This window comes from Ascidia mentula, chromosome 5 (assembly GCF_947561715.1).
Source record: "Ascidia mentula chromosome 5, kaAscMent1.1, whole genome shotgun sequence".
Classification (NCBI taxonomy): Eukaryota; Metazoa; Chordata; class Ascidiacea; order Phlebobranchia; family Ascidiidae; genus Ascidia; species Ascidia mentula.
This window is the reverse complement of record NC_138570.1, coordinates 12629408-12871742: the sequence shown is the minus strand read 5'-3', so window position 1 is coordinate 12871742 and position 242335 is coordinate 12629408. Positions and strand designations below refer to the sequence as shown.

The window sequence follows — 242335 nt, the reverse complement described above, 5'->3', positions numbered from 1 at the left end:
AAATCCTCACGATTTTATCGATGCCCATTCCATGTTATGTTTAATGTTTAGTTTTCATGTGCGTAGTTATTGCGTGATTATGATTTACTTTAGTGATAATTTGAGATTTTGAGACAATTGATTCTTCAGTTTTGCGACTTTCGGATTAAACGATTTTTGTTGTATTTTGCGCTTGGTTGGGTTTTTGTCACGCAGCACTGCGCGCAAATAAATTTAGGTTTGTTTGATGAAAACATCAACAAAACCTTGTAGATTCGTGTTATTTTGTTGTTTATTGTGTTTACATAATTGACATTGTGTTATATTCATGGTTCCGACTTGCGTCACCAATGGTTCTGGCGTCACTATGCTGCAGGTAAAGAGTGGCTGTAAATGCATTGGTGTAGTTTAGATAGGAGTTCTTCAATAAAATGCTTGTAGCGCAGCGATAAAACTTTTTGTAGGAAAAATTTTACGTTTAGGCAAAGCAGAAATTGTCGAAGAATCTGAGCAACAACCACCAAAAAGTCCACTTGTCTAACCAATGCCTTTTCGGCCAATTTTTACCTGTAGTATTGTGTCGTCGGACCCATTGATGACGCGAAGTCGGAACCATGAATATATCACAAGAACCTATGATCTAGACCATACGTACACAAATGGTGACCCAATTTTGGGTTTCATTGGTTCTATTTGAAAATGTGGGTCACATTAAAGAGTTTTGTGGGGCCCTGATCTAAACAACATCGGTATTTAAATATACCTTTAAAACTTTGCTTAATCCAGATAATTTGTTGGATCAATCATTCGTAGATTTATAGTTTCAGCTACTGTCAGTATAGTTAATCTAGTTTAGTACATATTCCAAAAACGAAGTCCAGGCTTCTTTATTTTTCCACAAACTCATAAAAAGGGAAAATTATAAGATCCCATTTTAAAGAAAACAGAAGCACTATGATAGACTAACCGGTCATTTTATGTCCACTGAAAAAAATGTGCAAATTACAAATGTTTCTATGTGGTATAAAGGCAGTGTCACCATTGGCCTAGACAAAGAAACATAGTACAGTTAGATAAAAATAGCTAATTTGAGAAGTTATCAATAGGGGCATTATTTGTTGTTTGTTTAAATATGTCAAAATTTCACTGTAAAAATAGTAAAATTTGTCAATAATAGTTGCAAAGGGGTAATTTTTCCTGATTGACAATCACTTGATCAGTTACACTGTTGTGTTGAGCTACCACGCATTGACACAGAACTAAAAACATATGATGTATTTTTAACTGGTACGAATATCGTAACTAATAATAAGCTTATTATTTTAGTATGTTTAAAAAACAGACCCAGATATTGGTCCATTATCAATGGAATTAGATCTAAAATGTTTGCTTCACATTTTGGCTGGGTTGGGAAACTTCAATTAAGAATATGCTTTTTTTGCCTTTCTAGTCTAAGAATTTATCATATTTGGTTATGTACACTCGCTTCAAGAAGCAACACTAATCCTTCGCCTTTAATCGTCAGTAGATTTCCAATCGTTTAAATTTCGAAACATTCAAGAAAGGGCAATTGATCGTGCCTCCTGGCTGTTTGGGTATGCCTCCAGGCACACAAATTTAAAATAAGCAGGTTTTTGAGAAATAAACGTAAATCTCAGAAATAAGCATGCTATAGCACCCTGTGCACAAGGGTTGACCATTGTCAGGCATACCTCCAAGTCTCCTTCTATCTTAAAGTTTCTATGTTTAAAATGAACCTGTTTTACTGTAAAAATTTTTAAATTTATTCAGTGTTTGCATCGAAACACAGGTGCCAATGTTTTTATTTTTACGACACAGAACTTAAACTCATTTATTCAACATAAAACTGACTTCTTGGTTTGGTTTGTGGTGGTTGGGTGTTACAGTTACATTCAGTGTTAATAAGAAAAAACATATTTACAAAGAAATTAAATTGCTCTATGAAACATCATAATCACTGCCTGTATTTTATCCACACCATTTAAAACTATTGTCCCAGATGTTTAAAATTTCAGGTATGTAGCCAAGCCTAGATTTTTAGGAGACTTTGCCTAAAATATAGGAAACACTGAAAACAGTGCTTATGCTTATAAATTTTTATGACATTGTAATACCAACAACTGTTTGGTTCCAAGATTTAAGTTCACAATCGTGTAAAGATTATACCTGATTTTTTTTTTCTCTTTGTAAAAAAATATTGTTGTGATTTCAGTGTAAAGTACAATAGTTTAGAAGCTGCTGATTACACGTCAAATATCATGGACAACAATGACAATGGTAAGTGGCACTTGAATGTAGAAATGCTCCTGGTATAACCTTAAAGTTGCTGTGCATCTTGTTATGATAAATATGGTTTTTTTTTAGCATTTTTTGTTTTACATAATGTAAGCTTATTTGTTTAATCTTCATTTTTGCATTGGATAAGTCTTATCAGGTACTACATTAAATTTATGTAGAAGCTGACTCCGAAGTTCTGGTTAATGAGGACGGAAATGAAACAGAAAAACAAAAGGTATATATAAACCATTTAGTTAAAAATATGAGGTATCCTGCAATATGTGTGGGTGAACATAAATATTTTCTCTTACTGTTTAAAACAATGTAGTTCGCTATATAGTGTTTAAAAGTGCATTTATTTTTTCACAAGGAGCAAGCCTTCCTATTAATCAAGGAAATTAAAGACAGAAATAGAAAAAAATGTTCCATAAGACTTAAAAACCAACAAGCATTGTCAAATCGACCTGATGAAAGTTTTTTTCGCAAATTAGACTCCAGTTTGAAGAAAAACACTGCATTTGTCAAGAAACTGGTAAAAAAATACTTCATGTGTGGGATGTGGTTTGTTTTTTGCAATGTTTGAAACTTCTATTACTATGTAGGGAAAACTTACAGAACAACAGCGGTCAGCACTTAGCAATGAGTTTCAAACCCTCAACTTAACACGTTATATGCAAGAAGTGGTATGAATTTTGCTTAAATGAATCAAGAATATTATCACCATTTTCTGTCCTTTTCAGGTCTCTACTTTAATTGATGCCAAACTGAAAATGAGTGATGTTTCTTGTGCTGTCCATATTTGTTCTTTAATGCATCACCGTTACCAGGATTTTACACCACAGTTGTTTCAAGCATTTAAGCGAGTTTGTCAAGCTCGTGTAGAAGACAAATCTGTAAGTTTAGAACTTCTTCATAAGAAACAAAATTTTAGCAACTTATAATTTATTTACGTTGTCTTTTATTCTGCAGATATTTCTCAATAATGTCAGCAAAGTTAGAACAGACCTTAGATTTATTGCAGAGGTATGTGTATGTTTGTATAATTTTGACATGTTTGTAAATTTTTGTCACCTTTTTTTAATTAATGAAACTTTTGTGAAAATAAATAATATGCCAGAAATTAGATTTAGAATCTAGGTTTGCAATTCTGAAATAGTCATTAAAATATGGAGAATATTTTAAGATTACATAACAAAAGTTACACAATATATGCTTTTTGCCGAAATGCTGTAGCAGGGCATTGATTTAGTCTGCACTTGTGTATATTTTGCCTGATTGTTCCATTACACTTCCATTGTTACGTATATAAGGCATTTTTGCAGTTTTCCAGGAATTAAATATTTCTGCATATATTTAGGGTAATTTAAATGGCAGCCTCTGTTGAAAAAATACAATGTTTCGCCAAAACCTTTAGTTTCTATAAGGCTTTAAAGTTGATAATCACATTTTTCTTGTTTACCATGGGTTAACAAACTTAACATTCACAAGTTCAAAACTATTTTGGTGACCTGTTTTTGTATTTTGTAATTTATCAAGTAAATATTTATTATTTTCAAAATTTAGTTTTTAAGCTACATAAACAACACATGCAAAGTATAGATGTGTTGATGTATTACATGCCAGTATAAACACAGTCACCACATATTTCATCCATAGATGAAATATTTTACTCTTTGTGCTGCTATGTGATGTAGAGAACCTATCTGTAATGTTGTGGGCATTTACCACATATTTTAATTATTTATATCCTGACTTTGTTGAAACCAGAAGGCACAGTATAAATTTGTCCCCCTGGACCTATTTCTTGCCTCTGTTATGTGAAGAATGGAACACCTTGTTTGTGCAAAATCACACAAATTCACGTCTCTGGTCTGTGATGACTCACATGTCTTACACTATATACAGGAAGTTCTTCGTCCACTTCTGCTGAAGGGTTCACTTTATTTTTGCTTGATTCTTCAACAATTAGGGTATTTGTATTTGTTGAATCTTCCTGGCTAGATTGGCTAGATTGGCTTGTTGAAAATGCCCTTTCAATTAATGCTTCATGGGGAATTATTTGCATTGAAACTTTTTTAAGTGGAAAGTCGTCACTTCTCCATTTCATCCACTGAGTGGCAGGATTCATAAACTCGCTAAGGAAATTTGTTTCAGATTGTTGTTTAGCTTGTCTTGGGTCTTCTGGGTATGGTCCGTTAAGATTTGCATCTCCGCAACCGTTGGGAAACCACCACCCTAGCAAACACAAAATTTAGGAAAGCGTTATTTTCAGGTCAAGTGATTTGTAACATGTGCCACACAAACAAACATTTTTAAAAATGTCAGTACCTGCTTGTTTAGTTGTTGTGCAATCTGAATTGCGTGTGATGGTAACGTCTCTGCTTTGTCTTCTTGCTTGGAAAGAAACATCATTACTGTCCATCAGTGCATCTCCAGCATCTCCATTGTACCCACTCACCTAAGTTAAAAAAATTTGCAAAACACAAATACAGCTAAGAAACAGCCACATAACTGTGCTTTAGAAAATGCTTACCATCAACACGAAGTTATTTCCGTAGACCAGAAACTGGTCGTAAGTGGCATAACGTTGATTTTCTCCCCAATCTTCCAAGATAATTCGTAGGGAGTAGATTCTTCCGTGTGTGAGCCAGCGAATATTTTCCAAGCCAAACCAGTATTCGCCAAATACACTTCCAAAACCTTTTTTGTATTCCTGAAAATCTGTATCAAAGGTTGTTGTAATGTCATGTTGTCGTAGAGGTATTTTTTTAAACGTGCTAACTTGCGTTGAAGTCTTGAGTTCCGTCCATACGTCTCTGTATTGTGGTCCATCCACCTTTATCAGACATGTTGCAAAAAACTGGCATCATTTCCATGTTTTTTACCAGCGTATAAACTCCGCTAGTCATGTGACCGCTCATCCACAGGTCGTGGCAGTCTAAATATGGCAATAACTAATGTAAATCACACTTGTCTCTGACCTGGTTGTGACATTTCACCTCTGTGTTGTTGAAGTGGTTGTCGAAGTTGTTCAGCGAAACTGGTAATGATGTTCATTAATTTCATCACTGTCATGTGTTGATATTCGAGATGACTTGCTAACAAACTCTCTCGATGCGAGAACTGTAGGAAACGTGCCTTTTTAATTCACCATAAATATGAAAAATGCCTTCATTCCAATCTAAAATCGTTTTATTATTGATAAAAACGTTTTTTACCCTGTGCAATAAAACGGCAACTGTTTCGTTTTGTTTTCGAATGGTTTTCGCCTGTTCGTTGATAATTGAGAAGTAGTTTGATGTTGTCAAAGATAGCGATCTAACATCCTCAATAACACTTTTCATTGTGTCTGTTACGTTTGTTAGTTTGTCACTGTGGTGCTTCAGTGATCGGGACATTCTGTCTAGCCTGTCCTCAAATCCTGTCTCTTCGATGGCATCCTGCGCGACAACAAAAATTAAGCATTGAAGCAAAGAAATACAGCTGTAATAACATGTATATAAATGGACACATCACATATACACTGTTGTATAACAAGGTTGGTATTTTAGCTCGAGGGTGAATAGAATAATTCAGGTAGAACATCTAATAGAGACCTTATTATTATGTTATGAACTTGAACACGGACCGACGTTTACTCTTCGCTTGTTTTTATACAATCAGAGAATTTGAGCTATTTACCATCACATCCCTTGTTGTTGTCGACACATAATTCAGTTCGTTCAAAACTAGTGGTTTTCTTTCAATAGTTTTTATTTCCGCATTCATCGTGTTGTTCGCCTGTTCACCATATTATTATATTATAGTGAACTCCAGTATAACCGTACAATACGCAACGGATTATTAGGTTGCAATATTGGTAAGAATTTTACAACTTTTGCTTCTTAAAAAAAATCACTTTTAACAAATAAATCCAATGCTGTACTTTTTTGCATTGTCAAAAACTGACTGTGTGTGATTAAGAAACAAAAGATTATTTGTCAAACATGTTGTCTTCGTACACCTAATATTAGCAGTGCAGAATATTGGTTTTAAAAAATACTTTAGTGCAGTTAAACCCAACCTAATTACCATGTTTTGGTTCCCCAAGTTTGTGTCATTTTCTCTTTCTGGAACAATGTTGTTTATTTTCGTCGTGTTATCGACAAATTGTGCCGTTTCCACTTCATTTAAATGATTCACAATTCTCTGCAGGACCTGAAGATAGATTTTAACAAGTTCAATATATATGTGCCATTGACAGCGGTGACATAACCTGGCCACAGTTTCCCACGCAAGCCCTTAACGCTTGTGTGAGTTTGCGAGAGGCCACTTCAGGGCTTGTGTTACAGCGTTGTGCGCCACATAGCGTGAAATATCCTGAACCCAAACGAAGTGGTCAAATGGGTCTTACCTCTTCGAGGTTGGCCACTTTAGCTTCAAGGTAACTTTCTTTGAAGTTTGTTTGTTGCACGGAACGGTTTAAACGCATCACTGAGCTCCGTAATCTTGCAATGGTGGACAGTCTTGATCTTTCCTAGTAAAAAACTTTAGTTGGTCGTTTTGTTTTGTCAAACGTGTTCCAAAATTAAAGAATGTGCAAAATATGTCAAAAAGTTGCATCTATTTTCATCCGGGCACATGTATATAATCTTAATTTTATTGTTCAGATATAGTGAAATACACTTATATCGTTGTTAACTATAAGTAAAAAAGAAAGTGTTAAAGTTTACGTGCAAGTCATTGAGATCGTTTCAAACGTTTTAATTACACACCACCCACGTGCGTTTCCTTGACGCTCCCTGAACATTTTGCGACAGATTAAAAGACGAATGTGTCATGCCATTGTTTGCGTAACTCGGTTGGACTGAATCGATACGATTTTGTTTGCCGATAATATTTTCTTGGTACAAATCAATACTAGGACGTTTCTTGTATGTGCGTTTTCATCCTAAATCACGGCTATAAAGCAATGTGAGGAGTACGGGCGTGCTTGTGCTAAACCAAATACTTACTGTACATCTACATCAGTTATTATGGAGCCACACCTGTTTGCAAGCTGTCAGTTGCTCGTGTACTTGGTATAAAATGCCGACGTCTGGTTTGAAAGTACGATAGCGAGTGGGTAAGGCTTATCATAACTAAGACTGAGCCACCCCTGGTTTCCTTGTCGTGCGGTTTTGCATGCAAGCGGTTGGCCTAAACGCTTGTTTGCCATTTGCAAGGGTTGACAATAATACAATTGCTGTCCTTTTTCGATGTTTTTTCACTGGTTATCACAAGCAGCATGGGAACGTTTATTTCCGCAGCTTTCTTACTTAAAACAAATATATTTCGCTTAAATAAGCATCGCCAGTGTCTTGTTTAAGTATTTCCTTATTGGGACTTTTTCACAAGTTACCACATTATGAAATCCATTTTTAACATGTAAAGTATTCGTGTGATTAGTTACGATATGCATTTAATATATAAATACCTGCTTAAGAAGTCTGTAAATGTTGAGATCGGAGTCCTGAACATTCTGTTTTAATGATCTAATTTTTATGTTGAGATCGCCAATTTCACGTTCTTGATTTTGCATTGTTTCATTGATTGAGCTCAACTTGTTTCGGCGGGTAGTAATTGTCTCATCATGTGTAAGTAATATCTCGTTGTGCCTGTTACGTAAGTGATTTTGTAGCAATTTGGAAATATTTTCTCATTGTTTCGCATTTCAAGTACTTTGTCATTAGAGTTGTTTACCAACGAACTATTGATATTTAAAGCAGAATTATCGTTGTATCTTTTATTTGTATTGTTTATTGTTTTTTTTTAAAAAAAAAGCTTGACCAGATGCCTTTGCTATATGTACTGACCTGGTAATTGTCTTCTCGATCTGGCTTAGAGCACTACGGTGTTGATTAAGTTCTTCGTTAAAAATAGTATGAAGTCGACGTTGTATGCGACTCAAACTTTGCGTCACTTCATCTCGTTCAAGGTGAATGCTTCGAAGTTGTTGATAAATTTCTTCCTTAAAACAAACCGGTTACCAACCCGATTTCAAGTTATTTGTATAATAATAATTTACTGTCAATTTTACTCTAAAGTTTATAGTTTCAGTTGCTTTGTTAAAACGATCGAGTTAAAGAATGGATTTTGATTTATTGCTGATAAAATTATGGGTTATCGCTCCGATCCACGATTTTATCACGCTGTTCGAGATTAATTGTCGAGATTGAGGTCTGTTGTATAAATGTGAAAAAGTTACCTTTAGTTGTATCAATTCGCGTGAATTGTTCGTCCCCTTTTCAGCTACGGCAAAGTATCGAACATCCTGAATGTTCTCATGTTCCTCAATTTGCTTCAACTTTAGATGAACGTTTGATAAATTGCTGAAAGCGGCAGGTTGAAGAGTTTATGCAAACGCTAACAGATTGTGAGGTGTTGCGAACAAAGAACTCACTTGTCGTGATTTTGGGTCACACGTTGCAGGTTGTTGTTTAGCGTTGTGAGGTTTCGCTCCACACCAGTGCATTGTAATTGCAATCCGGCAACTCCCCTCTTCGTTTCATGCAATCCACTCCAAAGCCTTGCGAATTCCGCATGACTAATAAACACAGATTAGGACGTTGTTAAGCATTATTTGATGTTACTCTTACTTCTTCTGTCGGAAGTTGCTGAATGATCTGCGAAGGTACGATACTGACTTCTGCTGAACTGGAAGATTGGTCAAAATCCTTTCCACCCGCCTGATGAGCTCGGTTTTGTTTCTAGTTTTCTCGTATCTACAGATAAAAACTTTTTAAGGATTATGTTTCACCAATTACCCACAAATTAACGTTTATCGCGACGATACTTAAGTGTGCATGAGAGCTATTTACCCATCCGTGCCTCGAGGTTTTCCAGCCGAAAAAGGAGTGTATTGCAGATTATATCGATTAAATCTTATCTCTGTCGCGTCGTTTCCTGTGTCTGCTTACACGGTGGGTGTTGTCTTGTTAATTTTTGTTAACGAAACAAATTGATGTGTCAGTGAAATAATGCGTACTGATTATCCGTATCAAAGACCTAAATGGTTGTTTAAGGCCAGAACCATTTATAATTCGAGAATGGACCAAAACCCAGAACATGACAAAAACTGGACTTTAACGTGACAGGTCATGGAAAACTTGTGGTGAATGATAAAGAATGTTTTAAAAGTCAAGTTACGTCTCCAAATTGCCGAACTGTTGTGTGTAAATTGTCTAAAATTGAAGTGTTTACCCAGTGAAACGTTTGGTAAATAGTCGAAATGGACAATGGCACATATGATTTTATGGTCTGTTTGATGTCTCCTCGCCATACTTGACTGGACTCTTGAGCAGAACGCGTGGTGTGGTGACTTTTATGCTTACACAGCCTGCGGAGTTTCTAGCTGCATGTAAACCCGTACTTTGCCAAGCACACCTGTTGTCTGGCGCTGATTTAATTTTGGACATGACCTAATTGCTCAACTCAAACCCAAGTTACCTCCGCAGAGTTGTGACCAAAGACGACTTTAGAGAACGGGGTCTGTTCCTGGAACGATAAGGTGTTGGCACAACTGGCGCTGGTGCCAATTGGCGACTTGGCGATGTTCGTGTTCCACCGTAGGATGTGTGTTGCGCCGGTTTTTGGACCGTACCATGGGCCTTGGCTGCAGATCCCCTGTGAATAATGTTACTGCGCTGCAAGACGTGATAATAACTTCTATGGTTTCCTCCACTGCTGTAAGGAGAACGATATTGTGCAGGGCGAATTCGACTGTACCGCATTGTGTAAGCATTTTCATCGGCGGCAACAGCCATCATAAATATGGCAGCATGCACGATGCAGGAAATATCCAAGTTTTTCATTCTTTACTGTAGTTCCTGAGCCCCCTGGTTTTGTTTGATGGATTGGCAGCTTTCTTTGTTCCTCTCATGCTCGCACACCACTGATGTGATGTTGGCAAGCCTCGAGTATTCCAGGAAATTGTTCTTTCTTCATACTACCGATCTGCTCATATATGCCCAGCTTAAAGCGTCGTATTGGGTGGCAACGACTGGATGGAATAAAACATCATTCTATGTTCAAGGTTTTTAGTTTTACAGATGTGCAAACTTTACACGCCGACAACTATCAGTACATCCAAATCGCAAAAAGACAACCATATAGTGTCATTTCTAAAAATAAACACCTCGGACGGCACAAGCCCATTTAAACTAGTCGCTGCTTGCTGACGTAGCCGTTAATTTCACTTGTGTAAAGGTTAAGCTTCGTCTTATAAGACTGGCTAGGCTATGACGTCACAGGGTGCCGTGAATGGACGTTTCGGGCGATTATGTGATGGTGTTCCGCCACTGAACGGAGCTGGCAAACAGAGCATCTTATTGTTTAAGGACAACTATGTGTTGGGAGGGTGTTGACTCTGCTGAGGTACTTCTACCTGTTCAAATTTGTTCGACCTACGAACATGACTAATCGTCGCAACAATCATCATAAATTTTTTGCACGATATAAATTTACCCTGTTCCATAGTATTATCTCACATCTCTGAGTATTATACAATTTTATAATTGAACAGTCGTCACTCTCGGCTCACCTGTCCACACGAGTCGGTTTGACCTAACCGTTAACTCGAATGAAATCTACAAAGTCTACCACCAATTATCTCTTCTCAACTCTAACAACACATGTGTGTGGGATTGTTCGTAATAAAACGCCTTCTTATTTGTAAGCCCAGCACTTCTTGCCTTCTTCTTTCCAGACGCAGGCGCTGTTCTTAGGCGAATGGCTTAAATGCGAGGTACATGGTGTGGCGTAAATAAGGCTCCTGTGGTTTTGTGAAAAATGCTTCTTGACTTTTACAATCGAAAATTGAGCTGCTGGTAATGATGTTGCTTGTAACCGCGATTTTTGCGGTTTTTGCTTGAAGTGCTTCCAAGAAACTCGAACCGCTCTTGCGCTTTATTTCCAGTGTGGAATTGTATGTGTAATTCTTGAAAATTTAGCGTTTTTTTTTCATACAATTATGATGAGACTTACAACGTAAAATGATATCGTAAATTTTATGGCTTTCCTACTTGCGTTACCTGCATATGTCAAGTGGAAAGTAGGTCGCGGGTTAATATGAATGACAATCGATTGCGTTCGACGAGTCAAGTGGAAGCACTCATCATGCGTTCCAATACATTTTCCGGTGAAACAAAAAACCACATGTCACCCAGAAGCAACTGGCTACTTCAGTGATGTCTTTGTTTAGTTTTTCGTAGTTTGATCTGCGTTGTCCTTCACATATAGTTTTTATTTGTTTTTATCGATGAAGTTTGTGGCTTTTACCATTCAAACATAATATATTTATTCGCAATAAATCAGACATGTATGCATTCACTGTAAATTAGCTGAAGTTAACTTAAACGTTTCTATATTTATGTTTGTAACTCCATGTGATTCGTGCCATAAAGCTAATATTGATAAATGCATTTTTAGCTTACTGTGACCGGAATCCTAACGGACAAAGAGGGACTTACCCTGATTCATAACCAGCTTTGTGCTGTTCTTACTTGCGACCGCGAACGACTCGAAATTTTCTCCCTTATTATTAGTTTTTGCAAGCACAACGGAGAGGACATTGCAGGATTGATCCCGAGAAAAAACAGGCAAGTAGTAACTGGAAAATATTTTGCGTGTAAACTGGTGTAAAATGCCAAACGAAACAAAAAAAATTGGCCTTTATGATTATTTCTTTGTATGAAAACAAACTGGCTGTAAGTCAGTTACATCAGCAAAATTCTCCAACAATGTGTTCAAAATCCAACATTTTGAAAGGTTTATAATATGCCTGCCTGTATTGTGCTCAGATGCATTTTTCGCTCACAACATATATTTTATAATGAAGGTTGCTCACTGAAAAGTTTGTAATGGAAATTCCGAAAAGTGAGGTAATAATAGTATAACATTTTTTTTAAAGCTGTCAAAATAAATTCAAATGCACTAAATTGATTTGGAATACTTAACGATAGCATGAAGGTATGATAAAAGCAATAACGTGTTTATGCTTTAGATAATTTCACCTGAAAAACAAAAGATATTTCACAACCTTCTAATTGATTATTGGAACTCGGTGAAAGATCATCTTGTTTCCACACACAAAGAACTGCGAAATACCGAGTTTCGAAACAGGTTACTTTAAAAGTATGCACACGTGATTACAAATTCTAGCAAGCTTATTTTTTGGCAGACAAATTCTGCAAACGAAAGGTGAATTACATGAAGATCGAAGTCGAATATACTCAGAAAAACTAGCTACATGCGAAAAACTGCAGCTGAATTGTAACATTCTTGCGGTAAACCACCTCTATGTTTGTTACTTAGTGATATCGGGCGTTGTAGTTTAAGCGCCAAAGATTAGTGGCTTTTTTAAGTGCGATTTAATGCTTGTACCAATTGTAGTTAATACAAAGGCACCATGCAGCAAATGCTGTGCAGGAGAAACTCTCCCAGCTATCTTTTCATCGGCATTAAATTCTGACTTCAAATAAAGGTTTCAATTGTTGTCATTTTGTTTTGTTCAGGATCTTCTAGACACAGATTTGCCTGATGTGCCAGAATCTGGTAAGCAAGTTATAACGGTTTGTTTCTGCATGTTCTGCAAAAAAGATAAAAGCTAATGTCTGCAATATTTTGGTTTCCTAATAACTTTATAGCAACTCAAGAAAATATAGAACATTTATAACTAGTACACAAACAAGCAAAATATTTGCGGTTTAACTTGTGACGTAGAACTGACCTGCACCGATCCTGAATCAGCAATTAACATTTGTGATCCTACAACTCATAACCCAGAAATATTTAGCGAACAATCTGTATGGGAAGACGAGGATCAAAAGTCTTTTTATACCAACTTGCTCGATCTGAAAGCCATTGTACCGGCTGTAAGCTTTTATCGTCCCGCACTGTAGTAAACACGCGCAAATTATGTTTTCTCTTTAGATTTTGTATAAAGACAGTGGCACGAAGCCAAAAAGCGAACGTAGAACCGAAAAACGAACCAAACACGAAAGTTCGGATATGAAACCATTGGGGCCAAAATTGAAAGGAAAAGGGTTTGTATAAGCTTGTTACACCAACCACATTTTTTTGCTATTGTGTTATTGCGCACAACGTATGTATTTGCATTCCTGTGAAATTTATGCATTGACCGTGTAACCATGTATCAGTGATCTCGCTGCTGAGGAGATGGACAGAGATTTAACTGATCTGGAAATTGCTGATCTTGACCAGGAGGAGTTAGTTGCAGTACAAGAGGCAGCGGAAGCAAGATCGGCTGCAACTCCTCTTGACCAGCAGAAGGAGGATGCTACTGAATCAGACGAAGAAGGCGATAAGGGTGTTTTGAGTGTTGAAGATGGTATTTGCTTGTAAAAACTTCGCTAATGTTCAAATTAAATTAATAATAAGACCCTGTTTGTAGACACAGAGGAAGAAGACATAAATATTGGTGCAAGCACAAAAATTTTGATGGACAACTTCATAACTTCATTGAAAAACTGCGTGAATCGCGAGTTGGTGGACAGAGTAAGTATCTGTAATCTGACACTTTCTCGTACAAATGCTTTTGCCAAATTTGATAAGTCGATTTAACTTTTATCCTTACGACATTTTGTATGTTGCTCCAGGCTGCCCAAGACTTTTGCATGAATATGAACAGCAAGGCAAACCGAAAAAAGCTTGCTCGTGCTTTGTTCAATGTCCACAGATCACGACTTGACTTGCTTCCTTTTTACGCCCGGCTTGCTGCTACCCTCTACGTTTGTGTCCCGGATGTGGCTGACCACTTATCACTCATGTTGTTGAGAGATTTTCGTTTTCACGTGAGTATACCTCGTTGCTACTCCCAATTTTGTGCATGTAACCTCCCAAATAAATTTAATGTCACAAATAGGTCCGAAAAAAGGATCAAATTCACATCGAAAGCAAAGTAAAAACTGTTCGTTTTATTGGAGAGATGACGAAGTTTGAAATGATTTCTACAACTGACTCACTTAACAGCCTAAAAGTAAGTTTTTCAAGTATAACTTTACTACCTCAAAGGTGACGCGGTTTGTTCCAAAACTATAGTTTACCATGCATGGTAAAAGAAACAATTTTGCAAACAATTAAATTTCCACTTTTCTAACATTTAACACGACTTGTTAGTTTAAAAAGTTGTTTCGCCTTCGTATACTTGAGCTAAATACAAACAATCTACTTGGTTTCGTGGTAGATGCTCATCCTCGAATTCTCGCCGCATGCAATTGAAATGGCGTGCGCACTTTTGGAAACAAGTGGAAGATTTCTTCTGCGAACAAAAGCTTCCCATTTAAGGGCGAGGGTTTTATTGGAGCAACTTATTCGTAAACGTGTGGCGAAAGCGATCGACCAACGATATTCAACAATGATAGATAACGCACGATACACTTGCGATCCTCCAAAATCGGACACGGTGAGTTGTCGGGAAAGAGATGCACTCTGAATCTGAAAGAATGATGTTGTTACATCACCATTTGCATTAACATGGATCTAATTTAAATACTGCGGTAGTTGTTTAAGTTTGTACAGTTTTAAACGTGTGGGCCAATGAACTATTCGTTGTATTGTCATTGTAAGACTTTGAGACGGCGTAAAATTTGGTAACACAGTGATATTCTGTTGTTTTTAGTTAGTTTACAAACCTCGTCCACCCATGCACCAATATATGCGAAAGTTGCTTTTCCGTGATCTCAGTAAAAGTTCTGTTGAAAAAGTTTTACGTCAAATGCGAAAGTTACCATGGAGCAATGCTGAGGTAAAAAAAATATGTTTGCAGATATTTGCTACATTAGGTTGTTTTTGCTGGGTGTTTTATTCTCCTCCTACTTACGGCATGGTTTCAACTACCATATTCTTTAGGTTAACAGTTACGCCCTGAAGTGCCTCTCACAGAGTTGGAACATAAAGTTCAACAACGTACATTGTTTAGCAAGTCTGGTTGCCGGGTTAGTTTCATACAGAGATGACGTTGGTCACATAGTAGTTGATGACGTTCTGGAAGATATACGTGTGGGAATGGAGGTACGTCACGATGTGCTATCTTTTGTTCATTATAGTGTTATCTTAAACATGTTTGCCTACATTATGTCAGGTTGTTCCGGTTGGAGTTTGCTAAAGTTTGAAAAGTAAATTTGCGTTGGAAGTTTACGGTGAAGATAGCGGACATAAACGAATAAGAAATACGCAGTGTGGTTTAACTGATCATTAACACAAGTAACATGCAGCATTTTGCCCAAGTTGAACTGAACTTTGTTCTGAGTATAATGAACATGTAGGTAAACGAAACACCACAAATATTTACCTGCAGTGAAATTTGGTTCGTTATAAGTGACGTTTCGCTTACGGCGCGCCATGCATTAACACGTTCACATCTGAAATCGATTAGGGTGGCCGTATGGGGAACCATTGCTCAATATGTGTTTAGGCTTAAACCGACATTTGACACCAACTAACCTTCACCAATTATGATTTTCGCAGATTAATCATCCGCGATACAACCAGCGTCGTGTGAGCAGTGTAAAATTTTTAGGCGAGTTGTACAACTACAGGATGCTCGAGTCGTCAGTTATTTTTAATGTTCTTTATTCGTTCATCACGTTTGGCGTAAGCTACGTCCCATCTCGCACCAGCTTGTTCGATCCACCAGAACACCTTTTGCGAATAAGGTTACTTGTGTTATACACGTAGTTTCTGGATAACAAGTTTATGTGTTGCACAGACTCGTTTGTGTTTTGCTGGAAACATGCGGACAGTATTTTGATCGAGGTTCAAGTAAACGGAAGCTTGATTACTTCATCGCATATTTTCAAGTACTGAACATATACATTTGTTCGTGTTTTCAATTCTGTTAACACACTACTTTCATCGGTATTTTAATGTTTGTTTTATAAGATTTTTGCTAATACCTACTTTTTGTTTAGCGCTACATTTGGTTTAAACGAACTTTGCCTTATTGGTCACGACCTGCGAGCGGCGAAGAGGAACGCTCGGATTCGGAAACCGTCTCCAGGTTTCCTATTGAAGTTGATTACCTCGTACAAGATACTTTGGAACCTTTAAGACCGAAACTTCATTTTGCTACGTCACTTCAAGAAGCAGCGGAGGCAGTTGCTGACGTAGAGAAAGAAATGTTTGCAAAAATTGGTACATCGATTTTTTTTATTCAACTTAAATTCCAAATTAAACTTGTTTTGTGTGAATGGAGAGTTACCAACGACTTGCGTGAGTAAAACTGACTACGGCAAAATCTAAATTTATGCAAACAAACGTTTCTCCACTTGATAAGGGAAGTGACCATATCACTATTTACCCCTAAATTATGTGATTATTAACTATATCATAACATTGTTGTGGAAAAAAAGGCATTTTTTATTTTTAGAAAAGGTGGTTACTTCAGAAAAAATTCACCATCTTGGTGAAGCTCACCAGAAAAATGGAGATAACAGAAATTTAACCACTATTCCTGAAGAAGCATCCAAAACGGATTTGACAGAAGATTGCAGCAGCCAATCGGGATCAAGCGATAATGAGGAACCTTTGCAAGATGAAATCGAAACATCGGAAGTGGGTCGAATCGAGCTTTTTGAAAATATTGTGGATCTGATGTAAATAGCAACATATTTACTGCTAATAGATTGGCGATGCAGAATGCAGTGGTTCAGAAAATAGCATTCCGCTGATGAGGAAACAAATTAAAAGAGTGCCTTGTGTTGAAGATGATGACTTCCAGAAGGCCTTTGATACAATGATGGTAAGTCTTGTTTCCTTAACGATATTTTGAAATACGGTTTTAACAATGATTGTATTTTTATTGTGCATTATTTTTCGTTTCAGTGAGCGTTAAAATTCTTTCAAAAAGTGATAACTAGGACTGGCCTAGATTTCTACTTAATCATCCAACCAAGATGTGTTTTTTTGAATATGTATATTTCGCCTTTAGAATACTGAGGATGCCGCGTAGGCGAAATATATATATTCAAAAAAACATCTTGGTTGGATGATTAAGTAGAAATCTAGGCCAGTCCTAGTTATCACTTTTTGTAAGTGCTAATGATTTCCGTTTTTTATGTATGCAGTCGGAGAGCATCCAGTCTCGCAAACAGACGGTAGTGGTTCAACACGACATGACTGTTCCGGTTAATGTGAAGAAAACGATGGCGAAAGAACAAGAGCCAAACTCCATGAAGTGCGAAAGAACTTTCTTGGTTCATTATGTGATGTAGAGGTGGTAGACGCGACTTGTACAAAACCTGTTTTTAGATTTGCACTTCTAACAAAGAAAGGCAACAGACCTACTCTTCGCCCACTTCGAATACCTGTATCAGAACAATTTGCTGCGGGACTAAGAGATCGATCAGAGGCAGAAGAAAAACGTAAACAGGAATTAAAACAAATCACTCTCTCGATTACAGAGCGCCAAGTGGAAGAAGAACAGAATCAGTTTGACGCCTCTTATCATACAAGGCAAGTGAAACAAATGTTTTAGGTGTTGCAGTGTTTAAGTGTCGGTTGTATCAATAAACTTAGACAACCACCTGCGAATCTTAACCGTGAGAGAAGACCAAAGTATCAACCGCCCAAAGGTGCTCCGAACGCTGATCTTATTTTCAGCTCTGGAGGAAGGTCAGATCATGCTGTACAGAAGTAATGTGCTTATTTAACAATCGAAATTTTGTAGGCGAAGATGAAACAGCCCACAACACTCAAAGTGGTTTGAAACACAACAGCAAAGTTTCATGGCACGGATGCTTGTGGTGGTTTGGTTGTTGCTTTGTTGCTGCGCAATAAACTTTCCATTTCAATAATACCCTTTCCTTTGCCTCAAAACTGTGTTAGCATGATCCCCCTAGTTTTTGGCATGCAACATCCAGACATCACAGCACGTAACGTTGTTGTTTATGGGGCAAAAATTACTCTCAAGAGAAGGTTCAAATTTATTTAGTCTCTTTTTAAGTCCTCCAATCCAGGTTTTTCTGTGTTGTTGTGACCATGCAGGGGATCGTAAAGAATACACTGCAAAGTAGTTGGGTAAACTGAGAAAAGATAAACCCTAAAGAAATTTGTATTCCTAAGGAACCCTAAAGGAATTTGTGTAAGTTTTTTAGGTTAATCGTGTTTGAGACAAGATATGTTTCAAAAAAAAGGGTCAATAAATTACATTTTGGGCTCGGAAGATACGAGGTCATTTTGCAACGTAATGAGGGATCCATTTTACCGGAAGGACGCATATTGGTATTTCTATGAAAATAAGTTTTGGTGCTGGGAAATGCCCACCGTGTAGACCTGTGTCACAATGCAAAGTCATGCATCACCAAGAAAAGCAGTGACGCAATTAAGTTAAATGTACGGTTGAATGAGCGCACATGTGCGTGCTGTTGTCATGGCGAATTTTAGGGTGTTTGGGGCAGTTTTAGTGGGGTTTTGGGCTATTCCAATTAGGTAGTAACTTGCTGGTGGGTGCTGCTGAAAATTATGTTGAAAATGGAGCAAAAAAATCAGGCTGTATTTGTGGAAAAGTGAATCGTTTAAGTGTCCAATCATTTGTGATTTTATGAAAGATCCATTTCATATCTACAAAGTTTGATCGAAATTAGTCTCCGAAAAAATGGTTTAGCCACCCCCCTAGGGCCATTTGTCCCCCTGGTTACTCAGTACTTTGATTAAAAGAGCAACAAAAAATGGAACTGGATTTTGCAGAAAAATGAATGGTTCAACTATCCACTCATTTACATTTGTTGTAAGTTCCAACTCTTCTCTATGCGATGGCATCAAATTTAGTTGCTGAAAAAGTGTCAAAGCCCTCCCCCAAGGGCTGGGTATACCCCCAGGAGGCCCAACAAGTCCTTGCTCTGTACAGTCTCATCCAGGAGCAAATTTTTTTTTTCAACTTTGTAGAACTTTAGGTCCCTAAGTAAGACCCATCAACGGTCATTGGGAAACAAGCGGAACAGTCGCTAGATGCATTACAGCCGAGGGCCTTGAACACAGGATTTCTCCAATCAAATACCCATATAGGTCCTTAACGGACTGAGTAATAGATTCGGAAAATGTGCCACACATAAGATTCGTGTGGCGTGGTTGTGTTTAAATGTTACAGATAATTAAGACAGACCAGGGTGGTCCAAGTTTGTGAGCACTAGGGGCCACTATATACTGTTTCAGCGTAGGCTGGCGCGTTGCAGGCATAGAAATTAGGCTTATCGAATTAACTGCAGAAAGTGAGATCTATCCCCAAAAAACGTAGACTAGGCCTACCTACCAACGAGTTTTAAAAATTTTATTCACAAAAATTTATAAGTTATATGAAAAGATAAGAGGGCCGCAAAATTTCACGGACACGCCTCGCGGGGGAAAATATTTACCTCGGTGCTAATAAAGGTTGCAACAAAATTTTGTGTTGGGAGCACATTTCATATGTTGGTCCAACACAGTGCATTTTGTATCACGAAAACAGACAGTGCAAACATTTCCAAAACACATAAGAATCATGTTCTGCAACTACAATTTTTTGTAACATTTTGGCTATTATTTTTAGATGTTTTATTTATCCAGGAAAGCTTGTAAAAAATCTTTAAATCTTGCAGATAAGGTTAAAGTTTTTTTATTTACAAGCCATTCATGTCGGAAAAAAATGCTTCATTTTTAACAAATGATTTGTGCAAATGGCATAACAAATAGCCCGAAACAGACAGCAAAAAATTTAAATAGACTATTACACACCATCGCAAGAAGTGGTCGCTGGTTACACTGGGGTTCTTTGAGTGAAGTAACTTCGCCGGGTGAAGTTAACTTCAGCGAGCAAAGTGCAGATTTTTACATACGACCCCTATTGATGTCACGGAAGCCCCCGTACTATATCACTTATTTTATGATTTATTATATTGTTATAATTCTGTGGCGTATATAGAGCATTATTAAATAATGAAGGCAAGGAGTACATATGTTACAACTCACTATGTTACAAATTCTCAAATTAGGCAAGATAATTTGTTTTCCGCAATGGTTACAAAAAACTTTTGCACCACAGGCGAGCTTCAAATGCTTCGCTGCATTGCGTACAATTTCACTTTAATAAGTCATCGTTAATTACAAGTTACGACATTTTTTTAGATTTGTTAATTACAAGTTACGACGTTGTATTAGATTTGTCAAGTCAAGAACCCAATCCCAAAATGTTTCTGGAGGACCTAGCAGCTGTACCCTTCAAAATTTTATTCTGGCCCACGACAGTCAATGAATTAACACCATCAATCATTCAGGCTAAGACGACGCTGAAACATTTCACCAAACTTAAATGTTTTAACAATATATTTATTTATGAACCGGGTTGCCATACTATTTTTAAGATTTTTGAAAATAAAAGTGTGGTTATTTTAGACTAACATGGTTAGTTTTCTCACTAAACAAGTTTTTTTATCAAATGCGGAGTAGTGACATTGATCGGGGCTAGACGTTTTATAGATGGACCAAAGTTGCTAAAAAACAATTGTACATAAGTTATTGCTTTGCTGTGACAAATTCCAGAAACATACATAAATACGATTTTATTAACAAAAAAACAATTATTTCTTTTTTCCCTTTTTCCCTCCTTTTTTGCCTTTCTTGCCTCCTTTCTTTTTCTTTTTGCTAAATGATCCAATTTGTTTGGTAACCATTGTACCTCGCCACCATGATTGCAACTTGAAAAGAAATGACTTAAATTTGAAATCTTTACAAGACAAAAGCAGGCTTACCCTGATGGCTGATTTTAACTCTATTTCCTCTTGTTCCTTTTTTCTTCGTTCCTTCTCTTTTTCAATTCGATCTTCCACAACAACATGTTCATATTCAGCATATTTTCTGGTTAGTTCCTGAAATTGGAGTGCAAATATAAAGAAAAATATATAATCCATCCATCCTTGAAACTTTTCTGGAGATGAAATTCTCTTCTCTGTAAAGTCCGTTGTATGTACCAAGTTGCCTATAACATATGAGCCAGCATGATGTCCTACCTGCAATCGCTCCAAGTCATTGGCTTTTGATGTTTTCAGAACATTTAACTCGTGTTGCTTGGCTTCAACATCCTTGTCATATTTTTCCATCCAGTCTTCAACTTTATCCTCTAACAACTGCATTTAATGATGGTTATTTTATAAATATGATTTTGTATGTGAATTAAACCATTTTGGAAATGCCTATTACAGTGGTTCTTAATCTTTTTGTCCTGACGGACCTCATTTAATGATGCCAAAGTAGTCACCTTAACTAGGATTGAGGTCGCGTCAGAATGCATTTTTGTTTGCCATGTAAAATTGCTGTAATGCACTGCTGTATTTATATCTGCTTCCAGGCCTGGGATTTAGCAATCTCACAGTACATATTTTTATAAGTTGTCACAGACAAATGACAAAGATTTGGGAACCACAGGTTGATTATCTTTCAAAACTTTTGCTGCTGACCCCTCATGTTTTTGACCTTGAATGTTTATACCACCGAAGTTTTAGCAATTGTTTTGTTTCATTAATACTTATGCCAAGGTAGCTTGAACAAATTCAACAAAAGATTCACTGAAATTTTGTGCCTTCACATAGTGAAGTAAGTTGTACCTTCTGATGTGTTTTGAGGTAGTTTTCTATCTCCACATGTGTCTTTGTTTCTTCATCGATTTTAAGTTTGAGTGTCTGGCAAATATAATAAAAAGTTAGCGCAAGAACAAACCAACAACATTAACCTTCTTACCTCAACCTTTTCCTTTAATTTTTGTTCATTAATTTGGCATCTTTGTTGGTTTTGATGAACCTGGTTTTCAGCATTTTTTTTTACATATTTTCCTTCCATGTTGCTTTTTGCCTTCATTTCCTAATTTAGATAAAAATTATGAGTTAATATTGTACCCAACCACGTCTATACTGGGGGTGTGCAAACGGTGGGTTGTGACCTAATGTAGGGTTGCCAGACTGCTCATTTTGGGTCACAATAAATAAATATAACAATGCACTTTTGTCAAGTTTTTCTTGCACTTCATATAACACAAGATTTAATGTGCACCATTTTGCCAATAATCAAGAGAGTGTTTTTGTTTTCCTTACTGTCATTGTTTGGATTATGTTGTTTTGTGGTTATCTATTGATTTTACTAATGTTCTATTGTTACATTACAGTTGTTTAGTGTTGAGTTTGTTGCAAGCAGAACTTATTGCAGTGAAACAGCATAATATGCTTTTATTAGGATCGCAAGACATTGCGAATATGAAGCAGTAAACACACCTGTAACTGATCCTTGAGATGAGCAATCATTTCATTTCTTTGCTGTATTTGCAGTTCTTTCTCTTTTTTAATGTCAAGCAGTTCGCGCTGTAGTTGCTTTATTTTTCTTCTTCCTTGCTCTTCCCTATAATATGATTAAACTGTAAGACCTTTTCTACTGTGCTGTAACAAACAAAAGGTTAACTGGTCCAATACTTTATAATTGTGGTCTGAAGAGCTAGTTTATTTGCTTTCTGTTGCTGTACAGCTCGTTTTATGGATGAATATTGATGACTCTGAAGAATTTCATCTTTTACTTCAACCAGCACTTGCTCACAAAACATTCTAAAAATATAATTACAACAACATCTGAAAGTTGTGTTTAAGAAGTTAAATATGCACCTGTCCTCTTGAACTTTGAACAAATTGTCCTTGGTGAGAGGACTCTGTCGCATTGATTGGTCAACAAGTTTGTTACTTGCTACCAATCCACCAATCACCTTAACCAAGAGAATTGACAAATTACATGAAAAAACGCAATAACATTTTTAAAATGATTTATTTAACCTACTTTGTTATCCAAATGTTCTACAACATTTTGATCCAATTTTAATTCTAGTTTTTGTTGATTTTGTAAAACTGATGAGATGTTGCCTTCCACAAGCTGAAAAAATGTAAGTTAACAAAACCGTACACAATTTTGTTATTAAAGACATAAACTATCTTTTTTACTAACAGGGGAGAATTGTGCCTAAATAAGTTTGCAATTGACTATATATTTACCTGTTTAGAATCATGTCTTCCTTGCAAGGAAACCGGTAAAATGCTACCTAATATGGAGAGCTGGTAAATGGTGTCCTCAAAAACGGAACCAAATGTCGCTGCAGCGGAATGTGCAAATTCTAATTCCATTTTAACAAATGTCAAATTTGCTGCTGACAAAAGCTCACATAATGGCGTCCAGTCGTGTTGTTATGGCAAACACCCTGAACACTAGGTGTCAGGGGCAGTTTGCTCTGCACAAATAAATAAAGCCAGCTATTCCAAAAACTATCATGTTCCACAGTTAAAAGGTAATATGTTGCAAAAACACATGCGTAAAATCACTGTCAAGTATAAAGTATTTGAATTCTGTAAAGTATGAATCGTTGTTCGTCATTTTTGTTGCGCGAACGCATCTAACGGTAACGTTAAGGACGTAGCTCATTGTGAAAGTCATTTACATAAAAACATATCTCATAGCGTTAAACATAGACCTTATATCTTAAAGCGGCCCCCAAAAGATTGCTAATTGTTAAAATTGAGCCGCGAGCTAAAAATGCTTGGAAACGACTGATTAAAATATATTAAGTTATTTCGTATTTGGTATTGTTCGCATGTTACAAAAACAGAACAAAGAGGAACCACATAGTCAATAAAAATGAGCTAACTCTTGTCAAGACTACCGATTGTGCAATACCTAACTAAGGGCAATCTTAGATTCTTTGCTGTTTGGGCTCTATTGCAAAGCACCCCACGCCACTACAACGCGTGAAAATATGAGCGTATAATTCAGCAAAATAACAAAAATACAATTACTATACTGCATGTTTTCTACTTTATTTATTACGCGAAAAAATTAGTCGTAGATGTTTGAAAAACAGGAGTATCCTAGATGTAGTTTCAGTCACGCAATTATTTATGCCGTCAAAATGTAAACCCAATAAAACATGTCTTATTAAATTGCAGAAACTTTCAGTATTTAGACATATACGCATGTAAAATAGGCTACAGTGAGAATGCAATTTTTGATTTGGCCTACATTCAAATGATAGTCATAAATAAACAGTGAACAACGCAACCGCAAAAGGTAACGGTAAGTCACACAAAATTTAAAACATTGGGCTCAATTAAAAATCATTAAACCACTATTTTACGACAACGAGTTTGCTAACCATACGTCTTTTGCTATTTGTCTCGTCGAAAGCCACTCTAATTTCAAGCGTGAAATTAAAATATGCTTTCGATCGTGCAGGCCAAGCATATGAATCATTCCCACGTTAGTGATGCATAGTACACAGCCACAACACTACTTTCGGCCTCAGTAACATCCTTTGTATAAAATAAGGTATAATTTAATTCATCGGGAGTGAAGTTAATCTGTCGGATTCTCTGAGTTTGCATTCGGCGCTTGCGTTTCATCAGGTTTGTTGGCACAGATCGGTTCGTGTTCTTCCAGCAGGTTTCCCAACTTTCTTTTTTGCGACTGCAGTTTCTTAACGTTGTCTCGCAGAACTTCCTGTTCACGTTCCAGCTGTTCTGCTTCCTGCATTGCCGAAAATATTGTCATGAAGACGCTCTTATAGTATAGACGACGTCCGCCAAACATTTAAGTAGACACGATTATGCACTGTTTAGTTAACGGCTGTTTGGGTATTATTATGGCGGCAAACGTATTGCTTTAATTTTGTGACAGTTTTGTTTCGTGATAAAGCAAGCTTCTTATAGTCAAAAACAAACATTAAACAAAAATTACATTTGTCATATATTCAAACGTGCCTTCTACTCAGCCCCCTGGAAGATCTTAAGGCTATGTACTGACGTCATTTCCTTCACGGAAAATATGAACAGTTTAAATTTAAATTAGAAGCATTGGTAGTTGCTGTTCAATCCCAACACTAATTATGTTTGTAACAGAAGCCCTTATTCCATTTTTTACCTTTTCCAAACGTTCCAGCAGTTCTCTCCTTCTGTTTCGACATTTTGCTGCAGCAACGCGGTTTCGTTCTCTTTTAACTCGCATTCGCTCGCGTTCATCATCGGATAGCTGAAAAAACAATAAGTAACGTATCACCACACAGGCAACCTGAAGCTTCCCACACACTTTATCCAGGAAGCGTTGTGAACCTAGTAGAATTGCGCACAACTTTACCTAACACACTATAACAGTGATAAAAATAACTGGGCAAAAAGTTGTCTAAAAGATAAATAATTGGCATTGCTAAATGCTTTATTGGCTTTTAATAAGTTACTTTGAATTTTAATAAGTTAAGTTACTTTCTTATGGCATGTGATTTTACTTACTTCGTCGAGATCGACAGGAGGTGGTTTCAAATAGGGCATATCTCTTTCTGGTCTAATACTATTCGATCCTTCTGTGGGATTGTTTTTTCTGTCCCATAAAGCTGGCAATCTCTCAGAAGAATCATGCTTGAAGGGATAATGCCTTTGTTTCTGCAGTAATGCCGGATAAACACCATACCCTGGTACAGATGGCAACATAGGTTGATGATAGTCTTGTGAGTAAGATTCTGGTGACTCCGTTGGCATTGAACACTGGTGCTTTCGATATTGATGAAGCAAAGATGACGTGTTGTATGTCCCAATGTCCGATGATTCCTGATTTCCTTCCCTGCCTCCGAAGTACTGGATGGTATTGTGCATTGGATGTTGTTGCTCATCAGTCCATTCTTCGTGTGTAGATCGACGACTTGATAGCATAATGTGCGGAAACCCTTTCACATTAGTAGTTTGTTCGCAGTGGTTGTGTGACCTGGCAGATTCAGTGTACTGCGTCAAATCCTGATATTCCACTGCTGTTGACGAAGATCTCGCATCCATGATTAAACTATCTGCCGTAGTCAAAGTACTAGCGCTAACAGCTTGTCTATTGTATTCTGGATTGTTCTCATCCATCAGCTGGTCGTAGGACGAGCACGTATTCCTAGTTATAGGAGTGAGTGGTTGACTCACAGCAGTCGCCAGCAGACTAACACCTCCGCTCACGTTTGTGCCTGAACACCCGACATCCGCAGTAATGTTCTGGTATCTGCCAGTGACTCTGCTGGCTTTTGCGCAACAGATTGTTTCAATTTCTTGATGTTTAGCAACTTGCGATCGGTTCCAAAAATTTGGCCCTTTCATAACCATATTAAAATTTCCATCGTATAATTACTGCAATTTGGTGAAGTAGTTTAGCTTTTATACCTGCTGTCGCAAAAAACAACTTTGGTCAATTCTACTTATTTGTTTGCTTGATAGGTATTCACAATTTGTGTGGTTAGGGGCAATTGCAAGCAAAGCAAACATCATCTAATGAGTAATTATATTCATCAAAAATAAAACTTTGTTATTTACTTATGATGTTTGGTGTGGTTTAATCATAAATATTTTTCCCAAATGGCCAAATTTAATATCTGCGCTGCATGTAAAAGTACGTCTAAGTATTTTAAATGACTATTGAAAAACTCTCTTTTACCTTGTTACACATTCTATTATCCACATGCTTGGCATACTAATGTTCTTTTCATTTATAAAAATTTTATACTTTCTTGAAATACTGCAAATGGCGATTTTGCTGAATGGCACATGAGGTTTGTCGCTATTACGCCAATGAATCATCAACCACATAATCTTGCTATCAGGCCGACAGTTCATCGATTCAGCTACTCATATGTGTATAGTCCTATAGTGGTATCGCTAACTTCTTGCCTTGTTGAAGCGTGCAAGTCTTTCAGTCTGTCTTTCTTATGGTCGTTTATCAAATTAAAAACAAAATGGCGGTAGGTGGTATTGCACCATGGGCAGCTTGCCTTATACCCTCCAAAACCTAAAACTTAACTTACTTAGTACTCTATGTACTTCGCCATTGTACCCTTCGTACCAAATGATATTTTCTTCCAAATATTGCTCGTCGCTTATAGTCTTATACCACACAAACTTTGGTCTACGGTCACATCTACACTGCTGGTCGCATGACATTTACCAATCTAACGCTGGGCAACGAGGAGGGGAATTCCAACTCGGGTACTTCAGTGTCATTTTTTTAACTTTTCATGTAAGTTAAACCAGTATTCACCTTGCACTAACAACGCATTTTGTAAAGCTTGCATAATTTTAAGTTTGTCAACGACATGCGCGCTTTCCCTGGCGACTTTATTCTCTTTTTGTGACGCAAAACAGTGGAATGTCCTTTACGGCGGCCAAACGAAGTGGATGAAATCATCGCACCATTTCCAGTCACTGTTGCGGCAAAAAAAAAACATGAATAACTTTCGAATCATCGTTCCGATTTTGTAAATTTATTCATGAAAGCGGTATAGTGTCCTTAGTTAATGCTTGTTTTTTAAAATTTAACTCAGAAGTTCTGACCAAGCGAGCACTTCGTGTGTGATTACGCAACGCATAGGACAACCAATCTTTTTGTTTACAATTAACAGTTTTCTTAAATCACATTTACTGGGTGACTAATATCGCCTTTAGAAGATGTTTATATGGTTTTGAGCAGTTGCTTCGACCAGGAAAAAGTTTAGACGTCGGTGATGATTCATTGTACGGAAACCGTCTGTTTGGGATTGTCACGGACGCCTTGAAAACATTGGTCAAACAAAAATCCGCCAATATTTAAACTATCCACTGTACGTATGGTCCACCTACTGTACATCGGATAGTTTTGATCATATGGCAAACATCGTAATTTTGTTGAGCAAAAACAGATTGGTACATGCCACTGTTTTTCAATATTTTTATGATATGAACAAAACTGTACAGAGAACACGAAACTAAAACATTGAAATTTGCAAAACACACAAGTTTTTATGATTTACCTAACTGTTACAAAAATATGTTAATTTATACTAAACAACAGGGTAACAAACATTACATTATTGTTCTGAACCAAAAGTTTTCATCACGATACATGTTTTTGTTGATATTTTTCGTTTATATATGCCAGAGAGAACCAATGTTATCTGTTCCATTTTTAGCGGAATCCTAAATGAACGTAACTAAAATAAAACCACTAATTACACAAAACACAGTTTTGCTATTTACTACTTCTTACTTACAGTTTACATTATTGTTATCAACATGCAAATTACATCCGTACACAGTAGCTGCATGTTTAAATAAGTTCTTTTTTCTATTTTTCTTAAATTTTTTTTCTATTTCTCTAACATTACTGCTGCGTCGCAAACCAAACATAATTTTTTTTTACTGTAAAAGTTCCTGTGAATATTTGGTTAATTAAGTTTCACACTTTCACGGAATACGTACCATATTTCAGCATTTAAAAGAAAATTAAACACAAGTTTAACGCTATTGCTGTAACACAGGATTTTTTATATGTGCACTTGACTCTAGTCGTTTGTCACACAATTATGATAATTGCTTTAAATGCATAGGGACACACTGCATACTATGACCATGACGATTTTTGGTAACTTCCAAAAACGCGGGAAACTATTGGACCCTTGCGTTTATGAATTTAAAATTAAAGAACGTTCTGTGGTCTTGTTTGTATGAGTGGAGTAGTTTTTAGTACGGTTCAACTGTTCAAGTGCATGCAGCCCAATTATAAATGTCTGAAGCTCTTCTTGTGAAGCTGAGTCTTGATAAACTCAGATTTGCTGTTTGTTTAGTTTTTCTTTTTTGTTTTTCAGTTTGCTATAGGCTAGTGTTGAGTTACAGCAGTGGTTTGCAACCTTTTATGCTTCCTCCCCCCTCCTGTACAGTAGCACGCAAGTTGTGTTCCAATTTAAATATAATAAATCCCTCTAGCATTAACGATCGCCAAACAAAAATGCATGTTATTTCTAACAAGGGCTTAAAACCCTGAAACACAGCAGTGTATGCCAGATTGTAACTTGTGCGAAAGATTTTGTCTGCAAATATTGCTTGAACAGACTAGCCAATGTTTTGCATGTTTAAATACTCTATATTAAGGCTTTGCAAACTGCACAAAATTTGTTGGTTAACACAAGAGGACAACATTTACTTGTACCATTTCATAAAGACATAAACACACCCCAGATTGGAAAGATTGTTTTAATTACATTTTTTCCAATCTGGAACACTCCTAACAACCAGTCTGCAGAGTATGGCAGTGCATGCCCAATTTTTTAGACAGCACGCGACAATTTTTTCGGCATGTGAATGTGTAAACATAAAACAATTAACAGAAGCCGTTTTATCGTTTTTTTGCACGCGGACTTAGGGGTCTTGCACACCCTCACAAAAAAAATTTAGTCCTGCACACCTGAAGATCTCGTCGAGAACTGCCATATTCTGCAGACTGGCCTATCAAGGGTTTTTATTAGTTGTTTTATAACAATTAACTGTTGCAATAAAATATGCAAAAAAAAATAAATTATTGTCAAACACGGGCTATCACATGCAAAAATGTTTGGGAAGACTTGTCCCAAATATTGCTTTCTATTGCCACTAAAAAAATATTACTTTTTTTAGAAATTAGTAGTGCACAGCATTTTCTGTTCCATTGTGGGATGCACCATTGTTCACTAATATGAATTGTTTTTATTTTATAGCTTGATCACTTTCTTTAATGGTACTATTTTTTCTGGTGACAGCTATAATATGGAAAAGGAGGTCACGGAAATGCAAGGTTAGTCATTACTTGCTATAATATGTTTTTTTGAAAGATTTTAATGTAATTTTGCATTTATGTTTATTTTGGTTGTCAATAAACTTTTCTGTAAACAAAATATAGTTAATAAAATGTTATGGTTTATTTGTTTTGCAAAACCAAGTATTTTTTTTCCAAGGGTAAACTATGTATTGGGTCCTTTTTAGTCTGTTTTCTTTATCCAGTGTATATCATTTAGCAATCAGAATGTGAACAAGTTTCACATCTACCTGAAATGCAATTTACTGCAAATGTTCCTGAATAGATTATTATTATTATCAGCATCATTTTGTCTAATTATATTGATGGTTAAAATTCGTTTTTTATTTTTATGCTCTTTGTATAATCAGTTGTAAAGTATCATTAGAAATTAAGAAATAAAAGGTTTCATACTATAATTTTTTGCCCCACAATTTTGGGTTGTATCAATATGTTGCATGATTGCATTCATTTTTTTTCTTGTTTTTTACAGAAATTCCAGAATGTCTTCAGTTGCCTGAAGGAATAGTTGTTCCACCACCACCTTGTTCATTTGGTGTTGGGGGAAAGGGTGATCCACGTTTAATTATAACCCATATTGTCAATGAAAATTTTAAATCATATGCGGGAAGGCAAGTACTGGGACCATTTCATAAGGTGTGTCATGTTCCTTGGCCTGATTTATAATGTGACGTTCCTTTTTGTTTTCATTCATTTGTTTATATTTTTTCATGTAGTACAATATATTTTGGTTTAACAAATATAGTATTTCAATCCATCAACATGAATGTCAGTTACAAATCCATGTTTTTAGTTAACAAATAAATGACTTCACCTTTAATTTATTATGCCATATTCGAAAAACTCAAAACAAAACTAAGAAGAAATTCCGTGGGTAAAAACTTTGAATGTAATTTGACCAAAGAACTCAACATCGCTGATTTTTCAGAGCTTTACAGGAATCGTGGGCCCAAATGGAAGTGGAAAATCAAATGTCATTGACTCTATGTTGTTTGTGTTTGGGTACAGGGCAAACAAGATAAGGTCAAAAAAATTGTCTGTCCTGATTCACAATAGTGAAGGTCACAAATCATTTACCTCATGTACGGTTGAGGTTCACTTTGAGAAAATAGTGGACTTGGTAATTATGGTTTTATTCTATTGCCTGGTATTGTGATTTTAATTCACATTCTTAATCAATTAACACTTTTACAAAAGCAATACATTTGTTCTGTTTGTATTAATGGGAAAACATAATAATTTGTCCATTGGAAGTAACAGATCCTTCCGAAAAACATGACATTTTACAAATACAAAAGCTCAGAAAGTAATTAGTATGGTTTTCCATTTAATTTTTTGCTTGGTAACCAACTGGAATTAAAAAATATGTCCCAAGGTCATTATAATGACTTGGCTTGTATAACAATCAGAAGCTTGTGATATGGATGATACTGGTATATAGTGTTGCACAGGTGAAAAGGTGGATTTTTGTTAAATGTGGTCGCTATTATGTTACTAGGTGTATTGTATAGTTTTGTAAAAAATTACAAGCAAATTCCAGGACATAGATCCACACATAAAAGATGAATTCTGTTGTTTTGGGCGCTCAGGTTTCGACATGTACTGTTTGACAAGAAGCTTTATTATTGTACGAGTAGCGTCCCAACAGCGGGCATGTCTGGACTTTATTTAATATGTCCGACTTGTGTAGGCCCTTCTTTGAAAAGACGTTCCGCTTATTGCAATAATATCGAATGAACGTGCGAGGACGCCGGGTTGCTATTGAACAAAAGGGAAAGCCAAACAATTACTTTTTAATTCACAATGACAGTCGGAAGGTTAAATTCTGAGTTTGGAGCCCGCACCTTACGAAATAGCAGTAACCGCCCGAGCTGTGCTTGTTGGGATGATGTGTGTTCGTTGCAATGGAAAGAAATTGCCTTGAAAGTTTTTGTGAAAAACTGCTTGTTTGATAGCAATCATCAATCGTTTAAGAGCAAGTCGGACAGTTTAGAGCCCGATGCAATTGCTGGTGTTTGCGTTTATTCGTAAGTAAATATTGAGTGACAAAACAAGGCTAGTCGGAACGACGCTTGGCTTTTATAGTCAGCTGTTCAACGGGCCGTTACTGTAACACTGAATATTACTAGTTTTGTCAATTTAATCTTATCAGAATATTTGTTAACAGGACAATGGGGGCTACTGCACAGTCCCAAACAGTGCCTTTTACGTGGCTAGAAGAGCAAATCGCGACAACACCTCGCAGTACTTTGTACAAGGAAAGAAAACACAGTTCAAGGAAGTTGCATCTTTGCTCCAGTCCAGTGGAATCGACCTGAACCACAACCGATTTTTAATTTTGCAGGTAAAAGAGATCATAAAAATACCTGTTGTTAAACATTAAGACCTGAGGAGTGTTTCGGTGCATTCTTGCATCCAATTGCAATATAGCAGCACACAAAACTATCATAAGGTAAATGGTGGTTCTTGTGGGCTGTTTTCTTGCTTTTGTGATTTTTCCACACATTATTAAGTTTTTGGGTGTGACAGTGGTTTTCTTAGAGGTGCTGTAAGATTAATGACTGCAGTAAATATAGCAGCAAAGACAGTATTGGATGTGCGATATTGTCCAATACGTCTCTTGCCGCTTGCTTTACTCAGAACAACTTCACGAGGCACTGACACGCTTGGTTAACAGGGTGCAACTTTATGTCGTAACGAAGTAGCGCATTGCGATGTTGAAATTTTTTGCCAAGTATTACCTCCGTGATATTCATTGTACCCAAGAGCAAACATTTGTTTGCAATGACCGCTAGCACATATTTTCTACCGAATTCCTAGACATACCTGAAAGCTCAGCTGACCCCTGACGTCACAATAGGTGATAGCGTTGCGTGATGTTGATTGTTCCAAGTCACATTGCGGTGGTATGAAACGGTGTCGGTTTCAACGCGACCTTTGTGCGTCTTTGGCGAGTTTGACTTTAGATTCGTTTTGGCCAAACAATCACGTTTGTTTCCGGAACTACATCTTTATTTTTTTTTAAATAAATTTTTTTTATCTTTCGTGATTTTTGTAGGGAGAAGTTGAACAAATTGCATTAATGAAACCGAAAGCAGTTAACGAGCACGGGGAGGGAATGTTGGAATTTCTGGAAGATATAATTGGATCCTCTCGCTACAAGGGTATAGCACATGTGATGCCAGTGACTGCCCATTGTGTAAACTCTTTAATGGTTAAAAAAATGCTTTTTATGTGTTTCGGTTTTTGAATTTTGATTTGTTACAAAGACTCCAGATTAAAATAACTTCTTTTTTATGACAAAAGCTTCTTAACTACAGTACTTGTGATGAACAGATGCAATTGAGAAGTTGAGCAAGGAGATTGAACAACTAGATGAAGATCGTAAAGACCGATTGTCTCGTGTTAAAGTTGTTGAAAAAGATAAAGAGCAACTTGAGCCATTGAGAAATGAAGCTTTGGAGTTTTTGAAGAAGCAAAATGAAGTTTCAATTTTAAACAATAAATTACTACAGTTGTACATGTAAGTATTGAACAAAACTTTAAAAATCAATCCCTTAACTTTACACATTTTTTTAGACTTGCATTAACAAAAGAAGCAGAAACATTTAAGGATAAATTGGTTGAAATTGAAGATGAGAAGAAAAATATTGATGAACAACTGTCTGAATTTCAAGATAAGAAAAAGGAGGCCGTTAAACAATGTACCACGCTTGCCCGGTTGGTATTTTGCTGCAGTTTTTGCAAACCATGGATTGCTAACTTGTGCAATCTGTGATAATTTTATTTTGATTACGTTGTTTGAATTGTCTTGTACTATTTACAAGTCCAAATGTTGGCATGTTTGATGAAAATTGTGCCATTTATTCTTCAAATGCAGGACCTATGTTAAACAAAGGAGCTAAACGTTATTTCATCACTGACATATTATCCAACGTACTTTCAACTATATACCAGTTTGACCACAAGTGCTTATCTCATTTTTTTTATTTATTGTTGTTATTAGGGCAGCTGAAAGTGCTAATGCCAAGCACTTGGAAAAGAAAGATGAGATGAGAGATTTAGAAAAACGAAATGTGACTGTATTTGAAGACAGAAAACACAGAAAAACCAAACTTAAGGAGTTGATTAAAAAATTGGATAAAGAAACTAAAAAAGTAAAAACAACTTTTCAAATTGTTTCATGGTAAAATATTTAGTTTTCAATTCTTGGTTTCTGTCATTTTTACAGCTTGACGATTTATTGAAACAACCAGATCAAATCGAAAGGGAAATTTCTGATCTCACAGAGGATCGGTGTGACATGATCAACAGTAAAAAGGAGACGGAAGTTGCAAAAAATAAAGTTATGGAAACTCTATTGGAGGACACAAAACAATTGCAAGAGAAAAAGGAGGTAATAAGTTTAAATATACTATGACCAACTGTTTGCTTTAAAACACTCAAAAAAGAAATTGGGAAGTTTATAGTGAAAAAAAAATGATTGATTTGCACCCAATGTTCAGGATCTGGAAAACATATTGTTAAAGAAAATGAAGTATGTAAATGAGTGCAAGCAACAACATGACATTGCAAATGAAGAATTACAGCTATTTATTACCAACGTCAATAAAGCTCAAGAAGCACTTGATCTATGTAAAACAAAAATCAATGATACAAAGCAATCAAAATCTGCTGCGTGTGATGAAAGAAAGATTGTCCAGTCCCTCATTCCCAAACTGGAAAAACAAATTCAGATGGTGCATAAATCATACTTTGCAAATATTTTTATATTTTGGTTTGTTGACTGTGTTTAGAAAAGCTCAAAACTATCTACTCTAAAAAAACAAGAATCGCAAGTGGAGGTTGAAGTTGAAGAAGGTCAATCATTGTTGGCAGAAGCAAAACATAATTCAAATTCGAATAGATCAAAAGGTGCAGTTGTCAAATTCCTGATGCAATTAAAGAAAAGTGGCAAAGTTACTGGAATACATGGTCGTTTGGTAAAGACTTGTTGTGTATATGCATGTATTGGGAAGAAATAAATGTTTATGCATACAGGGGGACCTGGGTGTAATTAATGAAAGATACGACATTGCCATTTCATCGTGTTGTTCTGCTTTGGAACACATACTTGTTGACAACATTGACACTGCTCAATCATGTGTAAAAGCTTTGAAAACAAATCAAGTTGGGCAAGCTACATTTATTGCTTTAGATAAGGTTTGTGTTCTGACTCACAAAAGGTTTACATTGCTGTTTGTTAAATAGCTGATTGTTGTTTTAGATGGCTAAATACCAAAACAAGGCAAATGCTGATGCTACCTGTCCACTGCCGCGTTTAATTGACCTAGTGAAGTTAAAGGAGGAAAACTTTAGGGTTGCATTTTATCATGCATTAAGGGATACACTGGTTGCTGATGACATGAACAGTGCAACTAAAGTTGCTTACAACAAAACTAAGCGATGGAGGGTTGTAACTTTGAAGGTAAGAAATTAAAGATAACAATTAGGCTATTGTGTATCTTTGTGGTGTCAATGTAGGGAGAGGTTATTGATACGTCTGGTACAATGTCGGGAGGAGGTAATAAGGCCATGAAAGGTCGTATGGGTTCTAACTACGTATCCGATGAAACCGACCCAAGAGAAATAGAAAAACTTCAACAGCAAAATACTGAAAAAGTTGCCTTACTAAAAAAGGTTGGATCTAAATGCACATGATAATGTTTATTCCATAAAGAACATGCAATTGTTTTCAGGTTAAAGGTGATATTATTGCATGTGAGGAAGAATTGTCTCATGATCAAAATGAACTTCAATCTGCAAAAACAAAAATAAAAATGTTAGAACACAAAATAGAAAGTGATGAGCAAAGGTTAAATGCTCTAAATCAGCAACTACCATCCCTAAAAAATGAGTTAAATGAAGCACAACCAGATAAAAAACAACTTTCCAAATTACAAGCATGTTGTGCAACGTTGAAAAAAGGTGGGCATATATGACCTGTGTAATACTTACTTGCCTGTAATGCCAGTAACTGTTTTAGAGTATGACAATGTAGCAAGTGATGCGAATAATGTGGAAGAAGAGAAGAAAGCTGTTCATGAGGAAATTTGCGAATCAAACAACAAACGCCTGCGACCATTTCAGGAGTCTCTTAAAACGCTGACTCGCTCAATTGATGATGTTACGAAAAGAATTACTAAGCTAAAAGTTGCATTGACAACATCCAAAAGGTGATAAAGTGGTTTTAAGCTAAAACAACTTAAATGTATGTTTCGTACCATGCTGAGTTACTATTGTGTTATAATGCATCAGACAGCTCTTTTTCTCCCAATTACTTACAGAAACCAAGAGAAGTCAAAAAAGAGCTTGGAAAACATTGAAGCTGAAATTAAAGAAAACAGGGAAAGTATTGAAGATTTGGAACAACAGTGGAAACAGTTGGAATTGGATGGAGCTGGTGTTCTGAAGGTGACAATTTTTTTATTGTTTTTTTAAGAGATTTTGGGATATTATATTATTTTGATACGTCTTTAGGATCTTGATGTTTGTGAAGCTGAAGAGACAAAATTAAATGGGGAACTTCACCAACAACAAGTTGAATTGAAAAAGGTTGAGGAGAGTGAAATAAAATTTTTGGAAAAGTGTAAAAAGATAAAACAGTTGGCTGATTCCCTAAATTCTCAATATACTTCAAAAATGGACAAAGTTAAAGATCACCAAGAAGAAGTAAGTAGTATTACAATATACTGGATTACTTTACAAAATGTGGCTTGCAACACTCAAATATCACATCCAGCTTTCCAAGTTAAAACTGCATGAAGTTGATGGCGCAGAAGTGCCAGACTTTGACACATGTTCTGAAGAAGAGTTAGCTGATGAATCAAGTCTGCGGAATCAAATTAATGTGTTGGACCATGATTTATCAAAAATGCGACCTAGTATGAATGCCATTCAGGAATACAAAGAAAAGCAAAACGTAAAATTATATTTACCATTTGTCCCAATCTTCATTGACTGGATAACAACAGTTGTGGAGATTCATCAAAAAACATTTCTGTCGTAGATCTACCTGCAACGAGTGGCAGAATTGGACAAAGTAACTCAAAAGCGGGATCATTATCGATCAATGCATGACCAACTACGAAAAAATCGTCTTAATGAATTCTCCGAAGGTTTCTCGTGAGTTAAGCATGTTTTGTTTTTCTGTTTCAAATGTGTACCTCATGTTTTTGTGTTTTTAGAGTAATAACAAACAAACTAAAGGAAATATACCAGATGATTACACTAGGTGGTGATGCTGAGTTAGAATTTGTCGATTCTCTCGATCCATTTTCAGAAGGAATCGTGTTTAGGTAAATTAAATCAAAAATAGTAATTTAAAAAAATACAGTTCTGAAAATATACAGTAACCTTTGCACGATGTAGATGATTTTTATCTGTCATATGTCACGTGGTTACCGTGGATTTCATTTCGGTTAATTCACCGTTCCAGTTAAATTCACTTCTAAACCATGGGCTATTTTCAGCGTACGGCCGCCAAAAAAGTCGTGGAAGAATATCTGCAACTTATCTGGCGGTGAAAAAACACTGAGTTCGTTGGCGTTAGTGTTTGCTCTTCACCATTATCGACCAACTCCACTCTACGTGATGGATGAAATTGACGCCGCCTTGGATTTCAAAAATGTCTCAATAATTGCTCGTTACATTATTGTAAGTTAATTGATTCCTACCATGGCTTTTTCTCTGTGTGATAACTTTCTCTTGTTCAGGAACGCACCAGAAATGCACAGTTCATCATCATCAGCTTACGTAACAACATGTTTGAGGTCGCTGACCGATTAGTTGGAATTTATAAAACTGACAATTGTACAAAGTGTGCTTCTATTGAACCAAGTATTGTAGCAAATGCCCTCGCATAAATTATACTTTTCCATATGCTACACTGCCACCACTTTTCGTGCACACCTGCTACAGGTTTCTGCTTCTGTTCATAAATAAACCATGTTTACACAATTGCGTCTGAAATTTGAGCCCTTGCCGTCATGCGCAGGGAAATGACTTCTTGTCGGTCCGCAATGAAGGGAAAAGCACTGTCGGTCCGCAATGAATTAATGGATTTCCTCACTGCATTTAAACTGGAGGAATAACGCAAATTTAAACTAGAGGAATAACGCATCACACTGCATCTACTTTATTTGAACACTACGTGCACCGCTAAGGCAATTAAAAAGCACCAAAAATTACAAAACATACAGTTACATTCTAAACACATCGAAAAATGAACTAAAAATTGCTACTGCAAAGAATTAATACTCATGGTTGCATATCACTACCACAACATGTTTACGAAAAAACAAAGGCGGCTTTATCGTTTGGGCGTTCGATCCTTCGTTGGAATTTTTGAAGTCCTTTTCGGTGTTTCGTGTAGTGCTTTATCGCGTGATGTAACGCTCTTGGCAGGAGATGTGTGTTTTGAAGCAGAACTGCTGGTTTCGCTATGTGAAGAACTTGGTGATGCGCGGGATTGTTTTTGCGGTGATCTGCAATAAACAATGATTACGTTGTTTTCTGGTCTGTGCTAATTTAAATGTCTGGTAAAATTGTACATACTTAACAGGAGTGCGTTTCGTGCGGAATGGGGTCATTGCTTGACTTGCACCACTTGGCAGAATAAATTTTTCACGAAGTTCGCTATTAGTTCGACCTTTGGCTGCAAACAAAAAGTTACAGCAAGCTCTGTGCGGATTCGTTCCATGGCGCTACACTAGTTCGACAAAGAAATGCTCAAACCTCTACAAGGGTCGTTTTTAATCAAGAACTCGTCTAATGCCATCCAACCTCCACCAACACGGACCATCACAGTACTCCGAAGAATTCGTACCAAGCGAAGTTGTTGATTATCGCCAAACTATTTTGAAGCAACGTTTTTTTAGTTGAAATCTTAGATGTTTGGCGGATATTTACCTTGTACTTATTTTCGGCGATCTGCTCGACTTTAAACTTTTTACAACATGTACATTTCGCAACTTGGCGAATAACCTGAAAAAAACACATTCCATGTTTCAGCATGACCATATGCTTATATACAAATGAATACCTCGTCATCAATTTTGTCGGCATCACTCTCGGGTTTATAAGTGTCTCTTGCTGGGTAAAGCGCTGCAATAAATTCATAATAATCAATATATCCATCGCCATCTTTATCAAACACATCAGCAACTTTTGTCATCTCCGCCTCATCAGTTTGAAATTCTGTCAAAAAACGAAATTTTAACATACCAAGTTTCCAAATAATACTTTCCGAAGTCTGAAAAGACTCACTTGATTTAAGAATTTCTTGAATGAACTGCTGTCTGGTAATTTGTCCAGTTCCGTCTTTGTCGAGTTCACGAAAGAAATCCATCACCCTCGCACGTTTATGTTTCATCCACTTCATGTAACGTTTCCTCCATTCATCGAAATCAAACCTCTGCTGTTGATCGCTCTGCAAAAATCCAAGAAGTTAGCTGGTTCAGTTTTCGGCAATAATCATAAATACCAACCCTTCTAATGTTTTCTTTAGCTTCTTGTAACTTGCGTTCATGTTCAAGAGCCTTCAGCCAAACTTTTTGCCACAGTGAGTGTGTATTATTGAACATCGTCTGCATTGGACTTTCGTCTTGTTCTAATGTTGATATATTTCTAAATATTTCAAATTCAAACGGACAGTTTTTCTTGACAAACCTCTTGGACTTTTCTTGCCGTCCTTTCGTTTAGGTTGACTGGCTTTGCGTTTACTATACAAGTTCATTAACATTTCATAATCTGGTTGATAAGCGACCATGTCTTTATGAAAGGCATCGTGTTCGTTGGTTAATCTGCACAAACGTATCAATGCAGTCAAAGAAAAGTACTAGTTTCCACTATTTGAATTAATTACCTCTTGATGTTTTCGGTAGTAATGTGCAAATTTTCCTTGGCACGTAAATCCTCCTCGGCCTTCGTCAACCAACTTTCGAGATTTCTCATTTTTTCAGTATCCTGTTTTAATTTTTCCATCGCTTTGTTAAGATTAACGCCGTATTCGTGATTTTTAACCTTGATCTGTTGAATTGATGATTATACATTTTTCCGCACTGAGAGCCAAAATAACAGCTATAAAATACCTGATCCCATTTAGTTTGCACGACTGTCATCAGTTGCCGGACGGGAGTTAACGCATCAGGATGAGCGTCGTTTAAAATGGAGCTTGCCAAACTTATTACATTGCTTTTGTCAATTTCTTTGTGCAGCAATTCTTGGTTTAGAGTTTGGTATGATGCCCTTAATTCCTTGAGAAAAAGTTACTTGATAAACATTCCACAACTGGTGGCGCATAGCGTAGTACAAAGCCGAGAATTGTTTAAAGCTATTACCTCCAACTGAAACTCATCATCCGGGAATTTTTGTTGAAGTTGAAGATATTTTTCTACAGCTGATAAATCTTCCAGCACTTGTTTGGCCGAAGAATGTAACTTTTTTGCCTGAACACAGCAGAGTTGGTTAAGTAACAAACATAATATTCGGGAGTGATGTGGAAGTCAGATGCCAAACTGCCCAAGTACAGTTCTTTGCTGCAAAACACTTGCATGATTTTTCCATTAATTATGTGATTTACATTGTTCAAAGAAATTAAATACTTTATTCACTAATTTTTTCAAGTCAACATGTCGTTCTGATGCCACATTTAACATACTTTGCATAGCGCATCTTCCAGACATTCTTGCTTGTGCGATATTTTTTTAGACACATCATTCCACCGTTCCAATAATTCCTGTGCGAATATAGAAAGTGATTGATAGCAGTCTACCCAAAAAAACGATCATACAACACACTTACTTGTAGTTGGTGAGTTATCCAAGAATCACCCTGGCCCCTGTTCACAGACTGTTGTAGTGATTCAACGTTTGCGTGTCGGGCGTTAAACTCATTGTGAAGAATCTGGGTAATTTTATCACCATAAGTTACTACATTTGTAACCGTACATATGCAATAAAAAAACAGAAGGGTGTCACATATTTATGGTAATCACAAACACAAATTCCTGAATTATCATTACATTTCCACACACAAAGTTAGAGAACCTACTTGTTCGACTGCTACACTAGCACTATTAGTGTTACTACTCGATTGGCAAGATGTGAGACTCAAATAAATTAATTTAGGTTTCAGATAATGTTGTGTTGCTCACATTGTGTCTGTCCATAAGTGCATCAACAGTGTGAATATCTCCTTGTAGGGGTGTTTGTGTATTAACTTCAGGTTCAATCTTACACAGCCAATGCAGTAATGACTCAATAGCTTCAATAAACCTCCCAGAAAAAAGCAAACTTTCTTCTAGTTGATTTTTCCTGCATTAGATTAATTATGGTTACAACATCTCTGCCCAACTTTATAAAAACATACCTTTGCACAGATGTTTCATTTATTGAATTCCATTCACGCTTTAATTGTTTAAGCTTTGTCTCTAAAGATTGTTTGTCTGACTGAAGAGTTACTCGCTCAGATAAAACACCACCAGAACGATTTACTCCATCATAAACTGGTTGCTTCTCGTGCAAGGCTCGTTGGAATTCCTGATATGGAAAACACTTTTATAAATAGGTTTGTTGTGTTAACCAAAGTAAGTTTAACCTTGTAATTCTCCAATTCTGTTTGCACCAAATCAGGAGCATCAACATATAAATCTGATTGGCTTTCTCCAAGCTGGTGCTTTGCTTGTTCAATCCAATCCATCAGTTTTTCATAGTCATCGTGGAACTGTTTATTGCAGTTAGTTGGTTAATAAGTAATTGTGATATTAGATACATGCAACTTATGTAAGCAACAGACCTGCTTTGACTTCTTATGGATGTCAGCTAAAGATATTGATCGCGATGAAGTTTCAGATACCAATTTATCCCACCTGTAACGTAACAATTATATTTTTATGAACTTAATTTTTCACAAAACAAACAAAGCAGAAGCATGGCCACCTTGAATGGACAGAAAGAAGCAAATTTTTAATGAGAATTCCATCTTGTTTCTGTGAGAAATATTTAAGGTGGGAGCCAGCTTTGTCCAAGGCAAGTACTTCTGTTCGTTTTTCAGTAACGCCTATTTCGAAGTTCTGAAAATGTGGAAGTAGCAGTGCCTATGTAAAACTAATCAAGCCAATTACACACCTTCTGTTCTTCAAAAATATTATTGAGATTGGGAAACAACCAAGTATGATTCGTCTCTTTAAATGTCTCCAAAGTTTTTTCAGCTTGACCCAACCAGCTTGTAAAATTCTGCAAACTTTCATGAAAAGCTTTGGCTTCCTGAAGTGCTTCTTGTAGTTTTTCCTTTGATAAAATGTTTCTTGCTTAATAATACAAAAATAATTGAAAAAAATATTCATTTTACCCCTTTGGCATGAGCCTGGAGTGATAATTTATTCATTTTGCAAGCAACATCACCAGATTCTACGTTGTGGCTTTTAACCAAATTTTCCAGTGCTGTTTTCTTTTTTTCCACTTCCAATATAAATGACTAATATATATAAAAAAAACATATTTAAGTACTATCAAGGAAACATTCTAACCAGTATATTAAAATCTAAAAATTATGTTGGCAGAAATCTGTTTTTGGCCTGTAAAAAAATATTTTCAAGAAAGCCCCTTTTTATTTTCAACCAACACCATTTATGTATTCTTACATTATGCAAATCAAGCTGTTGTTGAGCTGTTTCTGGCAGACCGCCAAAAAAGCTGGCGGCAGACAAGTTGGCAAGTTGTTCATCAATCCAAAAGTCAATTTCTGATAATTCGGCTTCTTTTTTTCTTGCCTTAATATAAACACAATATTCTGTACAAAGACAATATTCTAACAATACAATTGCTAAGCAATATGGAGCCAATAATATGAATTGTGCATAAGCTGCAGACAGATGGCCTGCATGATTACTGTAACACGGGGCCTGACGGCACTAATGGTTGAGCTTTGCTTGGTCATAGTGTTTGGTCAACAAAGTCGTCTGAAAGTCACACCAGCTGCACTGATGAGACCTTTTAGGTCGAAACAGTGCCCATCTGTCTGCAGCTTATACACAATAAAATTGCTGTTTAAAAAAATTTAAACAATTGACAAATTTTTTTCTAAAAGAAAAAAGATGCAGCAATTTACCGTTTCCAAACACTTTTCCAACATATGATTAAGTTTAAGTATCAACTCTTGTATTTTCTGCCAATTGGTTTTTAGTTTATCAATATCTTGACCCATCAAAACACACGAGTCTGTTGACATGTTCATGGCATTGTCAAACTTCGACATGATTGACATAAAACTTGCCTCATGGGCAGCAACATCTTGAGTTGTCACCTGCAAAATGGTTTTACAATGTGATTTATATCGAAACTAGTAATCAAGAACTTGCAAACTGTGGTAAGTAAATGAAAATCGCAACATTTACCATTATTTTTGCCTGCTCTAGTTCCAGTAGCTTGGAATCATTTACACAAGCACCAACTCTTTCCTGTTGTGATGACAAATCTGACAACATAACTTCAGACCACTGCACCATTTCATCAATTGCATGTTGTAATTCACCAACATCCAATAAGGCTTGGTCCAAAGCAATCTAAGACATTTTTGCATAAAAATAATTTTTCATATACAAATAAAAAATAGGTTTGCCCATACTTGTGTTTGTAACAATTTTTCATCAAGCAAGTCAGAAGAATTTTGAAGCTGCATAACTTCTTGTTGTTGTTGTTCTGTAGTGTCAACATCACTTTCTGTTAGAACTTCAAATGCATTTGAACATAACTTCTTAGCTTCAATCTGGTGAGGTGTGCTTTCCAACCTGATGGTCTACAATAAAAAATTTTGAGTCATGTTTTGTAAATTGAAGATCAGCACTTAATTTACCTTAAGGAGTTCAATATGTTCTTTGATTAAGTCAAGGTCATTAGTGGCAAGAGGCATTTTGTCGATTCTTTCACATTGATCAGAAAAAAACTGTTTTAAATCCGTTGAAATTTTGTGAAAGTGAATTGCATATTCCAGAGCCTCATTAAAATCCATTTTAACTTTTTGTAATAAACCTTGCACATTTTCCAATTTTACTGAAACCTAGATAATTTATAAAAGTTTGGAATTGATTGCAGATGGAAAAACATCAAACAGGTTTACTTCTTGCATTTCCCTGTCAATATAGGAAGATTCATTTCCACTTTGCAGTGGTACACTTTTACATTCATCAGCTACAGTTTGTAATTTATTTTGCAAATCGACCGTCTCATGGAGTTCTTCTGTCAAAGTCTGCCAAATACACTGTCAATATTAACAAAGTTATAAAACATTCAAACTACTCACCTCTAATTGCTGGGTTTGTTGAATCAATCTTTCAGGATTTAAAACTCTTTGCACAATAATGGATTTAATACTTTCACATAAAGTTTCCAGCTGGTTGCTTACAATTTCAAGATACTTGCTGTAAAGTGCAAGATCATTACACAAAAGTAACCCGAAGTAATCATCATCAAATGTTGGTTTTTATTGTGTTATAGTTTATTGGTCTCTAGTTTTTAGTCACACCTAAACTGGAGAAGTGCTTTCATTTCCAATTCCAGTTTACTCAATTCTTGTGTAACTGAAGATTCAATGTCTTTTTTTAGGTCTTGAAGAGCACCAAGCCTTACCAAAATACCTGCAACCAATTTAAGTATGCAGTCAGACTTAAGGTTTTTGGGCAGAGAATTTCATTCAATAGTTTTGTAACTTACCCTCATTTAAATGAATGTGGTCTACATCTGCTAAAAGCACGTTCAGGTTTTCAACCATTTTTGAAATAACGTTGACATCCTCCATACATTTCTCTGCTCCAATTGCCTGAACAATTTAACTAGTGTGAACAAAAATGGCAACATATTTTTGTAGTTTTAAATATTGCAATTAAACCTCAATTTTTAGCTTTCTTTTTGCAATTGAATCAATGTCTAATGACACCGGGCAAAGATGATTTAATTCATCCAAAAGAGAACTCAGCATCTTAAAAGTATTTTCCATTTCTTGCAAAACCTTAAAAAAGTAACGGAAACAATTGGTATTTTTTAGTGCAATAGTTAAACACATTTCAATACCTTTTCCAAAGTATTACAAAGCTTGTCAGAATTATTGACACATTTCTCAAGCTTTTCATTCAAACAGTCATACTCATTTTTCTTTGCTTCACTTTTTCCAACTAAATCTTGGACTGCTGTGTTGTTTCCTACACAACAAACTTATGCTATTATCATAATCACATTTATATTTAAACAAAATAAATCTGGTACCTAACAGCTTTTGTATTTCTTTTGAGCATTTAATTATATTTTCCACACACGGTTTCCTTTCCATATGTTTAACCAGTAAATTCTGCAAAATATACATTAGATATTTTTGTTTATGTGAAAATGTCAGTACTGTACCCGCATTTTTTGGCGGTAAGTTTCCATTTGATAAAACTTCTCAGCTTGAATGGAATTAAAGTTGTCTTGAGCCTTATTCATCCAACTCTCGAGCTTGTCATTTGATTCATGCCATTTACAGGCAAGAGAAATAGCAATTCCAATATGCTCATTGTAAAATGCATGTTTGTCCATAACATCCTTCAGTTGTGTCCGGTATGCATTCATTTTTTCCTGTTAAACATTTCAGTCATAAGAAAACAGAATTCTTTTTTTATTTCTGCCATGTGTACCTCAATATTGCTTCTATCAGTTGAGTTCAGTTTAAAAATAAGCTTGTGTGAATCCTGTTCCAATTTCACAGACTTTTCACCTATTTCCAGTACAACTTTTTGCATTTCCTAGCACACACAAATAAATATAATTTATTTTAAAAGAATGATTACAGATCAATTAGATTACCAATAGTTTTGTCACAGACATTTATTTAAATGTTTCAAATTACCTTTTCCTTGTCACGTTTGGATAAAAGATTAGCCTGGTCAAACGAATGAAGGGTTTCCAAATCTTCAATAATATTGCTAAGTTTTTCAAGCAACAAGTAGCATAAATCTAAATGTTCATTAAGCTGCACAAAAAAGTGATTTTAAAGCACCAATACAACAAAGCAGTAATAGAACCAACCTTCACCAAATCTTGCTTTGCAACTTCCACAGCATTGCAGTGTGAATCATATCTTTTATTCCATGTTTCAAATTGTGTTTGACAGTACCCATATAGTTTGCTTAACAGTTGAGTTCCCCACCACATTGATAAAGATGATAATTTGCTGGCATTTACTCTTATAACTTCCAATGTTGGTTTTAGAAGCATTGGTTGAAGTTCCTGACCCACATACATCATGTTCACATTACAAAGGTCTAGATTTTTTCCACACAAATTTCACCTGTAACACCTGCTCCCATTCATCCAATGACATTCCATCTCTTGATTCCATGTCAAGTAGCAACTTAGTTGAACTTTGAAGCCACTCACGGAACTTTTGGTGAACAGACTCCAGTTCAGTAGATACGGCAAGCATGCCACAGAGCTTTTCTGAAATTCTTGTGGCTCTCGTCATTAGCAGATTGAACTCAACGCTTAAACTGTCCAATTTTTTATGAGCCTTAATGAAAATCTTGATTAATTACAGAATTTTACAATTAATAACTTCAACATACAGCATGATTGTCATCTCCACCACATTTGCTCAACAATTCTCGACCTTGCCTGGTGGCTGCATCCAACATACTATTTTTGTCAGTAACATCCTGCAAAATGGCCTAAAACACACATGTTCCATTAGTCTTTCTATTTGCATTTATACGCAACAACAGTATAATACCTGACAGGCCTGTATCGATTTGTTAACAAACGTTGGCTTAGCATCCAGTGCGTGGACACTATTATCTGCATCTTCCCATCTAGAAAGTTTCATATTACTTTCAGTGACAAATGCAAAAAGGTTGAGCAGTCGGTCATTAAACAAGTGTGACAATTTTTTGTTTTCTTCCAAGGTGCCACATCTCCCTGACACATATCGAGCAACTTCATTGTATTTGCTTCTCAGATGGTCAATAAAGTTTTCCAATGATTGAAGGTTAATGTCATCGTCACCAAGCATATCTTTTAAGGGAGTTGACTCAATTTCATTCAATTCAATTTCATGATGTTTTATATCCCTCATCACAGCCTGATTAAATATATTTAATATATTATTGGTTCAGAAAAATCTCCCCAACATGTAAAAGAAATCAACCTGCTGGTGAAGAATTTCTTTTTCAATGCGATCATGTAAATTTCCAGAAAAAACAACATCAAATGATTGCTTTTCAACTTTTCTGAGCCATTTCTCAAACCTGTTTGCTAAACCATTGAATATTCTTGCCTCGGACAGTATTTTCATTAAATTCTTACTCCTGTAACATAAAAACATTAGTTTCATGACAAAAAAAGTTTTGTTTACAAATAAAGCACCTCGCTTCCATTTTAGCCCATAATAATGTCCATTTTTCACTCAACAATTTTAATTGATTCTGATCCTCTTCAGTTAAATCTTGGTCATTATCACTACACTGAGCAATTAATGACACCAAAACATCATGCTCCTTTTCCAACATGTCTTGCATAGCCTTAACAATTTTTCAATTTTTTTAATATAATTTTTGTTGTTGGCAAGTAACATATTTGTAGAAAGCTGGGATTTACTTTGTGTTCTTCTTGTTGAATAGCAATCACACTGTATTCCCATGTTGGCAACTGTTGCTGAGAAACCATTAATTCAACATTTTTCAGCCATGCAATGTACGACTCCAATACATCCTTTAACTGTCCACATTTAATCAGTGCCTTTTGAATCTTACTGTCATGCCTTGCAACCTTTTAAAATCAGTTTTTAAACTTTTTGAGCATTTAGAAATTATATTATTTTCAACCTTTTTCAAGTTTAATGTAAAACACAACACACATTACAGAATTTTTGAAGACTTACAAAGTCGTTGAGTTCATTCCACAGTTGGTCTATTGCTTTCAATTGATCAGAGATATGTTGAATGCGAACTGTTTGATGAGCAGTGTAGATCAAATCATACCCAACACTGTTTACATGCTGTGTTGTTTCGTGAAGAGGATGAATTTCAGTTTTCCTAAATTTCTAAAAAATATTCTAAAGTGTCACTGCTGTTGACAAAAATAGAATGGAAAAGTTTTACCTTTAAGTCTGACTGCATATCCACAAGAGACCCCAGTTTTACGGTTTTGAGTTCCTTTGCTTTGATTTGCTCAATCACACGAATTAAATCATTCTGAACAGATTCAGAGGACAAACTGAAATTTTTTAACTTTGACAATGTTTCCAAAATATCCTGTTCCCTTTTTTGACAAGTAACAATCAGCCCATTAATATTTCGTAAAAGTGACTTTATCTGCAAGATTAAAACAAATTTACAGGCAATTCATATAACCAAAAAACAGCTACATACATCTCTTTCATGATTGCTCATGCCAAAAGCACCTTCTGAATATGACATATATCTGCCATCAAGATCAACTATATGGTCATTGAGCTCCTGTGCTCGATGCAATAGAACATTGCTCGATTCTTGTTGAACAGACAACTGTTTTTGTTCTCTTGATATGGGATCAAGACCATCCACCTCATTTTCAAGAGATTGGAGTTTTTCAGATGCTTCACATATTTCATTCTGAAATTTTTTTGGTCACATGGTAAGTAAAAATTTAAGATAAAACAATGGGTGAAAAATAAGTTCAAAAACAAAAACCTCAAACTTAAGTATGTGCTCAAGATTTGACTGTAGTTCAGCAGTGTTTAATTTTAACTCCTGGAATTTTTCAGCTATAGTATTGGCTTTCTCAATTAGTGGTCCTTCGCATGCTGAAATGTGTGGAATGGATTGTGGAGTGTCATTGTGTGTTTTGCCACTCAACTGCTTGGCAAAGTCACATAAGGCAAGTATGCTACTTGCCTCATCACACAAATCATTGTGAATCTCCTTCAAAATAAACAAGCAAACGAAGTGTTTCATGCAAATTAAAGTGACAAGTGCTAAAATAAAAATCAAGTACATGCAAACAAAATTTATAAACTAAAATAGTTTTTCATTTTTATTTAAAATTTTTTAGCAGCAATTGTATAGCCAACAAAGTCATTTAAAATATTTTTTTATATTGTTGAAAAATAGGCGAAATTTTATTGGTTAGTTAGACTCACAATTTTACTTTATAACTTACTCTACTAGGTACTACTCTACTAGGTAATAAATTAAACAACAAAACTGAACTAAAACAGCTCAATCTTTTTTCATGAAATTCTTCTGCAAAGGTACCATTTTGGTCCTGTTTATATAATAGCAAAAAAGTCACACAGTTATGATAAAACATTTTTTACTCCAAATTTTGCATAAAACACCTTTCCTTGTGAGCACATGATCATGCATTGCCATTGAAACAAAATCTTTTTAAAAAATTTATCTTCAATCGGAAGTATTAGTAGAAAACAACGTACCTGTGAAAATTTTATTTGCTTGGTGGTAAGTCCAGACATTTCTTTTGTTAGATTAATCTTCATTTCAATTCCATTCAAGCGATTTTCAGTACCATTTGCCATTTCATAAAACTTTCCAATATCCATTTTGCAGTTCTGCAAACTTTCTTTTAATGCTCTAATTCCTAAACACAAGTTTGGTTGAAAAAACACCAATTGCAATAAAATATCAACAAATAACCAACAATTTTCTTACTGTCATGAGTTTTTGTCAAAGATGTACGAGCATCTTCAACTAAGGTAGTATAACTTTCACAATCACATGATTTCAAGATCTCTTCATATATAGACTTTGTTTGTTTATGGTCTGCTATTTTACTGTTCACAGTATCCAAATGCCCCTGTATTATAACACAAGTTATCATATTATAACACAAGTTATCTGGAAACCAATTCTTGATATGTTGCTGATGCAATTTTGGAAAATAGAATTTGTATATACTTTTTGTTGTTTGGGAACAACTGCTGTCACTCTCAAGGAGTATTTCATGATATAGTTATGGTACTTAAACCTGCCTGGAGTGTTTGAAGATAAACTTCAACATCAGTAACTGCCAAATGTGCTCTTTCTTCCTCAGCACACAATTCCACTGATAATGTTTTCATGGCTTCTATAATATGTTTACATGAATCATCAACTTGTTCCATCTTTAATTTTGTAGATGTTGTCAGTTTTTCATGTTTGTCTGCATAACAAAACAAAAAGTAAGTCAACTGAAAAAGCAACAGCAAGCTCCTATCTTACCTAAAACATCCATTGCATTATGAAATGCATCTTTTGCTTTTGCAGTGATATCACTGTGCAAACTGTTGGTAATGGCATTAATTTCAAGAAGTCTACTGGCTGATTCAACACATTCCTTGCATTTCTGTTCATAATCCTAAAGCACATTTGTGAAAGATTTTGTTTGATAAAAAAATCTTAAAATAAATTACCACAAAGTCCCTTTTTCTCATTTCATCCATGTTTTTAATTTCCTTTTCCAAAAAAAGAACATTACACTGCAATTTAGTTCTTTCAATTGTGCTACATACTGTGTTGGACCAGGAGCACAGTTCATCAAGTAAATCAAGCAATGCTTTAACTATAAAAAAATAATTTAGACAAAAATTACAAATGATGAAATTTTTTTTAGATTTACAATATACTTACTCTCTGATAATGATTCTGAATGTTGTGCAGATAAACACAAGAGGTCCTGTTTTAACATTTGCCAGTCTGCTTTAATAGGACCATGCATATTGTCAAGGGCAGGTAAAATCTTGACTGGGACACCAAGATCCTCTAGGTGAGTTTCATGTGATTCCACATCTCTCGTTAGTGCCTAAAATATTTAACTCAAAGTAATGTTTTTTCTTTTTCAAATTATTTATGATTACCTGAAGTTGAACACACTGCTTCTCAAAAACAGAAACATCTGAACATGACACGTCAAGCATGGAGTAGATTGTCCGCTTGTCTTGAAGCCATTCAACAAACCGTTGATGTTTTTCACAATACTCTAGGTGGGCCTTACACTTGCTTAACAAATTTTGATGCAATTCATCACAAGTTTGAAGTAAGGTTTTCCATCTTGTAACTGCAAATACATCAAAATTAAGATACAGCTTTTGAACAATGCCATTGATCCATGATATGTACCAAGACCATCAAATATGTCATTTATTGCTTTAAAACCACTTTTGGAGGAATGTGATTGTCGAAAAGTCATCATGGTATTTTCCAACTCTTCAAACGTGTGTCGATTACTGCATACTTTATCCATCCATTGCTAAACAAATTGACATTAATAAAAACATATCAAATGCGACAATGGTTAACTGCTGTTACCTCATGACATTGATTTTTTTCACTTAACACGTCCAGCATCAAATTTTCAAGATCAGACTTCCATTCAATTAATTCCGTTTCCAATGGATCCAGCACATTTTGACAAGAGTCGAACTTCATAAACACACATATACAATCTAAGTAAGTAGACAAACAGGCATCCTATTTCAAAAAAACTGTTACCATTCTTGAAAGTTTATTTACATCCAAAGAAACTTCTGTCAGGTTAGCTTTGGCAGTATGTAGTTCATTCAAACATTTTTTAAATGACTGAAGCAGAGAATCTATATTGAACAAATTGTAACAAATTTTTAAATATGTTAATTTCAACAGTTAAAGATTAAATATTTTACCTTGTGCTTGCTCTTTTACTTCAGTATGAACCAAAATTTGAAAATTGGAATCACTTTGAATTTTCTTTGCCTCTTCCAAAATATTCTGTGAAAGTGAATCACATATTTTTATGCAAAAAAATTCCGAATGATTAACTAAACCATTAACAGCATATCCACAATATTAACTGTACCAACACAAACCCAACATTCCTTGAAATAGTGTGAGCAAGTACAACGAATTGGTGTTATTGTTAGAATGATACTACATGTATTCTGGTAACAGGATTTTACAAAATAAAACTACACACCTCCACTTCAACAAGGTTGGACTTGACAAATTCTAAATTTAATGTTGGAATAATTTCAGTCAAACAATTTTGTGCTGATTTGATCCATCCTTCTATTTTCAAAAGTGTCAACTGGTTTTTGTTGAGTTTGGAACTGTTTTCATCAAGCTTATTTTTGCTACAAAGAAATCACTATTTAGAACACATTAGTTTACATGTGCAACCAAGGATATACCAATTGTGGCAACTTTCCAATACTTCCTTCCATTTCAATTTCAGGGTATCGACTTTAGATGCCACTGGTGCTGAGTTGAAGCAGCAGTTAATTAAAAGCAACTCACCATTTGCAACAGTGTCAGAATATTGCGACTCCTTAGTCAACAAACTTGCATGCAAACTTTCCAATTTCTGAAACACATCTTACAAATGTACTACAATACTGCAACAAAATGGTTGTCATTGGTCATGTACCTGTAAATTTTCTTCTAAAGTTCTCCGCAATTGTTTCACTTGTTCCAAGTCCCCACTTTCGTCAAGCTGACCATCAGTCATCTCATTTAGTTGTAGCACCGCTTCATTGAGAACAGCTACCAACTCTTCTTGATTTGCTTCAAATGACAGAAGTTTGCTTTGCATGTCCACCAGGTGGTTGTTCCAATGTTCAAAGTCATGTTTGACACTGCCATGGCTGTACAAACACGAAATGTTGGGCTTGATAGTTGCAATAATCATGATTATCAAACAAATTCACTTTCTTGAAATCTTCTGTACTAACAGTGATTGATAAAGTAAAGTATCAATAGTTGTCCTGTTTGCTTTGAACAAAATAACATGGGATGCATCTTTAACAACTACCACATAAATGTGGTAAAATGACATGTATAATAAACAAAAATATATCGCAAGTTTTTTTTAATGTAATTGGCATACAGTGCTACTAGATTGGATAATGTGTTCTTCAGAGAACACCCAGCTTCACTTGTCCCAGATCCAAAAAGTTGCACACATTGAATGTGTAGAGTCTCCATCGCATAATCCACTTCATGTAGTTTCACACTAACCTCCTGAACAAAATATTACTTGTTACAAACTTACAGCTGTAGCTGATAGAAAACAAACTTACTTTCATATCAGAAATTTTACATTGTAGTACTTCACTTGATGCTAAAGACGTTTTCTTGTTTTTGCAAGTTTCTTTGTTGATATCTTGCAAAGATTTCTGAAGATTTTCAAACTGATTTCTAACACTTTCAGCTTGTTGCAAAGTAGAATGAAGTTTTGTGCTGAGATTCTCTGTTTTGTCCAACAATGCCCTGTATCTTAGTTGGAAAGCATCTAAATTTTGAATTGGGATAAAAAACATTGAATAATTGAATGCATGAATTCTTGACAGCAAATAAAATAATTTACCAAGTATAGTTTTTGGATCAGTTTCATTGCTTATCATGTGTGCAAACACATGTCTGGGACAACTCAATAAATTTTCAAGAGCTGACGAAAATTGATCAAGCACATTCTTCCCACTTGATACAGATAGCACCATGTCTTCAACTAATTTAATTTGTTCCTAAAACAGATTTCGATTTGTCAAACAATTTTTCTTTACTGCTGGTTTTACCCATTGATTAGGCCTAAGAACATAAAGCAAATAATAAACGTGCAACTTCAAACTTCTACAAAGCAATAGTTTCGAACAAACCTGAAGAGCATTAGGTTCAAGTGGAATAGGAAGTTCGCAAGTGCTTTTCACGACACTTTCATGCTTGTCCAACCAACCAGACATTTCGCCATGCTTCTTGCAATATTCTTGAAGTGTCATATTCTGAAAATTATAAATACATTTTCCTTTCTGTTAGATCACACAAACCAGGCATAATTCTTAAAGCTGCCTTTAATACTAGCTATGTATTACTTGGTTTACTCGCAACCTACATTTAAACAATGCAGTGATGAATTGCAATTAGCTGACGGAAGAAAAAAACAAATAAAGAATAAGCACATTAAAGTTATAAGCTAGATTTTTGTTTGTTGAGAGATTGCAAATAGTTACAAACTTTGCCTATTTCATTTAATGTTGATTACACAGAAATTTTTCTAACTTGGTTCAGCTGGTCTTTATCTTTGGATTCCACATATACTGGAATTTGCAAACCTTTGGTTACAAACTTCATTCGTAAGTCATCCGGCCTGCCTATATCAGAACTAAGTGCGTCATCATTTTCAAAACCCTCACTGGCTGCAGAAGACACTCTTCTACTGGTCACAGAGTAAGAAGTGTCTAAGTCATCTTCAGCACATTGGATATCTGCGGCCATCTGAGTACCCATATCATAAACATCCATGTACTCAAAAATGTCTGGTGTTTGATTGGTATCCACCACAACTTGTATATTACTAGAGTCCAAATCACTTTTACCAGAAATAGGTTTGACTTTATTCTCACTGTCATGCCTTGTTTTGTTGGTGTCTGGCAAGGTATTTGTGACAACCTCTTTCTGCATATTACCAGCTGAATCTGTATCTTTTGCAAATACTCCATCTCGCTTTAATCTGTTGGTCTTGTTTACATCGCTGTTGCTAGATTCATCTTCCCTTTTAATTTTCCTCCTGCAGCATCGGCAAGTGTTACCCATGCCTACACATCCTGTAAAGCTAAAGTAAGGCAATGTGAGCCAAATACAACTAAAGTTTGCTTAACGCCCAAGGGAGTTTACAATAAACGCCTGCGCCGCAAGACAGTTTTAGGTAAAGTAACAACATTTTAGTGAGCTTGCACATTGAACGACCACACAACAACACCACTTTACAAATGGATGCACTTCACTGCCGCTCAGACGTCTCTGCATCAGCTGTTCGCAATTCCGCCGTCTCTTGCGTCACACCCCTAATCGAACGCACGCCAAAATATACACTTCGATATGTAAGTATTTTGTATTGCGCAGAAGAAAAAGCGTTACTGCATCTATTGCTACTCAACGCAAATGTGTTAATTAATCTCTACATAATGCATTGTTAAGCACACGATAACATACATAACGGCAAGCTGATACAAAGGATTATACAATGTACAATTGTTGACTGTAGTGTGAGTAGAATTATCCAGCTTGGTTTTATGTAATTTTCAATGTTCAAAACTTCCACGTCTTGAAGATCGTCGGCTCCCAACTGGACTTTCCGCTAAAAATGGTAAACATTTAATACAGATGTAAAAAGTGAGGAAATTTGATACAAAACGATTAAGATAAAATACCGCGAGAACTAGCAAGTGAACTGGAAAGTGAAGTGAATCCTGACGAAGCTTGAATAGTCACGCCACCCAATTTAACATTACGTTCCAACCGCGGCAATGCTTCCATGAGACGAATTCCAGTAGCGGAATCAACTACGGATTTTTCGAGAGCATCGGCATAAGATATCTAAGATCAACGGCAGTTAAGCATTAACACAGTATCAAGTTACTATATAGTCGCCCGAGGGTGTACCGCATTATAAATAAACTCGTCTAATCGAACTAAGCATGTAACTGGATAAAAGTACAAGAAATGTGTGATACCAAGAAGGTTCTCTTAATGATATGTTTTCAGGGTAAATATCGTGCCAACCCAAATTTTTCGCAGCCAAGTTCCGAATGATCGCTTGTGCTTTTAACCATGTCATTGACGACATATCAACCGTGAAAATGGCATCTTTTGAAGGATTGCGCTCGCAAAAACAACAAAGTTGACATTGCTCTGTCAACAAAAGTTTTAGATTCAATCTGTTACGAATTACATGTTTAAATGTCACAGTGGTTAGGAAAAAAAGTGTTTTGTTTGTCGATTTATGTTTTTTCTTGATTTTATTTAAATGTTTGCGTTCTGGGCAGACACGGAAACAAAGAACGAATTTATTTGTTTCAAAGACAAATTTCACGTAATTTTAAACGGATCACAGAAAGTTGCATGATACGTGACTCACGAAAAGTTACTGAATATAATTTGACATTTCTTAATCCAGTACCCGCCTGAAAAGAGATAAAAAATCAGGTTTTCAAGCAGAGCCGCATTACTTAACGATGCGAAGAACCCATTTGTCAGTTTGTTTTGTTGATATTTAACAATCGACTTGTTACGTGTACTTGAAATAGTTTGCGTACCTCTAGGAACATGTAAAACTTTGTGGTTCGCGAAAACCGCGTAATACACAAAAAAGCGCAGTTTAAATTTAAACATATAACATAACATTCTAAAAATAAAAAAATTAAGGTCAAAATCGCGCTGCGGCCAAAATCGGCAAGGGGGTTTGTAGATTTGCGTATTGTTTAATATAATGAAAGTGTTGGTGATGCATGCAATGCTTTAAATATACATTTGTTGTTTTTTCTGTAGCTTGCATCTTAATATAGCAAAGAATTTCTTCTCAGTTTCAAGTTTCACTTAAATAGATATAAAACTTTTTTGTACTTGCTTTACAGTATAAGATAAACACCAAAACATTAAGAGGGGAAGGCAAGAAGTACATATTTTCAGTACTTTGCCAAAAAATTGCTTTCACAACCAGGTCTACTCAAGCAAGCGTTAAAGGGTGATATTTTCTTCAGTTTAAAAATATTTTTCATGTGACAAGTATGATGAAAAGCTAGAATAGATTACCCACCAACAAATTGGTTTTTAGATCAACAATAGATTTTGTGTATCGGCTAAGATCAGTCAGTCGATCAACCAGTTTTTGATCAATCCATCCTTTTCCCATTGCTTCTTCCAACGTCAAACGGGATCCATCAGATGGATTGACAATGCCACCTTAAGGACAAACAATTAATAATGTGAAAAGAACGTAGTTCTTTATTGAATTCAATAAAAATACCTGTAACTGATTGATATTCTAAAAGCCTGGTCCCACTTTCATAGTAGCATAGTCCTTTTTTGATGGCTTGACCCAATGATAACAGGCTGTTAGTGCGTTTGTCTGGAAAACCCGTAAATGCCTTTTCAGCATTACCAATCCGCTGAGATACTCTTCTATCAATTATACCAGCAGCAAGTGCCTGGTTAACTGTAAGCCTCACACTTGGTTTGTTTGGGTCCAGTATTCCACCAGTTGCAGCCTAGTTGCATAGAAAAAACATAATTGTAAATAGTTTCTTCCAAAGCTTCCGAGATTATCCCTACTTGTGCTTCAAATAGCCTCTGGGCCGAAGTCGCATCAATCAATCTACGTTTCTCAGCCTCCACTATAGTAATAGCTTCCTCCTTTTTAACATCAACTATTCCAGCAATTGGTTGAAACTGGCCACTTGAAAGTACAGTCAAACGAGCAGAAAGATCATGAGCAGATACCATGCCCTGAAAAAACAGATACCATGCTCTGAAAAACTTTTAGTTTAGAAAATTTTGGACATATTACAAGTTATCAAGTGTGAGTCACAAATTAATTCATTTCATTGTTGACATTTCTCTACCTTGTTTTGCATTAAAACAATATGTTTTAGTTTAACAGCCACAAATACTAAACAGAAAAGTTCAAATATCTTTTAAAATTTGTGTGAAAACTGTTTTGTGTATTGGTGAATTTTGTCTGATTTACAAAGATGGCAGATATAACAAACAGCAACAGTTTTTTTTCTGTACTTGTACTGGTACAGAACTGCTAGAACATAAAATGATTACACTGCTACTTACGATTTGTGAATTTGAAGCAACATTATCAGGTTTGTTTACTTTTGCTGGGGACTGGGGGGTTTGTTCAAGTTGAACTTCCTCTTTCCATTCTCCTTCTTGCTCCATTAATTGATAGGCAGAAGCTTTGTCAATATACCCTGATCAAGAAATTATAAATAAACAAAAGTAAATGGCATTGCTGAGTCAATGTGAAATTAAATGACTAATCCAGCATCATGTACAACAATAGATTAGGTCTCCAGGTAAAACATGGCCAGGAAACTGAATTTAACATGACCAATTAAGTGACAAATTCCATCATATTGTTTCAGACTAAACATTGATTTAGGATTTTATTAACAATGATTGTTAATGTTGGAAAACATGATTTGTTAACTTATATAGTAATTTTTGGACAAAACACTAACAATAAAAACTAGTTAAACAAAATTTTAAAAAATATCAAATTTTTTTTTATGCGTATCTAGTTCTGGAACCTTTTTTGTATGCCTCTCTAATGCTCAATTCATTCCCAGTGTCAGGGTCAATTATAACAACTTTTCGGGACCGATGAGTTGTCTTCTTTTTCTTTTTGTGTTCTTCTGATTTTCTCAACCTTCTACTTTTCTTCTTTTCTGAGAGAGTAAGATAAACCATCCCAGATGATGGTTCAACAGTACATCTTGACATCAGCTCAAGATATGACAAGTTTTCTTCAGTATTCGGGTCAAAAAATCCCTAAAGAAGAATCATTTGGCTCTTGACAGCAACAAAAATGTCAAATTTGTACCTTTGTATCATCAGATGGATCAGTAAGTATCTTGAACATTTTTTCATTGATAATTCCTCTTTTGAAAGCAACAGACAGTGGGACTCTAGTAGACAGAGTTGGATCAATTAATCCACCAGTTGCAATTTGAGCCTCAAGCAAACGGATTCCTCTTGATTCAGTCACATATCCTTTGTTCATTGCCTTCAAAAAATGGTGTGAATGTAAATTAACAAGTTTATGCTATTTTTAAACCGGACACTTTTAAGTAATTACCTCAAACAAGGATAATATTTTTCCTGTAACCGGGTCTTTGTATCCCAGAACAGCTCTCTGAGCTCTTTCCAGGGCATCTTTTTGTGTATTGTCAATTAAACCAATGGAAAGTGCTTCAGTCACATCATATCTATCACCATTAACTGGATCCAAAACGCAGCCAATAGCAGCTTGGGCCTCCAAAAGTTCAAGGCCTAAAGGTTAAGATTAGATACACAGATTTTAAAGCATTTGAATACATTTGGTAAAAAACACATTGTCATGCTAAAAAATATATAGTTGTACCTGTTCCACGCTTAATGATTCCCTTTTGAATGCAATCAAGTATGGACAGCTTTTGTCCTGTTGCTTCAATACGAATGCCTGCAATTGGTTGTTCTCCTATCAGGTACTGTTGTATTGATTGAAAGAGTTCTTCTTTAGTTAATAAACCTTCCTCAAATGCTTTAACTGAGCTTTCATGAAGTAAACCAATCTCAAGAAGACTAAGGAGAGACACAGATCTAACCAGAAAAAGAAATAATTGTTATTTTAAAACATTTCAGAAATAAACTTTTAACAATAACCTCTTCAATGTTGTTACAAAGTAGGTATCCTTTCTGTCTTTTTTGTTGCTGGGCACAAGATTGTCATGAATCTAGATTGTAAACAAACCCAGTAAGTCAGAAAAAATTATATAAAGAAAGCCAATTCAGTTGTTACAAAACATCGAATGGTTTAAACTACTCTTGAAGTTGGTTATTTGTTTGTTACTGTTGCTACTGTTATACAATTGCAGCTGAACCAAAATGCAGGTAGAGTGTAAACCTTGAGGTTGAGGGGAAGAAATGGTGAAGTGTTTTCACAATGAACCAACAAATTTTGATAAGAAGTGCGTTGTTGTGTGGCAGGATTCATGAAGTACTTGTCTTCTTTTTTTAGCAGTTCGTAAATATCATTGTCAATGATTCCAAGTTTCAGGGCAGTTTCAGTTGAAATTCGTACCTTTGTCTGTACAAAAAAAACTTTTTTAATGGCCAATTGCACGACATAATGTTTGGTTAACTAACCGATGGTTCAACAATTCCTCCAGTGGCTATTTGACTTTGAAGAAGTTTGACAACTTCCTCAACTTTCAGCAACTTCTTTTTCATCATTTGTTGAATTGTCAAATTCTTCTGTTTTCCTTTTTCCCAGAATCTGTAGAGCAGAATCTGTTTTGTAAAACCAAAAGTTTTTACCGTGACCTACAATCCGCTTACCCGCAAACAAATGATTCTGGTAGTGCAAGTGCAGAGTGCTGATGCCGATCAATCAACCCAGACATGTAGGCATCTTGCACAGACATTCTTTCCAGAGTTTTGGTGTTGATTATTCCACCGGTACATGCCTGAATTTGTTTGAATTCATATGTTACTGACAAGTAAATTGTTACCATACTTTTGTAATCTTGCTGTTGAAACCTCATTACATATACCTGAGCTTCCAACAAAGTAAGTGCTGTTTCCGGCCCCAAATAGTTTCGGTTGCAAGCTTCCAAAAATGACAATTTTTCTTTTGTTTTTTCAACCATAATGCCACATACTGGGTGAGATCCATGAAGATTATGCTTCAAATCATTTTCAAGTTGTGTTTGGGATAAGGCACCACTTTTGGTTTGCTCCATTTTATTGTCAGTTATTAATTGAAGCCATTTTAGATCCTCCAATGTCACCTCTGTGTTGTAGGCAGTTTTGAACCTAAAATATTGTAAAATTTAATATCTAGGCAGAATTTAATACATTGTACACTAATAACAACAGTAATACCTTATATTTTTCTTTGGTTTGCTTTTCATTGTTTTTTCAACAGCCTAAAAATCAACATAACATATCAATATTTTTTTTCTTTTGCAAGGTCACTGTTAAAGTCTCACCTTTGCCCTTCTGGACTTGCGATTTGATTGCAAAATCAAAAACCGAAGATTGTGTTCACCTTTCACTTCACATCTAAATTTCATTATGATTTCTTTGACACTTTTTTCTTCAATATATTCCTCATATTAAATATAACATTGTAATATACCTGTCCATTAAATCAAGGTAGGACAAATTCTCCTGTGTGTTTGGATCAAAAAAGCCTTTGGTATCATCAGATGGGTCCTCTAAAATGGCATTCATTCTTTCATCGAATAAACCGCGCTTGTATGCCACTGATATTGGAACCTAGTCAAAAATAATCTTTTCTAGACTGATTCAATATTGTATCTATTTGGTTGAAGGCATAAAACATGCTACCATTTGCTTTGATAAATCATAACCTCAATATGCACCCAATACAATACTCTTACCCTGTGGTGTGCTCGAGGATCAATTAATCCACCAGTCGCAATTTGCGCTTCAAGTAGTCTAATTCCCCTAGATTCTACAACCAAGCCTTTGCGCATTGCCTCAAATAGGGAAAGTATCTCCTTGGTACCAGGTGCAGGATAACCCCGAACTGCACGTTGTGCTCTTTCCAATGTATCAACATGAACTCGATCGATTAAGCCTAAACATATCATTTTATGTCACTATTTAAAATACTATATGGTGCTCTAGGTGAAAATGAAGTTACCAATTGAAAATGCTCGTTCAACAGACATTTTACTGCCAGTTTTTGGATCAACAATATTTCCAGTTGCTGCCTGTGCTTCCAGTAGTTCAATAGCTGTGCCACGCTTAATAATTCCTTTCCGAGCCGCCTCAGCGATAGAAAGTAATTCGCCTAAACAAATGCAGTAGTTGTAAAGACTAGCAACAATCAGGCCCAAGCCAAATCTCGTTGACTGTGGGACGTTTAGTTTAAAGTAGTATTTTTACACCTTTTGGGCCACAAAATTTTACCAGTTGAAATTTGTATTCTTGTAACCCAATGTTATCCTTCATACTGGAGGTGCTTTTCAACAATAGTAATTGTGACTTACAGTGAATCTGTCCACAATTTTGTGTTGGCTTTTTAATGCCCCAAAATTGAAAGTGTAAGTTATCAACTGGTTCCTGTGCATTTGTTGTTGGGGTATTTTGTTTTGCCACATCCACATAAAGCGAGTTAAAGTTATCACAGCAGCATGATACTCTTATTTAGTGTGGTGTCCCAACATATTTTATTTACAAATTGGCATAAAATCAACTTTTACATGACAGGAACACTTCACATGTCACAAACCTGTTTCTTCAATCATAACTCCAGCAATAGGCTCTTCACCACCAAATAAATACACTTTCAGCTGACTCTCCAAATCAGATTCTGTAAGTTTTCCTTCCTCCAAACCCTTTACTTGTTCTTCAGTCACTAAACCAGCATCATAAATGTCTTGCAATCTTGCTTCCTTGTGATAAGCTGTTGTAAACCTTCACAAAAACATAAAAGTTACATTATACTATTCATAAACTTGGCATTAGAGATTTTATTTGTTGAATCAATGAAACCAACCTGATGTCCATCCTGCTTCTTTTTTTGTTACTATTAAGCAGACTTTCCACATTAACATTGGGTTTAGTTAGCACGAGAAAGAGCAAATTACTCTCTGGATCAATCTGACAACGTTCCATCAACTCCAAATATGTCAGATTTTTCTGTGAAGTATACATGAATTGAAGGATCGGCATGATAAAAGTTTTTCTTTACTGATCCAGGCATATTATCAACACAAAATGGTCTCGTATTTTGTATTGGCAATAAAAGTAAGTTACACTATTATACAAATGTTACCTGTGTATTTGGTTCAAAAAATCCCTTGGTGTCATCAGATGGATCTTCCAGTATCTGGTTCATTCTTTCATCAAATAATCCACGCTTGTAAGCTACTGATATAGGAACTCTGTGGTTTGCTCTTGGATCAATCAATCCACCTGTGGCAATTTGGGCTTCAAGCAACCTGAATACACAATAAACAATATCCCATTATAACAAGAAACTTCAAACAAAAAAAGCAAATATACCTTATACCATGGCTTTCCACAATGTATCCCTTTTTCATACATTCATACAATGAGAGATATTGGTGAGTCACAGGATCCTCAAAACCAGTGACAGCTTTTTCAGCTCTTTGCAAAGCATCCAGATACTTGGAATCTATCAATCCACAGTCATAAGCTTCTTCTACACCCATCAGTTCACCAGTGAGTGGATTTATCATACTGCCCGTAGCTGCCTGTGCTTCCAAAAGCACCAGTCTAAAAAACAGAAGTGACAAATTTTTGCCAAATTTCAGTTTAGGATTATTATTTAGGTTTACCCAGTTCCCATTTTGATGAGACCATGTTTAATTGCAGTGTTAATTGATACTTTCATATGGTTTGCCTTTTCCACAATTAAACCAGCGATAGGTTTCATTCCAGTGAGATAAGGCTGAAGTTTACTTTGTACCTAAAACAAAGAGGTTTGCAAACCTCAAAAAAGAAATTTAAAAAATGTATACCTCCTCTTCTTGTACAACTCCCATCTCCAATTGCTGAGCAAGCTCATCTGATACCAAACCAGCCAAATGCAAATCATGCAAACTCGCCTTACGCTTGAGGAATGAGTGGAATTTAATGTCATGATAATTGCGTTTAGTTGTTGTGGTTGTAATTTCAGTTGTTGTCGTTGTGACAGTTGAATTTTTCAAGGCTTCCTACAAATCAATTTTGTCTGTTAATTTTTATGGAGAAACCTGCAACACACATATGCACTTTAGCTGCCTGTCACATTCTATCCTTGCACTACAAATAATCGAAAATAAAAGACTTTTCTTCAGATGGTAAAACTATACGTTGTATTTTAGACACAAAACATAGATCTTGCTTGTTGTAAACAGAAGATAAGGCATGTAGTACACCATTTTAAAGCAACAACAAACTTAATATAACTGACAAAAGCCTAACAGTCTAAACACAAAGCATATTACCAATACAAAGGCAAATCAAACAACCATGTCACAATCAAAAACAATTTTTCAGCAACATGAAAATACAACAGGCACGAAACTTAAGAAATTAATAAAATCATTCATGTTATTCTCCTATCACCAAGATACAATCCCACAACAAAAGGTTTCAAGAATCAATTGTAGCTTTTAGTTTTACCACAAAAAAAAGACTTAAATGGGAAATTTCAGTTAATTTCTGTTTATTTAACATTGATTTTTAAATGTAATGACTGGCATAGTCTTTTTAATTATATTTGTTCTTTAAAATTACAGCTGAATTTTTCAACAAATATGTGCATTATCTTTAATAACTTTACTATAATTTTTAGTTGCCAACAAATTATTTCTGTCATACAATTATTTTCATACATATGTGAAGTTTTTACACAATGCATTTCGATAATCATACAAAATTGTTTTAGCTGTGCTATTGACTGATATCCACACTTTAAAGCCGTTAAAAGTTGTGTGTAATTACAGAGTTTTAGTTCGGCATATAAAGTCAATAGACATTTGTAAAACAGTTAGGCATGTGTTTCAAACATACAAAGTTCCCTCATTATCAAGAAATTAAATAATATAAACAGCCAGATAACAATTTTACACACAAAACTAAGTGTTGGTAATAACCATGATGAACAAACCAAACATTCCCATGAAAAATTTGCTTGTGAGTATTAAGAAAATAATCCACTCCACACAGACAAAGAATGGAAACACATAAGATTGGGCAGTTTACCATGCAAACAAACTAATGTGGAAGTTTTTTAATTACAAACTTCGAAGTGTGCACCACAGCTCAAAATTTTGCACTTTACAAGATATATACATCAATCATGCAGAAAAGATTGAAATTCTATGGAACTAGAGCTGCAAACAAGTAACAATTGGGTTAAGCTAGATGAATGCAAGAGCTCCTAATGTATGAAAAGATAATTTCAGTGCTTAATCACGAAAGCATGGCAATTTGCAAAAACTCTCAAAAAACTGCAGGCAATCAGTGCCGAACTACAACTTAGCAATTGTTTACAGCAAGCAGGACAAAATGTAGTGTGTGCGTGTTATTACCAGACTATAAAAAATAAATAAAATTAAGTTAAGACTTTTGATGAAAATAACTACTTTTAAACAAAATGTATTTTCTTGTTTAGCTTTTCTGTGAAAACACTTTATTATTACAAAATTAATCATATGTCACTGTAAATTAACTTACTTTCTTATTGGATGTTTTCACATTACAAACTTCACTACACTCCTGAGAAACATAACCTATTCATCTAGCCTGCCTTCCTGTGCAAGCTAAAATTATTTTCTTTCTGGAAACTTCCACATGCAGCAAATTAATGTACACTTTAAAACGGTCAAGAAATTAGGACTACGCGTACGTAGTTACAGAGTGTATATTGCAAGTATAAAGTGAAGGAATTGGCAGGTTAATGTTCACACAAAAGAAGTAAGCATGTTAGCTATGAAATGTGCAATACATAATGTAAAATTATGTCATGCAAAATTCTTTATGTTAATGAGTTGGCAAGATAAAGTAGCTTAGCCAATTAGCCTAAAAGCAGAGAAGCTTTTATTAAAATGTTTGATCTATACATAAACATATGAGGCTTATCAAATCCTATCCAAGACTTTTTTGGTCAGATCAAACTCACCTGGAACAAAAACCACAATCCATGCTGCATGACTTGGACGCAAAATTTCCTTCATCAGACAAATATCGTCCACCAATGCAGATTCATTCACATTTCATATATAGAAGTGAAACTAATGCATCGCATTGCGCTATCGCGTTAGTAATGAAGCACACCACCATATTCAAATGCAACCGCAAAGTATAAAAAGCAATTCACATACAAGTTGCAGTCAAACGATATGCTGAATGTAACTAATTTGCAATCTCGCTTAAATCTCAACACTTTGCCCAATATATGAATGATAAAAAAGCCTAAACTATAAATTTCCATACCTCATGATCTTTAGCATTCTTGAAATCAACTTTATAATGGTCTATCTTTTCTGACAGTAGATTTTTCAGTTTATCATACTTTCGAGTGACTGTGATGATCTGTAAAGACAAAACAAATTGAAAAATCTTGTATTTTATATGCATAAAGCACTTTTCAGTACAGTGGCAGCATGTTGTCATTCTCAAACGTGAAACAAAACATTCTTACACAAGATTTCTAACTTTTTTTTATTGTCCATACATCCACCCCTAAATAAATCTTCCCATGACAAATCATCACACAAAAAAATTGGGAAAATCTTTTATGCTGCTATTCTTACTGGTTGAAAAATGAGTAAGTTTGAAGTAATCATGCTGGTAGATGTTACCTCATATTCAACAACTGTTTTTCGCTTTCTGGATAACTCTTCGAGATCTGCCAGAGAAATCTGCCTGGAGCTGTCCATTCCATCAGGAAGAGGGGGATCATAGCCCATTGCATATTCATCGTATTTACTGGCTGTTGTATCGAATTCAGTGACTAATCCTTGTATTTCATTCAAACTGATAGAGTGGTCTTTAAAGTCATTTTGTATTTCCTGAGAAACAAATTTTTGATAAAAGGTCAAAAAGAAAAATGAATCCAACATAAGCCCTATGGGCCTTGTTGTTGATGATAAAACTTTGTAAATCAGTAAGTTATGTTCCAAAATTTTGATGAAGGTTGGGCAGATATTTTGGTATGATCTACCTCATGCTCGTCAATTTTGGTTTTGATAAGTTCTGAATCATTTAGGGTTTCTTTTTCTTTTGAAATAATTGGTTCTTTGACATCGAGCCATGAAGAAAACTCCTTGGTTTTGGTGTTAATTTCAGTCAATTTTTTCTGGGCTTGGTAAAGATATGTGAGCCTAAAAATGTAAAAGTTTGAGGGCACTCCAGCATTAATGACACAACAAAAGTTTACCTTTCTGCTATTTGTTTCTTGGCTGTATCCCAGCGTTCACAAAAGATTATGGAGATGTTTTCAAACATTTGACCACTTGATTCATCACCAGTGTTTAATGTTTGCAAAGTTTTCTGGTAATGGTCGCACTTGTCTTTCAGTTCATAAAATTTTGGATCATGTTTAGGAATATCTGCTGCTAATTCCTAAAAAAGAGTTGTTAAAGAAATGTCAAATGTAATCATGATATAGTTTAAGAAGGACTTAAAAACCTCAAAAATTTCAATTTGCTTTTCTAGTTCTTTTGGATTGTCTGCCATAGTATCTTGTTGAAGAAGCTCTTTTTCATAGCGACAAAGCACTGTGCGTGATGAATTTGCAGCCTCCATAGCAATGCACAGCAATTCCAACCTTAATATCATACATTCAATAAATCTTATTTAGATACATTTATTTGTTTGGAACATACTTCTTGGAGTAACAAGTGTTCAGATTTCCGACTTGAAGAATCTGCGCCTTAATTTTGTCAATGGCGTTTTGCAACATGCTGGTAGTGGGTGTAGTGGTTGACAAAATAGAAGAAGCTTCAGAATATAAGTTGTCAAATTGCTTTGAAATGTCATCAAAATGATTTTCAGCACTCTAATAAAAAAAAATTTCATTGGTTTTAAACAAAAAATAAAATCAATTAATTTAAGAACCACAGCAAAGAGAACAAAATGTTATGTAACCTCATGCTGGGATCTAGCCTTCAAAATTGGTTCCATCTCAGCTGGAAGTGTAACAGCCATCCATGCCTGGAGAGAATACGTCATTCCTTCCAATTCTGACTGAATTTTTTCTAGTTTTGCCAAAATTTTGTTGGCTTCAATATTGACAGTGCTAACTATAAAACAAGTTTTTGTTGCAGCAAAAATATTAGAAAAAGTTTTGTTGTTTTTACTTCGTTTGGCCTCCGGCAACATATTCTGCAAATCATTGAGCAACTCCAAGATGTCGTTAAACAATGAGGCCCATTCCTCTTGTACTTTTTCACACGATGGTTGATAGTAGGCAAAATCCTGGTCATGTAAGTCATCATTTATAACTTCTTTGCAATCACCTACAGCTTTGGCCAATGTTGTGATAATGGGTTCATCATTTTTTGCATCATTTCTTGTTTCCTGTTGTCACACAGTACAAATATCAACTTGTAGAATGCTAAAATCCAGTATATTAGCAATACCAATTGGTTTTGAACAAATGGTTCAGACAATATTTCCTAAAACATCTTTATGGAAGTACTGTATGTAATAAGTGTGCTATGAAATAACAATATTAAACTTTGCATTGTGACTGGTCATAAATTTGTTTGGACATGTGTGTTAAAAACCGCTATGTGTTACCACTACACATGGATAATGACCAATTCAAAAATGTTTATAACCTTAAAAAGGATATGATATGTGGAATTCAAGTCATAAATGAAAATTAATTTTAAAAATCTGGGAACACCTAAGGATTGACAGACACCTTAGTTTGACAGACTACATGAAAGTGTGTAGGGTTATAATTTAATTTGTTATTTCATAGGAATGTTTATTTGGCAGAAAGGTCAAACTAAGTAGTGTTTACCACCAGCCTGAAAACAGTTTCTGTTGAAACACAGAATTGCTGTTAACCAGACCCAAATTTAGGAATAGGAATTACTACATGAAACTAATTGTAATTAAAATCTATACATGTTCTTCAGTTTACTCAATTTCAAGCAACACAACCTACAAACATGCAATTCTACTCTACCAGGTTTTGTTTAGCATGTTAGCAAACATACACCAAACAAAAATAATCATTGATCATTAAATAGTTTAAACCAAACAAATGTAAACTTACTTCCAGCCGGTGACATACAGCTTCGATTTTCTCTGGTTCTAGCATTTGGCCATCTTTTTGTTCAATACTTCGACTGATTTCCAACAGAAATGTTTTATATTTTTTGACAGTTGGTTCAGCGTTTGAAAGTGCTTCAGCAAGTGCTTTTATATGCTCCAACCTTTTACAGCAGCAAAGTTTTTTTGTGTGCAATTACAAATTAGTATGACAAACATACTTAACAAAGTAAATCTGGACCAGTTTAAACACTGACTCCCAAACATCTTTAAGTTGAAGAAGAGCTGTAGTAAAAACTTCAACTGTTGGAATGGCAATTTGCCTTTCAATTGCTTGATCACACCTTTTTACAAGGTCTACATAGCGAGGTGACATTGTTTTCTCAAGAAACTGTTTCCGTTCCTAAACAATATAAAAACGTTTATAAAAAAGCGTAGATCTCCCACTGACCACTTGAATTGGTTTTGGGATTAAAGCGTTTAAATTCTTTCAAAAAGTGACAACTGGGACTGGCGATTACTCTTGTTGTTTTTAGAATACTGAGGATGCCGCATAGGCGAAATATATATTAAAAAAAAAACATCTTGGTTGTATGATTAAGTAGAAATCTAGGCCAGTCCTAGTTATCACGTTCCTAAACAATAAACTCTTTGACAATGACAATATAAAATATAAGATCATGTTGAAACCTTCTGCTGATTGTAGATGTTTTTCAAGGCCATTGGATCATTTGGTAACATCATTTCTGCTCGAACAACTTGGGCGCTCTCAATTTTTTTTAACTCATCTGTCAATTGCTTAATTTCCCGTAGCAGGGTATTAAGTAAAGCTTCATACTCAAGGCCTAAATAAAAAATTAAAATCCTCAATCCAACCACTTTAGCTATAATATCTTAACAAATTAGGTATGTTTTAGTACTTTTGTAGTGTGGGTTATAAACATTGCATATTTTTGTAATCACACTTAAAAGATTTGCAATGGTCATTTTTCTTTCTTGCTAACTACTGATAACAAAAAGGAAACAGCCAATAACTTTTTTTTAACTCCATGATGTGTCTAAAGGGCATCAACTAAACTTATACAGACTTATGCATATATCTGGTACATTTGGTCAAAATTCTGGCATGCGGCTTTGCTATTTTTGGGCGTGGCAGGGAATACATCTTTTTTTAGAATTGTGTTTACCCTTTCGTGCTTTGTTTACTGTTGTTAAAAAGACAAATGCCACAATAAACAAAATGCCTGATGCAGAGAGCCACAGATAACACAGTAACACTTAATAACAATATGAAAAATGTAAGGTTATGGCTTGTCCGAGTTTTACTGAATTCGTACAGATTGTGTTACAACCCAAGTCCCCAAAATAGCAATAATTTCAAAATCCAAACTAACCTTGTTCTTCCTTTGCAATAGCTTCTCCACACAACTCCAACTGGTTACAGAGTTGTAATTTCACTTTCAACCACCTTTCATGAGTTGATAAAAAGTTTTCATTGCATTTTGCACTATCCATGTCACTTTCAACATCAGCAGCGTCAATTGACGTTGGGCCATTTTGCAATAATTCTGAAGAAGTCTTGGTCAATTCATCAACTGATGTTCTTGCTGCACCATCAATCTCATCAATTTGATCCACAGAAGATGTCAATATCTGAATACAAGATCATGGTCATTTACAGCTTTAAACAAATCTGTGCTCTGGACACGCTTTAAGTTAAATGTCGTAACCTTTAGTTACAATGACACGTAATGACATCATAATAAAGGTAAATTAAACTTTTAAGATAGAGAATATAAATTTGTTCAACTCCAATCAGGCAAGTGCAAAACTAATATGGGGCAGGCCACAAAAAAAGGGATTTGGCATGCTGGTCACCAGTTTGACACATCCTGGTTTAAGTTTGCAACTTAAAATAATTTTTATACAGCATTTGCACATGTTTGTATGTGGTGAAAAAAAAACAAGCAATGCCTTTTTTCCCAAGCACCCTTTTCCATCATGTAAAAAGATATTCTTTGTGTTTATTCTGACGGTTGCCCATTTATAATATTTGTAACGAAACAAAAAAATCAAAAAGCAATGAAGCCAAAAATATTTTTTAATTGAGCTGCAAAGCTGAGACATAAAAGGTCGAAAGTGGCCTGTTGGTACCTCACTTGATACATCAAAACAATTGACTTTTGGAGCTAATCTCTAGCATATACTGTCACAAAATAATTAAAATACCTGCAGGCAATCCTTGTGATGTTTAAGTTTTTCAATGTCCTTGATATTAGGGTAACTTTCCAGTATTTCTTCACATTTTGCAGTATCCTGATCAAATGCTTGAAGATTTTGAACAGCTTTTATCAGGTTAATAAGCCTGGAATTAATTCAATTTATTAAAGACACAACACTAAAAACTTAATAAACATTTGAAGTTTAAATAAAACCAAAAGTTTACTTGGATTTGAACAAATCAGCTCTTTCAGATAGATCCTGCCACAAGCGATGCATTAACTCTTCTTCAATATCCAACTTCTCAAGTGCACTGTAAACAACTTCACTTGACGAGTCTTTCATACCTGCTTTACATTCACTGCACTCAGCCCCAAGATTAAAGTACTTGCCAGAAAGCAAGTGAAGGTTGTCTTCCACAACCTGCACACAATAGGCATACAAATGAAAGAACATGCTAATGAAGACTAACTATATTACATACTTTCTGTTGGGACAAGCACTTTTCCAAGCTAGATTTGTCATGAGACAACGGCATTAAAATTTTGGAATTTTGTGTTTCAACAATAACATTAAGCTCATTGTTAAATGCAGCAACCTTCTCCCGAAGTTTGTCAATGTCTTGTTTACATTGTTGAGCTAAGAATGCATTATTAAAACAACATTAAAATATTGGAATTGTTAACAGATAAATTAGATGTGTTTGTTAATTATGTATCGCATTTTTAACAATTGAGAATCTGAATTTAAGGATTGGGAATAAATGCCGGCAAATATAATATCTATCTTAAATTTAAGTGATGTCAATACACAAGGGCAACAATTTTTTTTCAAAATTTTTTCAAATGTTTGACCTTTATTTGTGGCTGCAATAGAATTATTCAGTTGCTCGTATAAGTTGGCCAAACATTCTTTTATTTCCTGCCAATGTTGAAGAGTTTGTTCAATTTGTTTCCATATATCATTAACGTCTTCATCAGATTTCCATGCATCAGGCAGTTGGTTAACTACATCCTGAGTTGCTTTAAAATTTTCTGTCAGCATTTCAAAGTTGGCATCATGTTTAGGGATCAATTCAATCAAGTTCTGAAAAAAGGAAGTAACCTGTAAAAACAAAAAACAAGTGCACTCTAGTATCAGCACTTACCTTGACATTTTGGTAGGTTTGCTTCATTTCATCGATTTTAAGCTGCATGTTTGCACATGTATCTATTGCTGCCTGATACTCCCGGTTTGTCTGGTCACATTGTTTTTTGGCACGCAATATGTGTAGAACTCCTTTGATTCTGAAGGCATTATTTAAATAAGCTTGCAGAAGAATGTTTTTTTAGATGTATTATTGAAACGACAAAAACTAACAAACTGGATTGGTATATCATAAAAATGAGGCCGGGTTTGTGACAAAAATTAAGCACGATACAAACTTTATTCAATGCATTTTATTGGCTTTCTTACTACCCTTGTCATCTTTGGATATTAATGGTATGCTTTGTCGAAAAATAACATTTTATACATACTTCTCAAGATGAACATGAACTATAAGCCAGGTTACTGCCCAAGAACTTTGAACCTCATGGAGAATCTTCCTCAGTTCTTTCAGGTTTTCAGTTTCTGTTGAAACTTCAGAGTTTACAAAGTTAACAACTTGGCTTTGAGTTGTATCGTATTCTTCTTTGACAACCTCACTTTGATTTACTGTATTCTGCAACAACAAAAATTTGAAATACATGCTTACTGTGACATACGAAAAATTCAAATTATTTGTTTTATTTTAACTTTTAGCATTATTTAACATTAACATACTTCTTGGTTCTTTAAAATAGCTTGAACATCATCAATGGAGAGTTTATGCATATTTTGTATGTTTGAAATATTCTGTGAGGATTCCAATTCTTTTATCTGCTTTAAAAGTGATTCCAGTTTCTCAATAAACATCAAAGTTTTTTCTTCTTGATCCACAGCTGCAACAACCCAGTGGTATAAAATTGAAAAATGTAACTCAGTATTTAAAGGCTGTTTGTCATGAAGCCCTTTTTCACATAAAAATTTACCAGATATCCACAATGACCTCATTCTAATTCAAAAAGCAATTTATTTTAATTCACTATTTCGTGACATACATTTAACCAGAGTAAGTTTGCTTTTGTTGGGATTATGTATAACACATATCTAATGAAAATTACTATATAAAGAAGCCAGCTAAAAAAAAATTTTACCGAATCTATTGTGTGTAAAATATGGTTGGATTTTAATTTAGCTGTCAAACCAATTGATGTGATAACAAACTACAGTCGAACACATCTGCGTCTCTGTTTTGTATAAATTCATATTGGATAATTTACACATATTTTTGCCAGATAATAAGCAGTAATAGTTTTTGAAAACCTTGCAAAGGTATATGTGAACAATGCACCTAAGATGAACACACAAATATTATGATCCTAAAAACAGTTTCCAAATTCTGTTTCAGTTGAGAAACCCGTAATTTTTAGAAATAACATAAACTACCTTTTTGCACTTGAGGAAGAATTTCTGTGATTCTTTCAAGCCTGGTAGAAAAGTTACAATAATTTATTTATCAAAAACACAATTTCTTTAAATGAAAGCAAACCTTTCAGTCAAACAAACTTTGCAAGTTTGCCATCTATCCGTAATATTTTCCACAGTCTCAGTATATGAGGAAATATCTTGGGACAGCACCGGAAACAGGATTGCATAACTTTGGGTTTTGTCACTTGATTTGTCATTTAAAAGCTTTTCAGATAAATCATGCAGTTTTTCACAATTCTTGTTCAAAGTATTTACAACAGGATCTTTTGACAAAAGTATTTCATAAATGCTCTAAACATACAGAGAAGTTGTTTTAGTTTTAAATCTTAGTGTTTTAATTGATGTATGGTGTTACCTGAAATGTTTTTTGTTGTTCCTTTAGCTTGGAAATATCAGTTTCATCACTCTTTAAGGCCAAGTTTTCTTCTGCATTTTGTAAAACAGTTTCCGTTTCTTTAATGTGATCAATCATCAGCAGAACCACTTTTACTCTATCAGAAAATGCCATAAAATATCAGTAAATAATGAGCTGACATTTGGAAGCAAGAATTGAAGAATATACTTTTCAAGGTAAACATGGGTCACATTCCATGATTCATTCCATTGTTTGTTGACAACATCCAACTGTGATCTTAGATTTTCTGAGCACGGGTAAGCTGAAAACTTATCAGCAACCGATTTGGCCTCAGTACACATTTGTTTGTAATGTGGTTCACACCTTTCAAGCTCTTCAACAGAACCCTGCAACAACGAGTCCCATTTTAGTTTACTTACTGTCATTTATGCCATGATAGAGAGGGTCTAATACACAACCTCATGATCGGCAAGTAGACGGGGAACTTCTTCATAATTTACCAAGGACGACTTTTGAATTCGAACAACAACTGTTTCATGTAAATCAGATATTCTTCTCAGAAGGACATGTAGCCGAGAGCAGTATGTTTGACATTGTTGTTGGGCGTCATTTTCTGCCGAAAAACACCATTCATTTTAGACCAAAACACTTTTTTTTTTCAACAAAAGTCAATTGCATTCATTGCTGGATAAGAGCAACTTTTTGCTGACAAATCAGAGTGAGATTTTTAAATACACACTCCTGGTGATATTGGTACTAAAGTTTTTGCTGGCGCTCTGTTTGTTTGAGTGACATGTGTTCAAAAACTCCTATAGCTTCTGGGGGAAACCCTAAATACGACAATAAACAATTTTGCACTTACACTTATGGCCACAAATGCATCAAAATATGGATGACATAGATTTTTGTATATGTGGTACTCTCCATACATGAATTCTAAAATCATGGGGCCAATGCATGAAACGTTTCAAATATGCTAGGGAATGTTGCCCCTTTGATTGTTTTAAGATGAGATCATCTTATTGAGCAAACATTCTTGTCTACATATATTGGTGGTGATTCCAAACAAAACAAATGTGAAAGGTCACTTGGTTGGGAAATTATAAAACCAGTGTATCAATATGCTGACATGTGAGCTCCTCTTGCACAGTCATCAGAGCATAAATGACTTAATAATTGATGTGACTGCTAAATTGTAAACAAAGATTCCAGCAATGGTCTCACCTTGTGCATGAGTAAATACAGTTTGCTCATTGATTAGTGTCATTATTCAAATTATTTAGCATACCGCATCAGTCATTTTTTGCTTTGTTGCTTTATTCTAGTGTTTTGGAGAAAGCTCATGTTATGAAAGTTGTTGTTTAATTCAGTCTGTCTCATTAAGTTTTATTACACTAGAAAATAACAGTCCTGTGTTACTGTTACGTACCATCATTTAACTGCTGGCAGAGATCATCAATATGAGCTTTACATTGACTGAAGTTGTCATGGCAGATATTTCCTTGGTGCTGCATATCAGGTAAGTCTTTTAGCTTTGTATCTATCAATCCAAGCTCTTGCGACAAGTTTGAAACAAGTAACTCCCTGTCTTGTGGTGAAAGATTTCGATACTGTCAACATTAACAGGATTACACAAAAACTTTGACATGATATAGTTGCTAGTTTATCCACACACCTCCTCAATGTCCATTGTAAGAATGGTTTTAAATCTTTCATTGACTTTGTAAATGGAGATAAGGATTTCGATCTTCTTCATGCATATTTCCGCATCCACAAGGAGGTTATTGTATCGTTCTTGAATAGTACTGACCCGGTTGACTGATAATAAACTTGGAGGTTGATATTGTAGGATAAAGTTTGGAACACTTCCTTGCTGGTTACTTGATGTAGTGATTTTCACATACTTGCCATCTGCCTTGGAAACAACTTTGCAATCCTCTCCCTTTGCAACGGCAATCTGATTCAAAATAAACACTTACATCAAGCATATGTTTAACAACCAGTTCTCAAATAATATAGTATCCCTAATTTTAATGACATAAAGTGATCAAAATCATAGTGGGATTTGTTTGCGTTCTTTCTTTGATTTTTGGATTGCAAACATTTTTAGCATTTTTTGTAAAAATGTAACTTCGCTTGTGATTTTTTTCTATAATTGTTAGCGCCCACTTTTTGTCTGTTGTATGCCTAAAATAAGTAGCAAAATTCTCCCATTTTGGAATAACAGTGCTAAAAAAGACAACCTCATTTAAAATGTGGTTTGCATGGATTGTTTACCAAATGCTTTACAAAGTGTTGCAATCCAAAAACGCAAGAGTGACCAATGACAAATTCTGGGTATTGGAAAAAAATATAATTTATTTTTCATACCTTATCTCCCCTGTAGCTACATAGTGCTTTTACTTCTGGTGGATTTTCACAAGACCTTGTAATACTTCGCTCAACAATGCATGGAAGGGTGTGGCTTTGTTCAACAGCATCAGCAACGACTACACCATGTGCATGTATGTCATTAAGAAATGCCTGTAAAACATGTTTACTGATACAAAAATCAGCATAAATAGTTACAGTATACAAAATTACAGGAGAAATCATTAACCAACAAGAAAAGTAAGTTATATTGTTGGGTAAAATGTATTTTTCAGGGATCTGGCGTAGGGGGTGCATGATTTATGTGAGGTTAAAGTTTGAAGTTAAGATTTGCAGATGAAAATTAAAAATCACCTACCCAACTAAAACAAAATGCATCAAGTTTAATTAATCATAAGAGCAACAATGCTTAAAAAAACAAACCTCTTTGTCTTTTATCACTGATTCACATGCTGCTAAATCATTTGCCGCAACATTTTGCATTTCAACTAATTTCTTCTCACAGCAGTCCAGCCATTTTTCACATCCGTCACATTTGCATGAAAACTGTTCAAAAAATACAGGATTAAAACAATATTTAAGTACCATAAATGCATTCCACACAACCTGTTTGTATTTGGATATATCCGTAATATGATTTTCCAGGCACAAGGTCAAATCCAATAAAAACTTCCATTGACCTTTCATTGCATCTAAATATGAAGTAACAACAGCTGAAGCTGGATGATTATTTTCCAAAAGCATTTCTCCTTTTTTGACTGTAGCAATAAAGGCTGCTTCTTGTGCCTCAACATCGCCCATTAAATTCTGCAAGAGATAACATACAAAATAAGGATGAAATATTTTGTTACATGAACATAAGTTGCAAACTACCATGTAATTCTGTTCTAATGGAGCTGGGTCTGACTCACTAATATCCTGATCCACAACAAGATCCTCTTTTTCATTAAGAAATATTAAATGCATGGTGGCCTCTTTGACAAACTGGAATAAATCTTGATGCTGGTTTAATCTGTCCACTTTTATATGCTGAGGAATAAACAAAATTGTAAAAATGTGGTTTTAGTAATAATTGCTCTATACTGCACCTCCAATTCAACAAGCTTCAAGTGTAGTTGTGACAAAAGAGAAGAAAACTTTTTGTGATCATCAGAACCACTTTCAAAATTTTTCTGAAAAAATGACAGAATGAAGTTTACAATGGAAAAACAATTTCAACAAATGAATTTGTACTTTGTTTTCATCACATTTTTGTGCAGTTTCTACAAGTTCCATGATTTTGCTGTTAAACTTGGGAAAGTCATCCAGCTGATTTTGTACACCCAGTTGGTCATTTCCCCATGGATGGTGAAGAATGGATGTCTAATTTAACATTATTTGGAGTTAATAACACAAAAAAATGCCATCAGAAACTTTCTCATACTTTCAAACTTTCCACATCCGCCAAACAGTTTTCCAACATGAAATATTGTGGTGTTTCTTCAAGTTTGGTTCTTTCCTTCTCCAGCTGTTCTTGGTATTTCTTTTTGGCAGTTTGTTGTGCAATAATAAAGTCAGACCTGGCAGTTACCCATCTTTCATGTAAAGCAAACACCCTAAAAAATAAATGTAAATATCTACTGTTAAAATTTGTATTTTCAATCTTTAATGGATTTATGCATAGTTAAAACAAAAAGTTGAATAAATAATGTGATTCCCATGGATTCTCACAAAACACCTATGCATATATTGTAATAAAACAAACATGCAAATTTTTAACAACTTTGTTATCCAACATACATTCTGTACATTTCCTCAGCTTGGTAGTAGTTGTTCTCTTTTACAGTCTGGACATCAGTGAATGCTTCTTTAATTTTCTCTTCACAAGAGTTTAGTAACATGGCAGCTTTATCTTCCAATTCCTTATATTCAGGTGGACATTCCACAATCTAATTACAGAATACAGGTGTATAACATAGGTAAAATATAAGCGACAACTCACCTGTTGAAGTTTTGTTTCGCATTCATCCAAGCATTGGTGTGAGTCAGTGGTGCATTGAGTGATCTTCATGCAAAGTTCATGGAGCATCTTTAACCTAGTAAAAAAATGTGTGAGCTGTGAATTGGATGGTATACTACTTACAACATAGTAAAAAGTTATTAATAGTTAATGATATTTCATGAAGACCCACTTTCTGTGATATTTAATCCCTCACAGCTATGAAGGGTACATCTGTTACGTTATTAATTGCAAACCTACTTGTTGTAGAGTGTTATCAAGACAGCATCTCTGTCATCAATGGAATTGATAAGAACCTTCCATGAGGTAAGAACTTGATGGGGTTCACTTCCTTCACTTGGTTTATATTTGCCACGAGATTCCAAACTAAGTTGCTCAATGCTTTTGTATTTTGGAATTAATGACTCTACATCACTCTAACAAAATGTAATAATTTGTTTTAAAAAAAATTACTTTTTCTATAGATTTTTAGAATATCATTTACTGGTTCAGCCTTCTGTTGCGGAAATAAACTGGTTTATTATATTAATTTGTTTTAATCATGTTTTGATAATATTTAGATATAACATTTAACCTCCTTTGGTGTAAGGTCGTCTTTTTCAAAGCGCTTTAATTCATCAATCAAAGCTTGGGCCTCTGATGGTGTTTCAATTGCATCAATATCATCTCTTCTTCTCATTATAATAATTTGTTTTTGGATCCATTCCATTAGTGAGGTGGTCAATAAACGATATTCTTCCCAAACAAAACTCCATTGCTAAACAGACTCAAAACATTATCCACCTACGAATATCATTCATAATACAATGGGACAGAGTAGTCCAAAACTATTGTTTTTCCCGGCAATCTTACAACAAACAAAAATGAGGGTGATCAGAAATGCAAATCAAAAAGGAAGGTGCGAGGTAAACAGGAAAAAAAATGTGTTTTGAGTTGGACTAACTGTTTTACCTTTTCATCTATCATAATAGGGAATTCCGGAACCACGGGAAAGCGGTCATACAATGAAGATACATATGTGATTATTGACCTTTCATCTGGGTTGTTAACATCCACATCTACAAAAATAGGGTGTCTATTGTAGCATTCTTTCTGACTTGTAACGGTTGATACTTCATAAACTGATGTGTTAATTAGGTGCGAAAATTTGGAGTTAATTACACAAAATAGAAAAGCTAGAGCTAAAATGCTAATCTATGTAGAGCAAACGTTTGAACACTGCTGTGTCCGTTTCCCAACATGTGGGTCAGACCTAAAGTTAGATATATGTATTTTGGGTCATTTGTTGTTGGGAGTGAAGGACAAATTTATGATTAAAAAAATTTATACTGGTTTCAATTATTTCTTTGAAGTAATATAATGACATAAAACATAAAACCTCTGTTTTTTGTTTATTATGTCAACAATTATTTATTTTAATCAAACAATGATAGTAAGCTCTTGGCAGACTCTCTAGTAGTGTTGTAAAAAGTAATTGTGACTGTAAACATAATCGATTACATATGACTGGTAAATGTTAGGTAAAACATTCATGCAGATGCAGTAAAGCAATTTTTTAACTTGGTTTTACAGAAGTAGATGGTAAACCAAAATGTGTAGTTGTGTCTCAAAGTTCCCTTAGAGCAGACTCAATAAAGAGAAACAAACTGCTATGACATTTAAAAACAAATCATCTAAATTGTGTTCCCAAACCAAGTTTAGATACTTAGTTTTTCAGCATATACTTTGGTCGTGAGATTTTTTTAATTGGAAAAAATGGGTCGCTTTAAAAAAAAGGTTAGGAACTGCTGCTGTAAGGTAATAGAATTGTCACAAGGCTCGCACAGAAGCGGGCAGGCAACTGCCTTTTCACATTTACCACAACAGACCATCAATTAATATCTGCAGTTGGCTACCCGGTTTTGTGGGCACCTTGTTGCAACTTAGTTACGTTACGGCCCTGTTCGAAACATTTACTCTACTATGCAGTAATATTTCATGCAATGGCATGATTGGCAGGATCGCCCCACTGCGCAGGTCCTTGCTTGGCGATCACAGCTATCGTATCGCGATCATTAGGTTTGCAGGCTTGGCAGCCCAGGCATTGCAGCCAAGCTGGATCAGCCACTTTTTCCTGACAAGTCGGAGCAAGATTTGAAAAATCAAGCTCCCGGTGAGGTTTGAACTCACGACCCTGGGCTAACCAGGCCTACTATGTCTAGCATATTAGCTCTGGATTTTCTGTTTGGTGATTTGCTATTTATTGTCAATTAAGATAGTTTGCATATGTATAAATACCTTCACAGTCCAATAAGCGTGTTACTCCAAACTCATGTTCAGCGATGTTAAATGCCTGCTCCAAGTTTGTTTTATTGTTGTTTTTATGGACAAGATCAATGTCCAGCACTTCTGGTCTGTGGTATAAAGTAGTTTTTCACCTAGTACACTTTTCAGAGTGTATGTAGGTTAAGATCACACAATCTCAACATTTATTACTTATATACTTGAAATTGCTGCTATTAGGATTTCATTAGCAAAACCTTGCAAACTATATTGTTGCTTTACCGATTTCTGTGTAATATTGCATTCAAAGCTTTGCCATCCCTCCATGAAGTGGTAAAGTTTGTCACATTAATGTTTTCATAACCTTCCATATTACGTTTAGCCCACAACAATAATGCTTGTTTGGCAGACAAATCCTCCCATCCCTCAACTGATATGTCTTCAATCTAAACACATGTGTTTACAATGATAATTATCATCACATAAAAACCTAAGCAGGATTTTACAGTATTTTTGTTTATGAACAAGAATGTTGTGACAATCTTTGCAAAACAAGATGTCACACAGTAAAAAAATAATTTACAATTGTGCTTTCATCAAAAACCAAACCTTCACATTTGGCATTTCAATTATACCTGGAAATGGAGAATAATAGTCCATATTAATCCAAGTGTTAGTTTTGGGTTACCATCTGTAATATCATCATTCCGAATGTTTACGAGGCGTAACTGCAAAAAGAACTTTGATTAGGAAATTAATAGGATTGGAAAAAACAAATGCGGGGTTCCAAGGGGTCAGAAATCTTAGAAGCTAAATCAGTATTGATTTTTAACAATATCACTTGCATCTGTAGAAAGTTTTTTTTTAATGTTCACCGTTCAAGGTAACAGCAAAGAAAAGTATGTCGGACGTACAACTGTAAAAGCAGTTGATTACGTAATGCACACCTAAATTATTGGGTATGTAATGCTTATACACAAAGCTTTTATGTGCCATGATTACCACAGACACACGCATCAGAATTTAGTATTGCTCGAACACAACTAGTGGTATTGCAGTTGCAAACATAAGGGAATTCTGTATAATAATTCAGCCCCTACCCTTTCTGCATACGTTGGGTCGTGCCCCCTTACGTTTTGACTAGTTGTGCCACTGAGTACAATATATCACAAATAATTGAAAGTAACAAAACAATACACATGTTGATTGATAGTTGTTTAACATTAATAATGTATATTTACACCTTCTTCTGCTTGAGAAAATCCAGTGCAATTTCAACATTCTGAAGTTTGTGAAACCTCATTCTTCCCTTTTCACGAGGCTGAAAAAAATATATCAACAGTATTTTCATTATGGAATTTCACCATTTCAGCCACTATATTGACTCATTAAACCAAACATCTAAAATTGTCATTACAGTTGTATATAAAATAACATGAATTTGTAACTATTAGCAGAAGTAAGAACAGAAGTTCAATAAAAATCATTTTTAAAGCCACATACCAATCTCATGTGAGTAATGTAGTTGTCTTCCCTGGGCTTAAGATAAAAGAAAAGTATCAGGAAAGAAGAAAAAGAAAGTATTGACAAGAAAGAAAAAGTATTTCTCCATATCAACATAAATTTTAATGTAGTTTTAATATATTAAGGTATGATTTAGGATATTTTAGTAAGCTGTGTTCGATGTAAACATTTTCCATTAGTGAAACTGAACATTTAACCAACTACTTATCCTTATTACAAACCAAAAGTCACTTGTTAAATGAAAAATTAAAAACAAGAGATGTTCAAAGTTTGCATGAAAAGTGTAAAAAAAATGCTATGTTTTCACATTGTAGTAATTCTTTCTGGGAAACATTATTCTGTGCAATACAAATAGGCAATCAACTGTATATACAAAGGCAGTTGTTTAATAACTTTGATGTATATAAAACATATTTCATGAAATCTCATATTGCTTGCTATACATTGTGTTTATGATCAGTAAGAAATGAAAATAGTATATTTTTACTTCAAAACAACTACACTTCATTAAAAACCATTTTTGTGGCCGCAAAACATTCAGTTGTCATCAAACAGTTGAATTAATGGAATAAAATACAATGTGGTAAGTACATGTTGGTGCTAATAATACAAATTTATTTTTATAAGGTTAACAAATGGAAAGTGAAAAACTTTTAAAAATGTACCTTACAACTTTCAAATTTACTTTATAATTGTTAGTTCAAATTGTGGTAAAGTGTATGGGTTAATAGGTATTCTTGAAGCTGATTAATTAACTTAAATTGACCCACTTACCATAAAACCCATTACTGTGATAGAACTTAAAACTTTCTGTTTAATGTTAGCAATTTAAAGGTGTAGTAATGAAATAAACATTATACGGAGATGTCTGTTAATATTGCCAGTTGAATTATTTTTAGAAATATCAGATCAATTTAGTGTATGCAATATTCAAAAAATATTTTAACAAACTTGTGTAAAACAAGCTTAAGAAGTATACACGTGTCTAAATATTAGGTTTATTGCCCCCTATTTAAAGACTTGATGCATAGTTTTTCAACAAAAGATTCAAACCAACACACAGGTCAATCATTCAAGTGAACAAAAGTACACACAGCAAAACTCACATTGTCCACATGGCCTTTGTGAAACATGAATAAGCCAAAACAAACATCAGCCTCAACAGGAAAGTGCAATTTAGCTCGGATAAACTGTGTCAAAACTCCCATGATATGAATGCCAAAATAATACTAAAGGTGAAATTGAATGAAAGGGGACAAAGAAGGAAAGAGAAATGAAAACTGTGTACAGACCCAACTGGGTTTATAACAAATACTTACCAGTGTCATTCCTGACAAAACTTCCAGTAGGGCTATTAAGTTATGCCCATCACGCAGGTCTTCATAAAGATTGTCCACATGACGATTTATCTATTATCACACATAAAGTAAACATATTAAGCCAGCAGAAGGCATCCAAACAAAAATGACTACCAAACACATATATGTAAGGTTCACAGGCTTCGCAGCCAAGGCATTACAGCCAAGCTGGATCAGCCATATACTTTACCTTTGCAAGGTGTTTATTGATCCATTTGGTAAAGGTTTTTTTCTGTACTTGGTCTCTCTCGTCTAAAAAATAATGACGATTAAAAAAAGAAATAAATACACAGAGAGTGCTACTGTATTTTGACGAGTCTCATCAATGCAGCTAGTTGATAAAGGCCAATGTTATTTACACATATTTTTGTGTTTATTTGGTTGCTTTCTGTTTAATTAATAAATCTTTTAGGCAATATATTGGTCTTTGAAAGAAAGTTGGCTAATCTCAACTTTAAAACTGGATTTTTTCCCAATAGTAGTCTCAAAAAGGGAAAATCATTCTGGCCATTTGAAAAAAACATGTACAGTCTGGCTTATATCAAGAATAAAATGAACTGCTTCAGTTGTGGAGTATAAACAGCATGGAAAGACGACAAGACTACCATATTGAAAGAGAATAAGATGTCAGGTTATTCACAATGATTAACTTACAAAATCCAACTACTACTTGTTGCAGTATGGGAGGAGTACAACCCTACCTTGTGCATCTATCACAGATTTTTTCTAGACTATACATTCTTGATCAAAAACTAAATTTACCATTGTCAAAAAAAGGCTAACAAAACGCCTGAATCAATTAGAGTAATCCTTACTGGCTACATTTACTAAAGGGTTTGACACAATATTAGGGTTTGGAGAAATATAATTGTTTTCATTTCTTTTTCACACACATAGCCTAATCAACACTATTTGCTTTTAAACACACTTCCATGTTAATATTTAAATTCATTTGTTTCAGTTTGCTACACAATGTAGTTAATGGGTATTTTTTTTAATGTGTTTATTTTCTTAGTACTGTGTATATTAGTCTATATTGAAAAAGTCAAACCTCTTGCAAAACCTATTCTTCCTTCAAAGAGAATGGCAACATCATCTTTTGATACTCTTGGTCTTGATAACTTTACTGTTTCGGCCATTAAAATATATGTGGCGATTGTAGTATATATATATACTATATTCCTCTTGATAAAATGCCACAGAACACTCAGCCGCGCAGACTACCTGAACTTTGCGCTAGGTTTCTGTACAAGCTTGTGTTTGTAACTATTGGATGCTCCGGTTCAAGTGTTTCGCATGACTGCACAACAATGGACTAAAATCGGTCGCGGCAAAATCCGATTGAAAGGCAGTGAACACCGCCCAAATGACCTTTATTACTCCACAAGGAGAAGCTTAGGTTGTTGTAATGTACAAATAACCAAGTAATGCTTCGTAAATACTTGTGGAAGAGGAAAACACGTACTCATTGAAACATTTGGAGTTGCGTGTTCTGTAACAACTGATCTAAAATACAAGCAATCAAAGGCAATTGCGCAACTAGCGTTTGGCATAAAAATGACTTTTAGTGATTTTATGCACAATGAACATAAAATTAATAGGTTAAAGTGCATGTGACACGAAAAAATAAAACATGTTAATAATTAAACTAAGAGATGGTCAAAACTTTAAAACATTTTTGGCGAAAAGTAGCCAGATACGGCGACTGGTTTCTGATATACAGCTGATCAAAGTCGCATTTTTACCGCTGCGAACGAAATCGTGCGAAAGCGAGATTACTGTTGCGTGACGTCATAGAAGGCGCTTTGGTCGTGTGAGTGCTGGCAGCAAGCCTTATGCGTAGGAATGGGAAACATTGCAAAACTGGTTTAGTATAGTATTGCATTTAACAGGGGACAACAAGTGCAACGAACGGATTTTGATGTTAATTTGAGCTGCAGACAGATGGCCGCTGTTTCGACCTATTATGTCTTATTTAGTTGTGAAATAATAAAACAGTTGCTGGGGCAGGGTGGTGGTCTTGTTGTTACAGCATTTATGATCGCTAACGTGATACATTAACTTTTGAAAACACGACAGAGACAAACCATCAATTTAGCATTGTCGTTTTGTCCACTCGGAAGCAAAAATAGAAGTAGGTTAATTGAATTTTGAGGCTGGCAAAGACCGCCGAGAAAAATCGACCAAATGAGCTGATTATGCAACACAACACTGTTATTCTGTCATAGTTCGCGTCATAAATGCTTTATTTAATTAGCCACAATCATGTTTGTTGTAGATGTACCTTTAGTTTTACGCAAAGTTGCCATGACCGTGTCACATGCACTTTAAGCAAACATGCACCCTTGCCGACCCGTCAAATTGACAGCTAAACCAGGTCAGTAAACCGGAATTTGGCACCTGCAAAATCAGAGCAAATCCAGGCGAAGATACCTCTTACGTTTTTTTAGAATTTACCAATTTCTAATTTCAGACATATTGTTTGAGTATTTCAGAACGGTTGCCAGGAAACATTAGCAATAGAGCGAATTTACCTCCAAGCCTACTGTGCGGCTCAAGACGCCACTGATACAACAAACATTGACGAATTCGGTCAGATGGCTAAATTTTTGCACTTCTCGGGTTGCGACGGCCACATAACAAAATTCCATTTGACGTGATAACTTCTTGAATTCTTTTGCTTTCCAATGAAATTACCGAAACATAAAATACGAGTCGGCATATGCACTATTTCCGCAGTGCCCACGTGATAGGTAAAAACTCGTCCAAGACAAGTTTCTGTGATCGCAATATTCCTTACCACAGTATCGCACAATGATTTCTTTCAGTTTGTCATCCATACTCGCGTTCTTTCACAGTGCGTTGCGATCTTTTCCCAAAAACAAAGTTTAGCTCTACATTATCCCTAAACCTGCCAAACACGACAAGTTTTTAATTAATTTTCAGAACTTCTCAACCGTAAACCACAAAAGGTATTGTTAAAAAGATTGCACCAAAACAACATCAATGCAGCAACCACACATTGCATCGCGAATCTTGTGTTTGCGGTATACCATAAACCAGTACATGACGTATACATGTATATACTGAACAGTACCATATAACAGCAACACGCCCAAGGCTACATCAGTTAAATTCAACCGCCTTGAATAACGCCATTAGCAAGCACCAGCGTCCTACAACCTTCTTTCGTGTTTGCGAACGAAGAGGGGCTTACACATTTCTGGCCTTTCCAAGTTGTGTAAACAACGGCGGTCACTCTTCACATGTACAATCATTTATAGTTTGTTGACCGAAAAAAGTGCTGATAAACCGTACTACGCGTCATTATTTTCATGTTATAATTGTCTATTTTGATAATAAAATAAAATCTCATGAGCAAAACATAAAAATTCCTCTGGACATGTGATAAAGCGGCAGCAAAACCGGCAAACGCCTCAAACGCAAGCTTAAAGTTCGATTTACTTACGCTTCATTAACAACATAGAATTGTCATATGCTTCAATAGCTTCGATTTCATCTTCAGTTAACATTCCATGTTCTGTTACACTCATTTTGCACCGATGTCCAGACCGCAGACTAAACTATGCATAATCTTACTGCTGTTGATAAAAAATTGCACCAATAATCTTCGTAACAAATTGGGTAAAATCTAAAACCAACCAAAGTGCACAAAGGCAGACAAACGCAACTAGTGTGCTGCATTTCAAAATTAACTAATCAACAATCGCTTGTTCTACTAAAGCGAATCAACGTGTCGTCACTCATAAATTGATTGACAAGGCGCCTGCAGATTCACGCGCAGGGATTTAGACTTCTGTAGGTCAAAACGTTATTTGAGGACCTGATGAAAGATTTTATACATACCTCATTTCAATTTGATATTAAATCAGACCAAAGCTGTAAACTGAGTTCGAAATTACACCGATCTAACAGAATACGTACATATCGAAGGCAACTTGTCACAGTTAGAGTGAGGACGGAGCCATATAAGGACGGATTGCAACACACATAGGTTTCGAAATATCATATTTTCGATCCACTTAGTCCGAAATGCCCTTTACTTCGCAAAACTATCCGTGGCTTCGCAAACTATCCGTGGTCGATAAAAACACCACAATTTTAAAAATTTCAAATAGGTTAAACTAGGGCAAGATGACACCCCCTAAGATGGTCCATTGAACATTTTTACAAATTTGTTGGTTTATTCATATTCTATAGTAAGTGTTCTGTTCTACACATTAAAACTTTCTGGGTACTTAAATACTGCAGTAAACGAAGAGCCTCTTATACCCTGAGATATAAGACGGACCTTTCACTAAGTTTGAAAATGAGGTAATTTTTTCGAAGCAATGCACGTAATTCAATCCACTTTTATGATAAAAAAGCAGAGGCCTTGTCCCAAACCTAATCAGTGTTTTGGGGTCAAACGTACAGAAACAAAATAACAAGATATCATTTTTTCCGTAAGGAGTCCATCTTTACATAAGTCTACTATATAGGACGAATATTGTTTGTTGTCATTAACGTGTGTGGGAGGGGTGGCATTAAGACTTCTTTTTAAGGTCGAAGAACAAATCAGATTAAGAAGCCCTGCTTTAGTCTGTTCATTCATATATAAAAGCTTGTTGCATAAAATCAAGAGAAAATCTGATAGTCACAGGCCCATATGTTAAGAGCAAATCATTAAGTTTTTATATGGGCAGATAACAAGGTACTCACCACACTCTATTGGCATAAGCATTCATTATATTGTAATATTTTTACCCAGTAAATGTTTATTAAATTGCAAAAAATCCCACTACGTACGTATAACATTGCCGAACGGAATATTTACTGCCATTCTTGCACCAACAAACAATTGATACGGTAAATACGATTGGGGGAAACGAATATAACAACTTAGCATGCAAACATGAACTGTAGCAAATCTGATTCTGGATCATTGTCGTAAAATGCATTCAAACAAAATCAGCCATACCTGCGACCCGCAGAATAGCCTTCTCCGCCGCATCCGCCACATGAGATTCCTTGACTTGTCGCATTTCACCATTGAATGGGTCAGCAGAGTTCATATCGTCGAGCGAAGTTTGCTACATAAAATACAAAGTACCGATTTTTGCAACGATGATTCCTGTAAAATGAGCTTTCGCAATTTTTCACATAACTCTCTGGGCACACGAAGATGCACTAAACAGCCAACGCTCACAAACCTGTAGGCAAAACACAAAACGCGTCGCAGTGCGTTACCTCGGGCATAATATGTGGTAGATTGCGATATTTAGTATTTTTCATAAGTACAAAGCCAATAAAAGTGGGTTCAGCGTTGAATAAACTTCTCTGTGTCCACAACAATTCGCCATTGGGCTAAGTCACAATAAACGACACTCGTATTAGTGCTGCAAAACCAACTCTTATAAGAAAACAACAAACTTTTTCTAGCTTAAGTTGTCTCATGCAGTATTTATGTGCTCCTTAAATGGTTTCGTTTGTTTTGCAGTACATCTATAACTTACGGTATTGACTACAACAAAACATATATGCATTACAAACAAAATAGCCAGTGCAATAGTTGAGAACTTCATGCTACAGACGTTTCTGTTGTTGTATACTATAACACTCGCAACTTCACCGTACCATTTTGCCGGTTCGCCTTCATTTTACACTGCAAATCATTGTAGTACAACAATCGAAACGTCTGTAGCATGAAGTTCTCAACTATTGCATAGGCTATTTTGTTTGTATTGAAAATATATAAAACCGTCAGTTATGTTTCTAAAACATATTTGTATATAGATCTATATACCTGATTTTTATATGGATACCTGATTAAATTGTGAATACTTGGAAATAGGTGCATTGGCAACGGGGATTATCTTTTTTGTTTCAGTGTTGTCAGCATTTTGCTTTTTAAAGCAGAAAAAGAGTTTTTCCGGACAGGGAACAGCAGATGTGAAATCTGCGATTCCACTAATTTCATCTTGCGTAATGGTTTGCTTTTGGGAGTATCGTGATTCCTTTTTTCGTGCACAAAACCCGGTTTGTTCATTTAAAATTATGTCAGACAGATGAACTGATTTCCTCGCTGTGTGCTGGTACTCATCATTATCGCTTACTTCGCTGCTACTACAGGAAAAGTAAACTAACTGATATCCGCTTCCTTTCAAGTTGTTCAAGGCTTTCTGGGCGTTTGGTGAAAAGTCAAAATTGTCTTCACTGTCATAACTTGTTTCCTCATTTCCGTTTTCGTCGAATAACTGCTTTGAACAAGCCATAAAAACTTTTCGTACCTTGCAAACCACCAACTCTACATAGGTTATCTATAGGCTACTCTGTGTCTTGAGCACGAGAAATGGGTACTTCGCCTGCAAAGACGTACCTTGAAAATCGAATGTTTTGAATAATTTATTGAGTGTCGAACGTCACAACTCTTTTTTGGGCAAGTTGATTTTAATGGAAATCCCCACAGGGTTATCTAAGCATGACAACTTTTATTTATAAGCTCGATTCAAGCGACTGGAACAAAATAAATTAAACCAGGTATACACTAATTAACGAATAAACGGAAAAAAATTCCTGAACAATTGCTTGTGTACACGAGCTTATAACCGATGGCGACGGTCACCCAGATGTGTTATAGCTCGATGGAGCATGTGAAAAGGTATGTTTTTGGTCTTAAAAGCTAACTTCAACCACAGAAAAAGGTTTTGGTTCATATTCACCGATTTAGTTGGAACGTGAGTTAAACTGTTTTGTCTGATCCCGCAAATGGAGCGGATTTGTGTCAAGTAATAGCCCTGAAATTCTCAAACTTTTAAGGAAAAAGGAAAAAAGACGTCGCGAAATAACTAGTAAAACATAAATACAAACCTGCTTCAGGGAAGATATATAGAACGCACTCAGACGACCGCTTGAGGAATCTTCCGCAGTAATCTAAAAACCACCAGGACTATGAGCAATTAGTTAGCCCATCGCCAATTAACGCCGCAATTATTTATTTTGATTGATAACATTCAATTTTCGGTAAAAATGCCGCATTCAGCAACCATATATTTTCACTGAGAAACTTTTTCGTAGTTGTACTTTTCAATAAAAATATTAAATTAATCGTATATACCTGCAATGAACAAATTTATTTTCTCTAACAACGAGCAGCATTATAAGCAAACTTACACCGTGCGTGTCGAACTCCCACGGTATGTCTCCATCGACATTTCTATTTAAGGATTGACTGGTAATTTTAGATTTCTTTGCGTTTGTATCTTTTAATTCCATCAAAATCTCTTGTAATTTTATGAAAGCCCTTTTATGTCTTCTTGATATTATTAAGTCAAACACAATCTGTCCTACATAGACCTATCTCTTTAGTGCAACTCTATTATGCAAAAATAAATCATTTTTGCGTCAAAGAATTACACTCGTTGCAATCAAAACTAGACCAGAGCCTTTGGTTACAATCACAGTTACACCATTCCAACATTTCGCGCCAGAGTCAACACCTGAAGTTAATATTTAACGAACCATAACGTTTCGGCGTCGGTTACTGGCGTCGGTCGATTAAAGGCTGCGACGTATGGTAAACACACGTAGGCTTTGCAAATGTTAATCTACTTTAGCTATAAAATATAGTGGGGCAAAATTAATTTGATGCGGGTGCAACTTATGTTCGTTTTTATGCAAATAACAGGCTTTGTTTAAAATTTTTGATAACATGCAAACAGCCTCAGTTAAAACTTTATTTAGATTTTGCCTACTTGCTTTAAGAAATATTGGATATAAGTTTGCTTATACTTGTGGGTTGGTACTCAAAATATTAAGTAAAAACAACACTAACATACCTTCAACTTTTCTTTTTTTAAGTTAGCGAGTTGTTTGTAAATTCTTTCCTAGCAAATATATACAGCACATGTCAACAATAAATGTTTTAAAGTTCATAGTTTGTTACTCAAAGAACATATGTTGGGTCATATTCACTTCTTTTGGTTAGGGGATAATTATTCAATAAATTTTGTGGTAAATAATTTTAACGTGAAATCGTTTGTTATTTTTAATTTCTAAGAAGTAATTCCCTTTACCTTTACGGAATTGGTAGTCCACATGCAGCGAATTTCCTCAACATTTCTTGTAATTCTTACTGCAATGCGACATTGTGTGTTAAAATCCGTGACTTTACACCCAAAAAGTGAAAACAAAGAAACCGGATTGTTTAATTTATTGTATTTTAATATGTTTCAAATTCTGACCACAACTCGTACTCATTGATAAACTCCACGAAACGCATGAAATATGACAGTGTAAACCGTATAAACGCGCCTAAACCAGTGCGTCCACCTGTCAATGCTAGTACGTTGTCACAAATTAAGATCGTCGATGCTGCAAGTTCGTTTCAACTCTCCTCAACATTATTGAATGACAAAATTCAATGTTTTGGGTAAATAGTTTTAGTATTGCTGTTTAATAATTGATTAATCTAATGCAAGGAAAGCAAAACAGTCAGTGGATTGAACTGCGTGAAGGAACAACACGCAGATGAGTTGTAGGTAAAGTTATGTGACCTGTTTCACATGAATGGGTTTTATCCATGGTGGTTGCTCCATAGTCACAATAAAGTTAGTTGCTAATTTTATGTAGTCATATATGTGGTTGTTGGCTTACGTAGCATGTTATATAGCTTACTTATGTGTATATTGTAACGTAAAACCAACATATCATGATCGATCATGCGTGAGATTGTTTCACCTTGGACACACATGCATGTACATAATCCCAAACTAAATTTCACGTCTTACGTTTATTCAAGACTTGGATTGCCCATCTTTGCTGTGTGGTGGTTGCAACCTTTTTAACACGGTTTCGGCACTGTCGTGGCAACCTTAAAAAAAGTTACACGACTGAAAACGTTGCAAATATTTTTTGTATGTCCACACACCTTGTTTTTTGCCTTCGCCTGGTAAATAGAATGCAAATAGGAACAAACAGGAAAAGCAGGACCACTACGAAGTATGGATATATAAAACAATGGTTACCAACCCAAATACACGGAATATGACTTGCCATTACAGCATCTTGCAACGTTTATTGTCAATCTGCAAGTCATGAAGTATATGCTAATCGACTGAAACGATTTTATCGGACAGGTCCGCACGCAATAGCCTAACAAGTCTGTTGTATATCATGCAATCACCGCTACCAGCTCTTTTAGCGTAGTAAATAATGGTAATAAGCCACGTGTTAAGCGTTAAACATGTAGATACGTTCAAGCGCACAACACACAACCCCAAGCACACACGCACACTAGCACGCACGCGTACACACGCACGCACGACCAACAAACCGTTGTTGGCTAAAAAAAGGCGCATGAATACCGTCACTAACCTTCTTGCACTCAAATTAAACTATACAAAGACCCAGCAAGTGTGTACAAAAGAAAGCAAATAAACCTGTAATGTTTTTGCTTTTGCCAGAGGCGCTGTCTATGTGCAACTAGTCAATTCTCTGGTTCAGTCGAACCATTTGTGCCATCGCAGCAGCTTGAAAAGAAAGGAGCTTTAAAAACGCTTCTCTATCAGCAGGCGCACAATGGGGCTTTCACTTCAATTAAATAGCAAGTTAAAACCCTTCAAACTTACCAAAATGTAACAATGGAGGAATTACTAAACATCTGCTGCTGAGCGCACTGAAATGCATAAAACCGGAAACATATAGCAACGCCAATTGTGACGTAAACAGCAACACAACCAAAAAGTTCTGAAGTAAACTAAAGTAGTTTAGTGATAATTTGGAACAACAATGTCACAATCAAAACCCGAAAGAAAACTCTGACATAATTTGTTATTAGAACACAGTTAGTGAGTTACAGGCAATGTAACAGAGCCGACAACACTATCGGTTGCCAAACAGTTGCTTGGCCATAGTATGTTCCACACTGGTTCGTCTCCTTTGGTTATTCCAATTTGGATACCAACTAAATATAAGAGTCGACTCAATTCATTACAAAGTAGAAACGTCTATGTCTGTCTACTTAAGCCGACAAACCCGTACTCAGTCACTTGCACCTGCAACTCGCTATCTGCATTTTAATAACAAATTTTCAACCGACCTAGCCACTCTCACAAATAAATTGGTCGCCGACGACACCGTCTTTCCTCATCTAAGGTTGTCAACAGTCCTTTGTTTTAAAAGGCAGACCAACAATCAGCTCCATTGTAACTTAGCCTACACTATTTTCCCTCTATTTTAAAATCGTTTTCACTGTAGTAGTAATATATATAAGAGTTGCCTACAAACTCCGTCAACTTTGCAATCTGTACAATACCAAAAGCACAGACCACAGTGTAAAATCATTCCCATTTTATATACTGAATAATTCTCCATTTGAAAAAAGGCCACTCATTTTTGGAAAAACAGAAAAAAGTAAACTATATGTTACTAAATGCAAGAATGATAACAACAACTAAAAGAAAACAACAAGGAATAAGGAGATGTCGTTGGACGTTTAGAAAGGTAATACCCACCACATATTATAAATAAACTGAGACACACGAAGAACTAAAACAAATATGGCTTATTATACAACAAGATGGTAACGCGGCCGTTCATAAAATTTAGTCGTATAAAATTGAGCAATCTATTTTAGTCGTAAAAAAACTGTGCAATCTATGTGAGAAAACTTAGTATTGCTGACATTTCATGTTATTATTAAATAAAAATATTAATTAGGAGTGTGTTTTCAAGACATTGTCGTAAGCGTTTAACAAAGTTGGCAGTCCTCATTATTACTTGATCCATATTCTCGCGTCAATATAACGTCCTAAAATATTGATAACCGGATAAACCAAAATCATCTTTCGAGAAACATGCGGCATACAAAGTCATATGTTGTTTTTGCTTACATCTCAGCTACAAGCGAGTTCATATCGACGTGAGAGATCTACGATAGGTTAACTTGAAAAACCCACCAACATCAGCTGCAAAAAATATGTCGCAGACATACGGCACTATTTTTCAGTGGAGCAATTACCCTGATGGTGTAACGAAAAAAAAGATTAAATTAAGCACGTTTAGATGAAAAAGCTAAGCACTCAAATGTAAATACAAGCGTTTTTATTTTGGATAAAAAATTATTTTATTTGAAACACTGCTTCCAAAATCAAGTACAATTTAAGCAATCAGGATTGCGACAAAGGGCCCGAAAAAAAATTAAAATTCAATAAACTCAGAAGCTTTTGCCAGAAGAGTCATAATTTTTTGTTACACACATTCGAATATTAAGAATATTGAAAGGAAAAAATGCGTATCTTTTGTTTCATGTGCTGCGTGTTTCCATACGAGGCATCGAAAGCGCTCGCCGAAGTAGCTGTCAGACGCGCTCCTCTTTGCATAAACGTAAATTTTCGTTTTGGGTGCTTGGTTCTAAAATCTTTGACAATTTCTGTTTTGCCTACACGTAAAAAATTTTTAGGAATATTTAATTACACAGCAAAAGGCAATTTTGGTTTATCTACGAGGTGTTTTTCGTCGCCACATGTCGTTTTGTGTTTTTAATTTTAGAAATCACGGTACTACCTCGTAAAAAGGCAAAGTTATCCGCGTTTAAAGGTTTGTTGGCAGTTTTGATTGGTTTCTAGTTTTTTGCTGACGAGAGCAACTGCAACGTGACTATGTTTTGTTTTATTCTGTGCCTATTGTACACGTGGTACGCTTTTTTAGGTTAGAAAACAGTGGTTTAGTTGTTGGCAAATGAGACATTTCAGGGTTGCCAATGCCAGATAGTCAAAACACTTGCCGGCCAGTATTTTTCTCTTTCGGCCAAACCAAGTTACGCTAAAACCTGCGTACAGCCATCATGTAGCGAACAACGAAGTGCAAAATTAGGGTATCGACTGGGCTTGGACGTAGTGTGAAGCCATCCCGCCGTACCAAAACATTTTTGTTTCAAAGGCTGTAAATGTCAATCAAAATGCAGGCGAATATTTAGCAGAGGGAAGCTAGTTAAAAAAAAGCCAGTTAACAAAACTCTATGAAACTGGATTTTTGGCCAATGTTTGCCTGAAGCATTATGATGCCAGACCCATTATTGACATGAAGCCAGAACCATAAATTGAAAAGTCAATAAGTTCTTTGCAGAATAAAAAAGATGTTGTACACAAAGTGATACGTTTATTTCATGTTTAATTATGTACAATAACTGAAGCCTTTGGTTTTAAGATTTTAATATTTATTAAAGGTTGCTTGGGAGATTTAAAGTGCAAAAGTTGAATTATTTGTACATGTTTGTTTGTAGTATTGTCTTAAACACCATGGCATTGTTTTGTGATATTTTTGTACATGCTTCTCTTACTTTACTCATAATTTCAACTGGGAAGTCTGGTGGAGAGAAGTATGATAAAAACACTCAAAGTTCTTCTGGTATTGACAATTTGTCAAAGTACCAACTTTCAAAATTGGTCGATGAGCTTCTCTCGAAAGCCAATGGAAATAATCCTCAAGGAGGTAATTTACTGCTTTAATTCATTTCCCGATTGGAAGGTTTGTAATTTGCACAGAGGATTATTTTTAGCCAACGATAGATTCTTCGGATTAATAAAAATTTTGTTGTATGTTGATGCATCAGCTATTTTTTGCACAATTTATCGATAAATTTTCCTAAAAGTTATTTTTTTTTCAAATCTGGCTTTAGTTTTATGAGATAAATTGCAATGAACCTTGAAAATGTTTAATTATACAACAAAAAAGCCATTGGTTTAACTAGACTTGTTATATTATTCAACAAAAAAGGGTAGCCTACTGATATAATCTACATACAAGGTAATTTTAAGATCTTATTATCAACATTACTTTTATTTAAAACTTATTGGTCCGGACAGTTGCCTCTCCTCACCACATGTCCTTTTATTGTTATTTTTTTTGCAGAATTGCAGCAATGCCAAAATCAATTTACCGTTGAAAGTGACAAGATAATCAGAACAAGAGATTCTCTTGATAATGGTGCAAAGTTTCTTGTCGCTGTTCCTCACATTCAATCTGCAGATGCCTGTTTTCACAAGTGTTGTAAATATAAAAATGCTGATAGCAGCTTGCAGTAAGTTTGCTTTATTCATCAACATTTATGAATTAGTAGTTTTACTATTTCTTCACTAGATAACTTAAAATTATAATCTACCCTATTTTTCATCATGGTCGGACCTCAATATCACACCGGTATTGATTCCCTAAACTGCTAAAATCTAATTAAAATGCAATCTCAAAGTTTCGCAAAACAAGGGTTCCCCCTGTATGTGGATGTATTTTATTTGAGTATAAACAAACGCGGCATAAACGTAAAATACAGCATTGCTTGTCTTCACACTAAAATCTGATATACTCTCCAGACAATTTGTATATTAATATGTTCTACACCACAAGACCTTACCACCAAACAATGATTTGTAGACTAACCTCGGAATTAAAAAATTTCCGCCTGTGATATTACATGTACATTGTTGTGGATTTAAAAATTTTTTAAGTTTTTTAGTAGATCTCAATTCTAAAAAATTAAATTTTGCTGTGTCTAAGACAGGACAATAGATAATTATCTTATTATATTTGGGCTGTTTTATTTTGGTAAAACACCATCAATTCGGTTAGTTTTTTTTTATATAAGTCTAAACTATTTTGTTCATTGTTACAAAATAACAAGTGGAAAAAATTATTTGGTTGTGCAGATTTTATTTATATATATTGTAGGTGTGATTTATCAGTTTTTCAACAACTATCTGGTGAACGAGATGAACCTCAGTGCTTTTTGTTTGACTGCATAAATGAGCAAAGGGGAGATCACAAATTTGTTTGCCTCTTTTCTGAGCATTCTGGGTATTCAGCATACAAAAGACTGGTCAGTATTCCATTTGTGGTCTTTTCTATGTTGGTACTCAAAAGTGAAATATTATTTAGAGCAGACAACATAAAAGCTATGTTGTTGTTATTTTTTATTGAAAAGAAGAGTTTTTCAAAAATAATTTAGTACATATCACATAAAGATAGAAATATTTCGTTAGTTTCTCTTTAACCAACAAGACTTTTCAAAGTGATGGCCAATTTCAAGGTTAACTTGTGTCATGTGAAAGAAGTGCTACTGGTTATGTAGATTTCATGTAGTAAACAATTTATTGCTGATGGCCAATTTGTTATTCAGGTTTTTGCAAAAGAGTCAACTGAAATGCCTCCAACAACTGCAGTCTATGAACAAACTGGAACTGACATTTTAATGAAAACTGTTTTGCCAGACACTTTCCAATCATGTATGGAATTTAAGCTTGCTAATTTTATTAAATGTAGCCTTTTTTAATTACTTACACACAAACCAATAAAATAGTGTAATAAATAATACAAATATAATGTCACCTTTTGATTTTGTATTTTGACCATTTTTGTTTGACTACAGTGATATGTTATTCAAAGCTGGACTAACATGTAACATTTTCTCTTTCAGATCCAGTTTCTTTATATTCAGTGAAAAATTGTAGTAAATTTGAGTGGAAATGTGACAATGGGTTATGTATAACAATATTTAGTGTCTGCAATCAGGTACCTGATTGCAGTGATTTTAGTGATGAAAGGGATTGTCCTGCTGAAGCCTGGGTGGGCACTGCTAATGGTTAGTATTAACATTTTAAAACTATTGAACTAAACTGATCAGTCCATGTGCTTTATTAAAGAGAAAACAAAGGATTTCAGTACAACTACTACAAAAACAATGTCACATGTTCACACAACTTCCACAAATGCAGCAACCTCTGCACATCATACTGAACTAACTTCTATCAATGTGGATGATAATATTAATAACCGTAATATTGGAACAGTCCATCCAGAGAGAGGGGCACTGCTACCATTGGCTCTTGGTTTAGCAGTAACTTTGTGTGTTCTTGTAATGGTTGTCTGTCGTCTCAAAATTATGAAAAAAAAGATTTCCAGAAAACCTGGTCCCTTATTAATGGACGAATCTGATTACTTAATAAATGGAATGTACTTGTGATAAACGTATAATATATTTTCACTGCCTTTTTAACCTATGCTGTGTATTACTTCTGTGCAGTATTGTTGTATGCACAATCCTTGTTGTCTTTTGCTGCCCAAGATGATTATTTGAGAAGTTTGATTATTATTGCTGTTTTTGAGATTTTAAGTTTTTTATCCATCTGTATTTTTTATGTATTGCACAAGTTTTGAAATGTTATCTGTGATAGTTGCTAGCATTACAATACTATTGAACATTAATTTGGTTTCTTTTTTAGACAACTGGTTAAAAAAGATGGATAACTAAAGTTGTAGACTGCGTACAAGATTTATTACTAACATTTTTATTGTTACATTTTATATTATTTGTTTCCTGTTTTAAAGTACAGTAGCGCGAAACCCTACACATTGCTGTGTTGTAACAAACCAAATTTCCCAGGATGGTAAAATATCCAATTATTAATTGTAAGGCCAACAGACTATATATTGTTGATATCAAATGTTTTTGAACCACTATTAAAAATATCTCCTAATATGCACATTAGTGGTGATTATGTCGCTTGATCCTGAGAATATGTCTATAGCTTCTATGTACATCAGCAATCTTTTGGTATAAATTGACACTATTTGTTGGTGAAAGACTTTGGTTTCCGACTGTTTTGGAAACTATTCAGGAAAAAAACATTGAGTTCTGTATTTTGGCAACTGATTAAAATACTTATTGGACTGATAACACCCACATTGTGTGAAGTTTTAGGTAAATGTGATAACCTGGCATTGTTTATAAAAACTGAACATTAATTATCTAAAATACTCTGGCACAGCTAAAAAATATTTACAGTCACAAAACTCAAGTTGGTAGGGATTATTTTGACCCTTCAACACACACACTGGCACAGAGGTTGGCATTCATGTAGCGTTTTTAACCCCACTGGCATGGCTCCATAGTGACGAATACTTTGTTTTGTGTGTGTTGAAGGGTCAAAATAATCCCTACCGATATGGGTTTTGTGGCTTTCAGAGCAAAAAGAGTATAACTGGCACTTTGCATGACAAAGACCATCTTGGGAAAACAATTATACTGTCTTAAATAACTAAATCAATTCTCTCAAACTAGACTGATCAAAACAATCAAACAAAATAGGAATTGCATTAACTATCCATGGAGTGGGCTCAAAACTCAATTGCTTCCGATTTGAACCTCATTAATATTGGTGCTCTGGCACTGTAATAATTCAATTGGATTGTAAATGTACTTCCAAAACAAAATATTCGGGTAGAAAACTTAAATGACATGCATGCTAAATTTCCCTATTAATTTGTACGTGGCGATAATATTTCATGTTTTGTGTGACATACCTGTCAATGCAAATGTCCCACTTTTTTCTCAGTTTCTGTGAAAGATAACACATTTTCTGTGGAACAGGACTAGTTATTATACCAACCAACTATGGCATGCATAACCGTTCCGAGTTGTGCACCCCTGAATTAGGTTACAAGCAATATTATGCACATTGCAGGTATGGCTTGCTGACAAGTTTATAATGTTGTTTTAACTTCGAAAATGTGAACTTTTCGGTACATTCATCAGCACATCAACATGACTTGAAGCAAGCTCACTTTCATTTTGGTAAGTTTTTTAACCAGATCCTCCACATCAGGGGCGTGCAACCTTCATCACAAGCAGGCCAAACACACCCAACAAAAAAAAACACAGGCCATTTTTGTATTTCTCATAGACTTTTTTCAAAGTTGTGAGATTTGAAATCAGTTTAAATCTATTGTTGAGACAGTAGGAATAATGGAAAAAATACTGTACAACAATGGACTTGTGCTCATGCTGCAGCAGGCAAACTTTGACAAAAAAAGTTTCTGTATCAGGATCAAATAAGTAACGATTTTCGCAACTTATTTTTGATTTATAGATTATGTGGCGAAGGACAATGTCTCTATGGCGAACAATTCGATTATGTATGTTTTGCTTTTTTCACTTCCCTTATCCATGTGCTGTGATTGCATTTTTTCATATTAATAAAAAGTAATCATTAAAAAAAAAACATTATCCTTATTTTGTACAGCACATTAATATCTCTACATCTTTCCTACTATGTTCTCAAATTATACAATTCTACGTTTTTGTACAACTTGTAGTACTAGTATGTTTATAAATTATTGTTGACAATGAAATGTTCACTTGCTTACTAATTAAAATGTCATTATTACCTTATAATCAGCTTTGTATTTAACTTGGTGATGGTGTTCAGAAAAATAACACTTTTTAAATCAATGTTGGTTAATTTATCTAAGTTGTGCACCAGTATGTGAAATGAATGAGCAATGCACACATGAAAACAGTTTGTGCCCCACAAAAAAATATATACATAATACAAAAATATGTATTAATAAAATAGAAAAATAAACTTTCTGACATTTTGTTCTTTTAAAGAAATAGCTCAGTAATTGCAATATCAAATGGAAATTTAGAGGTTTTGTAAAAATGGAGTTAGTGTAAAGCAAAAAGTGAACAAATTTTTAAATGCAAGTTTTAATCCCTTTATTTTTGCTTGACATCGATTCTGAATACCTTGGCCCTTAAAGTGTAGGAAAACACAATTCACTTACCTCCATGCTCCCAAAAACAATGAAACCTAAAAATCTTTGCCACAAAAACAGCCCTATCAAGTGGCCACATATTAATAGCTCATATCTCGAGAATTATTACTATAATTTAACAAAACAAAAATAGTTTTGCACTTCAGTTTAGGGGTTATGTCTTCTAACAACGGTATGTCGCACAAAAAGCATGAAAATTTTGTTTATCAAATTCTGTCAGAAGATTGTCAATATATTTTCATCTCAAAGATCTGAATTAAAACAACCTTGTTGTTGCATAACAAATGTTCTGCTGTACATATCTCAAAACTGAAAAAATTATATTATCAAAATATACAATGATTAAGTACTTGTATTTATCATACGTTTTTGCTGAAAGGCAATTGAACAACTTTTTAGTTTTTCCAAAAAGGTAATACATATACAGGCCAGGGCTGGAAAAAGCCCAATATAAGCATAATTTTTTACCATATCAGAAATTTATGTGCCGGTTTGTGAAATAGATGTTGATTTGTAGTTTCACATGTAGCTCACTACAAAAAACACTTGTCTAATTTTTAAGGCTTATACATAGTGGATTGCAAGTTTAGCAAAACTATTAGAATATATAAGAATACAAGATTCTTAACTTATTGTAATTAAAAGCTTTAATGTGTACTAAAGTGACAATCCATGCAAGTTTGTTCTACTCATATTGCACGAAATATATACAATAATAGGTATAAGTGCACCATAATGTAACTGTATATTATGTACAAGGTACATAAATTTATTGTACAGGTGGTTGATCTGGTGGTGGGTGTCTGCCATTCGGATGATCCTAAAAAAAATTAGTAAAATCATAATCAATCAAAAATTATTTTCAGTATGCGTACAAAGCACATAGTAATTGATAGAATCATTAGGTTCGCTGGCATAGCAGCCAAGCTATATCAGCCACTTTTGACTTGCTCTGACTTGTCAGGATACAATGCCTTGGTGGCTATGTCAGCAAACCTACTGATCTCGATACGATAGCTGTGATCACCATACAAGGACTTGCACATTGGGGCGATCATGCCATGTCATGAAAGAGCATGAAACACTTCTGTGTTATTGATAGAATTTTTGTGGTTTCCAAATTTAATATGATACTGTAGATGCAATGAGACCAATGTTGTCTTGTTCTTTGAACATGCAAATCACTTAGTTTAGAACCACTGGTTTAAGTACCTTAAGATATTAAATGCTATGATCATGTTATTGTCAAAAAACGCAACCAAACATAGAAAAACAAATGCCAACTGCATTAGAAGTTACTTAGCTTAAACCAGGGGGTTGCAAGTAGTGGGTTGTGAACTAATTTTAGGCTGCCGGACTGACTTATAAAAATTAAAACAATGCACTTTTAGAAAGTTTTCTTATGCTAAAGCAAAAATGAAGGCGCATTTATTTTCTGATTACACTCACAAAGGTCTTTAACATGCAGTTTCGTATTCGCAATCCACAATTACGCAACACAAGCGAAATCATGTTGGAGAGGAACGTTAAGAAGAAAGATTTTGTCGTTTGTGTAGAGAAAATCGACTGTCGAGTTGGTCATGAAAACTATGTTTCATCCAGTTTTTTCGGCCAAAAAAGTTGTTTGGACGATGCTATAACTTTATCTTTGGCATGCAAACGACCTTCTGACGTTAGTATTTTTTTCGCAGCACCCCTGTTGATGTGCAAAACTCCAGGCCTATGGTTGCAGATATGCGCAAATCATTTATTCAACATGTATGCTGTCCTGGTACTGTATTTAGGGAAAATTATTTATTTTTTTTAAACATTTCTGACAGTACTGGCAATTTGCAGTGGGAATCAACTACTGTTTGTAGCAATGTAGCAATAAGGAAAAAAAATTTCCCAAAATCTTGTTACTAAAGGTTGCTTTAGATGGCGATTCACTAGATGTCAAGGGATGTGAAACCAACACAAATGATGTATCAGCACTTTTCCATGTAATACAAAGTGGATCATTGTTTAGTCTAGCTAATACATATCATCATGAGAAACCAGAATGATTTTAGTCATGTTTAACAATTTGGCGGAGACAATAAACGGACCTGACACGCCGACAAACTATCTAATTGTGTCATTGAACCTCAGACACTAGGTATATTATATATATATAGGCTTTTTTGATCCACAAAATCTCACATTATGCCCTCCACTATGCTTAGTTTGTCCACGCAAGGATGCTGGTCTTGTTAAAAACAAAACAATGATGACAGAAATCCATATTAGTGATGCAAGCATCATAATCCATTGCTGGTCCTGTGGAGCACCCTGGTTTGATGGAACTGCAATAAAAACGCTAGTTTTATACAGTATAATGTCAAACCAGACAAATTTACATTGCCATTGTTTACATAGGCCTATACATAGGTATAGGCGGAAGTCAAAAAGCACTGGGAAACTGAAAAAATATTAGTATGCCATCAAAAAATTTAACCAGCTGGTCTTCACCTTCTGCAGGCAATGTCACTATTTATGGCTTGCAAAGTGATTTATAAGTTCATACTACAATTCCACTACATTGCTATAGCATTTGTGGTTTGATTTTACATAAATCCTTACCACATGTTCTAGAAACATTTGTTTTGAAATAAATACTCATCATCAAAAGTTTATTCTTAAAAAAATACAATAAAAAATTACAAAAACAAAGCTTTACAAAATATGTGCTAAAGGGCAACTTACGCTCTGAAAAGCATTCAGTTTCTGTACAGTGCTGTTGTGATGTTCTAAGTACTGATAGTAGTCTCTGAATTGCCCTTTGGCTGTTGCACACACATTCACATGGATCAAAATTTCCTCCAGACATTATATCATATGGTTATTATTATTGTTACTAATGCAAAAAAACTAAAACAGTTGGTCAAAGATGTTATGTACAGCAAATTAATGATCATAAACATGTGGTTGTTTTCGAAACCACCTTCAAGAAAATCGGAATTGTTGGTAGAAAATAAAATTTAACATTATATGTTTCACCAAAACCTTACCAACGCCGAACTACTACGTAACCAAATACTTTCACCATTGTCACTTTTACAAAATAAAAAATGTAAATATCAGATATTCCGTCAAGCACCACTGAACATAATTGCATATCGCGAAAAAAACATGCAGCCTTGTGTATGCTGAATATTGACAACATCTGTTTAGAAACCTACAAGTGCCTTGGTTTGGACAATCGGTTCTTCCCTCCGACGCAAAATTACACTTGTGCCGAACTACAAACTACACAGTATACAGTTACAGCTTGATGATGAGTTAAAAGCAGCGACATATTTATCAACAACTAACTTGCATCAAATGTAGCCCAGGGCACGTCTGAACTGAACTGGGGGAATATGGCGCACAGCCTTTTGTGTCAGATCAATTGGGGTCGGTTATTCTATTGACGGGTCATTGGTTGCCATTAAATCCGATAACTGCTATATCTCGTTTAGTGCGCACTGACGGTTCAAACCTTGTAAGCGCCATCGAAAAAGTTGACAATAAAGGAGATATTGCACAATGCTAAATTGAGCGCACACAACAAGGGTAGGTCCTTTAACAAACATATAAAATTATAAATCTTTGAAGCAATGACGAACCTTTGTTTGTTTAATATTCGATCGTTACAAGCAAGTTCAAGTCGAAATTTAAGTTAATCGAAAGACAGGCCTTTGCGAGTAAGCGACATTTCACAATATTTCAGCGCAAAGTAACTTTTACTTTTCATCTGCGACCCCATCAACACACCCACCTTGGTCGATCGTAATCACGCGAAAGGACTTGTGTAATTTTTAGCGCCACAGACTTCCAGGGTTAGGGTTCCATAACCGTGGAAGGTTGACTCGGACCTTTTCGCGTGGTTATGATAGATCGAGATAGTTGTGATTGGTGGGGGTCCTAGCAGAAAATTGAAGGTCACTTCTGAAATTGTGTTCGCTTGTCTTTCCATTGATTGAAATTTCCATTCGAATTTTTTTGTTACGTCAGAATGTTGGATAAACAATAAACATTGTTTAAAAAAGGGTTAGCATATAAACCAATACCAACATAGAAGTTTTTTTATAAGACCCTCATAGTCGAGCCAGATTTAAACTATGTGTCCTTGGTAGTAACGTGCAATTGTACGCCTAATGCAGGGGTTCTTAACCTGGGGTCCATGAACCCCCAAGGGGTCCGAGAAAATGCATTAAGGGGTCCATGAAACGAAATACAATTATTCCGAAAATCCACGTATTTTCCTCTGTCCATAAGGTTGCACTGTCCACGAATTTTAATTTTTCGACATTTGCAATGTGTTTCTTGCAAAGGGGTCCATGGCTTTTCAAAGAATGTTTTAGGGGTTCGTGATCCAAAAAAGGTTAAGAAACAGTGGCCTAGTGAGTTGTTTGCCGCCAACAGCGCTAAAGTGCAATTAATATCGGTTGATGTTCAGACAAATACTTGTTGGATTTGGTTGAAATCGACTCGTTTTTCGTGGAGGTGCTTTTCTATAAAATAGTTGAGAATTGATAAAAACAGATATATCAATTGCACTTTCCTTTAGATGCCCTTGGCTATTTCCGCGCAAACCTGTCACCAAATTTTTTTCCAAAGGGCCAAAATATATATTTGAGCAGTGACGATTGGAGTTCATTACATAAGATTATATTTTCCAAAATCTTCTCCTGACAAAAAGCAATAATTTTTAATTTTGAGTGTTAAAAAAGCAGGATCTAAACAAATAACAAAAGTACCTAAAATGTATTGTGATTTGCATTAAAATGAGATTTATCTGGCAGTGTGGTGCAAACAATTTGTTTTTTCTTTTGGTGCATTAAGCTTGTCTTACCTGATCGGGGTTTGGTTGGCCATCTCCTATAGTGTATAGGGCCTAAAATCGCTATTAATGCGTCATTATGAGTTTTAAATCGCAACCCTGGTGTATCCGGAAAAAATTATGTTCACATACAAACTTAATAAAGTGATGTTTTACTTTCAAGTTATATTCAAGTCGATACTGTCAAAATCAAAAACATTTTTTTGCGAATACAGGAATTTACGTTCATGATATAACCAGACAGTGGTGTTCAAAAATGTAAAAAGAGTTTGGACAACTTCACGTAATTTGCCAATGAATTTTAGTCGACTTGTCAATTGTTTTACTAGCAACAATTGTTTTGGCAGCAATTTCCATATGGCTCAGTTGAAAGCATTGTTTGCGTCGTTGTTGGTTACCACTTACACCTACTTCGTCATAGGGGCTGAAGTGTCATGAACGGCGCATAACACGACAGTTATGCGAACAATTGGTCAACATTTGCACTCAAGGCTGGTATATTGGTCAACAGGAGTGGTTGTATCCAAAACAATGAGGATTCAGAGTATTTCGTACATTTGACAAATATGTAGAAATGCGTGACGGTGCACTTTTCTTTGGATTTTTAGTTTTCACCAGCACTTTATCTATTTGTTTATGTGAGTTCAGTTGTTTTGTCTTGTTTTTGACTTTAAGCGGAAACTGGAGAAGAGTCTTACATTTAAATTTATTCGAGTTAACCGCAATACAAATTCACATATTGTTTTTGACTTGCTTTGATATATGGCGAAACGAGGGTGCATTTCCTACCTGCAGGGCGCCTTTTCCGCCAATTTTGTGTGCTTTTGAAGGGCTTGATGTATGGGTGCATTTGGGCGTGTTATAAATTTATAGTTAGTTCAATAATTACGTGATACATATTCCACATCGGCTCTATTTCAAACACCACAAATTGAATAATTAGCGAAATACTACGTCAGAATCATGTTACTACCTTGCAACGGGTCTTAGTTTTCTGTTTCCGGTCTTGTTTTTTTATGCGTTTGTGGGAAGAGTGCAGACACCCGTGAGCATGGGTAAATGGAATTAAAATTGGGTATTTTGGGGGCCTGCCTTTTGCAAACAATTACCCTTTTAGGCTGGTGTAAAACACATGAGCGTTTTTGGCAAAAAGAGTCTGGCAACCCTGTGTGCCGTTTAACTTGGAAATCAACCACAATAAAATACTAAGTAAAATACTTGGTCCATGCTTCATCCAAACGGACGACAAACCGTATCAGGAGTTTCTGTACATCTGCAGCTTTACACGAAGCTGTCTGTTATGATTGGTATTTTTAGGGTGGTATGCAGAGACCCCGCTTAACTTTGAGCTCGGCTTACATAGCCGGGGTTTGGGAGTTAAGCGCGGACTAAATTAAGCCTACCACCCTTAGCCTTGAACAGAAGCTATATACCAGGGGCGCACAACATTTTTACTAATGCCGGCCGCATCACACAGAAATACTGACTTCGCATTTACTTATGACTAAAAGTGTACTGAAATGTCGTGTTTAATATTTTTCTTGCCTAAAAATACATGATCTTATATTGTTTTATAACAAATACTGACCAATTTCATACACCGGGTCACAAAGTTTTTTCCAAACTTGATCCACGTATAAGTCTGTGCAAAAAACAGAAATCTGTGCGAATTTTAATGATTAGGTGTAAACAGGGTCACCATCTGTTATTTTTGTTTGTAAATTCATCTTGAAATACTCCACGAAATCGTAGTGTTAATATTCGCATAGATTTATATGTTACATAGGCTTATATGTGGATGAAGTTTGGAAAAAAAACTTTGTGAGTGTAAAAGTATCTTACGCCACATGAGGCCGTACGGCTGCAGGTTGTGCGCTCCTGCTGTATACCAACTGTAGGCTATATTTATGACGCTTCCCGCCGAAATGTCGTGTAGCATCGTAGTGTACTCCCTTCAGGGCAAAAATACGACTTACGATAGAAATCTTTTTTGGAGATCACATGAAATTATAGGAGGAACCCAGCAGCCCAGGCTTTAAGATAGACAACCAGACTTTTAAGATACACTCTTGGGTATAAGCAAGCAATGGTTTTCTTGGGTCCGCTACGACTACAGTCACTACAAGGAGGTCTGTAATGATACCTCAAAAAACAATTAGTACGTTTTATACAGTGCGTAAGGCCGTAAGCGGTAATCACTGCAGTAATTCATAACTGGATTGGTTTCGTAAGCTTTACAATACGTACATTGTACAATTACTCCACTTTTGAATGGTTCTTACACTATTGTTGTATCTTACGATTTCAAAGTTGTTTACAATTTCTAAAGAATTCACACTTATCGCTATTTTGATATTCGTTATTGTTTGTAGTGTTTTCAACGCTAATTACGTTGCAAAATGATGTGACGTAAGACAGGGGGTCTGAAAAAAAACAGGTTTACAAAATGCGGTCTGCAGCCAAAAAAGTTTGGGAAACCCTGCTCTATGCTATTCACAGGCCACAATTTGACTGATTTTACCGTGCTGCCACTCACCGACTGCACCCCCTTTTCGTAGGGCCTGACTCCTTTACATAATTTGCCGGGTTGCCAAATTTGGCCGAATTATCACTGTTAGCCCACTTGCGTTTGGCTGGTTTAAAATGTTGCTCGTTAGTTTGGTGTTTTTTGATTATTTTACCTAAAAAAAAAGTTTGATAGTAATTATCATAGAAAACGTTGTACTTAAGTAATTTTTAGTATATTTCCAATATTGTTAACTGTAACCACAAATCTATGCTGTAACTGTCATTGCCAAAACGTCCGTGACCAGTAGATATAGTTCATTAGAATGCTAGTTGACCTTTTTGCATAAACTAAATGCAGGTAGCCTTATATCCTTATTTTTAGGCCAGGAAGAAAAGGTTGGTGAAAAGCTGGCAACATACGACGAGTGTGGAGGATATTTGGATGAGGCTAAAGGTCTTGTGTCGGTTAGTGCTTCTTTTCTGCTTATTTCTTTTCTAAACGTAACTCTTGACTTACTCTTGTTCAGACACCAAATTACCCAAAATCAAATGAAGAAATAAATCAAACATATTCCGAAAATCTTTCTTGTGTTTGGTACAAAAATTCATCAAGTGATAGAACTTTGTTTGTGGTGAGTAAAATAGGCAAACTTTGACAAAAGTTATTCAATAAAGTTGCTTGCATTAGTCATATAAACCTTGTTCAAAGCATAGTTAGTTCCAGAAAAATGTCCCATGATAATGTTTCAGCATTTATAGCTCAGAAATGAGAACGCTATCATATGTTTAGGTTAAGATATGGGACATGATTGTCGAGAATGCTCCACTAAACAAACTGTCAAACAAAACAATTTGTTACGATTATTTGAATATTACCATATCTTCAATTGGCGAACAGCAATATTGTGGGTAGGAATGGCTTTTTTCAATATTTTATCAAATTTGTGGGGTTTTATTTTGGACAAGAAATTACAATGGACTTGTTTCAGATGGAAAGCACCTGAAGGAGTAATAAAAGGATTGGGGAGCTATCTAAAAATTTTGTTTCATTCTGATCATTCAGGAAACTATAGAGGAGTTATGATTACATATACTTGTAAAAATATTTTTATCATAAACAACTCATTTTTTGCAACAATATAGAACTATATTTGTTTCTTTTAGCTTTTTTGAACTTTGATGCTTGTGCGCACAATACATGCAGTGAAGGAGAGTGTACGGTTGATGAAAACATGGTCGATTATCGTTGCATTTGCTTTGATGGATATACAGGTACACCAATGAATTGGAGTAACAAAACATTCGAACTTGTTTTAACAGTTATCTGCATGTTTGCATATTTTCTGGATTAAATTATAAAATTTCTGAAATAAAATTAATTATGCACTGTGACAAACTGAATGTTTGTTGCTTTGTTTTGAAGTATAAAAATACTATAAATTCAGGAACGGACTGTGATGTTGATATTGATGAATGTTCTTCTTATCCATGCAAAAATGGTGGAACTTGCACAGAATTAAAGAAGAGTGGTTATTTTTGTTTGTGTCCAGAATTTTGGAGTGGAAGTACATGCGAATATGGTGCTTGTTTTTTTAACTAGTGAATATCGAATTTTGGTGGCTTTGTGTTTTTTTTTTTATCAATGCCCATGCCATTCTCCTTTTTTAATTTTCTATGCCATAGTTCATTTTCTTTTATTACTTTTTGACAGCTGAACAACAGTTCCAAAAATTAGATTAACACAATTAATAAGATTCCCAGAGCTCCAAAAGGAGTAAAAAACGATCATACCAGTATAAGATCTTTATCAAAGAAATATTAATTTTGCCTATTGGCATCTTCAGTTTCTGTCTGAAAACAGGATAGCAATAAAAATATCATTTTCTCTATTAACACAATTAATGAGATGTTTATTTAAAAATGGCACTGCATTTAGGAACATACCTTATAATCCTTCAAGATATAGCCCAAATAACTTTCGCATTGACAATGATTGTGGATACATTCGAAACAGCTTTTATCAATTATTTGGCCTTTATTGTTTGTCTTGGCAGTGCATTATTTATGTACAGTAGGTATGTAATTTAAAATCGTGGATATTCAAGTTAAGCCTTTTTACAGACATTCGTAGCAATCCATGTGACAGTAATCCGTGTTTTGGCTCCTCAACTTGTGAATGGACTCCCCAAAGATTGGGTTTTGGTTGCATATGCCCAATTGGATTTTCAGGTTTTTTTTATTTTCTGTATTGTCTGATATACAAACAAACCATGACATATTTATCCAAGGTAAAGTATGTGATAAGGAAGTAGAAGACTGTTCAAAACATCCTTGTCAAAATGGAGGTTCATGTATTGATCGCACAGATTCATATGAATGTGTATGCAGCTCAGGGTGGACAGGTCAAATTTGTGATGAAGGTAATGACAATTTTATACATACATTAAGTTATGTGTGCACCAGCTTGGACTTTAACAAAAGCTTGCTGAAACTAAGTTTTTGAGACATTTTTGCATAATATTAGTGAGGTAATGAGAGAAAAACAAAACAAATTGTGTGTGTTGTGTAGTGTGTGTGTATTTTTGTTAGTATACTGTTTAGCCAATTAACAGCACAATAGCTTTGACAAGTGTGGCAACAACATTTTTAATAACATTGGTGTAGTGATATTGGTTTACCAAGTAGTCATTGTAAAACTTGCAAAAACGCATTTTTATTTACATTTCATAATTCCAATCCATTTTTTTACTCATTATTTCACATACTTCAGCAAAAAAACTGTCTGATTGGACATTTTTTGTTGTGCATAGTTTTGCTTTGTGTATTTATGAATGACCCCAAATTATGAAATAACCTCTTCTTGTGTCATGTGGTTTATTCTGTGTTCAATAAGAGAATGAAAAATTCTAGGTTGCTGAGCTTGGGCAGAAAAGATGAGGACAATTAATTATTTGTTCACATGCAACAAATATTTAACTCTCTCTTCCTTATTTTAAATATGTTCACTATCCTAGAAACTTTCGTTTCAGGCTGAAATCTGTCAGTCTTGTTAAATTAGACAAATATATTTTGCTTTGTTAAAAGCATCATCAGTGTCTATAATAAAGCAAGGCAAGAATTAGGTTAAAATAAATTAAACATATAGAATTTCTTATTGACACTTAATCATATGAATTATCGTCAGGAATTATTAAATGTTATCGAAAAGACACTCAACCAGTATTGAATCTGCCTCTATCTAGCATACAGCAAGCAAAATCAACTAATAATTAAATTATTACATTACATTGCACAACATTTTCTATGTTTAGTGGTAGACCCATGCATTTCTAAACCATGCAAGAAAAATGAAGTTTGTAACTGGGATGAGAGGAGGAGCTCTTACAGGTACACATGTAGCTTAAAGTATTTTGTTTTTTACAAAGTGAGTTTTCTGTCAGGTGTGAATGCAAAAATGAAAACAACAACATTTCATGCGCTTTTTTGGAAACAATATGTGGCAAGTTTTTGTGCGAAAATGGAGGGAATTGTATTTACACCGAAAATAAATATTATTGCAAGTGCCAAAGTGGTTTCACTGGAAACAACTGTGAACATGGTTTGTTGCAACTGACATAAGTATTGCACTTTTTGTCTGGTATTATACTTTTTCAGAAAACCAATTATGCCCTAATCCAGGAATTCCATACATTTCTCAAGATTTGTCCTGGGCTTTTGGTTCCACTTTAATGTTTTTCTGTGCAGAAGGATATCGATTGCAGGGTTCTGAAAACTTGACCTGTCAAAGAAACCAGACATGGTCAAATAAAATGCCCATTTGTATTGGTAGGAAAAGTGTTAGGTTTCAAACTTTTGACACTAACCATTTTATGTTTACATGCAGATGTTGAAAACAGAACAAGTTCTTTCCAATCAAAAAATATGTCCCCAACACTTTTATCATTTATTGTTTTAAGTGTCATGATGGCTGCAGTCCTAATCATCTTTAGTTCATGGCTAATAACACATGGGTAAGAGAAACTCATCACTGTATACCAGCATTATGTGTTAATTGTATGAACAGGTTTGTATTGTTTTCAAAAATATTGCTTTACAGGCCATGGATGTGCAGACAACAGATGACTAAAGTAATGCAGTTAACCAGTGATTCCATATCTATTCTTTAAGGAAATGTACAAACAGGCAGTTCCTTATTTGCAATATGTTTTTCTTTGCAATACACCCACCATTCCAAGGTTTGCTGTTTCCTTGCAGCAATAAATAACTTTTGTGTATGTTTAACTTAGTCCACAATATCAAACAGGCTTATTGATTAGTAAAATGCAGGTGTAAGAATTTTAGCCTTCTTGACTATTGCAGAGAATTTTTCCTAGCCGCAAAGTAGAATGTTACTCAATCAGTTGTATGGTTCAACCCATTTTGAACACAATTGTTGCCAGGGTGAATGGATAGGGCAGGCGGAATGGCAAACGTATGTCTTCAACTGCATACGTTTTACCCTGTTAACATTAGGAACCATGCACATTAAGTTGTTTGATTGTGGTTTTTAGCCTGCATTATTTTCAGAAATAGTGTTCATCATGAACCAAATAAAATGCAGCTATTTGAGTAGTGCTTCTTAACTTTCTTCTCCGGGAGCTGAAATGTCAACACGCGCCCAGCCACATATCCACGGCTTTATCCTAATTAGTGTAGTAGAGGAAAATCCGATTGCAGTGACAATATACAAGCCCTGTCATTTTTATTCTCATATTTTAAATAACGTAAGACGAAACATTTTTCTAAAATATTGTTAGACAAAAAACACCTTGGGCCCTTTCCGCAGCACACAGTTTAAGAAAACCTGCTGTCTGAAGGAAGAAATATGGGAGGGAAACCTACAATTTTGCCTGGAAAGACACAGTAAGGAAAGAAATATAAATGCCATGTTTTATGTTTCCTAAATTATGATTTTCTTTACGCCCGTTGATGTGTTTTTTTCGACCCGCCCTTGCATTCATCTATTTATCATTCTGAACTGAATAGGTCAGGTGTTTTCCCTCACATAACCCTGGAAAGAGCGAATTAATGATGAACGTGCATGTTCATCAGCATTGCGTTCGCTATTAATTCGTGATTAAGACGCGTTTCGATCATGGCCGACAGTATTATGTAATTCGTAGGCGTGCAGAATAATTCCTGCGACCAGGAGTTGCACGATTATTGTTCACACGTTTCTGTCACACTTTCCTCACTTGTTACTCTTTTTGCCTAATTGAAGGTGTTCTTGTTTCGGTTGTTCTAGCGTTTCCTTGTACAAATTTTAGTTTTGAACGCACCCTATTCAACACAGGTTGATTATTATATATCTTCTCCCTGCCACAGTGATCGCAATTTGCCAATGGCAGATCCCCAAATCTCTCCTTCTCATTGCCAAACATGTGTTTGTGTCATATTTATGTCACAACATTGCAGTCTTTGGAAATTTGATGACCCGGTTGTTACAACTGTATAGTAATGCCAATGGGCCATTTAACTGCCGCACTTCGTTATTGCCCATGTATGTGTGACCAGGCTTAACCAGTCTACCTACAAGTCCAGAGGGTCGTTCAAACCCATGACGACAACTATACAGGTGGTTGTCCATACAGGTTCAGTGTCACTCGACATTATGCCTTTCCAGCTGCCTGACAGTGTGATAGCGGACAGGATCTCATTAGCACCAGGCAAGATGTCCACAAGGGAAGGCTGCTTTGTAATCACTTACATAAAGTTGACCTGCGAATTTAGGTTGTTCTTTTATGCTATTGATAGAAAACGACAAACATGATGGAAAGTAGGGATGCACCGAAAGTTCAGTTTGCCGAATTTATTCGGCCGAAACCAAGGTTTTTATAATTATTCGGTTTCGGCCGAATATTTTTGCGAAATTCGGCCGAAACCGAAACTTTTTTACTGCATGCAACACTGGTACGCAAATTTTAGTATAGTTGAGAATCATAGATCAAACTGTACTAATGTGTTTTATTTGTTAATTGTCATCGAAATCCACTTTAAGCAGTTGGTACTGCATTTTTTAAGTGCCAATAAAAGGTTGTATGATAGGATCAGATGCATTCCAGCACATGTTTTGTTTAAATTTATTGCGATTTTAAAGAGATGGATAACAAAAGTAGTTTTGGTTTATTCGGCCGAATTTATTCGGCAACTTTTGGCAACTTGGGATTTATTCCCATAGCCTGATAATAAACTGTTTATTCGGATACAACGGTTTGCTGGTGAGGATCAAACCTTACAGTGGTGCCCCGAGTGAGGAAAACTTCAAAAAAATGGAACGCCATTTGGAGGCACTCACGACCTAACATACAACCAGAGGAGCAACGGAGTCCCGTGGACAATCTCTCAGAGGTACAATAAACAAACAATTTCAGCGACGATCGCTCTTTAAACGCGCCGAAAACCATGTTGTAATTCGCATTTTAACGTTTTACCGACTTCCTGTATATACCAGAACCATTATTTTCACGCTTGTGTTCATAATTCGCCCCCTGAAAACTACATAACTTTTTTCGCATTGATGACGGTCCGTCCAACATTTCAACGGACCCAGGAGGACAACTTAGTTTGATATTGTGCATGTTTTTATTCGTATTACCCGTAGCCGTATCACCGACACGTTTTTCCTGCGATAATGACGTCTTTTAGAGGCCAAGTGATGTTATATTCATCACCTGCAAATCTGGGGGGAAGTATTTGTAACATACGTCACAGAAACCAATGTTTATTTTGCGTAATGTTAAAAGTGTGCAGCGTTGCACAAGTATTGCATTATCCCATAATGTGACCCAAATGATTTACCCATCGAATGTTCTCGTTTACCATATAAAATATTCTCACATGATTCTCACTCTTGCATCAAACTAACCATTTCAATGCGTCCCAGATAATACGAAACACACGTGAATCACCTATACCTGGTTCACACACACATAACTTCGATGTGTGCTGGCTGACAACATCCAGTAGTTTGTGTTCTTGTATTATATTACTTCGAGCGGTTCGTGGTATCACGTGACATTATTGACCAATCAGCTCTCAGTATGGAGAGCTTCATAAAGCCCAGTGTGCCTGTAAATTCATTCCATTCGATTCTACTTGTTCTATCGTATTTCTGTTACACTGCTATTATTACTGAGACTCTACAAGCTATTCGCCGGCTTGGGATTTATTCCCATAGCCTGATAATAAACTGTTTATTCGGATACAACGGTTTGCTGGTGAGGATCAAACCTTACAAGACACAGAAAAGAAAATGCAAGAAAGCAAAAAATAAATCAAAGCATAATAATTGCTGAATAAAGCATAATAATTTGGAAAAATGAAACAAAGCACAAATAATTGCATTGGCGAATCGTTGAGAAAACTCACTATTCGAAAAACAAAATCATCAATGGAGGACCTCGCCTATACCACTCCTACTTGATCCGGTACTGTAATTTTTCACTTTTTCTAGTACGTTTTTCAAGCTGAACTGCTGCAAGGCATGTTTTGATAAATTTTTGTAAACAAAAGTAATACGCCTGTCCTTCGTGGTTATGTCATTATATAATTGCCCCATATTGTGTTCTTGTTGAAAATGTAGCCTTAGTTTGACATAAATCTTGTCACCAAAACATAAGTTGATTTTTTTGGGCATACGTTTGACGTTAATTAATGGTGAAGTGTGGAACCTACCCTAACATTTGTCTGCTTATAGAAAACCTTCACTGAGGTGGCGTAGCTAAGGGCCTGACGCAAATGAATAGCGCTGAGCAAGGTCGCAGATATACACACACAACATTACTTTTGCCCTTTAGGACCTATATGGGTATTAGATTGGAGAAATCCTGTGTTCAAGGCCCTCGGCTGTAATGCATCTTGCGACTGTTCCGCTTGTTTCCCAATGACCGTTGATGGGTCTTGTGACTTACATAGGGACCTAAAATTCTACAAAGTTGAAAATAAAAATTTGCTCCTGGATGAGACTGTACAGAGCAAGGACTTGTTGGGCCTCCTGGAAGATCATATGACCAACAGGGGGGTATACCCAGCCCTTGGGGGAGGGCTTTGACACTTTTTCAGCAACTAAATTTGATGCCATCGCATGGAGAAGAGTTGGAACTTACAAAAAATGCAAATGAGTGGGTGGTTGAACGATTCATTTTTCTGCAAAATCCAGTTCCATTTTTTGTTGCTCTTTTAACCAAAATACTGAGTAACCAGGGGGGCAAATGGCCCTAGGGGGGTGGCTAAACCATTTTTTCGGAGACTAATTTCGATCAAACTTTGTAGATATGAAATGGATCTTTCATAAAATCACAAATGATTGAACACTTAAACGATTCATTTTTCCACAAATACAGCCTGATTTTTTTGCTCCATTTTCAACATAATTTTCAGCAGCACCCACCAGCAAGTTACTACCTAATTGGAGTAGCCCAAAACCCCACTAAAACTGCCCCAAACACCCTAAAATTCGCCATGACAACAGCGCGCACATGTGCGCTCATTCAACCGTAAATTTAACTTAATTGCGTCACAGCTTTGCTTGGTGATGCATGACTTTGCATTGTGACACAGGTCTATACGGTGGGCATTTCCCAACACCAAAACTAATTTTCATAGAAATACCAATATGCGTCCTTTAGGAAAAAAATCCTTGCATATTTTTAGTTAGGGTTTATGGCTAGTTTAGGCATGAAACTGATAATTTACTTAACTCGCGTATGAAGTTTTCGGCACACATTCTTTTGTGACATGAATTCACTGGAACTAAACTACTAATTTTTATGTTTATGACATTTGTTGGTGCTATATTTCCGAAACAAACATTTTTTTACCACACTAGTGCCACAAACATAGTCCTCGTCTACTCTTTCATGACAATTTCTTGTAGCGTATATATTTTACGAGAGGACGAATAACTCGCGTAAGCCCATTATTTTCTGAGGTTCACTACCTGTATGACGTGACGTGCTTTTACCACAGCATTATTCCAATATTGGCTATGAGGATAACGGACTTATTACATTTTTTTATTGCTTTTGCCAGGCCAGCTCTTTTTATATGCTGATTTTACTTGTACGAGATATGAGCCAATTACTTTTTGAAGGCCATATATACAGCTGAGTCCTTATTTTATATACGCGCACACAGGGTGTTTGTCGTTATTTCAACGTGTATTTTAAACTTATGTAAGTACAAGAATCATGTAATCGAAATATGGTCGTTCTCATGCGTTAGTTACCAGATATTGTAACTTGCTGGTCCGCCCTGACATGCCTTGCGGGCGCCTTTGACGAGTGCCACTATATATATGAATTGCATTTGCTTGTGCTGAAAGGAGGGTGGGGGACGTGGAGGTGAATCCACCCATTCTGTGGTGATTCCACACGATTCCATTCTACTGGTGGTTTCATTTGGACTGCTGCCGTACTTTTCAGCCATCTTAATAAAAGATTGTTTACCTGATTGGTGTTGGATATACGGAGTCTATAGAAGAACACGCGTTAAACGCAACAACTTCAAATACCATAATAACGTTGTGTTAACCCTTCGAAATTTTTGAAATTATTGAACATTTTAGGTCACCGCACAAAACTTCAAGACGATTTATTTCAAGAACTTTATGTCAAAGATTGTAATTCCTTAGTTTTAAAGCAAACCATGGTGTTCGTAGGGCCCCATTTTGCTATATATGGCCTCTTGGATTGATGTTGGTCCTGGGGCGCTGCACCGCCTCGAAATTGGATTAGAATTATCGGGATTTCATTTAGTAGTGAAAGTCTGCCTCATACCGGTACTACGGCAAAGGAAACAAATAATCCTGTGAACAAAGAAACGGTTAATTTCTATGCCATTGGTAGCCATAGCAACACAAAAATGGAACAATGGAAGATCATTCTGAACTGACGCTATTTTCGTTTTTTTGACTTTCAATTGTTTCAATACTAGTTGCGAAGTTTCAAACTGTACACATAAACCATTTTGGGTCAAACACGACTTATAATGTTACGAGTTTAAAAAATTACTTATTTTTTTATTTACAGTGTAAAAATATGTTTCAGTTTGTAGTGCATAACAACAGCTGAATAACGACAAAATTTGTAATACAAACAACAAGACTTTAGGACTATAGACATGAGCCACATTGATCCAGGGTAAGATAGTATATTTAGTATGATTCTAATTTGTAAATATATGTATATTGCAGATACTTTTGGGATCTTGGCATCCTGCTGCCGTTGTCCTATAGGCCCTACCTTTTATTTACATACAATATAAAACAGTGCTAAATGCACGACAATAACTTTTGGTCAAAAGAATATAAATCAATGGTTGTCCAGGGTTTTAAGTTTGTGCGTGAAGGATTTAAAAACATGCTTACTCAACATATATATCAACATGGAATGGAAAACATACTTGCAATTGTATAGTGCACTGATACCATAGCTGCACTGATGAGATCTATTGATTAAGACAGTGGCCCTTTCTATAGCTCACTATAAAAAAACATTATTGTCTTTATTTTTATAAAAGACTTGTATATTTGCCATGACCAATAACATGTGTCCCTATGTATATCTAGAGTTGTTTCAGACTATTTATTGATATATAGATATATACACACTGTACTACTTCCTGCGTTTATCTTGATCATTTTTAGGCTAGCTATTCTGATTGGGTACATTATAAATTGTGCTAAAACAACAATAGTTGATTGCTTGCACAGTACACATACTAGTTGGCTGGAGACTTTCTTGTGGTCAAAACACAAGTTTTTCTGGAGAAAAAAATACCTTGTTTTCTCTCTAAAGTCAAGACTTGCATAACTTTTTTTAGTATGTTGCCAAGCTATACAAATATGTCAATGCTTTGGTATTAAGATTATGATTATAAGGATATGTACTAATACATTTGTTCTTTGCATGTAGCCCCTTGGCCAGCTATGAAAGTCTTTCTGATCCAAATTTGACATCATATTTTGGCAATAGTCGGATGAAAAAACATCTCATCAAAAGTGGTCTGGTATGAAACTGCTTGCAATACTTGAAAATGCTTGCATTAGGATGTGTTTTTTTGTCATTTGTTTTTCTTTAGGTAACAAGAAAAGGAGAAATTGTGTCTGAAAAAGTTTTTCGTTTAAATAATGCAAGAAAAGAGCACCAGCGTCATGTTAGAGATTTATTGGCACAAGCTATTGTCCACAAAGCATTGGACATGGAGGTAACATTTAATATAGTTACATGGTAAAAACTTTTGTTCTGTGTAACCTGTGTGAGTAAGGTGTGAATACAATTATACATTGTGTATAAGCTGCAGACAGATGGCCACTGTTTCGACCTAAAAGGTCTCATCAGTGCAGCTGGTGTGACTATAAGACGACTTTGCTGACCAAACGGCCAAGCAAAGACTTCCACTTTGTGGTGACTATACAATCACCGTCATCCGTTGGGCACCAAACTAGGTGCAACCTTACGGAGAAAACAATTATACATGTTTGACAGTTTATAAGATTCAAAATCGCACAAAACTACAACATTTGGTTACTATTTTCAAAAGTATAAATCTCCTGTGAGATTTTAAGTTCATTTTATTACAATTGATTGTGTCAGTATAGTGTCTAAATAATACTGTCATAAAATCATAAGTGTCACAATAAACTGTAACTAGTTAAATCGGCTCATGAGCAGAAAAGGTTGAGAAGCCCTGGTGTAAAGTAATAATGTATCTTGTGCAGTGGCCATATTTGGAAAGTATAAAATCAAAAGAATGTTATTTTCTTTGTTTAATTGCAAAAAGTTTATGCATTCCAGTTAGGACCAAGTAAATATGTATTTAGCGCCACAGACAGATGAAAGTAAAAAAGCAACTTGAAGAAATTGGAAAAATTGAAAGAGTTAGACGTGTGAGGGTGAGCATTTTACTTGAATGCAAATAAATTATATGGTGATAAAACACATTTTTTGTTTGTCAATTTTACGTTTACAGGCAGACAGAGCACTGCGTGGTGATGAAGATATCTTACCTTTGTTAACACCAAGAAGCAGACAAAAGGAAACAACCGATAAAAAAGACACTATGGTGACATACAGGCTAGTATTTACTTTTGCAAAATTTTAAAATTTGCCTAATTTTGTAGCCAGGACCTCTTGGTGCTTCAGATCCATTTGTTCCAGACAACGCACCCTATAACACTCGATCGTCAAGAGTCAAAACTCCATATCCCAATGTGGAAATTGACAACCAGCACTTGGCTCAGGTTTCAAGTTTTTGTTTATTCAAAACTGTGCTCATTGCCACACATTTAGCAATTGTCTAGGGGATAAAACATGGGGACGTTTCGTTGATATTAGTTTTTGTTTGACAAATTGTGAAAATATTTTTTTGCAGCTTGATCAAGAAGCTCTTCGTTCATTTACACTGAATTTGGGAAACTATGATTTGGGAAGTGGTGTAAGCCCTTATAATGTCCCAGTTTTGGACCCTGCTTCACGTCAAGCCCTTTCCCCCCCAAAAAAGACTCTACCAAAATCAGCTAAAAAGAGGCAAAAGCATAGACATGTTAGCAAATCTATGGCAAGTAGTCATCAGACTTCTGGACTAAAATCAGTTGTTGTAAGTGCACCTTGTTCCTTAATTGTGGCAGACTCTGTAAAGGTAGAATTTGATTTCGCAACTCACAAAATTAGTTGCGAAGAAGTCTGGAAGGAGACAAACCTTCACATAATGTTGAGTTTATTTGCACCAGTCATAAATTATAAATTGTTGTGCTCTAATTTCTACATGCCTTTTCCAGGGGGTAAAGGGTTTATAAACAAATACACTTATTTTCTATTTAGCATTCACGTAAACTTCATCGGCCTGAACCTCCAATGATTCACCGCAATCAACCTCGTTCAAAATGCTTGATTACATTTAAATATTTGGGTCAAATTGTACAACTAGATTGTGAAAAAGAGGACCCTAGAGATGACATTTCCATATACCAGCAACACTGTGGCGGAGAAAATCTATGTGTTTATAATGGCAGAGTTTTGCCTGGAGGTATTTTAACGTTTCAAGCAGTGAATTATCATTTAGATGGTTTTTATATTATTTATTATTTTGCACAGAAACATTTACTATCATGTCACAAAGGCACCGTGGCTTTCCTTTTTCGCTCACATTTTACCTAAATGGCATCCAAGCTGAAAGACTAAGTACATGTTGTGAATATAAGCATAAAACAGGATACAAACTTGGATCCAAATCAAGTTATTTTGGGTTTATTAAAGTACTTGGTGCTCATCCCTGCTACAAGTAAGTCTTGGGCGACAACACAAAAGATTTGTGCAAAAAAAGCCATAATATTGGAAAGCTGCAGACAGGGTGTGTACACGCACTGATGAGACCTTATAGGCCGACACAGTGTGTGTACACAAAAGATTTGTTTTCTATTCAAGTTATGCAGAAGACACTTAATAACAAACAAAACTACATATAATTGCAACCTATCTGGACATAAATTTCATTGCAATGACAATTTATGCTGCAAATTGTTTTATTAAACAAAACAAACTACTGTTATAAGGTGCTTGGTCTCTCAAGGGAAGCTGAACACCGTTGAGCAAGGGGATATTTCCAGAAAACAGGCTAAGAAATCAACAACTCCACTTCGAAAACGCAGAAGAAACATTGTCAAAAGTATCCTTGTTTTATCTGTTTATAATACTTCTTAACCCTGAACAAAAATGAAAATTTTGGTTAGGTAGCTCGTCAGATGGATCAAATGCTATACCACAAGGTGGTGAAGTGAATGGTATGTTGACATGGTGCCTTAATATTGACAATATAAGCATAATATATGTTTAATGGGGGAATGCTGTCTTTTCAGGGAATTATTCCAGCAGTTTTTCTTCAAGTGAGGAAGATTCCTCTTCTGTGAGCAGTGTCACCAGCTTGACAGCAAGTGAAATTGAAAACAAAAAAAATGATCACAAAATCAAATCCAATGTTAACAATGGACATCGGTCTTCTTCCCCGAAACCTCAAAATAGCAGACCAACAACTGTAGGAAACCCCGAACCAGACCAAGGTTTTAGTTTTTTTCAAAATACATCCATTTGTAATCGTTTATTGATGCTAATTTTATTCAAAGTAGTTGCTGGTTGGGACTGAAATGTTTCAGCATATTGGCATCCATGTTGTAGTTCAGGTTTCAACTCTCAATCCTCCAAAGACCACATATTTGTTTTTAAATGTAATGACCATTTCAAAAAAATCGATTTCTAAGTGAACTAATTAACTGATGTCCACAAACAGAGCCACATATATATTTTCCTGCATTATACCAAGCTAATTCTGTTCAAGCAAGTGCTTTGTACCCGATATATAACTTAATTTTCTTGGGAAAAAATAGACATGTCATTTCCGGAAGAAGTTTATTTAGTAAGATTCAGATCTCTTGCTACAGCTTTAAGTTTTTCCTGGGAAAATAGTGTGGACAAAAAATAGGAAAAATACCATGGCAACATATTAAGAACTTGTGATATGTTTCGGTATACTGCAAACAATGAAATTTCTTAATAACTCTGTTAGATGAATGAAACATATTGCATTTTTGAAATCAACAACCTGTTAGTTTTAAAACCTGGGTTTATAACTTAGATGGCTCTGTAATACCCTGTATAAAACATGACATTTATTACCTATTGAAGTGTTTTTGTTTTTTTCAGCCTCCAGTAAAACTTCCAACTCTTCTACTTCCAGGTATGGGGTATTTTATTCATAGGGTACTTGAGTTTGCTCAATTTATATTTTTTTTATATATCAGTTACAGCAACACAGAAACAGATGATAACTTGGAAGAGACCAATCCTCCCAATTATAAAATTGGTACTATAGAAGACTTGCTGAAAGTAAGATAAATTAATCCCCAGTTTAAATTTTAATTTGTGCTCAGAACTAATTTATGGAATTACAGAATGAAAATGAAATTTCAATAACCAACATCAAAATTAGTGATGATCAGTGTGCAGAGCTTTGTAAAGCCCTGAGAGAACATTTGGTCCACCATTCAGTACATTCAATTATATTAAACAACCTTTCCCTGTCTTGTGAAAAATTTCTTGACATCTTTGCTGCCCTTCTTCATTGCCGAGTTACAATAAAGGTATTTGATATTCTTCTGGAGAGCTTTTTGTGTATCAGCTACATTTGTACCCCTTTAAAAAATATTTTTGGTTATATTATGTAAGTATTGTTTTATTATATAACCCCTTTAAAGTTATATTGGTAATTAATTAGAAATTATATAACTCCCTAAAGTTATATTGGTAATTTGTTAGAAACTTGATATCAAACAAAGCAATTTATGTGGAAGTGCTGCAATGAACTTACTTTTGGAAGTTTTTAAAAAACATGAAATATCAAATTTCATGTAAGTGTACATTTATAGTTTTTAATTTTTACACCACGTTTGACTTGTCTGATAATTGTAATTCCATTCAGTTTAGATGAAAATCCTCTGACAGATAATGATGTGGAAACATTATTAACTGGACTGAGTTCTTTGCATGAACAACGAGTCTTCAGAAGAAACGAACAGCAAGTTGTTCAACACCTTGTTAAAGATGTAATTAGTGAATCAACTGCTGAATTACACTCTGAGGTAAAAACAGTTAGTTAAATCTATTGTTAAACGTATATTCAATTTTTTGGAAAATTTTACTTTTTAAATATACATTTGATGTCAACTGCGAATATGATATTTGTGGAAAGATGTACCATTGTTCATGTCTTTATTTAGGGTCATGGTGGTGATGTGGAACTTGAATTATCAGGTTCAATGAAAGAGTTTCCATTGACAAATCTGTCACTCAATAAAATCAGACTAGGTGCCCGTGGAGTCAAAGCTGTTGCAGACTTTTTGATAACTAATCCATCACTTACAGTATTACAGTTAAATGGTATGTTCATTACTGTACAGTTGGAACAAATCTATCTTTGAAATGTTTGTTGATGTTTAGGAAACTTTTTGACTAGCACTGGAGTGTTACCTCTGTGGCAAGGAATATTTTCTGGTAAAAATACAAAGTTGAAAAAGTTGTTTCTGGCACACAATCAGTTTGGAGATCAAGGAGTGGGTCACCTGTGCGCGTTAAACAGCACAAAATCCAACCTGGAAGAATTAAATTTGTGTGGTAAGTAATTGATGTTCAACTGTTAATTGTATGACATCAATGTCAGCACATTTTTACAGATTGAAACAATAAATGTATGTAGATTTTAATATTTTTGAGTACAAACATATCTCAGAATTTAGGTTCTGGGATTTTTTGTGTAAAAAAATTACATTTTTCTGGTCACCATGTTTAACTACCTTCAATATTATATGACTAAGGATGGCATATTTCTGCTGTGTTTATGTTAAACCATCAGTCCACATAAGGAATACAGCATAGACATTATTTGCACTTGTTATAAGCAGTTTGGGGCATTTTTAAATAAAATACTTCTTCACTTCAATTTTGGGTTGCCAAGTCACGCTTTCCCTGACTTATCTGGGATGTTAGTGTTTCAATCACAATTGAAAAAAATTTCTCAGGTTCGACGAGCAATGAGGTTGCAAAATGTTTGAATAACGCATTCAAATACAATTTGTCTTTTTCGCACTAAACTATTTTTTATGTTTTTCATTTACTATGTTCTACATCAAAATATTATTTTTAGACAATGGAATCACAGAAAAAGGTGGAAAGGAGCTGCTAAAGTTTGTAAACAAAAATAAGGAGATTCGAAAGATAAGGCTTTCCCATGGAAACAGAATAAAACACAAAACACTAAAAAACATTAAAAAAGTGCTTGCTGAAAGAAATGAATAATGCCTGGCTAATTTATGCAACGTTTAACTTATTCTGAAAATTAAGCACACTAGTTTTAATGTTAAAGAAATATTTTTTGTTCTTCTTTGACCACAAACAATCTACTTTGATAACATTTGTAAAAAAATGCTTGTACATTGTCAATTTGAATAGGTTCGAAAAATTTGTTTGTGATAATAGTTGAATGTTATTCAAAAATATGTTAGAATTAGTTCGTTATTTAAACAAATGTAATGTAGTTTACTCTGGTCACTATAAAGCAGACTTGAGCAAACTACAGCTTGCGGGTCAAATCTGACCCTTTGGGTCTTTTAATCTGGTCTGTATCGTGTTGGTATAAATTTTATTGGATGTTTTTTATTCATTCCAGTTACAGCATATAGACATAGTAGGTTAAATTATAAAGTGTAGTGTGTAAACTCTTTGTTCACTCTATACTAACATGGGCATGGTATATTAGCCCTGCCATTTTTTTAATTTTCACTGGACCTTTGAGTTGAAGTTTGCCCACTGCTATAGGGTCTATACGAAATTTTATTTTGGTTACTACAAATTTCGGCAGTGAAAGCAAGTGTGAGCATGATATTAGCAATTTATGGTGTGTGAAAAACAATGCACATTAATTTTGCTGTGCTAATTATGTACCCAATTTATAGGATATTTCGTTGTAACTTTTACAGGTTTAGTATGCACCGGTAGAAAAATCATTGTATGTTGTGCTTCACGTACAAGAAATAATCTATTGTTTCGCAACATATGAAGGAAGTTTGCAAAATCAATGTTTGGTAAAATCTAACCACAGAAGAACTGCCTTAATTAGCGTTACAAAAGAAGTTTCGACAATACAATAGGTATAGCATAGTTTTACGCTGGGCCGTCGAGAGTGTGTAGCCAGGGTAAACAACAACAGGAGACCACCAACACATTTATCCGGTAAAATTTGTATTTATAAACATAGCATGGATAATTCGAATGCGCTTCCCGTTTTTTTGCGCAAGAGGAGCGACGGAGCGTTCAATCGCTCTCGCGCTCAATCCGTTCGAAGGAGGTGTATTGAATTGGCTTCGCATTCAATCCACTTGGAGAACAGAAGAATGCGAAGGGATTTAGGTGTGCGTATTGTTTAAGTTTGTCACATTGCATTAGATAAATGATGAACATTAAAATATGCTTGACAAATGTTTTAAAAGTTGTTTTAGGTATAGACCGTCCACATTGCATGCAGTGTAATGGATTCCGGCACACTTAATCTTTTTGGTTTAATTCTTGTTTTTTTTCTTCGATTCCGTCGCAAACGACATGCTTCGATTCCGTCGCAAACGTTCAAGAGAATTTCGCTTTTTTATATGTTTGTTTATTTTACCACATTTTTTAGTCAATAAAAAATTACCAAACCTCACATGTAACCACATGCGAATTATGGATTGGTTTGGGATGTTTCAATTCGTCTCACCTCCGGCCAATCCGATTCGCTTCCGATCGCACATGTAAACGGGCTTATATTGAAGCGTTCGATCAATTGCCTTAATATTACAAATGCGCTCTCTGACTCAGAGCAACTCCACCCTAGTAAAGCGACAAAAACCGAACCTTCATATAATAACAGTCCGATTTCAAAAAAAATAAAAATTGGCTGTATACGAAATTGTTCTCTGTTTCCTACCGTTTCAAATATATGTAGGCCTAGATCTCTTGACAACGTATTTGCCAGCTAAACTATCTCACAGCATACAAATTGTCTCACCGATTAACGTAACCAAAAATCCGCAATGATTCATTCGTACTGTATACAGAGTATTTCAAAGCCTCAGTATTTATGTGGTGATCAGGTTGTTAACATAACATTACAACATGGACGAGAATGTGACGACAGTCTGAATAAATTGGCGGTGACTTTAAACAAAATGCGGTTACTTCAGGCAATTACTAACGACCAATACGAGACGCTACAACATTAAATCGCAAACCAGTCTGCTTTTTTTGCGATTCAGTTTTCTGCAAATGCCTTTGGACAAGAAACGCTAAATCTTTACACTAAATCATTTCAAAACGGGCTTAAATTTGCACCAATTGCCAATGTGCTCGTTAAACTGTAATATTGACACGCAAGCATTACTACGGATTGTATTTTGACATCATCTGATGCATAGTAACAGAAGACAAGAAAGGCATTTCTGGCTGACTTCAATAAGAATACTGGTATGTGGTCTCGAATGAAATGTTATGTCATATCACATGCTTGCTTTCATTCATTTACAAGCTATATAGGGCAGGTTCTGTCCCGGGTTCTTTAATATTTAGAAAGTACATGCCATTTTATGCAAATTATGTGAAAATCATCGCTTGAGTTTGAAGTTTGTTGACTAGAAAAAAAGTTTTGTCGACTAGTCTGTTTGGTGATATCGGCACCAAATACGGAAACCGACAGCGAATCCGATACACGCAGTGTACTTCAAACCTAAATTGTCACAACGGCGTTTGGAATCGTGCAGTGGAGTTTTGATGTAAACACGAAAGTGGGACTGCACGTAAACCAGCGATAATATACGCGCACGAATAAGGACACGTCAACAAATGGAAGTCTTGGTTGGCTTTTAGCTAGCAAGAAGCTGCACCGATAATTAAGACCCATTAGGTCGAAATGTCTCACTATAAACCATTAGGTTGAAAAAGCTCACTATAAACTTTCGAGCTGTACTGCTTATGGTTAGGTTATGGTTTGGAAATAAGATACATCATGCGGTATTTTGCATTTTTACTGGGATTTCAAGGGCAACTCATTTTCTGTACAAGCTCTACGTTTGCCAAATACAGCTCAATGTCGAAGTTGCGGGTGTTGGCATTTGTGTTTTTTGTTTTTTTACAACCTCGTGTTGTAAAAATATTTTGCGTGTTTATTTTTCAAGCCCGTATTGAATCTAAACGCAATTAATGCCATAAATTTCCACATGCTAAATGGATTTTCGAGGTTAATTCATTTATCGTTTATTTTATGATGCTTCAGACACGCTTTCCACAGGTGAAAAGGGCCGCAACGACAATTCAACACTGCTGAAAGCATCATTTATACCCCCTTAAATGTCCGGGATTTTGAACATTACATTGCTGTACAACGCAGAAGTGTTTCATGGTTTCGCATGATAAAGCAAGATCGCCACACTGCACTGTTCTGGACTTGGCATTTATAAATATCGTATCGATGCCTTTGGCCTTTACATTGTTTTACTTATATTTCCGAAGACTCGTAAGTGAAGTAAGTGAATTCTGAGATTCCCAAATAGGAGCCTCGCGACGCAAAGTTTAACATTTCCTGAATGCTTGCGTCTGGAATTTTACCAACACAAATTCCACAATGAAGGTATTTACGTCTCAAAAACTGACCAGGGTGGCTGGCTAGATTGGTTCTGAATTGGTTGCCCCATCAGATATGGAAACCCTATCCTAAATGAAAATGTTTTAGTTTCATGTGAAACAAATTTGTTTAAAATTTTGTGTATTTAAAGACAATTACAGTAAAAATAGCTTGTACTGTTTTCCTGTGGTACAGATATCATTACAACAGTTCATTCTGAATTTTATTTTCCCCACAGCGCTTTTTTGTGTGATGCATATAGGCCTATATTGATAGTATGAACTTATTCAACAAAATGAATCTAATAAATGTGACTCAATCTATACGGATCTGTTTGTGTTAGGTCCGATATAATAGGACCATTGTCTGTCCAAAAAGATCAAAGATTGAAAGACGAATTATCTCTTCTGGGGATGCGGTCAATTCAATTGAGACACACTAGTTAAATATTTGCATTTGAACCGAAAAGTGAATCATTCTGAAAAGAGCACCTGCAGAAACGTTACATATAAAAGATGTGCCCAATCACGTGAATACAATCAATCACTCGATGTGCAAACTGATGGAAAATTGAATCAACAGCTTTTATTACAAAAATTGTGCGACAATGGGGTTCACGACACCCGGCTATAAAAGCCGAACAATTGAATACTTTTTTCGTGCTTTTCAACATCGATGATTACTGTAAAAAGCAAACTAAATATTTACAGAATTTGTCAAAAACATCTTGTACGCCTCTCACCAACGCAATAAATTGCCAATTATGTTGTAGTTGATATATATGTTTGTTGTTTGATTAGGGCTACTTCGAATTCGGTGTTGGTATATCTACAGGAATAAACATCGGGGAATTTGCAGGTACGTAAGGATGAAAAATTCCAGGATGTTGTGAAATCATACTACAGCTACGATCAAGAGGGCGACTTGAAAATGCGTTAAGCAAGGGAAGTGTACCCGCCATGTTGCACTCAACGTGGTAGTTTTTGCTCAGACCTGCGGAATTAGTAAGAGCTGCGGCCATTACAGATATGGGAAATGTAGGGTTTCCATATTGTGCGAAAGGAGAAAATGCGGAATTACCAGAAGGTAAAATATTGTTTGTTAATTTAGTTCGCTTGGGTTCATTATGGGGAGTTATGCTGCGTTTGCCACTTGTTTGGGAAGGGTTTGTTTCCTCATTATGTTTCATTTCGCACTCTTCATTAGATTTTGGTATCCCAGAGTCACTAGCAGACAAAAAATGTTCTATCGTTTTGACCATGTCACCATTGCAGCCTTGTAATACAAGTTCAAGCACGGGTTGTTTCTGCAGAGGAAACAAGCGCGACAATATTTCAATATGGGTAAGTTTTCCTGGGCGAAAAGTGGAAGCAATTGCATGAGCAATGCTAACATTTTTCCTTAATGGCAATTCTTCATGTGATTCATGAGTCAAGGACTCCTCGTTCTCATGTTCCGTTTCTTAAAATATAATGCAAACACCAATATAATTTTTCTATTTGTTTTGCTTGTGAAATGGTTGTTAATATAATACCAACCTTTTGTCTCTTCAGGTGCTTTAACATTTGTTTTCTGTTTGCTGCCATCTGTAAAAACTGGTTCAGATGGAAGATATCGAATCGGCAAGTTTACTGAGGAGCCGGTAATTGCCCGAAGTCCAAGAGCAATAGCATCTTCGGCAGCTTGTTGTCGTTTCAACGCAACCTTGCATAAACAAATGTTTCGGTCTAAAAGAAATCACTATGTATACACAATAAACAATTTACCTGGGCTGCCATTACTTTCTGTCTTTCAGCAATTAGATTACACTTCGCACACACACAATCTCGGTAGGGGCAATGCCTTTTGTGACCTTTTAACCATGATATCATTCCATGATTTCTGCAGCGGGCACACTTTGGCTTTCTGGTTCCCTTTTCTGTCGTTGGATAAGAAATAATTCCATTCATAATATTATTACTATTTCAACACTACCTCTCCTACCAACATAAAAAGGTTTACCAAACCACGATCTAGACACTATAAAGCCACCAAACCTATTGAAAACTACTATTTGATTTGCCCTTTTTCGTGACAAATCCTGAATAAACATTTTTTCGTCGAAGTTTTGAGAGCCTTCGCAAAGCAGCTTGTCACAACAAATTAATTAGTTTACAAAATAAGATGACATCCTTTTGCCATACAAAGCAAAACAGATAATTTTACAAAACGGTAATGGCAAGAACGATAGAGTGTACAACGGATCCCTATTGTTTATCTTGAAGCTATTATCGATAATTTCTTTATCTCTGTGTAACTTGACAACACAAATGGCTAAACGTCGAATTGTCACAATTAAACGACACACGATAGGCGGGCTACCATCAAACTGATACGGCGCAATTGTATCGAAAAACTATCCAGTTACAGTGGCTACCTTAGGTCGGTACTGGCACGTCAAAAAAGATATGCAGACTGTACACAATTTTTCTTCATGTCTGTTAACGTTTTTTTGTGGTTTTGTCACGATTAGAATAATTTTAAATTCTTTAACCTTCTGGAAAATTATCATAAAAGTTTGTTACTGAGAGTAAAACATTTTGATAGCTTGAATGAATTCTACCAGCGACGGCTTTATGAAGAGAATGGTTGGACCAAGTAAATACCCGTAGACCTCATGCAAAACAGGTATAGGCCTAAAATCTGCAAATCCCTTAAATTTCGCAATGTTTGTGTACCACAACGTGGTGTGATTATAACCTGCATGTAGCTGTCTGATAAAAAAGGGGTTAAGCTTAGTATTGCGTTTATGTACCACAACGGGGAATAAACTAACATACTATTACTGTTATATCGCAGTCGCAAGCATAAACGTGCTGATCTGGATAAAAGACCTAAAGTTATATTTGATTTGGACTGCAATGGTGGTTTGGTACAACATGCTAGAAGCAATTGCATACTCTTTTAAATTTTATGTGTTAGATTGGAGTATATGCTAATCAATTATGTCATGGGCCATTTCTTTACTTTGTGTTCTTTCATTTACTATGTGGTTATAACCACTCGGAAGCCTGTAGTTAGTGACACATGTCCATTTATACCCTCCACTTTAGACTTGCGTGGTTTTATTATGTTAAGTTAGTACAGTGCAATGACGCACATGTATGACATTCCTTAAGTTGCCTGATCCAGCTAGGGATGAAGAAACTGCACCACGAGAACTTCCATAAGTTTTAGGCGTACCATAATGACGCAGTAGGATATAACGTGCCATTTATGGACAGACTAAGAGAGATGTGACGGCCGGAAGCTGCAAATCGTGACTATACGTCATGTACGATTTGACAAAAAAAATGCAAGAATTAACGTATTGTTTGGCAAAAGTACTTTTAGCTAACAACATTTTGAGCGCAACGTTACTGAAGTTAGTTTGCAACAGAAAAATATTTCGAAGGTGTTGTCAAGACAGATAAAATTTCTTTGCAATGGAACACTTTCTAGCCAAACGTAAGATAAATTTTAGCTGGGTTGTGTGCATTACCTTTTTTTATTATGAATGTTATTTCAGATGAACCAACACCGAACTGTATTGAAAATCAGCCCCAAAGAGCGTTCGCTTCTGTTATTTTTGCCCTCGTGTTAATCGGCTTGTTTGGAAATTCGTTGATCATGTTTATCATACTAGCACTTAAAGAGTATAAGAAATCAGTGGCTAATTGGTAAAATGTTATAACTTTCTCTCAACAAATTGGCTTTTATTGTTTTGCGTTGGTAGGCTACTAAAACACGTTTTTGGTTGCCAGGTATATCTTACAATTGGCATTGGCAGATACACTTTTTCTTATTACGCTTCCATTTACGGCAGCAAGCGAACTCGTCGGAAAATGGAACTTTGGTGTCGAATTTTGCAAAATCAAGGAAGCAGTACTATTTATAAATTATTACGCAAGCATTTATTTTCTTACGGTTAGTGAATTGGAGCTGCTTAATTTGTAATTTAAGTTTAAACGATTTTTTGTTCAGATAATGAGCTTTGACCGTTATTTGGCTGTCACCAAGGCTTTTGCGTCCAACAAATTGATATCTGCTCTCAGGACTCCTGTTGCATCTTTTGTTTTGAGTTCCATTGGATGGGCCTTCAGCATACTTGCATGTACACCTTTGTTTATGTATAGCAATTTAACAGAATGCCATGAATGCACACACAATTTTCCAAAACGAGTGAGTTTTTAATACTCGTGTATCATGCCATGCAGCTTTTGTTGTGGCACGGCGCCTGTATAATACCATCCAAAAAATGTATGTTTCAAGGTGGATGAAAAGAACTTCTGGGAAGCGTTTTACAATACCGACGACGAAACACTCGATAAGCATGTGTTTGATTACCTAAACATAAATGTTACATACGCTCCAAATACTCTCCAATGCAAGTAAGTTACCCGGTGTAACCTAATATTTTTTTATTGCGGGTGACGTGTTTTGTTTTGCATTTGATACCTGCAGGTATGAGGATACTTACCTAACGGAGTGGTTTTACACCAACTTTATCGTTGCCTTTTGTCTGCCGCTAGTTCTTATTTGTTCGTTTTACGGAATGATTTTATGTGCAATTATTAACACAAGGTCGGTGGGTAACGCTGATTCTCAGGTAAACGAACTAATTTGAAGTCTTTTTCACAACATTTTATTGGATTAAATCTTATTGTTTCAGCAATCCTACCGCAGAAGAGTTACTTTGATTGTGCTGGGTCTAATCATTTTATTTGTAGCAAGTTGGCTGCCCTGGTATACCATCAACCTCGCCAAAGTTCATGGATTACACGTCTCACCCAATCATTGCCAAAACTTGTCAATAGCAGCAAGGCTAATGGCTTACTTAAACAGTGCACTGAACCCTTATTTCTACAGGTTTATAAAATGTCTTTCGTTTTTTTTACAATTAACAGTTTGTACCCTTAGTAGAAAGTAGTCGACATTTACATTTGGTGAACTTTGCACAAGAAAATAACACCGGTTTATAATTTGTTACATGCGTGTGAGAATGTGTATTCTAATTCTTTTTCAGTTTCATGGGTACAAGATTTCGCGAGCGAATTTCACGTGCCAGTTCCCGGCTTCGAACAAACAGAACTACATCAAGAACAAAACTTGGATCCCGTGAACATGGACTAAGGAAAAGTTCCAACCACACAGCACAACGTTCGCAACGTGTTCACGCCGTCCCGATGGCGGAACAGGGAAAGAAGGACGACAACGTTAAGACAACTAATGAGCTCGAGGAAGGAAAATGCAGCACAGTACAGCGTACTGAGCGCACCGTATTGTAACCAAATGTAATAGACGGCGTCCAGTACCCAACCATGGCATCACAAGAAACCTTCCTCGTGTAAAACTTCGTGCGTCTTTTTTGGTCTAGTAAACTTTCCACAGTGTTACAGTTATTGCGTATTCATGTAATATATTGTATAACAAAACAGAGACACGTGTAAAATGATTCTATTAAGAGTATTAACCGTGTCAAATGCGTAGATCTAGGTGGGTGTACAAGGCTACGAAAGAAAGTAAATCCCAAAAACGTTGATTCCTACTTATTTTGCGTTTAAATAGATAATCGCAATGAAATTCAGAATAGACTGTATACGTCTCACGTTCCCTAAATACCACACATAACAGCCGAATCGCTTTCGATCAGAGTTACTTGTTTAAAACTAAGGAAATGTTAAATTGTTTAAAAAACTATTTTTATACATGTCAAAAGGCATCGGCCAATTTTATGGAAATAAAAACACAGGAAAGTGCAAAAAAATGTTTTACAGCAATTGGCAAAAATTCTTTTTTACATTTAGTGATGAGACACCACAATGTCACGATCTAACACTTTCCAAAAGCTATCAATATGTGTAAATGAAGAAACAAAGTTGTCCGTATTCTACTTCACCAGTTTCTTTTAAAATGATAATACTCCCAGAATACAATGGTATTCTCTGTAAATACTTAAATTTCACATATAATAAAACAGCACATCCAACAGCACTATAGCAATTTTATAAAATAGTTTGATGTATCAAAAATTTTTCTACTGGGCAACAATTATTTTCCTTGGTAACGAGCAGCAGAGGTCTTGCTTTCTTCATGTAAACCCATGGATGAAGATTCATGCCTCCAGTTGGTGGTAGCAATTTCCCCCTGTTAGTATTGCACATGTTTTCATTTGTAAGAGAAAAAAATACTCCCAACACACCTGTGACTGCTTTTTTGATTGGTTACTATCGTGCGTCACATTAGCACCTGTTCCTCGATGTAATCTTGAACTAACTTTCCGTTCTCTCTCTACCCTGGACAGTGGCCTTGTTGGAGTTGTTAGTGAATCTGAAATTTGTATTATGACTTTGTTTAATAAAATTTTGAGGTAGTCCCATAATATGCAAACTATACAAGTAAAAATATTTATGTGAAGTTCATATAAGTGATTACCTAAATGCTTTTTGTTTCAGTATGAACAGTACAGATTTTAGTTGAGGTTGCGCAAGCTAGGACTATAAGCATAGCCGTATCCAGGGGGGTCCGACCCTCCCCTCTTTTGTGAAATACGTTTTGATAACTAACCAAATGCCACGGTAATTTTTTTGTCAAAATCCAGGTGAAAACCAGAAACTTTTTTTATTAACGTTGACCCCAAAACCGCATCGTGCTTGCATTTGCCATTGTTTCCAAACAGGGAACATTGTTACCGAACACTTGGCATTTTACAAGTGTAATGTTTCGTCAGTCTAAGGACGAAATGTATTATTTTAGTGGTGGCGCTGTTGTAATGGCAAGCGTTTTTTTGTGTGTAAAGTCTATTAGTTTAGTTGTTGAACACGTTGCAACCTAACGCATGTTGAAAACAAGTGTTAGCGCTCGCCAAAGAGCAAAGAGTATGATGCCACCGCATGTAAATTTGTGTGTTTTTTTGATAACGTAAGCTCACATTTGATCCTTTTGGTTACAAATATATTCAAGCCTTTCTTTCAAAGTAGTAATAATAAAACTACGGCGCAAGCACTACCGCAAAAAATCGCATCGAGTGTTCCATAGCGTTACGCAAGTCAGGAAGCCACCGTTTATGTGACAATTTGCGCCAACACAGGCGTTCGTATTTTGCAATGCTCGACCACAATTAACCTTAGTTTACAGAGGAAAATCGCAGAATTCCCCAAAAAATTGAAAATCCTGGACCCCCTTTCAAAAATCCTGGATACCCCTATGGATGTAACTTGTAAGCGTGATATTGTCAGCTTATCATATTCAAACTTTGATTCTATTAACTGCCTTTCAGTTTTTTCACAATATTTTGCGCAAATACGTCTCACAGTCATGTCCACTATGCAAATAGCACCTGGATTGTGGCACAGTAAATTGACCTATATACCTTTTGGAGTTGCACTGATAACTTTACTTTGTGATATAGTGCGGTTTTCCTTGTGGTCCTTCTCCTCTGTCCTTGTTCCCTTCAAACAACATGCCAACAATAAGTTTATATAACATATAATGATAATAGGAAGATTTTACTTACAAATTTAAGCATGTTCCAGTCAAAGACATAGTCATAGGTAAAACCCTGGCGGTGAAACAAATTTCTGAACAACTGTCGCAAGTAGGAATAATCAGGTTTGTCGTCGAAACGCAAGGATCTGCAGTAATTCAGGTATGTGGCAAACTCCGCTGGTAAAACACTCGCATGTCAATAGAAAGGTTTAAACAAACCCTGAATTAAGATAACTTGAAGTTGAAAGTATACCTTAAATTAAACTAGATAAATTTTACTCCAAGGGTGGCATGCAGCGTGGAAAAAAAATGTAAGTGGGAACTTAAGCACACTGGCACCAAAACACAAGATTCACCAATGGCCAAAACACATAAGGTACATATTGTATGTTACTACATTTGGTTCTGGTACACAGCAATGTGGTGAAAAAAAGGCAATAAAATTATGTGATAATTTAGCTAATTAAAGCATTTAAAGACACTATCAACTTCAGATCAAATAAAAAGACTTACAAGGATGGCCTTTGCATAGAATTTCAATTGGAGTTGACATTTTTTTCTCACTTATTCTTTCATATTTTTGACGTTTTGTGGCAGCTTTCAATCCCTGCCAAGGCAAGGTACCAAGGTTGAAGTACATCAAAATATAACCGAGAGACTCCAAATCATCTCTTCGACTTTGTTCTGGAACACATTTTTTCATTGGCGAAAAATAACATATCTATAATATAATAGAACTACACAGCCTATCCTTGGACATCAAAAAAAATATATTGAAAACAGTACCAATGCCCAAATGGGTATTAATTGATGCATAACGAGCTGTTCCAGTCAAGTTTTTATTTTCCCTGTAAGGAATATGTTGATGAGTTCTTGCATCGCGATACTTCTTAGCCAGCCCAAAGTCAATTATATACACAAGATTTCCTTTTTTTCCAAGACCCATTAAAAAATTGTCTGGTTTGATGTCCCTGTGTATGAAGTTTTTGCTGTGGATGTATTCAATGCGACTTATCTAAAAAAAAATTTGACATTGTTAAGCTATTGCCTTTTGGCAATACTTGGCTCACACATATTAAACTAAACCAAACAAAGCAGTTTAAAAACCTAAAAAAAATTCTGCATAAGTAAATGATTTTTTGTTGATTAGAGTGTTCTTCCACATATGGTTTTAAATTATTACCATCACAGCTTATGCACATCTTCCAAAACAATATTATGCAATACTAAAGCTGTTAATATTTGTACAAAATGCAATACAAATGTTAAGCATACATACCAATTGATCAGCAAGCAGTAAAACTGTTTTCAAGCTAAATTTACGAGAGCAAAAATTAAACAGATCTTCCAAACTTGGACCAAGCAACTCCATGACCAATACGTTATAGTCCCCTTCTGCTCCACACCATTTCACAGTAGGTATTCCAACTGCAAATTATATTGCAATATTAAAAAAAAAACACATAAAATGCAACATCACTAAACATCATACACGACCATAAACTGGCATAGACTATGTTTTATAGTTTATGATCTTTTTGTTATCCAGCACAATAAGGGCCAGTGATAGTCGGACATACTTCTCATAATCATTTTATTAAAATTTTGATTTTTTTCTATGAACTTAACTACAAGTAATGTTTTCACGTATTTCAGCTAGCTGTGAAAATTGTTGTTGGAAATATATAAACATGTTGTCATTAACCCAACAAACATTCCCCCTTTATTTTTATTGCAGATCTGCCAATAAATCTACCTTGACTAATATGTAAAAGGTAATACAATTAACAAAATAGACTGGTCCTGTAGTTTGTTGTAGTGTGAGTGCTGTCAAGATTCAAGAATGCATACGAATGGACATAGGCGTCGATTTTTTAACGTTTTGTAAATTATTAAGGGTGACTTTTCCAGGTGTTAGAAATACGCAAAAAACATTTCGTCAGTCGTATCGACTTAAACATAGGCAAAAGACGCGAATTCCGTTTCAGGTCACTTTGTTTTTACACCGAATCATGTTTTTGTAGTTTTGAACACTTTAATTACGGACCACCTTTACCGAAAGCGGCACATTTTTGTTTCACTCGGTCTATTGCATGTTTAGTAATTATGAAGTAACTAACAAATCTATTACGCAACAATGCCGATTCTTACCAGTATGCCACAACTGCTGCACTACATAACAATCAACGAGACTCTTGAGTTTATCAAGATTGTGACGGTGAATATACAGGTCGTTTGAAACTACCTTAACGCATAGTATAATGTATGTGGTTTCTTTGACAATAATATTTGATTTAAACGAAATCCAGGGGTGACAATACATGCATTGCCACCCCTGTTTGTTTGTGAGGGGTGACATGTCACCCCAGTCATCCCCTAAATCGATGCCTATGGATGCAGATATACATACAGAACTCGCCGTATATCCGAGAATCTAACCAACAATCGTCATGTGTTATTTACAGTCGAGAAATTCTTTTAAACTTCAAACCATACAATACTAACACCTCTGCGCTTGATTGTAGTTATTGTCCCACAAACATAATTGTTAGGTCATTTCACTAACAACAAGGACAGGCTTAACTTGATCTAGATTCCAAAACAATTGCTCACATGTTAATTAGTTACATGTACTTTGAAACGGTTGCATCCAATATTGCAAATCTTCATACTTTTGTCATGTAAAAATATTTTTTCCCCCCTAATGGTATATGTATACAAGACAAAAACTTTGACTTCTGACCATTACTTACCACCACCTTGCATCATTTTGTAAAATTTGCTTTCAATATGTAGTTGTGGGTGCTTTGTTTTAACACATTCCAGCTTTATTGCTACTTCTTCCCCAGTTGAAATGTTAGTACCTTAAAGAAAGCAAATATTTTTGAAATACTACATTTTTACCGAAAGTGTGTTGTAGTTACCATACCTAGGTAAATATCACCAAAGGATCCACTACCAATTTTGCGTCCAAGGCGGTACTTGTTGCCTACTCGAAGTTCCATCATAATTAAGGTTCCACCATTAATAAATAAATAGTACAGGAAGTGACAACTCTAGTTTAGCTAGTACTACCGGGAATCAATACTAGAAAATAGCATTAAAGTTTTCCTCATTAAGATCCAAAAGGCCTGCTTCTAAACCAGGAATTATATTCGCAACTTGGGGATTTTGTTCAGGAACTGATCATAAGTTATTGATGTTAGATGGTAAATAGTTTATTCATTGTAGTGACTTAGTTTCTCTCCTTAGTATGCTGATTTAAACAAAACCAGTCATTTGACAGATTTGACTAAAACATGCTCAAAAACGGCAGTTTAAAAGTGTGTTTCAAAATCATTTATTAAAACTGGCCCTGAATACAATATTTACAAAATTACTTTACGGTTGAGGAAATTGGTTTCGAATGTTGGTAAAATAGTCCACTGAATAAAAAAAAATCTCTGACATTAGGGTTGGCCTATATGGAATAATACACACTTCTAGAATAGGTAAATATTACTGATTGTAAACAATACTTAATTGTGTAATGTAATTAAACTTGGCTTTTTTATTTTTCAAATCTTATTCATGCTGTTGGGCTGTCCTTTAAGCACAATGTCTTCTGTAAAAAAGGTTGGAAACCACTGCTTGCAAACTTCGTACAATTGCTGTTTGTACTGTTTATTGACATCAATTTTATTTGGAAATGTCACATGGTGGAAAGTTTTAATATTCATTTGCTTGCAGGTAAATTGTATACCAAACTTTATTATTCTACTTTAAGAATTTAAATTCAGAGGAACCAAGTCCGGGGGGCCATGTTCCTCTGCAAATTTTCAGCTTTTTGGTCACAATCACAATTTTGCGCTGCGATATGTTGACACGCTTGCTACGAGTGACAATTAAAGCTGTTTCATATCGACAAGAAAGATTTCATAATCTGCATTAGATTGTCGTGATTAAATTTGCCATTGTTACCAAACATGTTGCACGTCTCGTAGTTGCAATAGCATGCACTTTTCTCAGTGTAAACCATTTTTTGCGCTGCAGAACAAAAATAAAATTACTTTCGTGTTCAATCACATTGCGGAAATGTGCAGAGGCTTACCAGGCTACATCATATATTTTTTTGTATGTTTTCTTGACCACATTAACGCAAAATCTCGCATTTCAGTTCTCCATAATGTAATGCAATTGCGCAAACCACCGTTCATGTTTGTGTCTATTTCCATTAGCGTAAACACAGACTTTCATACTTTCTTGAGCTCGACCTCCAATTAACCATACTATAACAGCAAGTAATAGGGGAAATTTCCCTGAAATTTAGGACCCCCAATTATGGTTAACATTAGTTATGACGTCACGATGGGACCCCCCCCCTGGTTTTTATGAAAACTTGGCGCCATATTCAAATTCAACATATTCATCATTCTACATTGCCTATCCCTATTTGACAAGGGGGGAGTTTTATGCAATGCAGAAATTTATGTTTTTATTTTATTAATTTTGAAAAAAAAGTTAAAAAATAAATTCTATTGAATTGACTGAAAAAACTTCTACAGTTCATACAACAATAAATTGGCATATGTAGTGCCCTGTATAGTGGCCAAGTTATTTACAAATTGGGAAATAGTTTAGTGAAATATGCATTTTATATGACATTGGTGTAGCCTTTGCAACCAATTAAATATATGATGCAGACCAGTGGCGGATGTAGAAAAAAATATTAGGGGGGTGTTCAGTTTCGGTACCTAATTAATGATGCGGTTAAAATTTTTTTCAGACATTTGCCATGCAAATTCAGCTTTAAAAATCAGGTAGCACATTACAGTAGTAAAGCGAAATATCGTACAACTTTAGTCCGCAAAAATACAAGACTTATTAGTTGCTATGTACATGTGCGCTTGTCCAAGTTCAACGAAAAACAAACCCTATATTATGAAACAATGCGAATGTATCTGTATTCTTGACTACTTTAAGTAATATGGTTTGATTGTTTTTAACTTCGCCAAAAAAAAAACAAATCTGTATATAATGGTCCACGATGTGGTCTTGCAGAGTTTGGGAAGCCCTTGACACGAAAAATTCAAAACAAACCCTATCTTTAAGAAACCATGTGACTGTATGTAAATGTTTAACAAGTACACTGCTCTTATCAGTGGTAATGAGGTCAAGAGCACTACATAGCCTACTTCTGTGACGCCCAATGGTATATACAATATTTCACGCTTGCAGTAATTTCCCTTTCAGGCATTATATTTGAAACAGCTTGCACTTTTTCTAAAATTCCCAACCCAATTCAACCAACAAATGACACAAAAATTACAGGTGCAAAAAATGAAAATAACAACAACCGAACTGTGACATTCCGCAATGCAAATTATAGACAAACTACCACTGTTTGTTGGCTTGCTGGTCTGAACTTTCCCCTCCCCGGGTTGCTTGCATACATGGCTGTGTGCGAGATTGGAAAGTTTGTTTTTTGCGCGGAGGATTTTTTTCGGCGATCGTTAATTGGGTGGACAATCGCAACGTTTTTCTGTATGTTAATGGATTAGCTAATTAATGTTGCACAGATTATCGGTAAATTTTCGCAAAAGTGCGAGGAGGGTTTGTCCATTTTTTTCCAATTTGGGCTGTGTGGTCGCTTGGAAAACAAATGGGCCCCAGAGTAAAATAATACGGACTGAACAAACACATTTTTCTTTCAACAAAAAGCCAAAGCTAATGTAGCATCATATTAGCTTTGACTTGTTTGTTTAAATTAGTATATGCTATCGGGAAGCAAGCAAGATATATATGTCATGTGAAAATAGGATTAACAACTTCGTTACAGGCATTACATATAAAGAACAGACTCTGGCCGTTGTGAATGTTTGATTTTTACTAGTACAATAATACCTAGCGAACATTTGGGATAACACAAACAAACAACACAGCTTACCATAATTATTTATATAAATCAATTGGTAATTTGGCCAAAAATTACTACACTGATAAACATAAATGAAAAGAAATAAAATGACATCTTGAAATGGGCACCAACGCCACCATGTACCGATAAAACCTTAAAGGTAATAGTTCTTTACCAAATGTTATAGAATCACGCTCTGTGTGTCGTAGTATCGCAGCCCAACCAGTGGTAACTATATTAAATTAAAAAAAAAATCTACTTTTTAATCCTACGGCCTAACCAAGTTACTTTTGTCACATTACCCCCGAAATCCTGCATTTTACCAACCGCGAGGTGGTACGCTGTACTTAAAAACTTCAGAAACGGCCGAAATCTAACTCTGCTCATCTGGCGAAATCGTTGAGGAAAATTTTGGAAAAGCGTTCTGCATGGTTTAATATCATTGCACATGATTGTTGAGATTTCAGTGTTCGAACGATTTCCGATGGTGTTGTTTTGCCAAATCAAACTTTTTCGAAAATTACTAGCGATGAATTTACTACAAAAACCGTTCAAAGTGTATGCAGTCACCTTATCTGAAACAAACGCGTTTGAGATAATATGTGGCAAAACTGGCCAGACATAATTCACCCTTTTTGTTTATTTTTTTACATAACTTTCAAGAAACAAAAGCTATGTAGAATGAAAGTTATAAAACTCGATACAAATGTTCTTCAGAAAAACTTCAAACTTATTGTTTGTTTCAGGAGTGATGACATTTTCAAGAATTTTGTGCTTGTTAGCGTGAAAGTAATTAAAACTGGTATAAACCCCAGGTTTTTCTTATTAGATTAACTTCAGGCAAGTTCCAGAGAACATATTTCTCCTCCTTCAACAACAATGTTGTTTGACAGCAGTAGCATTTTTTCTACGCACCATCTTAATTGATTTTGTAACACGTAAATATCTGAAGCCTATGTATCACTAAAACTGCGTTTGTACACATATGCTACATTTGACGACAAAGTTTTTGACAAGATAATTAAAATTTAAATAGTTAAACAAAAACGCCTTGCTTTAATTGCTCAGATGGTGATGTGAAATGCTGCTCATTCATCCGAAACAGTTTGTCAAAATTTTGTTTGTCTCTGTCAGGTATGATGATTTGATAATTACAAAATGCTTGTGAGTTTAAGGTACATCTGTTGACCCTCGTTTCTCTGGCGTGATTAGCCTGCAAGTTTATCACTGTTTACTTGTATCTTGTGGACCTACATTAGATAAAAAGCCCAACTTTTTTTTACTGTGTCCAAAATAATAAATTGTAATTACGTGTATTCGCTTGGTGCAAAGGTGCCTGTCGAACACTTTTGAATCACACCCATGTTGTGGTAACCAAAATAAACCAATAAAAACAAATCCTCTTTGCAGTTAATCAACATGGAAATCCTGTCGCTTCTGTACTACAAGATACAACCGCTGACGGACATATATTATGTCAGTTACGATGCCAAATTTTTTCGACCCAAACGCAATGAAGGCATTGCATGCCGTTGTTTAGCAATCAGCACGTCCCGATGCCCCATTAGGGAATTTTGGCATCACGTGAATTACATGTAACAAACTGTAAGATTGACAACATTACCAAATTAACATTTGCTTTAAGATTTCAAAATCTCTGACATATTTAAAAAATATACCGCAATCCTAACCTGATTGTATAAGTTTTTGTAAACCTGGGATAGATACATAATTTTGAATTGTGTGGGCATTAGTACGTTTGAATCTAAAAACGTACATGTGTTCCACATGTTTGGTATTTGAAATGGTTAAACAAATTTGCGAGTTAATACGTTTAGGTCAAATGTTACTTAGTTTTTGAGATAATAAGGTTTACACAGTGCGAGTTGTGACTGCTTTGTTGTAGCTTACTAGTTTCCTTTTAGTGGCTAATGATTGAGCAGACTTGTGATTATGCAACGATTTTGTATTTTTCCACTTCGGGAATGGCCGCAAAGCGAAAATGTTTATTTGGAGAACGCCCTTTGTACACGCCCCTGAGCATATCCAACCCAGGTAACGGATAACGTTTACACCCAGGTATCATACGATGGCGTCCTCACATTGTTCGATTATTTTGTGACAACTTCGTTTGGGACATACAATAGAAGTAGTAACTTGGTGTGTTTCAGATTGATCGCAGTAGGCTACAAATGTCCAAAGCTTCCGAAGTTTATTAAATAGGGTTTAATATTGGTGCGATGTTTAACTATTGCAATAACATTTATGTTGAACATTGTTGCGTGTTCTGGAGACATGCGTCGAAATGTTGAAGGAGATGTTGACTTTGTTAAACACATATTTACTAAATTAAAGGTCACGCCGGCTGTTTATTGACGAGTAGCGAGTAACAGGTACAGACTTTTCTTTTCCAGCGTGTTGATGAGCACGGTTCTGTGGCTTCAAGTTAGTACATCTTTTTTTAAATTTTCTTTTTTTGTGTAATAAATGCATTGCTTTACGAAAATGCCCATGATGTCTGCAATGTTATATAATCGCATTTATGATAAATGACATGAGACATTATTTGGATCAGCTATTTGATGAAATTAATGACATTACTTGATGCAAATAATAGGATGGATTACAAAGTGGAAGGTTTGGAATTACTTGATAAAGATGGAAGTGGATCGCCGTCAAAAAATGACAAGGTTCTACAATATTTGTTTCTGTATTGTAATTGCTATTTTTCCAAGATACGAATTTTTAGCAAGCCAAACCTACGTGGTTCAAACGCTATATTCGCCATACAAATTCAATACTTGTAGGCTATGTGGCTAACAAATATTGTTCTGATGTGTACTACTTACCCATAGGACTTTGAGAAAGTGACATCAGGGCTCACCGTTATTACTGCTGTTTTGTTCATAACTGGAGAAATGACCGGCAGTGGAGTGCTTGCTCTTCCGAAGGCTGTGAAAGATGCTGGATGGGTAAGGCAATTGACTGCATTTCAGTTTTTTAAACTAAGGTGGTTAATTTTGACTATTCGCAATCAACCCCATGTGCTTGTTTTTTTTAAATTTGTTGAAGAATATGACACAAATGGGTTTTGCCAGCCTATATTACCACGCTTGACGACATATATTACACTTGTTCTCTTAATCAACGAAGTTTAAATTAGCACCTGAACGATATTTTAGTCAAAAGATAAACGAATTTGCCATGAGGCGTAGCACCGGCAGGATTACTATGAACAAGAATAGAATCAAAGCTTGCTCTGAAAGAAATTGTCACTGCTCAAAACCACATAATAAAAAAAACAAAAAAACAAACATATATAAAGGCGTGATAAAATTTGAACGGCAAGCGATAATAGAGATCATATATGCATAATAAACACCTCGTGAAGATTTATGTTAAATTATAATCCACACTTTAAAGTGCAAATCAAAATTGTTGTTTTTTGTATGGTACAACTTTACTTTCATAGGCTACCTGTAATTATGAATAACGCAGTAATATTCAATTTTCTAGCTATTGCCACTCTACGCAATATTCGTGGCCTATAATTATAAAAGTATCATATGTGACCGTATGTAGGCTACGATAGACATAATTTCGTAAATATAAGTATGTTTTGTTGAACAAACCGCGAAAACCGAAACGTAACGCCTGATACCAATGTGGAGGAATGCAACATTTATTTTGAAGGTTGGAGTGTTTCTAATATTTTTATGCGCTGGCATATCCTCATTTACTGGAACAGTTCTTGGAAGGTGTTGGACGCTTTTGCGTGAAAACTTACCTGAACTAGAAAAGCACTGTGCTGACCCCTATCCAACTATTGGAATGAACGCATTTGGAATGCCAGGAAGGTCGTTTTTAACCTAAATTTGAACCTTGATTAAATTTGTCTAAATAGTTTATCCTATTGGCGAGCTGCAGACAGGGTGTGTACACGCAATGGTTCGACCTGTGAGCTAACACAGTGCCACTGCAACAGCTGCACTGACGAGACCTTACAGGTCGAAACAGTGCGTGTACACACCCTGTCTACAGCTCGCCAATATTATTATGGCCTTTTTTGATTTATAGTTTATCCTAAATTGCCTAAAATAGCTGAATAAGTATATGAGCTTTTTTCCTTGTGTGTTTTTACAACGTCTGGGTGTTGCTTATATACTGCTTTGTTTATTTAATAATCTAGGTTTTCACGCGGTTTAAAGGTAAATGTAGGTATTACCTGCATCCACATTGCAAAGCTTAGTTGCATGTTAACGAATGCAGGCTATTAATAAAAACGGGATAAATAGTTTAGCTAATGAACTTAATACCGAGTTTACAAACAATGATATAACTTATCTATTAAACGTTATACAGACCACCCGCACGAAAACATTTGTTTACAATGTGCATTAAGTTTATTGTGTTTTCTGCAAACCGAAAAATTATGCAAACCTTAACTACATTGAACGGCAGCGACTGTAAATGTCGAATTTTCACATTTTATTTTTTCTTCAGGGTAATTGTCAACATTTCTGTGTACTTCACCTTGTACGGAGTTTGTGTTGTACTCCTTCTCATTGCTTCTGGAAACGTCCAAAGTTTGCTTCAACAGGTACTCGTTTTCCATCGACTTCGCCTATAAATTCGCGTTGGCCCTTTTTGACAAAATTCTACGAAGGGGTGCAGACGGTGCGACACCAGGGCACATGAACATCATTGTTGGTTGTTGGCTTTGAAACTAAGTGATTTCCATCGCAAACGCTGGGTTCCACCTATAATTTCCGAAAAAATCTCCAAACAAATTTCTCGCACCGGCATATTTTCTTCTCTCAAGAGCCCTGTTATTGACACAATGAATTAAAAAAACATTTACTAACATGACGCCCAGTAATTGCACAGTTACACTGTCCTTGCGTATGCAACTTTTAAAACTGTTAAATGAAAATTAATGGATATCACAAGCAAGTTATGCTACACAGCATACCCAAATAAATAAATATTGACGTAAGATAGGCATCTAAATGTAAGTTATACTTTAATTATTACGAATAAAGTACTATGTTACGGTTATCGCGATTTTTGTTGAACTTGTCCTTACAGAAGAATAAATTCACAAAGCAAGCCAAGAAGTTTCGAAAACAAAATATTGTTAACAGGAATACTTGTTTTACAACCAATTGGGTTGGAAAATGTTTTCAATAAGATATAATTGATCGTTTTTTAGAAAATTTTACCCGGTGTATGCGGAGGCAAATAAAGTAAGCTGTTTGTCATTAGGTTGTGTTAAACTCCTCCAGTTGCATATGTTTTGTGTATGCGCACTATTACACAACTAATGATTAACTGATCTTGCAAACTTGGTTTTTATTGCAAACTTTTGACTCTGTGCGTAGGTAAACTGCAACCGCTAACTGTCTTACACGGTTACGATATCTACACCATTTCCGTCCCAGAAGTTTTTATATTTAAAACTTTACCATGGTTTTATATTTTAAACGATGAGTGCATTAGTAGGCCTATACAAAAAATCATGAACGAATGAGTTAAGTATAAAAGTATAATAATTAATAAAAAAGCGTCTTTAAAAGAAAGGAACAAAAACGGTGACAATCAAATTATATTTGATGCAGGTTGGAATTGACATGTCGCTTTGCTATTGGGTGATGATAATAGGAGGAATTTTAACTCCATTTTGTTGGCTGAAAAGTCCCAAAGATTTTTGGTAAGTTGAATTACCTTTGCTACTTAATACACTCTATTTCGCCTGAATGGCATTGTCAGTTTCTGTACAAAAAAAGAATAAAAACAAACAAAAAGAAAACACAACATTAACTCCTAACATTTATAGGTAAACATTCACACAACTCCATAACCGACTTTACTTGTACTGTTTATAAATCAAAAAAAAAAAATTGTAAGAAAACCAGTCACAACACTAATCTACGGTTATCTTTAAATGGTATAACTTTTGAAATACGGGTCGCTTTGGCTACTCTGTAGTAAATTGAGGTTGAAATGCAGACGTCGGGAAACAAGAACGGTTTTATAAAATACAGAATTTTTTGTGTGTGATAGAATGCGAGACAGCCAATAAATAATTTCGTTCGAATACGTACTCAAAAGTGTTACGTACACGTACACGATATCAACGCCAGATCTCTTACTAGACTATGTAAAAAAACAAGCTTAGTTTTGTGTCGGTACAAACAAAATTCCCTGTACAATTAGGTTAACGACAAAAGATTACTTGCAAAGGCAAGCGATTACACAAAATCAGAATTGTATGCATAACTAGGCTTAAAATAGAGCAAAATCTAATATGCTCAGTGATATCTATGCCAGAGGTCGGCAACCCATGGCTCCGATGTGACTCTTTCACCCTCTGTTACAAATATAGAGACGGCAAGACAAAAACTACAATGTAAAGAAAAAGAAAACGTTAAAAACTGTACTTGTGGCTGTTCCTGTTTTGTAAATTCTCCTCAAACGTTTCTTACCGAAACCAGGGTTTTTGTTATCATTTACCCCCAAAACTGTTTTTTTTTGAAAACAATTAAAAACATTACAATATCATGGTTCCGATTACGCATCAACAATGGGGCTTACGTTGCAATACTGCAGATAAAGATTGTCTGAAAATGCATTAGATTATGAGTTCCCCAATAAAGCCCGTGTAGCGCAGCGGTACCTCCCTTTTTTGGGAAAATTTAACGTTTGTCTTGTTTACACCTCACCATAAAAATTTGCACAGACTTACGTAGATCAAGTTTGGCGAAAACTTTGTGTGCAGGCATAGTATTTTCTGACTGGGCGGTGTTGGACCAAAGGCCATAGATATCATAAACAAATAAAATATTTGCAAATGGGGAGCGGGGATTACAAAAAATTAAATAAAAATTTTCTACACAAGGACATACTTTTTGACAGCTGTAAAGAAACCTGCTTTATTAAGATATTATTGATATAATTTACTTTTACAGGCCAATTGCCCTTGGTGCAACAGCTACAACTTTTGTGGCATGTGTGTTAATATTTATTCAATGCATTCTTGACGTTGAAAGAGCCAAAAATAAGACTATTGACCATAGCCTATTGATTGAAAACGGAGGTAAATACATTAAACGTATAAAGAAAGTCCCCGATAAATCACCCATTGTTTTATTTGTGTGTAGAGGCTGAACCATTTTTACGTGGCTTCGAAACTTTTTTTCTTGCATTTGGAATGATACTTTTTTGCTTTGGAGGAATGGCCGCGTTTCCAACAATCCAAGCTGACATGAAACAACCAGCAGATTTCCCTAAAACCGTCGTGATCGCAATGTCTGGTACTTTTACTGACAATGAATATTTTTGTGAACTGCAAGCGGTGTTTAGACCTAAATGTAATTAGTTGCAAACAGATGGTGGTGTGGTATACTTCACCTTATCCTTCCTTTTGACCAAGTCTAAAATAAAGCCATGCATGTCCGAAAACCCTAATATTTCCAACGGAAAAATGCTGGGAAAAACTATGTTTAGTTGAGCAAGTACACCTAATCCAGTTCATGAACCTGTTTTTTAAGCCATTTTAGTGATGTATATACCAGTTGGGGCAATCGGATATGGCGTTTACGGTGATCTGGTCGCAGACAACATCTTCAACTCTTTGTCTTCGGGGCCTTTGCAAATTATTGCGTCAATACTCATTACAATGCATCTAGTCTTTGCATATGTAATTATTCAAAACCCCCTAAGCCAAGTTTTTGAGCTTCCTCTTCACGTGCCTAATGGTAGGTATAATAATAATAATAATAATTAAAAGGTATTGTTCAAATTGAAGCATGACATATAAATCTTTTAATATATACGCTTTGATACAATGTACTTTAGAATTTGGCTTGAAACGGGTCCTTGTACGATCTGCTATCACAGTTATTGTGATTTTTACGGCTGAAAGCTGTCCTCGGTTTGGTCACATACTTGCACTCGTTGGAGGTAGTGCAGTTACCCTAAACACCTTTGTTTTTCCTTCACTTTGCTTTTGGAGATTGTGCAAAAAACATGGAGGAAAATGGAAAGACGCGTAAGCCTTTATTTGTTTTAATGAATAGTCAATTCAGTTTGCTTATTTCGGGCACTTTTTATGGAATTAACGTGTATTTTAGCGAAATGCCTAGATGGGAGATTCCCTTCCATCTTTTAATTGTTGCGATTGGAATTGTGGGTGGAGTCTCTGCAACATACTCCGCTGTCAAGAATATTGCTGATCCAGATGCATTTGTACCTCCGTGCTACGTTAATATAACTGCCGCTTCACTTGCTGTCGGTGGGGGTGGGGGTCATTAGAGTCCCGGCAAGAAAAACAGCTGAATAAAACAAGCAATGCAAAAACCAAGCGCCTTGCAATTCTAACGCGTGTTTTGCAATTGATAGCGGTTTGATTTTGTGAAACGTTTGTCAATGCTAGTGTTTTATTGGCGCTTAATCAGAAATACAAAAAACAAATAATTTAAATTTTTCAGAGTTAATTTTTTCTTTGTAATGAAAATAGGTTCCTACTATGATCAGGCATCGTAATACCATCCGGGATGAATATACGCTAGAAGAAAACATTTTTGGCTCATTTTCTTGAGTAAATGTTTGGCTCATTTTCTTGAGTAACTTTACTTTAACAGAACAGCATTCACAAACTAAGAGGATGGAATTTTTATTGATCTTTTATACATTTTAAAGATTAAATTATATATTTCCATGAAAACGTATTTTAACTTTTATTAAATAACTATCCTTATTAAAAAAAGGATAAAAATGGGTTGCAAAAAAAATACAGTGTTTCTCAATGGCGATGTTGATCTATACAAAAAGACCGTCTGCCCGAACCATAAGATAAGCATAGATCAAAGTATGGGCTAAAATCATCAATAGAGAACCCAACGATACGCCGTTGTTGGACGAAGGGTCCAACTATAGCTAGAACTTCGGCTTTCTCGTTCATAGCTGCCGAGGAAATTTCGATAACGTTTTCTGCAGCTCGAGGTTGTACGTCGCCTATCCAAAACAGGGAAGTACCACGTGACTACGTTTGTCCCGCATTAAATGCACAACCGGACTTGGAAATGAAATAGGGTCAAGCTTTATTACCTATCCAGACACAAGAAACATTCTTTACGAGAACTTTGGCAAGCACTACATAGTCGCCAGAGCTTTCGTGAGAGGATTTGGTCTATGGTCCTAACTTAAAACTTAATGATTCAGCCGGTATACGCGCCTATGTACTGACTGTAAAAAAAGTGCTTGTTGGTACTTCGCCAAATTGGAAAGTTTGCTGATTTAACACGTTTGGTAAGAAAAACTCGGAACGAAACAGATTTCGCAGATCTCGTTGAATAAACAAAAGAATCTGCCGTAATAAACACTTTACCTGGTCAGTTTTGTGTTTTAATTACCGAAATGGCTTTTTTGCAAATATATTGCATTGGGTTTTGCCTTAGCACTATCGGTTACCAAGCAGAAACGTTTGGCCATAGTGCGCTCCACAGTGGTTCGTCTCTGTTGTTTGGTACTCGGTATAGGGTACCCAACGGATCGACGTTGACCGACAGGTACACAAAGTGGAAATTAGTGGGCCTGCTAGTGTAAAAGCTAGCACAGTGCCAATTCAACAGTGCGTGTACACACCCTGTCTGCAGCTCTCCAATTACCGAAATATGTATTGTCGTGTTTGGGCAAAAATAAACCAATGAATAAATGTGTGTCCCGAAGAGAAGACAAGAAACGTGCAGGTAAACCCCTGACAACAAAACCAATTTCGTCGCCTGTCCAGATATAGAGCTGTCCATGCTATAAACCAGTGGTTCCCAACCTTTTTTGTTACGTTCCTCCCTTTGCCCATTTTGGAACTATTCATTCCTCCCCATATTACTAAAAACTTAATCTTTGTTAAATATTTTGCACCTATCTGAAGAAGATATTTAGTGCCGTAACATTTTCATTCCTCCCCGGTTGGGAACCACTGCTATAAACAAAACCATGTTTTCCAAAGATGTGTTGCGTTTGGTAAAAAGTCCAAGGTTCAAAGAAGGGAGTTTCGAAGAAAGAAGTTTTTGTGCTTTAATTGTTTTGATTATCGACACACGTCGAGGTTTTTCACCAGGACAAGTACATGTGCAATCAAGGGCTGCACCATTGCGCACCACACATTGCGCGAAGATATGACCCCTAACGATCAAGATATTAATTCTACAGCCAGGCGCAATGCGAACAAAATTGGCCATGCTCACAATGTGTGTCTTCGCCGATTTGTTGATTGTCGTTCTGCAAGAAACTGTTCCTCATTCGTTGTGCGCGTGAGCAATGAGAGACCTGTACCCTTTGAGCGTAAATGAGCGTAAATATTGACCAAAGAATTTAGGCCATAATAACGATAGTTAACAATCTCCTACCTGTAACACAACATGTTGTTTTTAAAAAAATTATACGAAACACCTTAAACCAAACCCAGTGAAAATGAGTGGTCTTAAAAAATAATAAATATACAGAACAAAACGTTTAGGCAACAAGCATAATTTAATGTTATTTCACAGATTTATTTTTTCGTTTGAGATTCTCAAAAACATGACAAATATTTTTTTGGAAACCTTAAAATCAGTGAGGAAGTGTAGGCTTTGTTGTGGAACGTTGTGCTGTGCTTGAATTTTCGTACAGTCGTGCTCGTGCTGTCCTGTCGGGGAGTATAGTTTAGTGTAAAGTAGTGCTGGTTTAAATACATTTCATAGCTCGAGGATATTTTGTATATACTTACTTATAATGGTTGGTTGTTATGATTGATTGTGTTCAAAAGCTTCGTTTTGTTTTAATGTCTGACTAAGAAACGAGACAGTTTGTTGACAAAAAGTTGCAGTAAGATCAAGGACTGAGTGTGACTTGAAAAGAGGTTTTCTTGCAGGTATTTCTTAAAACTTGTGTTGACTTTTACAGTTGCGAAATGTTTTTGCGGGAATTCGAAATGTAAAATTTCAAAAATTGCCAACCACAGTTCCTTACTAATTTAAAAACCTTTTTAGTCTTGTCCTTGGATGTTAACGAGAAGCTTTATGATAGAATCTTAAGGCTTTGGCAATTGTGATTACACTGCAGGTGACTACAATTAATAGAAACTTTGTGAAATTCATGGTTCCGACTTGCATCCAACAATGGGTCTGACGTCACAATGCTGCAGGTAAAGATTGGCAGAAATTGCATTGGTTTAGATAGGAGTTAATTCTTAAAAGGCGTGTAGAGCAACTATGTCCTTTTGTGGGAAAAATTTTGCATTTAGGCAAAGTTGTATTTTTTCATACAGCTGAGTAACGAAACTATTGACGGATTTGCTCATAATTCTGAGAATAAAAAGACTGGGCCATACTGTTGTTAACATTGTCATGTTTCATGTACGAAAAATGTTTCGGCAAGAACTTATGCCATCATCAGTTTGAATGACGCGATTGGTGTAGCTCCATCACTATATGGAGCTGACCTGTCTGACGTCACAGATAAGTTAGAAAAATTTCATAAATTTAAAAAAAAATTTCAGATCCAGAGAATTAGGAGACATGTTTATAATTTGATTTTGAGTGTTTTGTTTCATATGCTGCGATTTTACCTACTAATGAAACAGTAAACGTGCACATCAATGCAACTGCTAGTTGTGGTTAATTCAAGACTTTTTTCTTCGCCTAAACAAAAAAAATTTACCGCAGCTTTACACATGTTTTATTAAAGAACTCCTATCTAATCCAATGCATTTTTCACCAATCTTTATTGACTTGAAATCGAAACCATGAATAGAAGAAAAAGGATTTGCAACTGTGTTTAAACTATAGGTGACTATACTACTTTAAGAGAATAGAAGAAAAACTAAACCTCTTGTTTTCCTTGTTGTTTTGTTTTTATTATCTAAAATTTATGTGATTCCTGTGATTTAAATGTTGGACATAAAATTTTAAATTTATGATGCTAGTGAGAATGCAAATTTGTCATACATGCAAAGGATGAAGACATAAACATTGTCAACACAACCAAAAATACGAGTCCAGAAAATTAAAAGGGAGAATCTGCTTTTATGGCAGTTTGCAATTAACTCAAAACTGCATTTTATAGTTTACATAAAAAAAGTAGTTAAATGGTAAAGCAGTGAGCTGCAAACAGGTGTACACACTGTTTTGACCTATGGTTCTCGTCAGTGCAGCTGGTGATTGTGACAATGTGGTTGTGATCCAAAAAAGTTAACATTGACATACATTCCAAGTGTGTTAACAGCAATATTCACAAGATTTGTTAAATTCTTGCGGTTACCCAAAATCAATGATGCCATACGCGTACATGAGGTTTTTGGGCTTGGCAGCCCAGGCAATGCAGCCTAGCTGGATCAGCCACTTTTTCCTGACAAGTCGGAGGGAGATTTAAAAAATCAAGCTCCCGGTGAGGTTTAAACTCACAACCCTGGGCTAACCAGGCCCAACGTTCTACCAACTGAGCTACAGGAGCTTAGTGGTTTCAAGGGGTATATTGTGACCAAGGTACACTGGTACACATGCGCACAACTTGCCAGGCAACCTTCACATATATATGTAGGGGATCTCTACCACTGTATCCGATAACGCAGTAATATTTCATGGCAGGATCGCCCCACTGCGCAGGTCCTTGCTTGGCGATCACAGCTAACGTATCGCGATCATTATTGTACAAAATAGCATTTAACAGAACGGTTATGCAGTGTTGAAAACTTAATGTCATCATCGTTTGCTATGCTGGGATCCTAACCCAAAATAATTTTGTCTGTTTAGATGGCTAAATAAATGCAACCGCAATAAATGTTTGGATAAAATCCATGCAAAAACCAGCCAGCACTTGCTTTAACTTAAAAATAGTTTCGAAACAAGCACCATTTTTCATTCAATCGGACCTTAAAAGAGACATAAGTACAAGAATCCTGTAATTGAAATAAGCCTGGTCGTTCTCATGCGTTAGTTACCAGATACGACATTTTTGCTATTCAACATGCACGACAATTTTTCTCAAGATGTTTGACACGCAATAAAATATCGACGCCCTGAACAAACGTAAACATTAGGAAACTGCCAGAAGAACAATTCTGATTAATTAGTATGCCTGGCAGCAAAAATAGCAGTATATTAGGAAACTATTAAGCATAGGCGTAGAGTTTTGCAAATCAACGGGGGTGCGGCGAAGAAAACACACCGACGTCACAAGGACGTTTGCACGCCATAATATACAAGTTATAGCGTCGTCCATGTTAGCAACGTTTTTGGACGAAAAAACTGGACGAAACGTGGTTTTCTTCCTTCTACACATTTATCACCAACGTAATTGTAAACGAAACTGCGTGTTAAGTATTTTTTATGAGTGTAATCAGAAAAGAAATGCGCCTTCATCTTTGCTGTCGTTGCCGAAACGATGCGATGGGATTGTGTTACTAAATTTAGTAAAGGTCGGGGGTGCGCGGCACCCCTGCACCACCGTACTCTACGCCAGTGCTATTAAGTACATGAAAACATTTGTATTTCTGAAAGAGTCTATATCGATATTCTGCTGCACAAGTTGTACCAATATACTGTAAATAAGTTTTTCATCAGCCAATATTTTTTATTTAAGATGTTTCCAGTCAGATTTAGTTTTTTTGTAGTTTTTCACATTGTATTGATTAAATTTTTCAGAAATAAATTTTACAGTGACTGAAAGTAATTATAGTAGCACAAATTGCTGGTAATTATGGTGTAAGAAGGAAGCAAGCATGTCTGGAGGACTGGATGATATAGACCTAGCAGGCTTAAGAGTGAGTACATTTCATTTTTAAATACCTTGGTCTGGTAAGGATTTGACATGAGTACTTTTAGTCTTAAATAATTATGTAAAAAACAAAATGTATGTTTATAATGGTTTTTTAAGTACGGCTTAGTATTACAGTGATGAAAAACTTAGCTCATTTCTGTTACTAGGTATTTGTTAAAAGTCAAAAGTTTAGAGGGACATGCTTACTGGCAACAAGTTTACAACAAAAAACAACAAAAATGTTCTCATAAAAATAAGACTTTTTTGTTCCTAGATTTGCATACGTGCAACATGTAGAAAAATTACGATTGTGTTTATTCAAAAACAACAAAAGAATTTTGCGAAGGAAACCAAAAACCTGTGTAATAGTATAATGTACTGGTGGATTTTGAAACAATTTTTTGAATATTTTCGTCATTTCATACACACCTGCATTGGAATCACATCATTGATGTAAAGCAAGGTGAAAACCGAAGTGAACCCTTTTCATGTAGTTCAAAGAAGGCTTCAATGTTTTGGCCAAAACAACTTGCTATGGTCTCCCTCATCCCACCGCTCGGCGAATAACAAGAAAAAATTCAGAAATGATTGCTATTGTTTACTTTGTGCCTCTCACTATTTGTTAAAAATCTGGGATTTGCTTTACTAAATGTGTGCAACTGGTGATTTCAAACAAACATCACTAATTTTGGCCTGTTCACTCCTGCCTTGTACAGATAATGCAGAACAAAAGAGGTCTTGGAATGAAGTTTTCATAGATACATTTAGTAGCTATAAAATCAGTTTAATAGCTACAAAAGCGTACATAACGCCGCTCTCCCATATACTGTCAATAGTTAACTCGTTAACTCAGGTGAAGCATTTCATGTTTGAATTGACTGACAACAGAATCTTTTTGTCCCTGGAAACTTTGTAACGACAATTAAAATCGGCAGTGATTTCTAAAACCACAATCCGACACAAATTAAGAAAGAGAAGCTTTTTTAACATACAGAAATACGATGCATGCGGTGGGGATATTTAGGTATCAGAACACCCTCAGCAGTTTGGCACATTGTGTTCATTCCTGCTATGAAGGAACGAACACCACAGTCAAGTGTTCGACTCTGCAGCAGTTGTTTGTTTATCGGTCACGCTCGGTACATCCACGCAGTGATGACCACTTTTTTAACAATTATTTGTCATGCCGTTGGTCAATAATCCGTATACAATTCATTGCAACCACCACAAGAGTTATAATTGTTTGACATAATTCCAACAAAACTATATGTAGCTAAACAATTATTTTAATTTTCTTCTGTTTTTGCAAACATTTTTTGTTAATATTAAGGACGAAATGTATTTTTAGTGGTTACTTTGTTGCAATGGCATGCAGTTTCCATGTCAATTAGTTTGGCTTAAAACACATTGCAAATATTATGCATGTCCTTTTAAAATCATGCAAATGTGCAAAGGGGAAAAGCGGGCCCCCGCATGCAAAACAGTTTATATTTGTATGTTTTCTTGACTATATAACTGCACATTTACTCCCTAATCCTTTTTGGTTGCAAATATATTCAACATTAGGCATATGCAATTGTCTCACTTTCAGACTTAAGTTTTTGTTTATTTGGTGGGAGCCAAATACTGCCACTCTTCCAGTACACCCCAAAATTTTGTTCTTATATTTGCATTTATGTTTTGTCTACAAATAGTTAATGTAACCATGTAGCATTCCCAAGCAATAGGGTCTAAGAGGGTGAAATTTATACACAAACTACTGAGGTTTGACGCCACTTTTATGCATAAGTGAATAGATTATACCTGTCAGCTAGTTGGGTTTGACCCCCTTTAAAATTTTATGGGGTCCATGTTCCCAAGCATTACACTACAAATGTTAGGTTTGTGGTTTAGTTTGCAAAAGTCTCAGTTTTGACATTAGTTTGATCAAACAAATTTGTTTTGTGTGTTGTATATAAAAAAGTAATTGTATTTGTGCTGGACAAGGTTTTATAAACTTATACAAATATGGTGTTTTTTATTGTTCATTTTTAAGGAGCCGGCTGGTATATTTGAACTAGTTGAAGTTGTTGGAAATGGAACATATGGACAAGTGTATAAAGGACGACATGTTAAAACTGGTCAACTTGCGGCAATAAAGGTCATGGATGTGACTGAGGTTCGTCATACAGAATAGAACAAAATTTTTCATATATTGTGAATAAAGAAAAACTCAATGCAATTGACGTTTGCATCCTGGGTGATCTTTTGGTATGTGTCAGAACCTGTTTCATATTTTATGACTAGCCAATAATATTTGTTTAAAATCCTAAGAACATCCCAGAAGATGTAACAGAACAAATGTAAATTGTGTGACTAATGACTGCAAAGTCACATAGCATTTTTAAAATTGTCTGTGAAAGTCCTATATATGTGTAAACTGTGTGTGAACTTGACCTGGTTAATATATTTGATATTTTTAAGGATAGATTTGATCTTACCATTATTACTTTAAGCGGATTCAAACTTTAAATGAACCTAAAAATGTATCAAGACAAGGATATTGAGCAGAATTACACTTGGCTGTGTTTTGACTCTTTGCAATTTAATGAACACAATTAATTTTTTTAATTTGTTTTAATAACTTTTGCAAAATGGTGAGCAATTAGTTTGCTTTGTACTAAAGATGGTCCATATACAATTCGTGGTAAAAAAGACTTTTCATGACAATGTTAAATACATGTTATCAATATTATGGAAGTCCTCATCCTTTGGTAGTAAAACAACGTAAAACTTGAGTATAAATAGACTGGCCCATATTGTCATTAACACTGTCATGTTAAAATAAGACGTTTCGACAAAAACTTATGTCATCATCAGTTTGACTGACGCGATTTGTGTAGCTCCATCATTATAAGGAGCTGACCTGACCGACGTCACAGATAAGGTTCGCGCGGGTGGTGACGTCATTTTGCTATCGGCCACACACCACTAAGAGGCGGAAAATGCGCAGTAAGCGACGCAAAACGCAAAATACACAATAAACGGCATAAAACGCAACAGACACATTACACATTAAATAAAAATAGTGGTGCTGAAGTGCCGTCCACGTTGAGTTGTGGTTGTTGCTGTTGTATGGACAGCGACTCCATCAGCAGGAGACGGTACCTGTCTCTCGCCAGCGCAAGGATTTGTGGCTCACTAAACTTAACCTTGTGAGTCGGGTGGTCAAGTAGGTGTTTGCACACCTCCGATTTTGGGGATCGTTTGTGCTCATCGATCCGCGTGCACAAGTTTCGAGATGTTTGTCCGATGTATGTTTGTCCACATGAACAGGAAAGCTTGTATACCACGGACGAGAGGTGCAGGGTCTTCTGGCGATCTTTAAATGGGAACTGTTGCGCAAGTTTGCATGGTTCATGCACGAAACGCAAGACAGTTTTCTGGTTGGTGCAGCGGTCGACAACCGTGACAGTTCCCTACGAATTCGGTGGTTTATAGGGCCTAGGTATGGTAACCTCATCACACAGAACTTGGTGCTTTCTTGTGTGGGTTTTATGGTGTCCACCTGATATTGTTTGCGTAGCACCGAACGTACACAGTTCGCTATGAACTTGAGTGGATACCCATTATTCTTTAGCATGTTTTTTATGCACTCGAATTCTTCGTGCATGATTTTGTACGTGCTGCTGATCTTGTAGGCACGGTGAAGGAGTGAGCGCACAAGGTTGACCTTGTAGTGCCGTGGCACAAAGCTGGACCACTTGCTATAGAGACCAGTGTTGGTTGGCTTCCTGTAGGTAGTTGTGGTAATCGAATCTCCCGCTCGTTCGACGAGGACGTCGAGAAACGAAATCCGTTCCTTAAATTCAACGCTTTTTGTGAACTTGATGTTACGATGAATGTTATTAATGTTCGAGTAAAAAGCGTCCAAGGCGCGTTCATCGCGTACGGCAACAAACAGGTCGTCCACGTAACGAACAGGTCGTCCGTCAGTCAAACTGATGATGACATAAGTTTTTGTCGAAACGTCTTATTTTAACATGACAGTGTTAATAACAATATGGGCCAGTCTATTTATACTCAGAATTATGAGAAAACCCGTGAGTTGTGTTCCTAACGTAAAACTTGAATTTTAATACAGTAGCAGAGCTAAAGTGATTTTAAAACTTATCACTAAAAATTTTTGTATGTATTTTTTATGGTAAATTCTAACAAATGTTTTTATTAGAAGAAACAACTGCCAATTTCTCAATTATAACACAGCTTTATTCTCGTCTATTTTTTCCCCTCTGTTATAGCTTATTACTATCTTAGCACCTAATCCAAACAGTTTTATGCAACCAATTGCTTACACAGGTTGATCATTCGTGACTATGTAATATTAGTGGAAAACTGCACAAAAATGTTTTGTTCACAGTAAGGTGAAGAATTCATGAAAGTCACAAACATTATTAATATTTAGTACAATTATCATAAAAAAGACAGATTCAGCCAGTTCTTCTAAATTTTGCTATTGACACTGTCTTTGTTGGTCCGTTTCAACAAACCCGATCCACTGTGTTCGCTCTATTATGGCAGAAACTAATTGATATTGTACATATCTACATTGAGGCAAAATGTACATATCTTCTATTTTATTGAAACCATTGCATTCCTTATTCAAACCTATTAATTCAGCAGATTTCATATACACTTATTAAATATTATAAATTTGATAATTATGTAGAAAATGTGTGTGATATTGTCATTGAGCAAAGTTGATGATGTGGCAAATAATTTTTGTTGGGGTGTGAAGGATTTTGGAAAAATGGCATATTGATAAGCATTAACTTTAGAATTAAGGCCCAGAGAAAAACAAACTTTTCTTGGAAGTTTAATGTTTAGTATTTTTTTTAACTGAAATACAAAAAATTTACGAAGATATTAGTTTTATATTGACTACATCTTTCTCTTACTTTTTTTTGAAAAAGGAAGAGGAAGAGGAAATCAAGTTGGAGATAAACATGCTCAAAAAGTATTCGGAGCATAGAAATATTGCAACATACTACGGAGCATTCGTGAAAAAAACTCTTCCAGGACATGATGACCAGTTATGGGTAAAATACCACCATTTCAATCATACCTTTGATTTAGTTGAGTAGTTGGAAGCAAATTTGATGTATGTACATGTTTTGGTTCAACAAAACACAACACAATTTTTTTTTCTAATTGTTTGAGGACAACAAAAATATACTGTGTTTTTACCATTTATAGCTTGTCATGGAATTTTGTGGAGCTGGTTCAGTAACTGATTTGGTGAAGGCCTCTAAAGGAAACACCCTGAAAGAAGAATGGATAGCATATATTTGCAGGGAGATCCTCAAAGTAAGCCATAATACTGGCGCACTATTATGATTTTTACGTGAATTTAGTAAGATTTGGAAATTACATTATTACCATAGGTAACGCAGTAATATTTCATGCAATGGCATGATAGGCAGGATCGCCCCACTGCGCAGGTCCTTGCTTGGCGATCACAGCTAACGTATCGCGATCATGAGGTTTTCAGGCTTGGCAGCCCAGGCAATGCAGCCCAGCTGGATCAGCCACTTTTTCCTGACAAGTCGAAGCAAGATTTGAAAAATCAAGCTCCCGGTGAGGTTTGAACTCACGACCCTGGGCTAACCAGGCCCAACGCTCTACCAACTGAGCTACAGGAGCTCAGTGGTTTCACGGGGTATATTGTGGCCAAGGTACACTGGTGCGCAAGCGCACAACTTGCCAGGCAACCTTCACATATACGTAGGGGATCTCTACCACCGTATCAGATGACGCAGTAATATTTCATGCAATGGCATGATAGGCAGGATCGCCCCATTACATTCCATGTAAGGACTGCGGTAGAGCATATATAGGTGAAACCGGAAGAGCATTGCAGACGCGGTTAAATAGCATTGCCGCGACGTTGCAGCAAAGAATAGCCAGAGGACAGCATTGGCAAAACACGCTGCCACACTCGGCTACCGAGTTAACTTCGACTAGGTCCGAGTCCTAGAGAGGGAGGACGATCATACAAAACGTGTGTTCCTGGAGACACTCCACATTCACAAGAATGACCATTGCATAAGCGACAAGGAGCAATGTATGCACTTTCCAGCGGTTTACAACAACTTGTTGTGAGTGTTACGCCCCGCTACACACCTAGTCATGTCACGATGCAAGCGGTGCCAATGTTATCTATTCCCCATTTTCCTTGTGTTTTTCTTACGTTTTTCTTGCGTTTTTAGTGTTTATGCCTGTGATGCTTCACTGTTGACATAACCCTGAGGAAGTCTCGCCGGATGGCAGACGAAATATTGGTTTTAAATATAACTTTAGAAACTTAAGTGCCAGAAGAACAATTCTGATTAATTAGTATGCCTGGCAGCAAAAAGAGCAGTATAAACCTGTATTACATTTAGGTGTTTTGTTATTGTACAGCCATCTATAGGCGTATCCACAATTAGTTTATCAACTAAATTTGGTTTATCAGGGCCTGCAACATCTTCACAAGCACAAAGTCATTCACAGAGATATCAAAGGTCAAAATGTACTACTAACAGAAAATGCTGAAGTTAAATTAGTGGATTTTGGTGTAAGTGCCCAGTTGGATAAAACTATTGGAAGAAGAAACACATTTATCGGCACGCCTTACTGGATGGCTCCAGAGGTCATCGCATGTGAACAAAATGCATCAGCAACATACGATTACAGAGTAAGTTAAGTTTTTTTTTCTAGTTTGTTGGCAAATTTAAACATTTAATTGTTTAACTTTTTCGCTTGTATGATTGCCTTAGCTTTTTTGCATGATAATGGCAGATACCAAGTACTCAGTCATTATTGTTTTAGAGTGACATTTGGTCCCTTGGAATAACTGCGATTGAAATGGCTGAAGGATCTCCACGTAAGTTTTAATACATGGTAAAAGTAATAGCAAATTAAATTGAATGGGTTTTTGGTTTAGCCCTGTGTGATATGCATCCCATGCGAGCTTTGTTTCTTATTCCAAGAAATGCACCACCTCGTTTGAGAGAGCGAAAGTGGACAAACGGGTCAGTCTGGTTTAAAATTTGCTTTGCTGAAACCGAATGGCTTATGTATCTGTGACAGGTTCTCAAGTTTTGTTGACCAAAGCCTTGTTAAAAACTACCATGAGCGTCCAAACACTGATGCACTTCTTCGCCATCCCTTTATTAAGGAGCAACCAACAGAAAGACAAGTTAAAATTCAACTTAAGGATCATATTGATAGAACCAAAAGAAAAAAAAGTATGATTTGCATTAAGTTATTTTTAACATGTAAGTTTAAGACCAATATTTACTTATGAAGCTGGGGATACTGAGTATGAATACAGTGGTTCTGAAGATGAAGCTGAAGATGCCCATGAGGAGGGTTCACCTAGTTCAATTGCAGTTGCCCCAGGAGAGTCTACTTTGCGCAGAAATTTTTTAAAGTTTCAACAGGAAAATAAAGAAAGGCAAGTTTGAATTTCATTCCAAGTTTGGTCTGATAAAAACATTTCTCAAAAATAATTTATGTTTCTTGCTATATCTTTTACAAATTCATTATTCAATTGTCATGTAATTGAAGTTCTTGTTTAGATCTGCCCCACAAAAGCAGCACATTAGTCAACGTGACCTAGCAGAGGAGCATAGACGTAAATTAGAAAAAAAGAGAGAAGAACGGAGGAAAGCAGAGGAGGTTGGACCTTAATGTTGGCTTTCTTTATATCTACATGTTGCACAGAACATTATTTTTAAATGCCAGTGTGATATGTATGTGTTCTCTGTAACATGAATAAAAAGCAAAAATATGCCATAACTTAAAAAGCTTGCATTGAACAAAGTCTCTTATTTGTGAGACAATAGATTCATTGCACTTTAATCGTTTCCAAAAAATCTACACGCAGATACTTCCTTCTAAAGCAGTGGTTCCCAACCAGGGGTAAATTGTAAAAACAGGACATCAATTTTTTATTGCGTATCAAACATAAAGAGAAAAATTCTCATGCGCGTTGAATAAAAATAGAAAGGCCAGGCACTTTTTTAATCAAAACATTCTATTCAATAAAACTTGCCTATGAATTATACTGGGATTGATAACAGGTTTCATCTATGCTCTTTGCCTTTACAATTTTACAAAATTACTATGCTAAAACATGGGGGATAAATAGGAAAGAGCTGCCAGGGGGTAAATAGGAAAAGAATGTTGTGAACCTATTTGAAAAGTATAATAGGAAAGTTTTAATATTTGTGCATAAAGATGTTTCTATTTAACTGTGCCATCTTTCAAAAGAACCATTTAGGAGCAGCAATTTAACCAATCACGTGTTTAACAGAGGGAGGCCCAAAGACGAGAGCAAGCCAAAAAAGAAGAAAGAGCAAGAGAACAAAGAAGGAAACTTGATGTTGAAAGAAAGCGCAGGGTATTGTTAATTTTTAACCAAGTAATGTCCAGAAAATTTTGCCCAATACATTTGGGTAAATGTGGGTCATGTTTTCATGTAATAGTTTACAATATGTGTTTTTAACACCTAACGTACTCCAGGGTGTTCAACTCAAACATGCAGGTGCTTAATTTTTTTTTAAATCAGTAGTTCTTAAACTTTTTTGGTCGCGCCCCTTGACATTGTTCATTAAATTTTGCACCTTTTGGAAATTCTTTTTTTGAAAAACCTTTCATCACTCATTAATGAAAAGGATTGGGCGTGTCCTCCAGTTTAAGAATCCCTGTTTTAGAAACTTCTCAATCTTTTGGTAACTCAGCCTTTTCTCTTCTTCCAATCATATCCAGCTTATATTTTTTATGCTGATTTTAGTCCATGTCTTTCCATACTGAAAAGTATGGAAGCAATGCTATTTTATTTGCAATCCAAGCACAAAAGTTGTCTATGTAACAATAATAATAATAATAAGAAGTTAGTGCTACATCCAGTGGCTGATCTAGGGGGGGAGGGGTGTTTTGGTGTCAGAAACTATACTATTTAATAACAGAACATTGTTTTGTAATATGCTAATTAAAATTTTTTATCCTTCAGGAGGAAGAAAAAATATTGCAGCATCGACTGCAGTTAAAGAAAGTAAGTTTTTTTAAAACCTTAGCCTTCGGATGTTTTGTTTATTTTTATGCCTGGTTAGGAGCAAGAAGACGCACAAAGACATAACATTGCAACAGAAGCCATTAGAAATGCAAAGGAAGCTCAAGCAGCAAGTGTGAGTTGTTTGTTTATGTAAATGATTGTTCAAGTTTGTCTTTATGGTTGGTCTCCAATTTTTTTTAAAGTTTTTGAGGCAATTATTGACTACATAGTGAAATTTATAATCTTCCAATGAAATTAACTGTGAAAAGATGTATAATTAATATAGGTTGCCCAAGAAAAGTATCTAAGAGAAAAGCCTCAGTGGGCTCGACAAGTTGAAGAAAGGAGCAAAAAAAATCGTCCAGAATCACCTGAACACTCAAGGCTACAGTCTGGCCAATCTCAACACTCACCTGTAACTAATAGCAGGATGCAATTCGTCCTTGGTTATAAGATTTTTAATAAAAATAATTTTGTTTGCAGAATAAAATTATATTTAACTGCATGGTGTGTATTGTTTTTTTGTTTTTTTCAGAATATTTCACCAAATTCAAGTCCTTCTGCAACCATTGAAAAACGTAATGTGTTTGGTGAGTATTTTGCACAACTCATTGTTACAAACTGATACTTTTGTTGTTGTTTTTTAAATAACATTTTTGTAAATTTGATGTTACCACAAAACAATCAGTTTCATTAACTTTGACATTAACATCAAAAAGGTAACAAGCAAGATCTGTAAGAGAATTTATCCTTTTCAAATAATTTTTCCTAAGACAAAAATTTTAGCCTATTAATTCTTGTAGGTGTTTTCTTTATCTTATTCATTCAATTGCTTGGAAAAACACTTTGTTTGCTAATGAAAGCTTAAAAAAGTCATATGAATTCACTCTTTCATGGAATTGTGACTTCAAACACAAAAATACAAACATAAGAAGTGTATCATGCTATCGCATAACAAGGTTGTCTAATTATGTTGGCCTTTGGCCTGATTAGCTCAAGATTGTGAGTTTATTCCTCACCGGGAGCTTTATTTTCATATCTTGCTCCAACTTATTGGGGTAGCTGATCCAGCTATATTTCCTTGCCAATAAACCCAGACATAAGAATTGAATTCAAAAAATACACTTTTATCAGTCTGGCGATGCCGGTAAACCCAGGCATAAGAATGCACAATTTTGCAAATGAAAGGGTTGGTCATGAATAAACCAAGTAAAATAAATGGCCAGAGTAGGGCGGTACAAGTTTGTGCTTTACTCATAACAGTGTATTTTGTAAATTAACACTTATTTGTTCATAGTTCCTCATGACAATGTGCCTGCTGGTGTAGGATATAAGGATGGAAATGATTCTAAGGATCTTGAAGCAGTTACTGCACAAATGATTACAATGTCAAATCCAAGCAGGTTGGATTTAATACTTAATGTTGCTATGTTTGGTAATAGTATATTTCATATTAAACAAACCTGTCCAAGTAATATTAAAAGTTTAAATGCTTACTCCTTTGATTGGTAAATAATTTTTTTTCAGACCTCCTGTTCGAGTTACAGCCTACTCATCATCATCATCTGCAAGTAGTGACAGTGATGATTCTTTTGTTGACATCCAGCGTATTTCTCCTGGAGATCAATTGTAAGTAACTGAAAACTTTTTGTAACAAAACCAATTTCTTTAAAATGTTGGGCTTCAATGTCTTATTACATATTCCCACTAAAAGTTTGTCAAGGCCTGTTGTTTTTAGTATACATACTGCAGCCTGGACCACAAACCTAACAAATAACATGTTTAACATTATAATATATATTTTGTTAAAGCAACGAATCTTTGTTACGTTTGCGTTTTGTACAAGATCCTATGATTGACTATGCACATGTTGCACCGTTACCTACTCATCAAAACATCGCATGTTTAGGTAAATGTATATGTCAATTATGCAGACCTTTGAGTGCAGTACAAGGATAAGTATATGTGTTCTGCAAGGGTTGGAGAAATGTGTCCAGCAACCAGTGACAGATTTTAGTGTGATGCACAACAGGAAAGACCAAAAAACTTGTGAAATATTCATTTTGTATTCTTTTTGCCACATTTTTGACAAACACCATGAACCATGTCACAAGTTTATGTTATGCAAATGCAACTATCACATTTTCTTTCAAGATTATTTTGAAATTTATTAGTGTAATACCATCTTTGTTACCATCCACCTTTCCCAATTTCACATGTGATTACAAAGCTTCTTCTGAAAATGGACCTGTAGAATGAGACAAAGACAACATAATAAAATATACAATTAACCAAAAGGTAACAGAACAGCTTCACCTGAGTCATTCAAAAAAAAAACACTCATGAATTTTTCTCAGAAGTTAAAAAAGATGAAGATTTGGAATTAAAGTGGAGGCAAACTAAACTCATGGGAAAACGATTAAAAAGTAAACTCAGTATAGTAGCAGCCAAAAACTTGTCAGTGGAGACTAATATTTGAAATATTGATTAGCAAGCAATGTAAATTTACATCCTGCAGAGACAGTTTTTAAGCTGGCTTAAAAACAATATGTAAATTATGCGGCAAATTTAAAAATCGTATGACTCATTTACAAGTAAATTTGAAGCACTGAGTCGACTACACCATGTAAACCAGGTCTGTGTTACAAAAAAGGGTTTAACTGTTAACTTTCCCATGCATATAAACACCTTGTTATATTTTTTAGGTCGGAGCAGGGAACATTCATACATCGCTTGCCACCTGATCAAGATTCATATGCATCTGTGGTAAGGAGTAACACTATGTGCTCAATAGTGTAAAACTGAACCTAGTAATTTATTTTTTGCAGTTGTTTTTTATGTAAGTTGTCCAGGTCCAGGTTGTTATGTAAGATGTGTTCTGGTAGAGGTGATGGTTAAATTGTATTTTTATTTGGTAGTTAATCTCATGTTTACCATTTTTGCAAACATCAGCAAAATTGAAGGCCAAAATGCTGCATTGTCTTGTCATAGATTATTCAAGTAAATTTGTTGAAAGGTTAATTTTGGCTACAAACTTATAATTTTAGAGCTTTGTTTGATATTTCTTTGCATTTATTAAATCTGATTGCAGTTTGAGGCACCACATGCAAAAACAATGCAACAAAGTTTTTTGTTGATGAATTTATCATTCTTGAAATAATTAAAAGGACAGAACAAGATATCAATGTTTTGATTTAAGGATTTGGAGGAAAAACATTCTATTCGTGCACTAAAAGACAACGGTACTGGTGACCAGTCCAGTTGGGATCGCCGGAATGTTTCAACTGTTTTACCAGACCTTTTACCTAAACAGCATCATGGAGATTTTTTAGAGGATGTATGAATAACTTGAATTGTTTGTTGTTGTTTTATGTGTAGTTTGCAAAAGTACACTTTTATTTGAAACTTTATTTAAAAATATGTTTTAGCCTTCAGCTGTTTCATCATCCAGTCGTGAAGACCGCAAGGTTTCTGTCGTTAATGTTAACCCACACTCATCAGAACATCCTGCAGTGGTGCAAACAGACATGCCTGAAATTCGCAAATACAAGAAACGTTTTAACTCTGAAATTTTATGTGCCTCACTTTGGGGTAAGAATCTGATTTTATATTAATCGTAATTAACAAAGTAATCTTAATCAAACATTTAATGAGCAGGTGTAAACCTGTTGATTGGAGCAGACAATGGAATGATGCTTCTTGATCGAAGTGGACAAGGAAAAGTTTACCCCCTTATAAGCAGAAGGCGATTTCAGCAGTTGGATGTGCTTGAGGGATTAAACTTGGTTGTTACAATTTCAGGTATGTGTATACAGGTATATTTATCCTATACCTGCATACAGAATATTGTGTTTTATTTTAGCCTGACCCTGTTTTAAACATGCAAAGTCAAAGTTTAAAACCTTTTTTTGGTGCTGTTGACACAGGAAAGAAAAACAAACTTCGAGTGTACTACTTAAGTTGGCTACGCAATAAGATTTTAAGAAATGATCCAGAGGTTGAAAAGAAAATTGGTTATGCATCGATTGGAGATCTTGAAGGATGCACACAATACAAAGTTGTCAAGTATGTGACAAAAATGTATCTGTGTTGATTATGAATGAGGAAATTCCGTTACAATCTGTAGGTTAGTAATGTAACTGTTTTAGTATTGTTTTACAGGTATGAGCGAATAAAGTTTCTAGTTATTGCACTACGGAACAACATTGAAGTGTATGCATGGGCACCAAAACCATATCATAAATTTATGGCTTTCAAGTCTTTCAGTGATTTGCCACACAAGCCAATGATTGTTGATCTCACTGTAGAGGAAGGTTCCCGTCTCAAGGTTGGTACCATGAAAATTTTTGTGATGTATGAATTTGAACATATTTTTATGTTTAGCTTTTATACGGATCAGCATACGGATTCCATGCCATTGATGTTGACACTGGGCAAAATTATGATCTTTATATTCCAAGCCATGTAAGGTCTTGGTGCTTGTACTACCTACTACAATTTTATGGTCTATTTATTTTAGCTACAACCTCCGATTACCGTCCATGCAATAAATTTACTGCCAAACTCCGATGGGATGGAACTTCTTGTGTGCTATGAAGATGAGGGGGTGTATGTTAACACATTTGCTAACATTAGCAAAGATGTGGTGCTGCAGTGGGGAGAACAACCTACTTCCGTTGCATATATCAGATCAGGTAGATGTTTACTGCAATTCTCGACTATGTAAAAACAACTTTTTTGTTTTGTTTTAAGGACAAATAATGGGGTGGGGTGAAAAGGCAATTGAAATAAGGTCGGTCGAAACGGGTCACCTTGATGGTGTGTTCATGCACAAGCGAGCGCAGCGATTGAAGTTTTTGTGCGAGAGGAACGACAAAGTCTTTTTTGCCTCTGTACACAGTTCATCATCAAGCCAAGTTTATTTCATGGCTTTAAATCGAAATTTGCAAATGAACTGGTGACTGTTAATCGATTAAAAGCGGTTTGCAATGTTCAACTATCCCAAGTTTAGATCCATGCATTTCATCTTAATAGTACTACAAAAGACTTATCTTTGATTGTTACTGTTCTTCCTGACAATCTACGTGACTACTTAATCGAAGAACAATTATCCCAAACTATTAGCTTGCCTGGTTGATTCTGTTTTATTTACTTTGGTTTGTGTGTTATGACCATGCAAGTACTGTCAAGCATCGACACTGCAATGTTTTTGTGGATTTAGTTCTCTAGCTGCAAAGAAGGTTTTTGTGTCATGGAAATACTGCCTGACCAAAGAATAACACAGTAAAAAGCATACAATCAAAAATCACACCCATCATGTATTTATGTTGCGAGGCAATGTATGCATATTTTTGGTTGCAACGTAACTTCATAATTTTGAATTAATAAATATATTAACTAGTCGCAACTTTTGTAAACAATTTCGGAAGTGGATCAATTTGTGTCAAAACGCTAAACCTTCGATCTTAGCTCGCACAACAGCAAATTAGCTTGTTATTGTTACTGGTTACAAGTCGTCTTTTAATCACCATTTTTTGGATATTACTTTCTTTCCAGTTTTAGCATATCTAGAAGCAGTCACTTTCTTCCTCGTGGAAAAACAGAATGCAACGTGTAAGAGACGGTAACGTGACAAAAGATTGAAAGCATGCACGTTGCAAATGGTCAGTAGCCCGTAACAAAGCGTCACCGCGCCCTTTCGTCACTTTCTTCTGGTAGTGGGTTGTTTCGGTAATATTTTATTACACTGCTCTTACTCATTTCCATCCTTTGCTACGAGTTTACGCCCCTGATCTTAGCTTTAACGTTAGATGCTTGTAAAGGTAACCTGTTTCCCGATGCAACGTTAGCTGAAGCAGTAGCCTATTGAGTTTTGTTCGAGTCTAAAATGAGTTAGTCCTGGTATCTGCGTACACTGCATTGTTAAACAGTGAACGTATTGATGTAACTGTTAGCAAAGAAAGTTGAGCGTAATTTATTATACTGCACAGTCAAACCCACAAATTCGTAAAAAACTCGATGATAAAATGTTTTCCAGTTTGGAATATTTAGTCACGTTGAAACAATCGTTTTTATAAGCCATCTGAACTCCCGTTTGTTCTTGCCGATAGTTTTTACGGAATATTGCCGTGGTGTCTGATACCTATATTGCACCCTTTGTCGCATGACAGTTTCCGCATTAGCATACACTCCCAAAGAAATAGGTTTGGTTAATAGGTATACTGATTTTTTTTAATAATGCGGTTTCTCCGCCTTAAGCTAACTTCGCATAAATATATAACCTGCGCCACTAAAATGATTTTAGATGTTTTTTTGCGTTCAAACGCATTTTTGACAAAAAAGCACTGTTTAAATTGTACTATACTTAGCAAAGTGACACATATCAAATTAAGTTTTAAATTTTGTCCTTGGAATTGAAGAGCAACCTTCCTATTTTTTTAGACAGTCTATTCTTTAAATCATGTTTGAGAAAATCCAAAGAGTTTCAGCCAAATTTTATGTTGCTATTCTGTTATTCACTTTTATCAACGGAAGTGCAACTTTTGTAAATGCGACGCACTTTCGCGGAGGTACTTCTTGGTGGGAACCTGATCCGACCTATTCGGAAACACAAAAATTGGTATGCATATATTGTTTACAGTAAATCTGGCACTTTTCGCTTGTGAATTTCCTTTAGACGATGCGCTAAACAAACATTTCGATTACAGGTCAATACATCTGAAAGACAACCTTAGGCTATTATTATCCTCCAATAATAAATCTCAAATGTTTCCATTATAGCCTATACTAGAAACAAAGAAAGTTTTATTTGGTTTCGCTGCGGGCGGACAGGTATAATGTTAAGACCAGCAGAGAGTCTTGACGGGTTTCTGATTCGGTTTTAACAAATTAACGATCAGATTCAGTTCCACTTTGCTGTTTTATTTTAAACTGCGCACAACTGCTCTATACATTTTACAAAAACTATTTGTTTAACAGAACTGGTAGGTATATGAACGAAGAAATGGTGGCTTCTGCAAACAAAATTATGAGAAAAGTTTTATGCAGACCCAACTATGGCAATTCCACATGTAGTCTATACTTCTAGTCGTAGTTTCTTAACCTTTAATTTGTTTATAGCTACCTCACAATCACGGGGTTTATAGAAGTTTAAAATTAAACTACCAATCTCAAAAAATTTGTTGCTGGATGGGGCTCGGCTAATAGACAAGTCAGGTAAAACCACAAGTTTTTTAAATAGGCACCGTGTTAATTAAACTAGAAACATGAGAAAAAGAGCCTGTTATAATCAGTATGTTCCTTAAAAAAGAATGTGTGAATTTCGACCCTCCTGGCACAAAATAACACGTTGGTAATTAGCAACACGTTGAAAATACAATTGTCGTGGTAAAAAATCGTGAAAATAGAGAATTCAGGGTCAGTATTCGGATTTGATGTCAATATTCGGATTCGGTCAAATATTAAAAAAACTATTCTTCGGCTGAATATTCGGATTTGGACCGACACAGTCCTATTATTGTTGCGTATTTAATCAAAAAAATAAGCACATTTTTAATAAATGATTTATCTCGAATTAGAACGACATGGCGTGCTAATTTTGAAAAGCGAATTTAGCTTTGAAACAAATTGTAAAGGCTGAGTTTCACCCAAAGTATCATGTGATTTCGAGAAAAGCTCGTCGCACCGGCATATTATTTTCTTTAAAGGGCTCTGAGTGAAGCTACAAGCCTTTGATTGATGGCAGCAGATTTAATTAAAAAAATCGGTTTTACGTAGCCTATAGGCTCAACAGTTAATGGGGGCTGGAAAAAACTAATACTTAACTTTTACATCAGAAATAGGAAGCCCCCAAATTACATAGAAAAAATTAAATTTGTTCCTGCGGACGCCCATGTAGCCTATCACTTTCTGCAAATATAAAATAATAATAACAAAACACATACAAAATAGCTAAACTAACTTAAAAAAACGAGACACTGGAAGTAAATCGTTCCTTGTCACCCACTGTCCCACAAACTTCAGTGGGAAAGAGAAACGCATGCACACACGCAACTCGAAATCCCTAGAGCATGAAGGTATACCCCTGAACAGATAAATGGGACAAAAAATAGTAATGGCAATAAATAAAATCAACCTAAAAAATATCTAAAGAATTGACCGTCGGCTGTCGCACAAATATCACAATTGTAAATAGATAGGCGCTGGCCATGTGGTATGGGGATGTACAATGGTGAAGAATCTTATCGTTCTTATCTTATCGTTGCTGGATTCACATAGTTTTTGTAGATTCATTCTTAACGTATGTTTTTCGCACTCTCGCCATTTCTTGACAGGATTTAATTTTGAAACGTTAAAATTCCATTTCAAATTCACTAAATTTTGCTTTTGTAGTGTCCAACATATAGGAAATCCTACAACGTTTTGGGTATAGACGTTTTTTCGACGCTGACATTTTATTGCAAATACACGGTTTTTAGAATTGTTTTGCCTCCTGCAACAAATCTACCAATATAATTTTATCCGCTTTTATTGTTGTGTTATAATTTAATTCTTCCATGCACCTATGACTTGGTAGAGAATATTAGTTTAATAAACAATAACAGGAAGTCAGTGACCACTACTTTTCTATCACTGCAAATTAACTGCGTGGTGAAGTGTTCGATTTGTTGCCTTAATGTTATTAACGCGCTATCCGACTCAAAGTGACTGCAATACTAGTAAAGCAGCAAAAACCGAACCTTTATCTAATAGCAGTCCGACTCCAAACAAGGCGCAACAAAAATATGTATGCTACGAAAATATACTGTGTTTCTTGCCGGGAGGCGTCATATATGTGAAGTAAAAATACAACCGGTGATATGGTTGATGAACTTCATTGATTTGCTCAGAATTGAATTTCGTTAAGACCAGACGTTAAAAAGCCTTTTCGAGTCATCAATTTGCTGATTAAATGAATAAGCAAACACAAAATCTTTTCTAAACGACACCAATGCATTGATATTGTTTACAAAGACGTCACAAACCAAATAACCTTTTTTAAAGTATGGCGCAGCGTGTAGCCTCTATACCACAAACAAAATTACAAAAAAGTTGAAGTTAACAACCTAAACCAAAACCAGCAAGTATCTTCTTGTGCAAGAGGGTGTAAAAACAACTAAGCTACCCGGTACTTTTCATATATTTGATACGAGACGCTAAAATTTTGTGTTTGCATGTCGTAAAATACTACCTCAACTGTCCGGTAAATTTAGGGGTGCTAAAACGTTTTGCTTCTTTGTTATTTACTAATAATGTTTGTGAAGTGCATATTTTTACCTTTTTCTTCACCCACTCAACCGTTTTGCGGTTTCTCCGCCCGTGCGGACATCGATAATCAATTTGTTGCAGAAAGAATACTATGTGCAAGCAATTTATATTATTGTTGTCAGAAGTACTCTTGTGCAACTTCTACGCATTATTTTACCCACGTCTGCAACGCGGGAAATTTGTGTATGAATGTTAAAACTTTGTTTACTATTTGTTTGATATCCAACTTTTTTTGTTAGATACAGTTTGACGTGATATTAAAAAAAATTTTGCCTTGACTAAAAAACTAAACCATAATTTAAAACTTATGTAGTTGAAGCAAGCTACATGCCAGTCAATTTAGGTAACTTAAAAAAAAACAGTTCTATTCCTAATTCAGATTCAAGTTAAGTACAATTTGAATTGGAGGCTTTCATCTAATCAAGATGGGATTTGCCACGAAGGTGTCACAGTCGGGCTGGGAAGTTGGCAATCTGCAGTAAATAATATTTCTGCAGATTTTTATTGCATTGAAAAGAATATTGAAAATGACTGGGTTATTGGTTATAACAACATAAATTTCACTTTTACCCAAGAAGGACAGTTTTTTGTGTGGTGAGTGTTTGGACAGTTGTTTAAAAGTGGCTGTTAATTGGAATTGAAAGATAATATGTCAAAAACTAATTTGTCAAGTTTCGGAGTGAATTCTTCTACTAATGTTTGATATGCATGTGTTAAAGGTATGAAGGAAGGTGTTGGGTAGATGGTTTGTATGAAAATCCTTGCAAATGGAGATTGGAAATGATGGGAATTTTAGGAATAAGGTCTGACACAAAGAAACCAAACTCATCCCCCAAATCGGGCTCTCTTCCAGTTGTCAGGTAAAAAATGGTTTGGTGTTAACCATGAGTAACATGTAAATGATCATTAGTCTCATGTGGGTAAAATGCTGGATCCTTTAACTTAATTAACACCACCCCATCCTAACATTGATCATACAACAGTAAATAAAATATTGTAATGTTTTCATAGCATCTAATAATAACAAACTTGATATATTTCAAGTTTAAATGAAATGAAAATTGTTTTCAGGCCAAGTTAAATAATTTAAAAAGTTAAAAACACAATTACCACCATAACCATTTTTAAAAATCAGAATGTATGCTTAGTTTTCCTGTAAACATAAATTATTGTACCATGTTATGTATACCTATTTCAGTGGAGTGTGCTGTATTTGCTAAATTATAGGCCACCCTGATTTGTAAACTGCTTGTGATTGTAAGCTGAATGTCATGATGCTATTTTTTGTGCAAGTCACTCTCGAATGTAAGATACTTGTATATGTTAAATTTAATGTATGGTGCAAGTGCTAGAAGAAAAAAATTTGATGTCATTGATCTGCAGGACAGCATCATATCATAAGCCAAATAGGTAAAAAAAGCTTTAAACATGGTGGCTTACTGACTATAAGTATGGTAAAAGTTGGTTTAATTTTTCTATGCACAGCACATGCTATGAATTACTAAATATAAGGATAATGTCATATTAGTTTTCCAATTTCAAAGAATTGCTTTAGTTTTTGTATAATCTGTTTTTTACTTGCATGGTTACACCCTTATTTTATCCCAGCTCAACAATCCAAACTTTTTCTGTTTTTTATTCGCAAGGAATTCTTAGGCTAACTAGGTTAGTTTAAAAAGCTAAGTTTGTATTAAATAAATTAATTGCCCTATACATTAATGGTTGCCATGCCATGACTATTACCTACATTGTTTGGTCTGACTACAGACAATGTTTTGTAACTTTTTCATCAAGGATGCAGCTAGGTTGTCCCAAAACATTTCAAATACCAGTTACGGATGAAGATGCAGATGCAGATATCATAACTTGTCACTTTCCAACAAACGAATCTCAATGTGGTGAAGCTTGTATCACATTTCCACACTTTACTTTGCGAGAGGTAGATTAATATGACTAATATTTTCAGAATTATTCTCAGAATAATGTATTTTTTTTTCTAATCTAAATGATTTTTCGGTGACAATGGCAACTGTCACTGAAAAACATACAAGCTACTTTAGACATATTTAAAATCCTTCCAAAATGACCTAGTGATTTGACTAGAAAGTATTATACCTAACTTACTTTTATGGCAGGATTCATGTTTACTGACCTACAATGGTGGCGGGGTATCAACAACAATTGTTGTTGTTATTGTCATTGAGGATCATCCAAAAGACAGTATTACGATGCAAATTGGAGACCAATCTGTAAACTTCAATAAGGAATCTGTTTTAAGTTATGTCCCTTTACAGTTTTTAGTTGAGAGTAAGTAAAATTTCAAATCACCTGTCTAAAGATGTGATAGAATATTCATATTCTTCAAGTTATTGAATTTTCTCATCCTTGTGCTGCAAACCCAACATTTACTGGAAAAACGCCACCAGCAGATCAAGTAATCAGCGCAGTCATTAATTCCAAATTTTCTGTTTCTGTCTATGTCAACCCTTCTTCAGAGAATGAAAAGTATGTACATTTCCTATTTAACCAAGGAAAATGGATTTGGTGTTTTGTAACTTTAATTCTTTGCAACCATTGGCAGTTTTTGAATAATTTTAGATATAGTTAATAAAGTAAAATTGTAAACCACATTGATTGTCTTAGTATCACAGACATCACATTTGTTTATCCTTTTGGAGCCTCTAAAACCATACTTGAAGAACTTTCCAACAAGGAGTATAGAATGAATGTTTCATGGGTGCCAAAACCTGAACAATCAGGCAGTCATATTTTGTGTTTTACTGCTGCTGATACAGCCGGGTATGTAGATAAACATGATTAGTTCTGTTGTGATTCCAACAATAAAAAACATACCTGCAGAATATTTACTGCATTTGCTGTTATGCAAGCTAAAAATGTATTAGCATCGGCTTGTAAATGTAAATAGCAAACTGGTTCATGATTGTGCCCTTAGTGCAAATGCGCTGAAAAGGTCCCATAATGGGCCATTTATATTTTTAAGCAAATTTTGATGTTAGACCAAGTTTATTTGCGGAAATTAGTAAAATTGGGAATTTTTTATACAGATTGTCATCTGTCCAGAGATGCATAACGGTATTGGTAGGAGGTTTGTAAAATCATCAATTATTTTTTACAAATATCCCATGTCCAAATGTTAGATCTTTACTCTCGCTAAACATGTTACGATTTTGGCCAAGTTTTTTCAATTTAAACATGTGAGAAACTACTTCAAATATCAGCCATCTTTTTCATACTGCTAGACCTACTGTTGCACTTCAGAAAAAGGAATTATAATAACCTTTGATGTATTTATTTCAGGTGCCCTTTCTCCTTGTAGTGTAAACAATGGTGGTTGCTCGGATACTTGCTTGCTTGACGACTTAAAATATGTTTGCAACTGCCCAAGACCTTGTTGGCACTTGTCTACAGATGGGCGCACTTGTAGACGTAATATAATTTTTTCAAACTTCAAATAGTTTCAAATTAAATTTTGTGACCATCAAGTATTGAACAATGCTTCATTGTACATGTTAAAAATTTCATATAGTTATTGTAAGTTACTGTATCTACCTATTTCATTTTATTAGCTACATTTGTATAAGCTGTTAAATTGTGTTGTTTTGTCTCAGCAAATTTGGAAATAGAGTGCAAAGCAGACAGCATGACCATTGTGCTTGATAAATGTGCATCAGATGCTAATACAATCACAGTTGGACATATATTCTTTGGAGAAGAAAATCTGGAAATTATACAGTCTGGTTTATGTTATACCAACATTGCTGCAATTGGAGATGTTTATGTTAATTTCACAGTTCCATATGATGATTGCAACACTTATTTTGAGGTTTTGTTAAGTACCTTGTGGTTTTGACATAAAACATATTTTAAAATATAATATTACTTAGGAGGATTTCTGGACGATAAATTACCACAATGTTTTGAGACTTTGGGGTGAAGACACACAGAATAACAATTCACCAATTACTCGTGGAGCTTGGTATGTGGTTATCATTAACAACAAAGTTATGGTGGTACATTCTCTTTTACATGTATAGGTATTTCATTCCGCTTTCATGCCAGTACAGTAAATTTGGGAATCTTACTTCATCCTTTCAACCTATTGATAGAAATATTGAATTAGTAGAAATACCTGAGATGGGATCATTTTCATTTTTCTTGGAATTTTATACTAATTCCACATTCAAGGTGCTTGACATTTTAAACTTATTAATAATCTTACACAACAAACATTACTTCAGGGTAAAAATTAATGGATTGCTTCATGGAGTTTAATGGATTAGAATAATTGGCAGAGAACACAGTTTTTATTTTTTCAGTATATTTGGTTGCTGTTTTAAACTTTGTGTATGCCATATTTACATGATTATAAGTCGCTCGGTTATGAGCTGCCAATTGTACAGTAAAACCTATTTTGATGTTATTGGTATGTAAGAGTTGGGCTAACCTAATTCAGAAAATCATGGAGTGACAGACAAAATATTAGCACAGCATTTGAAAATGCCTCACCAACAATAACATAATGAACTTTAAGAGGCACATCTTGTAATCAAATGAATATAGCAAAAAAATTTAAACAAACCATTTTCTTTGATAATAAGGTTCACAGGCTTCGCAGCCAAGGCATTGCAGCCAAGCTGGATCAGCCACTTTTCCCGACAAGTCGGAGCGAGATCTGAAAAATCAAGCTCCTGGTGAGGTTTGAACTCATGACCCTGGGCTAACCAGGCCCAACGCTCTACCAACTGAGCTACAGGAGCTCAGTGGCTTCACAGGGTATATTGTGGCCAAGGTACACTGGTGCGCAAGCGCACAACTTGTCAGGCGACCTTCACATGCGTAGAGGATCTTCACATGCGTAGGGCCACAATATACCCCGTGAAGCCACTGAGCTCCTGTAGCTCAGTTGGTAGAGCGTTGGGCCTGGTTAGCCCAGGGTCGTGAGTTCAAACCTCACCGGGAGCTTGATTTTTCAGATCTCGCTCCGACTTGTCGGGAAAAGTGGCTGATCCAGCTTGGCTGCAATGCCTTGGCTGCGAAGCCTGTGAACCTTATGATCAGAATATTAGAGCTGTGATCGCCAAATATAAAGGGCCTGCGCAGTGGGGCGATCCTGCCTTGCTATGCGAAACATGGCATTACTTCTCCATTTTCTTTGATATAGATAAAGAATTGGGGATTTTTGTGTGGTTGTATTTTTTAAGTAGTGTTTTATGATTTGACTAATCATTGTTTATATTTTGATTTGCCTGTTAAAAATCATCAAACTATTTTGACAGTATGCACTTGGACCATATGACCCATTGGAATTTACTGTCAATAGTGACATTTTCTTTAGTTTACGAGCTGTTGGAGGTATTGCAGTTATGGAACTGTTTACAGTCAGCTGTGTCGCTAAGCCTGACAGTGGTGATGAAGAATATTACATGATAGATAATGGGTTTGTTGTGATGTTTAAAGTTTCAAAACAAAATTTCAGCTTGTGTTTTAATGACAGATTGTATATATAAGTTGACTCGATGGTCACAGTGATCAGAGGCCTTTTTGTCTGGCAAGAATTGTTTACAAATTTGAAAAATTACCGATTTTTAGATATGATACTTCTTTTTTAAATTTGGGAGAATAAGACTAATTTTCTAATTAAAAAAAAATTTTAAAACAAAAATTATTTACCAATATTCGAAATATATTTTGACTGACAAACAGTTGTGATAGGGTAATAACTTTTCCAGAGCAGTAGATATTTTTGTAAGCCTACATTATTGATTTGTAGTTGCATCCTGGATACTACAATGAGAGATTATGAATCACCATCTTCTTTGGAAAACAGATTTAGCATCAAGGCGTTTAAATTTAGAGATAGCTTTCCCAATCAAACTGGACCAACTGTTGTGTATATACAGGTGAGGTGGAATCTGTAATAGATGATTACTTGACTTACCCCATCTGTATAGTGTTCTGTGGTTGTGTGCACTGGCACTGATGAAATTACAAGGTGTTCCCAAGGTTGTATTACAGATAGTAGAAGAAAACGACATGTTACAAGCCTTCCGTTTGGTTTTCTACAAAGGTAATTACAGTTACCTGTTTGAGTAGCTTCACAAAAGCCCTTACAGTGGTTCTTAGCCTGGGTTCAATGGCAATGCTTAAAGGGGTTTGATGAAGTCAAATGATTTACAAAAATCAGCAAACGTTAAAGTAACATTTTTTTAAAATTAATTGCAGAAACAAAAAATTTTGAGTTAAATACTTCAAACAGGAAAGCCAAAGCTATTATGCTATTTATTTTCGTAAGTCAAGTAGGCCAGGGGAGGTTGGATTGTAACCATAATAGTTTCACTTGTGTGATGTGACAATGAACATGGCTACTATTTATACTCACATGAGTTTGATAGTAATTGCTGGGGTGATGTTATCAGGGTTCGAATGCTTGTAGAGGATCTGGGGTTCAGCGAGTTTAAAAGATTAATAACCACTGCCTTAGTTGAACTTAATTTTTGTAATTTTTTTGTAAAGTTTTTTTGATGTGATTTTCAAGTCCAAAACCTGAGGTAAGCAACTTTTTGTAGTCGAGGGCCATAGCCAAAGTCAGCAAAATCTCAGCGTGCTGTACTACTTAATTAAGTACATTTCCATTAATAATGTTGTTAAAGCCTTGTAAATATGGCACATTTTGAGGAGGCAGCAGCTTGCTGCTTTGTTGCGATGGAATATAATAGCACTCGGAGGACCATGTATTTGCTACAATTTGTGAAGAGGCTGCAGGGTGGATGATTTCACTAGGTGGGCCTTGTACGGCCTGTGGACTGTAGGTTGTTGCCCCCTGTCTTATGTAGACAGTAAATGACTTGGCAAGAGATAATTTGATTAAAAATTCATTTTTTGGTATATTTAACACTAGTTTTAAAAAGTATACAAGTTTCCCATTGTAGGGAAGCCAATTTTTTCTCAATTAAATAAGATTTATATTTCTTTAACTAATGTGTGACTTTAAACAGACAAAGACGCCAACAAATAGACATTGATGATGAATCAACTTTGATTTTAAATGTTACTGAATCTCCAGTTCAAGAAGTGACCAGATCTGAAAACATTCAGATATTTTTGCTGGAGACTGGAACCGGTATTAATTTTTTTTTTTTGTAAAAGAAATTTGGTGTGAGACACAGTTTAAGGAGACAAAACAATGGTTAGCTAATTAAAAGTGTGTAGACTATCCCATTATCATTTTACTGTGGACATTCACTGGACATGTTTATATATTGGACATAAGTTTTGTGCAATTTAGCTGGTCACATTTCTGTGGGCCAATATCTGTTTTTTCTTAGCATGCTTGCAATAACTGACAAATTCTGTTGTGTGTCAGACCTAACCCCTACTAATTAAAAAAGTAATGGCTTATCTTTAATTATAAAAAAATGACAGAAACTTACTGAATAATATCAGTTGTATTCTGCATATCAGTTGTAAACTTCATGCATTGTTTCAAGTAAATGTTTTTTGTTTGGTTATGAACAATATTCGGCCAGTAAGCATTTTGCCCCCGTGAACCAGAAGACATGTTTGGTAGCATTGGAAGGTTTTTTTAATGAGCTTTGCAATGCTGGTGGAATTATCTTTTCTGTTGTGCCTAGAAAAAAAGTTATGAGCGAAAAACTGTTTTTTTGGACCGTGGTTATGATCAATATTCTGCTGGTAAACATATAGTCCTGTACTGTAGCCAAAGTTATAAGTAAAAGACTGATTCTTTTTATGACGGTCATACTTAATATTCAATCCGTAAACATATAGCCCCCACAAGAGATTTTAAAGGGCCTTCCAACGGTGGTAAAATTATCTTTCCTGTAGACCTATAAAAAGTTATAACCGATTTATGACAATGCACATAAATATTCGTTACAACAATCGTTCGAAATTGATAGTTTTTTCATTTTCATAAATTTTGTGTCAATCTATGCATTTTGCAAAAAAAATATTTATATGCTTCTGAAGTTTTGTCCACTAGCGTAGATTTTTTGCGCTAGATGAGGTGATAGCCATGTGCCAGACAAAAATCAATTTTGTCTGCCACTGTAGTGTTTTTTTCTGTTCTATGACATGTTCTATGCAGGGTCGCCCCCAATTTGCCCATGATGTCCATTCTTCCAACAGTTCGCTCCCGACTGTTGCAACAACGCTTTAAACCAGGGGGGCAACCTTTCTCTAACCGCGGGTCAAAGCCAAACTATGAAACGTATCGTTCTTTTCATCGCTTAGCATGTTCTTGTTAAACCCTGCGAATTACTGGCATTTTATTCAAATTGTTTTGTATTTGACATAATAGCACTGTGTGAGACTGCGGGCCAATGTTTGTTTAAGTTTTTATACCCCTTACGCCATAGCTCTGGAGCTATGGTCCGCGGCTCTGGAGCCTCATTAAGTATTTTTACTCTTCTGTTCTGGAATCCTGGAGGCAGCAGACTTATTTCGGAAAATACAATGTTGTAAATATTTGTTCCAAATTTAACACTTTCGTGTATGTAGGCACATGCAAAGGGTAACGTTACACAATTACAGTTAAAACTAATTTTTGTCCTCTGCAGATGCAATTTGAATTGCTGAAACGCAATTTTCTGATCGATATGCTCTTGAATGGGACCATAGTTACCTTAAATTTAATTGTGCCTAATTGCTAAGTTCGCTGGGTACATTAATGATCGTTGCGTGTTCGTGTTATTGATATTTTCTGGGAATAGGTATTTTTCGTGCAAACTTATATGTGGCTGAGATGTGTGACTACTTATGTACTTTTGTAGATGACGATGATGATGACAACAATGAAAATGTTCTCCACAAAAGTGTTTCGATGTTGGTGATTGTGTCAGCCTGCGTTGGAGGAGTTGCATTTCTTCTGTTAATAAGTGTAATTGTAATCATATTGTATCACAACAAGTTCATCCACCCAAAAAATTCAGTGTTGCCCCTTGACAATCAAGAAGGAATAGCATATGTGCAAGACATTTACTTTTCAAAAATGAATTCTAATTTCCAACAGCAACCAATTGTGTCAGCCAATGATGCAATGAATGAGTTTGTTTGGGCACGTAGAGTGATCAATGCCCCACCTTCACATTTGCTTGACAAGAGCAACTGGTAGTTTTTTTCTGTTTTTACTTTGTTCTTTTTTATGTTTCTGTTTAAGTACAGATGGAAGTTTTGTAAAAATGCATTGTTTTGTTTTTATGTAGCGCTGTTAAATTTATGTAGAATGTAATTGTTTAATTTTGCGAAAAACCTTGCGTGTTAAGAACTCCATTGAAAGGCAAAGCGAACGTGATGTGATTGACAAAAAAAAATCTTAAAAATGTACTTTCAATTTGTGTTGGCAGTAGATACAGTATTGGCAGTGGAATAGGCAGTTGTGCTAATTTTGCATTCAAAAGTTTAAAATATTTTCTTGGATTTTGTAGAAAATATTGGGCAAGGCAAAATGTTTGTTGGGCCAAAGTCTGCACCTTACCAAATAGTTGCGCAAAACTAACGTCAGCTACCCCCGAAGTATTGTAAATGAGTTGAGGTTATCTTTGTCATGTTTTTCCATGTATGCACATGAGAGCCTCAACACCATGGTTTAGTAGTTTGCTGTATTTTGGTAGTTTGTACTTGTCCAGAAAGGCTAAGTTTTTATAATCCGGTATTCTGGCCGAAACGAGTAGAGAATAATGGGTGCTTGGTACGAAATGACTACAGGGGGCGTACGTTGTAACGTTGATAGGTATAGTCTCGTAGCCATTTCTTCAAACACATGTCGGCTGCCACTTGAAGGACCTAAATGGTAATTGAACCGAAGAAATCCTATTTTCAAAGCCCTCTGCAACAATGCACCTGCCGACTGTTCCGTTTCTTTTCCAATAACCGAGGAGAGAGTTCATCTTACCTACTAACAACATGTTGGGAGTAAGAGATCGTTTAGGTCCCGAACTTCAGCGATCGGCTGGTTATTCAGAATTCGTTCAACTTCTGAAAGAAATGTACACAAATAGTCGTCGGAACGAAACGTTGCCCGTGAACGGTGTATGGAACGAATGACACGCTCATTCCACTGGCACAAGACACGTTAATTACACTGCGAACATAAAACGCTCCTTCGTTGGATGGGTTTACTGCTGGACAGAACAAAATACAGTTGCACAGCAGCACCACTCCGTCAATATTTAGTTATGGTAAAATGCAATAAAACGCTAAAAACCATAGAATTTGGGATGCTTTGGACGCCGCTTCGAGCGTCGGGGTAAACTCATTGTGTTAATTATTCGTATGGTAACGGGGTCTTTTATAGATAGCATCATTGTATCAACTGTTATTCGTTTGCCTTTCGTATATCCAGTAAAAGCAGAGTTGATTTGCAGTAAAACCTCACGTTGCTGGTTCTCTTTAGGGTTGCGAGACAACAAAGTAAACGGCGCGAACTACAGATATCCACTAGATGGATACATGAGTGATATTTGCAAAAGTATAAGCAGAAAACAAGAGCATATCAACGCCCATAAGCTGTAACTTGAAGCTAACTATTTGTTGTTTGAAATGAAAAAAGTACTATGACAATACAAGTAATTTTACCTAAGATTGTGACACTATTTACCAACTTAACATGCGCGCACGTTAGTTACGAGGACGTTAATAAGTTGCATGTTCGTTAATTAGGTGCGCGTGCATGAGTTTGACTTATGACACGGTTGGCCATGAAATGTATCCTATTAAGGTGCATGTACACTAATAGCGAACTTGCTCCTTATTAACGCGCGCGTATCCTTATTATTCCACGATGTCGCTCTTATTCGGAATTTGACATTGTTGGCCAGGCTTTAAATAACGTGCACGTTCGTTAATACAATATGACGAAATATGATACCGATGGCCGACAATAGAAACCTATCATCTGAAATTCTGAACAAAGCAGTCAAATCCCGGGGTCACATTTTTGCAGTCATTCTTGGGTATTATTAAAATGTTTCATACTTTTGTGTTACTCCTCAAAGTATGTTGGGCAAATCGTGCTTTACGTACCTTTTGACCCAAAATGCTAGTCGGTAGCCTTTCTAAGCCAGATCCGCCCAAATTTTGCTACTTTATAAAAAAAAAATTACTTGGTTGACCATATTTAAATTTGGCTTCTTTCATCTTTACTAATTAAAAGTTAGTAATAAAAAATAGTATAATCAAGTATATTCTATATTTCCATTGGTTCTCAGTAATTCATGCGATGTATACACGTGAGCCGATGCTCTGTGAATAGCAATGACCTTGCTTTTTTGGTACCATTAACCTTTTTACATATACATTTTCCCCCATCGCAGTAACTTCTGATCAGCCACTAACTCCGACGAAGCCCCGTACGCAGACCACTACTTGCCTGTACCCGTAAATCATTTTCAAAGCTTGCAACCAATCGTAGTTGTCCATATATCCATTTATTGATATAATCCAACGAATAAATCCAAGTACAGTACAATATAATTGTGGCTCCTATACAGTGTACTGAAGCAGAACCAACATCTTAGATCCCTTTTTTTTCTTACTTTGTTATTAATAACTACAACACCGAAAAAACTACAACAACGACAAAACTACAACAACGACAAAGAAAAAGAGAACAAAACACGAGCTCAAGAAACGTACGCTAATACACAAATCAATGTTAAATTACAAAGTATTCCATTTCACTTTGAATTTATTAACTTTATTAGTTCTTAATGCAGTTTTTTTTCTGCTGCCCTAACTTGCTGTACTTGTTGTCGAAACATAGTAAAACAGGGTTGTACTTTGACCACTTTTTATATATACAAAATCTTGCTATTATTAAAATTATATTGATTAGTTTTTCCCGGTTCGTACTTCCATTTTCAGTACCAAAAAGTTTGAGTTGATCGGCGATAACAATTTTTTCCATTAATTTGGCATCTAGCCATGCACGAACATTTTCCCAAAAATTTGCAACATTAACACACATACTAATTCAATTTCTTCAATTTGCCGTGTCAGTATCTGATCTATGACTATATTACTTGCTTGTGCACTGCTAAATATATGATAAATTGTTTCCGTTTCGAGTCCACAAAAAACACGTTCACTCGTGTCAACCAGTCCGAAGCCAAATAAAACGTCATTCATTACCAGTAACCGCAAATTTAATTTAATTTGAAAAGATCTTAATTTTAACTTAATAATCTGTTCTTCTGGCAAAGATAAAACGTAACTTTATTCACCGACGTTTCGCCTGTTATTCAACAAGGCTTCCTCAAGGTAATGGTACAGCACACACTAACGCCAAAAAACGTGCCAACACGAAAAAGGGGATAACGCTAACACCGCTTGTAAAATCATGTGATGTATAAAAAATAGGCGGGAAAACTACAGTTACAGTAAGTTGTTATAGAGCACCGGGAAGTAAACGCACTGTTCCCTATCATTAACACAGCGATTGTTCTTGTGGATGTGGAGCGCTTCTAGGAAGAGGCGCTTGGTATGGTCCACCTCCTTTTCCAAAACCTTAGCCTTGTCAAAGGCGATCTGATGACCTTTTAAGGCAGCATGGTTGGCTAACGCTGTCTTATTTGCGTCTTTCGACGCAACGTCGCGGCGGTGCTCCTTAATTCTGGTTTTCAAGGCTCTTCCGGTTTCCCCGATGTAGATCTTAATTTTGTTACCAGGGTGCATTTAAAATTATTTATATATAGCGACTACCATTGGGCTTCCGTTAGGGTCGATTGGGTGTATATTGCCCATTTATTGTTGACGCATAATATTCGTAAACTTGTTTTGCGGAATAAAACTTTTCATTGACATAGTCCCTAAGGCGTTTAAAATCGTTGATCTAGTTATTTCTATGTCGTAACCTGTTTCCCATTTTTTTTTTAAATTCCAGTGGACAAATTTGGAAGACTTGCAAAGAAAAACTTCAGGGATAAATCTACGGAGGCAACAAGTCCTTTGTCCATGGAAATAATGAATGTGGTAAATTCCCATAATCGAGTGAAGAATGACCCGCGATTAAAAACATAAACAAAATAATCCATCTTTCTGATCCAAATTAACACACCCGAGCACAAAATGAAATGTAAAATCGAAACTTACATCATTGCATCGATAAAACGCCTACTTTCTTTTCTGCTTCATTCTAGTTTTAAAAGGATTCAGTGTGATCAAATCCGTCCAAAATTCAAGATACTTACAACTGTAAATCTTGTTCCTTGAAGAATGATGTTACAATCCGCATTTCACAGCATCAACCACATCTGTTCCATTTGGGGTAAGCACTAAATGATATGTTAAATCAACAAAAATGGTACACCATGTGTTACATCGCCACTTCTTTATGTCGAGTGATTATTTGCTACCTTTTACGTCAACGCCATATATCGCTGGTGTGTTTTCAATTTCTCTGTGTGTTTGACCACTAATTCTGCGCCTGTTTGTGTAGAAACTGCAGCACCTTCGGAATAAAGTTGATCTGTTTCTTTTGCCCGCCTGTTGCACTGTCGGGACGCAAGGAGTCACACCCACACGCCTGACTGCCAAGGGCAACACCATAACAGGCATGTCAACGGTAACCAAATAAAAAACATCGCAAATGGAACGGATGGCGTAGTAAACCAGTTAAGCTGGTACAGCCGGTGCAACGAACTCCAGTATTGGTCAAAGAGTGTAATGGCGAGCATTTCGCGGCGGGACAGAGGTTTGTCAGATAAGTCAACACTTAACCTAAAATCTAAATCGTGTCCAAACAGTCGTTTTGCAATGCTTTGGGCACCGATTCCATGTTTTGCTGTCTGGTTTGTTAACTTTGTCTATTTATACCCCTTGTCAACAAATTCGAAAATCCTCGACTGGTCAACGTAGAAGTTGATTGTTTCAGACGATGCGTGTTGATTTCAGATCAAAGAACTTGCTTTCTTTGACAGCCTGACGAACGCAAGAAAACCTAATCAGGATTTCTGACCAGGATTTGAATTGCGATGCGGTAAAAAATCATAGCGCAGTTCCATTTCCAAATCAGTGAGTCAGCTATACAGGAACAATGGGCTGTACTATTTTATCAGGTACATTTCCGTTTATAATGTCGTTAGTACCTAAAATTTTGTACCTATTTTCGAGGGGTGGGCAAACTTAACCAAGAGGCACTTGCAGAAACCTGTAACACCTGCGAGCTACAAAATCAGTTTGTGGTAGAATACGGTAAACTTCCATGCCTAGCAAGACTGCGCTCTTCGTTGCTACCGCTATAAATCGCATTGGTTTTATTCTGTGTATAATGTTCAGGCCATTCTCTGTCAATAGTGTTGTTTGGTCACAAAGAAACACATTGACAGGAAACAAAATTCCAATGTTCCAAACATGAGGTGACTAATGTTTATATTTTGGAAATTCATGTTATTAAAAAAGTCACAAAAACACTTACAGTGCATGTGACACGGTCATTTACTCGATTGTAAGCCGCCCTCGAATGCAAGCCGGCCTCGAATGCAAACCGCCCTCGATTGTAAGCCCCATGCGACGGTGTTAAAAAATATACAATTTTAAAAATTTAATTGAAAATGATTTATAAGATTAAAATAATTTACAATGAAAATAAAAAAAAATTGATAAAATTTCAGTAAAAATAATTTAAACAATAAAAATAAGAAACAGCTGGAAAAATAGGAGATTTTCTCAGGAATTAAAGCCGTATGTGTTCTTCACAAAACGAATAATCTTTTATTGAAAATGGGACAATGCAAACGTCTGCACAAAAATTTCGCAAATAAATAGGTGCAAATGTTGTAAAAAAAATTTGGGCATAATGTTGTGCGCTCTTCGTGTGAAGGGCTTGATGAAAATATTGTTTTATTTTGTTTAACATTTCGATTTAACCAAGCCATAAATGATCACAGCAAATTTAATGATGAAATAAAATTATAATGTTGTTTACTGCCTTGCAAATATTTTCCAATTGTTTTAATCCATAGTACTGTTCTTATCATTTGTAGAATTTTTATGTACATCCACAAACACACATTTAACACTAGAGCCTTTTTCATAACTTGAAGATGTGTCTAAGTTCACTTCGTTTGTATAAGAAAGTTCCAATTCTGTGTTACTTTCATCGCTCCAAGAACAATTATCGGAAAACCTAGTTTTAGTTTCAATTTGAGAAAAAGAATTATCACCAACTCTTGTTTTGGCGGAATTTGCATTAATTGAATATTGTTCCTGTTCAGACGTTTGCTGTTTTGCGTGGCCTCTGGGGTAATTGAAAGTAGATGAAACGTCTTTGGAATTATTTTTGTTGTGTTTCCAGACATATTCTGAATCACATTTGCTTCTAATTTCTGTGCTGTCATCAACCTTCAAAAAATACCCAACGTATACATGCTGACATTGCCGAGTGTTAAATCTAAAAAAGCCTTATAAATCAATTTAAATTAAAACACATACCTCAATAATGATTGGATTTGTAGCGGTTAATGAAGGTTCCCTTTCAGCAAAACTTTCGTCTTTGTACACAATGTTGTACACAGGTACGGTTTGGTCATCCACGTTTTGCAATGGGTACGGATATTCTTGTAGTTGGAGATTGCTAGATTTTGAGTTTCTTGGTCCAGTCGAATGATTGGATATCCATTCTGAGTATGACATTGACACCGGGGTAGTCATAACCTAAACGAGAACAATTTAAGGAAAGCAAACAAAACCGCCTAACCGAAACATGCATATGTAATATGTTTTTGGGTAGAATGGTCACCTTGTTCAATATATATATTTAATTGTGACCGCGTAGAAGAGGCCTCCATTGCAAAAAATAACAAACCAAAACGTGATGAAATTTTAAATACTTTAAGAAGCATTTTGCGCTCGATGTTTACCTTTGATGGATAGCCTACTTCGTTTTTATCACTACAACAGCTGTAGACCATAGCTTCGTACAACCTGTAAATGCTATGAACATCCTAGTTGGGACCGTCAGGACTAAATTGTTACCCACAATTCAAAATAAAGTGTGCTGACGAAAAGGTGCAACATAGTTTGAATTTAAAATCATAGAAAGCATAGAGGGCAATTTATGATAGTTGTTTTCGACCACATAGGGATTAAACAAAGAGTCCCAGGGGTCATTAAAGAGCAATCTTAAACACGTGTGAACGTTTTTAAAGAGTATCCATAATAGCCTATGGCATGCAAATCTTTTCAAGTTTATTGGGGTTTCTGAAAAAAATTACAGGCATAGAAAAGTAACCTACATGATAATATGTTGGGGTGGCCCGCTGGGTTATTAGGTACACACTCGACAATTTTGTTCACGCAACTACGAGTCAAGATTGTTGTAAAATGACAGTTTACGTCAAGCGCCTAATTGTTCTTGTTTTGTTTAATACCGTTGAAATTTCTGTATCCCTTCTACACAAAAGCGACATTCAAGAAGAGGTAAATTTTTGTCACAAAGCAAAAAGATAGTGCTCACATTTGCATTTTACAATTAAACTGCTACCTTTCATTGTGACGAAATAAAAGTTATTAGGTAAGATGGTAACGTTTTGTTGATTTATTAAGCACAACACCTAAAATGCGAAGTGGCACTATATGTTGTTTATGTCGTTTCACTTAGTTAATTTAAAACAAAAACATTTTGTTATTTTCTGAATTGGAGATGACCATGTATCATTCTTATGTTTATGAACTAAAATACCAAAAGTAAAAAAAGAAAGTGCCCGAATTGCTAATAAATATTAAAAAAATTTTAACTTTATTATTCTAATCCTTCCTTCCAGAAGGAAATGCAGAAGACATCTTACCTCAGTCCATTAGATCAGCACAGACTATCAACTACGTTTGAAACCCATCGCAAATTTTTAGAAACTGGAAATTTTGCTGCATAAAGTTGATAGACTGTTTTGATCTAATGGACTGAGGTATGTCTTCTGCATTTCCTCCTGAAAAGAAGGATATTCGTGTAAGTCAATGAATAAATAAAACTAATACATCTTTTAAAAAAGGTTAATCTATCTTCATCCTTCAGAGGATGGTTATATGAAAGACAATTTTATGAAACTAAGGTTACTTTTTACTACAGTAGTAAACATTCATATACTTCTTCTGGTGGTGTGTTTCGCCCTGTTTGTGACCGTCCAATAAAAATCCCTCCGACCACCACAGCCAACATAATTCCACCAATCGCAAAACCAATTATAAGCGGTGCCTGTGCAGGAATATAAATTAGTGTTATCATCCAAAACATTTTTGCGTATAGCCTACTTACGATCAGTAGTTACAGAAATGAAACCATGATATAAGTTATTACATATGTCGGAGGCGAATGAGTTTCTTTAATAATGCAGTTGGTTGAATTATAAACTTTTTTTATTTTTTTATTTTTTTTATTAAAATACGATTGGTCAATCGTTTTCTAGACAAAATCATAATAATTTAAAATCTGCTACTTCCTGAAACAAAATGAGTGATGCTTTATCGGTGACATTTATAAGTTTAACTCATAATATCGAAGCGACTTAAAAACATAGGCTACGTAACTTGGGAAATCTAACAGATAAACTCAGATATAAAAACTATTTTATTCTGATAAAAACTATAAAGTTGCTTATAACTTGTTTTATTTGTCACACAAAAAATAAACTATATCGTCAAAATGCAAATTTTAGTCTCGTGTAATTGACTGTTTTTATACCTGCAATACTCAGTCACGCGACTGGCGATTGCCATACATTATGCCAAATTCATTTATAGCGCACTAAGACCAAATTGAGCTATAAATCTTTGAGTATTTTTTTACTCTTTATTGTGTATGAATTTCCCAAATAACTCTCTCAAAGTACTAAACAAATTTTAGTTCAAGTATGCATTTGTGTTACTGGTCAGATAGCTTTCTGAACTTCTTTAGTTACTTTACCTGGGTGGTAGGAATATCTTGGCCTGTACCTTCATTCGTTGATCCTCCGAAACTGCGTTCTGAATGAAGTCAAACTTAGTATCAATGAGATAGACTGCATAATGTCTTTTTGTTGTATAAACAATTAACCTTTGCACTTCTTGGTAAAATAATCCTTTCTTGACAAGCTATCCGGAGCGGTGCATGATAAATTTGCAGACAAACCTCCATTGCATTCGTATTTGTTGCAGATATTGTCAGCAAACGTTTCACTTCGGGGTGCCAATATCTTTCTTCCGTTTGGTGTACAGTTATGGCACACGAAACCGAAGATATCGTATTTAACCCTTATTTCCGCGTTTGCAGAATTTTTGAAATATTTGAAGGTGCATGTTTGTATGCATTGTAAATTATAAATTCTGGTGGCAGCCTTGGCCATACCACCGGCGGGATACAAAGCAAATATTGTGTAAGCCACAAACAAGACATAAATCATCGTCCAGCTGCCAAACAAATGTGAAATATTATGTCTATCATGCAAGAACAAGCTTTGTAACTATTCAGTTAAAACCTGGCTACACAATTTTCTGCCTAATAACTCTAACCTTTAGTACTAATGCTCTTGCAATCTTGCAATAAACGAAGCTACGCAGTCGACACACAGTCTGATCTGACGTATGCGCATATCTACTTCCGCTAAACGCGTGTACTACTAGTAAGCGGAAGATGACGCGCCCAGTCTTTGCACAGACAAAACGTTTGACTTGACGTCATTTGTTTATCATCAATGTAGGCTATACAGCTTTGAGAAAAATTTTCCTTTTATTGAAATATGCTTTAAAGTGTGACGGCTATTTTGAAATACAGTTTTGTTTAATATAAGAAATGGAAACGATTTTCATTTCACATAAACTGATGGAGAACGAGGAAAACCATCATAGTTATTGCAGTCCATGAAAGTGGTCATTTGAAACCGGCAAAAGCTGAACAATGTGGCAGAAAGACTATGTGAAGATACAAAACGTCACACGTGATCACCACCTTCGCAAAAATTAATTTTATGCGTTGCAAATTGGAATTACTTCGGACAGGGATATTTTACTGATTCTTTTATTCCAAAAAGTTGAACAACATTAGAAAAAATCGGACACACATAAGATTGGTAAACAAAAAGGATGTCTTTTCTCTTACCAGTCACTTACAATATATTATAATCGTGCAGTATATGCCGGTAAATAAAGTATCCATATCAAAAACGTCATTCAACGCTATCCAAAAAATTAAGTGACGTCATAACAAGGGTTATATTTACAAAACACTTCCTATTCAATGTTGGTTGGACACAAAAAGGTCGTAAACGTTTGGCTTACATCAACGAACACAAGCGCTTGATGCGTTGATAAAACAATTTGTAAATCTAGGCGGATAATTAGGTTGGTTTAAATCATTGAGCTTAACATATCTTTTTAGGTCTATCTATTTAGGCTACATTGTACAGCCTAGACCTCAGCTTGTTGGTGTATTTGAAATGAAGGAGTAAATACGCCAACTTGTATTTACCAGAGGCTTGCTGTTACTATATCCTATGTTGTCAACACGTGGACCTGTTAACTTTAAACATTTTGTCCTTGTGCGTGGGATAAACAGTTTTCTGCATTTGTGTATTATCTGGTCAGGTTCATTCTTTAGGACGCATATTGGTATTTCTTTGAAAAAAAGTTTTGGTGCTGGCAAATGCCCACCGTGTAGACCTTTTTCACAATAGAAATTTTACGTCACAAAGCAAACCAGTGATGCATAGGGCTCAATTTTTCGGTTGAATGAGCGCACATGCGTGTGCTGTTGTCATGGCGAATTTTGGGGTGTTTGGGGGCAGTTTTAGAGGGGTTTGGGGCTATTTCAATCAGGTAGTAACTTGCTGGTGGGTGCATCTGAAAATTATGGTGAAAATGGAGCACAAAATTCAGGCTGTATTTGTGGAAAAATGAATCATTTAAGTGGCCGATCATTCTTGATTTTAGGAAAGATCCATCCTATATCTACAAATTTTGATCAAAATTAGTCACTTTGCCCCTCTGGTTTTAGGTCCCTATGTAAGTCACAAGACCCATCGACTGTCATTGGGAAACAAGCGGAAAAGTTGCTAGATGCATTACAGCTGAGGGCCTTGAAAAGGATTTCTCCAGTTTAATACCCATATAGGTCTTACAAAACATGTGAAAACAAAAAGAATAATTCCAAAATGTGTATTTAAATTCACAAAACTGCAAGTGCAAAAGTATAAAAATTACAGTGCAAAACGACATGATTAATTCACAAACTACATCCAGTTTGTAATTTAAACAACAAAACTTTTCCATGTGAATATTTACAGTGTATTGTGCAAACATAAGCAACAAATTATACTGCTTTTTTGGCAGCTGAGCGAGGCCGTGAACGAGCAGATGTAGGTCTTCTTGGTGACATACTAACTTTTACTCCAAGTCTACTTAAAACGGATGCAGATGTTGCATTAATATCCTAAAATGGTTTGAACAAAACTTAGCATAAAAGTACAAAATTAAAATCATAACTCTTCCAACAATTCCAAAAAAGTACCTCGTTACCATAAAATTCCTTGTGAATATTCTGAAGTATTCCAACAAGTTTAAGGCTTGGAGAATTTAAATCATTCAATATGTCATCTAACAAAGAGTAGAAATTACCACTAAAAATATATTTTTGTTTACTAGGGCTCACCATATTCTGAGAGTTCAAGAAGAAGGGTACAAAAGCTTTCAGCTATATCAACCTCACTTTTGTAAAGCCCAAAAGCTTGTGTTATAACTTGGAGTCCAGCTACATCCCCGCTCGGTGATAAGACCTTGTAAGCACACTCCTCTTAAAAAATACAGCTGTTGATAGTGTGTTAAGTGTTGCTTTCATAAAAGAATAACTTAAATTTCTACAAGACTATCACATCACAACTAATGTTGGTGACTATGTATTAGCACCACTGTTGACATACCACCACATGTAACAATGCTGGCCAAAGCCATAAGGGCACTTTTGATAACTTTCATGTGAGACAAATGAATTTGAAGGGATTCTATAATCATGGAAATTGCAACTTCTGATAGCAAATCCACATTATCATCTGAAAAGTATTAAAACAAATATACTTCACACTATAAACTTTAAAGAAAATAACCTTCTAATGACAGGGACCATATTGCAGAACAAGATGCCTCTATTACTTGAGGATTACTGCTATGTGTTTCCATTGCATTGCATACATCTTGAAGACCCTTTTCCTCTGTTACTATTTTTGCATTAAGTTCTGCAAAACGAATATTATCAACAGCCTTTATGATTCAACAAATTTTTCCATTTTTTTTAATATTTTTATCAAGCTCATAAGAATTTTGTTCATCTATCTACAAGTCACCTAATAGACCTTTGAAATTTATGTCATTCTATTGGGGGTAGGGGTGGCAAGCAATATAAATGATCTCTCCTACTAAAGTGTCGCCTGGAAGAACACACTAGACATGCTAAAAATACTAAGTTATGCAAAATTGTACGCTTACAGCCCATTTTTTTTTTGAAATTCAACGTTACATCCTGTTTTTTTATGGGACACATATCTTTTATGTTGTGTAAGAGTCTGCTTTTTTCTGGTGTATTGGCCCTTATGGTGGCCAGCCATCCATCTGTCACACTTAATGAAGTACAGAATGCTTTGCACAATCTCATCTTATACCTTTTTTTTAAAAGATCGGTCTGTCTCGAAAAGTGCTAATGTACAAGAAAAGTTCGTTTTGGTTAATAGATACAGTTTTCTTGCAATGAAAAAAATGCATAATGCTGGGGTTATTCCATAATGTAAATCATGTAAAATTTTAATTTTTTTGAAAATGATTACTTTTCGTGTAATAATATTCAATTCCTTTCTAAAGAAATAACTAAAAGATTTTTTCAAAGAGTGGTGAGCTCAAGATTTTGATAAACAATCAAAAATAATGATAAACAACCAAAAAAGTTCAAGTAACACTGTTTTAAAGGAAAACCATAATGATAAAATAAAATACACACAAACGTTGGATAGTACATGATTTAAGGTTTAAATGATAAAGGAGGATTCAGAAATATTTTAGCAATTTGCAGAGTATAAACTAATTTCTGAAGGATACCAACATCTTACAAAATTGTGAGCTTGGGTGTTTAGTGCCTGATTATTGCTCTCAGAAAATTGCAAATTTAAGGCGAAAGGGTTTAACAGAAGGCCAACAGCTCAGTAATTACAGATTTTGATAATTAATATTATTACATACCATTGACAGAGAGACTCCATAAAACACCACAACAACTTGCACATATATCAGCATGGGTGTCATACTGTCTCATTACAGATAAAATGTCCTGAACACCACCAGCTTGTCCAATACATTCTGCTGCATTTTCTGAAAGCAAGCCAATTCATAAGAATAAAAAGCAATCTGCAATAAGTTATACCATCTGCAGATAATGCCATAATCAAGGAGCATGCTGTGTGTTGGAATTCTTTGCTGTTTGGGTGAGACCTCATTGCCACCAAAATAGGTTTGATCATATTTTGGGTGTAAAAAATATCAATCACACCTCCATCATTTTCAATTAAATGCAAAAGTATCTAAAACAACATTCCATGAAACTATTATACATTATTTGTATAGACAAAGATGTTTTTGTTCTGCAATTAGCCAAGCAACCGTAACAGACAATTTGGTTAAGGCTGTATCTCTTTGTCATACTTACTTTACATCCGCTTAATTGAATTTCACTACAGTCCATGTGTGTTTCCATAATTTGAATTAGCTGTTTTTTCATTGCTTGATTCAAAGTAAAACCTGAATAAAAACAACATTTGAGCAAACTAATTGCCAACTGAAAGGCAGAATATTTATTTCAAGAAAAAACTTTGGTGCCTTACAAAAGTCTTTTTCTTCAGTTTTTTTCTCAAGATATTGAAATGCCTGCTTTTGAGCAAGTTGATTGAGTTGGTTTTTGTTCATGTATGAAAAAATTACTTTGCTGCTTTTTCCTTTTGGAAATAAATCTATGACACAAATTATACTGTAATCTATAAAGATAAAAAGCAATGAAAAACATTTTGTTTACTACCTTGGGGTGCTGAGTGAATGGTTTTTTTCTCTACAAGTTTTGAGTGTGGGTCCAACAAAAGGCATTCTTTCACATAGGGAAAAGCAATTAGCTCACTGCAACAGACAATAAAAAGAAGTCAAAACAAGCTAAAATTTGAAATGATTTGTGAGAGAAAAATATCATGCATTACCAAGCAGGCAATTTAGATACACACAAATCAATAACTTAAGCGGGCAAATTGAACAACTTTTTATTGCAAAAGCTTCTTTTTAACACAAAAGAATGTACCATTTCTAAAGGACGCATATTGGTATTTCTATGAAAATTAATTTCTGTGGCGGGACGCCCACCGTGTAGACCTTTGTCACAATAGAAGAGGAACGTCACAAAGCAAACCAGTGATGTATAGGGCTCAATTTTTCGGTTGAATGAGTGCACATGCGTGTGCTATTGTCATGGCGAATTTTAGGGTGTTTGGGGCAGTTTTAGTGGGGTTTCGGGCTATTTCCATCAGGTAGTTACTTGCTGGTGGGTGCTGCTAAAAATTAGGGTGAAAATGGAGCACAAAATTCAGGCTGTATTTGTGGAAAAATGAATCGTTTAAGTGGACGATCATTTGTGATTTTATGAAAGATCCATCGCAGATCTACAAATTTTTGTCAAAATTAGTCACTAGAGAAATGGTTTAGCCATCCCCTGTGGGCTTTTTACCCCCAGGTAAGTTAATATTTTGAAAAAAAAAGCAAAAAAAAATTGGAACTTTTGCAGAAAAATGAATCGTTCAACTACCCAGCTGACACTGGTTGTTGCAACGTCAGTCTCGCAGTATGATATGCCAACAGGTAGTGATTGGTTGTGTTGTAGACCAATCTCGTGCGTTCATTGTTAACGCCGCCATTTTGTCTAATATGCCTCATGCAATGAAATTCAAACACAGTTTTTCGATACTTGATGATGTCATAGTAACAAATTATGATGTCATAATATAGCCCCCCTGGAAAAATGAAAACTAGGCACCTATGTATACAATCATGTGTGTGGAAGCACCCCTTCTTATGTAAAGCCAATATCCCCCAAGTTTATGACTAGTATGACTATTTACACTGCTGTTGGCCTTTGTTGAAAATTTCTTCTTAACATTGTTCGAATTAACTGGCAGAGATGAGCTGAATAGTTGTGGTTTGCCAACTCAGTTAATATATCCTCCAAGCACTGTGGATTTTGTTTAATTTCAAACAATGTGCTTGAGATTTGGACTGGCTGCAAAATATGAATTACATTAGAAAATTTTGAAACTGATGTTATGTTGCAAAAAGTACAACTAGATTCTAGAACCTACATCCAAAAAAGAACAAGTTGCAAGCTCTAGAAGAATGCAACCCAATGACCACACATCACTTCTTTCATCATATGGTCTTTCCATCACTTCTGGTGCCATCCAGTTCATTGAACCTGTTTAAACACATCAGCTACATGAACTATTTTATTGTGTCAAGTGGGTATTTCGTGAAGCTAAAATTACAAATATTTATTAGCCATGTAAAACACAAATAAAGATCAACAACCATGCACAAAATTCTACCCCAATGCTTATGTATGACAATTAAAAAATAATCCAACACACTGACCAACTGTAGTTCTGGTTCTTGTGCGAGCATCTCCCATAACAGTTGCCACACCAAAATCTCCAATACTAATACTCAAGTTTTTTGTCATAAAAATGTTGCTTGGCTTTAAATCCCTGTGGATTACCTTTTTATTATGAACAAAAACCAGTGCTTCCACCATTTGTCCCAGCCACTTCTTCAAAATCTAAAAACAGTTTAAGTAACATATGTACTTACAACAAATTGTATTTTCTTCTGGAAATTAATTATCATAAATAAAGGAAAGTGTAGTAATGATTTCATGATGCAAAATATGTCATATATACCTGTCTATTGCATCAAACACATCAAAGTGAAGTAATTCTGCACATTGATTAATAATTCAAATCAAATATTTATCCCCAAAAAATTAACCAGTTAGAGATGAATAAGAGATTATTGATTTTAAACCAAATATTTCAAATGCTCATATGGTATTACTGAGCTAGAGTTATTGATCACTACAAGTTGTTTTCACATCTTAATGATTTTTTTTTCCTTATTCATGATTTAATTGTGGAACAGTGAAATTTTCCCTCGCATTACATTTATTTGGTATTTCTAAAATGAGGTATTACAATATATTCCTCATATACACCAGCTTATATTAAACAATATTTTCTTGTACATATAGTTACATTGCCTAGTTAACTTGCTGTGATTAATTTCCTTTAACGATACACACTGTTAAATTTTCACCACTTGCCAGTTGTCCAAAATGTAGTAGTGTGTGATAAAGCAAACTGTACCCAACTTTCAGGTCCAATACTCTGTGCTAACAAACCTATGCATATTTCCATTGTATAAACTAAAGTGGTAATAATTGGTTTACATACCATTTCATCAATATTTTCCTGTTTAACTCGCTTGGTCTTTAAAACTTTAGCAAGATCACCCATTTCATAATAATTCATAACAATGCAAACAAACATTGCACACTCTTCTCTATCCCATGTAACAAAAAATTCTTTGTATCCACACACATACTGATGCCGCAGTTCCTGAAGTGCCATTGCCTAATCAAAAGATAATCCATAAAGCTTCAAGCAACAATCACAAATAAGTTTTTTGGAAACTTTTCCAAAACTAGATAAATTTGTGATTTATATGATAGTTTCAAAAATGTATAACACTACTTTTTTCTTGATGTATTTTGATTAATCTAACAAATTGTTTTGCATGTGCCAATTAGACGTCTCCTTTGAAAGCTTTGATACTAGTTAAACAAAACAAACAAAAACTATGCAAACCTCTTTGAATGCTTTGTTGGCTTCACCTTCATCATTACACTCAACCTTTTTTAGAACATATTTTAAGTTATCATCTTTGTGTTCAACAAGATATACAGAGCCTTGGGCACCTTTACCCAACCGTTGCAATAGCTGTAAACAATTTAAAGGAAGAACAAATCAGTTGCAGATAACCATTGTGACAAAGTTCATTGATATTTTTTCTGAATGTATTTCAACAAAAGTTTGCAGATATGTTTTGAATAGCAAAACTTTTAGCAACAACTTAAATCACAACGACAGTGTCATCTTCTATTCAACCAATTTACTTCTTCTCATTGTGAAACCATATATCTAAAAAATTGCATTTAGTAACAATTTGTCGATAGATGAATGACCTACCTTATAGTTTTCCATGTTTTTTTTAAAATTCAATGCAAAAAATGAACCTACATTACGGATATATAGCTCTTTTGAGAAATAAGAATTGGTTGACAATAAAAACCTTGGCTAGGGCAATAAAAATTAAACCAAAGAGACAAAAACAAGCTTCTGCGAAATTGTTGACACCACTAAGCTTCTCTACATTGTGACTTTAGTGTCATCAACATATTTGCAATAATTGATTGATCAAAAAACGTTTCAGGGATGTATCGGACCAAATTTAAATACATTGTGCACATGTGCACACCATTAGAAAGAATCATGTTCCTTATCACAAAAAATTCTGATTTTCTTTCCTTTTCATAGGTAAAAGGGTTTTTAGATTTTTAAACAATCCACAATTCACCCTCTTGTTTCACTTGCCTCTTGACACACACGGTACTTGTAAGTATTTTACATGTGCGAGATTGAAAAGGTTGTTAATTGCACGTATCATAACCTTTTTTGTATGTTTATGCATTAGCTAATTGTTTTGCGTGGATTATTAGTAAATTTTCGCAAAACTCAAAAATTTTTCCAATCTAATATAGGTATATGCACCAGATTGGAAAGTTTGTTTTATGGGCGGAGGATTTTGTTTCGGCGATCGTTAATTGCGCGGACGTTCGCAACGTTTTTTCGTATGTTAATGCATTAGCTAATTAATATTGCGCGGATTAACGGCAAATTTTCCCAAAAGTGCGACATTTTTTCCAATCTGGTATATGCATAGCCTCTTTCCATTTTTGTAACTGTATAACAAACATTAGCAATTTTAACACAATTTCATATTGAACAATTAATGATTCGATTTGGACACCATAACTATTTTCCAAAAAATGACATGCAATAGGCTACAAAATAATGCTATCAACTTTAGTTTGTTTTTGGTGGTGTACGTTTATAGTAAAAAAGTCTTTCGAAATACACAATTTCCAGTAGAGCCTTTTTGAAAACGACTGCCCCAAAATAAAAGATTAAAAGTGGCTATAAAACTTGAATACACTATCTGACGTAACGCCTTAAGCATACATCGAACAAATCGGAAAACAACAATAGCGTCCTTGGTAATGCGACATGCCTGACTGATTTTGTGAAAGTTTTGCATTTCTGACCACCCTCATTCGGACCAAAGTGATTTCTATGACTCTGATTCGGACCAGACCAATGATCTCTATCAAACAATATCTCTGTTTAATAGAGATCAGTGGACCAGACAGAGGGATGTTGACAAAAAAAATCGCCAATTAACGAAAGTTTGAGCGCGGGTTACTCAGCCACCCTACGAGGTAGCAGCATGATTTTTTCCACGTAAAAGTTTATGGGCTGACCAGAGACTACAAGTAGACACGTACCAACGGCAAATAATCTTATTGCTCTGGCAATACACGACGTATGAAGTTAAAACATTGCAAACGTGTTGAACATAATAAACTTGATTTTTGAAAATTCAAATGAGATATAAAATTATTCTTATTCTAAAAAATAAAAGTGCCATGAGAAAACATTCAGATTGGTTCCGCTTGAATGCACCTGGTACCTTCGCGGCAGTTTCAATAAAAATGCATGGGAAAAAGTACCAGAGGGATGTTAGTTGACAAAAAAAAAATCGCCAGTTAACAAAAGTTTGAACGCGCGTTACTCGGCCACCTTACGAGGTAGCGACATGATATGTGTACACGATATACTTCATAGGCTGAAGTTTGTAACGATACCAAAATTATTAAAAATAACATATTCATATTCGGTTATGAATATGATATGCGTATTATGACATAAGTTGCGAAAACAAGATTCGCTGGCAAAAATTTTGAAGCAGAGCATTCTACGCGCTTAACCCTTTCAAACGATATTAAAATATTTGAAAAATTCGATAGGGGAAGTGAAGAAATATGAATTCATATTTTACAAACATGAAAAAACGGTGGTCCGATGTACACTTTCGTCGATAAAACCTTGCACAAACTTTGGCCCTAGCTGGTTAAAAAAAATTAAAAAAAAAAAATTTTATACTATGAACATATAACAAGGTTAGTTTTCATAGTAATCGTTGAATTTCGCATAGCATCCTCAGCCGAATTGGTTCAAGTTTGATTTCATTCGCTAGTAATATGGTATAAGATTGTTTGTTTACAAGAAGAACTTGCGACTCGGTTTGTACGAACATTTATCGGCGAAGGTATGGCGCTTATGCATATGGCTTGACGGCTTAAAAGAGCGGCAGGCGACAGTCGGGTTGGAGTGAGTTATCATTGAATTTCGCATAGCATCCTTGAATTTCGCAGCCGAATTTGTTAAAGTTTAATTTTATTCAATAGTAATATAGTAAGATTGTTTATGCAAAAGAAGAACAATCTTATTGAAAGAGGGATCATAACTATGAAAAAAGTTATGAAAGAAAAGGCGATATTTTCTCATGTTTTCGAAACATAAATTCATATTTCCACACTTTTCCAATCAAATTTTTTAAATATTTTAATATCCTTCTAAAGAGTTAAGTGTGTAGAATGCTTTGCCTAAACATTTCACTGGGCGAATCTCTCTTTCGCAACTTATGACATAATACGCATATGATATTCATAACCGATTATGAATATATTTTTTTTATAATTTAGATATCGTTAGAAAGGTCAGCCTATGAACTTTTACGTGTAAAAATGCTTGTACCTCGTAGGGCGGCCGAGTAACCCGCGTTCAAAGTTTGTGTACCAGGAAAGTTTATTCGTATTCGTGTGATTTGCAGCCTTTCTAATGTAGTTTTGGGCGTTGGTACAACTACAAGAATACTTCTGCAAACATATTAGGACAAAATATCTGTCGTCAAGCAGATATACAGAGCAGAGGTAGCGATTGCATGCGACACTTTTTTGTCATAACGAATACCGAAGTGTACCGAAAATTCATACCAGTCATAATAATGTCTTTTGTTGTTATTTTAACTTCACGAATAGTGTGTAAGCATTATTAGCCATATGTAATTGCATGCGTTTTTAACTGCCTTGTAAACAACATGTGGGACTCATGAAAAGAACTAACTTAGGAGGAAATTGACGAAGCGTTCACTCTGGTAGAGCAACAACATATAGTGTGCAGTGTCGCAGGTTGTCAAGTTCAGTTCACCACTTGCAAGGCAAGGAAAACGCACTTCAGACAAATTCGTTCAATATAAAGGGGTATTTCACCACCCACAGACGAGGAAATAAATACATAAAAATGACTGAAAAGCACACAAAACTGGAATACCAATTTACCATTACTACTTTTATGGGCTAAAACGGACCCGGCCGGATATTGACCAATTTTCAATACCCGGACCCGGCCGGGTAATACACTTGATTTTACCGGATAGTTGGGAAAGCATTTTTGTCCCAAAAACGGACCAACATTCGCAAATTACTCGTTTTGGGGACCCGGTCAAAAATTAAACTCCAAACTAACTGGGTATGTAATTTTTTGTGACTTTATTTTAAGGGTTTTGGTTCATCAAACAAAAAACGCTTGTTTGTCACAAATAAAACTTTTGTCTGTGAACAAAATACTGGTAAAGATTAGCGAACAGTAAAGATTGCATTAAGTTACGAGCAACAAAGTTAAGGTTTAGTTCGATGGCGCTAAATACGTAAGGGACCTATAAAATTGCACCCAACGCTGTACCACATCCAAAGACGATGGAAACTCCAATGATATGTAAAATACCAATAATTCTACTTTATCTTGATTTTAAAGCAACTATTGCAGTTTTGGTGGTGTTTGAGGTTGTCTGCAAAATGAAAAGGATTGCTTTAGATTTTCCTTGCGGGGTTTGCAAGAAGAGTTGCGCACAAAGTTCTATTTTATGTGACGTTTGTGTCAGCTGGTTCCCCGCACGTTGTGAAAAATTGACAGACGAGGCAATGGACTGTTTAACCAAATTAACTGGGGAATCTTATGTCACCGTTGTAGATGCAACAAAGAAGGCAAATTTACCTTCTCGAAATGTTTCGTCTTAAATGTAACCACATGAAGTACATAAAAATGTAAGACTGGCAAAACCTGGCTTTCCTCTTAGCCAGGTTTGCCAGTCTTACATTTTTATGTACTTCATGTGGTTACATTTACGAGGTTTTTTGAAAGCTAGACTATTATTGGAATTCCGGTAACACGGCAATGAGGAATTTTTGTCATTTTTTTTAACGATGCTGTGCGAAATATTTATTTGCTTAATTGATTGTAAATTTATACAAAACCAAAAATTGTAATGACCGTGAGTCGATATGTTTGGATATGTGGGATGACCCAGGCCCCACCTTTGTGTTTCACACCTTCGTTTAAAGCAATGTTTTTTTGCGTTTAGAGTTCCAGAAACGGCTTTGTGAGATTGGCGGAATGTGTTCAACGTGAAAAATACTAACACACGGAGTATGTATGAAAAAATCATGTTACACTCATACTAACACTAAAATTGACGAATACTCCGAAGTTCTTCTTCTTAAGCATGGTATTGGGGAAAACAAAATTCCTTTGCAAAGTACACCAGACGGCAATTGTCTTTTCAACGCTATTTCGATAGCCCTATGCGGCAGTGGGATCATGACTCAAGAACTCAGAGCGAGGTGTGCCATGGAAATGACAAGTAACATAGACAAGTACATGCATAGTGACGTTGCAAGCGAAATATCGCTTGTATCTCCGAGTCTTCAAGATGCTTTCCTTTCCTGTGCCAAAATTGACGCGCACTCCAGCGCTTGGACTATACTTGCTATGACCAGTGTAATTGATCGGCCAATAGTTTCACTATACCCTCCATGTAAATGGCAATAAAATAAAGATGAAACAATTAAAATTTTAAATAGAGTTTTCGCGACATCATCAACACACGCAAATTAGCCAATCACAGTCATTTGGACCAAAGTCGGAACGTGTTACACAAAAGAAGAAACTGGAACTTGGCTATCAAACCATTTTGTTCCGCTAATCCCGAGTTCGGTATTGCCTAAGGTATATTCCTGCCGCCAGAAATCTTTTCCACACAAAATTTCAGAAAATAAAGTCAAGGTAGAAAATTCTTTCATTGAAATTAGCGATGACGGACTTCCCGATGATCTTGCTGCATCAGCAAGGGCTGAAAACAACCAGCAATTTTCTCAGGAATCTGATGAGGAATACCGGTCTTCGGGGCTTGAAAGAAAAGTAATGAAAGGCGGAGTGAAAAACGTGTACGACGATCTGCTGATGGAAAAGAAAAACTCAGTCGGCCAAGGAATCTCAAGCAGCTCCACAACAAAAAGTATGATGTCAAACGAAAGAGTAGCAAAAACGAAAGCTTTCTAACGAAGGTTAGCAACTATCCCGACGATCTCCTTCAGGTTATTTCCATGGCCCAAACATGCAAATGGGTGCAAAAAGTAATACATGGGAAGGCTTCACCGTCTGCAGTCATTCTTCATAATGCAGAACATTGAAGATTTAAAACGTTTTTTTCTGGAGTGGAGAGTCGATTTTATGCGTAGACAAAACGTTTAACTTAGGAAAAGTTTTCGTTACAGTTACAGTTTTTAAAAACCAAAGTGTCATTCGCACTTTAAGCGAAATGAATCCAATATTTTTGGGACCGGTGTACCTTCACCACAAATCCAACATTGCCAGATATGTAGATTTTTTCCAACATCTTGCTGCGTTTATAAATTTGCCACACAACAAATTGATCATTGGAACCGATGACGAGCAGGGACTGCATAAGGCAATTTTGATGGCCTTTCCCCACTGCTGCCATATTTTGTGTTCCGGCACCTCAAAGAAAATCTCACGCATTACTTTGTACAAATTGGCACAAAAAATTCCTTGAAAAAACAAATTATTGAACAGGTCTTTGGTTTGCTCCGTTGCGGAGACGAAGTTGAATTTAAAATGAAGGAGGCGGAAATATCAGAATTCTGCCTGAAAAAAGTTCCAGGCGTGTGCAGCTATCTGCGATCTCGTTTGCTGCCACTTAGCCTATGTACAAAAAAGTTTGGAAAAAACGCCTGGAAGTTAAGATTGGGTGGTCAATCAACGATGCCAAATCCATGAACAATTTTCTAAAAATTAAAACAGATTGGAAGTTGCAAAAGCTTTCGCAGCTAATTTTAACTCTGGTAAGTCTTTTTTAAAGCCAGTACCATGACATAAAAGAAGGCTTTCATTAAACAAGGCCCATACTGTCTTGAGACTGCCTTTAAGGGGTTTAAATTATCATCACAGCGATGTTCACAATGTCCCTAGCAGAAACGTTGAAGTACATGCAAAAATTTCTCCTGACTAAGAGAAACAAAGTCTGCACATCCACTAACTTCCTATTGAGCACATCCCCTCCGTCATTGTCGAGTTGAAAAAAACCATTACAAGCAAAAAGGAGACGAGCAGCCAAAACAGCATCAAAAACTTCCTAAAGTTTTCATAAACCAATTTCGTTTTAATTCATTTTCTGTTCGATTCTTTATAAACTCATATTTTTAATAAGGCCGATGGTTAAGAAGCTTTCCTACAAGGTTTCCTATTTGCAGTGTAGTGTAGAATTAGGAAAAGGTGATGTAACCCCTGCGGAATCCGGAATGGATGATTTTGACGGTCTTTCAACGCCGAAAACCCGACATTAAAAAATAAAGGGACGCGGATGGTTTGTTTGAAGGTTTTGACGAAATTCCAACACCGCGACCCAACATCCACTCAAGACAAGAAAGTCTCGGTCCGACACCAATCTGGCTGCAGTTCCCGTCACCGATAGTCTGTTCTTCGACCAAAGTTCGACCTGAGACTAAAACCAATATCTGGACTGATCTGTGACACCGAACGTTAGGATGTATTTGTTTGTGAAAAGAGTCGCAAATATGTAGGACGACATTAAACACGAGAAAGATAATTGCTGGAATTACGCGACAAAAGAGACTTGGAAGAATCGATTTTTTTTTATTTTTTTTTTGTTCAATAAATTTTATAAATTAGTTGAAAACAAACATAAAGAGCAGAAACGTGAAAACAGAACAAAAAAATAAATCCAAAGTTTTCACGAGAAGGGAGCTCTCTCTCGAAGTCGCAAAAAGATGTAGAAGCCCCACGAAGTCGCACAAGGTTGCAAAAAGTAGCACAAAGCTGCACAAAGTTGTACAAAGTTGTACAAAGCTGCACAAAGTTGTACAAAGTTGTACAAAGCTGCACAAAGTCGCACAAAGAAGCACAGACAAAGTCGCACAAACTTGGACGAGCACAGTTTAGGAACACCCCTTTTACGAGCAAAAAATCATGCTGCTACCTCGAGTAACCCGCGTTCAAACTTTTGTCAACTGCCGATTTTTTTTGTCAACTAACATTCCTCTGGTGATGTTTTTTTATGTTGAGTGACTATATAGATTTTTAGATATTTTAACTTATGGATGATTCATCATCACTGCAAACAGAAGTAAGCATTGCTGTGAAGTTCACAGGTATGTAAAAAATCTTTTTTTGTGAAGCTCACAATTGGGTTAGGTTAATGTGTAGGCTACAACTTGGATTAGACAAAGTTCTGAATTTTCTGAAGTTATTTGCTTTAACACTGCAATTGGTAGGATATTGGTAAAAATTGCCCTAATTGGACACAGCTAAGACATCATTATAACTTCAAGATCCAAAACAACCAATGCCATGTATTGTACCTTAAGCACTGTATGACCAAACCAGATTGGAAAGTTTGTTTTTTGCGTGGAGGATTTCGTTTTGGCGATCGTTAATTGCACGGACGATCGCAGCGTTTTTTCAAATGTTAATGCATTATCTCATTAATATTGCGCGGATTATCTATAAATTTTCGCAAAAGTGTGCGGAGGATTTATCCGACATTTTTTCCAATCTGGTGACCAAATAGCATTAAGCTAATTAACTGTTACCTTATACTTGTATCCACAGCAATACTGGAGAAAATACAGTTTAGCAAATCTTACTATAAGTAGTAGTTACAGATATACATCATCATAATTGTCATATTTACTGTGGCTGATTGTGCAGTTTCTGCAAATGCTGAGGTTTCAGTTATCATTGTGGTGAGGTCTGCAAGTGACCTGCAATGTCTTACGCTTTTTCGCAAGCTCCAAATAAAATGAACTATAGTAACACATTCTATGTAGGTCCATTGTTTGATTGTTACATGTGGAAACCCTGACTGGAACTTAAGATTTAGGCAGATACATCTTTCAGCATTAAGAATAGGAAATTAGTTGAAAAACCTTTGGGGTGCATAATTAAAAATGTATATGCATAATTAAATAGTGGTTTGGTGCATAGGCTCTGACTTTAAAATTTGTTTTCAATTTCAGTGAATGCAAACAATTGACTGTTTGCAATACAATTAACCATGACTCAGTGCAATTCTGTTTGTTATGTATGGTTTTATATTCAAAATCTCCGCAAATCCAGGTTACAACATAAGAATAAAAATTACAACTTTTATTTGAATGTTCTTGATAATCCATAGTTTTTTTTCTACCTACAACTTTATATGAATAAAGATGAAGTTCCTGATTAACCGAATCCAGATTATCTGAGTTCTACTGTTTTTTTTTTCAATCCTGTTTATGTTTTAGGTGTATTGTGATTATTAGGGGTTATTCAGCCTGAAGATGGTTAAACTGGCATAAAATGTATATACCATAAAGTTTGTATTATTTTTAGGTGTGTGGTTCTTTGGATTTTTATGTGGATTTCTGGTTGCAACCATGGCTGTTCTTTGTTTATTTGATGCATACACCAAAACACTGGCCAAGTCTTCTTTCAGAAAAGAAAAGAAATTTAAGCCGGTAACAAGTATTTCTGGTGTGTTAACCAGTGTGATAGCCAGATTTTATTTTCATTTTAACTGACTGGAAAAAATGTTTGTAATATTTAAAAAATTCTTTTGCAAAAATAACAAAAACTTTTTGCACATACATTTTATCTATCTTCTACTTTCTAGTGATGGGTTTGCCAGGACCAACTTTTAATCTAAAACGATTATGTTGTGAAAACACATCAGTTGTTGGGATTACTTGCCATTATCTAACTAAAATATATTTATGTATAAAATTACTGGAAATGTGACACCTGCATCACAGTTTAGATTATAAAAGAATAATAGAATGAATTTGAATTCGTATCATAGAGCTTCAAACCAAGTCAGACGATCCCCTTTAAATATGCAATAAATACAATTTAAAGTTTTTTTTCTGGTTTCAAGTTTGCATGGACAAGTGGAATCTATTGTATTAAACTAAATGATTGTATTACCTTGAATTGGGTGGATTAGATATATTAAACCCAAGCCCATCACATTCACTTGAACATACTCTTTACTTTTGTTTTGTTAAAATATATTTATTTGTATTGGAAAAGGACTTTTGTCTGGGTAAAAATCTAAATTAACAACAGGTGGTTCTATCTCCATTACATCAAAACAATATTGCTTCATTGACTCAAAATTCTAGTGAGCACTTACAAGAAACTTGTGTGTTCATAAATGCAATTTTGGTGTTCATGTTTAAGGAATGGAGAGATACTGCAGAAATACAAAGGTAGTCTTGGAAATTGTGCTTTTTGCAATAATTTAATTAGGTTTAGTGTTTATTTATTTTGCTTACCGGGACTACTTTCTGGTTCATTGACTGTTTATTATATTTAGTGCTATTTAATTTTTAATTCTTAAATCTTGACTAATACAAGCAGTGTTGTTCATTCATGTTTGTTTTCGCAATTCATCAAGCTTACTGCAAAAGCATATGTTTGCGCATGCGGAAGTGCTAAACTGTAAACAGAGTGTTCTGATTTCTCAGAAAAAAAGTTACCTTGTTGTTCAGATGATTTAACTTCTTTTTGCACGGCATATGCTTACTGTTCTTAGTTTTACTGTTGCATGTACCATTTGATGATATTGATTTTGAGAAGCTTTATTAGATGTAATGGCAAGCTGGGAAATTTGCTTTGGCAATAGAAAGCTCAGAAAAAATAACTTTCACTTTGCCACTGCATATTTTTTTATTTGCTGTGTTCTTCTTAGTATATTGTTGAGTAACAATAGTGAACAGAAACATAGTAAGAAAATTGGCATCTCTGAAATTTCACTGTTTTAACTGTTGGTTAATGATCCCAGCCGTTGTTTCAGTGAAATTCTTAGCATGTCACCTATATGCACTGAACCACTCGATGTTACTTTTGTTTGATTGTAGATGGATGCTGAAGAAGGTCAATGTTGAATTGATTGAGTTGATGGAAACAAAAACTGCAATGAGGCTTTTACAAGCAATTAAGATACATGAACTTCAGTTGGGATCCAATGTACCAGGTACAACTTACTGCATTCATCTTCACATAGGCGCCTAGTCCGGGGGGGCAGGGGGGGCGGCGCCCCCCCAGGTTTTTCAAAAAAGAAAACGAGTGGCTATTACGCGCGTCTGTCCGCACCATGTAACTCGTCGCATTCGTAACGTTCGAAGATCAAAAGACCGAAAAACAATGTGTTTCTTACACGACGCACACAAAATATGATGACCTAGTTTCGCTTACGTAACTGACATCGGTTGTTGCAACATCAGTCTCGCAGTATGATATGCCAACTGGTACTTATTGGTTGTGTTGTAGACCGATCTCGTGTGTTTATCGTTAACGCCGCCCTTTTGTTTAAAACGCCTCATACATTAAAATTCAAACACAGTTTTTTGATACTTGATGACGTCATAGTAACAAATTATGACGTCATAATATAGCCGCCCCCCCTGGAAAAATGAAAACTAGGCGCCTATGCATCTTCACACTTTCATTTAAACTGAATTAGACTAAACCTGCTGAGGAAAAAACATTTAAAATTGTATTGAATAAAATTTCATTTCCAAGATAGAACAGTAGGAATGTGCCAGATGGACAAAGAACCGGGTGCTCAACCAATAGTGCCGTCAGGCCCCATGTCACAATAATCATATGATGAGCAAAGTGGAGCCAATAATATGAACCATGTTTTCTCCATAAGGTTGCACCTAGTTTGGTGCCCAACGGATGACGGTAATTGTATAGTTACCACAAAGTGGAAGTCTTTGCTTGGCCGTTTGGTCAGCAAAGTCGTCTGATAGTCGCACTAGATAGTTTGAAACAGTGGCCAATGTATGCATCTTACACAATTCATATTATTGGCTCCACTTTGCTGATTATGTTCGTGTGTAAGTATGAGGTGACCAGTAGTTGGTCGGTTGCATCATGCGCGCAAGTATGTTTCTTGACAGACGATTGTTTTGCTCATACGACAAAATAATTGCAGACAGTTGATTTCTGCAAAGTATGATAAAATTACAGAAACCAACAACCAAGTCTACTGTCGCACAGGCGAACAATGGCCACTAGTGTGTTGGAGGACCGATACTTTGACTTAACATGACATAATAGTGCTTTCAGATTGATCAAATATAATGTTAAACAACACAGGACTTAAGTTCTTTTGTTGTCAATTGCATTTCTGTGTTTTAGTTGTGTAAACCCGTCCTAAAAGACTTACTTTGTTGCACCCATAACTGTTAGATGAAAGGGATTTTGCTTTTAAGAGAATCTATATTTTTGTCGTTTTGTACATTCGTGGTCATTAACTGATAGCAAAAAGACTACACTTGTTCTCATAGCACTAGCAGCGGTGTGCTTCCATTGTTGATCATGTGAAAAAGCCCAAAACCTCAGTTAGTGTATCACACAACCATATTACGCTTTCAATAAATATTCGCACACAAATCTCATTAAAGCTTATTATTCGGGTTCGCACAAATATGAAATCTGTGCTGATATTCGGCCTATATATTCAGGTACGCCTTGTCGCATCCCTAGAACACAGTAATGTTGCAAATTTTGGTGAAATAAACAGCGTGGTTCAAAAAAGTAGTGAATAATTTTGACATTTATAGTGTTAAGTTTGATGTTGGTGAAACGGCAATTGATAATTGTCACATTGTTTAGACTTAAGGTTCCAAGCTAGATGCACCATTTTAAATTCATGTTACTGAAGATTATGTATGTTTGTAAGTGATACATTATCACACTTCTCATTTAGAACTTGTGCTTCTGTTATAAAGCCAGTAATCATTTTCAAAAGAAAATATGTGGTTTTGTTAATAGTGCAAAGACTTAGTGATCAGTAAATCACTTATTTAGTCTGTTTTAGCTTTTTGTATGTCAGCATCCCTTCCCCATTATAACTTTATAACTGCATTATATATTGGATAATGATTTCGATTTGCACAGTTAGTCCTTGGTAATTGTGCATACTTTGATTTACCAGTGATTCATGGAGTTAAAATTGTTGAACCCCTGATATTGACCAATAATCAAGTTCCACAATCAGTCATACTTGATGTTGACATTGAGTATGAGGGTGGCTTTTTGTTAGCTGTTGATGTTGATTTGGTTTTTGGTGAGTAAGGCTTCAAAAGTATACTGACACAAATACTATCTCCATATTTACACAGTTTGCATGTCTTTTTAGGAAAATCTGCATTTATTTCAGTTGGCATTAAGTATTTAAAAGGCTGTGTCAGAGTCCAGTTTGGGAGAATTCCTTGTACGCACTGGTCTGTATCTTTCAAACAAGATCCTGTGTTAAAATTCATAGTTGACACAAGTTTTGAATCACGGCAGTTACCACAAGTAATATATATATATATTTATGAAATACTGTGAATATTTTGTCATGTTTTTTTCAGTTGGGAACATTGCTGACAAATCAAATCCAGCGAATGATTAGGCGAAAACACACATTTCCATACTATAAACTTCGCTACAATCCATTCTTTTCTTTTCAGGTAACTCTTTCGGTATAACTATCAGAATTGGTAAATCTGAAATTAAACCTAGAACTGAAAATGTAGCTTGTTGTCTAGAGTTTCACTCTAGTGTTTATTATGTGTTTTTTTTGCAGCATTCATCACAACCTTTGTTTGAACAAAACATTGATGAGTTAAGTTCTGATATTATCATACTGGATGTTACTGTTGTTAGATTTTCAAGATTAGCTATACCAAAAAATGTAAGTTAAGATTTTTTGACACTATTTGATTGGAAGCTTATTCAACAGTTGATATTTTTAATTAAGAGTTCTGCTACAGGAACACCTATTGTGTTTGCAACCCTTTCACTTGATGCAATTAATTGTGAGACACTACCTGCTACCAAAAGAGTATCTGAAGTAAAAAATAAATTACATGTGAATGGTAATTTGGATGAAAATATCCTTGGTAAATAATTTTATCTTGTAACTGTTAGCTGTTGATAAAACCCTAATTAGTGTGTTGAGAATTTGATGCTATTGAAGGCCTCATATTTTTTTTGTTTTGATAAGTTTCGCCAGTGTAAAATGCCCACCTTGTAGCCATAGATGTATCCAGGATTTTTTTAAGGGGGTTCAAAATTTTTTTGAGAGTTCCCCGATTTTCTGGTGTAAACTAAGGTTAATTGTGGTCGAGCATTGCAAGTACGAATACCAGTTTGCGCTAATCGTCACATAAACGGTGGCTTCCTGGCTTGCACAATGGCGTAACGCTATGGAACAGTCGATGTGAGTTTTTGCGGTAGTGCTTGCGTCATAGTTTTATTATTACTACTTTGAAAGCAAGGCTTGAATATATTTGCAACCAAAAGGGATCAAATGTGGGCTTACGTTATCAAGAAAACATACAAATAAAAACTATTTTGCAGGCGGTGGCCTTTTATTCCTCATCTTTGCGAGAACTAACAGTTTTTTCAACATGCGTAATATTGACAACATGTTTAACAACTAAACTAATTGACTTTACACACAAGTAAACTGCTTGCCATTAGAACAACAGGACCACTAAAAAACGACATTTCATTTTTAGACTAACGGAAATTGACACTTGTAATATGCCAAGTGTTCGGTAACAATGTACCTTGTTTGGAAACAATGGCAAATGCAAGCACGATACGGTTTCGGGGTCAACGTTAAAGAAAGTTTCTGGTTTTCACGGGGACTTTGACAAAAAAAATACAGTGAGGTTTGTCCAAAACAGACCAAAATATTTCACAAAAGAGTGGGTGGTTCTGTACCCCTCAGACCCCCTGGATACACCTATGCTTGTAGTCCTCTATTACAATGTAAAGAGGACATCACAAAGTAATTAGTGATACATGAGATCAGGTTTATCCATCCCAGATATACACATTCTGATCAAAATCAGTTGCTGGACAAGCAGTTTAATTGGCCCCTAGTAGCATTTGACTCCCCTGTTTCGCCATTATTTTGGTTAAAAAAGCAACAACAAATGTAATTGGATTTTGAAAAGGATTAAATCGTTTAACTACCTACTCATTGGCATTTTTTGTGAGGCCCATCTCTCCTCTACACAATGGCATCAAAGTTAGTTGCAAAATATTGTTTAAGAAGCCCACATGATTTTCATGACACAGAGTCGACAACACTATTGGTTCCCAAGTAGTTGTGTGTTCTACTGTGATTCATCTCCTGTAGTTTGTACCTAGTTTGGTAGCTAACAGGTGCATAGGCGCCTAGTTTTCATTTTTCCAGGGGGCGGCTATATTGTGACGTCATAATTTGTTACTATGAAGTCATCAAGTATCGAAAAGTGTTTGAATTTCAATGCATGAGGCGTATTAGCCAAAAGGGCGGCGTTAATGATAAACACACGAGATAGGTGTACGACGAAACCAAAAAGTACCAGTTGACATATAATACTGCTAAACTGACAAGCAACAACCAATGTCAGCTACGCAAGCGAAACTAGGTCAACATATCTTGTGTACTTTATGTAAGAAACACATTGTTTTTAGTTCTTTTTTCTTGGACCGTTATGAAGGCGACTAGTTACGTAGAAATTTTTTTTATAAACCTGGGGGGAACCTCGCATTTCACGTTGTCTTACAATTAAAAGCTATCAACTAATTTTCAAGTCCTGTGGAAGGTTAGCAGAAAACACAAAGAAAACTGTTGGTATGCTGAGAAAACTTTTGTATTTGAACAATTTTTGAAAAGGCGCCGAATTGTTGGCAAAATATATATACCACAAACAACATGACAACAATTAACTTCGGTTTTCTCCTATAACAAATTTTTGTGAATTTCAAAATTTTATGTAGATTTAAAAGGTACTTCAAAGCAGGAAACGGAATTAAAGACAACTTTAGATGAGCGAATCTCAGAACAATTTAAAAACAAAATGAAATATACTGAGTATGTCAACTAATATGAAAAATATTCCGTTGAAGATTTGTGTTGATGTATAGCACAGCCTTCCAATGTGTCTTTTTATTTTATTGCTTTTTGTGCAGAGATTCTTTGCCAAGTAAAACAAAAAACATTCAAGCAACAAGTACACAATCACATGGTACACTCTATTATTATTTGTATGACTATGGGCTGGTATCGTTTTAAATTTAGTTGCACAAAAGTGTGTGCATGTCATGCAATAAACCAACTCAAATGCAGATGCTTCTACCAAAAATCAATCGTATGTTATGGTCACAAAGAGTTTTAGTGCAACATTGCATGAAGTTTCTGTACACAGAGCCCAAAGTGTGGATAGTACAACTGTAAATGTTGTTTCCTTATCTGGAAATTTATCACCAACTAACTGTGGAATTCGGTATGGGCATATAGTAGCATGCATGTAAAAAATTATTGCAAAAAATCTTGTTTGGTAGAGTTGGTGACAGAATTTTGGAAATTAATGGTCAGAGAATTTTGTCATTAAGTCAAGCCATAGCCATTATTGAAAATGTTCGAAGGCGAAGGGAAAAAATACAATTTAAAGTATTGAAAATTATTTGTTTTCCATACAATGAAATATGTAATTGCTTGTTTGTGGAAACACAGGTTCACAGAAATCGATCTTCAACAGATAAGAGCAAGCCCAAAGTTGTGTTGCCGAATACAAGAGAAGATAGGTGGTTTTCTTGTATTTTATATTTGCAGTTATGTTAAAAAAAAGTTTTTACGGGATTATTACTTGCAGTGTATACTTGTTTGTGTCCCCTTATTAGTACATTTGTTTAGTGAGGCTGATACAGAATCTGATTATTCGGAGATCGATTCTGATGAATATACTGACATATTGAGTATGGACAAAATAAAACAGGTATGTATATCGTTCATAAGTATTATTTGATGAAAAAGGCATGTTTTTACAGCAAGTGTAAAATTTGATTATTTATTGACTTTTTATTCCAGATACAAGATGAGCTGGAAGGCAAAATAAATACTTACAACACAGTTAACACTGAATCTACCATTAATTTACATGGACATTCAAAAGAACCCGGTAAACATAAAATTATTGTTCACTCGAATGTTAGTTGACATAAAATAATTATTGTAGTAGCTAAATCTGAGAATGATTTGCCCAAAGATCAAACTCAATCAAGTTCAGATGGGTTAAACTTTGCAAAACTGTTTCAAGATTCCACTAGTAAAATATTTAAGGTTTGATGCAGTTATGTTTATTGCTTGCTGCTGAGTACCAAGTGTTTGGTGCAAACTACAAACGTTTTGTTGTTATTTTATCTTTTTTTTAATATAAGTTTGTGTTTTCAAAATAAGTTTGATTTTTATTTGGCTTTGATGGTCCAATTGTGCATGCTAAAGTAAGCAACTGACAAGGCCTTGCAACAACCTAATGTAATGTAGACAAGCTGTTGTATTGCTACCGATAATGAAGGAAGCTGGAACAATGAAAAGTTTTCATTTGACGTGGGCAAAGAACACAAATACCTAAACATTCGGTTTTGGTATAATGAGGTGTTTATCTTACTATACAATTTGCAACCACATGTCATTACATTATTTTTATTTTGGGTACAGAAAAACAAACAAGACATGCTTATTGGAAACTTAGGGATACCATTGTGTGAGCTTGAAGTATACTGCAATATGACAACTTCAAATAAATTTACCAGAAAGTACAAAATAGCAAGTCCTGTAGATCAAGATTTTAAGTTAGTAAATGTTGAACATATTTGTTGTTTAATTGACTATTTAAATCTGCTTTAATCAGGACCATGGTGTTTTCTCATTGGTTTTCCTTTATATGTGACATAATACTTTAAACACACCATTTTTGTTGCAGGTTAAATATAGATGAGTCATTTGTCAAAAGAAGTGCATATAGAAAACAATATTGTTTCGGAGATGGAACAGTGTGTGTAAAGGTTGGTTGAATAATAATACTACCGATTATCTAAAACTGAACAAATTTGCAATGTTTTAGATAAAAAAAGACCAGAACAAAGGTGTTTGTTGATGCCAAGAAGCTTTTATCCAACTTACTGACCCTTAGTTACTGGCAATTAATGACTGTAACTTGTCCAGAATGTCCATAAACAATATGTGTTCAAAAAATTCATCATGAAAACAGAACGCATGGTTTTTTGAAAAAACTGCAACAAACAACCTGCACTGAACAGGGAATAATTTCCCTGGATAAATTTCTAGTGGTTGTGATATGGTTTTGCAGTTCACGCTTCAGTGATTTGACTGTGATCAAACTTAGTTGCCTTTGTTGAATAGGATCTAAAAAAGTAAGTAATTAACCCATAAACATATGGACTTTTTGTAACTGCATGTACTTTTTTGAGCAACCAAGAATCTGTTGTGTTTTGATGCCGTTCTGGTTGTAACATGTCCCTTCGAACAAAATTTGACCATTTTATGGAGATTCAACACCAAATAAAATTACTAGTGATATTTTTTTTCTTACCTAATGTCGGCTGGTGCTGCATTGATTACTGTACATATGTCTTCAACTGTACTTCCAGTGCAATGTTGCAAGTTTCTTATTCGCAATAACATTCCATCTTTCATTCTACATTAGTTTGGTTTTAAATAATTGATATTGTGCTGATAAATTTGTTTTTATTAACTTAATGTTAGTCGCATATTTTTTATTGGAAACTGTTTTTGAGTTAAAGCAGTCATAAACACTGGCTGCTATAAATAATTAAAAAAAGGTTGGTCTACAACAACTGCTTTTTTCTCATAACACTTTGTTTGTAACTTGCAATATATATATCAGGTGAAAAATGGTTGAATTTTGTTTGAATATATTTTATCGAATGCATTGACCTTTTGCTTATCATGAATTAGAATGCAATAAAACTATTCAATGTAAAATAATTATATATTAAAAATTCAAATAATCTATTTGAATAAGTTTTGGTTAATGGAGAAACTGATGATGCAGTTTTAGGCGAAATATATTTTTCTCTAATAAATCTATCTGAGCTGTCTAAAGATCGCTTTGCTGGGATTTTAATATATAATTATTGATACGGCGTGCGATCGCCAGCCTGCCAGGGGCCTTTGGTTTTTTGATCCAGTTTTTATTTATTAATCACATTGCAATGTAAAATAATGAATAAAAATATATATGTTGCTGTGAACTGGAAGTAGAACGTTAATTTCCTAATAAAAGTAATTTATACGACTGACCTACATTTACATAAACTCATCTAAGACACCATCAAAAATGTCTTTGAAATTGCAAAATGTACCTTTCATTGGAAAATGGACGTTTTCTTTTCTCTTTGATAATTGTTGTTTCATTACTTTCTTTGGAATTTTTTTTTCCCTCTAAAGAATATGTTAATTTGAATTTACATTCTTGCTTAAGGCCCCATATCAGTATTAAATCCCCAAATCAAGTTTTAAGGCTATCAGCATTAATACCCATACTGTGTGATTTGCTTTTTTGCCCACAATAATTCCTGTGGTCAGTGACCCATGAAGATCTACTGGTACTACTCAAAAGAGAAAAAAATTGATTGCAGCTGCATCGGGCAAAACACAGCTAGGATCTGAGGAGTCACCAGGAGGATCTTTTGTCCTATAGGGTAGCAAAAACAGTCCCAGGGGGCAACCAAAACAACTTCCTGTGACAATTTTTTGCCATTGCGTAGAAAAGGGATATGGCCAACATTAAATTGCAAATTGGATGAGATTATTGTGATTCATTTTTTCGCAAAACCAATTTACATTTTTTCAGCCTATTTAGCTAAAATAATGTCCGACCAGGGGCAAAATGACCCCTGGGGGGCGCTTTAAGCAACTATCTTGCAAATAATTTTGACCTGAATGCGTAGACAAGAGGCGGGCCTTACATAAAATCACAAATTAAGATATACTTCTGTGAATCAATTTTTAGCTACATCCACTTGAACATTTTGATGATTTTTTAACTAACTTTTTCACAGCACCAAATGTTTCGCTGACTGAGAAGGGCATAAAATGCACTAAACACACTAAAAAATTTTGAAAAATGTGGGGGTTATGGTGAATATTCTTCCAATTTGAGAGGGCGCACGTTTTTTCTCGCGAAAAAGTTTACTATTTTTAGATAGTACAGACACCAAAGAATATCTACCCTTAAGGATTTCAGCGGGAATCGATGTTTACTTATGGTTATGACATAGCAAACATATCATATTCATATTCGAATATTAATGCAAATTTTTTTTTGATTTTTCTTTCGTTGTAAAGTTCAGCCTGTGATCTATCTTTGTGTGAAAAAAGTAAGTCGCTGGCTTTTACGATGGCAGAGTTACATGCGGCCAAAGTTTTGTTAACTGGCGATTTTTTTTTTGTTAACTAACATCCCTCTGGTAAAAAATTGCCCTGGCTACAGCACGTGACTCCCTGCTCATTGACCCCAATGCATCACCAGAGGACAAGACGGACATTTCCTGCGGGCGAAACTATTTTTATAGAAATACTGATATGCGGTCTTAAAAAAGATCACCTGGGGTAAAGCTTGAAAACAGAGACATCATGTTGAATAAATAGTTGCTTTGGTATGGATATCTCGATACATTTTCCTTTGATCAGAGAAAATATTGTCATCAAACTAGAACACAAGTGCAGTTTGCTACATACCATTGCCGACTTTCTTTTTGGTAGTCTGATGGGTTTTGCTTTGTCAGCATTTGCTTTCTCAATGGAAGAACAACACAATCTGAATAATTTGAGATTTTATTTTAAAACAGAATAAAACTAATGCCTGAAACTGTGTAGACTAATGCTTGACACTGTCACAAATTACGTGGTTACACGTCAAGTTACGTTATATTGTGACGTCATAGTGTAAATGTGATGTGTGAATTACTGCACAGTGGTAACGGAATCATCATTAAAAAAGTGAGCAGACTGCAAACAGCTTATTCTGCAGCAGTAAAGCCAGTTTCAAAAACACGCCAATTAAACTAACCCGACAGCGTCGCCCAAGAAAAACAGTGCAGGGTCAGACGTGACATCTGGGGGCTCGTTCCGGGCTCACTTATTTTTTGGCGTTAGTTTATCGAACTGAAGTCTTTGTGCAAATGCAAAATGGACAGGTTGGCGGAGTTGGGAAAGCAAATGGGCCTTACTGGAGAGACGTTGATCAAGTTTGTCAACGAACAGCAAGCGCTTGAGCGTGCAGAACGACGTCTGACGCGTGAAGAAGAACAACGTCAAATAGAGGCTGAACTGGAATTAAAACGTCTGACGCGGGAAGAAGAACAACGTCGAATAGAGGCAGAACAGGAATTAAAACGACTTGAATTGCAACTTGCCCAAACCAGAAACGGTGGTCTGGACGTTGCTGCAAGTCGGACGAAAACACCAAAGTTGCCTCCGTTTGTTGATGGAAAAGACGAGCTCGATAGTTATTTATTGCGCTTTGAACGGTTTGCGGCTAACAGCAAGTGGGGCAAATCAGAGTGGGCGACTTCGCTGAGTGCGTTGCCAACCGGAAGGGCGTTGGAGGTATACTCGAGATTGTCAAGACGCCGTGAATTACGATCAACTTAAACGGGCACTTTTGCTTCGGTACGAGGAGGGTTATCGGGTCAAGTTTCGCGAGTCAAAACCAGAGTCTGGAGAAAGCCATGTACAGTTCGTCGTTCGTCTTGGAGACTACCTTGACAAGTGGGTGAAAAGTTCAAATCACACAACTGAATGGAAAAGTGCCAGGCAGTTGTTTATCAAAGAACAGTTTCTTAAAGCTTGTTCCAAGGAAATAGCAACTTACCTTAAAGAGCAGGCGCCTAAGTCCTTGGATGATTTAACGGCACTTTTTGTCTGCACACGGAAAAGAAATGTCAAATGATGGCAAAAACTTCATGTGAGAGGGCGATCGGGAAATGCGTGATTTCAAACGCCAAGGTCACAAGGTAAAGGACTGTCCGCGTAAGCAAGTTGATAGCAGAACGCCTAGGCGGTGTTTCATATGTGACAAGACAGGTCACTTTGCTAAGAACGGTACGTCGCGGCCAACGAATGTTTCAGGGTCTTTGCCTATGGAGGCGAAAGCAGCGTCTCTGCCAATCACAAAAGTTTTTTTGGGAAAGCACCCTGTTATGGTTTTGCGTGACACTGGATGCACTGGTGTGCTGGTAAATAAAAGGTTTGTCGACCCCAAGGATATCGTCGAAAGGCAAGGATCTGTTACGCTTGCTGATGGGCAGGTAGTGCAAACCGAAGTGGCGAAAATATTTATTGATACGCCATATTACACGGGAACTGTGGATGCGTTGTGCTTGCCCATGGCACCGAATGATTTGTGTCTTGGAAATATGGAAGGTGTGCGGAATGCAGATAATCCGAACCAATTCTGGTGCGAAGCAAATGCTGCGACAACTCGATCAGGGGGCAAAAAGAAGGCATTGGTTCCGTTGGTTGTTGCTGATGATAGCAAATGGTCTGTTTGTGATAGGCAAGCATTTATAAAAGCTCAAAAGAAGGACACTTCGCTTGCCAAGCTGTGGGACAGTACGTAGGAACTGGTGCGAGGTGACCGGGTGACTAAGTTTAAAGTCAAAGAAGGCCTTCTTCTTAGAATGTACAAGCATCCGGTAGTTAACAACGGTGCCGTTGCCCATGACTCCATTATAGGAGGTCATATGGGAATAAAGAAAACGTATGATAAGATCACTACTAACTTTTATTGGCCTGGAATTGCCGGTGACGTAAGGAGGTATTGTAAGTCATGTGACATTTGTCAGAGAACTGTAAACAAGGGGAGTGCCATGAAAGCACCCCTCCAAGCGACACCATTGATAGACACACCCTTCAGGAGAGTTGCGGTGGATATTATCGGTCCAATTCACCCAATAAGCGACGATGGACATCGATACATACTCACGTTAGTGGATTATGCGACCAGATATCCCGAAGCCGTAGCGTTGACATCAATTACAACGGAGTCCGTAGCCGAAGCACATGTAGACATGTATAGTTGTCTTGGCATACCTGATGAGGTTTTTAGCGACCTCGGTACACAGTTTGTATCTGAGTGCATGAAAGAGGTGGAACGACTCCTTATGGTCAAACACTTGGCTACGACCCCATACCACCCAATGTGTAATGGTATGGTTGAAAAATTCAATGGTACCTTGAAACGGATGTTAAAAAGACTTTGTTGTGATCAGCCAAAACAGTGGAACCGTTACATTAATCCACTGCTTTTCGCCTACCGCGAAGTACCACAGGGGGCGACGGGGTTTTCCCCATTCGAGTTACTCTATAGAAGAACGTTCGGGGTCCAATGGCAATCATGAGGGAGATATGGACAAACCCCGACACGCCGTCCAATATAAAGTCGAGCTATCAGTACGTGGTCGACTTAAGGAATCGGATCGCAAACACCTTGCAGTTAGCCAAAGAAGAACTGTCAAAGACACACAGTAGGTACAAACAGTACTTTGACAGGAAAATCAAACCGCGGAGATTTAAAGAAGGCGATAAAGTTCTTCTATTGCTCCCAACCGACCACGACAAACTGTTAATGCACTGGAAAGGTCCATTTACCGTTCTCGAAAGATTTGGTACCAACGACCACGTGCCTGACATTAATGGAAAGACAAAGACGTTTCACATAAATTTGTCAAAACAGTACATACAGAGACATGTCTCGGGTAAGGAAGGTCCAGCTGAGGAAGAAAGCTGCGGACAGGATTCCCATTCATGTGCGACTGCTCTCGTTGCAAGTGGTTCGGACCAGGTGACCTATGGAGAACAACTTGACGAGGCGCAGTGCAAGCAAGCGGAACAACTCGTCCGACAGAACGAATCTGTGTTCAGCGATGATCCTGGAAGTGTAGAGTTCATTGAGCATCGAACTGAGTTGACTGACGACCAACCTGTGCGCTCCTAGGCTAATCCCGTGCCTTATCACATGCGACAGGAGCTCGAAAAGGACATTGAGGAAATGATGCGACTGGGCATGCAGCGTTCGCGTTCCGCTTATGCTTCGCCGGTGGTCATCGTGAAGAAAAGGGATGGGACCAACAGAATTTGTATCGATTATCGCAAATTAAACAAGCTGTCGATATTCGATCCAGAGCCGATGCCCACGGCGGAAGAGATTTTTCAGAAGCTTTCTAGAAGTAAATATTTTACGAAGATTGACCTTTCCAAAGGATACTGGCAGGTGACAGTAGCAGCCGAAGACGTTCCCAAAACGGCGTTTGTCACCAGCGGAGGTACGTATACGCATACGAGTTTCTTAAAATGCCGTTCGGTATGGTAAACTCGGGGACAACGTTCATGAGAGCAATGCGGATGTTGACCACGTTGATTGTTACATCGATGATAAACTGCTACACACGGAAACGTGGGAGGATCACCTTGTCTCGCTAAAATGTCTTTTCGATCGCTTAAAACAAAAAGGTGTGACCATTAAGCCATTAAAATGTGTAGTGGGGACTCATACTGTCGAGTTCTTGGGGCACAGTGTGTGTGATGGCAGTCTTGGATTAAACGACCGAAATGTTGAGAAAATCAAAGAAGCGAAACGGCCGGGGACGAAGAAGGAAGTTCGCTCATTTATTGGTCTTACAGGTTACTACAGAGAATTTATCCCCAACTACGCGGCTATTGCGTCACCGTCAACGCACTTAACGAAGAAAGGACAGCCGAACGAAGTTGTTTGGGGTGATGCACAGGAACGTGCGTTTGGAACCTTAAAGTCCATGTTGACAAGTCAGCCGATATGGCGCTTGCCTGATGTTCACAGAGGGTTTGTTCTGCGAACCGATGCGTCCCAAACCGGAATAGGATGTGTTCTACTGCAACAACATGACGGAAGACTCTACCCCGTGAGCTACGCAAGTAGGAAGTTGTCTCCCGCGGAGGCGGCATATTCGACTATTGAGAAGGAGTGCCTTGCAATCATATGGGCAGTTAAAGGGTACAGGATTTACTTTTACGGTTGCGAGTTCGTGTTGCAAAACGGATCACCATTTCCTGAAGTATCTATCCTCAGCAAAATATGACAATGACCGCGTGATGCGCTGGGCGATGTATTTGCAGAGTTATCACATTCGCTTTGAGTATATTAAGGGTTCGACAACAACGGTGGTAAAAGTTGTACGGCTTTTGTACATAAATCGCTGTATGATTTTTCTTTGTGTTTCGTAATTTGTTTTGTGTCGGTTTTCGAAAAAAACGATGTTTTCTCTTAGATAGGGGGTGATGTCACAAATTACGTGGTTACACGTCAAGTTACGTTATATTGTGATGTCATAGTGTAAATGTGATGTGTGAATTACTGCACAGTGGTAACGGAATCATTATAAAAAAAAGTGAGCAAACTGCAAACAGCTTATTCTGCAGCAGTAAAGCCAGTTTCAAAAACACGCCAATTAAACTAACCCGACAGCGTCGCCCAAGAAAAACAGTGAAGGGTCAGACGCGACAGACAGTATGCAGAACATTGGTAAATAGATTATGACTGCATGCAGCAATAATGGTGGTTAGTCAGTAAGAATCATATAATGTCATACAATAAATTAAGAGTACAATATATTTAGAAAATATGTTACTGCAAGGTAGTGGTTATGAATCAGTATGGTTTAGTTTACGAATGCATAGTAGTATTTGGATGAAATGTATAAAGAGCAAATTTTCAGTATAACCCGGATTAGATATATCCAAAATGTGAAGAAATTTTTGTTGAGAAAAGATTGCAAATTATTCCCACATCAAATTTGATCAATATTGGGCAATTTTCTGGATTAAACACATTTAAAATAACTGAACTCTACTGTACTTACTTGTCACACTTTCGTAAGGTAACAATTTCTTCTTTACTGTTATTTGTACAAAACTCCTTTTGGAAGTTATTTTCTGAACTGCCTTCTTCAAAATGCATCAACAACAAAGTATGAATGGTGTTCACCAGCAACCTGTTTATAAATAAATTCATTAAAACACAAGTCAACTTGTGTGCCTGTCGTGTTAAGAACCTGTTTTGTGTTGCATGTAATGACAAAATTGGGTCACAATTGCTATTTCCACGGATGACCCTTAAGCATTGTCCGGACAGCAAATTAAATACACGAATTTTTCCATCAACACATCCACTAACAACTCTTAAATACAGGAGTTGAACACATAATACACCCCTATGGAAAAAAGTTCAACAGAAATACAAATTATTTTTAGGGAAAAACAAAAGTATTTGGCACATTACCTTGGATGACGAAAACTAATGAGAGTGTTTTTGTAATTAGTTTCTTTGGTCCAAGAAAGCACATATCCATCACTGGATCCACTAATGATGAAGTATTTATCCAAACACAAGTCATTCACGGCATCTCTATGTCCCAAGAGAATCTGAACGAAATAATGATATTATATTGTTTTATAATGGACAAAAGGAGAATTGCTTGGATACTACCTTTCGTAATTTTCGGGACTGCAAACACCAAACCTTGATTGTTCCCTTATCACAGGAAGACACAATAGTGTTTTCACTGATTGCAACACATTTAACCGGGCTAAACTTGGCATGCCTGAAGGTGCATTTGCACTTTGCGGTTACAGTATCCCACACTAAAAAGCAATATTACACATACCCATATGCTAAACCAATGGCCTACTGTATCAAATATTTAAAACCAATATTGTCCACTTTATAGGGTATATGATGTTCTGTATAATGTTGTTTGTGAATGGCAATTTTTTAGGATTGTCAGTTATTTCACTGCTGGTTTACTAAAATTTTATGACTAAATAAAACATAATGTCAAACCAAATGTCTCTGAAATTTAAACAGGAAATTTACCTTTTATCAGTCCATCTTTTGAACCTGACACCAATAATTGATCTGCTAAATCTAAACATGTTAAAGAATCTCCATGTCCATACATTATTTGTTTGCAATGGCTGCTTCCAACATGCCAACATCTGTAGGATAATTGCACTCAGTATAACACAATAAAATACTATTACCCACGCCTACAGTATTACAGTCATTTAAAAGCACTATATTAATAACCTATCCTTATGTGCTAAAACCATGAAGAAATTTAGAATATATCACAGGGTTGTCACACTGTGCTTTTTTCGAAGACTTGTCCTTTTTTAATATGCAGTGTTTTAGAAAATATAACTTATTTTGAAGTTGCTTCCAGTTTTTTCTATCTAAGCATGCATATTTTTGGTAATGTTATGTTTTTTTGGTGGAAATTATCGGTATTTGGCTCCAAAAAAAGTCATTATGGAATTCACATCACAGAATGACCAACAAAATTGGGCTCAGTTTCTGAATTAAATTAAATTCTGGCATCAAAGTGGAGCATGCTTATTGTTTGGTCCTGGCTAATGGTGACCCTGTGTATAATCAATATCAACTATTCAATATCACCACAAACACATATAGAAATGCAAAAATTCAATTAGCAGTAAAACCAATTGAACTTGTATTGTTCAAAGTTCAGCTAACACTATGCTTTTGTACCTGATAGTCGTGTCATAACTTCCACTGTAAATAACAACATTTTGTTGACATGATATATAAAGAGCTGTTGCTGCACCCGGATGAAAATATGTTGGTGTAAAAAGAAACTGGCCTGCAAAGCATATGGGTATGGTTGCACAAATTACACATTGGAAATGACAAACAGCTGACATTATTTTTTATCAGCTGTTACATATTGTGTAAGCACAATCCCAAATGTTCTTACGTTAATTAATAATCTGTTGCAATAAACAAAATTTAAGCATAGTGTCAATTTTATCATAAAAAAAAGAGAGGCACTATAAAGTTGAAAACTTTTGACAATGTTATAACTGTGTAAATATCACTTCAAAAATATTAAAGAAACTTAAAAATAAATAATAAAGTTTACTTACAAAAAACATTTTCTAGGCATAAAAAATCTGTACAAAACATGTTACCAGTTTGTATATCAAGAACTCTTATCGCTCCATTTGAAAATCCACATGCAGCAAGATTTCCTCCAGAATAATGAACAACTCTTTTAGAATCCTTTCTGTGATTGAGTGTTATTATAATTAATGTATAATTTAAAAGAGCATTTTAAATCTTACTCATTACTAAGGACAAGGACGTTATAAGCACCATAAAATAAGTCTTTCTCTTCGGCATTGTGATATGTTACAATTCTTTCTGCAAGGGACAAACAAATAATTTTTTTTTGCAAATTTTAGCTCCATCTCATAATACCCTTTTCCTGTCTGGTCGTGCAATGTGGAACAGCAATATTTAGTACTTTTGAATGACTGGATTTATCCAAATTCACATTGGCACATATATCCTGAACCAGATACATATACTTAATCATTTTTACAAATATATTTTTATCAATAATTTGAACACCTGCATCATTATAGCCTCCTCTTGTATATCTTGACTGGTAGATTCTTCAAACATAATTTGTCCAGTGAGTTGTTGCCATTGTTTACACACACATTTTACATTTAACAATGTTTTTTGATCGAGCATAGCTAAAAATGCAATACACATCCTCTCTCAACAAATCACTTCAAATGGTTATTCAAGATTTTAAATATTAAGAAAGCTACATACAAAATTACTTAAAATGTTTTTCGCGAGGTGAATTGGCAAATGGGCAATAAAATCTTTATATTTTGCCATGCTACATGGAGTATTCCATGATCTGTTTATCATTGAGTGAAAAGGATCAAAACAATGTATTGAAGTTCGAGGATTTTTGTCAGACAAATCTTCTGGTTTTTTTTCCAGCATTTTTGACGACCTGTAAAGTAAATCATTTAATTATATTTTATTGAGATTTCGCTATTTCTAATGAGATTACAAAAAAGGTTAATTTTGCTAAATTGTACAAACTCAACGAACAAATAGTAATTAAAGAACATATTTTACCAGAATAATGGTTTTGCATTTGCAAGCAAATACAATTCAGGATGTTGATCTGTGTGAAATGAATTTATCGTGGAAGCAATACTTCCTAAATCATCTAAAAAGTGCAAAACATTTTTTCAAGTATCAATTTATTTGGAGGCAATGTACTTTTTTTTGGTTTTCCAGTGAAAAGACTATCAATAACAAAATATTACAGAAAAATAAACTACCATTGTCATGTGATTCACACATGTGTTGCCTTTCATTGTGACATAACATAGCCTTGACCATATTGTATACATCATTTAGCACTGATGCATCATTAACTCTGTTGATGATACCACAAACAAAACAAGTCTGTGATCTAACACTGGTTGCCACAAACCATTTCCAAACACTGTTTATGTAGGCATCTGTTCCTAAAAGTATTTCAAAAATTAATGTTTAATTTATTTTGTGTAAAAAAACATGATGTTTTATTTCTATGTATGCATATATATATATGTATATACAATATTCAACTTGTGGGTTATCAAAACAAGTGGTGGTGTCACAATCATACCTTTATTTTATGAACAATTAATTTTTTCCACATGTTTACCCTACAACAGGAGCCGACAAACCCTGGCATGCAAGGCGATTAATAATGGTGTGCCAAGTGATTTACGAATTCATACTCTATACTTTTAATGTGTCTCAATTGCAGATCTGTTGTGCAGTCTAGAAGGGGTTGCCTGATGAAGAATACTAGGCCCTAAGGATTTCGGTTTTATTGATGTTTAAGTGTGCAGGTGTAGTGGTGATAAGAGTTAGGTCTACTAATGTTGCTAGTGCTGGTGGTCTGCGTAGTATCATTTTATGAAAAATAATGGCCCTGCAGGGAGACACAAATGTGATTAGCCACCTTGCAAAGGGGCGATAAACCTGATTGTGGTAAACATGCTATGCAGCAGATTAAATTAGAAATGGCAGAGTTTTAACATTTATGACAGGTTATTTGCAATATAATTCTTTTGATAAAGTTATAGGTATTAATTGTCATGTAGCTACTGGGTAAAAAGTTTAGAAACCAAGTGGTATTTGAAGGAAGTGCTATTAAAATCCTATTCTACAAGGGTCACGATATGCTTCTCTTGTTACGACTTATACATCTTAATCTGTGTTTTAGGTAATGCATTAGGTTGCTAAGCCAGTAAATATTTAAAGCTCATGCAGGCACATGAGGATGGTCGACTGAAACTTCACGGGAGCTTAATCAAGGTGCACATTATGTGTGCATGGTCCTAACTATTGAAAGCAGATGGATCTATTGAATGTTCACCTATGAATTAATTTGTGTACTATGTTATGTTTCAATTCAATAAATAAAATCAAAGTAAGTTTTTTGTGCCTAGGCAGGACTTCCAGTTAAAAAAAATATATAGAAAATATGTTAAGTATTAAATGAAACTAACAGAAGTTTCAAATTGCAGTCAGCTGACACGTTTTACCGTATAGCTTTCTGTGTTTACTTGCAAAATTCGATTTGCAGAAACTGAGGATGCCCTTGCAGGCGAAATTGATTTTTCAAGATTACAAATAAATCAGCTGACTGCAATTTGAAAGTTCTGTTAGTTTCATTTAATACTTAATAGTAAAATAGGAAATTGGTGTCGCTGATTAGAAAACAATGCCAACCAGAGGGCTAGATTCTGAAAAAACTAAGGGAACAGTCTTAGAAAATATGTTACTGTCTTCTGCTGGTGTTCCTTAGAACTTCCAAAATAACAATATAAAAAAAAACTGGGCACAGTTATGATGGAATCTGTAATGTGTGCAACTATTTTAAGCTCCTTTTTTACAGAAAAAAATGTGGAAATAGGCTATGTTAGTGGTGTTTGGAAGTATTACATTTTATTGGAATTTAAGGCAGCATAGCCCACTTTATTTGGAGTTTCTTTAGGTCCAATGAATAGCAAGACTGCTTTGTATTTTGCCATTTTTAAAAGGGATGTTTTCGAAGCAGTGGTTACCAAACAAAAAAAGATCAACATTTTTGTGTGTGTGCATGTACGTTGGCATGCAAAGTCATCAACATTTTGGCATAATTACAGTATTCTGAATGTTGCTAACCCTTGCTCTAAAACCAACAACAGACTTTAATGCCTGGTGTCTTCACAAGAAATAGTGTAAAGAACATTTTTTTCAAATTGAACATCAATAATTTGAATTTCATCAAACCCAATGTTTAAGAACTATCCAATTTGATATGAAACTTTTCATTTAACTGTACCTAGTGCAGTAATAATAAAATATCATGAAGAAGTGGCAATACAAACAAACACTGTTAACATTTACCTTTTGTTTTGCATGATGGATGTGGAGCAAGATATTTATAAGTAATCTTGGATTGAAACTGTGACCTTGCATATGTCAAATCTTTGTGTGCAAATGGGGACAATGTGCAGTCCAGTACTTGCAACAGGACATTGCTTTTAATCCTATAACAAAAAATCACTAGTAATTTGTAGGTTCTAAGAACAAAGGGACTAGTCCATATTGCAAAAAACATTGACATGTTCTATAATGGGCTAGTCTGTTTGGCTCAGAATTATCGAGTAAATCCATTGTTCATGCTACAAATGTGTAAGTTGTACACTAAATGCCAAAACTTATTGAGAAACACTTGAAGTTATATTGATAAAACATGATCTAATAAATGACTCATATGGTCATGTCTAACAGTGCCCATCAAGTTAGTCAGTTTTGATAACAAATTCTTATTTTCAATTTTTCCATTGAATTTTTTTAGGCTTTAAGCTTATGCACACCAGATACACTTTCTTCAACATTATCCAGATAAAGGTTGTGTCAAGTGCAAAACAAAGGATGGGTATTTAGTGACAAATTTTTCCTTGAAACTTAGTATACTACATGTCTATTAAAATCTGACATGGCTACATTGTGTAATGCTATTGTGACACAATATATAGCAAGGGGAAGTAGCCACTGTCAGCCATTACTTGCAAGCCCCATTTCAGTTGATGCATTTTACATAGATTGTTGGTGTCATCTTAACTTATTAAGACATCATGATCATGCTGAAATTAGGCAGCTATATAAAAGTAAACAAAAATACATTTGCAGTCATATATAATATTATATGCAGATTATATTGCATTTGACAGCATTTTCTTCATACTGCTGGTAGCAAAATCAACAATTTATAGTTTAACTTCAATGATTTATTTATTGGAATTCCAACAAATGCACGCAACATGCCACTGAGAAAAATAGCAACACGAACAACCCAACAGTGGAAGTTGGTACATGTCATTTTGTCCAGCAGGGTCTCAAAAACGAGTAATTGCAAAAAATTGTGCGTTTATATGTCACAAATGCTATCGCAACTATCTGGTAAATTTAAATTGATACCCGGCCGGTTCCGGACACCGAAAATTGGTCAATATTCGGTCGGGTCCGGAGCAGCATATCAGTACTGATATACGCACCTGCGTATAAGACCAAGAACAAGTCTTCTCGTGTCCGAGTAGTTAACTTGTTTAAGCCATTTGACAACAGCTGCGTATTTTTCATCAATATCTTGACAATTATCCATTGATGCTTTTAGCACTTTATATCACAAGCTATAACTGAACAATAACTTTTTTACGCGTTGCACGTAACCTGGAAACCAAGACCAGCAGACCATACCAAAAAGACTTGGTGGTAAGTTTTTTTTTTTAAATATGCAATAAGGCGGTATTCAGATGTAGTATTGTTGGTTTCTTTTTATTTTCGGGTGTTTGGTCGTTGTTGTTTTTACGTTGTAGGCAATTCGGCTTGTCATAATTCGAAACATTTTAATATTTTGTTTAAACTTTATCTATTAAAACTGCTTTCTACTCTTTTACATTTACGCCCCGTTTTTCTGAAGCCATCGCTGGTTATCTCGCTTGCGTTATTACTATTTTTTTTTCTTATTATTCACCACAAAATGATTTTCTTAACTTTGCTACGTTTCTTAACTTTCACTGTCTGTATTTCTTACATTTTTTTGCCTCATAGGGATCAAAGTCCTTGCTCCATTATTAGTTAGGGATTGACCAGTTGGCACAGCCAAGGTCAATGGGCTGTAGACGGAAAAAGTTGTGGTGTTGATATATTCCATACATGTTTTTCTATGATTTGGCAAGTTTGTTTACCGACATGCGTATAGCTAACCTAGCCTAGAATTACCACCTTTCCTTTTTAGTAATCCTAATGGACAGTTTACTCTTTCGTGAAATTTTGTCTTCTCCAGTTAAACTTCACCCGTTTCAAAGCATTTTTACGACGATTGACTATACGTCTATTCCACACAAGTTTTCCCTGAAATCGCGGCGCAAGATGGACGCATCCGCGTCCACGTCCAAGCAACAAATATGAAGAAGAGCATGCCACGATGGACGACTTTTTATGTGGAGAACTTGGATAACTGCGAGCGCATGAATCAGTTTTCAGAAAACACTTGTTCGGTGGGGAAGGGAATTCGGCTTGTCATAATTCGAAACATTTTAATATTTTGTTTAAACTTTTTATCTTTTGAATTGTGTATAAGCTGCAGACAGATGGCCACTGTTTCGACCTAAAAGGTCTCATCAGTGCAACTGGTGAGCAGAGTCGTCTTATAGTCACACCAGCTGCACTGATGAGACCTTTTAGGTCGAAACAGTGGCCATCTGTCTGCAGCTTATACACAATTCATATTATTGGCTCCACATTGTTTATCTTTTGAAACTGCTTTCTACTCTTTTACATTTACACTCCGTCTTTCTGACGCCATCGATATAGTTATCTCGCTTTCGTTACGTCTTTTAACTTGCGCTAGGTCTCCAGAATCTTCAATTTAGACGAAAGAAAAACTTTCTTTTACTTGTGTGGTTGATCTTGAAATAAAGGAAAAATTTAACCTTTTAACAATTTTGTTTTTGCTTTTAACAAAAATTCACAATTTGTTGTTGGCACTGTGGCACGCATGTTTCCCGACTTCATTTCCCATACACCTAGAACGCAGACGAGACGAAAGATGCAGACGGAGTTTTGTTTTTCTGCAGAACTCCCACAGCTTTCTGGCATTCAGCTCGACGACAGACCTTTATTATTCGCACCTTACTACAAATGCTGTGTTACCTGACACTCAACCCAACTAACTGGCACTTGCTTAAACGTATTTTTCTTTTTACAAAAGTAAGTCTGCTCTCGGAGTCACATCAGTTGGTAAAAGTAAAGAACTCGCAAAGCAGACTTAGTTCCATCAAAGCAACTCATTCACGCTGCAGCACGGAGATTAAATTTTTCTTTTGCTTCACGATCAACCACACAAGTAGAAAAATAATTTTCTTTCGTCTAAATTAAAGATTCCCAACCACTATCGCCCAAGTTGAGGTCCAACTAAATAAAGAAACAGCAGTTTTAAAAGAACTGGTCGAATCGGAGTTGCGGAAAGTAAAAAGAGAATTACACATTCGTGACAAACTCCCAATCCAAATGCGCAGTAGCCTACTAAACTACATGAGAAGAAACAGCAGTTTTAACAGAACTGGTCGAATCGGAGTTGCGGAAAGTAAAAAGAGAATTACACATTTGTAACAAACTCCCTATCCAAATGCGCAGTAGCCTACTTAAACTAAATAAGATGGTATTGAAAAGAAAAGTAATAGAAAGGAAAGTATTTGAAAAACTGATAAAAATTGTGATGCTAAATTTTAACCACTACAACTTCATGTGAAATGTGAGATGTTATGCTTAAAGACTTTGTCTGTCATTTCTGTGAACACAATCCTTTGTACGGTCGGAATTAATCCAATCGTTAATGGCTTTCGCCGGATGTCAGGCCCAACACATTACTTCGCGTATTACGCATATAGGTGGATGTACACAGAATGCGTTAACGTGCGTAAATCGCATGCGAAAACGGACCGACAGATTATATATGTAAACGGAACGAATTTTCGTCCCGAACCATCAAGGACGCCGATTTTTTCTTTTCGCTAGCGCGCGAGCTCGCCAGCCCAAAGTTTTTCTCTCTGGGTGGAAGCCAGGGCGTACGCTACGTTCGCGACAGTTTCTGTGTGGACCAGGCCTTACGCATTCTGTGTAAATACGCTGTCGGAAGGCGACGGAGCGAATTTTTACGCGCGTATACGCATACGAACGAAAACGGACCGAAACGGATCCTGTGTACAGCCACCTTATCGCATAAATATCTTACTGCAAAAAACTGCAAACAGTTACAATTGTGGATATCCCTGCTGCGACACTATACCCAATATGCAGAATATGTAGCAACATGATGGAAAAAGAACAAGAAGAACGAAAAAGAAATCGGTATCATTGCAGCAGATGTGTTTCCCTTTTATAACAATATAACAACATCAGTACGAGCAGCTGTCTCCGAAGTCTTAATAAAAATTTCCCACTTCTCCGGACACGCTCAGAGGCAGGAGAACGGCAATGGAATTTATCCAAAAATTTTCGCAAAACTTGTATATCTCACGAAGAAGGTAAAGCGACTTAAACCCAGAGTGATGATTACTTATAATAAACCCAGCAACGTTGAGAAGTATACTTGCCAACTACCAGAAGACGCACCTTTGACTAACACTTTACTGCTGTGTGGGCGCTCACTGGCAATCAAGGAGGCGATAAATGTATGGCTACGAAAACCTCTGACTTGACAACATCGTATGGAAATTACCTGCTGAAGGTGCTCACCTGTCGAGACTACGGCAGATATTCCACCACATATGGCCTATACGTTATACGTGGCGACAATTATGTCTACCAAACTAAATATATAGTTTTGCGCAATATGGGGTGAAGCCCACCCTAAGGTAAACAACCATAAGGACGACAAAGCTTGTTAGACAAGTATAAAATAGTGTTAAGCGCAAAGCCCAGCAAATGAATTCTATGCCCAAAGGCGGAGAACGAAGTATCTTGTTTCGTAAGTATCTAATTGCAAACAAATATACATAATCGAATTATTCGCTTCATAAGTCGGGGGTCCAAGCATTGCGGTGCGAAAAAGGGCAATACATGGAAATAAATAGGCGTATGGTGCCAAAATGTGAGCAATGGCCGCTTCCTATAACAGTCCCTGGGCAGCGCTTGTAGCATATGAATCCTAGTATGGGTTAACCCGGGGGCAACGGGGTCTTCCAGACCTCCTTGTCTTGATAACGAACTTGGGCACACGATTGTTCTCTACAGTATTATTGCATTCATAATTACAATTCTTCACGATTCGCTCAGCTGGCAAACAAAACATCAGGATAATGCAACACGTCGAGTCAGTTCGTATAGATTAGCAGCATAAGATAGAACACGGTTAACTGGCGTGCATGACTATTTACAATATCCCCATAAACAACTGAGAAATCGAGGGCATTATTTATCAGCGATAACGGTCAACGGTGCATTGAAAATAGCGCAGTAAGTCGTAAGCACTGCGTGGAACCAGAAACGCACTTTAAAGCGATTTAAATTTAAATCCATGGCGTTGCGCTATTTTTCTGTCGCCTATATTCTAGAATACTACGGCACAATGTTGCAACAGCTAAATCGTGCTACCTAAAAAGATAGAACACGTATCAAAAGAATTGGACAACAGGCGTTTTCAAAAAGCGATTCGAATACTACAAAGGTATAAATGAAGACGTTGTGGCATCGGGTAATATAGATGACGTACCATCAAAATATGTTTTGCAAAAACCTAGAAATGCCGCTATTAAAATTGATGTACCACCGGGTATAACCAGGTGGGGGCCCTTATTGCGATTCAGAATAAGCAAAAGATTTCTTTTTGGAATAAGAATAAACTAGTCGGTACTTTACAACAGCATCGTTGGGAAGCATTCAATTACCGTGAGATTGCTCATAGGTGTGGTAATGCACCTATATGACTGGACGATCACAGTCGTGTGGAGGCTGCTGTATATGCGGCAATCGAGTAGGCACCAAATGAATTGTCAATGGAACCTCGAAATTGATCACATTAAACGGAAACCACCAACTTCATCAAGCGCTTAACTGTCAAAACTCTGGTATATATGTTGCCACATGTACAATATGTCGCAACAGTTACGTCGTCCAAACAAAAACTTCGTTCCACAAGGTGGCGTGGGCATAGAGCATTGTGCGGTGAAACCCACACAGAGGTATGCAAACACAAGGACGACAAAGTTGCTCTTGTTTGACATTATGTCAGCAAGCATAATACTAAGTGCACGGCCTGGCATAGCATCGGTTAAAAACTCCTGTGAACCAAGGTAAAATGCGTTCTTTAAGTAAACTGTTTTCTTGTGGACGTTTTGTTAATTCAGACATATGTAGGACCACTTAACTTGGTGGTTTATGTCGTTTTTACTGCGTTAATTCAAAAGAAAACATTTATTTAAAATTGATGGCTACGACATGTCATTGTAATGTTTCGAAACTAAGAAGACACACTGCATTGATTTAATTTTATACAAAAATAGTACAAAAGGTTGTAGGTAACTGAATAAAACTCAAACGTGATTTATAGCCAAAGATTGTTCCCAAAAATTACAATGATATATCTTTGCCATTAAATTATTTTTTTTTTTGAATTAACGCCGTAAAATGACATAAACAATCAAGTTGGTTTTTCGACTGGTCGATCGTTTGAAAGTCTGGTTTATCACGTCTGATTTTGTGGTGTTTCATGTCTTCCAATTTTGCCATCACTCCAGCTTTCTGATATTCGCCGACGCGCTTTTCGAAGAAGTTGGTTTTTCCCTCGAGTGAGATCAACTCCATGAAATCGAACGGGTTTTCGGATTTGAAAACCTAAAAACGTACATTTCGGTAATTTTCATATATTGCTACACCAATTCACAGAAATATAATTCGACCATCACATACCCCCCCTGACATGGTAACCTTGAACATTTATACAAACCTCATCACGGCTGATGAGTTCATTGGAAAAGGTAAGACCAGGATTGAGGCATCTTTTTTCAGCCAGAATATTGCAGCAAAGGAACCACTGAAGAAAATGCCTTCCACCGCAGCGAATGCAATCACTCGCTCTGCACAGGTTGACTGTTGGTCATTTATCCACTTGAGGCCCCACTCAGCCTTCTTGCCAACACATGGCATAGTTTCGATCGCGTTGAACAGTACAAAATATTGGTAAACGAAATGTAATTTTTAGATAAAAGGTTGACGATTGATGTTAGGCTTACAAAACTATGGTGGTGTTGCAGAACATGTCTACATAAAAAAAATGCCTATTAGGAATTTACAAAACAGGGCAACATTATTGAAAAAACTATCATCTTATTAATGTGAATTATCTAAACTACATTGCCTACCTCTCTTGACTGTCTCGTACATAAGTATTGATCACAAGAGAGTACATCTTCGAATGAATATTCTAAATTGCAATTTCAAGCCACAGAAAAATCTGGCTTCAGTCACTTGTATTTCTTGAGCGAAACGTTCGACCTAATTGTAACAATTCATTTTACCAAACCATCCAAGCTCGTTGAAATTTGTTTGTGGTATTTGAGTAACTTACGAGATTCTCATTAACTATCCCGTCGGAAGCGGAAAAGAATGCCAGAACATAGGTGATAAATTTTCTTTCATTGGGTTTTAAACCTTCACAGTGCACAATGTCTTTCGACAAATCCACCTTTCGAATACAGGAAATTGTTGTAGGAGACTACCAAGTTTGGTTCTGCAAGAAAACTGGTGGTAAGTACAAGATGTTGTCAAAAGTAAATACGCCCTTTTACAGACTTAATTTAACATAAGAATCTTGCTGCAAGCAATCCAAGCTATTGCACCTCTTCCACTGTCAAAAAGGAAGACTCTGCTTTCTTGTACATTCTCCATATGTCATGATATTGAATGGGAAAGATGACAAATCGTCGTGGGTTGTCACGAAGCAATGGCCCAATATCCCTGTCGCTCTACAAAACAATAAACAATATCTAAATCGTAGTTATGTTTTAAGTCCGTTTAGTTTTTACAGCATGAGATTTACAATAACAAAAAAAAACTGAAGTAGCAAGTTCAAGAGTAAACCAACTTACCGTTTCTTGTTTCAACTCGTTGATTTTGTTGACTTGAATTTCGCAAGGAATATTAGAGTTGCATGCCATCATGTTGGTCTTCATCACGCTATGCAGCTACCCTCTACTTGCTTACTGGGAGCTTATTTTTTCACCTACGCTTTTTTCGCTGGTGGTTGTTCCTTCGTTGTGCTATTACAAAGCGGCATATAACGCTTTCCCTACTCTCTTTTCACTGGTTCTTTTACGAAGCTGCATGATAGTCCAGCTCGAAAACGCATTGTGCGGTGCTTCGTCTGGACCAAATAAACATAAATAAAACAGCGCGTGCTTTCACTATAACCCCATAAATCAATCAGCAGTATCAAAAACGGAAAAAAGGCTCCAGCCGGGTCGAAGAAAAACACCCGCCAAGTGCCCACACCCGCCTCGGATAAGACAGAAGAACAGAACAGAACAACTAACAATTTTCCCACAGCGCCGCGTCAAGACTAGCACAGTGTGTGCTCTGACTTCCATAGTTAAACAATACGCAGTGTGAACTCTTATTTGAACGTCCATTTGTAATATTAAGTTTGGTTCGCATGTCGCTGTGATGCTAATTAGAACGCAAGCAACTAAAGCTAATTACAACGCATCCACCTACCCTCTTGTTCGCTTGCGAGCTTTCTTTTTCACCTACCCTCTTTTCGCTGGGGAAATTTTCTTTCGCTGTTTTATTACGAAGCTAATTACAACGCTTCCACCTACCATGTTATACGCTTGGGAGTTTTCTTTTTTGAACTACCCTCTTGGGAACCTTCTTTCCATTATTTAAAAAAGTCATGACCACCACGTTTGGACTGTCCTCGAGACGTTAAGGTCTGTCGATGTGGATCAAAGGAAACGTTCTGAGAATCAAGTTGGCGTTGGCGTTTTTTTTTTTCAAAAATGATTTGATTTAATATCGCACATTTTTTACCGGTCAAACAAATGCTCCCAGGCAAATCGAAAGAGCCAAACATTCGTGTCCACGCCCGCTCCAGATTAAAGAGAAGAGAACAATTAACACTTTTCCCTTTCATACCACCGTACTGCACTCGAGATTATCAATCAGCCAAAGGTATCAGGACGTCATGCTCGGTGTAACTTAAAGTAATTGTACTTTTTAAATATATGTGATCGTTTTGATCAGAGTCGGCTTCAACTTTCATCGTTATAAACTGATCGTCCAGCTCGAAAACACAGTGTGGACTCTGTTGAACGTCCAATCAATTCGTTTGGAATTCCAAGTTTGAATCGCTCGAGTGATTTTTATGACCTGCGTCGTCCAAATTAACAATCACACACAGCGACAGATCATAAACAAACAACCATCGGCGTTCTGACTTGAAATCACTGTGACCAAGCAAAAGCACATATTATTTTAAATATAAAGCTGTGTTTTGACACGGAGTAATTTGATATTGTAATTGTTACAGGTGAAATTCTTTTACTGTGGTCGTGGACTTTTTAATTGGGAAGCGAATGAACACAAAAGACATTCACCGAGATGTGAATTTTTGCTGAGACGCAAGGAATTCGCAGTGGGAAATTAACGCAAACAACTATAATTGTTCGAAGTGTGAACTTGTGTTGACCTCTACGTGATTGAGAAAGAGGAGAGAGAGAGAGAGAGAGAGGGGGAGAGAGAGAGGGAGAGAGAGAGATCAAGTGATCATAAACAAACAGACACCAGAGCGCTGACCTTACAGCGACCTTAACTTAGCACGTGAAATGGTGTAGCATCATCACTAAGCAACACTCATCATGATTGCTCACTCAGGCGGGTTTATGACTACCGTGACAGCTTTCCCTTAGAATACTACTTACCTATATCGTGGACACAGTGCAAGGTATAGCGTGACTAACCTAACGTTTAACAAAGTTATCTATTGTGGACACGCGGTGCAAGCTATAGCGAATGTATTCTAACGTTCATCAATGTTACCTACCGTGGGCACAGTGCGAGGTGTGGCGTGACTACCCCAACGTTTAACAAAGTTACCAATCGTGGACACATTGCAAGCTATAGCGAATGTATTCTAACGTTCATCAATGTTACCTACCGTGGGCACAGTGCGAGGTGTGGCGTCACTACCCCAACGTTTAACAAAGTTACCTATCGTGGACACATTGCAAGCTATAGCAAATGTACTATAACGTTCATCAATGTTACCTATCGTGGGCACAGTACGAGGTGTGGCGAGTATACCAAGGCTCCACTGTATCTTTCACCGTCATGCCGTTCGATGACGGAGATCCGTTGTTGTTGCCGGAAGTGCTATCTATCGACAAAATAGCTGTGTCGCCGAATAGAATCCCTTGTGCTGTAAAGATAACTCTTGGCTGGTCACTCTTTGGTCCCGCACTTGGTTCGTCTGCAATGGGCGAAGCACATGTCCATTTTCTAAAGGTTGCACAAGTCATGTTCCAACAGGAGATATAGAGTGTTTGTGGAAGAGCGACTTTGGCGACGGGACATCAGTATTCGACATACCCACATCCAAGGGAAGATCGAATTGTTTATGACATGATGAAGGCATCGGTGAAGCATCAAGATGTACATTTTGATCTCCCATTACCCTGGAGACCTGGAATCAAAAAGTTGCCACCCAGCCGCCAGAGGGCGGAAAAGCGACTGGTCGGTTTGTAAAAACGATTGTCCAGCAACGATGTTCTGCGCAAGGGATATGTAGACACGGTGCAAGCGTACATATCCAAAGGATACGCTGAAGAAATTCCCGACAACAAGGCCGTGACAAATAATCGCATCTGCTGGTACCTGCCGCACCACCCAGTATTTAACCCACACAAACCTGACAAGCTTCGTGTGGTCTTTGATTGTGCTACCCGTAGCAGAAGCGTCTAACTGAACGACGCACTGATGCAAGGTCCTGATTTTGTAAACAGTTTGGTTGGCGTGCTAACCCGTTTCGCTGTCAGCCAGTTGCCTTGATTAACGATATCGAGGCAATGTTCCACCAGGTTCGGGTGGAACCCGTGATCGCGATGCACTTCGATTTCTCTGGTGGCCCGGTGGAAATCTGACCTGTACACCGACGCCTCACCGGATGAAAGTGCACTTATTTGGTGAAAATGGAAAAGTTCGCACTGTACTTGTTCTGATGAGCACTTTCCGAGCGATGTCAGCTCGGGTTGCTAGATGAACTCCGGGTTAACTGCTCGGTCTTCTGAAGATACCTTCGGACACTGATTTCTCGCCGCGAAACGCACGATATTGGCGTTGTAATTGTAAAATGTTTCATGTTATTCCCACATTTTCGGGGGAGTGTTACATCGTCACTATGTTATGTGATGTATTGATAATTTGACGTCAAACTATGTACCGCTGTTACGTCACAAATACCGTTGTTCCAGTAGAACCCCAGTGCATGCCTGTACTGTTGTTGGCTGAGTTTTGTCCTGGTTAGTTGTTTCCTGCTGTATGAAACTAATATTATGTTCTATTTGAAAAAGTACAATTTAAGGCAATTTAACTACAAGTTGTAATCTGCTAATGTTGTTTCCTGCTGTGTGATTGATTGGAAAAAGCCGATATTTTTGTGACTGGTTGCACAATCGTTCGGTAAGCAGAATTGTGCATTTAATTTCTATGTTTTGGTCGCTAATTCAACGCCTGTTGTGTAGAAACCGCAGCGCCTTCCGAATAAAGTTGACCAGTTCCTTTTAAAGAAGAAGTGTTTGTGTGTTAAGAACCATTGCAGAAATCCCGTCTGTTGTACTGTCCAGGCGCGACCAGTCACGCCCGTCTGACTACCCAGGGCAGCGCAACAAAGCCTTTTGGACAAACTATCGTTTTTGGTAAAACCGGAAATTAGAATTACAACTTACTCGCTTTGGGTCTAGTGCTTTTTCCAAACTGGATTAGAATTACCGACATTTTGCTGTAATTAATTCGCCAAACTAGAGAATCAGAATTATCTATTGTGTAAGCTGCAGACAGATGGCCACTGTTTCGACCTAAAAGGTCTCATCAGTGCAGCTGGTGTGACTTTCAGACGATTTTGCTGACCAAACGGCCAAGCAAAGACTTCCACTTTGTGGTGACTATGCAATCACCGTCATCCGTTGGGCACCAAACTAGGTGCAAC

General features: G+C 35.8%; 20 protein-coding genes, 2 non-coding genes and 2 pseudogenes across 35 annotated transcripts; 12 read left to right on the top strand and 12 right to left on the bottom strand.

The window, feature by feature from the left end:
• Window positions 1–1743: 1743 nt before the first annotated feature.
• LOC145901494 (regulator of nonsense transcripts 2-like) lies at window positions 1744–18262 on the top strand. 2 transcript variants are annotated; one of them, XM_082989191.1, is made up of 30 exons: window positions 1787–2015; window positions 2213–2277; window positions 2457–2512; window positions 2648–2809; window positions 2880–2960; window positions 3018–3170; window positions 3247–3300; window positions 11725–11894; window positions 12134–12176; window positions 12299–12417; window positions 12476–12581; window positions 12810–12849; window positions 13018–13169; window positions 13228–13340; window positions 13455–13645; window positions 13709–13812; window positions 13914–14108; window positions 14180–14293; window positions 14501–14719; window positions 14936–15061; window positions 15166–15327; window positions 15784–15971; window positions 16025–16115; window positions 16227–16449; window positions 16685–16869; window positions 16940–17056; window positions 17382–17491; window positions 17566–17769; window positions 17833–17928; window positions 17984–18262. In XM_082989191.1, exons 2-30 carry the CDS (start codon window positions 2259–2261, stop codon window positions 17991–17993), a joined length of 3603 nt encoding a protein of 1200 aa, XP_082845317.1. In that variant the 5' UTR covers window positions 1787–2015; window positions 2213–2258; the 3' UTR covers window positions 17994–18262. The 2 variants fall into 2 exon arrangements, with proteins under 2 accessions (XP_082845318.1, XP_082845317.1); XM_082989192.1 differs by lacking the exons at window positions 16940–17056; window positions 17382–17491; window positions 17566–17769; window positions 17833–17928; window positions 17984–18262 and having other exon boundaries at window positions 1744–2015; window positions 16690–16863.
• On the bottom strand, window positions 3642–10810 carry LOC145901495 (uncharacterized). Its single transcript, XM_082989193.1, has 15 exons — window positions 9745–10810; window positions 8895–9020; window positions 8699–8842; window positions 8504–8627; window positions 8112–8266; window positions 7733–7913; window positions 6671–6793; window positions 6349–6474; window positions 5959–6057; window positions 5496–5717; window positions 5277–5400; window positions 5060–5215; window positions 4811–4998; window positions 4606–4735; window positions 3642–4512 (listed from the first exon to the last, which is right to left on the bottom strand). Exons 1-15 carry the CDS (start codon window positions 10107–10109, stop codon window positions 4136–4138), a joined length of 2640 nt encoding a protein of 879 aa, XP_082845319.1. The 5' UTR covers window positions 10110–10810; the 3' UTR covers window positions 3642–4135.
• A 2572-nt stretch (window positions 18263–20834) lies between the features above and the next one.
• Window positions 20835–23487, bottom strand: LOC145902114 (dynein regulatory complex protein 9-like). The gene is made up of 10 exons (XM_082989977.1): window positions 23313–23487; window positions 23101–23193; window positions 22932–23029; window positions 22746–22874; window positions 22551–22674; window positions 22024–22143; window positions 21891–21965; window positions 21297–21413; window positions 21039–21155; window positions 20835–20984 (listed from the first exon to the last, which is right to left on the bottom strand). Exons 1-10 carry the CDS (start codon window positions 23439–23441, stop codon window positions 20868–20870), a joined length of 1119 nt encoding a protein of 372 aa, XP_082846103.1. The 5' UTR covers window positions 23442–23487; the 3' UTR covers window positions 20835–20867.
• Window positions 23488–24115: 628 nt separating this feature from the next.
• LOC145903356 (uncharacterized) lies at window positions 24116–26494 on the bottom strand. The gene is made up of 3 exons (XM_082991433.1): window positions 25593–26494; window positions 25228–25335; window positions 24116–24834 (listed from the first exon to the last, which is right to left on the bottom strand). Exons 1-3 carry the CDS (start codon window positions 26436–26438, stop codon window positions 24664–24666), a joined length of 1125 nt encoding a protein of 374 aa, XP_082847559.1. The 5' UTR covers window positions 26439–26494; the 3' UTR covers window positions 24116–24663.
• Window positions 26495–28953: 2459 nt separating this feature from the next.
• On the top strand, window positions 28954–37973 carry LOC145901772 (structural maintenance of chromosomes protein 4-like). Its single transcript, XM_082989552.1, has 23 exons — window positions 28954–29910; window positions 30404–30567; window positions 30860–31051; window positions 32099–32275; window positions 32990–33095; window positions 33268–33454; window positions 33511–33651; window positions 33938–34088; window positions 34163–34327; window positions 34437–34670; window positions 34728–34913; window positions 34972–35133; window positions 35198–35398; window positions 35455–35610; window positions 35670–35898; window positions 35957–36146; window positions 36258–36384; window positions 36451–36642; window positions 36713–36892; window positions 36980–37095; window positions 37158–37268; window positions 37443–37626; window positions 37686–37973. Exons 1-23 carry the CDS (start codon window positions 29883–29885, stop codon window positions 37833–37835), a joined length of 3729 nt encoding a protein of 1242 aa, XP_082845678.1. The 5' UTR covers window positions 28954–29882; the 3' UTR covers window positions 37836–37973.
• Window positions 37974–38091: 118 nt separating this feature from the next.
• On the bottom strand, window positions 38092–91976 carry LOC145901771 (microtubule-actin cross-linking factor 1-like). Of its 6 annotated transcripts, XM_082989545.1 has the most exons (115): window positions 91825–91976; window positions 91685–91767; window positions 90971–91029; window positions 90734–90781; window positions 89766–89828; window positions 87877–87988; window positions 83086–83147; window positions 82857–82946; window positions 81517–81552; window positions 81257–81334; window positions 80649–80741; window positions 80296–80459; window positions 80029–80144; window positions 78703–78809; window positions 78326–78508; window positions 77992–78167; window positions 77734–77827; window positions 77532–77680; window positions 77176–77347; window positions 76986–77114; window positions 76841–76924; window positions 76626–76781; window positions 76359–76559; window positions 76176–76298; window positions 75753–75905; window positions 75058–75339; window positions 74812–74992; window positions 73841–73995; window positions 73590–73768; window positions 73383–73518; window positions 73089–73318; window positions 72986–73026; window positions 72281–72438; window positions 71995–72179; window positions 71625–71763; window positions 71332–71563; window positions 70962–71116; window positions 70704–70900; window positions 70487–70622; window positions 69652–69910; window positions 68948–69102; window positions 68479–68660; window positions 68262–68421; window positions 67333–67552; window positions 67121–67275; window positions 66859–67031; window positions 66662–66800; window positions 66411–66595; window positions 66195–66354; window positions 65833–66042; window positions 65465–65563; window positions 53599–53721; window positions 53310–53466; window positions 53023–53234; window positions 52830–52963; window positions 52371–52587; window positions 52135–52307; window positions 51921–52077; window positions 51631–51715; window positions 51461–51561; window positions 51278–51391; window positions 51089–51218; window positions 50827–51026; window positions 50600–50771; window positions 50383–50531; window positions 50192–50327; window positions 49963–50132; window positions 49643–49787; window positions 49408–49571; window positions 48665–48895; window positions 48365–48586; window positions 48095–48307; window positions 47875–48036; window positions 47592–47762; window positions 47361–47515; window positions 47143–47302; window positions 46729–47076; window positions 46565–46666; window positions 46291–46509; window positions 46029–46229; window positions 45850–45972; window positions 45638–45745; window positions 45366–45578; window positions 45231–45312; window positions 45039–45166; window positions 44857–44976; window positions 44682–44787; window positions 44494–44605; window positions 44272–44389; window positions 44089–44217; window positions 43825–44028; window positions 43597–43767; window positions 43367–43534; window positions 43081–43275; window positions 42614–42742; window positions 42322–42447; window positions 42099–42260; window positions 41910–42043; window positions 41767–41839; window positions 41569–41694; window positions 41341–41510; window positions 41126–41285; window positions 40774–40875; window positions 40631–40708; window positions 40311–40418; window positions 40062–40226; window positions 39836–39999; window positions 39640–39773; window positions 39459–39580; window positions 39238–39400; window positions 39014–39168; window positions 38881–38955; window positions 38707–38824; window positions 38527–38626; window positions 38092–38456 (listed from the first exon to the last, which is right to left on the bottom strand). In XM_082989545.1, the coding sequence occupies exons 1-115, from the start codon at window positions 91950–91952 to the stop codon at window positions 38282–38284; spliced, it is 17001 nt and encodes a 5666-aa protein (XP_082845671.1). In that variant the 5' UTR covers window positions 91953–91976; the 3' UTR covers window positions 38092–38281. The 6 variants fall into 6 exon arrangements, with proteins under 6 accessions (XP_082845671.1, XP_082845672.1, XP_082845673.1 ...); XM_082989546.1 differs by lacking the exon at window positions 81517–81552; XM_082989547.1 differs by lacking the exons at window positions 90734–90781; window positions 90971–91029; window positions 91685–91767; window positions 91825–91976 and adding an exon at window positions 90069–90185.
• A 3152-nt stretch (window positions 91977–95128) lies between these two features.
• LOC145902748 (low-density lipoprotein receptor-related protein 11-like) lies at window positions 95129–98627 on the top strand. Its single transcript, XM_082990847.1, has 6 exons — window positions 95129–95387; window positions 95808–95976; window positions 96621–96768; window positions 97069–97174; window positions 97366–97530; window positions 97592–98627. Exons 1-6 carry the CDS (start codon window positions 95165–95167, stop codon window positions 97909–97911), a joined length of 1131 nt encoding a protein of 376 aa, XP_082846973.1. The 5' UTR covers window positions 95129–95164; the 3' UTR covers window positions 97912–98627.
• A 1504-nt stretch (window positions 98628–100131) lies between these two features.
• LOC145903272 (small integral membrane protein 14-like) lies at window positions 100132–103390 on the bottom strand. The gene is made up of 3 exons (XM_082991340.1): window positions 103230–103390; window positions 102687–102829; window positions 100132–101325 (listed from the first exon to the last, which is right to left on the bottom strand). The coding sequence occupies exons 1-3, from the start codon at window positions 103351–103353 to the stop codon at window positions 101275–101277; spliced, it is 318 nt and encodes a 105-aa protein (XP_082847466.1). The 5' UTR covers window positions 103354–103390; the 3' UTR covers window positions 100132–101274.
• A 4404-nt stretch (window positions 103391–107794) lies between these two features.
• Window positions 107795–112022, top strand: LOC145902931 (uncharacterized). The gene is made up of 14 exons (XM_082991020.1): window positions 107795–107815; window positions 108187–108321; window positions 108384–108488; window positions 108647–108765; window positions 108846–108952; window positions 109021–109128; window positions 109302–109436; window positions 109978–110085; window positions 110145–110276; window positions 111168–111243; window positions 111297–111454; window positions 111511–111681; window positions 111740–111866; window positions 111953–112022. The coding sequence occupies exons 1-14, from the start codon at window positions 107795–107797 to the stop codon at window positions 112020–112022; spliced, it is 1572 nt and encodes a 523-aa protein (XP_082847146.1).
• Window positions 112023–117921: 5899 nt separating this feature from the next.
• LOC145902001 (uncharacterized) lies at window positions 117922–126079 on the top strand. The gene is made up of 20 exons (XM_082989835.1): window positions 117922–118034; window positions 118809–118902; window positions 118975–119100; window positions 119717–119788; window positions 119866–119958; window positions 120017–120136; window positions 120268–120492; window positions 120717–120921; window positions 120990–121176; window positions 121448–121560; window positions 121625–121675; window positions 121751–121951; window positions 122592–122625; window positions 122690–122774; window positions 122840–123028; window positions 123204–123295; window positions 123367–123526; window positions 123665–123824; window positions 123885–124058; window positions 124588–126079. The coding sequence occupies exons 1-20, from the start codon at window positions 118015–118017 to the stop codon at window positions 124737–124739; spliced, it is 2553 nt and encodes an 850-aa protein (XP_082845961.1). The 5' UTR covers window positions 117922–118014; the 3' UTR covers window positions 124740–126079.
• Window positions 126080–128559: 2480 nt separating this feature from the next.
• On the bottom strand, window positions 128560–130065 carry LOC145903342 (doublesex- and mab-3-related transcription factor A2-like). Its single transcript, XM_082991419.1, has 3 exons — window positions 129858–130065; window positions 129630–129795; window positions 128560–129552 (listed from the first exon to the last, which is right to left on the bottom strand). Exons 1-3 carry the CDS (start codon window positions 130038–130040, stop codon window positions 128894–128896), a joined length of 1008 nt encoding a protein of 335 aa, XP_082847545.1. The 5' UTR covers window positions 130041–130065; the 3' UTR covers window positions 128560–128893.
• A 1402-nt stretch (window positions 130066–131467) lies between these two features.
• LOC145903337 (neuropeptides B/W receptor type 1-like) lies at window positions 131468–133679 on the top strand. 2 transcript variants are annotated; one of them, XM_082991413.1, is made up of 8 exons: window positions 131468–131577; window positions 131639–131789; window positions 131874–132036; window positions 132094–132291; window positions 132382–132500; window positions 132574–132718; window positions 132782–132978; window positions 133136–133679. In XM_082991413.1, the coding sequence occupies exons 1-8, from the start codon at window positions 131556–131558 to the stop codon at window positions 133395–133397; spliced, it is 1257 nt and encodes a 418-aa protein (XP_082847539.1). In that variant the 5' UTR covers window positions 131468–131555; the 3' UTR covers window positions 133398–133679. The 2 variants fall into 2 exon arrangements, with proteins under 2 accessions (XP_082847539.1, XP_082847540.1); XM_082991414.1 differs by having other exon boundaries at window positions 132094–132301; window positions 132383–132500.
• Window positions 133680–133824: 145 nt separating this feature from the next.
• On the bottom strand, window positions 133825–138831 carry LOC145903338 (casein kinase I-like). The gene is made up of 9 exons (XM_082991415.1): window positions 138527–138831; window positions 138351–138461; window positions 136877–137025; window positions 136384–136612; window positions 136111–136281; window positions 135626–135774; window positions 135482–135560; window positions 134312–134439; window positions 133825–134256 (listed from the first exon to the last, which is right to left on the bottom strand). The coding sequence occupies exons 1-9, from the start codon at window positions 138603–138605 to the stop codon at window positions 134161–134163; spliced, it is 1191 nt and encodes a 396-aa protein (XP_082847541.1). The 5' UTR covers window positions 138606–138831; the 3' UTR covers window positions 133825–134160.
• A 4825-nt stretch (window positions 138832–143656) lies between these two features.
• On the top strand, window positions 143657–149945 carry LOC145903336 (uncharacterized). The gene is made up of 11 exons (XM_082991412.1): window positions 143657–143938; window positions 144111–144183; window positions 144349–144465; window positions 145187–145350; window positions 145997–146093; window positions 147112–147203; window positions 148462–148589; window positions 148654–148806; window positions 149044–149250; window positions 149351–149543; window positions 149626–149945. Exons 2-11 carry the CDS (start codon window positions 144112–144114, stop codon window positions 149804–149806), a joined length of 1404 nt encoding a protein of 467 aa, XP_082847538.1. The 5' UTR covers window positions 143657–143938; window position 144111; the 3' UTR covers window positions 149807–149945.
• A 5228-nt stretch (window positions 149946–155173) lies between these two features.
• On the top strand, window positions 155174–169771 carry LOC145902359 (misshapen-like kinase 1). The gene is made up of 26 exons (XM_082990296.1): window positions 155174–155294; window positions 157326–157448; window positions 160243–160368; window positions 160526–160636; window positions 161784–162005; window positions 162140–162194; window positions 162255–162342; window positions 162401–162558; window positions 162620–162767; window positions 162892–162991; window positions 163629–163715; window positions 164328–164369; window positions 164428–164502; window positions 164656–164784; window positions 164905–164959; window positions 165667–165772; window positions 165897–165998; window positions 167075–167135; window positions 167569–167706; window positions 167798–167960; window positions 168027–168170; window positions 168296–168434; window positions 168531–168696; window positions 168753–168833; window positions 168889–169063; window positions 169122–169771. The coding sequence occupies exons 1-26, from the start codon at window positions 155253–155255 to the stop codon at window positions 169328–169330; spliced, it is 3045 nt and encodes a 1014-aa protein (XP_082846422.1). The 5' UTR covers window positions 155174–155252; the 3' UTR covers window positions 169331–169771.
• Trnat-ggu (transfer RNA threonine (anticodon GGU)) lies at window positions 160899–160972 on the bottom strand. Its single transcript has one exon. It is a non-coding gene; the product is annotated as a tRNA-Thr (tRNA).
• A 1043-nt stretch (window positions 169772–170814) lies between the features above and the next one.
• LOC145902266 (uncharacterized) lies at window positions 170815–183033 on the top strand. Its single transcript, XM_082990168.1, has 17 exons — window positions 170815–170988; window positions 174055–174269; window positions 174395–174535; window positions 175470–175614; window positions 175811–175982; window positions 176042–176180; window positions 176319–176474; window positions 176741–176781; window positions 176994–177122; window positions 177305–177519; window positions 177581–177672; window positions 177731–177881; window positions 178973–179133; window positions 179467–179596; window positions 179648–179763; window positions 180692–180816; window positions 182489–183033. The coding sequence occupies exons 1-17, from the start codon at window positions 170830–170832 to the stop codon at window positions 182827–182829; spliced, it is 2628 nt and encodes an 875-aa protein (XP_082846294.1). The 5' UTR covers window positions 170815–170829; the 3' UTR covers window positions 182830–183033.
• On the top strand, window positions 178585–178658 carry Trnat-ggu (transfer RNA threonine (anticodon GGU)). Its single transcript has one exon. It is a non-coding gene; the product is annotated as a tRNA-Thr (tRNA).
• Window positions 183034–188367: 5334 nt separating the features above from the next.
• Window positions 188368–192091, bottom strand: LOC145903360 (uncharacterized). The gene is made up of 5 exons (XM_082991438.1): window positions 191743–192091; window positions 191614–191672; window positions 190798–190905; window positions 189147–189368; window positions 188368–189056 (listed from the first exon to the last, which is right to left on the bottom strand). Exons 1-5 carry the CDS (start codon window positions 192086–192088, stop codon window positions 188667–188669), a joined length of 1125 nt encoding a protein of 374 aa, XP_082847564.1. The 5' UTR covers window positions 192089–192091; the 3' UTR covers window positions 188368–188666.
• Window positions 192092–193828: 1737 nt separating this feature from the next.
• LOC145901799 (serine/threonine kinase-like domain-containing protein STKLD1) lies at window positions 193829–200111 on the bottom strand. 2 transcript variants are annotated; one of them, XM_082989595.1, is made up of 16 exons: window positions 199994–200111; window positions 199613–199744; window positions 199199–199378; window positions 198345–198528; window positions 198056–198168; window positions 197819–197976; window positions 196735–196829; window positions 196544–196669; window positions 196369–196460; window positions 196087–196243; window positions 195906–196034; window positions 194783–194911; window positions 194600–194728; window positions 194332–194472; window positions 194191–194276; window positions 193829–194112 (listed from the first exon to the last, which is right to left on the bottom strand). In XM_082989595.1, the coding sequence occupies exons 1-16, from the start codon at window positions 200006–200008 to the stop codon at window positions 193993–193995; spliced, it is 1986 nt and encodes a 661-aa protein (XP_082845721.1). In that variant the 5' UTR covers window positions 200009–200111; the 3' UTR covers window positions 193829–193992. The 2 variants fall into 2 exon arrangements, with proteins under 2 accessions (XP_082845721.1, XP_082845722.1); XM_082989596.1 differs by lacking the exons at window positions 199613–199744; window positions 199994–200111 and adding an exon at window positions 199069–199146 and having other exon boundaries at window positions 199199–199259.
• Window positions 200112–207244: 7133 nt separating this feature from the next.
• LOC145903790 (uncharacterized) lies at window positions 207245–217382 on the top strand. Of its 3 annotated transcripts, XM_082991939.1 has the most exons (21): window positions 207245–207453; window positions 208676–208800; window positions 209408–209550; window positions 210202–210317; window positions 212289–212420; window positions 212493–212653; window positions 212710–212808; window positions 212925–213032; window positions 213099–213240; window positions 215117–215210; window positions 215309–215364; window positions 215466–215622; window positions 215681–215789; window positions 215853–215923; window positions 216033–216114; window positions 216207–216297; window positions 216355–216458; window positions 216663–216773; window positions 216837–216970; window positions 217102–217183; window positions 217243–217382. In XM_082991939.1, exons 1-21 carry the CDS (start codon window positions 207399–207401, stop codon window positions 217273–217275), a joined length of 2205 nt encoding a protein of 734 aa, XP_082848065.1. In that variant the 5' UTR covers window positions 207245–207398; the 3' UTR covers window positions 217276–217382. The 3 variants fall into 3 exon arrangements, with proteins under 3 accessions (XP_082848065.1, XP_082848064.1, XP_082848067.1); XM_082991938.1 differs by having other exon boundaries at window positions 216663–216970; XM_082991941.1 differs by lacking the exons at window positions 216355–216458; window positions 216837–216970; window positions 217102–217183; window positions 217243–217382.
• LOC145903789 (F-box/WD repeat-containing protein 10-like) lies at window positions 217052–231769 on the bottom strand. 4 transcript variants are annotated; one of them, XM_082991936.1, is made up of 21 exons: window positions 231630–231769; window positions 230476–230618; window positions 228369–228557; window positions 228160–228253; window positions 227850–228031; window positions 227632–227759; window positions 227479–227569; window positions 227343–227421; window positions 227190–227284; window positions 226750–226861; window positions 226075–226196; window positions 225688–225842; window positions 225481–225623; window positions 225254–225412; window positions 225062–225193; window positions 219903–219981; window positions 219769–219844; window positions 218525–218603; window positions 217732–217836; window positions 217601–217658; window positions 217052–217544 (listed from the first exon to the last, which is right to left on the bottom strand). In XM_082991936.1, exons 1-21 carry the CDS (start codon window positions 231734–231736, stop codon window positions 217521–217523), a joined length of 2352 nt encoding a protein of 783 aa, XP_082848062.1. In that variant the 5' UTR covers window positions 231737–231769; the 3' UTR covers window positions 217052–217520. The 4 variants fall into 4 exon arrangements, 3 of the variants coding, with proteins under 3 accessions (XP_082848062.1, XP_082848061.1, XP_082848063.1); XM_082991935.1 differs by having other exon boundaries at window positions 217052–217658; XR_014402694.1 differs by lacking the exons at window positions 217052–217544; window positions 217601–217658; window positions 219903–219981 and having other exon boundaries at window positions 217734–217836; window positions 219769–219873.
• On the top strand, window positions 219914–221124 carry LOC145903791 (uncharacterized; annotated as a pseudogene).
• A 4964-nt stretch (window positions 231770–236733) lies between the features above and the next one.
• On the bottom strand, window positions 236734–238307 carry LOC145902930 (ribonucleoside-diphosphate reductase subunit M2-like; annotated as a pseudogene).
• Between the last annotated feature and the right edge of the window lie 4028 nt (window positions 238308–242335).

What these genes read in the sequence shown, in the direction of transcription:
- LOC145903789 (XM_082991935.1), bottom strand. Translation starts at nt 231,736, where the DNA reads ATGGATAATTGTCAAGATATTGATGAAAAATACGCAGCTGTTGTCAAA. An exon ending in GTTCTTGGTCTTATACGCAG is followed by an intron (nt 230,619 to 231,629) that starts GTGCGTATATCA and finishes TTTTTGTTATAG; the next exon opens with GATTAAAAGCAATGTCCTGT. An exon ending in AGTTATGACACGACTATCAG is followed by an intron (nt 226,197 to 226,749) that starts GTACAAAAGCAT and finishes ATTATCCTACAG; the next exon opens with ATGTTGGCATGTTGGAAGCA.
- LOC145901799 (XM_082989595.1), bottom strand. An exon ending in CCAACAAAGCATTCAAAGAG is followed by an intron (nt 199,379 to 199,612) that starts GTTTGCATAGTT and finishes TCTTTTGATTAG; the next exon opens with GCAATGGCACTTCAGGAACT. An exon ending in AGGAAAATATTGATGAAATG is followed by an intron (nt 198,529 to 199,198) that starts GTATGTAAACCA and finishes AACTGTTTTTAG; the next exon opens with ATTTTGAAGAAGTGGCTGGG.
- LOC145903356 (XM_082991433.1), bottom strand. Translation starts at nt 26,438, where the DNA reads ATGGTTATGAAAGGGCCAAATTTTTGGAACCGATCGCAAGTTGCTAAA. An exon ending in CTCCTGTCGATCTCGACGAA is followed by an intron (nt 25,336 to 25,592) that starts GTAAGTAAAATC and finishes TTGTTTTTTCAG; the next exon opens with CTATCCGATGATGAACGCGA. An exon ending in TGCTGGAACGTTTGGAAAAG is followed by an intron (nt 24,835 to 25,227) that starts GTAAAAAATGGA and finishes TCGGCAATGCAG; the next exon opens with GAAGCAGAACAGCTGGAACG.
- LOC145903342 (XM_082991419.1), bottom strand. Translation starts at nt 130,040, where the DNA reads ATGAATGGAATTATTTCTTATCCAACGACAGAAAAGGGAACCAGAAAG. An exon ending in AGAAAGTAATGGCAGCCCAG is followed by an intron (nt 129,796 to 129,857) that starts GTAAATTGTTTA and finishes TGTTTATGCAAG; the next exon opens with GTTGCGTTGAAACGACAACA. An exon ending in AGCACCTGAAGAGACAAAAG is followed by an intron (nt 129,553 to 129,629) that starts GTTGGTATTATA and finishes TTATATTTTAAG; the next exon opens with AAACGGAACATGAGAACGAG.
- LOC145903337 (XM_082991414.1), top strand. Translation starts at nt 131,556, where the DNA reads ATGGAACACTTTCTAGCCAAAC. An exon ending in GGAACACTTTCTAGCCAAAC is followed by an intron (nt 131,578 to 131,638) that starts GTAAGATAAATT and finishes ATGTTATTTCAG; the next exon opens with ATGAACCAACACCGAACTGT. An exon ending in CCAAATACTCTCCAATGCAA is followed by an intron (nt 132,501 to 132,573) that starts GTAAGTTACCCG and finishes TGATACCTGCAG; the next exon opens with GTATGAGGATACTTACCTAA.
- LOC145902114 (XM_082989977.1), bottom strand. Translation starts at nt 23,441, where the DNA reads ATGGAATTAGAATTTGCACATTCCGCTGCAGCGACATTTGGTTCCGTT. An exon ending in TAGAACATTTGGATAACAAA is followed by an intron (nt 23,030 to 23,100) that starts GTAGGTTAAATA and finishes CTCTTGGTTAAG; the next exon opens with GTGATTGGTGGATTGGTAGC. An exon ending in ATGACTTGGAGCGATTGCAG is followed by an intron (nt 21,156 to 21,296) that starts GTAGGACATCAT and finishes CTCCAATTTCAG; the next exon opens with GAACTAACCAGAAAATATGC.
- LOC145903360 (XM_082991438.1), bottom strand. Translation starts at nt 192,088, where the DNA reads ATGATTTATGTCTTGTTTGTGGCTTACACAATATTTGCTTTGTATCCC. An exon ending in TTTTACCAAGAAGTGCAAAG is followed by an intron (nt 191,673 to 191,742) that starts GTTAATTGTTTA and finishes GACTTCATTCAG; the next exon opens with AACGCAGTTTCGGAGGATCA. An exon ending in GAAACACACCACCAGAAGAA is followed by an intron (nt 189,369 to 190,797) that starts GTATATGAATGT and finishes GTTCTCGTTTAG; the next exon opens with GTTATGACTACCCCGGTGTC.
- LOC145903338 (XM_082991415.1), bottom strand. Translation starts at nt 138,605, where the DNA reads ATGATGGAACTTCGAGTAGGCAACAAGTACCGCCTTGGACGCAAAATT. An exon ending in TACTGCTTGCTGATCAATTG is followed by an intron (nt 136,613 to 136,876) that starts GTATGTATGCTT and finishes ATTTTTTTTTAG; the next exon opens with ATAAGTCGCATTGAATACAT. An exon ending in AATCAAAAAAGCAGTCACAG is followed by an intron (nt 134,257 to 134,311) that starts GTGTGTTGGGAG and finishes CAATACTAACAG; the next exon opens with GGGGAAATTGCTACCACCAA.
- LOC145902266 (XM_082990168.1), top strand. Translation starts at nt 170,830, where the DNA reads ATGTTTGAGAAAATCCAAAGAGTTTCAGCCAAATTTTATGTTGCTATT. An exon ending in GGCTCTCTTCCAGTTGTCAG is followed by an intron (nt 174,536 to 175,469) that starts GTAAAAAATGGT and finishes TTTTTCATCAAG; the next exon opens with GATGCAGCTAGGTTGTCCCA. An exon ending in CACACTTTACTTTGCGAGAG is followed by an intron (nt 175,615 to 175,810) that starts GTAGATTAATAT and finishes CTTTTATGGCAG; the next exon opens with GATTCATGTTTACTGACCTA.
- LOC145901772 (XM_082989552.1), top strand. Translation starts at nt 29,883, where the DNA reads ATGGAAAAGGAGGTCACGGAAATGCAAG. An exon ending in TACTGGGACCATTTCATAAG is followed by an intron (nt 30,568 to 30,859) that starts GTGTGTCATGTT and finishes CTGATTTTTCAG; the next exon opens with AGCTTTACAGGAATCGTGGG. An exon ending in AATACAAAGAAAAGCAAAAC is followed by an intron (nt 36,893 to 36,979) that starts GTAAAATTATAT and finishes TTTCTGTCGTAG; the next exon opens with ATCTACCTGCAACGAGTGGC.
- LOC145903336 (XM_082991412.1), top strand. Translation starts at nt 144,112, where the DNA reads ATGGATTACAAAGTGGAAGGTTTGGAATTACTTGATAAAGATGGAAGT. An exon ending in CGTCGTGATCGCAATGTCTG is followed by an intron (nt 148,807 to 149,043) that starts GTACTTTTACTG and finishes CTGTTTTTTAAG; the next exon opens with CCATTTTAGTGATGTATATA. An exon ending in TCCTCTTCACGTGCCTAATG is followed by an intron (nt 149,251 to 149,350) that starts GTAGGTATAATA and finishes AATGTACTTTAG; the next exon opens with AATTTGGCTTGAAACGGGTC.
- LOC145901771 (XM_082989545.1), bottom strand. Translation starts at nt 91,952, where the DNA reads ATGGCAAGTCATATTCCGTGTATTTGGGTTGGTAACCATTGTTTTATA. An exon ending in CTATTTTAAAGAACCAAGAA is followed by an intron (nt 72,180 to 72,280) that starts GTATGTTAATGT and finishes TTGTTGTTGCAG; the next exon opens with AATACAGTAAATCAAAGTGA. An exon ending in TGGAAAAGTGTTTGGAAACG is followed by an intron (nt 42,743 to 43,080) that starts GTAAATTGCTGC and finishes GTTTATATTAAG; the next exon opens with GCAAGAAAAAAAGAAGCCGA.
- LOC145901495 (XM_082989193.1), bottom strand. Translation starts at nt 10,109, where the DNA reads ATGAAAAACTTGGATATTTCCTGCATCGTGCATGCTGCCATATTTATG. An exon ending in GCGAATTGATACAACTAAAG is followed by an intron (nt 8,267 to 8,503) that starts GTAACTTTTTCA and finishes GTTTGTTTTAAG; the next exon opens with GAAGAAATTTATCAACAACT. An exon ending in AAGTGGCCAACCTCGAAGAG is followed by an intron (nt 6,475 to 6,670) that starts GTAAGACCCATT and finishes ATCTATCTTCAG; the next exon opens with GTCCTGCAGAGAATTGTGAA.
- LOC145902748 (XM_082990847.1), top strand. Translation starts at nt 95,165, where the DNA reads ATGTTTGTTTGTAGTATTGTCTTAAACACCATGGCATTGTTTTGTGAT. An exon ending in AATGCTGATAGCAGCTTGCA is followed by an intron (nt 95,977 to 96,620) that starts GTAAGTTTGCTT and finishes TATATATTGTAG; the next exon opens with GTGTGATTTATCAGTTTTTC. An exon ending in CTGGGTGGGCACTGCTAATG is followed by an intron (nt 97,531 to 97,591) that starts GTTAGTATTAAC and finishes GCTTTATTAAAG; the next exon opens with AGAAAACAAAGGATTTCAGT.
- LOC145903272 (XM_082991340.1), bottom strand. Translation starts at nt 103,353, where the DNA reads ATGTCTGGAGGAAATTTTGATCCATGTGAATGTGTGTGCAACAGCCAA. An exon ending in AACTGAATGCTTTTCAGAGC is followed by an intron (nt 102,830 to 103,229) that starts GTAAGTTGCCCT and finishes TTTTTATTGCAG; the next exon opens with TTCCATCAAACCAGGGTGCT. An exon ending in AGCATAGTGGAGGGCATAAT is followed by an intron (nt 101,326 to 102,686) that starts GTGAGATTTTGT and finishes AATTTTTTTTAG; the next exon opens with GATCATCCGAATGGCAGACA.
- LOC145903790 (XM_082991938.1), top strand. Translation starts at nt 207,399, where the DNA reads ATGGATGATTCATCATCACTGCAAACAGAAGTAAGCATTGCTGTGAAG. An exon ending in CATTGCTGTGAAGTTCACAG is followed by an intron (nt 207,454 to 208,675) that starts GTATGTAAAAAA and finishes TATTATTTTTAG; the next exon opens with GTGTGTGGTTCTTTGGATTT. An exon ending in GATACTGCAGAAATACAAAG is followed by an intron (nt 209,551 to 210,201) that starts GTAGTCTTGGAA and finishes GTTTGATTGTAG; the next exon opens with ATGGATGCTGAAGAAGGTCA.
- LOC145901494 (XM_082989191.1), top strand. An exon ending in CTGCATTTGTCAAGAAACTG is followed by an intron (nt 2,810 to 2,879) that starts GTAAAAAAATAC and finishes ATTACTATGTAG; the next exon opens with GGAAAACTTACAGAACAACA. An exon ending in TGTTTTGAGTGTTGAAGATG is followed by an intron (nt 13,646 to 13,708) that starts GTATTTGCTTGT and finishes CCCTGTTTGTAG; the next exon opens with ACACAGAGGAAGAAGACATA.
- LOC145902001 (XM_082989835.1), top strand. Translation starts at nt 118,015, where the DNA reads ATGAGCCACATTGATCCAGG. An exon ending in ATCTCATCAAAAGTGGTCTG is followed by an intron (nt 118,903 to 118,974) that starts GTATGAAACTGC and finishes GTTTTTCTTTAG; the next exon opens with GTAACAAGAAAAGGAGAAAT. An exon ending in ACAAAGCATTGGACATGGAG is followed by an intron (nt 119,101 to 119,716) that starts GTAACATTTAAT and finishes ATATGTATTTAG; the next exon opens with CGCCACAGACAGATGAAAGT.
- LOC145902931 (XM_082991020.1), top strand. Translation starts at nt 107,795, where the DNA reads ATGCGGTCTGCAGCCAAAAAA. An exon ending in TTGCTTTGATGGATATACAG is followed by an intron (nt 109,129 to 109,301) that starts GTACACCAATGA and finishes CTATAAATTCAG; the next exon opens with GAACGGACTGTGATGTTGAT. An exon ending in TAAAATGCCCATTTGTATTG is followed by an intron (nt 111,682 to 111,739) that starts GTAGGAAAAGTG and finishes GTTTACATGCAG; the next exon opens with ATGTTGAAAACAGAACAAGT.
- LOC145902359 (XM_082990296.1), top strand. Translation starts at nt 155,253, where the DNA reads ATGTCTGGAGGACTGGATGATATAGACCTAGCAGGCTTAAGA. An exon ending in TAGAACCAAAAGAAAAAAAA is followed by an intron (nt 162,559 to 162,619) that starts GTATGATTTGCA and finishes TTACTTATGAAG; the next exon opens with CTGGGGATACTGAGTATGAA. An exon ending in ATCGACTGCAGTTAAAGAAA is followed by an intron (nt 164,370 to 164,427) that starts GTAAGTTTTTTT and finishes ATGCCTGGTTAG; the next exon opens with GAGCAAGAAGACGCACAAAG.